Genomic DNA, 288,358 nt, shown 5'->3' on the forward strand with positions numbered 1-288,358 from the left:
GAAAGCAGAAGAAATAGACCAAATCATTATCAAACATCATGACTAAATATTTCAGATTAGTTTGACAACTTAACACCCCAAGCAGAACGTTGAAAAGTTTGATGTGCTTCTAATGAGTACTTGTTCATTGTAAGATTATCCAAGCTAGCAACACTTCTGATAATGGGTACATATTATATTGGTGTGACTAATATGACAAAGGCAAAAAAGATTCAACATGAAGGTGTTCCCAATTAACCCTGGTGTGGTAGGTTGTTTATGCTTTTGGTAAATCTGTTACTACACCAATGACTTTATACATCTACGTATGTTGTCTAAAATCTTGCCATCAATCGGCTACAGGACAACCCAACCAAACGATACCCATGAATTTGGACCTGGAAAATCAAAGACGGGCCGGACTTTAAAGATCCTGGATGTTTTTGGAACATTAGTGGCACACCAAATTATAACATAATTCCCTGATGTTCAAGATAGAACTCTTGTTGTGCTGGTGCATCGTCAGAATGTCATAGCACTAATTTAACACACACAATGTAAGCCACATCTAGTCCAAAATCAATGCTACCATTGAAATGTTACATGTGCACCTTGTTCCCTTATATCACATACCACAGCACTGGATGCAGAATCGTCGCCAGCTCCTGATCCAACTCCAGCTGCAACGTCAAGAGGGGCCTGATGTTCTTTTAAAAACAAAAAAAAAAAAAAACATGTTTAGTACATAACCTTAGTCAGTAATGATTATGGCCAGATTGCCCTCCTAGCTTCATGAATGAAGCATTGAGGCCAAACATTCAAAAGTGCTTTCCTGGGCTCATAGGACACTTGCTAAACCCTCCCAAAGGTTAAGAAGGCTTGGTCTGCCTACTAATGACGGCACCCATTAATGCTGTCAACTGTGTTTTGCAGGGTAAACATCTAAAAGGCAACACTCTTTCCTAAGAAAAAACATGTGTGTTAATGGGGTTAATAAGATTCAAAAAAACATTATTTGACTAGACATACCAACACCTTCCTCCAGGCCTAGCTGCACTGGGTGTGTTCCCTGCTGCGGATCTTCTGTAAAGGACATAGCAATATGAGCTATCTTGGCAAAAAAAAAACATCTACATTGTTTGGCACAGTATGATATTGGACCTACCAGGAGGAGGGTCAGCACTGATGTCAACACCTGTGAGTCCGTCTGGTTCGCCAAGCTGCATGGGCTGTGGAGGGGCTGAGATCCGTGCTACAGATGAACAAATTGCAGGTTGGGGAAAACAAAAAAAGGACAATTGGAAGGGCAAGTATCACATTCTCTTAATGTCACACATAGGATAGTAGTTAATCTTTTCCAAACAACTCACACAATTGACATCCAAGATAATATCCTACCTCGGTGCAAAGCATCCGAATCTAAGTCCTCTCTGGGAAAGATGGTATCGGGTCCTATGATGTTCAAGAAAGGTAATTGATAATCCCAGAGAGAACTTCGTGCACGTTCATCCAGCCGACCTTGACGGTCATAAAGACCCTCCGCAGCCCATGCAATTAGCTTCTTCCGAACGGACCCACAGATGTCGTTGACCTTCTTCCGCACACTGTCACGGTGGCGAGGTGCTTCACCCAGTGCATTTACAGCATCCCGGATTTCATCCCACAATCTGTTCTTCTCTGTTACTGAGCACAGCACTGATTGTGGGTGAAACGGGGAAGCCGGGGTAATGTGGACAAGCTGACTCTGGTGGACGGACCCGCTCCAGGACTACTGTCAGAAGAGCCAGCTTGTCCACTTGGTGTGTTAACACCTCCCCCGGCTTCCTCCTCCGGGATGGGGATGGTGGACTCCCTCATGGATACAGCTGGAGCCTCCCTCACACCAGAGCCAGACGATCTGCCCACCCTGCCCCCCCTGCCCCCCCTGCCCCCCCTGGCCCCCCTGGCCCCCCTGGCCCCCCTGGCCCTTCTCATCCTTCCAGTGGGTGGGGCCATGGGAGCACGAGGTGGGCAGAGAATCTGGCTGTCCAGCAGCAGCAAAGAGCCCCAAACTCCTAAATCTGAAATGACAAAAGAGAAAACAGAAAAAACAGGATTTGCAGATTGCTCTTCATATACAGTATAATTAGTGAACAGTTACAGAACACACTTACCTAATGGCACAAACAGACTTGGTCGTGGTGGTGGTGGTAGTAGTGGGCAAAGAGCAGAAGAGGCTGCAAAGAAAAGGAAAAAAAAAAACACATAAGAAAACGCATATGGGTACAAATCACACGAGGCCCTCCAAACACTTACCTAATGGCACAAACACGGTGGTGGTGGTGGTGGTGGCAAAAAAAGCAGAAGAGGTTGCAAAGAAATGTACAAAAAAAACACATAAGAAAACGCATAGGGGTACAAATCACACGAGGCCCTCCAAACACTTACCTAATGGCACAAACACAGTGGTGGTGGTGGTGGTGGTGGTGGTGGTGGTGGCAAAGAGCAGAAGAGGCTGCAAAGAAATGTAAAAAAAAAACACATAAGAAAACTCATAGGGGTACAAATCACACGAGGCCCTCCAAACACTTACCTAATGGCACAAACACAGTGGTGGTGGTGGTGGTGGTGGTGGCAAAGAGCAGAAGAGGCTGCAAAGAAATGTAAAAAAAAAACACATAAGAAAACTCATAGGGGTACAAATCACACGAGGCCCTCCAAACACTTACCTAATGGCACAAACACAGTGGTGGTGGTGGTGGTGGTGGTGGTGGTGGTGGTGGTGGTGGTGGCAAAGAGCAGAAGAGGCTGCAAAGAAATGTAAAAAAAAAACACATAAGAAAACGCATAGGGGTACAAATCACACGAGGCCCTCCAAACACTTGCCTAATGGCACAAACACAGTGGTGGTGGTGGTGGTGGTGGTGGTGGCAAAGAGCAGAAGAGGCTGCAAAGAAATGTAAAAAAAAAACACATAAGAAAACTCATAGGGGTACAAATCACACGAGGCCCTCCAAACACTTACCTAATGGCACAAACACAGTGGTGGTGGTGGTGGTGGTGGTGGTGGCAAAGAGCAGAAGAGGCTGCAAAGAAATGTAAAAAAAAAACACATAAGAAAACTCATAGGGGTACAAATCACACGAGGCCCTCCAAACACTTACCTAATGGCACAAACACAGTGGTGGTGGTGGTGGTGGTGGTGGCAAAGAGCAGAAGAGGCTGCAAAGAAATGTACAAAAAAAACACATAAGAAAACGCATAGGGGTACAAATCACACGAGGTCCTCCAAACACTTACCTAATGGCACAAACACAGTGGTGGTGGTGGTGGTGGTGGTGGTGGCAAAGAGCAGAAGAGGCTGCAAAGAAATGTAAAAAAAAAACACATAAGAAAACTCATAGGGGTACAAATCACACGAGGCCCTCCAAACACTTACCTAATGGCACAAACACAGTGGTGGTGGTGGTGGTGGTGGTGGTGGTGGTGGTGGCAAAGAGCAGAAGAGGCTGCAAAGAAATGTACAAAAAAAACACATAAGAAAACGCATAGGGGTACAAATCACACGAGGCCCTCCAAACACTTACCTAATGGCACAAACACAGTGGTGGTGGTGGTGGTGGTGGTGGTGGTGGTGGTGGCAAAGAGCAGAAGAGGCTGCAAAGAAATGTAAAAAAAAAACACATAAGAAAACGCATAGGGGTACAAATCACACGAGGCCCTCCAAACACTTACCTAATGGCACAAACACAGTGGTGGTGGTGGTGGTGGTGGTGGTGGTGGTGGTGGTGGCAAAGAGCAGAAGAGGCTGCAAAGAAATGTACAAAAAAAACACATAAGAAAACGCATAGGGGTACAAATCACACGAGGCCCTCCAAACACTTACCTAATGGCACAAACACAGTGGTGGTGGTGGTGGTGGTGGTGGTGGTGGTGGCAAAGAGCAGAAGAGGCTGCAAAGAAATGTACAAAAAAAACACATAAGAAAACGCATAGGGGTACAAATCACACGAGGCCCTCCAAACACTTACCTAATGGCACAAACACAGTGGTGGTGGTGGTGGTGGTGTAATCCTTTATAGGCAAAAGGAGGCTGCAAACATTAAACATACAGGAGAAATCGCATGACCTACATACGTGCACATAATAAATTACAGTTATCAGGAAAGCAAAAATGGTGTCTTTGGAAGCTGGGAAGGTAAGGGGGCAGGTTTAGATGCCAAATCTAGACTGCACACCTTTAACAAACATGAGAAAACACATGTCCAAACCACATGCACATGGGGCCAACTGCCAATGATTAAAAGACACTTGAGGGGTTCCCAAGCTATTGTGGGTTGGAGGGGATTCACCATAGACAACTTAAGCACACCCAAGATAAGTACAAATTGTCTCCTTCCTTTTTTTTGGGAGAGAGAGATACAATTGTCTTACCTCCAGATAATGTAGGTTGTGGGTCACAGGGTCTTGCTAGCACATAAGAAACATCGATCTATAACATCCAGCAGCCATATTGGCCATGTGCTCCTTTTATAGCTGGCTCACAGGTGTGATAATTAGCGGCCGTTTCTATATATATCTGCGCATTCGCGAATTTGCGTGTTCAAAATGGAGGACGATATCCCAGACGCATTAGATGGTGCAATGCTGGCATTTATTGGTGCCTTGTTTGAGGAGGCCCTGGCACAGGAGGCAGCAGAAGGTGGGGAAGCTGCAGCAGCAGCAGCAGCAGCACCTCCAGCAGCAGCACCTCCAGTCCGTGTGCCCTTACCTCGCCAGCCACGCATTTTTGCTCCAAGGATCTATTTGGACAAGCTGCGGGATTCTGATGTCAGGAGGAAGTTCCGGCTCGAGCGAGGAACTATTCTACACCTCTACCAGCTCATAGCAGAGAAAATTGACCCGGACACACAGCGCGGCCATGCGGTGCCCGGCATGGCCAGATTGCTGGCCACTTTGTATATTTTAGGGCGTGGCAGCTTCCAAGCCACTTCGGGAAGTATCATGGGCATTAGCCAGCCCACAGTTTCAAGGGTGTTCATGTTGGTCATTAATGCCATAGTGGATATAGTGCCCAATTTTATCCACTGGCCACAGAATGAAAATGAGTGGAATGAAGTCAAGTTGGGTTTCTACCGGCGGGCACACATGCCGCAAATCCTAGGGGCAATCGATGGCACCCACATAGCCATTAGGCCCCCAAGGAGCCACGAAAGTGAATACCGGAACCGCAAGCAGTACCACTCTGTGAACGTCCAATTAGTGTGTGACGCCAAACAGCGCATCATGAGTGTCAACACTGGTCACCCAGGGTCGTGCCATGATTCCAGTATGTTAAGAACAAGTACTCTGTACGAGGTGTTTGAAAGTGGACAAATGCCCGAAGGGTGGCTTATTGGTAAAGTATTTTGTCTTAACAACATAAACTGTAAGATTACATAGACATAGGAATAAGCTACATCGGTGTACACCCTGATTTAAGCAAAGCCTACCTAAAATGGATGTGTTATTAGTTGTCAGGCTGTTCACACACAACCAGATCAGCAGCTTAGCAGCTCACAAAAGAAAGATTTGCAAAGTTGTCTTTGAGTCCAATGAAGGTGGTTAAGCAATGTGTAAATGGTGTCCTCTAGCCACCCAAAGAAAACCTACAAATGATTCCAATGGTATTGCCATATCCCCAAAGTACTTTGCATAAGTGAGTCAATATTGGTTTCCTCACTCTAGTTGCAGATATATTCCAGAAGTAAGACCTAGGCTAAGGTAATAGGAACAAAATAGGGGCCAAGTTGGAACTTGCAAGAGAAACCCACCACTTTGTGTGTCCTTTTTCCCATTTGTATTAGTGATTTAGGCAGTTAGACAGAGTTGAGATGTTTCATATGATTTTTTGCAAACAGACGAGCAGGTTGTTTAGTAAAATGCCTAATTGTCTCCCATTTTGAGGAGTCATCTAAAGTCACATGATAGGAAGAACTAATGTATATTTTTCTTATTTTTCAGGGGATGCTGGTTACCCGCAGCTGACGTGGCTGATGGCTCCAATCAGGTACCCCCAGGGCCCAGCAGAGAGGAATTACAACAGGGCCTTGCGGAGAAGCCGGAGTATCATTGAGTTGACCATAGGTCTTCTCAAGTCCCGGTTTCTCTGCTTGGCCCGGCCTGGGGGTGAACTCCTGTACTCTCCTACAAAGGCTTCCAAGATCATCCTGGCGTGCTGCGTGTTGCACAACATGTGCGTTGCCCGGGATGATTCTTGGGAGCTGACGGAGGAGAGGGAGCCAGAGGTCCGTCAGCCGGCGGCCCCCAGGCGGCGGAGCACCGCTGCCGGTATGGCCACCCGGAATACCCTGGTTGCTAGCCACTTTACATGTAAGTACTGTAACCGGTCAAGATAGGGCATGTGTATTAATTAGCTAGTTAGCAGAGGTGCCACTCACAGGGAGACAGAGGGTGATTATCATCTGCCAATGACACTTGCCATTGTAGATAAAGTGTAGTCAACATTGGTAAAATTGTGTTACTTGAGCAAAAACATGCACCTCTAACCATAAACATGTTGGTATTGTGAATAGTGTAAAGGGCTGAGAAGAGCTGGCAGGTGTTTATTTGTGTCTATGCCACCTGTGTAGTTATTGATAACATGAACGGCTGCTTGGTATCTTATGGTGTTGTAATTTTCCAGAACATCAACATCTTGGAATCATGGCACGTACCATGGGAAGCCTGTGGTGATGGGCTGTCTGGCGTCACAGGTGTGTATTCAAATGTTTACATTAATGATTTCTGGTTTGTGTAAGTTGGCATAAAATGTGTTATTTCACTCGTGATGTCGAAATTAAATGAAGTTCAGAATGAAGCAAACAGGCATTAAGATGTGATTTTCATAATGAAATGTCTTATCCTTTGTTTTATTTTTCCAGGAGTGGTACTGCTTGCGGGTGTAGGTGGTAGAAACCCACCTTGATGGACTCCACTCATTTTCTTTTGTGGTCAGTGGATATTTGGTAAGGCACATGGCCAATGACCAACATGAACACCCTGGAACTTCGAAAGTGGCTTGGAAGCTGCCCAGCAACCTTGCCATGCCTGTCCCCTATGAGCTGGTAGAGGTGCAGAATGGATTCTGAACTCTGCCGGAAGTTGTGGAAGACATCAGAATCCCGTAGCCATGGAGCAAAGATCGTGGTCTGGCGCTGTAAAGGCACACGGACTGGAGAGTGACAATATTCTTTTGCTGCATCCCTCCTTCTGCTGTCATTCTCAAATAAATAAATACATTAGAATTGAACATGTGTTTTTTTGTTTTGTGTGGGTGCCTACAGACAAAAGGGCCATCCACACTGTAAGATTTAGAGAAGACTTTATCCTTCCGATTGACATTTTCTATGTAGTGCAAGGGCCTGCCTGATTGCATCCAAATTGAAAGTGTTGAGGTTTGAGCTTCTATTATATGGTTTGGTTAAGTCTACAGGAAAAAGTCTAGACAAATTGTTAGTGTATGGCCCATTAAGCTGCCAAGGCCGGAGTTTTGCACTTTGCATGCTGCTTGTACTGGTGATGTGAGGGGTTGTAATGTAGAGTAGGGATGTGACAGTGTTGTGTTGAGGTGTGAGGCAAATGTAGTGTTGGACTATGAGGGCCTGTGTTGTTGAAATATGGAGAGAGTCCAATATCAGACACCTATGTTTATTGGTCAAGAAATTGTAAGAACCATGGTAAATATGTAAAGAATTGCATCTCGATAAAACTAGGACCACACTCATAAAATCAAAATTGTGTTGTTTCCATTGATGTGCTTGAAATTTGGGTAGGACACCCCCCTCCCCCCCCAAATTCAAGATAGTTTAAAAAAACTGTTAAAAAAAAAGAGAGTGAAAAGAGATCCCAAGTGTAGTGATGTGATTTGAACCCATGACGTTGTGAACTGCAGTGAAGTTGCAAAGCACTTAGCTATTGTGCAGAATAAAGCTGTATGGTGGAAAAAATGGAGTGTGTTAAGGCTAAAAAGCACATATAGCTAAAGAACTAAACATTGTATGGAATGTGGGAAGAAGACCATGGTAAAATTGTGAGGTTTCATCTTGCCCTGAAGTAGGGTAGGGGTTTGGTCACTTGCCTTTGGTACTTTCCTTCATAAGATCGATTCGACACACAGACAAGATCAAAAAAACACTTAAAATGGTGTAAGCTTGCAAGCGCTTCTGAGTGTAACATTATTTAGCAATATATATGATGTAATCCGTTACATTTTAGCAATATAAACAAAAAAAGAAAATAAAAAAAGTAGGTGGAGATGGTAAGCCTCGAACCTACAGCAGAGGGAGATGAATTACAGACATGTGATGTGTGCACTAATCCACTAGCCCACATCGCTATGTGAAACTGCTATAAGCACGAAGACATAAGTTTGCGAATTGGCGAAGCCGCGATCGTAAGTGAATCCCGCTGACGGCGGAATTCATTATTGCTGTTTTACTCGCCAATTCGCCGCAGCGCCAGTTAATTGATTTGAACGCGGCGAAACTGAAACACGTCATAGAGGTTTGAAGCTGCAGTTTCTTTAAATCCGGCCCACAATCTTAGAAAAGTATACTGTTGAATAACACCCCACTTCAATATGTGGCATTGGGAGGGCCCACAGGTTTATTACACCAGTTCTACAAATAATTGGCAAGTAACTGTTGTCACTGTGTGTAGCACTGTTTACACAGCGAGAGGCCAAATTTTTGCAGGACTAAAATACACTCTTAGAAAATTATACTGTTAAATAACACCCCACTTCAGTATGTGGCATTGGTGTAGCACACCAGTTCAAAAAATTGGCCAGTGAGTTTGGCGCTGTGTACCAGACTTCACTCAGCAAACTAGGCAATATTGTTGCATGACACAAATAGACTTGAAAAAGTTTACTCAGATAACACCCCACTTCAGTATGTGGCATTGGTGTAGCACACCAGTTCAAAAAAATGGCCAGTGAGTTAGGCGCTGTGTGTACCAGACTTCACTCAGCAAACTAGGCAATATTGTTGCATGACACAAATACACTTGAAAAAGTTTACTCAGATAACACCCCTCTTCAGTATGTGGCATTGGTGTATCACACCAGTTCAAACAATTGGCCAGTGAGTTAGGAGTTGTGTGTACCAGACTTCACTCAGCAAACTAGGCAATATTGTTACATGACACAAATACACTTGAAAAAGCTTACTCAGAGAACACCCCACTTCAATATGTGGCATTGGGGGGGAGCATTGGTGTAGCACACCAGTTCAAAAAATAGGCCAGTGAGTTTGGCGCTAGATACCAGACTTCACTCAGCAAACTAGGCAATATTGTTGCATGACACAAATACACTTGAAAAAGTTTAGATAACACCCCACTTCAATATGTGGCATGGGGGGGGGGGGCAATTGGTCTATCACATCAGTTATAATACATTGTAAGTGCTTTTGTCACTGTATGTAGTGTTGCTGCAGAAACACTCAGTCTCACCACCACACCTGTCACAATGCTGCACAGTGCACAATAATAGTACTAATCCACTATAATATGCTTTCTACAAAGTATATTATACTGTGGATTACCCCCCCCCCCCCTTTTTTAGTGCACTGCACAGCAATACCAAAAAAATTTGCAGCCCTTTACATGACTTTTGTGGACATTAACAGAGCAATTTGTGTGTGACTGCAGCCGATCTCTAACTGCCCCTACAGCAACCACAGGATACTTGCCCCTATAGTAAAGAGGCTGTAATAGACCCTAAAATGACATTGGGGCATTTTAATGACTTTTGTGGACATTGACAAAGCCATTTCTGTGTGACTGCAGCCGATCTCTAACTGCCCCTACAGCAACCACAGGATACCTGGCCCTATATTAACCACTTGCCCACTGGGCACTTAAACCCCCTTCCTAACCAGGCCAATTTTTAGCTTTCAGTGCTCTCACATTTTGAGCGACAATTACTCAATCATGCAACAGTGTACATATAGGAAATTTGTGTCCTCTTTTTCACACAAATAAAGCTTTCTTTTGGTGGTATTTAATCATCACTGGGTTTTTTATTTTTTGTGCTATAAATGTAAACATCTGATAATTTTGAAAAAAAAAATCATTTTTCTTAGTTTCTGTTGAAAATTTTTTGCAAATTAGTAATTTTTCTTCATAAATTTGGCCAAAATTTATACTGCTATATATCTTTGGTTAAAAAAAAACAAAATAAGTGTATAGTTTTTGATTTTTATAAAGTTTATAGAGTCTACAAGCTTTTGTGTAAATCAATGAAAATGTATCACACCTAATCACACCTCATGTACTGACGGCCTATCTCATTTCTTGAGACACTAACACACCAGGAAAGTACAAATACCCCCCAAATGACCCCCTTTTGGAAAGTAGACATTCCAAGGTATTTAGTAAGAGGCATGGTGAGTTTTTTGAAGTTGTAATTTTTTCCCATAATTCTTTGCAAAATGAACATTTTTTTTTTATTTTTTTTGTTTTTTTCACAAATGTATCATATTAAAGGGTTATTTCTCTCACCTGGCATGTGCATACCACAAATTACATCCCAAAATACATTCTGCTACTCTTCCTGAGTATGGCGATACCACATGTGTGAGACTTTTACACAGCCTGGCCACATACAGAGGCCCAACATGCAAGGAGCACCTCCAGGCTTTCTAGGAGCATAATTTACACATATAATTTCCTGACAACCTATCACACTTTGAAGGCCCTGGAGCACCAGGACAATGGAAACACCCACAAAATGACCCCATTTTGGAAAGCAAACACCCCAACGTATAATCTCTTAGGCTACATTCACACCTGAGCGTAGCGTTTTTCGCGCGTTTTTTACCGCGATTTTACCGCGATTTTTGCGGCGTTTTTTACCGCGATTTTACCGCGATTTTTACCGCGATTTTTGTGCAGGCGTTTTTAGATTGAATAGAGATCAATGGAAAACGCCTGTAATCTGCCCAAAAAGAAGCTCATGTACTTTTTTGAGCGTTGGGCGTTTTGTATACAGCTTCAAAACGCTCAGATGTGAACAGGGGCCATTGAAATGAATAGGATTTGTCTTGTTGGGCGTTTTGAGAGCTGATCCTAGAGCAGAAAAACGCCCCAAAAACGCCCCAAAACGCCTAGATGTGAACGGAGCCTTAGGCATAATGAGTCTTTGGAACATGTAATTTTTGTCCATATGTTTTTGGAATACAGGGAAAGAAAATGAAAACACATTTTTTTTACACATAGCAGGCGATTTATAAGATATTTCTAAGACACAGCATGTGCATACCACACATTTCACCCCAAAATACATTCTGCTACTCCTCCTGAGTATGGTGATACCACATGTGTGAGACTTTTACACAGTCTGGCCACATACAGAGGCCGAACATGCAAGGAGTACCTCCAGGCGTTCTAGGAGCACAATTTACACATATAATTTCCTGACAACCTATCACACTTTTGAAGGCCCTGGAGCACCAGGACAATGGAAACACCCACAAAATGACCCCATTTTGGAAATCAAACACCCCAACGTATAATCTCTTAGGCATAACGAGTCTTTTGAACATGTAATTTTTGTCCATATGTTTTTGGAAAACGGGGGAAGAAAATGAAAACGCATGTTTTTTTACACATAGTGGTCAATTTATAAGATATTTCTAAGACACAGCATGTGCATACCACACATTTCACCCCAAAATACATTCTGCTACTCCTACTGAGTATGGCGATACCACATGTATGAGACTTTTACACTGCCTGGCCACATACAGAGGCCGAACATTCTTCCTGGTATTAAAGATAGGGTATGGGGGTCTCAGTAGATTTGCGGTAAATAACATAAGTATTATACATGGCTAAACTGAAAAAATAAATGGAGACTTTTTTGTACCAATGGTGGGTTTTTCTTGTGGGAAGGGTTCAATCATTTGATCATTGAAGTCGACTCCTACCATGAATAAATTGTAGTCGTGAACACATGCTGGTTTCTTGATTGGGCCGTTTCTTCTTCTGGGGATTTCCACATAGGTGTCGTTATTAATAGTTGAGAGCATGTAGACGTTTCTTCTGTCCCTCCACCTGATAGCCAATAGCTCATCGTTCCTCAAACTTGCTGTCTCCCCTCGTCGTAGTTTTTGATCAATGAGCTTTTGCGGGAAGCCCTTCCTATTGGCTCTCACTGCACCACATGCTGGAGTCTTCCTCCTGTGAAGATTGCGGAAGAGGGGCAAGCTTGTATAATAATTATCCACATATAGATGGTAACCCTTTTCAAGGAGTGGATATACAAGCTCCCAAAAAAAATTTCCGCTGACTCCAATGTATTCACGGGGATGCAGCTGGGTGTCCTTCCCTTCGTACACCCGGAAGAAGTAGATGTAACCTGTGGCTCTGTCGCACAACTTATAGAGTTTAACCCCATATCAGGCCCTTTTGCTGGGGATAAACTGCTTGAAGCCCAGCCGTCCTGTGAAATGGACAAGTGACTCATCCACGGATATATTTTTGTCGGGGGTAAATAACTGGGGGAATTTCTCAGAGAAAAAATTTAGAAGCGGCCGAATTTTAAATAATTTGTCGAATGCTGGGTCATTTCAGGGAGGGCACTGGGTGTTGTCATCGTAATGCAGGAACCGCAGGATCATTAGGTATCTTGATCTTGGCATAACGGATGAGAAGATTGGCATGTGGTGAATAGGCTTGGTTGACCAGTAGGAGTATAATTCTTTTTTTTTTTTGTGAGTCCCATATTGAAAGTGAGTCCTAAAAATATTTTGAATTCCTCCACTGTTACTTCTCTCCACACATAGGAACGGGCGTAACTTGAACTTGGGTTGCTTGAAATGAACTGTTGTGCATAGAGGTTGCACTGGGCCACGATGGTAGATAGAAGGTCTTGGGTAAAAAGTAAATTAAAAAAATCAATAGGGGCAAAATTTTCTGTGTTCACCTGGACACCTGGCTGGGCGGTAAAAGGGGGGATGTTTGCTGTGCCTGAATTAGGGGGACACCACAGAGGGTTTTGAAGGGCACAGGGAAGGCTGGCATGGGTGCTAACCCGTTGGGGCTGAGATGACACCCCACTAGTGCTTGGCATTTCTTGCAGTGGTACTCCAATTCCTGTGGATGCCACTATGCTACTAGTGGATGCCACTGCGCTAATGGTGGATGGCACTGAGCTGCTGGTTGATGCCACTGCTCTATCTGTGGTAGCCTGCTCCTCGTTAAAACGCCTTAGTTTCCTGGGCACACTTTCTTCATCCTCCGATGCTGTAGCAGACCTACTGCTTACAACTGGTTCAAATTCTGAATCAGACTCCGAGAGCTCCTCGCTGCTATTGTCGGTCAAAGAAAGAAGCTGGCATACCTCTTCAGCCGAATAAAATTTTTTGGCCATACTGGTGACTGTGGGCTGTGGTGACAAACTGCTGAGATATGGCAACAGATGTGGCCTTACTGATGGGTGCCGATGAGGGTGCACTGGTGGGTGCTGATGAGGGTGCACTGGTGGGTGCTGATGAGGGTGCACTAATGCACTGCACTGATTATCTTGCACTGTTGTGCACGGATAAGGTGGCACTGACGGGTGCTGATGAGGATTTACTTATAGGGTGGCACTGATGTGTAGTGGCACCGATTAGCACTGTAGTGGCACTAATGTGGTGCACTGGTGTGGCACTGTAGAGCACTGATGTGGCACTGTGGGGCACAGAGGAGCACTGATGTAGCACTGATGTGCACTGTAGTTGCACGGTTGCCACTGATTTGACACTGATGTGGCACTGATGGGCACTTTAGTGGCACAGGTGGCACAGAGGAGCACTGATGTGCACTGTAGTTTGACAGTTGGCACTGACGTGGCACAGATGTGGCGCTGATGTGCGACTGATGTGGCACTGGTGGCACAGATTTGACACTGATGTGGCACAGGTGGCACTGATGTAGCACTGATGTGCACTGTAGTTTGACAGTTGGCACTGACATGGCACTGTAGTGGCACTGATGTGAGACTGATGTGACACTGATGGCACAAATGTGGCACTGATGTGAGACTGATGTGGCACAGATTTGACACTGATGGGCACTGTAGTGGCACAGGTGGCACAGATGAGCAATGATGTGCCACTGGGGACACAGGTAAGCACTGTAGTGGCACTGGTGGTACAGATGAGAACTGATGGGGCTCTGATGAGTACTGATGTGGCACTGGTGGCACTGTAGTAGTACTGGTGGCAAGGATGAGCACTGTAGTGGCACTGGTGGTACAGATGAGCACTGATGTGGCTCTGATGAGTACTGATGTGGCACTGGTGGCACAGATGAGCACTGTAGTGGCACTGGTGGCACTGATCTGATAGTGTACTGGCACTTTAATGGAACTGGTGGCACTTTTTTGGCACTGATTTGGCACTGCTGGGCACTAAAAGATATTATAAGGCTTACTTTATAAGGCTGTAAAGGGTGTGAGGAGAGGAGAGAGCTCAACCCCTGCCTGACCCTTCATTGTTGACATTGTGATCGCTCCGTCATTGGACGGAGCGATCACGTGGTAAAGGACCACACTCATTGGTCCTTTACCCTGATCCGTGCTGCGTCGGGTCCCCGCGACCCGGCGAGTACGGTCACTCCCATGTGCGCGCCCCAGGGGACATGCGGGAGCGCGATTCTGGGATGCCGTTCAGGAATGGCCTCTCAGAACTAGACGACCGCACTGCGGCCGTATTTCTACAGTCTACAGTCGGGAAGAGGTTAAAGAGACTGTAATAGACCCTAAAACGACATTGGAGCATTTTAAATTACTTTGGTGGACATTGACAAAGCGATTTGTGTGTGACTGCAGCCGATCAATAACTGCCCCTACAGCAACCACAGGATACCTGCCCCTAAGCTCTAAAGATACTAGACCTATACCGAAATACCAGCCCTCAAAAGGACTTTTGTGGACATGGACAGAGCGATTTGTGACTGCAGCCGATCTCTAACTGCCCCTACAGCAACCACAGTATATCTGGCCCTATAGTAAAGAGACTAATAGACCATAAAACGACATTGGAGCATTTTAAATGACTTTTGTGGACATTGACAAAGCTATTTTTGTGTGACTGCAGCGATCTCTAACTTCCCCTAAAGCAACCACTGGATACCTGTCCCTAACCTGAAAAGAGACTGTAGAAGGCCTATACTGAAATACCAGCCCTGAAAAGGGCTTTTGTGGATCTTCACAGCGCTATATGTGTCTAGCAAACTCTCCCTACACTGGCAGAAAGCGGAATGTGAAATGGCCTCCAGATCGGGTCTATTTATAGGGTAGAGGGACTGTCCATGTGCTGGAATGTTTCAATTGGCTGTCCCATTCCACCTGATGGCTGTGTCACAGGTCAAAGTTCTCCCCAATATAAACAAATATGGCCGCCGCGAACGACCATGTGTCCGACAAATTTGGCGGGTAGCGAACAAGCAAAATTCGCCACGAACCGACCGCCGGGTGAACCGCAAGGTCATCTCTATCACCTAGCTCATGACAGTGTAGACTACCTCACATTTATAAAAATGAATGAGGCATGGATCTCTGAGGAATTCAACACATGTGACCAGTAGACCATGTTTCATTGAAATTCCTCATGCCAGGCCACAAATATCTGCCAGACCACCATCCACCCACAACAATTCCTGGTCCTTGTCTTCGCTAAATACAGCTACATAAAAGGCATTTCATGTCCATTGAATGCCTAATTTTTGGGGCCTTTTATGGCCAACAATTATTTTTTCTGTCAATGCCTAATGAACCTTCAGCCACAGAATACTACGTTCTTAGCTGTCAGGTAAACCCATGTGGGCTAATTTTTGGGGCTTATACTGGCCGACACTTACTTCTTTATCCTGTGAATGCCTAATGTACCCCCAGCCACAGAATACAACGTTCTTTGCTGACAGGTAAACCCATGTGGGCTAATTTTTGTGGCCTATACTGGCAGACACTTACTTATTTATCCTGTGAATGCCTAATGTACCTCCAGCCACAGAATACAACATTCTTAGCTGTCAGGATGTAGGCTAATTTTTGGGGCTTATACCAGCCGACACTTACTTCTGTATACTGTGAATGCCTAATGTACCTCCAGCCACAGAATACAAAGTTTTTAGCTGTCAGGTAAACCCATGTGGGCTATTTTTTGGGGCTGATTTGAGGCAGACACTTACTTCTGTATCCTGTGAATGCCTAATGAACCATCAGCCACAGAATACTACGTCTTTAGCTGTCAGATAAACCCATGTGGGCTAATTTTTGGGGCTTATACTGGCCGGCACGTACTTCTGTATCCTGTGAATGCCTAATGTACCTCCAGCCACCAAATACTACGTTCTTTGCTGACAGGTAAACCCATGTGGGCTAATTTTTCGGGCCTATACTGGCCGACACTTACTTCTGTATCCTGTGAATGCCTAATGTACCTCCAGCCACCAAGTACATAGTTACATAGTTACATAGTAGGTGAGGTTGAATAAAGACAATAGTCCATCCAGTTCAACCTGTGTAGGTGTGTGTGGTTGTAATCATCTCACATAGCCCTGAATGTTCTGATCCTTGAGATGTACGTCTAAGAGTCTTTTGAAAGCCACCATACTACCCACAGAAACCACCTCTTGTGGTAGAGAATTCCACAATCTTGTAGCCCTAACAGTAAAGAACCCCCCACGTTGCCTGAGGTTAAAACGCTTCTCCTCTAATCGCATTGTATGCCCTCGAGTCCTCATGCAATCCCTTCGACTGAACAGCTTTTTCTCTAAGCTGAGATCCCCATTGAGATATTTAAAAATTGCTATCATGTCCCCCCTCAGGTGTCTCTTCTCCAGGGAGAATAAATCAAGCGATTGCAGACGCTCTTCATAATTGAGGTCCTCCAATCCCCTAATTAGTTTAGTTGCCCTTCTCTGGAATCTCTCCAGCTCCAACACATCCCTCCTGAGGACTGGCAACCAGAACTGGACAGAATATTCCAGATGCGGTCGGACCAGAGTTTTATAAAGTGGAAGGATTATAGACTTATCTCTGGAATACATCCCTTTTTTTATGCATGCTAATATTCTGCTGGCTTTGGCAGCTGCCGCTTGACATTGCATGCTATTGCCTAGTCTATCATCAACCAAGACTCCCAGATCTTTCTCCATTTCTGATTCCCCCAAGGGTTCCCCTCCTAATGTGTATTGTGCTTTTATGTTTCTAGTCCCCAAGTGCAAAACCTTACACTTCTCCACGTTAAACCTCATTTGCCAAGTCTTGCCCACTCCGTTATTTTGTCCAGGTCATCCTGTAGGATATCTGCTTCATGCTGTGCAGTTATTGCCCTGGCCAATTTTGTGTCATCTGCAAAAACTGATATCGAACTACTGATCCCGTCCTCAATGCTGTTTATGAATAAATTGAACAAGGTTGGTCCCAGGACTGAGCCTTGGGGGACCCCGCTTACTACCTCAGACCAGTCTGAGTATGCGCTGTTTATTACCACCCTTTGGACGCGCCCTTTTAGCCAGTTCCATATCCAAGAGCAAACCCTGCTGTCGATACCTGCAGACCTTATTTTATAAATTAAGCGCTTATGGGGAACTGTATCAAACGCCTTAGCGAAATCTAAGTACACCACATCCACTGGTCTGCCCCTATCTAGCTCACAGCTCGCCCCCTCGTAGAATGTTAAGAGATTGGTTTGACAAGAACGCCCATTTGTAAACCCGTGCTGGTTACTGCTGATGATGTTGTTGTCTTTAGCAAACTCTACGATATAATCCCTTAACAAACATAAATGAACTGGCGCAACAGGACTCAAAAGTGAACCTCAATAGCCTCCTAAAAATATTATGGGAAGATGAACGGACCTGGATGGTGTACTGAAAAGTCCAAAAAGTCCATAAGAAACACCGGTCTGTGCACTCCAGAAGGCAGCTGAATCTCAAGTGGAGAAGAAAACTTGCAAGATACTGGAAAAGAAGAAAAGCGCCACTCTAAGTGCAGTAGACTCGGTACTTTATTAAACATCTACCATACTGGGTACTCACAAGATAAAACGAATAAAAACATGGTAAATGTGCTCAAAGGATCGGATGTTCCAATGCCTGGGCGAGGAGGGGCTGATGTGCTCCAAACGAATCTGTCCGACTGCGGGAGTCAGCGATATCCGGACCCCGGGGACACCTGCAACGCCTCCGGTGGCGGACTTCCGGGTTGGGCGTAGAGCGTGGGGCGTGATGACGTAGGCAACGCGTTGTCGGAGCATGCGCTCCTTCCTCAGGCCTCAGGCTTTCTTCTTTTCCGATATAGTGCCTTATCATCCCCTCCAGAAGTTTACATGCTATCGATGTCAAACTGACAGGCCTATAATTTCCCGGTATATGCCTCTGACCCTTTTTGAATAGCGGAATCACGTTTGCATTCCTCCACTCCCCTGGTACATCTCCTGTCCTAATACCGTCAGCAAAGATCAGGAACAGTGGTCTAGGTATAACCAGAGATGTATAGTAATGAAGTAGTACTACTTAAGTACTGTACTTAAGTACCGAAATGCGGTATCTGTACTTTCCTGGAGTAGAATTTTTTTCTCCTACTTCTACTTTTACTTCACTACATTTTTTCGATGATTTCGATACTTCTACACCGATATTTTTTTTTTTGTGTTGCATCGTTACTCGTTACTTTTAAAAAAATTACCACTGCCAGAACAGTAGATGGCAGGTTGCATAAAGCTCAAAAAAATGTGTATAATGTCATTTGTAAATCAGCGCATACGAAAATAAAGGCTGTGTATAATAAAAGCTGCTATACCAAATCTTTCCAATAAAAAGAAAATATGAAACAAACAAATAAATGGTGCTACAGCGCTTAAAGTGCATCAAGAAACTACTAACAAATCAATTAACACAACTTGGCTGTGCGAATAAAGTGCCTGTGCAATCGATATAATATCATCGTTGCCCCCAGTGTGCCCTGCCCACACTCCACACAGTATCAATAAAGTGACATGAATGTGCTAAAGCCTAAATGCATTGAAAATAATTATTCCCACAATGTAACAGTAAATTCAATTCAATTCATATAAAAATTAAATATGACAATAAAATCACAATAAAATAAGTTATGAAATAACAAATAAGTTAGGTCAGGTGCGTGCAACAAGTTGAAGTGTGTAAGATTACTTTAGGTGATGAACTTCTTGGCGGCCCTGGCAGGATGACGGGGACACCCGCCACTTCTGGAGCCGAGCCGCTGTGATTCCCCAACATGTGACAAAGTGACAGCCAGATCTAGTGGCTAGTAGTGCTCAACAATACCGCTTTTATATATAAAAAAAAAAATGAAATAAAATATACTGACTCACAATTTAGAAGTAGTAGTAGTAGTAGGTAGCGTGTAGCAGTAGGCAGCAAAACTCAATTCAATCAATCCCACAGCCTCGCTCGCGCAGCGGCCCGCGGAATCACTGTCATCATGATCATCAAGTTAAGAGACCGCACTGGAGGAGCCGTGCTGCCATCTTCCCGCTCGAGGTCTCTGCCTCTAAACGTGTTGTGTCACTCAGACAGACTCCACCCCTTAGGGCCCTTACTGAGAGGAGTTGTGACGCGGGAGCAGGACTCTCCGTCATCTGATCTCATCTTCTTCTCTATGAGGTGAGTGAGGTGGACCGTGGAGAGAGGGCCTAATGCTTGCCATCTGGCATCTGCCATGGCAATGTGCCATTTGAGAATCAAATAATCAATATAAAAAAAATATATTATATTAATATACACACGGGCACGGGTCATGGGTGGCTTTTTTGAACCAAGAAGAGTGAGACTGACGGTGACGGCTATAATGATTATGCGACCATCCATGGCCCATGGTCCATGGACCATAAGGATTGTGTGGTGGACTGGTGCCTGTGCTTCCTGTGGCCTGCCTCTGCCTGTGCGGCTGTGCCCGCACTGCAGTGGCCACTGGCAGTGGCACAGGCACTTGACTTGAGCAAAGCAAATGAGCACTAGTGTGTGAAGGACAGGTGGTGGAAGCATGTTCTGACAAGTTCTTATAATGAAAATAATATAGACAGCTTTTTGAACCAGGCAGTACTGCTACTAAGGTGACTGAGAGACCGAGAGAGGCTATCCAGTCCACCACTTTACTTGAGCAGATCACAGAAAAAAGGTGGAAGCATCTGAGAGCAAGTGACAAGCACTTCTTAGATTGCACACTGGAATTCAGTTATGGACTTTTCGTTATAAAGTTTAGTTTACACACTTAAACTTGCACCTGACCTAACTTATTCACAATCACAACTTATTTTATTGTGGTATTGTCATATATATTTTATATGAATTAAATTTACATTGTGGGAAATGGCGGGAATAATTTGCACTGCATTTAGCACAGACATGTCACTTTATTTTTGATACTGTGGGCGATGATTTTGAATACAAGAAGAATATATATATAATATAATTGCATTGCAGGCACTTTATTAGCATTTCTAGCACAGCCACTTTGTTAGTAGTTTTTGATGCATTTTTCACTTTAAGCGTTGTAGGTTTGATGAAGCTGGCCTGGCACATCATCATCAATTGAGAGCGAATCAAATCAATCTGCGGATTCCGTGATTAGACTGCGCATGCTCGTTCTGCCTCAGCTGAAAAGATGGACGAACCAACACCACCTTCCACCCCTGGCCCTTCAACTTCAAGTGATCTGCCTGGCTGTGAGAGTGAGGAAGTTCAGGAAGGAGACCACCCCTGGCCCTACTTAGAGTCGATGTTCTCATATGTCGGTGTGAAAGATAAGTCATATAGAATGAGGTGCTTACTCTGCCGCCCGAAAGGTTGTGAAATACTGGCCTTCAAAAATTCACCGTCGAATTTGAAGAAACATATCAAGGTAAGTTACAATTTTTTACAAATATCAAAATCACACCAGCTTGAGCTATCAGCTGTAACTGTAAGCCCTTTAGCATAGCGAGTTAGCGACATGCTGCGGTTAACGTTAACGCGTTAACTAGCTGTCATAAATTTCATAAAGGCTATGACGCAGCGTTGAATCATGTTTTTGACCCATCCAGTAAGATTTAATCTTACATTATGTTAAAAAAATCATATAAGTTTTTTTGGTCACATTAAAAAAGTTCATATAAGACACAAACAACAAGGCGTCTAAAAACAACACAGATAAATGAAGGAATGGAATACTTTCATCATGACTACCACAAAGGGACACACAGTGCCTATGTGTATATTTCTTGCCCTGTTGCTGCCTATTGCCCAACAACATGTTTCGCGGTATCTTCTCCGCTTCCGCTTCGTAAGGGCCAAGGGGTCTTATCATGTTAACAGAGACTTTTTTCCTCCTACGTCCTTCCTAAACATCTAAACAGAGAGCTTGCATTCAAAGCAAAGATCTATCAAAGAAATATAGATAAGTTAAAAAAAGAATATAATAAGAGAGCAATATATCAAAAAGCCACTGACCAAAAAGAAGGTCAGAGCCGCTCAGCCTGGTAATGTAATGTAAAGTAAAGCATAGCATAACATAACATAACATCATTTATTTTATTTATACTGTCATTACATAGCTTGATGGTCCTATGTTGGAGTAAGAAATGGTACAGTAACTAAAGCATAATATTGGAAATGTGTTGCATTTAATTATTTAATAATTAATACACAAAAGTGTATCAAACTTGTAATGTTAAGGGATCATAGGACCAGTCCAGGACCAGGAGAGAAAGAGAACTTTCCTCCAAAATAGAAAGATTTGTTCATGATATTCGTATTAAATTCATTTGATTTGCAGTTGCTCATCCCTTGTTAAACAAAACAGGTGCAAGCAGAAAAATATATGTGTAAAGTAGTTATTAAGTTAAGTACTGTCTTGTGTCTTGTTTGTTTCCCCTTTCCATCATGGCCGCTATTGTGGTTACGCCGCTTACGCGCAGCGCTGGTGAGTGAGTGTGACTGGTCAGATGTGCATGTGCCCCATAACCATAATAACCCGGCTGGCATGGCTCTCCATTCCGAATTTCCGGGTGCTGATTGGCCGGGCGGGGGGTGGGGAGATGTCCATCATCTGCCCCCCCGCCTGCCGTCGTACAGACACAGTCAGCTGCGCTAGCCATCTGCGCATGCGCATTATGGGTCCGGGTCCGGCCGCGTCACACGCCGATGGGCGTGAGCGGATGTCGACAGATGCCGGTCAGCCAGCCTCGGCCACGACTACACAGACATTAGCACAGCAGGCTCCACGGACGGCCCAGGACGGGACGGAGGTTAAACTACTACTTGGTAAAAAATACATTCGGGTGGGGTGACAGGGACGGGCCGGGGTCCACACTCTTGCTATCCTATCATGATGTCAGGCACTCTCTTTCTTGTGGCTCATTTAACTTTTATATGACTCTCTTTTCTTTGCAGCGAGCCCAGGCCAGCATGGTAGTCTGACCATGTGGCCCCGTCCGGGCCGTCCGTGGCTTCCACAGTGTGTGTTTCTGTTTGTGACCTGCTGCTGGTCTTCCTTTTCTAATTGACCAGTTTTTTTTTTGAGGCACCTCTTTACCATCCCTCCTTCCTTCCCTGCCCTGGTGAGTCTCTTTGTCTGCAGTGTGCTGAGCCTGAGTCTGACTGAGTGCTGCTGACTGGACTGTCTGCTGATATTATTATATTATACAACAGTACTTTTACTGTGTGTGTAAAAATAATATATATATATATACATATATTTTTCTGCTTGCACCTGCTTTTGTTTAGCAAGGGATGCGAGGCAAACATAATGATCATGATGAACATATCTTTCTATTTATTTTTACAATATGGAGGAAAGTTCTCTCTCTCCTGATCCTTATATCCCTTTTAATTACCATTGTTTGATGTCTGCAGAGTGCAGACTGTGCAGCACTGCACATTTTAATATTAATATATATGTTTTGTATAGATTAAATGCATATTTAGTAACACTTTTCCAATACTATGCTTAGTTACTTACTGACTGTACCATTTGTCCATTTCTTACTCCAACATAGGACTCCCATGTCCGTCTGGGAGGCGTTTCCGCTCAGTTTTGGTGGTTGCCTCCCCCTCCTTCCCCTGGACCATCTTCTTGGCTAAGTCGTCGTCGACGTCGTGGGGCCACCTTCCTTCGCGGGAATGTCATCACCAGCTATGTATGTATAAATGATGTCATGTTATTGCTGCTATAAATAAATCTATCTATCAAAGAAATAGATAAGTTAGAAAAATAATATAAGAACCATATATCAGAAAGCCACTGACCAAAAGAAGGTCAGAGAGGTAATGTCAAGGCGTCAAGCATAGCAGTGCTATGCTTGACGCCTTACATTACCTCTCTGACCTTCTTTTGGTCAGTGGCTTTTTGTTTTGATATATTGTTCTTATATTATTTTTCTAACTTATCTATTTCTTTGATAGATTTATTTGAATGCAAGCTCTCTCTTTAGATGTTTAGGAACTCTCTGTTAACATAAGACCCCTATACGAAGCGGACAAGATACCGCGAAACATGTTGGGCAAGAAATCTACACATTAGGTACTGTGTCCTTGTGGTATCATGAGAGTATTCTTTCATATATGTGTTGTTTTTAGACGCCTTGTTTGTGTCTTACTCTTTCTGAACTTTCTTAATATATTGTGAGTGACCAAATAAACGTATATGATTTTTTAACATAATGTAGCCTTAGTGTACCCAGAAAGTCCTCATGCTTCCTCCTCCCTTTTCCTTTCTACAATTGATTTTAGGACCTAGGTACTTCTTTATTGGGTATTTGTCATTATGACACCCCAATTAGTACTAGGATTTAATCTTGGTGTACTGCAGTAATTTCAGGTTATTTATAAAATTATATATGACAATGTGTAGAAAAATTCCCTAAAATATATTTTAGCCTAGTTTAGACTGGACTGGAGTGAGGTGAAAACAGGAAAAAAAGTGCAAAGCAAGTTGGCTAGCTGTTAATTTTATTCAATTATATGGTAGAAAATTAGACTATATTAGTCAAAAAATAAACTTTTGGTGATGAAATCAAAGTGCTGCTGACTGACAACAAACAAAGCATCTCAACTTGTCTGCATGCATCTCAAGTGGTCTTCTTCGCGCACTCATGTTTCTCATCATGAACCATGCTTGTTGTATCAAGTGTTAGGCCTACAGGGTTTTGCAGCAGGAATGCAGAGAAGTACTAAAGCAGAATCCATAAAGGATCTTTGCTTATGGAGGTTTCTTGCTTAGTTTTTTGTATATAGAATTATGGTGGATAAGTATAACTGACTTTAATTGAATTATTTTTGCTTTTTATTAATAGTGTCACAGAGGGTTATACGCTCACCTATAATGTTGCTCAGTCACGTAAAACGTTATAATTCTGTGAAGGTAAAACAATATATTTTTTGGTCTCTTTTCAGAGCAAGCATGACTGCCACTTGAGTAGATACGAGGAACTCACATCTGCAAAGCGAAAGAAGAAGACTGTGATTCCCTCCCCTTCCATCAAGCAGCCGACATTAATGGGTAGCTGGAGCACAATGCCTCAGAGATCCATTGACAAGGCAATCATGAAGTATGTTGTCCGAGGACTTCAGCCTTTCAACATTGTAGAGCAAGCAGCTTTCCGCGATTTTGTGTTAGACCTGGTACCAAATACCAAAATAATGACAAGAATCACACTCATATCTATGATTGATGATGCTGCCAAACAGATGAAGATCAAGATTATTGAGGCCATGCAAACTGTTGACCACATCGCGACAACCACTGACTGCTGGTCAGCCAGGCGGCGTAGTTTCATTGGGGTCACAGCTCACTGGCTGGACCCGGAAAGTTTAAAAAGGTGCTCAGTGGCCCTGGCCTGTAAAAGATTAAGAGGCTCTCACACTTTCGACCTTCTGGCAAATGCACTTAATGATATCCATGCTGAGTATGACATTCGAGGGAAGATAGTCAGAACAACCACGGACAATGGCTCCAACTTCATTAAAGCCTTCAAACTCTTCGGTGAAGATGGAAATGCTGATGCTCTAGTTGAGGTGGAGGAGGAGGAGGAAGAAGCAGACAAAGATGAAGAGGAGGTCGAGTTTGTCGATTTATCTGCACTTTTGGATGAGGATGATGGTTTTGAGTGCCAGCTCCCAAAGCACCAGCGGTGTGCATGCCACATTCTTAACCTAATAGCCACTGCCGATGCCAGCAAAGCAGTGTCCAATGAGGCGTATAAGAAATTATACTACTCAACATTTGCCAAGTGCAATGCACTTTGGAATAAGTGTTCTAGATCCTCAACAGCAGCTGAAATTGTGGAAGATGCTTGCTCCCTCCAGCTCGTGCGACCAAATGCAACAAGGTGGAACTCTGTCTTCATGGCTGTGGAGAGACTGCTCAGGATAGTGAAAGAAAAGGGAGAGGCAACAATGAGAGTTTTCTGCACAGATTTGAAGGTTCCAATGTAAGTTTTATGGTACTCTTTCTGTTCAAACTCAATTCTGGTCCATATTGTCTACTTGTACAACATTTAATTGAATGATTAACATTGAACGATGTACCAAATTCATTGCATGATAATCACCACATCCAATCATGTAGCAATGCTGTTTTTTGTTTCTTATTGTTTATATGTTCTTGTCTTCTTCATAGGTTTAATCCAGCTGAACTCGCATTCTTGTCTGAGTATTCTGCTGTCATGTCTCCAGTCGCTCAAGCAACTAACATTTTGCAAGCTGAAACCAATGTCCAGATGGGGTGGCTGCTCCCAACCGTCAAGCTCCTGAAAATCAAGCTGAACAGGATCAAGATGCCTCTGAAGTATTGCAAGCCGCTTGGGGATGCCTTGCAGGTGGGCATTCAGAATCGCTTTGGCCCTATGATGGAAGACCCAGAGCTGGTAGCCGCTGCTATTCTGCTTCCAAAATTCAGGACAAATTGGACACAGGAGGATGAGACAATAAAAATAGGTAAGATATATAGTGTAGTATGGGTGCATTATTGTGTATTTTACCAATGTGCAATCACGAATTCACACATACCATACAGCAGTACCGCTCATATATTGGGGATTACTTTTAATTTTTTTTTTTTTATATGGAAACAAACACACATGAGCTTATCCTGCATAGAAGATATTGCAAACATACCAGGGCATTATGATGTTAGAGTGAGAAATGATGTGATAGTAGTATGGGCGACTTCCTCTTTAGCATAGCGGTATCATGGCATTGGCAGCCAAGCCTTCCTGTCTAAGGTCTGCCAGGCTGTAAATGCTGCAAAAGGGTTTTTAGTTTCAGGGAATTATTTGAATTATAAAGTCGTCACTATTATTTCCATTAAAATAATTTACTGACAATGTCATCATGTCAAATCTGTGTTTACTTTCATGGGTTGAACTTGAAACTCTTATTATTGTATATAAGTTCCTCAATAATTCTATATAAATCAAACTTAAGAAAGAAACCCCATAATAACCAAAGATCCTTCATGTATTCTGCTTTAGTACTTCTCTGCAATTACTTGCAAAACCCTTTAGGCCTAACTTCATACAACCAACCATGCATCTCATTCATCAAGACCACTTAGATGCAGACAAGTTGAGATGCTTTGTTTGTTGTCAGCACTTTGATTTCATTATTTTGACTAATAGTCTAATTTTCTACCATATACAATTGAATAAAATGAACAGCTAGCTAACACACTCTTATATTTCAGGAATGGAATATATCAAAAGAAGTATTGAAGACCCCTCGTTGCACTGTACAGAGGTCAACAGGTCCAGCTCATCTGATGAAGACGACTTCTTTTCTGGCACAAGACAGTGCCAAACAGCTAGATGCGTACTTGTCATGTTCAGCAGATAACATGGACTTGCTCATGTCTTTTCCAGCTGTGTGCAAGTTGTCTGTTAAGTTAAACACACCCCTTCCAGCATCAGCAGCCTGCGAGAGGCTTTTTAGTATCGCAGGATTAGTCTTTAGCCCTAGAAGAGCGAGACTGACTAGTTCCAATTTTGAAAACCAACTACTTTTGAGGATAAACCAAAGATTTCTAACTTAAACTGGTATGCATTAAGCAGTCATATAAATATATTTAAGAAGGGAATAAGCTGTGGAGAAAAAAAAAACACAAGCAGGGAAGAGAGGGTAGGGATGCTTTAAAGGGGCATATTTGATCTGCTTTTGTTTAAGCTCAATGTTTTGCTCTAATCACTTTTGTTGTTACATAAGAAATACTTGAATGTGGCCTACTGGCCTTTGAGATCTTTTAGTTGCCCTAACAAGTTGAGGATGAAAAGAAAATGCGTAACTTCCAAAAATGACTGCTTTATGCACACTGCAGGGAATAAGCTGTGGAGAAATAAATGTGAATATTAAGGGTGCGCTGCTGGCTGCTGATGCTGATATGTAAAAAAGCTGCAACCAGGACAAAAATAAATGAATCTGTGATAAATTAAATATGGTGCACTAAATCGTATATAAACCAATATACAATATATTGCAATAATGGAACAGTGTATGAAATGAAAGTCCAAAATATTTTGAATCTTGAAATATGTGACAAAACAAGATGAATATATTTTCAAAGGTGCAGGAATCAAACAGGACCTATTCCAAATAGGTGCAGACTCCCACCACCTTGTGGATTTCCCCCTTACCCAGCAGATGAAGGTAAGTGCAAAATAATATCCAAATAGACTCTTCCAGTGAAACAAAACTGCAAGACCTGTCTATGTACGCTTGTGACTCTCCTTGGTTGGGAGCAGGGCCGGCCTTTGGGGTGTGCGAGCTGTGCGGCCGCACAGGACGCCATGGGCAAAAGGGGCGCCGTGCGGCCATCGCAGCTCGTACATGATCAGGCCGCACAGTGGGAGGTAAGCGGCGACCGCGGCATGGAGAGGGTTAACACAGGCCACGGCCGTCGCTTACCTCGCGCTGTGCGGCTGTGCCTGTGTCTTCTTCTATAGCTGCAGGGCTGAGCTGTGTATCACACACAACTCAGCCTCAGATCCGCTGCCAGTGCCCGCCACTGACAGATCCCCTCCTCTCCAGGCCAGGGACGCCAGAGGAGAGATCGTCGGCTCCCCCTCCTCCCGCCCCTTCTCCTCCTCCTCCCACCCCTTCTTCTCATGGTAAGCCTCCATACTAAGGTAAGTAAGCTCTCTCCTGCATCAAATGTAAGGGGGGGCTCTGTGTGGGGGGTCTCTGATGTAAAGGGGGCTTTGTGTGGGGGGGTCTTTGGTGTGGGGGGTCTCTAATGTAAGGGGGCTCTGTGTGGGGGTCTCTGATGTAAGGGGGGGTCTCTGATGTAAGGGGGGCTCTGTGTGGGAGGGCTCTGATGTGGGGGGCTCTGATGTAAGGGGAGCTCTGTGTGGAGGGGCTCTGATGTAAGGGGAGCTCTATGGGGGGGCTCTGATGTAAGGGGGCTCTGTGGGGATGGTCTCTGATGTAAGGGGGCTCTGTGTTGGGGTCTCTGGATGTAAGGGGGGCTTTGTGTGAGCGGTCTCTAAAGTAAGGGGGCTTTGTTTGGGGGGTCTCTGATGTAAAGGGGGCTCTATGTGGGGGCTGGGGGGTCTCTGCTGTAAGGGTGCTCTGTGTGGGGGTTTCTGTTGTAAGGGGGGCTCCGTTGGGGGTCTCTGATGTAAGGGGGTCTCTAATGTAAGGGGGGCTAAGTTTGTAGTGATCATAAAAAAGAAAAGTCAAATGAAGTGCAAAAAAAGTGCAAGAAAAAATGTGCAGGGCGCTGGTGGGGGCGCCACAGGATCAGCTCGCACAGGGCACTTGAACACCTAAGGCCGGCCCTGGTTGGGAGGTTCTTTCCCATTAACAGCAGATATGAAATTATATTCATCTTGTTTTGTCACATATATATATTTGAGGATTCAAAATATTTTGAACTTTTTATTGACTTAGATTTCATACACTCTTCCTTTATTTCATTATTGGAAATTTGGAATATATTGTTGTATTGTATATCACATTGGTTTATATATGATTTTCTGTGGAGAAAAAAAAAACAGGCAGGGAAGAGAAGGAGGGATGCTTTAAAAGGGGAAGGGAGGGACATACTTTATCTGTTTTTTGTTTACAAAAAGTTACAGCCTAAGGAATTGTGATTGTCCTTTAGCCCCCGTTCACATAGGGGCAATCCGACTTCGGGTGGCGACCTCCGAGATTGCGGTGCGAGCAGCGCGCCGCAACCTCGGAGCGGCCACCACGGACTTCATAACATTGAAGTCTATGGCTGTCGCCTCCTGGTCGCCCCAAAGAAGCTCCGGACCCTTTTTCTAAGTCGGAGCGACTTGTGTCGCTCCTATTAGAACGGGTCCGCAGCTTCCCTATGGAAGGCGACCTGCGGCGACCTGTGAGGTGACCAGGTCGTCTCACAGGTCGCCTCTATGTGAACGGGGGCTTAGGTTAATCATTTGAATAAATCATTTGAAATAATAAAAAACAATATGATGTTCAAACTTTTGACTTCTTTCTTTAATAACTACATAACACAGTACTTCTACTTCTACTTTCAGTACTTGAGTAGAATTTTTTTTTCAAAACTACTGGTACTTTTTACTTTTAGTACTTAAGTAGCAATTTTTTTGAAAAAAATACTTGCAATACTTAAGTAAAAAAAATGTTGAATACTTTAGTACTTCCACTTAAGTAACTTTTTCTGCGAGCACTTGTACTTTTACTCAAGTAGAAATTTCGAGTACTTTATACAAGTCTGGGTATAACCTTACTGAGTTCCTTGAGTACTCTCGGATGTACGCCATCCGGGCCTGGTGATTTGTTTGTGTTAAGTTTATCCAGCCTTTCCCTGATTTCACCCTCTCTAAGCCATAGTGGCAAGTCCTGTGTATTACTACTAACCATACAGTCATGGTCAGTGTACCCCTCCGTTTCCTGTGTTAATACTGACAAGAAAAAAGCATTCAGCACGGTTGCTTTTTCAGTGTCCTCTGTAACCATCCTCCCATCATCCTTGAATATGTGTGCAATATGCTCTGCCCTAGTTTTTTGCTGTTGATATATTTAAAGAATTTCTTTGGGTTTTTTTTTACTATCCTCCGCTATTTGTCTCTCAATGTTTATTTTAGCCATCTTGATTTCGTGTTTACTTTTCTTATTTGCCTCCTTGTATTGGTCGAAAGCCGATACTGTGCTTATATTTCCTGAAGGCCAATTTTTTCCCCCTAATACGTTTTTTAACGCTATGGTTTAGCTAGCAAGGTTTGGCTTTGTCTCTTCTAAATTTATTTCCCATAGGTATACACTGCAAGATGCATTTGCTTAATATGTTCCTAAAGCATTCCCATTTTTCCTCTGTGGTCAGTGATCCCAGGGTTTGGTCCCAGTTTACCTTTTCCATCAATGAGTACAATTTTGGAAAGTTTGCCCTTCTGAAGTTTAGGGTTCTTATGTTCCCCACTTGCCTTGCTATATTGTTATTTACACTAAATGTGATCACCCTGTGATCGCTAGAGCCCAGGTAGTCCTGGACTCCAACCTCCGAGATTAGGTCTGGGTCATTAGTGATCAATAGATCCAGGACTGCGTTTTCCCTAGTCGGAGAGTCCACCAACTGTGACATGTAATTATCCTGTAAGTTTTCCGTGAATAGACGGGCCTTTTGTGAGTGTGTAGTCCCCTCTACCCGGTCAATGTCGGGATAATTGAAGTCCCCCAATATGATGACTGATCCTAGTTTAGCCACTTTACCCAATAGTGCTAAAAGTTCCAGCTCTACCTCCTCCCCTTGTTTAGGTGGCCTATAGCAAACCCCCACAAGTACTACATTCTTAGCTGTCAGGTAAACCCATGTGGGCTAATTTTTGGGGCTTATACTGGCCGACACTTACTTCTTTATCCTGTAAATGCCTAATGTACCTCCAGCCACAGAATACAACATTCTTTGTTGACAGGTAAACCCATATGGGCTAATTTTTGGGGCCTATACTGTCCGACACTTACTACTTTATCCTGTGAATGCCTAATGTACCTCCAGCCACAGAATACAACGTTCTTAGCAGTCAGGTAAACCCATGTGGGCTAATTTTTGGGGCCTTTTATGGACGACACTTACTTCTGTATCCTGTGAATAAAAAATTCAGCCAAAAGCGTGTTTCAGGAGTTCTTGTAACACGCTTTTATTATCTTCATGTCTGTGAGTATGCATTTGGCATTTTATTAAAATTATTAACAGTAACCACGGGTAATGCACTAGGTGTTTGCGTCTCCTTTCTCTCTTTTTCTTATGTATCCTGTGAATGCCTAATGAATCTTCAGCCACAGAATACTACGTTCTTAGCTGTCAGGTAAACCCATGTGGGCTAATTTTTGGGGCCTTTTATGGCCAACACTTATTTATCCTGTGAATGCCTAATGTACCTTCAGCCACAGAATACAACGTTCTTAGCTGTCAGGTAAACTCTTGTGGGCTAATTTTTGGGGCCTTTTTATGGCCGACACTTACTTATTTATCCTGTGAATGCCTAATGTACATTCAGCCACAGAATACTACGTTCTTAGCTGTCAGATAAACCCATGTGGGCTAATTTTTCGGGCCTATACTGGCCGACACTTATTTCTGTATCCTGTGAATGCCTAATGTACCTCCAGCCACCAAGTACATAGTTACATAGTTACATAGTAGGTGAGGTTGAATAAAGACAATAGTCCATCCAGTTCAACCTGTGTAGGTGTGTGTGGTTGTAATCATCTCACATAGCCCTGAATGTTCTGATCCTTGAGATGTACGTCTAAGAGTCTTTTGAAAGCCACCATACTACCCACAGAAACCACCTCTTGTGGTAGAGAATTCCACAATCTTGTAGCCCTAACAGTAAAGAACCCCCCACGTTGCCTGAGGTTAAAACGCTTCTCCTCTAATCGCATTGTATGCCCTCGAGTCCTCATGCAATCCCTTCGACTGAACAGCTTTTTCTCTAAGCTGAGATCCCCATTGAGATATTTAAAAATTGCTATCATGTCCCCCCTCAGGTGTCTCTTCTCCAGGGAGAATAAATCAAGCGATTGCAGACGCTCTTCATAATTAAGGTCCTCCAATCCCCTAATTAGTTTAGTTGCCCTTCTCTGGAATCTCTCCAGCTCCAACACATCCCTCCTGAGGACTGGCAACCAGAACTGGACAGAATATTCCAGATGCGGTCGGACCAGAGTTTTATAAAGTGGAAGGATTATAGACTTATCTCTGGAATACATCCCTTTTTTTATGCATGCTAATATTCTGCTGGCTTTGGCAGCTGCCGCTTGACATTGCATGCTATTGCCTAGTCTATCATCAACCAAGACTCCCAGATCTTTCACCATTTTTGATTCCCCCAAGGGTTCCCCTCCTAATGTGTATTGTGCTTTTATGTTTCTAGTCCCCAAGTGCAAAACCTTACACTTCTCCACGTTAAACCTCATTTGCCAAGTCTTGCCCACTCTGTTATTTTGTCCAGGTCATCCTGTAGGATATCTGCTTCATGCTGTGCAGTTTTTGCCCTGGCCAATTTTGTGTCATCTGCAAAAACTGATATCGAACTACTGATCCCGTCCTCAATGCTGTTTATTAGTAAATTGAACAAGGTTGGTCCCAGGACTGAGCCTTGGGGGACCCCGCTTACTACCTCAGACCAGTCTGAGTATGCGCTGTTTATTACCACCCTTTGGACGCGCACCTTTTAGCCAGTTCCGTATCCAAGAGCAAACCCTGCTGTCGATACCTGCAGACCTTATTTTATAAATTAAGCGCTTATGGGGAACTGTATCAAACGCCTTAGCGAAATCTAAGTACACCACATCCACTGATCTGCCCCTATCTAGCTCACAGCTCACCCCCTCGTAGAATGTTAAGAGATTGGTTTGACAAGAACGCCCATTTGTAAACCCGTGCTGGTTACTGCTGATGATGTTGTTGTCTTTAGCAAACTCTACGATATAGTCCCTTATCATCCCCTCCAGAAGTTTACATACTATCGATGTCAAACTGACAGGCCTATAATTTCCCAGTATATGCCTCTGACCCTTTTTGAATAGCGGAATCACGTTTGCATTCCTCCACTCCCCTGGTACATCTCCTGTCCTAATACTGTCAGCAAAGATCAGGAACAGTGGTCTAGGTATAACCTTATTGAGTTCCTTGAGTACTCTCGGATGTACGCCATCCGGGCCTGGTGATTTGTTTGTGTTAAGTTTATCCAGCCTTTCCCTGATTTCACCCTCTCTAAGCCATAGTGGCAAGTCCTGTGTATTACTACTAACCAAACAGTCGTGGTCAGTGTACCCCTCCGTTTCCTGTGTTAATACTGACAAGAAAAAAGCATTCAGCACGGTTGCTTTTTCAGTGTCCTCTGTAACCATCCTCCCATCATCGTTGAATATGTGTGCAATATGCTCTGCCCTAGTTTTTTGCTGTTGATATATTTAAAGAATTTCTTTGGGTTTTTTTTTACTATCCTCCGCTATTTGTCTCTCAAAGTTTATTTTAGCCATCTTGATTTCGTGTTTACTTTTCTTATTTGCCTCCTTGTATTGGTCGAAAGCCGATACTGTGCCCTTTGATTTATATTTCCTGAAGGCCAATTTTTTTCCCCTAATAAGTTTTTTAACACTATGGTTTAGCTAGCCAGGTTTGGGTTTGTCTCTTCTAAATTTATTTCCCATAGGAATGCACTGCAAGATGCATTTGCTTAATATGTTCCTAAAGCATTCCCATTTTTCCTCTGTGGTCAGTGATCCCAGGGTTTGGTCCCAGTTTACCTTTTCCATCAATGAGTACAATTTTGGAAAGTTTGCCCTTCTGAAGTTTAGGGTTCTTATGTTCCCCACTTGCCTTGCTATATTGTTATTTACACTAAATGTGATCACCCTGTGATCGCTAGAGCCCAGGTAGTCCTGGACTCCTACCTGCGAGATTAGGCCTGGGTCATTAGTGATCAATAGATCCAGGACTGCGTTTTCCCTAGTCGGAGAATCCACCAACTGTGACATGTAATTATCCTGTAAGGTTTCCGTGAATAGAGGGGCCTTTTGTGAGTGTGTAGTCCCCTCTACCCGGTCAATGTCGGGATAATTGAAGTCCCCCAATATGATGACTGATCCTAGTTTTGCCACTTTACCCAATAGTGCTAAAAGTTCCAGCTCTACCTCCTCCCCTTGTTTAGGTGGCCTATAGCAAACCCCCACAAGTACTACATTCTTAGCTGTCAGGTAAACCCATGTGGGCTAATTTTTGGGGCTTATACTGGCCGACACTTACTTCTTTATCCTGTAAATGCCTAATGTACCTCCAGCCACAGAATACAACGTTTTTAGCTGTCAGGTAAACCCATGTGGGCTAATTTTTGGGGCCTTTTATGGACGACACTTACTTCTGTATCCTGTGAATAAAAAATTCAGCCAAAAGCGTGTTACAAGAATCCACCATGCATGAACAGGAACATGTCCTTGAAGTCAGGACCGCTAATGCGTTTCGGGAGTTCTTGTAACACGCTTTTATTATCTTCATGTCTGTGAGTATGCATTTGGCATTTTATTAAAATTATTAACAGTGACCACAGGTAATGCACTAGGTGTTTGCGTCTCCTTTCTCTCTTTTTCTTATGCATCCTGTGAATGCCTAATGAATCTTCAGCCACAGAATACAACGTTCTTAGCTGTCAGGTAAACTCTTGTGGGCTAATTTCTGGGGCCTTTTTATGGCCGACACTTACTTATTTATCCTGTGAATGCCTAATGTACATTCAGCCACAGAATACTACATTCTTAGCTGTCAGATAAACCCATGTGGGCTAATTTTTGGGGCCTATACTGGCCGACACTTACTTCTGTATCCTGTGAATGCCCAATGTATCTCCAGCCACAGAATAGTACGTTCTTAGCTGGCAGGTAAACCCATGTGGGCTCATTTTTGGGGCCTTTTATGGCCGACACTTATTTATCCTGTGAATGCCTAATGTACCTTCAGCCACAGAATACAACGTTCTTAGCTGTCAGGTAAACCCATGTGGACTAATTTTTGGGGTCTTTTTTGGCTGACACTTACTTCTGTATCCTGTGAATGCCTAATGTACCTCCAGCCACCAAATACTACATTCTTAGCTGTCAGTTAAACCCATGTGGGCTAATTTTTGGGGCTTATACTGGCCGACACTTACTTCTTTATCCTGTGAAAGCCTAATGTACCTCCAGCCACCAAATACTATGTTCTTAGCTGTCAGGTAAACCCATGTGGGCTAATTTTTGGGGCTTATACTGGCCGATACTTACTTCTTTATCCTGTGAACGCCAAATGCACCTCCAGCCACAGAATACTATGTTCTTAGCTGTCAGGTAAACCCATGTGGGCTAATTTTTGGAGCCTTTTATGGCCGACACTTACTTCTGTATCCTATGAATGCCTAATAAACCTTCAGCCAAAGAATACTACGTTCTTAGCTGTCAGGTAAACTCATGTGGGCTAATTTTTGGAGCCTTTTATGGCCGACACTTACTTCTGTATACTATGAATGCCTAATGTACCTTCAGCCACAGAATACAACGTTCTTAGCTGTCAGATAAACGCATGTGGGCTAATTTTTGGGGCCTTTCATGGCCGACACTTACTTCTGTATCCTGTGAATGCCTAATGTACCTCCAGCCACCAAATACTCCATTCTTTGCTGACAGGTAAACCCATGTGTGCTAATTTTTGGGGCCTATACTGGCCGACACTTACTTCTGTATCCGGTGAATGCCTAATGAACCTTCAGCCACAGAATACCAAGTTCTTATCTGTCAGGTAAACCCATGTGGGCTAATTTTTGGGGCTTATACTGGCCGACACTTACTTCTGTATCCTGTGAATTCCTAATGTACCTCCAGCCACAGAATACAACATTCTTAGCTTACAGGTAAACCCACGTGGGCTAATTTTTGGTGCCTTTTATGGCCGACACTTACTTCTGTATCCTTTGAATGCCTAATGAACCTTCAGCCACAGAATACTACGTTCTTAGCTTACAGGTAAACCCATGTGGGATCATTTTTGGGGCCTTTTATGGCCGACGCTAATTTATCCTGTGAATTCCTAATGTACCTTCTGCCACAGAATACAACGTTCTTAGCTGTCAGGTAAACCCATGTGGGCTAATATTTGGGGCCTTTAATGGCCGACACTTACTTATCTATCCTGTGAATGCCTAATGTACCTTCAGCAACAGAATACTACATTCTTAGCGGTCAGGTAAACCCATGTGGGCTAATTGTTGGGGCCTGGAATGGCCGACACTTACTTCTGTATACTTTGATCGCCTAATGTACCTTTAGCCACAGAATACAATGTTCTTAGCTGTCAGGTAAACCCATGTGGGCTAATATTTGGGGCCTTTTATGGCCGACACTTACTTCTGTATCCTGTGAATGCCTAATGAACCTTCAGCCACAGGATACTACATTCTTAGCTGTCAGGTAAACTCATGTGGGCTAATTTTTGGGGCCTGGAAGGGCCGACACTTATTTATCCTGTGAATGCCTAATGTACCTTCACCCACAGAATACTACATTCTTAGCTGTCAGGTAAACCCATGTGGGCTAATTTTTGGGGCCTGGAAGGGCCGACACTTACTTCTGTATACTATGAATGCCCAATGTACCTTCAGCCACAGAATACAACGTTCTTAGCTGTCAGATAAACGCATGTGGGCTAATTTTTGGGGCCTTTCATGGCTGACACTTATTTCTGTATCCTGTGAATGCCTAATGTACCTCCAGCCACCAAATACTCCGTTCTTTGCTGACAGGTAAACCCATGTGGGCTAATTTTTGGGGCCTATACTGGCCGACACTTACTTCTGTATCCTGTGAATGCCTAATGTACCTCCAGCCACAGAATACAACGTTCTTAGCTGTCAGGTAAACCCATGTGGGCTCATTTTTGGGGCCTTTTATGGCCGACACTTACTTCTGTATCCGGTGAATGCCTAATGAACCTTCAGCCACAGAATACTACGTTCTTAGCTTACAGGTAAACCCATGTGGGATAATTTTTGGGGCCTTTTATGGCCGACACTAATTTATCCTGTGAATTCCTAATGTACCTTCTGCCACAGAATACAACATTCTTAGCTGTCAGGTAAACCCATGTGGGCTAATATTTGGGGCCTTTTATGGCCGACACTTACTTATTTATCCTGTGAATGCCTAATGTACATTCAGCCACAGAATACTACGTTCTTAGCCATCAGGTAAACCCATGTTGGCTAATTTTTGGGGCCTGGAATGGCCGACACTTACTTCTGTATACTGTGATGACCTAATGTACCTTTAGCCACAGAATACAACGTTCTTAGCTGTCAGATAAACGCATGTGGGCTAATTTTTGGGGCTTTTCATGGCCGACACTTACTTCTTTATCCCATGAATGCCTAATTTTTCAGACTGGAATTGGAAATCAATGGGTCTGTAAAGGTTCCGCCAAATTGTGGAATGGATGCGGACCCTTTTACAGATGTATGAATGGACTCTATATGTATTTGACATGTATTTACCGGCTGCTGTCAGTTCTGGCTGATCTATGAAAAAAAAAAGAAAATTTTTAGGGCAACTTTTCCAATTGCAATACTTCAGTTATGACATTGCCTATGTGGTGGGACTATTTGTGCACAGCTAGTAAGTCTTTTGTGGCTACAAATATGACCTAACGTTTTTTAAAGTTCGCAACCCATTAAAGTCAATGGGGCCCGTCGCGAACTTGCGGTTCGTGGATATTTGAGAAAGTTTGCGGCTGACGTTCAGGAACTGCCCCGGCCAATGTTCGTCTATCCCTACATGCCAGTTTGTGAATTGTGGGGTCCCTGGAGACCATTAGATATATATCTAATGGTCTCCAGAGACCCCACAGTTCAAGTCCCTTTGTAATCTACAATCTAACTGGGATGAAATTTATATATTTATTTTTAAGATTAAATAAATAATTTTAATATTTACAAATAAAGATGTTTGATTATTTTTAATGATGTTTATTTTTTGAGTATAAAACCATTGAAGATATATTTAAAGTCCCTCTTCATATATGAAATACTTTGATAGTACTAACACCAATAGATACCTTGCACACACTATAGTTCAGTCTCAAGAATCAAACTCCAGACTGTTTATGTATAAAGAAATGCGCTATATTGTAACGATTTAAAGTAGATGGCAATATGTACATATAGGAACAAATAGAATGTAGGTCAAACATAAATATCTATACAAAGGAGTTAAAGTATTATAGCAGTTTAGAATAAAAAATGGACATGTTTGATTCATTTTAAATCGAAAATCTGACAAAATGATTCAAAGATTCGGATGTATTATGACGAAAACAACAAAAGCATTTGTATTCATTTGTTTAATTCGGATGACATGATACAATAGTTTGGGCCTTTTGTTAATGTTTGAAGCATCCCAAATAATGTAAAAACATAACAAATGATCCAGAACTTTTTTTTTTTGTGAGGATAGCATGAATATTCTAAAAAGATAATTTTGTATTGTGGTTGAGAGACCATTCATTTAATTTGTATTTGCGAATCCCAACAAACAAAGTCAGTTGTAAATGTGGAAATTAATTCAACTTAATAACATAACGGCTGTTATGTATTAATTTGGATTCATTTGTTTTATTTGGATGATATCTGCACGGTAGTATTTGACTCTTGGATAATCAGCTGATTATTTTTCATTAATTATAAAAAAATGTACTGTATATGAAATGGAATCATATTGCAATAAATACAGTAAGGTATAAAAGTAAAATCAGAGGATTCCTAGGATTATATATTTTGCAGGAGTGATGCGTTCTGGTAGTGCTGATGATTGGCTGCAATGCTTGTGCAATAAGGTAAATAAAGTAAACTTGTGATTTAAAGTCTATTTGTAATTGTCATTCAGTTCCACAGTCTCTTAGGTCTGAAAAATTTGGGGCCTAACTGCAATATTTCTGATGCGTCTGAAAAAAAACAATATTTCTGAACATTTGTTATATACGAATGACTAATCTCCCAAAATATGAATTAACACTTTAAAACAAATTCAGCCAATCTTCCGAAATAATAAAAGAATAACAGAACTTCAGAAGTTAATAATCGATTAAGAACAAAGAAAATATACTCTCCTGAAATAACAATGTGTTCCAAAAATGAGTTTCACATAGCGATCATGACGAAACTAAATAAATTACTTAATGAATGAAATTGAAACAAAACAAATGTATTCATTGTGCACATTTCTAATAAGAATCTATATGGTTAGATTAATATATATCTGCCAATCTGCAAATTAACATTAAGCAATGGCATAGATAAAAGTAACAGTAATGATGATCAGTACTGTGGCAACTTTCCTGTGATCAGTAAGTTATACTGCTTGGGGCACACTCTTTTTTCACACCAGCCTAATACTTTTGCACAGTAATATACAGATATATATATATATAGTTCCAAGGGTAGCCATGACACTCTATGCTTGAAGAAAATGCCCAGGTGCTCACCCACGAAGACATCTATATAAATCAAAAACTGGTTTAGAGGCAGGTTTTGAGAAAGATGGACTGAGCTTCATCGAAAGGTTGACAAAAAACACTGCTGTTTTTGATCTTCCTCCCCTGCAAAACTTGTGAGTACCTCTAAACCAGTTTTTGGAGATATATATTCAGTATCTCACGAAAGTGAGTACACCCCTCACATTTTTGTAAATATTGTATTATATCTTTTCATGTGACAACACTAAAGAAATTACACTTTGCTACAATGTAAAGTAGTGAATGTACAGCTTGTATAACAGTGCAAATTTGTTGTCCCCTCAAAATAACTCAACACACAGCCATTGATGTCTAAACCACTGGCAACAAAAGTGAGTACACCCCAAAGTTGAAATGTCCAAAGTGGGCCCAAAGTGTCAATATTTTGTGTGGCCACCATTATTTTCCAGCAATGCCTTAACCCTCTTGGGCATGGAGTTCCCCAGAGCTTCCCAGGTTGCCACTGGAGTCCTCTTCCACTCCTGCATGATGACATCACAGAGCTAGTGGATGTTAGAGATCTTGCCATCCCCCACCTTCCGTTTGCGGATGCCCCACAGATGCTCAATAGAGTTTAGGTCTGGAGACATGTTTGGCCAGTCTATCACCTTTACCCTCAGCTTCTTTGGCAAGGCAGTTGTTGTCTTGGAGGTGTGTTTGGGGTCGTTATCATGTTGGAATACTGCCCTGCATCCCAGTCTCTGAAGGGAGGGGATAGTGCTCTGCTTCAGTGTGTCACAGAACATGTTGGCATTCATGGTTTCCTCCATGAACTGTAGCTCCCCAGACCATGACCCTCCCACCACCATGCTTGACTGTAGGCAAGACACACTTGTCTTTGCACTTCTTACCTGGTTGCCATTACACATGCTTGACACCATCTGAACCATATACGTTTATCTTGGTCTCATCCGACCACAGGACATGGTTCCGATAATCCATCTCCTTAGTCTGCTTGTCTTCAGCAAACTGTTTGCAGGCTTTCTTGTGCATCATCTTCAGAAGAGGCTTCCTTCTGGGATGACAGCCATACAGATCAATTTGATGCACTGTGCAGCGTAGGGTCTGAGCACTGACTGGCTTACCCTCCCACCCCTTCAACCTCTGCAGCAATGCTGGCAGCATCCATATGTCTATTTTCCAAAGATAACCTCTAGATATGACACTGAGCACGTGCAGTCAACTTCTTCGGTTGACCATGGCGAGGCCTGTTCTGAGTGGAACCTGTCCTATTAAAGTGCCCCATTGTCTTGGCCACCGTGCTGCAGCTAAGTTTCAGGGTTCTGGCAATCTTCTTATAGCCTAGGCCATCTTTATGTAGAGCAACAGTTCTTTTTTTAAGATCCTCAGAGAGCTCTTTACCATGAGGTGCCATGTTGAACTTCTAGTGACCAGTATGATACAGTAAGAGCAATAACACCAAATTCAACACTTGTAACACTAACTAGTCACATGACACCGGGGAGGGAAAATGGCTAAATGGGCCCACTTCGGACATTTTGACTTAGGGGTGTACTCACTTTTGTTGCCAGCGGTTTAGACATTAACAGCTGTGTGTTGAGTTATTTTGAGGGGGCAGCAAATTTACACTGTTATACAAGCTGTACACTCACTACTTATATAATATACTAATATATTGTAGAAAAGTGTAATCTCTTCAGTGTTGTCACATGAAAAGATATAATAAAATATTTTCAAAAATGTGAGGGGTGTACTCGCTTTTGTGAGATAATGTGTATATATATATATATTTTTTTTTTTTTCTGGATATAATACAATGTGTTTGAGTGCTTTGACTCAATGAGGCAAAAACCACAATTTGGTCCCTGCTATTCAGAGAGCTGGCTAAAAAAAAACTCATCACACCAAATAAGATATCTTATCAGGATTTAGGAGCAAAGGAGATGCAGCCCTTCACACAATTACTTTTTTCCTGTATATTTAGTCCAAAAAAGTTGATGAATGATTTTCTAGTTTTGCATTTTACCTATAAACTGCTTACAAATAGCACAAAGAAGTGTTAAAAACAATAAAGATATATTACAGCAATTTCCTCCAAATAAGATTTGTTTTTCACACCAGTGGAAAATACATTTTTTATAACAGAGAATGACTTACAAAGTGTAAAATATGATGTTATGTCATTTTACACATGTTTTGTTTTATGCTGAGATTCACTTCTTACCTTTTTACCCATTTAAAAAAGAGAACATTTCTTGGCAAAGTCATACACTATTCATGTTGATTTTATGTAAGCATTGTGAGTGCTGCCATTAATAGAAAACACAGTTGTTGATGCAAAGGGACCCCCGAGGTTTCAAGAGTTTTATATATTGGACAAATTAATCATTTATATTTATTTTCTCATGCAAACAAATGGAGTATAGAAAAATGATCATTATGTCTGTGTTTATTGTTAAGTAATCATAGTTTAAAACCAGTATTTTGTGCCTGGCAAAATACACCATTCGAAATTTGGATTTTATCAGAAACAATTCCAGGAGTGAGTAAAAAGCCTTGGTCTTGGCAGAAAGAGAATGTGATATATATTTATGTCACACATACAGTACCTATGATGAAAAATGTCAGCTTTTAAATTATCCATTTCCTTGTTAACTTTTTTTCCAAGGAAAGCTTTCAGATGAAAGCAAAGGGAGAGATTTATTAAATATGGAGCATTAAGAATCTGGTGCAGCTGTGCATAGTAGCCAATCAGCTTCTAACTTCAGTTTGTTCAAATAATCTTTGACAATAAAACCTGGAAGCTGATTGGCTTTTGTGCAGAGCTACGCCAGATTTTGCACTCTCCAGTTTTATTAAATCCCCCCAAAGTGACTCCGAACCATTAAAGCAACTGCTCCTGTTGCGATTATATTCATAACTGCCTAGATGATGGTAACTTCATGCAGACATATAGAACCTTTTGTAGCATCCTGAAGTTTTATAAAAAAAAAAAGTAGGGCTAAACCGCAGTGAGTACATGCAGTTAAGAATAACGTAAACAGAATAAATCACTGGTCAGATTTGCCTTTCAACAGTGTTCATCCAGACAGATATAAAATACACAAATTAATGCAGCTCTGTAATCATTAATACATCAATAAATGTAGCCTGGAATGTGGAGGAAGGCAAGGATCTTATCAGGCAAGCTGCAAATTGCAATCAGGGGTGTAGGGGATTCATTAAAGGACAACCATACTAAAGAGACAACTCTCATTTAAAGTTGCACATTAAATTAGAGCCATTATTTTAGGGGAAATGGCTAGAAGTTCTGTAAAGTTTTTTACTTTGTTATGCTCAAGGAATGAGAACTTTAATTCACTCTTATAGGACGTATACAGCCTTACTTATGCTATAGCTTTAAAACTTCTGCTTTTAAAGCTACCAGTCCATGCACAAACTCAGTTTTATAAAGTAGGCTATTACTGATGTAGCACCCTACAAGGTAGGTGCTAGGTAAAAGCATAGTGGGCCTTGGCTGCCTAACAGTAGGACCATGATTTTCAGCTGGGCTGTCATGTCTCCCAGGTGTGGCTGCTGAGAGGGGAGTCTCCCCACTGGCTCCATGAGAGGATTCTCATTGGGTAGTGGAGAAAACCCAGTCAGTGGCTCATTCAGGCCTGTATCTACCCCAGAAGGCAGATTCTGCTGCAGAGGATTCTGGGAGTGAGTAAAAGTTTGAAGGGAACGCATGACGCAGCATCTTTGGTGGGAAGCAGAGTCCTGGCAGGGAGGGTACGGCTGTCTCTCCTCCTGTCAAAGGATCGGGTGTCTCGGGTTGCTGCTTGAGAGTCCAGAGAAAGAGCTGAGCTGAGCTGCAGAGAGGATCTGGAGTGCCGTGGACCAGTGGAGATAGAGGGGTTCAGTTCCAGAAAAGCATGCCAAGTTCGGGAGTACTGTGAATTGCCCCTGAGGGTCTGCATGAAGTGTAGAGGGGACCACTCCAGAGAAGGTCCCAGGGATACAGGAGTCAGCTAGTGTCAAGGGGGTTGCCTAGTGAGAGGACCCTGAAGTGTCAGAGGGGGTGCCTAGCGAGAGGACCCTGAAGTGTAGAGGGGGCGCCAGCGGTTGGGCCCTGAAGAGTTAAGTGTACAGTGTTAAGGGTTGCAGCAGCACAAGCAGTTACAAGGAGCTACTTCAATCAGTGAAGGGCTGGAGGGAGCTGTTCACCGGACTTTTGAGCTAAACAGAGTGTCAGGAGTCAAATGTCCTACAGTCCTGGAACTTCTGAGTTAACCTGAGTATTAAAGTCGAAGTTCCAGCACAGTTCAGCAGAACAGTATCTTTAAGCGCCAAGGAGCGTTGACCGGCATGCAGCTGGCGTCAAGACAGCGCTAACAGGCATTTTTCTGTACAGTGTCCCAGTTGAACCTAGTTTAGCCAGAGGAGTATCCCACTCATTCCCTTCTCCCATCCCCATTACAAAATAAACAAAACAAACCAAAGATGCAGGAATGGTCATTGTCTCAGCTCTCACACTTGGGTTTTCAACTTAACTGTGTTAGAAGTGTTACCGGTAACAATGGCAGATCCATATCAGGCCAAATGCCTGGAAATATTGCTACACTGCCTAGTTTGCTGACAGGTGCAGTTAGCTAGCCCCCCATTAGGTGGCTCTGTTCCCAACATATGGTGGTTAAGGGAAAAATGTATTTGGGTATTAGGCCCCTTTAAGAGGAAACCTTCCTTTAGTGGGGGGAGTTAGTGCCTGTATAAATGCCAGGATAGGAGGAGCCTTGTGAGATGTGGCATGGTAGCCAAACACCCCAGAGCTAGTGGTATGTAGTAAGCTACTGCCAAGGACCCTGGGTAGAACTCTGGGCAAGGTAGTTCAACACCCAGAAGGACCAGCGGTAGTAGCCCTGACTCTGTTATGGTCTACTGTGGGCTGTAAGCGGGATTCAAGAGGCCTTTTTTGCCAGGCTAATAGTCCTTTGAAGTAAGTACTAGCATACTTGGGAATTAGTGTGGTATCGGGGAGTGTGGCTGGCTGGTCAGAACTATAGTATGAGGCAGTGGTAGAGACTGGTGTACTTATGAGGGCACCTTGGTTATACTTGATGGTGAAAACTGCATTCTGTGGACTTAGCATATACAGGAATGTGGTCCCAAAACTATGGTCCATGGAGATAGGAGGGTAGATGCCAGGGACGTGCGTTAAGGCCAGTGTTTGGTGAGGCACTGGCTAAAAATACACACATTTTACATATTCACAAGTTACGATTTTGATTCTCATTATGTAGGCGATTGCAATTCTACTAGTTCTACTCATTTAACAAAAATATATACAAATGCTGTCCTTTTAAGACGTTTTTAGTCACCCTTTTTGTTGATGCTGGAAACAATCTTACTAGCAAAGATGACAAAGATTGTAGAAAAAAAACATGTCTCTTTATTTTCTGAAGCCAGAAATATAACAGTAATATTCAGTAATAAACAAATAAATAATAAAGGGTTTAGGGTTATTTGCTAAAAGGTGACATGCAGGAGAATTTAAAACAAGCGGTAAAACAGTGAAACAGTCCAACTAAAAAAACATATATAATGTTTAGAGGTTCTGAGTAATTTTCTATAAAAACAATGATGATTTTTACATGTAGGAGAGAAGTGTCAGAATTAGCCTGGGTGGCAAGTATTTAATTACCATAACTCAGTGATATGCAAATAATTATTATATATTGTTTTTAAGGTAATTTACTATATTTTCAAAAACTGTACTCAAGCAGGTGGCTTAAAGGACAAGTTACTGAAGTTTGAAGTTATAACTTCTAACCAGTAATTTCACAGTAAATAGATAAATAATAAATTATTATGTTATAATATAGCATAATAATATATTATTTACCTTGATTAAAATAGTACCTTTTCAGCAGCAGCAGATTCCCTCCTCTTAACTGTATGGGAAAAACATGGGTAAACTTTATACCCATAAACCCATGTTTTTTCCTTTGTCTTTTAGACTCATGCCCCTTTCTATGACACTGCAGTGAGAGGAGAGCCTCCACTGCAGCATTTTTATTGGACAGATTGGACCAATGGTGCTTTACCATTGGCCCAAGGCTCCAAGCTATCCATTGAGCTCAGTGCCTCTGATAAGAAGTCAGAGGCACTGCAAGCTCATCCTCTCATTCTGATGCAAACAGAGTGTGCCAGCTTGTATTTAAACTGGCCACTCTGTATGTAGCTTCTGACAGGCTGTGCAAGAAGCCCCGTATCCCTGAAACCATAGGTGCTAGGAGCCCCAAATTTGTGGTGTGGTAGGACACCGGCTACCTACCCCCCAAATTTGGGGTCTTTGTGACCCCAGGTCACCGATCTATGGCCCTCAAGGCTTGGTCTTTTTTTTTTTTTAATTTGTTCATGTCAGTGTCTCACCTGCCTCCCCTGACTGCATGCCAGATGGCTTACAAATAATGTGCTGGCATTCTACAGAATGTTTACTCCTGTGTATGGCATTCTGCCAGTATGTCAATGTGATGTTAAAAGTCATGCCATCTTTGAAAGCTACAGTAAAGTGTGGAAAACATATTTCTTGTGTGGACATTCCTTTATTCTTACATATTAGGGCCTACAGCCAGGAATGTCGTGAGCTGGGCTATGGCCCAGTGTTTGACACAATATGGCAAAATAAAACAACTAACAGCAGGTGGGTAACTGTCCTATCCAAGAGGAAGTGGTCCAGGGACTTGAGCAGTTTGTTGCCAGGAACCAGCCAATCACAAGCCCCCTTATTAGCCAATTTTCAGAAGCTGCTGGTAAACTCCAAACTGCCATCATGAATTTGGTGTTCCTATGCCAAGCCCCTCTTTCATTTTAGCAAGTGCCATATAAAGCTTCATAACATATATGCAACAGCATGTCCATTTATGCCTCGTTTCCACTGAGCGGAACGGTTCGGGTCGGTACAGTTTGGAAGGGTTAGAATGGTCCGGTCTATTCAGGTGAGCGTTTCCACTGCAAGTCGGGCCACCAGGGACCATGCGGGGTTTACACCAAATGAGGTGTTTGTTTTGCTCTTTCATTTGACGTGAGCATTGATGGTTTCCTGTCCGCCAATCAGAGGACTCTATCGTGTGACGCCAGTAGCTCCGCCCTAACCGTACCGTACCATTTCCTATGGCCCTACATCTGAAGCAGGACCAGGAATGGTGCGGTTTGGTTCGGTTGTATGGGCCACTTTCATAATGGAAACACTCAAATTAGCGTACCGTACCGAACCGACCCGAACCGATCCGCTCAGTGGAAACGAGGCATTAGATGCCCACGAGTTGGTGCAGCCCTGAAGAATTTGTGACAGTAAAAGTAAATCAGGACCATTGAGATTTTTACTGACTTTTAATGCAGGATATCCTAATTATAAAACGACCATATTTATGACAACACCTCAAACAAATATCATTATATTGCTGATCCCATAGATTTTTTTGTATCATATATACTGAATACAATATATAATTATTTTATCTTATAGATTCTAGGATATACATGTCTATTTATATTTTTATGTTTTGACTCCAATGAATAAACTACTGCGCATTGGATAGTTAATTTTTGTAGCTGTAGCCTAGAGCAATGGGAGCAAGGGGGTTCTCGGAACCCCCCCCCTCCTCCCTCAAAACATGTGGGATTTCTATTCTGTGAGACTATAATAAAAAATATATGGAATATATATATATTTTTTTCTGGACATAATTTCCTGTGCTTTCATTCACACACCTCTAGGGCTTATTGAGGCAGGAGCCATCTTTAGTCCCTTCTCTCCGAAGAGCTGCCTAACAAAAACTCATCCTACTAAATGAGACACCTTATTAGGATCCTTAACAGTAACAGAGATGTAGGCCTCCACACACTTACAGTATTATCTACATATTAAACGAAATAAAAGATTATGAAGAATTTTTTTAACTTTAAACTTTAACTTTAAACAGCTTACAGAAGACAATCTGTGTTCATACATCGTACCTTAACTAAATGGTTACCTGACAGCACCCCATGGAACATAGTGGATTAGCATAAAGTGTTTGGATTATTTTTACATGTAGTAGAGGAGTGCCATGCAACAAGTGTGTGCAATTTTAAAGCATGATACTTTAGGTATCTATTTACTTGGCGTAACATCATCTTTCACATTATACAAAACAATTGGGTTAACTACTGTTTTTTTTTTTAATTAATGAAAGTGTATTTAAAAAAAAAAAATTGCGTTTAAAAGACTGCTGTGCAATTACAATGTGACATAAAATATTGCAGTGACCACCATTTTATTCTGTAGGGTCTCTGCTAAAAATATATATAAACAATGGATATAAAAAGTCTGCACACCCCTGTTAAAATGTCAGGTTTTGTGAGAATGAGAGAAAGATAAATAATTTCAGAACTTTTCCACCTTTAATGTGACTTATAAACTGTACAACTCAATTGAAAAACAAGCTGAAATATTTTAGGGGGGCAGGGGGTAAAAATAAAAAGCTAAAAGAATGTGGTTGCATAAGTGTGCACACCCTCTCATACCTGGGGATGTAGCTGTGTTCAGAATTAGGCAATCACATTTAAACTCATGGTAAATAGGATTCAGTACACACCTGCCATCATGTAAAGTGCCTCTGATTAAGCTCAAATAAAGTTCAGCTGTACTAGTATGTCTTTCCTGACATTTTCTTAGTCACATCCTACAGCAGAAGCCATGGTCTATAGAAAGCTCCCACAGCATCAGAGGGATCTGATTGTTATCAGTCAGAAGAAGGGTGCAAAATAATTTCCAAGGCATTAGACCATGGAACACAGAATATTAGAACATGGAACACAGACATGGAATTATACCATGGAACACAGTGAAGACAGTCATCATCATCAAGTGGAGAAAATATGGCACAACAGTGACATTACCAAGAACTGGGCCTCACACCAAAATTGATGAAAAGACAAGAAGAAAACTGGTCAGGAAAGCTGCCAAGAGGCCTACAGCGACATTAAAGGAGCTGCAGGAATATCTGGCAAGTACTGGCTATGTGGTACATGTGACAAAAATCTCCCGTATTCTTCATATATCTGGGCTATGGGGTAGAGTGGCAAGACAGAAGCCTTTTCTTATGAAGAAAAAGATCCAAGCCTGGCTAAATTTAGTAAAAACACATCTGAAGTCTTCCAAAAGCAAGCATGAACTGTTTGGCCATAGTTCCAAAAGATATGTTTAGCGCAAAAACAACACTGCACATCACCAAAAGAACACCATACCCACAGGGAAGCATCATGCTTTGGGGCTATTTTTCTTCAGCTGGAACAGGGGCCTTTGTCAAGGTAGAGGGAATTATGAACAGTACCAAATACCAGTCAATATTGCCACAAAACCTTCAGGCTTCTGCTAGAAAGCTGAACATGAAGACAAACTTCATCTTTCAGCATGACAACGGCCCAAAGCATACATCCAAATCAACAAAGGAATGGCTTCACAAGAAGAAGATTAAAGTTTTGAAATGGTGCAGCCAAAACCCAGACCTGAATCCGATTGAAAATCTGTGGATTGATTTGAAGAGGGCTATGCTCAGGAGATGCCTATGCAATCTGACAGATTTGGAGTGTTTTTACATAGAAGAGTGGGCAAATATTGCCAAGTCAAGATGTGCCATGCTAACAGACTCATACCCAAAAAGACCAACAAGATTTCAGTTTGTTGTTCAACTGAGTTGTACAGTTTATAGGTCACATTAAAGGTGGAAAAAGTTCTGAAATGATCTTTGTCTCATTTTTTACATCACAGAAACCTGACATTTTAACAGGGGTGTGAAGACTTTTTATATCCACTGTATAATGTTTGGGGGTTCTAAGTAATTTTCTAGCAAAAAAATACTGATTTTATTGTATAAGCAACAAGTGTCAAAAAAGGCTTAGTCTTCAAGGGGATTGACTTGCCCCGAGTATTATATCTACCCACTACTATTAATGTACTGTTTTCACCTAGTTATACAGTATAATAGAAAGTATCAAGCCTGAAATATGTAACAGACCAAATAAAAGGTACCAACATCCCAAAGTCAATTGGCAAACCCGGGGAATGGAGGAAAAAAGGGCTGGTTCCCCACAACAACAGTCCCTGGGGAAAGGGGAGATGGGAATAAAGAGGGAATACAGCCCTTGCTGGACGCCTACATGCAATAGAGGACATTGGCTGCTACCTTGTCAACCAATTTGGAACCACGCAGGTCGACGTGTGATTTTCACACTATACCCTTCTCAAATGTTAGTGCTATATATCTTTGCTTTACATCCAATAAAGTTCATGAAAATTACTGCACTATGAGGGGTTATATTTCCTTCTTTTGAGTGGCTCCCTTAAGGTATACTGTCAAGGTATCAACTCTGGGATTCATCTTTGTGAAGAGGTCCGGTCCAATTCGTCACCGAGTGTGTTGCAGTTCTATGATAGTTCAAGGCCCAATATACATAACCATCTGGTAAGCGTGTTTTGAACACTCCTTTTGGTGGTGAATTCCTTTCACTTTACTGCAAATTGGTGCCGTGCAATTTCACTGGTTGAAATGGACTTCATTTATGGACTTTGTTCATAATGTTTTAGCGCTACATATTTTATTATTTTTCTATATTTTACTACAAGTTAAAGGGGAATTTTTTTTTCCCCCCTTCATAGCCTGCTTGTTGCTGACTCTGAGCTGACCGTGACATAAGACACTGCTGTGTTGTTCACATGTGCTATTGAGTGATTTTCAATTTTATACACTTTTTTCTATTCCACTATTCAATATACACCCTTTTGGGTTAAAAAAAATTAAATTGTGGCATAGTCTGTACTAATCTATTTAAAAATTACAAACTTAAAGGGGAATTTTCTTTTTTTTTCCCTTCATAGCCTGCTGCAGAACTGACCGTGACATAAAACATAAGACAATGCTGTGTTCACATGTGCTATTGAAAAATCACCAATTTTATATCATATTTTCTATTCCGCTATTCAATCTACACCCTTTGGGGTAAAAAGAATTAAATTGCGGCATAGTCTGTTTCGGTACGTGTGAGATACACCTTCCAAATTTTTGGGGCGTATCTTCCACCGCCGAGGATTGCAGGGTGCTTCAGTTTGCCTCCTGCCTGTTCCGAACTCCTCCTACTCCTCATCCTGCCTTTAAGGTATCCAAACTCCTCCTACTCCTCATCCTGCCTTTAGGGTACAAAAAATAGTAATCTGGGCCTAGTCTGGGTCTGTACGTGTGAGATAGATACACCTTTTGATATCATATTTTCTATTCCGCTATTCAATCTACACCCTTTGGGGTAAAAAGAATTAAATTGCGGCATAGTCTGTATCGGTACGTGTGAGATACACCTTCCAAATTTTTGGGGTGCATCTTCCACCGCCGAGGATTGCAGGGTGCTTCAGTTTGCCTCCTGCCTGTTCCGAACTCCTCCTACTCCTCATCCTGCCTTTAGGGTACAAAAAATAGTAATCGGGGCCTAGTCTGGGTCTGTACGTGTGAGATAGATACACCTTTTGATATCATATTTTCTATTCCGCTATTCAATCTACACCCTTTGGGGTAAAAAGAATTAAATTGCGGCATAGTCTGTATCGGTACATGTGAGATACACCTTTCTAATTTTTTGGGCGCATCTTACACCGCCGAGGATTGCAGGGTGCTTCAGTTTGCCTCCTGCCGGTTCCGAACTCCTCCTACTCCTCATCCTGCCTTTAGGGTACAAAAAACAGTAATCGGGGCCTAGTCTGGGTCTGTACGTGTGAGATAGATACACCTTTTGATATAATATTTTCTATTCCGCTATTCAATCTACACCCTTTGGGGTAAAAAGAATTAAATTGCGGCATAGTCTGTATCGGTACGTGTGAGATACACCTTCCAAATTTTTGGGGCGCATCTTCCACCCCCGAGGATTGCAGGGTGCTTCAGTTTGCCTCCTGCCTGTTCCAAACTCCTCCTACTCCTCATCCTGCCTTTAGGGTACAAAAAATAGTAATCGGGGCCTAGTCTGGGTCTGTACGTGTGAGATAGATACACCTTTTGATATCATATTTTCTATTCCGCTATTCAATCTACACCCTTTGGGGTAAAAAGAATTAAATTGCGGCATAGTCTGTATCGGTACATGTGAGATACACCTTTCTAATTTTTTGGGCGCATCTTACACCGCCGAGGATTGCAGGGTGCTTCAGTTTGCCTCCTGCCGGTTCCGAACTCCTCCTACTCCTCATCCTGCCTTTAGGGTACAAAAAACAGTAATCGGGGCCTAGTCTGGGTCTGTACGTGTGAGATAGATACACCTTTTGATATAATATTTTCTATTCCGCTATTCAATCTACACCCTTTGGGGTAAAAAGAATTAAATTGCGGCATAGTCTGTATCGGTACGTGTGAGATACACCTTCCAAATTTTTGGGGCGCATCTTCCACCCCCGAGGATTGCAGGGTGCTTCAGTTTGCCTCCTGTTCCGAACTCCTCCTACTCCTCATCCTCATCCTGCCTTTAGGGTACAAAAAATTTTAATCGGGGCCTAGTCTGTGTTTGTACGTGTGAGATACACCGTTTTATAAAATTTTTCCTATTCCACTATTCAATATACACCCTTTTGGAGTGTAAAAAATTAAATTACGGCATAGTCTGTATCGGTACGTGTGAGATACACCTTTTAAATTTATTTGGCGCATCTCCTTCCGCCGCCGAGGATTGCAGGGCGCTTCAGTTTGCCTCCTGTTCCGAACTCCTCCTACTCCTCTTTCTCATCCTCATCCTCCCTTTAGGGTACAAAAAATTGTAATCGGGGCCTAGTCTGTGTTTGCACGTGTGAGATACACCGTTTTGTAAAATTTTTCCTATTCCGCTATTCAATATACACCCTTTTGGAGTGTAAAAAATTTAATTACGGCATAGTCTGTATCGGTACGTGTGAGATACACCTTCTAAATTTGTTTGGCGCATCTCCTTCCACCGCCGAGGATTGCAGGGCGCTTCAGTTTGCCTTCTGTTCTGAACTCCTCCTACTCCTCTTCCTCATCCTCATCCTCCCTTTAGGGTACAAAAAATTGTAATCGGGGCCTAGTCTGTGTTTGTACGTGTGAGATACACCATTTTATAAATTTTTTTCTATTCCGCTATTCAATATACACCCTTTTGGAGTGTAAAAAATTTAATTATGGCATAGTCTGTATCGGTACGTGTGAGATACACCTTTTGAATTTGTTTGGCGCATCTCCTTCCACCGCCAAGGATTGCAGGGTGCTTCAGTTTGCCTCCTGTTCCGAAATCCTCCTACTCCTCTTCGTCATCCTCCCTTTAGGGTACAAAAAATTGTAATCGGGGCCTAGTCTGTGTTTGTACGTGTGAGATACACCATTTTATATCCTTTTTTCTATTCCGCTATTCAATATACACCCTTTTGGGGTGAAAAAAATTAAATTGCGGCATACTTTGCATATTTGACTGTGAGATACACCCGTTGTATTTGTATACTGTTTTTCTATTCCGCTATTTAATAAACACCCTTTTGGGGTAAAAAAAATTTAATTGCGGCATAGTTTGCATATTTGACTGTGAGATACACCCGTGTGATACTGTTGTTGTTTTGTTCCGCTATTCAATAAACACCTTTCTAGGGCAAGATCATAAATTACAGAAATATGAGGAGACCGTCAAATAGGGGCCGTGGCCTGGGTCGTGGTGCTGCTGGTAGAGCTCCTGTTGCAAGGAGAGGACGTGGTCGATCTGTGCCAGCTACACACACAAGTGAAACACCTTCCTCAAGTGTGAGTAGGCGACAGAACCTGCAGCAGTATTTGGTAGGGCATCATGCGCCTCTAGAAGTGATGAGGCCAGAACAAGTAGAGGCGATAGTAGATTGGTTTGCTGCTGACAGTGCCTCCAGTTCCTTCACATTGTCTCCCACCCAGTCTACTGCAGAAAGGTCAGAGTTGGCACCTGCAGCTGATGTCCAACCGTCTTTCACCTCACCCCCTTGCAAATCAGGCAAGCAGTCTGAGCCCCAAGTCATGCAGCAGTCTCTTCTTCTTTTTGATGACTCTGTCAGCAGGGTTTCCCAGGGCCATCCACCTAGCCCTGCCCCAGAAGTGGAAGAGATTGAGTGCAGCGATGCCCAACCACTTATTTCTCAAGATGAGTACATGGAAGGACCATCGCAGCACATCTCCGATGATGACAAAACGCAGGTGCCAACTGCTGCGGCACTCAGAATTGTGGAGACCGACAAGGAGGGCAGGGGTGAAGACTGGGTGGAAGATGATGTGGAGGACGATGAGGTCCTCGACCCCACATGGAATAAAGGTCATGGAGGTGACCTGAGTAGTTTGGAGGAAGAGGCGGTGGTCGCACAGAGCCACCAGCACAGCAGAAGAGGGAGCAGGGTGCAGAAGCGGAGCGGCCGTGCCCTAGACACTACGCCTGCTACTGCCCAACGCAGCAAGGGACCGATCGCACCAAAGCCAGCTCAAAGGAGTTCTCTAGCGTGGAAGTTCTTCAGAAAATGTGCTGATGACTGGACATGAGTGGTTTGCACCCTGTGCAATCAGAGCCTGAAGCGAGGCATAAACCTTCTCAACCTGAGCACAACCTGCATGATCAGGCATCTAAGTGCAAAGCACGAGCTGCAGTGGAGTAGACACCTTCAAAACCAAGAAAGGTCTCTGGCTCCTCCTGCTTCCTCTTCTGCTGCAGTCTCGGCCTCTCCATCCACCTCTGTAGTGATACCAGCACCTGCCACCCCGCACACAGACGATCTGTCAGCAACACCACCACCTGGGTAACCAACCATCTCCACAATGTCCCGTGGAAGCGTTCAGCTTTCCATTTCCCAAACACTTCAGAGGAAGAGGAAGTACCCCCCTACCCACCCGCGATCCCTGGCCCTGAATGCCAGCATTTCAAAATTCTTGGCCTTTGAAATGCTTTCATTCTGTCTGGTGGAGATGCACAGTTTTAAAAGCCTTATGTCGGTGGCTGTCCCACAGTACGTCGTGCCCAGCCGCCACTACCTTTCCAGGCAAGCCATCCCTTCCCTGCACAACCAAGTGGGGGAAAAAAATCAGGTGTGCACTGCGCAACGCCATCTGTGCCAAGGTCCAGTAGTGGGCTTGAGCACGATATGGCCATATGGTGGGACCAAACCCCCATTTTTATTTATTTGCGCGCTATTCTTTTTTAATATATATGTCTTTTGGTTCATAGCTGCAGCAGCTTTGGAAATACATGGGTATGCTCCCCCAAATTTTTTGCCTGTTTATTATGTATTCGGTCTGACCAGACTATCGAGGTTGAGCAGCCCTCCCCACCCCCCACACACACCTGTACTCAATCAGTGTCCACCATCAAGTGGATATAGGAGGAGTCCCCTTTAGTGCATTTGCACATCTCTCCCAGCAAGGAGTGTTATCTCCAAGGGTTAGAAAGGCTGGATTCATCTCTTTTTCATGGATAGTGTAGGAAAAAAAAATCCCACTGATAATGGGGTACTTTGACGCAGTAGTGGGCTTGAGCACGATATGGCCATATGGTGGGACCAAACCCCCATTTTTATTTATGGACTCTCTTCAGATTTGGTAGTAATTTCTTTTGCATTTGCGCGCTATTCTTTTTTAATGTACAAGGTCAACCTAACTGCCGATACGTGGACCAGTAAGCACGCTCAGGGGTGTTATATCTCCCTAACGGCACACTGGTTAAATGCAGTGGCGGATGGGCCTGAGGCGGATAGCAATTTGGCGCATGTCCTTCCACCACCGAGGATTGCAGGGCGCTTCAGTTTGCCTCCTGTTCCTAACTCCTCCTACTCCGCTTCCTCATCCTCTACCGCCTCCTCATCCGGTCAGCGTAACACCTTCACCACCAACTTCAGCACAGCCAGGGGTAAACGACAGCAGGCAGTTTTAAAACTTGCCTGTTTGGGGGAAAAACCACACACCGCGCAGGAGTTGTGGAGGAGCATGGAACAGCAGACAAATGAGTGGTTGCTGCCAGCGAGCCTCAAGCCCGGCCTGGTGGTGTGCGATAACGGGCGAAATCTCATAGCAGCTCTGGGCCTAGCCGGTTTGACGCACATCCCTTGCCTGGCGCATGTGCTGAATTTGGTGGTGCAGAGGTTCCTTAAAAATTACCCCGATATGTCAGAGCTGCTGCAGAAAGTGTGGGCCGTCTGTGCGCACTTTCGGCGTTCTCACCCTGCTGCTGCTCACCTGTCAGCACTGCAGCGTAACTTCGGCCTTCCCTCTCACCGCCTCATATGTGACGTGCCCACAAGGTGGAACTCCACCTTGCACATGCTGGAAAGACTGTGCGAGCAGCAGCAGGCCATAGTGGAGTTTCAGCTGCAGCACGCACGCGTGAGTCGCTCTGCGGAACAGCACCACTTCACCACCAATAACTGGGCCTCCATGCGAGACCTGTGTGCCTTGTTGCGCTGTTTTGAGTACTCCACCAACATGGCCAGTGCCGATGACGCCGTTGTCAGCTTAACTATCCCACTTCTATGCCTCCTTCAAAAAACGATTCGGGCGATGATGGAAGAGGATGTGGCACAGGATGAGGAGGAGGATGAAGAGTTAACATTTCCAAGACTTTCAGGGCAGTCATTCGCAAGTGGCTCCGAGGGTGGGTTCCTGCACACACAAACGCCAGGGACACAATTGTCCAGCAGGGGCACAATTCTGGAGGATGAGGAGGAGGAGATGGAGGAGGAGATGGAACCATGTTCACAGCAGGGTGGCACCCAGGCCAGCTCATGGCCATCACTGGTGCGTGGCTGGGGGGATACAGAGGACACAGACGATACACCTCCCACAGAGGACAGCCTTTTGTTGCCTCTGGGCAGCCTGGCACACATGAGCGATTACATGCTGCAGTGTCTCCACAACGACCGCCGAGTTGCCCACATTCTAACTTGTGCTGATTACTGGGTGGACACCCTGCTGGATCCCCGTTACAAGGACAACGTACCGTCCTTAATTCACTCACTGGAGCGCGATCGCAAGATGCGCGAGTACAAGCGCACGCTGGTAGACGCCATGCTGCTGGCATTCCCACCTGACAGCGGGGCCACAGTAGAAGCACAAGGCCAAGGCAGAGGAGGAGGAGGAAGAGGTCGCCAACGCAACCAGGGCACCGCCAGCACCTCAGAAGGCAGGGTTAGCATGGCCGAAATGTGGAAAAGCTTTGTCAGCACGCCACAACAAACAGCAGCACCAGCAGCTCATATGGAACGTCTTAGCAGGAGGCAGCATTTCACCAACACGGTGGAGCAGTATGTGTGCACACGCCTACATGTAATGAATGACGGGTCTAACCCCTTCAACTTCTGGGTCTCCAAATTGGGCACATGGCGTGAGCTTGCCCTTTACGCCTTGGAGGTGCTGGCGTGCCCTGCAGTCAGTGTATTATCTGAACGTGTATTTAGCATGGCTGGGGGCGTTATCACAGACAAGCACAGCCGCCTGTCCAGAGACAATGTGGACAAGCTCACGTTCATTAAAATGAACCAGGCATGGATCCCACAGGACTTTTCCGTACCTTGTGCAGAATAGAGATGGATACCGACCTTACCCAGCCATTGTTATATTTTTGATCTTTCTCACTCTTTTGGGGTGTACCCTAATTTAAAATGACTGAAAAAAAGCAGCGTTGGCTACCTCGTCCCCCTCCACCGCCGCTTCCACCTACACCGCCACATCCACCGCCACCTCAACCTCCCTCCTACTCCATATGGGCCTCGTCCTTCACAGATGAAGAAAATTGTTTTATTTTTCTGTTTTTTTTTTGTTATTTTAAGTTATTTCCCTATCCACATTTGTTTGCAGAGCACTTGCCATGCTCTTAACTACGTTTTGCTGCCATTTGCAGTACTCTAGCCCTTTCCATTGGTGTTTTAGAGCCATTTTAGTGCCTGAAAGTTCGGGTCCCCATTGACTTCAATGGGGATCGGTGTCCGGGTAAAGTTCGGAAAAAGTCTGGGACACGGACCCGGACTTTTTTTTCAAGTTCGGCCGAACCCGCCGAACACGGACATCCAGGTGTCCGCTCAACTGTACTTATAACCTTTTTACCCATCTATAAATAACTTGTAGGAAATAAGAACAGTTCTTGGCAAAGTCATATACAGTAATATTCATACTGATTTAATGTAAACATAGCGACTGATGTCATCAACAGAAAATGAAACTGTAGATGCAAAGTTACACCTGAGGCTTCAAAAAATATATTGGACAAATAAATAATTTATATTTGTACAGAAATGTTAAACATGATGTCAGATTTTGCTGTTGTTAACCTCCCTGGCGGTATGATTCTGTCAGGAATTCTGTACCAAAAGCGGTACAATTCTTTTCATGGAAATTTGGCGTTATGTATTATAGGCCTACAATTCTTAGTAATTACTGACTTAAACCTGACCAAAACAAGAGTCTAGTAGACATCCCAGATGTGATAAATTTGATAAACGCATGAATTATAATCGAATCAATAATATAATTGTATTATTTAATATATAATATATATAATAAAATTATATTATTGATTAGATTAATTCATGCATTATATATTATATATATATATATATATATATATATATATATATATATATATATATGTGTGTGTGTTTGTATATATATATATATATATATATATATATATATATATATATATATATATATAAAACGCATGAATTATAATTGAATCAATAATATAATTATATATATATATATATATATATATATATATATATGTGTGTGTGTGTGTGTGCATATATATATATATATATATATATATATATATATATATATATATATATATATATATATATGTGTGTGTGTGTGCATATATATACACATATATATATATATATATATATATATACATATACATATATATTATATATATGCATATATATATATATATATAAAATATAAAATGTGTTATGTGTTTGTGTTTTGTGCAACGTTTTTTTTTTTTTTTTTTTGAATTTCACTCCCTAGTTCCGCTCCCATGCAGCATTGCTGCTGCAGGGAACGGAACTAGGAAGTCATCACACCGACGGAGGACGGAGGAGCGGCGGGACTCTCGGCTGGCGGTCACAGCAATGAGAGATCATCGCTGGATCGCCAGGAGAAGGTAAGAGACACCACTGCGCTCTCTGCACATCCACCCCGAGCGTGACTTGGGGTTACCGCTCCTGATAGAAAAAATCAACCCCGAGTCACGCTCGGGATCACCGCCAGGGAGGTTAAGGAATCATAGTTTAAAAACAGTACTTTATAAGGTTTGTGGCTGTCAGAATACACAGTTTGAACTTGGGATTTTATCTGAAGAAAATATCAAAGTGATTGTAAACATAAACCCCCATTTTTACAAACTGAGGTTGAGAACTGACTCCCAAACTAAATGATAAAGCAAAATGTTTAAAAAAGCTTCCAAAATGCATTTCACTTTTTTCTTTAGTGAATAGATGCAATGCCACTAAACTGACTGTTTTGTTACCATAATATCCATATTGTCTCGATGATGGTAACTTCATGAACACATATAGAGATGGCCTTGCGGATTGCCCGGCGGTCGGTTCGCGGCAAATTTTTCTTGTTCGCTACCCGCCAATTTTGCGAACACATGGCGTTGTTCGCGGTGGCCATATTAGTTAACATTGGGGAGGACTTTGACCCATGACACAGCCGTCAGGTTGTGTCCCCCTACCCTATAAGTAGAACTGAGCCATTTCACATTCTGCTTTTTGTCAGCATAGGGAAAGGTCTGCTGTGTTCATGAGGGAGAGATTCCCAGACACAAATCACTCTGTTAATGTCCACAAAAGTCCTTTTCAGGGCTGGTATTTCGGTATAGGTCTACTACAGTCTCTTTTGAGTTTAGGGATAGGTATCCAGTCTGTGCTTTAGGGGCAGATAGAGATCGGCAGCAGTGACACAAATCGCTCTATTAATGTCCACGAAAAAATTTAAAGGGCTGCAATTTTTTGGTATTGGTGTGCAGTGCATTATATAGGGGGGGGGGGTAATCCACGGTATAATATACTTTGTAGAAAGCATATTATAGTGGATTAGTATTGTGTACTGTGCAGCATTGTGACAGTTGTGGTGACTGAGCGTTGCTGCAGCAATGCTACAAACAGTGACAGAAACACTTTTAATGTATTATAGCTGGTGTGATAGACCAGTGCCCCCCCCCCCCCCAATACCACATATTGAAGTGGGGTGTTATCTGAGTATACTTTTACAAGTGTATTTGTGTCCTGCAACAATATTGCCTCTGATACACACAGTGCCAAACTCACTGGCCAATTTTTTGAACAACTGGTGTGATAGACCAGTGCCCCCCCCCCAATACCACATATTAAAGTGGGGTGTTATTTAACAGTATACTTTTCTAAGAGTGTATTTTAGTCCTGCAAAAATTTGGCCTCTTTTGCTTTGTTAACTGTGCTACACATAGTGACAACAGTTACTGGCCAATTATTTGTAGAACTGGTGTAATAAACCTGTGGTCCCCCAATACCACAGATTGAAGTGGGGTGTTATCTGAGTATACTTTCATAAGTGTATTTGTGTCCTGCAACAATATTGCCTCTTTTGCTGTGTTAAGTCTGATACACACAATGCCAAACTCCCTGGCCAATTTTTTGAACAACTGGTGGGATAAACCAGTGGCCCCCCAATACCACATTTTGAAGTGGGGTGTTATCTGAGTATTCTTTCATAAGTGCATTTGTGTCCTGCAACAATATTGCCTCTTTTGCTGCGTTAACTCTGATACACACAGTGCCAAACTCCCTGGCCAATTTTTTTAACAACTGGTGTGACAGACCAGTGGCCCCCCAATACCACATATTGAAGTGGGGTTTTATTTAACAGTATACTTTTCTAAGAGTGTATTCTAGTCCTGCAAAAATGTGCCCTCTTTTGCTGTGCTAACTGTGCTACACAAAGTGACAACAGTTACTGGCCAATTATTTGTAGAACTGGTGTGAAAAAACTGTGGCCCCCCCAATACCACAGATTGAAGTGATGTGTTATTTAACAGTATACTTTTCCAAGATTGTATTTTAGTCCTGCAAAAATGTGGCCTCTTTTGATGTGTTAACTGTGCTACACACAGTGGCAACAGTGACTGCCAATTATTTGCAGAACTGGTGTGATAAAACTGTGGCCCCCCAATACCACAGATTGAAGTGAGGTGTTATTTAACAGTATACTTTTCTAAGATTGTATTTTAGTCCTGCAAAAATTTGGCCTCTTTTGCTGTGTTAACTGTGCTACACACAGTGACAACAGTTACTGGCCAATTATTTGTAGAACTGGTGTGATAAACCTGTGGCCCCCCAATACCACAGATTGAAGCAGGGTGTTATATACCTTTTTCCAGATATACTGCGATTCTTCAGAGACTTTTGTCACAGGGTGATTTAAAAACATGACAGGAAGAGGCAGACACTTATGCAGGGGTGGTAGGGGTAGGGCAGGAGCAGTAGGCCGGAGCCAAAGTGTGAAGTTTCAAAAGCCACGTGCAATTACGTCAAAGGACGCACCAGACTTGGTTGAGTGGCTCACTCAGCCTTCCTCTTCTGCACCCTCCTCACCCTCTCCATCTGCACCCTCTTCACTCACTGCTGTGTGCACCCCCAAAGACACAGCCACCACAACCACCACATACCCTCTTGAGTCACTGGAATTATTTTCCAATCCATCACAAGACATTTGCGATGCGCAGCCATTGTTGGCATCAGATCAGGAAGAGGAGGTAGCAACAGCCGCCACTCAGCAGTCTGACGACAGTACCCAGATAAGCCCAAGGAGGTTGGTCCCCGCTGTTGCTTCCTACTCCGAGATCTTGAATGTTAGTGGTTGGGAAGGTGAAGTGGATGATGACGTGTCTATGGACGTCACGTGGGTGCCCACAAGAGAGGAAGAGGAGGGGAATTCAGAGGGAGAGACGGATCGGCAGATAGGGAGGAGAGACAGGCAGAACATGCATTGCACAAGAGGTACAAAGCAGACTGCAAATGTATAAGGAGCAAGCCATCAACCATGTACAGTCACATCTGGCGCTCCCAGGACACCGGCACATGGCTCCGCAGTGTGGGCTTTTTTTAATGTGTCCGTTTCTGATAACAGTGTTGCCATCTACAGCTTTTGCAGTCAACGCATAAGTCGCTGTAAGCCCAACACTCACCTTGGGATAACCGCCTTAAGAAGGCACCTGAACTCCAATCACCGAGCCCAGAGGGAGCAACACCGTCAGAACCCACAAAGCCACACTCCAGGCTCTCACCGTCCAGCCACTTCTCCTTCTCCTCTCACCTCACATTTATCCTCCACTCCACCTTCCATGATCCCGTTGTCACGTTGTTCTGGAAAAAGGCAGGCCTCTGTGGCCCAAATGTTGGAGCATAAAAAAAATGATGACGCCGGATAACCCTCTTGCCCAACGTTTGACTGCTGGCTTGTCGGAACTGATAGCCCGCCTACTACTGCCATATCAACTGGTGGACTCGGAGGCCTTTCGTAAATTTGTGGCCATTGGAACACCACAATGGAAGGTCCCAGGCAGGAAATATTTCTCGCAGAAGGGCGTTCCAGAGCTGTATGGCCATGTTCAGCGGCAAGTGAATATATCTCTGGCACACAGTGTTGGTGCCAAGATACATCTGACCACAGACACATGGTCTAGCAAACACAGGCAGGGAAGGTATATCACTTTTACTGCCCACTGGGTGAACCTTCTGATGGCCGTCAAGCATGTTACCCGTGGCACCCGTGTAGATTTAGTTGTACCGCCACGGATTGTATGCAGGCCTGCCTCTTCTTCCTCTCCTCCTCCTCCTCCATCCTCCCTCTCCTCCTCGGCTGACTCCTCCTTTACCGCTGCTACCGTCTCTTCCGCTGCACCGCCCAAGATCCCCAGAACCTATTCCACATGCCAGGTTAGACGTTGCCATGCTGTGCTACGTCTGTTGTGCTTGGAAGCCAAGAGCCACACTGGTCCTGCACTCCTTTCAGCTTTGTGTTCACAGGCAGATCAGTGGCTGACACCGCTGGTAAAGTGGTGTGCGACAACGGTGGCAATCTACTGAAACAGGGCAAAATAACACACGTGCCATGCATGGCACAAGTCCTGAACTTGGTGGTGCAGCAATTCGTTGCCAAATACCCTGGGGTCCAGGACATCTTGCAGCAGGCCAGGAAAATCTCGGGCCATTTCAGAAGATCTTACACAGCCATGGCTCGCCTTGCTGACATTCAGCGGCGACACAACCTGCCCGTCAGGCGTATTATTTGTGACTGCACAACGCAATGGAACTCAAAGTTGCATATGCTTGATAGGCCGCTCCAGCAGAAACGTGCAGTTAATGACTACCTGTACGAACTCTGCGGCAGGACAGGTTCTGGGGAGCTTGGGTTTTTTTCACCTCGCCAGTTGCTGCTCATGCAGGATGCATGCAGACTTCTGCGGCCATTCGATGAGATCACCAAACTGGTCAGTCACGGCCAGGGCACCATCAGTGACATCGTACCTTATGCCTTCTTTCTGGAGCGTGCATTGCGTCGTGTCATTGATCAAGCCATCGTGGAGCAGGAGCAGGAAGATGAGGAAGTCGCAATGTTGGATGAATTTCCAGTGGGTGCTACTCCATCTGAGACAAGTCAACAGCAGGAGTCTGAAGAGGAGTCAGAGGAGGATGGTGCTGGGGGGGATGAGGAGGAGCAAGAAGAGCATGTTTTAAACCTTTCTGGGATCCCTGGTGTTATCCGTGGTTGGGGGGAGGAGAACGAGGACGACATTATCCTGGATGATGAGCTGGAAGCAGGCCACTACACCGCTTCCAGTTTAGCGCGAAAGGGGGCCTTCATGTTCCAGTGTTTTAAGGGGGACTCCCGTATAAAAAGCATAAAGGCCAAGGACCAGTACTAGGTGGCAACGTACTAAGACCCCCGGTACAAACAGAAAATGGCAGAAATGTTACCACAATCACAGAGGGCGGTCAGAATGCAGCACTTCCAGGCCTTGCTGCATGAAATGCTGCATTCTGCTTTTGCGTCGCTGACAGAGGAATTTCCAGTCACAGAGAGACTGTTGTGGGTAGCAATCCAACAGCGCCTGCAAGAAGAGGGTGGTTTGAAGATGTCTTGGTCACTTCAGATATGAGATCCTTCTTTCAGCCGAACCATCGACAGCTGTACTCCGGATCCAGCATCAGGGAATGCCTAGACTGACAGGTGTCCGACTACATCGGGTTAACGGCCGATGTGGACGCTCTGAGGAGTGATGAACCCCTAGACTACTGGGTGGGCAGGCTTGACCTCTGGCCAGAGCTTACACAATTTGCAATGGAAATGTTGGCTTGCCCCCCGTCCAGTGTCCTGTCCGAAAGGACGTTCAGCGCAGCAGGGGGGATCGTGACCGATAAGCGCACTCGTCTAGCTCATGATAGTGTAGACTACCTCACATTTATAAAAATGAATGAGGCATGGATCTCTGAGGAATTCAACACATGTGACCAGTAGACCATGTTTCATTGAAAATGTCCATTGAATGGCAAATTTTTGGGGCCTTTCAGGTCCGACAATTATTTTTTCTGTGAATGCCTAATGTACCTTCAGCCACAGAATACAACTTTCTTAGTTGTCAGTTAAACCCATGTGGGCTAATTTTTGGGGCCTATACAGGCTGACACTTACTTCTGTATCCTGTGAATGGCTAATGTACCTCCAGCCACAAAATACTAAGTTCTTAGCTGTCAGATAAACCCATGTGGGCTAATTTTTGGGGCCAATACTGGCCGACACTTAATTCTGTATCCTGTGAATGCCTAATGTGCCTTCAGCCACAGAATACAACGTTCTTAGCTGTCAGGTAAACCCATGTGGGCTAATTTTTGGGGCCTGGAATGGCCGACACTTACTTCTGTATCCTGTGAATGCCTAATGTACCTCCAGCCATCAAATACTACTTTCTTAGCTGCCAGTTAAACCCATGTGGGCTAATTTTTGGGGCCTATACTGGCCGACACTTACTTCTTTATCCTGTGAATGCCTAATGTACCTCCAGCCACTGAATACTACATTCTTAGCTGTCAGTTAAACCCATGTGGGCTACTTTTTGGGGCCAATACTGGCCGACACTTACTTCTGTATCCTGTGAATGCCTAATGTACCTTCACCCACAGAATACAACGTTCTTAGCTGTCAGGTAAACCCACGTGGTCTAATTTTTAGGGCCTATACTGGCCGACACTTACTTCTGTATCCTGTGAATGCCTAATGTACCTCCAGCCATCAAATACTACTTTCTTAGCTGCCAGTTAAACCCATGTGGGCTAATTTTTGGGGCCTATACTAGCCGACACTTACTTCTTTATCCTGTGAATGCCTAATGTACCTCCAGCCACTGAATACTACGTTCTTAGCTGTCAGTTAAACCCATGTGGGCTACTTTTTGGGGCCTATACGAGTCTCCACAGTGGGAGCACATGCAAGCTAATGGATAGATAGGGGGCAGGTGAGCCTGGAGGTGGCCCATCCCTCCTGAAAGGTAATTGGGGGCATAATGGAAGCCCAGCTGATAGTATTACAGCAAAGGCACCCAGTATGTCCACTCACCAGTACACATATACAACAAAGAAAATGGCCTCTGCCCCCACCTATAACTGGCCTTCATAGCAAAGAACACATGGAAGGGCAACGCACATGAAACAAACAAAGATAAAATTCCCAGTTCAATTTGCCAACCAGTCTGCTTACCAACCAAATTGGCCTGTCTAACAGTTTGCGTCAATACAGGGGTTTAGTTAGCACACATTTGCAAACGCATGTGAAAGCTGCAGGGCCACGTCAAGGCTCCCTGTTACTTGCAGTCCTAACTCTAATGAATTTTAAAGAGTCTCCACAGTGGGAGCACATGCAAGCTAATGGATAGATAGGGGGCAGGTGAGCCTGGAGGTGGCCCATCGCTCCTGAAAGGTAATTGGGGGCATAATGGAAGCCCAGCTGATAGTATTACAGCAAAGGCACCCAGTATGTCCACTCACCAGTACACATATACAACAAAGAAAATGGCCTCTGCCCCCACCTATAACTGGCCTTCATAGCAAAGAACACATGGAAGGACAATGCACATGAAACAAACAAAGATAAAATTCCCAGTTCAATTTGCCAACCAGTCTGCTTACCAACCAAATTGGCCTGTCTAACAGTTTGCGTCAATACAGGGGTTTAGTTAGCACACATTTGCAAACGCATGTGAAAGCTGCAGGGCAACGTCAAGGCTCCCTGTTACCTGCAGTCCTAACTCTAATGAATTTTAAAGAGTCTCCACAGTGGGAGCACATGCAAGCTAATGGATAGATAGGGGGCAGGTGAGCCTGGAGGTGGCCCATCCCTCCTGAAAGGTAATAGGGGCATAATGGAAGCCCAGCTGATAGTATTACAGCAAAGGCACCCAGTATGTCCACTCACCAGTACACATATACAACAAAGAAAATGGCCTCTGCCCCCACCTATAACTGGCCTTCATAGCAAAGAACACATGGAAGGGCAACGCACATGTGACCTCCAGCCATCAAATACTACATTCTTAGCTGTCAGGTAAACCCATGTGGGCTAATTTTTGGGGCCTATAGTGGCCGACACTTTCTTCTGTATCCTGTGAATGCCTAATGTACCTTCAGCCACAGAATACTACGTTCTTAGCTGTCAGGTAAACCCATGTGGGCTAATTTTTGGGGCCTATAATGGCCGACACTGACTTCTGTATCCTTTGAATGCCTAATGTACCTTCAGCCACAGAATACTACGTTCTTAGCTGTCAGGTAAACGCATGTGGGCTAATTTTTGGGGCCTGGAATGGCCGACACTTACTTCTTTATCCTATTAATGCCTAATTTTTCAGACTGTAATTGAAAATCAATGGGTCTGTAAAAGTTCCTCCAAATTGTGGAATGGATGCGGACCCATTTTACAGATGTGTGAATGGACCCTATATGTATAAGACATGTATTTACCGGCTGCTGTCAGTTCTGGCTGATTTATGAAAAAAATAATAACAATTTTTTGCTGTAAAAAAAAAAAATTTAGGGCAACTTTTCCAATTGCAATACTTCTGTTATTACATTGTCCATGTGCTGGGAGTATTTTTGCACAGCTAGTATGTCTTTTGTGGCTGCAAATATGACCTAAAGGTTTTTAAAGTTCGCCTCCCATTAAAGTCAATGGGGCCCGCCGCGAACTTGCGGTTCGCTGACTTCTGAGAAAATTTGCGGCTGACTTTCGCGAACCACCCCGGCCAATGTTCGTCCATCTCTAAACACATATACATATAACCATTTGTAGCATAACGAAGACCTACAAAAAGTAGAACTAAACCTCAGTGGGCACATGCAGTTAAGAATAAAGTAAATGGAATGAACTGCTGATCAAATTTTCTTTTCAACTGTGTTAAAGCTGAACTCTAGGCAGATGTAAAAGACACAAATTAATGCAACTCTGTAATCATTAATACATCAATAAATGTAGCCTGGAACTGAGAGGAAGTCAGGGATCTTAACAGGCAAGCTGTAATCAGGGGAGTGGGGGATTCATTAAAGGACAGCTGTACTAAAGGCAAAGATCTTGTTTAAAGTAGCACATTGAAATACATACTTTTTTTTTAGGGGGGGGGAAATGGGCTAAAAATTTTGTAAAGTGTTTTTTTTTTTTTCTCAGGGATTGAGAACACTGTTGATCAATTTAGTGTTCAGGGGGACATGTCAAGCCACTGGAGACCTGGCCCGCTATGTTTTGTGCACAGGGTACTTTAACCCTTTCTGCAGCACATAGCACGTAAAAAAATTAAAAGAGCAGCATATTTTTCAATGTATATAAACTAAAGCATGACTACATTAAATTAATAAATACAAAGGGGGGGGGCACAGAGATTTGAGGTGAAATCAAGCTTGCTCATGACCATATTTGAGCACTGGTGATTGGGATTTAATCTCCACACATAGGAGCATATTTTGTTTGGACACTCATAATTTGGACACCAGGCATAAGGAATTGGACATTATTTTACCACGTTGCATGATTTATATGTGTTTGGATATTCATTATACGGTTATATTGCATATGGAGAATCAATATTATGTTTAAATTGGATTTAATTAGTGCACAAATGTTGATATATACACATATATATTTTTTCCCACACAGAGTGATACAAGTAGTTCACTGTATATATATATTATTTGTTCAAAATATGTATTATTAATATAAGATACACAGGTTTGCGCAGCACATATTTATATTATTTCATTCACAACACACTCACAACAAGGGAGTGACCAGTGCTAGTGGCATTCTAATTTTACACCACCATAGATTGCTCGCAGTCCCATTTAAATTTAATAAATGCAAAGGGTTTAATTGTGTTTTAAAGTAGTAACCGGTATGCTAGTATATTTGCAACATTGTTATGGGTCTTGTACTCACATGAAAAAAAAACAAATTCCCAGCTCAATTCACCAACTAACTGGCTAACCAATCAAATTAACCTGTCCAACAGTTTGCATTAAAAACAGGGGTTTAGTTAGCACACATTTGCAAATGCATGTGTAAGCTGCAGGGCCACTTCATGGCACCCTGTATTACCTGCAGTCCTAACTCCTGAAATCTATGAGTCTCCACAGTGGAAGCACATGCACTCTAATGGATAGATAGGGGGCAGGTGAGCCTGGAGGGAGCCCAACCCTTCTTAAAGGTACTTGGGGGCACAGTGGATGCCCAGCTCATAGCACAGTGGCAGCAATAGCATCCAGTGTGTCCACGCACAAGCCGTCACTCGCGTCACCCATCGTCCGTGCTGCAGTCGGACAAGGTGTCTCTGCAGGCTTTTCTATCACTGTCTCCAATCAGGCATATTGATGTAAGTGTTTTACCTTTTATGAAATAAATTATCAGGGGTAATGCACCATTGTCTGCCCATTTTTATTCCTCATATGGTACGCTGTGGAGGTATTAAGAAGAAAGAGATATATATGTCCATGGAGTTGATCATCTATATCCAGCCAGCTGATCGAGTTTAGATCCTAAGAGGAGTTTTCCCAGTGCATTTCTTATATTATCTGGTAAGAGGCTCATAGGTGTGTTTGACACAGGGTGTTATTGCAGTGGGAGATTTCTTCCTTACAGCCGGCTTCAGGTGGATATTATTTGCACCTTACTATACATCTGTCCGGTAAGGAGGAAAGCCTGGTGGTGGTGGGAGTCACTTCGCTCACAACGTTTGAACAGCACTAGATTTGATTTCCAGCACTCAACCATTAACTATTTTTTGAAGTCGCACGGTGGAGACAACTTATTTTGTTGGAATTTGTGGATATTCACTGATCATTGGATCACTTATGTTAATCAATTTTATATTCAGAAAACTTTGAATTTTTGTTTTTACTATTTGATGAACATTTATTTGTGTTTACTTATAACACTTCCACTCCACTGTTTTGTTATACAGTAGAAGGGTTAATTTTACTCATGTTTAGCGCACCTATCTTTTTTCACACTCACCAGTATACATCAACAACAAACAAAATGGCCCCTGCCCCCACCTATAACTGACCTAACACATGCATTTGAAAATGTGTGCTAACTAAACCTCTGTTTTTAATGCATATGTTGGACAGGTTAATTTGATTGGTTAGCAAACTGGTTGGTGAATTGAGCTGGGAATTCATTGTTTTTGTTTCACATGCGTTGCCCTTCCATGTGCTCTTTGCTATGAAGGCCAGTTATAGGTGGGGGCAGGGGCCATTTTGTTTCTTATACTCACAACATACATAACATTATCAGCAAGCAGTGTGCCCTGTTCTGACGAATGAGCAGAGTAAGTGTTATCATTTAGATACATAGTTGGAGAGGTTGACGAAATACAAGGCATGTGTTTATGTGTGTGTGTTTATATCCTTACCATTTTCAATATCTCTGTACATTATGTCCACTAAGAAACACATCCAAAATTGTTTTTGAACTTATCCACTCCCCACTGACACCAACTACGGAAGGAAGGTCCACACCCTTACAGCTCAAAGAGTAAAGAACTTCTAATTTGGTTTAAGATTCAACCACTTCTCATCTAACTTAATTGTGTGGCCACAAGTCTTCTTTAGAGACCTTCGATTAAAAAGTCACCATTTTGAAATAGTCACAATCTTTGTAGTCATTCCTCATAACAGAGGTCTTCCAGCCCCCTTAATAGCTTTCTTATGCTTCACTGGATTCTCTCCAAAGACAATGCTTCTAGGCACATACGTGTATTTAAACATGGTTTCAGAACTGGTGGCAGCTGCTAACACCTTTTGTAATGACCACATAATGACTACTGAAACTAAAAACAATAAATAGCGCTGGTTTACTCCTGTGACTAAAATGACAATGAATGCCTGACATCCTGACCTGGTTTGCCTCTGACCATGCTAGTACCCTACCTGTCCTGACCTTAGCTTGCTCCTGAAACCTGCTGTTGTCTCCTATTTTTGCCTGATCTGCTTCACCGTTACTGTCCTTGGCCTGTGTCCTGACTACTCTTCTGCCTGCTGTTTATGCTTGACCCAGTGTGCCTGACTCTGTATCCTGCTCATCCAGTCTGTTTCAGCATCAACAGTCCAGTATGCTCTCATCTGGTCCCTGCTTGCAACAAGCATCTGCAGCCTGTCATTAGCCAGCCAGGCTCCTTCTTGGTGAAGCATCGGCTACTACCTGAGAAGAATACTGGACTTATTACAGGAACTCATACCTCACTGTGCTCTTGCAGCCACTGTTCCACTCCCAATGGTGCCTGAGCTGGAGCTGTAAGAGAGGCCTTTCTCTTCATGTCAGGCTCAGTAACCGGTGTCGTGGCATACCTATCTCGCATTTTCTGGATACCTTATTGGCCTTTACAGGATGCATTGACTGGCATTTAGAATGGTTATCTTAAACAAAATGTCTTTTGAGTTAATCTCATCTTACTTTGATTTCTTTACATGTGTCACTGAGCTTGCAAAGGCTAAGAATATATCAGATGACCGAAACAGTGGAAATTCCCTATCTCTCAGAATATCAACTCTGTCTGGACAGCTGACCACAAAGCCAATAATATCTTCTAAAAAGCCCCTTTGGAACTTTTATTGTGTGTCACCAAGAAATTTCCCTTTATGACAGAGAATCACGATCTAGATTGACATAATGCTTACTATAATTAGTTGTTAACTTTGATTGGATAAAAGATGTTAATAACAACCCATTTCTTGTACGTCAGATTGTAATGACAAACCCATATTTGAGTATATTTAAACTCCAGCAATGTTGTAATAAATCGGGTCACTATGATTCAGCCATCTTGAGTTTTGTCTGATCTCATTATATATATAGCTATATATTGTCTGATTTGGTATCACTGACTAACAGGTAACAGGTATTTTGTACCTGAGGAAAAATTCCACAACAATTTGGCGAGCTTGAGCCCAGGAGAGGTGACGTCATCTGCGGACGGAGTGAGACATCTGGACTGCATTGGATACACTGAAAATATCTGGCCAGTTAAGCCCATTGTCTGCTTACAATGTTTTTCAGTCCATCCAATGACGTCCAGGTAACTCTGTTTTATTTTTGACGTAATACACTCTTAAAGAACCTAAACCCTTAGTCGGTGTATATTGCTACTAACATTTGTTGCGAAAGGTGAGGTTGGGTCAACCCTCACCACTGTGGGTGTCTTGGACACGCAGGAACGTGACCCCCAGTTGTGTTCTGGTAAAGCGGTCTCATTTCGGAGTGTCCATTTGAGACGTGGCAAGCATTGAATGTATATGACTGTTTAGCCTGACATTTTGTATACATCTAGAAGGTTTCTATCTCTATGTTATAGTGTATATGTAAGCATAGACAGTTAGAGGTAATTCCAAGTCACAGAGAACTTGGAAGTTAGAGGTGATTCCAAGTCACAGAGAACTTGGAAGTTAGAGGTGATTCCAAGTCACAGAGAACTTGGAAGTTAGAGGTAAGTCCAAGTCACAGAGAACTTGGAAGTTAGAGGTAAGTCCAGGTCACAGAGAGCTTGGAAGTTAGAGGTAATTCCAAGTCACAGAGAACTTGGAAGTTAGAGGTAATTCCAAGTCACAGAGAACTTGGAAGATAGAGGTAATTCCAAGTCACAGAGAACTTGGAAGTTAGAGGTAATTCCAAGTCACAGAGAACTTGGAAGTTAGAGGCAATTCCAAGTCACAGAGAACTTGGAAGTTAGAGGTAAGTCCAGGTCACAGAGAACTTGGAAGTTAGAGATAAGTCCAGGTCACAGAGAACTTGGAAGTTAGAGGTAAGTCCAGGTCACAGAGAACTTGGAAGTTAGAGGTAAGTCCAGGTCACAGAGAACTTGGAAGTTAGAGGTAAGTTCAAGTCACAGAGAACTTGGAAGTTAGAGGTAAGTCCAGGTCACAGAGAACTTGGAAGTTAGAGGTAATTCCAAGTCACAGAGAACTTGGAAGTTAGAGGTATTCTTTTTATTTTTTGGATAACAGTGAAATGGGAAACTGGGTTTCCGTAGATACCGACCAGGGGTCGATGAGAAAGGTCATTAGGACCATGGCCTTAGAGTGTATGGGTAACAGGGTTACCAGATAAATGGGGCAGACCAGGGAGTTTGCATTCGAAGATTAAATGCTCTGGGAGCATAGTTTTTGGGCTACACAGCCAATTAAAGTGTTCTGTAGTTGGACAGCTAATAATCCTAGTTGTAGGATAAGATAAGATAGGATATGACAGATTTTTGTAAAGTGTATGAAACAGATTTGGCAAGAACAAACTTAAAATCAGTTGCAGAAATATGGAAGCGGGAGAGTATGAAGTTGAATGAGTATTGATATATGATAAATGAGTTGAAACAAGTATAAACAATAATGTGTTGAATTGTTTCATGAGAAAACACAGCAAATCTTGTATTCATAAGAAAAAAGTAAGGATGCTCATTGCCCTTTAATTCATAAGCCTGTCGTGGTTACTTTTAAGACAGGAAAAAAAAACAGGCTCTGTGTCTTTGATATAAAAAGAGGAAGTAGTTTTATAAGCTGGGAGTTTGTAGCACGGAGAAAAGATTGTTTCTTTATATGATAAATGAACGGCATATGATATTTTTGGGGTTATTTTGTATTAAATTAAACTAAGATGAAAAATAATAGGTTGCCCTTTAAACCAGGAATCTTTGTTTAGACATTAAGGGTTACCGCAATTAACGTGACCATTGAACCCTATTGGCACTGAGCCAAAAGTTTTAAAATAGAATAATTATGGTATATTAAGTGGTATTTCAGGGGCACCCTCCGTAACCAAAGAGGAACCTCTGATAAGATTTTTGAAATTCGGGACAAAGTTTTAGAGGATATTTGTTTGAAAGATAAAAGTACATTACTTCCTGTCATTATGGGTGTATAAAAAGTGACCTACTACAAATAATGTAAAGACAGGACATTAGAGCAAAGAATTGCAACCACCCCCTCTACCCCAGAAGATGGACAGTAGATAAGGTATTCAGCTAACCTGTGTCCGCATGTCCCCATCAGAAGCGTCCGAAAGGTTTACAGCAGGAATAACAGTAGCAGGGGTGAGAGTGGTTTCCTGCCTGGCTTCAAAGGAAAAGGGAAGTCATTTAAAAAAAAAATATATATATGTTTGTGTTGAGTTAAAATGTCAGTGTTCAGTTTCAGATGAAGTGCCCATTAATCCAGTATGTAGCATATGTCTCTTGCCAGCTTGACCCATTGATAAAAGGATCCTCAGCTGTGTGCGGGCCACAGCCTGCAAAAGAGCTGCTGGGTAAAACAGGTGCAATGTATTTAAGCCAGTTTACTTCCAGTACAGGAGCAGGCACTAGAGGGGGGAGGGGAAAAAATGTTTGTTAAATATCCCCCATGACTGTTTTTGAGCTGATGATGGCAGAATCTGAATTGTTGAGCCCTGCCAAAAAGGCTCCTCTCTGGAGCCCTGATGAGACCCTTTATGTAGATGGATCATGTTTGTAAACAGAGGAGGGTAAGCCTGTAACTGGGTATGCAGTAGTAACAGCAATAAATAAACAAAAAGAATGCAGAGGCATTAAATTTAAAGTTCTAAGCCCAAGCAGCTGATGGTTTTGGCAAAGGCCTGTGAATTTTAAAGAGTTAACATTCACATTGACATGATTTTGGTCATATTTTTTTGAAAGCTTGTAACTTTTTGACCTCAGCTGGTAAGCCAAGAAAAAGCATGCAGATATAATAGAGACTGTTCTTAGTCTTCCAGTGTTTCACCAAGGTGGCCATTTATTAAAAAAAACCAAGGCACATGCAAGAGAGGACACAGAAGAAGCTGCAGGAAACGCAAGGGCCGACAGAGCAGCGAAGAAGGCTGCACTGGAACAGGTCCCTATCCGGGTACTAACACACGTAGGAAAGCAACCAACTCCTGTAAGTATGGCAATCTTGATATCATTGCAGAAAAAGCCCCCTCACAGGAGCGTGAGAAGTGGCGGAAGAACAGTGCAACACAGGATGTAACTGGTTGCTGGAGGAGCATTTCTGTCTGATCTCAGGCCCTATACCCGAGGGTGGCAGCCGCAGCTCACGGATCGTGTCATATCTCAAAGACTCTAATGACCACCTTGGTAATACAACACTGATTAGCACCAGGTTTTCCTGGAGTAGCTGCAAAATATACTGCTTCTTGTCTTACCTGTGCTAGGTACAATGTTGGTAGAGCTGTAAGCACCCCATAAAAGCACCGCCTAAGTCAGACTGTCCTTTCCAAGGAGTTCAAATAGATTACATTGATTTCCCACAGTCTGGTCCCGATGCACATGTTTTAGTTTGTATAGACATTTTTCAGGATGGCCTAAGGCCTGGCCAGTCTCTAGGGGTAAAGTACAAACCACAGGAAAAAGGCTTTTGCCCCAGGTAATGTGCAGGTATAGAATCCCAGAAACTATGGAAAGTGACAGGGGTACTCACTTTAAAGGAAAGGTTCTGCAAGAGATCCTATCCGCACTAAATATAGAGAAAGCCTTTCACACTCCATATCACTCACAGAGTAGTGGAAAGGTACAAAAGGTTGTATGAAAAAAAAAAAAAAACAAGTTGAGTAGAATAATAGCAGAAACAGGTAGATTGTTTTACGTTTTTTTTCCTTTGTCAGGAACACTCCCAAGAGAGGTGTGGGTACCTGAAGCGGGTCTCTATTTACCACAGAAATTGCAAGCTGCACACTCAGATCTCACTAGATGTGTTGAGGCGCTTTAAAAACAATTGACAAAAATGCATAATAGTGTGTTTTCATCCCTACCAGATCCAAATGAGGATACCAAGTCATAAAGTAAGGCTACTAAGAGTGCAATTGGTTACACCAACATCCCTCAAGGTAGAAGGGATACATGGATTCACGCCAGTCATTGAAAAAAGGTGGTACAATGATTTTCTTTAAATTTTTTGATATGTATGGAAATGTTGGGTATAATGAAGGGGCAGAACAATAAAAGAGACAGACAACCTAAGGCCCAATGTACTGTTAAGTTTAAATAGCAGGTAGCCAGGAAGTCAGGGTACTCAGGGTGCTAGATATGTCCACAATTACCCCCAGAGTCCCAGACTATACCTGTGCTAGTAAAGCCACTTGCATTAGAGGATCTAAATCAGACAGAGTTTTCAAAATCCTATAGAAACATTACCAGTGCACAAAAGGACATGTTAATTCCCCCAAAAGTCGCAGGTTTCAAGAATCCTACAGTGTGTATAGAGTTCTATGGAAATAAAACTGATGTAGGGAGGGTGGACTGTTCACAAGCACTGATAAACATATCCTGCCTACAGCTGACTGTGAACAGCCCATGAAATGAAACTTGCATGCATTACAGAAATGAAACTGTTAAACAAAAAATATGAGCCATATTAAATGACAATATGGACATTTCTCACCTAGGATAAGCCCTCAGGTTTCTGTTGTTCAGACAGAAACTGGGGTATTATGCAGAAAAGTTATTAATACCCATTTTCACCCCAGAGTGGTCACATTCAGGGTTGGGAATCTATTGTGTCTGTGGCAATCAGTGTGTCACAGTAACAGGTACTACAACCTCTTTATTTCCAATGGTGTCCGCCCATCCAAATGAACACAGTCTTTTGGAGGTTTTGCCTTATCTCCTAAAATAATGAAAGTGGTGTATTTATATTGATGTTTATGATAATTATGATCTCTAGTTATCTGTTGAATTAAAATAATTATGAGTTTGGTTGATAAGGTTACCAAGGCCAAGGAGACAACCTATTTCAACTCTATACGGAAATAAGAAGGGATTGATGATGCTGAGTATGCTGTAATGAGAAATCTGTCACCTCAAACCCCCATGTATGAAGTAATCTCCGCCTCAGAACCTTACCAAGACTCGGACACCCCCCACTGAGGTTTGCCCTCTGGGCCAGTGTTCCAAGCGTAAGGGGCTGCTCCCTTGGAGGGATCTGATAAGCGGAATAGGTAGTTAGTTAGCCTGATCAATAAATTCTCAAGAGGGTGGAGATGTCGTGGCATACCTATCTCGCATTTTCTGGATACCTTATTGGCCTTTACAGGATGCATTGACTGGCATTTAGAATGGTTATCTTAAACAAAATGTCTTTTGAGTTAATCTCATCTTACTTTGATTTCTTTACATGTGTCACTGAGCTTGCAAAGGCTAAGAATATATCAGATGACCGAAACAGTGGAAATTCCCTATCTCTCAGAATATCAACTCTGTCTGGACAGCTGACCACAAAGCCAATAATATCTTCTAAAAAGCCCCTTTGGAACTTTTATTGTCACCAAGAAATTTCCCTTTATGACAGAGAATCACGATCTAGATTGACATAATGCTTACTATAATTAGTTGTTAACTTTGATTGGATAAAAGATGTTAATAACAACCCATTTCTTGTACGTCAGATTGTAATGACAAACCCATATTTGAGTATATTTAAACTCCAGCAATGTTGTAATAAATCGGGTCATTATGATTCAGCCATCTTGAGTTTTGTCTGATCTCATTATATATATAGCTATATATTGTCTGATTTGGTATCACTGACTAACAGGTAACAGGTATTTTGTACCTGAGGAAAAATTCCACAACACCAGGTACATGACAGAATACATCCTGAGGATTGGTAATCAACACTGGATGGCATACTCAAGATGTGACTGAACCAGGGTTTTGTAAAGTGGTAGAATTAAAGTTTTATCACTTGAGTAAATACCCTTTTAATGCATGCTGATAGTCCGCTACCCCTGCTAGCTGGAGCTTGGCGTTGCATGTTATTTCATAGTTTATGATTTACAATGGGCCCCAGATCCTTTTCCATCCTCATTTCCCCCAGAGTTTCTTACCCTAGCAAGTAACGTTCATGCATATTTTTAGCTTCCAAGTGTTTTACTGTACATTTTTCAGTATGAAACCTCAACTGCAATATAGTTGCTTACCCCTCTTTTAACTAGGCCTTGTAAAATTGATATATCCTGTTGTGACAATATTGCCCTGCCTAGCTTTGTATAATCAGCAAACACTGGGATTGAACAATGTATTCCAACCTCTATATTGTTTATGAACAAGTTAAAGTTAAAGACAATTGGTCACAGGACAGAGCCCTGGGGAACGCTGCTCAAAACTCCAGACCATTCAGAAAATATGCCATTAATCACCACCCTCTAGATGCACTCCTGAAACCAGTTTTATATCCAAATATGTACAATGTCATCAAAGTCAGAAGACCCTAAAGTGGTTCTAAAGGTATAAAGTTTTTTACCTTAATGCATTCTATGCATTAAAGTAGAAAGCCTTCTGTGTGCAGCAGTCCCCCCAGCCCCCCTAAAACTCACCTGAGCCCCATCGTGATCCAGTTATGTACACAAGAGCTTTGGCTCTCCTGGGACTTTCCCTCCTCATTGGCTGAGACAGCAGTGGGAGCCATTGGTTCCCTCTGCTTTCAGTCACAGCCAGTTCGCCAATGAGGAGAGAGGGGAGGTGGGGCCAAGGAGGTGAATGGACATGCAGAGCAGCGGTTCGGGGGAGAGCTTGCTTGAGTGCCCCCACAGTAAGTTGGGCACTCAACAAGAGGGAGGCGGACCCCAGAATAGGAGAATCCGGGCTACTCTGTGCAAAACCACTGCACAGAGCAGGTAAGTTTGATATGGTTTTTTAAATTTTTTTTATTTATTTTAAACTTGCCTCTAATATTACTTAAATTAAAAAAAAAAAAGCATTGTTTTGACACTTTATCAAATGCCTTAGTGAAATCTAGCTATACTATATCCACAGGCCTTCCAAATTACAGCTTACCTTGCTAAAAGATTTATCCAGCAAGAACGTATTTCCTGTTCAATGTTTTTGTTGAAATTTTTTTCACAAATAACAGATGTAAGTCTGTCGAACAGTAAGAAATTGTACATAAGGAAACAATTGGGTAGGTACATATGTCCTAATAGGATGATATACAAGGTGAACAGTATAAACATTATGGGTATTGCCTCGTACTTGGTATAAGGTAAAGGTAAGGATTTTGTCTGCTGCCCCAGACACCCCTTCTGGGAGCAAACTGTGTCGGGAAGAGAGACAACCCTGCCCACCAATAAACAAGAAAACAAGGAATCAAGGAATCAAGAAGATAAGGAGTTCAGAAAACAGAAGCCTTGACAATTATGCCTAAATAAGAACTTTAACAATTGTATTGGTTATTCTTTCTGAGGAACCTATAGAAGGAGGTAATGTAGTAGTTACCCACAAAAACATGGGTAAAGATCACATTGGTAGATATGTACACTGGTAACCTCTTAAATTTGAGGAGATTTGGAGAAAAGATCCTTTTAAAAGGATTAAAAAATTTATTTTTTTCCATGCCAACCATGGATTCCGCAAATGGGAAATGTGTTCCCTTTTGTTGTGTCTTAATGCTAAGCTATGTTCATAGGTAAAGTGTATATGGGTCAGATCCACTACATCCCAAAGTGTCGGTGGATCTGGGTTTTTCCATTTTCTGGTGATATTAAGTCTGGCAGACATTAGAATGTGAGTTATTGTATGTTGAAGCTGCCTTGGGACATTCCGGTAATAGGCAGATGTGCATGCGCGTGTGCGTACAAAGATTCCACAAATGCAAACGCCTATGCACATGTGCGTGTGTTAGCCATTTTAGCATTGGCACCTAAATGGCATATATAAGGGCAACAGCTGCACGTGTGCAGCGCTATCTGATCTGAAACTATACCTGTGTTCTGTTCCTGTGCCTGTATTTGATTCCTGTGTTGACCCGGCTTGTCTGACCACAATTGCTCATCTCCAGTCCTGACCCTCGCTTGCCTAGACTCTGCCATACCTGCTTTTCTGCCTGATATCCTGCTGCCAACCTCTGCCTATACACCGACTATTGTCTGCCTGCTGCTTATCCCATATCTGATTAACTGTGACCGATCTGGCTTGTCTGACCCTGCTTCAGTCCTTTACCTATCCTGCTCTGTCCAGTACCTGGTGACGCTGTCCTGCATCCACTGTGCATCTGCACCACTGTACCTGCTTCTACCTGCTGCACAGCAATCTAGCCCTGTCCAGTGACTCATCGGCCACTCATCTCGGCTGCCAATGGAAGACCAGCGCAGGCATCTCTTACCCCACTGCGGTCTCAAATCCACCGTTGCAACACTAGTGGTGCCTGAGCCAGGGCTGTATGAGAGGTCTCCCTCTGCACGTCAGGCTCTGCTACAAGGTACGTGACAGTAGTGTTCTATTTCAAAGGATAGAAGTGCAAGGCTAGGCAGTGGAAGAATTGGTAATTGAGTGACTTCTAAAATTAGATGGAAGATTGACTTCCAATAGTTTGTCAGCTTGGGACAGCTCCAGAATACATGAATTATATCGCCCTTCTGACCACATTGTCTTCAGCATTAATCATCCAGATTCCTATTAAATCTGGATAATCTCTCAGGAGTTAAGTACCAATGAAGTAAAAAAGCGAAATTCCCTTTTGATGTGGTTTCGGGGTCTTTAGGAAGATCCAAGCAGGTTGAGGAATTCTGCACGGCCACGGTGGTAGTGTAGCTATACAATGTTTGGTACATATATAGTGATAAAGATCCAAGTTGGGTAATTGGTATTCTTTTTGCAGGACTTTAAAGGGCTTAATTGATTCGTCATTAAAGAGGTCATTGATGTACAATACAGTAAACCCCCGCTCCATCGCAGTTCAGTTTTTGCGGTCCCGGTATATTGCGTTTTTTTTTGTAATGTTATTTTACTATATTAATCATTAAAAAATGAAATATTTTTGTGTTTTCCATAGCTCTTGCTATGTCTCTCAGTATCTTTTATGTGTTTAACCACTTAAGCCCCGGAGGATTTGGCTGCTAAACGACCAGAGGGCATTTTGCGATTCGGCACTGCGTGACTTTAACGGACAATTGCGCGGTCGTGCGACGCTGTACCGAAACGAATTTGGCGTCCTTTTTTTCCCACAAACAGAGCTTTCTTTTGGTGGTATTTGATCACCTGTGCGATTTTTTGATCACGCGCTATAAACAAAAAAAGAGCGTAAATTTTGCAAAAATAGCAATATTTTTCCCTTTTTTTTATATGAAATTCCCCCAAAAAAAAATGTAAAAATCAAAATTTTTTAATATTTTCGGCCAATTTGTTTTATGCTACCTATGTTTGGTAAAAAAAATCGCAAAAAGCGTATTTTGATTGGTTTGCGCAAAAGTTATTGCGTTTACTAACAAAGGGAAAGATTTTTGTCATTTTTGTTGTTTTTTTTTTTAACGCGTAATGGCGGCGATCTGCGATTTTTTTTGCGGTACTGCGACATTGCGGCGGACAGATCGGACCCTTGACTGACATTTTTGACACTTTTGGGGTTACCAGTGACATTTCTACAGTAATCAGTGCTATACATATGCACTGTTACTGTAAAAATGCACTGGTAGTGAAGGGGTTAACTTTATTTGAGAGGGAGGGGCTGTGTGTGTCCCTAGGGGCGTGATTCTAACTGTGATTGGCTGTGGCTTCAACTGTATGAGGAGTGATCAATGGATCTACATAGTAGATCCATGTGATCAGCTCTCATACAGAGAGGAGAATGACAGGCAGCTTGTTTACACAAGCTGCCTGACTATCTCCCTCTCCCCCGCCGATCGCAGAGTGGCCGGCGGCGATCGGGTCCGCCGGTCACGCGCGCGGGGGGGTCCGTGACCACGCGGGAGCGGGAGCGCGCCTCCGGCGGCGCGCGCTCGCTCCCTAAACCCTCACAGGCGAGCGACGTAGACCTACGTCACTTTGCCTGTGAGGGGCTGACCGCCCACGTAGATAGTCGTGCGGCGGTCGGCAAGTGGTTAAATGAGTTTCTATTGTTTTAAACGTGTGTTTAAAGACCTTAAAATGCTTTTACACGTACAGTGACAGTAAAAAAAACATGCCTACAATGCATTTTAATAGGGTTTTTCTATTTCGCGGATTTTGACTTTTCGCAGCTGGGTCCGGAACCTAACCCCCGCAATGGAGGGGGGTTTACTGTATCCCTTTTGTTTGCCAATTCGAAAAGGATATTGATTCCATAATATGGTGCAGTGCTGATAAGGGGATTTTGATAGTGGACTTATTGGGGAAAGAGGGATTTTGTCTAACAATTGTATTCCAGGCTTTAGTTGATACTAAGATGGTTAAGGATACATAAGAGGGGATTAGAGCTTCTAATGTTACAGAGAGTAGCCAGGAGGATAGGGTAATTCCTGGGAAATAAGAGGCTTCTATATTGACCCAAAGTGTGGAGGAGGCGGGTAGGAACCACTCTGTGAGTTGTGTAAGAATTGAAGCTAGATAATAATCGTGAAAGTCCACATAACCAGTTCCTCCAGCTGAGCGCTGCTTGATCAGTTTTGTATAAGCGCATCTGGCTTCCTTACCTTGCCACATGAAACTAGATAGTATAGTTTTTAGTGATTTGAAGTAGCTAGTTGGAATGGGTTTTGGAAGTGTTCTGAAAAGGTAAAGAATCTGGGGGAGGTGAAGCATTTTAAAGGCCGCTAGACTCCCCATGCATGAAAATTCAAAAGACGCCAGCCTGTTGAGGTCTTCTTGAAGTTTAATACTGAACCTAGCTAGCGTCTTCTGAACTTCCGGGAGGGAAGCGACTGGGTCGGTGATCATGAGTATCACATCATCCGCAAATAGTCTAATTTTATGTCATTCCTGAGATCTTTTGGTTAGAGCGGATGTGTTCACCTAGAGGGTCCATTATTAAGTTAAAGATTAAGGGAGAAAGAGGGCACCCCTGTCTTGTCCCATTAGAGATTTGGAATGGGGATGACAGCGTGTCTGCTGTGTATACTTGAGCTGAGGGAACTGAGTACAAGGCCACAATGGTGTTAAAATTTGACCTTGGAGCCCAAATGTATTTAGAACTGAGGTGAGGTAGTTCCAATGTACCCTATGGACTGCCTTCTCTGCATCTAGAGATAGGAGCAGAGAAGGTGTACTGGATTTTTCCATATGGTGGATAATGTTCATTACCCTTCTGGTAGCGTCTGAGGATTGACGACCTTTCGTGAAGACTGATTGATCTTTGTGAATCAGATTTAGGAGAATATCATTTAGTCTATTTGCTATTAGCTTTGTGTATATTTTTAGATCTATGTTAGGCAGGGATAGGGGTCAGAAAATTTTGGGTGAGGTTGGTTCTTTTCCTGGTTTTGGGAGGGTTACTATCAGTGCACCTAACATTTCAGAGGGGAGAGATGAGAGGAGGCAGTGGAATTAAAGATCTCACATAACATGGGGGCTAAAATGTGTTGGAATTCTTTATAATATTCTCCAGTAAACCCATCTGTGCCTGGGGAATTGGGAAGATTGTTAATAACCTGTGTAATTTCCTGGATATTGAAGGGGGGTATTGAGAGACGATAGTGGTATATATATATATACACATACTTATATGTATTTTAAACTTACACATATATAGGTGTTATAGGAGCGTAACCATATTAGTGTTAATTATTTCATTAGCGTAAGCATATATTTCTGCTACTATCACACCTATATATGTCTAGGTGTATATATACATATAAGTATGTGTGTATATATACCCGTATACACAAGTTCAGATGTTTTGCCTGCCTCCAAAAACCCCCAAAAAATGCCTGCAACAACACACCTGGGTGTTTTTTTTTTTGGCCCTAGCGTTTTTTTGGGCATTTTTTTGGGTTCTTCAAGGAGGAATGGCAGAGGATCCCCAAATCCAGGTGTGAAAGACTTGTTGCATCTTTCCCAAAAAGACTCATGGCTGTATTAGATCAAAAGGGGGCTTCTACTAAATACTGAGCAAAGGGTCTGAATACTTAGGACCATGTGATATTTCAGTTTTTCTTTTTTAATAAATCTGCAACAATGTCAACAATTCTGTGTTTTTCTGTCAGTATGGGGTGCTATGTGTACATTCATGAGGAAGAAGAATGAACTTAAATGATTTTAGCAAATGGCTGCGATATAACAAAGAGTGAAAAATTTAAGGGGGTCTGAATACTTTCCATACCCACTGTACATACATGGGTGTGTATATATACCCCCTATACACATGTTCAGATGTCATGCCTGACTCCAAACATGTGCTCAAAAAATCCCTATAAACACCTGCAGCCAAAAAGCAAGCTGACCGGTGAGAAGCCATATTACTGCACCGAATGTCACTTAAGAGAAACTATCTTTTCTCTATAGCGGTCACCCTGATATGGAAGGGTTTTGTCACCCTGCCATAGCAGTCAGTGTCAGTTAACCCTACACTACACTACAGTCCCCTTACACTTAACACTTTCCCTACAGAAACTAAATTTTTGCTTCTAACTAAAGTGTAAAAGAGCACCCTAACTACACTAAATATCCCTTTCCTCACACTAATAAATGCTAAATGACACTTTTAAAGTAAAATTAACAGAACTGCTTGCACTCTCTTCCATGTCCCTGTATTGCAATGCTAGGAATTTGGCGGGGGCTATCTTATATACTGTTGGGGGGGCGTAGTCACTAATGATTGGCCTAGGGACCCCCTAGTCACTCCAATCACATTCCTAGCATTCTCCTGCCCCCTCAATTGGCTTTTGCTAATGGTTCTGGTCCAATCATGGGCTTTTAAAGCCCATTTCCTGTCCCATTGCATTTTGGTCGGTTCTGGTTGCCGAATTCCGAACTTTTTCAGCCAAAAGTTCTAAATGCGGCCGAACCTCGAACAGTCAATGTTCGGGTCAAACCGATGGTCGACCCGAACCGTTCGATCATCCCTATTAGAGAGTTCCTCAGGAGAATGATAGTTAGTGCTGGAGATGTTCTTCTCTTAGAGGCTTAGGGTGGAACAGAAAAGGATTTTGATTGCCAGGGGGTCTATGGGATGATAAAAAGCACGTTGGATACTGAACTATACGTAGATGCTTGACTTCCAGTTTTGACAAAAGTTTGACAATGAAAAAAAAATAAATGAATAAAACAGACAAATGAGTCAGCAGTGTGTAACTCTTGGAAATTGCTGACCGAATCTTGGGGAAAGTTTAACAGCAGGATTTGATTCAGCATAAAGCCTGACCGGAACTTGAGGTTTTAGCTTGGTGTGTACAGGGTAAGGACACTCATTAGTACTTTGATTTATGATTCCCAAGGTTTTGCCCATGGTGATAGGTATATAGGTTTCCTTGAGGCATCAGGTGTGTTGCGTTGAAGTTCTGGGATAATTCCCCAGGAGTGAAAAATCTTCATTCCTCCTTCAATTGTGGATATTGTGTGAGGGACCTCAATATGAGTAACCAAAATAGTAGCCAGGTGGCGCCATTTATAGGTTAGCTTATGGTTAGTGAGAGCTTTAGTCACTGTTTTAAGTTGTCTTCTCATTTGCAAACTATATTGTGAAAGGTCCGCAAATATCTGGATATTTGAATAAGATGCTGGGCGTGTAGTTAGTTTTCTTGCTTTGGACAAGATTTGCTCTTTAGTTTGGTGGAAGTGGATCTGCAGAAGTACATCTCTGGGGACTGCATCTTCAAGGTGGCGTGGTTTGGGAATTCTATGTATATGATCAGTAATAAGCTCTTTTGGAGGCAGCTCGGGTAGGAGTGTAGAAAACAGATTGCTGGCATATTTATGCAGCTCTGAGGGAGGGATAGATTCAGGTATGCCCTGTATTTAAATATTTTTGCGGCGAGAGTGATCTTTAAGATCTGCCAATTTTGCTTTGATCCACATGGTGTCATCTTTTTGCCCCTTGTAAGCATCTACTAGGTCATTCACTGTATCAGTGCATTCCTCCTTTTTGTTTTCCATATACTGTACTCTATCCCCCATTTGCCTCATATTTACAGAAAACTTATGGATCAGGAAGGAGAGATTGGTCAGAAGAGAGGATTCCAATGATAAAAGCATGTCCTTCATTGTAGTGTCTAGGACAGGTTGTCCTGAGGTAGAGAATGCAGTGATTGAGGATTGGAGAGAGGAGATTGAATGCTCATGGTGCTGTTCTGTACTCACTATGGTCTTGGCCTGGGGAATCCATCCTAATCCTTGCCTTAGCTGGACTCTGAGAGACCAGGGTTGATGGGGGTGAGTTGTGGGGAGAAGAGGATGCCAAACCACCATCTATTTCTCCTGGATCGGCGTCTGGGAGATCTGTGTAGGCTGCAGGTAGCTGTAATGCGGGTCCGGGGGCGCCATCTTGGCTTCTTCCCTGCTGTGGAGCAGGCCTGATGAAGAAGGCTGTAAATATTTGTAACGGAACAGCGACCCACACTGTGCTTGTGGACTTCCGTTAGTATACGGCTTCCTTCAGTCTTGAACATAGATATCAGATTTCACAGCCGCCCCCATACAAAGCTAGCAGACAACTTAGCTTCTTCTGGAACCTTCCACTTTAATGAACATTCTCACACAGTTTATATACAGCATGGACATCCCCCTCCTGATCAAATTACCCCATCAGGTCAGGGGTTGACTGATTACATTATTATATGCAGATGAAATTGTATAAAGAAATAGAATTAACCTGAACTAGTTATCTAGCCATCTGGACAGAAACAATATGTGAGTTCGTTAACAATTAACAATGGGACAGACAGGCTTAACAGTATACACATCCCACCTCAATACACAAACAATAGGGAGAGCCTGTCTCTGACATTGAAGTTCAATACACATTATCATAAGTGTAAACACAGAACTAATTTAAAGCAATCCAAACCATTAAGAATCTGTATTTCACTCCCAGTGACGGTGAGTACCGTCACAGTATTTTTGGGCACCGTTCCTCTTTCCTCTTGCAGGACATCTGCACTATGGGGTCCGTGGAGTTGTAGGGGTTGTCCGGAGGCCTAGATGGAGCTAAGAACTTGCCCTTTCGCTATGGGTGCCAGGCCGGCTGGAGAGAGCTCACGGTTTAGGCTACCATCTCGTGCGTGTGCAAGCCCCGCCTCCCAGCGAGAACATTTTTTCATAAACCCATGTTGGTTACAACTAATACTATTTTTATCATCAAATTCTTAGATATGTTACATTATCATTCCTTCCAAAACTTTAAATACTATTGATACTAAACAGTAATATAATTTATAATGCTTATCAGTACTAATTATCACTGTAAGAAGACTTACAAAATTTGAATTTATTGAAATCTACCTGACAATTGCAGGTAGGTGACTGTGTGTGCTGACCCTCCACCTAAAGTGTTCAAGTAAGCCTGCAGTACCAACAGATGGTCTTACTTCATGAGGAACTCCTCATAAATAATTGCCACTTTTATTAAAGCTTACTTTAAGTCTAAAGTAAGGTTGTTCATTTTAACTGCATAGCAGGCATACACAGTCAGGTCCATTAATATTGGGACATCAACACAATTCTAATCTTGTTGGCTCTATACACCACCACAATGGATTTGAAATGAAACAAACAGGATGTGCTTTAACTGCAGACTTTCAGCTTTAATTTGAGGGTATTTACATCCAAATCAGTGTAGGAATTACAACAGTTTGTATATGTGCCTCCCACTTTTTAAGGGACCAAAAGTAATGGGACAGATTAACAATCATAAATCAAACCTTTACTTTTTAATACTTGGTTGCAAATCCTTTGCAGTCAATTACAGCCTTAAGTCTGGAACGCATAGACATCACTAGATGCTGGGTTTCATCCCTGGTGATGCTCTGCCAGGCCTCTACTTCAACTGTCTTCAGTTCCTGCTTGTTCTTGGGGCATTTTCCCTTCAGTTTTGTCTTCAGCAAGTGAAATGCATGCTCAATCGGATTCAGGTCAGGTAATTGACTTGGCCATTGCATAACATTCCACTTCTTTCCCTTAAAAAACTCTTTGGTTGCTTTCGCAGTATGCTTCGGGTCATTGTCCATCTGCACTGTGAAGCGCGTCCAATGAGTTCTGAAGCATTTGGCTGAATATGAGCAGATAATATTGCCCGAAACACTTCAGAATTCATCCTGCAGCTTTTTTCTGCAGTCACATAATCAATAAATACAAGAGAACCAGTTCCATTGGCAGCCATACATGCCCAAGCCATGACACTACCACCACCGTGCTCCACTGATGAGGTGGTATGCTTTGGATCATGAGTAGGGTTGAGCGGACACCTAGATGTCCGTGTTCGACGGGTTCGGCCGAACTTTAAAAAAAAGTCCGGGTCCGTGTCCCGGACTTTTACCGAACTTTTCCCGGACACCGAACCCCATTGAAGTCAATGGGGACCCGAACTTTAAGGCACTAAAATGGCTCTAAAACACCAAAGGAAAGGGCTAGAGTGCTGCAAATGGCAGCAAAACGTAATTAAGAGCATGGCAAGTGCTCTGCAAACAAATGTGGATAGGGAAATAACTTAAAACAACAAAAAAAAAACAGAAAAATAAAACAATGTTCTTCTTCATCTCTGAAGGACGAGGCCCATATGGAGTAGGAGGGAGGTTGAGGTGGTGGTGGATGTGGCGGTGACATAGGCGTGCGCACAGGGTGTGCTGGGTGTGCCTGGGCACACCCTAATCACCTAGGGCACATAGCATTGCCAGTGAGGAGATGGGAAAGATCTCCCTGGGACCTGCTCTGCTCTATTTCTCCTTGCCTACAGGTACATGGCCCCGATACATTACTCTCCCTGCTGGCAAACACATGCATGTGTATTTCAACTTTGGGGTGCACACCTTAATGCAATAGGCTGCGCACACCTATGGGCGGTGTAGGTGGAAGCGGCGGTGGAGGAGGACCAGGGCCGGATTAACAGCATCATGGGCTTGGTGCTGAGGATTTTGAAGGGCCTTAAGGGCCGTGCCTTGCCATGCACCCAGAGGAGGAAGGGTGCAGCCATGCATGCCTAATTCAACATGGGATGCTGTCTCTGAAGCCCATAAACACATCCATGCATCGCCAACTGTCCCTCCTTGTCCGGCCTTCACGCTGTGTGGGGAGGTTCTGAGGGTGCTGCCTGGGGAAGCGAGCATAGAAGCCAGACTTCTGTGTTTACAAGTGACAGAAGAGCGGTAACAGTGAATATGGCCAACCCGGGGCCTATATAAAAGGTAGGGGCCTGGAGCTGCAGCTCCAATAGCCCCTACATTAATCTGGCCCTGAGGAGGAGGACGAGGTAGCCAACACTGCTTCTTTTCAAAAATTTTAAATGAGGGTACACCCCAAAAGAGTGAGAAAGAGCAAAAATGGAACAATGGGTGGGTAAGGTCGGTATCCATTGCTATTCTGCATAAGGTACGGAAAAGTCCCGTGGGATCCATGCCTGGTTCATTTTAATGAACGTGAGCTTGTCCACATTGTCTCTGGACAGGCGGCTGCGCTTGTCTGTTATAACGCCCCCAGCCGTGCTAAATACCCGTTCAGATAATACACTGGCTGCAGGGCACGCCAGCACCTCCAAGGCGTAAAGGGCAAGCTCAGGCCATGTGCCCAATTTGGAGACCCAGAAGTTGAAGGGGGCAGACCCGTCATTCACTACATGTAGGCGTGTGCACACATACTGCTCCACCATGTTGGTAAAATGCTGCCTCCTGCTAAGACGTTCCATCTGAGCTGCTGGTGCTGCTGTTTGTTGTGGCGTGCTGACAAAGCTTTTCCACATTTCGGCCATGCTAACCCTGCCTTCTGAGGTGCTGGCGGTGCCCTGGTTGCGTTGGCGACCTCCTTCTCCTCCTCCTCTGCCTTGTGCTTCCACTGTGGCCCCGCTGTCAGATGGGAATGCCAGCAGCATGGCGTCTACCAGCGTGCGCTTGTACTCGCGCATCTTGCGATCGCGCTCCAGTGAGTGAATTAAGGACGGTACGTTGTCCTTGTAACGGGGATCCAGCAGCGTGGCCACCCAGTAATCAGCACAAGTTAGAATGTGGGCAACTCGGCGGTCGTTGTGGAGACACTGCAGCATGTAATCGCTCATGTGTGCCAGGCTGCCCAGAGGCAACGAAAGGCTGTCCTCTGTGGGAGGTGTATCGTCCGTGTCCTCTGTATCCCCCCAGCCACGCACCAGTGATGGCCATGAGCTGGCCTGGGTGCCACCCTGCTGTGAACATGGTTCCATCTCCTCCTCCAGCTCCTCCTCCTCCTCATCCTCCTCATCCTCCAGAACTGTGCCCCTGCTGGACAATTGCGTCCCTGGCGTTTGCGTGTGCAGGAACCCACCCTCGGAGCCCCTTGCGAATGACTGCCCTGAAAGCCTTGGAAATGTTACCTCTTCATCCTCCTCCTCCTCCTCATCCTGTGCCACATCCTCTTCCATCATCGCCCGAATTGTTTTTTCAAGGAGGCATAGAAGTGGGATAGTTAAGCTGAGAACGGCGTCATTGCCACTGGCCATGTTGGTGGAGTACTCAAAACAGCGCAACAAGGCACACAGGTCTCGCATGGAGGCCCAGTTATTGGTGGTGAAGTGGTGCTGTTCCGCAGAGCGACTCACGCGTGCGTGCTGCAGCTGAAACTCCACTATGGCCTGCTGCTGCTCGCACAGTCTTTCCAGCATGTGCAAGGTGGAGTTCCACCTTGTGGGCACGTCACATATGAGGCGGTGAGCGGGAAGGCCGAAGTTACGCTGCAGCGCTGCCAGGCGAGCAGCAGCAGGGTGAGAACGCCGAAAGTGCGCACAAACGGCCCGCACTTTCTGCAGCAGCTCTGACATATCGGGGTAGTTTTTAAGGAACCTCTGCACCACCAAATTCAGCACATGCGCCAGGCAAGGGATGTGCGTCAAACCGGCTAGGCCCAGAGCTGCTATGAGATTTCGCCCGTTATCGCACACCACCAGGCCGGGCTTGAGGCTCGCTGGCAGCAACCACTCATTTGTCTGCTGTTCCATGCTCCTCCACAACTCCTGCGCGGTGTGTGGTTTGTCCCCCAAACAGGCAAGTTGTAAAACTGCCTGCTGTCGTTTACCCCTGGCCGTGCTGAAGTTGGTGGTGAAGGTGTTACGCTGTCCGGATGAGGAGGCGGTAGAGGATGAGGAAGCGGAGTAGGAGGAGTTAGGAACAGGAGGCAAACTGAAGCGCCCTGCAATCCTCGGTGGTGGAAGGACATGCGCCAAATTGCTATCCGCCTCAGGCCCATCCGCCACTGCATTTACCCAGTGTGCCGTTAGGGAGATATAACGCCCCTGACCGTGCTTACTGGTCCACGTATCCGTAGTTAGGTGGACCTTGGCACAGATGGCGTTGCGCAGTGCACACCTGATATTTTCCCCCACTTGGTTGTGCAGGGAAGGGATGGCTTGCCTGGAAAAGTAGTGGCGGCTGGGCACGACGTACTGTGGGACAGCCACCGACATAAGGTTTTTAAAACTGTGCGTCTCCACCAGACGGAATGACAGCATTTCAAAGGCCAATAATTTTGAAATGCTGGCATTCAGGGCCAGGGATCGCGGGTGGGTAGGGGGGTACTTCCTCTTCCTCTCAAGTGTTTGGGAGATGGAAAGCTGAACGCTTCCACGGGACATTGTGGAGATGGTTGTTGGTGACCCAGGTGGTGGTGTTGCTGACAGATCGTCTGTTTGCGGGGTGGCAGGTGCCGGTATCACTACAGATGTGGCTGGAGCGGCCGAGACTGCAGCAGAAGAGGAAGCAGGATGAGCCAGAGACGTTTCTTGGTTTTGAAGGTGTGTACTCCACTGCAGCTCGTGCTTTGCACTTAGATGCCTGATCATGCAGGTTGTGCTCAGGTTGAGAAGGTTTATGCCTCGCTTCAAGCTCTGATTGCACAGGGTGCAAACCACTCGTGTCCTGTCATCAGCACATTTTCTAAAGAACTTCCACGCTAGAGAACTCCTTTGAGCTGACTTTGGTGCGCTCGTTCCCTTGCTGCGTTGGGCAGTAGCGGGCGTAGTGTCTAGGGCACGGCCGCTCCGCTTCTGCACCCTGCTCCCTCTTCTGCTGTGCTGGTGGCTCTGTGCGACCACCGCCTCTTCCTCCAAACTACTCAGGTCACCTGCATGACGTTCATTCCATGTGGGGTCGAGGACCTCATCATCCTCCACATCATCTTCCACCCAGTCTTCACCCCTGCCCTCCTTGTCGGTCTCCACAATGCTGAACGCCGCAGCAGTTGGCACCTGCGTTTCGTCATCATCGGAGACGTGCTGCGATGATCCTTGCATGTACTCATCTTGAGAAATAAGTGGTTGGGCATCGCTGCACTCAATCTCTTCCACTTCTGGGGCAGGGCTAGGTGGATGGCCCTGGGAAACCCTGCTGACAGAGTCCTCAAAAAGAATAAGAGACTGCTGTATGGCTTGGGGCTCAGACTGCTGGCCTGATTTGCAAGGGGGTGAGGTGAAAGACGGTTGGACATTGGCTGCAGGTGCCAACTCTGACCTTTCTGCAGTAGACTGGGTGGGAGACAATGTGAAGGAACTGGAGGCACTGTCAGCAGCAAACCAATCTACTATCGCCTCAACTTGTTCTGGCCTCATCACTTCTAGGGGCGTTTGATGCCCTACCAAATACTGATGCAGGTTCTGTCGCCTACTCACACTTGAGGAAGGTGTTTCACTTGTGCGTGTAGCTGGCACAGATCGACCACGTCCTCTCCTTGCAACAGGAGCTCTACCAGCAGCACCACGACCCAGGCCACGGCCCTTATTTGACGGTCTCCTCATATTTCTGTAATTTAAGATCTTGCCCTAGAAAGGTTTTTATTGAATAGCGGAATAGGAAATATGATCCAAAAAAGTGTATGTATCTCGCACGTACAAAACCACACTAGGCCCCAATTACTATTGTTTCTACCCCTAAAAGGATGGATGAGGAGTAGGAGGAGTATGGAACAGACAGCACCCTCAAATCTTCAGAAGTATGAGATGAACCCCAAAAACTTGGAAAGGTGGATCTCACACGTACCGACACAGACTATCCCGCAATTCAATTGATCCTCAAAGATTTTTATTGAATAGCGGAATAGGAAATATGATCAAAAAAAGTGTATGTATCTCGCACGTACACAACCACACTAGGCCCCAATTACTATTGTTTGTACCCCTAAAAGGATGGATGAGGAGTAGGAGGAGGAGTATGGAACAGGCAGCACCCTCAAATCTTCAGAAGTATGAGATGAACCCCAAAAACTTGGAAAGGTGGATCTCACACGTACCGACACAGACTATCCCGCAATTCAATTGATCCTCAAAGGTTTTTATTGAATAGCGGAATAGGAAATATGATCAAAAAAAGTGTATGTATCTCGCACGTACACAACCACACTAGGCCCCAATTACTATTGTTTGTACCCCTAAAAGGATGGTTGAGCAGTAGGAGCAGGAGTATGGAACAGGCAGCACCCTCAAATCTTCAGAAGTATGAGATGAACCCCAACAACTTGGAAAGGTGGATCTCACACGTACCGACACAGACTATCTCGCAATTGAATTGATCCCCAAAGGTTTTAATTGAATAGCGGAATAGAAAATATGATCAAAAAGAAAGTGTATGTATCTCGCACGTACACCACCACACTAGGCCCCAATTACTATTGTTTGTACCCCTAAAAGGCTAGATGAGGAGTAGGGGGGGTATGGAACAGGCAGCACCCTCAAACCTTCAGAAGTATGAGATGAACCCCAACAACTTGGAAAGGTGGATCTCTCTCACACGTACCAACACAGACTATCCCCCAATTTAACTGATCCCCAAAGGTTTTTGATTAAATAGCGGAATAGAAAATATGATCCAAAAAAAGTGTATGTATATCACACGTACACAACCACACTGGGCCCCAATTACTATTGTTTGTACCCCTAAAAGGCTAGATGAGGAGTAGGGGGAGTATGGAACAGGCAGCACCCTCAAACCTTCAGAAGTATGAGATGAACCCCAACAACTTGGAAAGGTGGATCTCTCTCACACGTACCAACACAGACTATCCCCCAATTTAACTGATCCCCAAAGGTTTTTGATTAAATAGCGGAATAGAAAATATGATCCAAAAAAAGTGTATGTATATCACACGTACACAACCACACTAGGCCCCAATTACTATTGTTTGTACCCCTAAAAGGCTAGATGAGGAGTAGGGGGGGTATGGAACAGGCAGCACCCTCAAACCTTCAGAAGTATGAGATGAACCCCAACAACTTGGAAAGGTGGATCTCTCTCACACGTACCAACACAGACTATCCCCCAATTTAACTGATCCCCAAAGGTTTTTGATTAAATAGCGGAATAGAAAATATGATCCAAAAAAAGTGTATGTATATCACACGTACACAACCACACTAGGCCCCAATTACTATTGTTTGTACCCCTAAAAGGCTAGGAGTAGGGGGAGTATGGAACAGGCAGCACCCTCAAACCTTCAGAAGTATGAGATGAACCCCAACAACTTGGAAAGGTGGATCTCTCTCACACGTACCAACACAGACTATCCCCCAATTTAACTGATCCCCAAAGGTTTTTGATTAAATAGCGGAATAGAAAATATGATCCAAAAAAAGTGTATGTATATCACACGTACACAACCACACTAGGCCCCAATTACTATTGTTTGTACCCCTAAAAGGCTAGATGAGGAGTAGGGGGGGTATGGAACAGGCAGCACCCTCAAATCTTCAGAAGTATGAGATGAACCCCAAAAACTTGGAAAGGTGGATCTCTCTCACACGTACCAACACAGACTATCCCCCAATTTAACTGATCCCCAAAGGTTTTTGATTAAATAGCGGAATAGAAAATATGATCCAAAAAAAGTGTATGTATATCACATGTACACAACCACACTAGGCCCCAATTACTATTGTTTGTACCCCTAAAAGGCTAGATGAGGAGTAGGGGGGGTATGGAACAGGCAGCACCCTCAAACCTTCAGAAGTATGAGATGAACCCCAACAACTTGGAAAGGTGGATCTCTCTCACACGTACCAACACAGACTATCCCCCAATTTAACTGATCCCCAAAGGTTTTTGATTAAATAGCGGAATAGAAAATATGATCCAAAAAAAGTGTATGTATATCACACGTACACAACCACACTAGGCCCCAATTACTATTGTTTGTACCCCTAAAAGGCTAGGAGTAGGGGGAGTATGGAACAGGCAGCACCCTCAAACCTTCAGAAGTATGAGATGAACCCCAACAACTTGGAAAGGTGGATCTCTCTCACACGTACCAACACAGACTATCCCCCAATTTAACTGATCCCCAAAGGTTTTTGATTAAATAGCGGAATAGAAAATATGATCCAAAAAAAGTGTATGTATATCACACGTACACAACCACACTAGGCCCCAATTACTATTGTTTGTACCCCTAAAAGGCTAGATGAGGAGTAGGGGGGGTATGGAACAGGCAGCACCCTCAAACCTTCAGAAGTATGAGATGAACCCCAACAACTTGGAAAGGTGGATCTCTCTCACACGTACCAACACAGACTATCCCCCAATTTAACTGATCCCCAAAGGTTTTTGATTAAATAGCGGAATAGAAAATATGATCCAAAAAAAGTGTATGTATATCACACGTACACAACCACACTAGGCCCCAATTACTATTGTTTGTACCCCTAAAAGGCTAGGAGTAGGGGGAGTATGGAACAGGCAGCACCCTCAAACCTTCAGAAGTATGAGATGAACCCCAACAACTTGGAAAGGTGGATCTCTCTCACACGTACCAACACAGACTATCCCCCAATTTAACTGATCCCCAAAGGTTTTTGATTAAATAGGGGAATAGAAAATATGATCCAAAAAAAGTGTATGTATATCACACGTACACAACCACACTAGGCCCCAATTACTATTGTTTGTACCCCTAAAAGGCTAGATGAGGAGTAGGGGGAGTATGGAACAGGCAGCACCCTCAAACCTTCAGAAGTATGAGATGAACCCCAACAACTTGGAAAGGTGGATCTCTCTCACACGTACCAACACAGACTATCCCCCAATTTAACGGATCCCCAAAGGTTTTTGATTAAATAGCGGAATAGAAAATATGATCCAAAAAAAGTGTATGTATATCACACGTACACAACCACACTAGGCCCCAATTACTATTGTTTGTACCCCTAAAAGGCTAGATGAGGAGTAGGGGGGGTATGGAACAGGCAGCACCCTCAAACCTTCAGAAGTATGAGATGAACCCCAACAACTTGGAAAGGTGGATCTCTCTCACACGTACCAACACAGACTATCCCCCAATTTAACTGATCCCCAAAGGTTTTTGATTAAATAGCGGAATAGAAAATATGATCCAAAAAAAGTGTATGTATATCACACGTACACAACCACACTAGGCCCCAATTACTATTGTTTGTACCCCTAAAAGGCTAGATGAGGAGTAGGGGGGGTATGGAACAGGCAGCACCCTCAAATCTTCAGAAGTATGAGATGAACCCCAAAAACTTGGAAAGGTGGATCTCTCTCACACGTACCAACACAGACTATCCCCCAATTTAACTGATCCCCAAAGGTTTTTGATTAAATAGCGGAATAGAAAATATGATCCAAAAAAAGTGTATGTATATCACACGTACACAACCACACTAGGCCCCAATTACTATTGTTTGTACCCCTAAAAGGCTAGATGAGGAGTAGGGGGGGTATGGAACAGGCAGCACCCTCAAACCTTCAGAAGTATGAGATGAACCCCAACAACTTGGAAAGGTGGATCTCTCTCACACGTACCAACACAGACTATCCCCCAATTTAACTGATCCCCAAAGGTTTTTGATTAAATAGCGGAATAGAAAATATGATCCAAAAAAAGTGTATGTATATCACACGTACACAACCACACTAGGCCCCAATTACTATTGTTTGTACCCCTAAAAGGCTAGATGAGGAGTAGGGGGGGTATGGAACAGGCAGCACCCTCAAACCTTCAGAAGTATGAGATGAACCCCAACAACTTGGAAAGGTGGATCTCTCTCACACGTACCAACACAGACTATCCCCCAATTTAACTGATCCCCAAAGGTTTTTGATTAAATAGCGGAATAGAAAATATGATCCAAAAAAAGTGTATGTATATCACACGTACACAACCACACTAGGCCCCAATTACTATTGTTTGTACCCCTAAAAGGCTAGATGAGGAGTAGGGGGGGTATGGAACAGGCAGCACCCTCAAACCTTCAGAAGTATGAGATGAACCCCAACAACTTGGAAAGGTGGATCTCTCTCACACGTACCAACACAGACTATCCCCCAATTTAACTGATCCCCAAAGGTTTTTGATTAAATAGCGGAATAGAAAATATGATCCAAAAAAAGTGTATGTATATCACACGTACACAACCACACTGGGCCCCAATTACTATTGTTTGTACCCCTAAAAGGCTAGATGAGGAGTAGGGGGAGTATGGAACAGGCAGCACCCTCAAACCTTCAGAAGTATGAGATGAACCCCAACAACTTGGAAAGGTGGATCTCTCTCACACGTACCAACACAGACTATCCCCCAATTTAACTGATCCCCAAAGGTTTTTGATTAAATAGCGGAATAGAAAATATGATCCAAAAAAAGTGTATGTATATCACACGTACACAACCACACTGGGCCCCAATTACTATTGTTTGTACCCCTAAAAGGCTAGATGAGGAGTAGGGGGAGTATGGAACAGGCAGCACCCTCAAACCTTCAGAAGTATGAGATGAACCCCAACAACTTGGAAAGGTGGATCTCTCTCACACGTACCAACACAGACTATCCCCCAATTTAACTGATCCCCAAAGGTTTTTGATTAAATAGCGGAATAGAAAATATGATCCAAAAAAAGTGTATGTATATCACACGTACACAACCACACTAGGCCCCAATTACTATTGTTTGTACCCCTAAAAGGCTAGATGAGGAGTAGGGGGGGTATGGAACAGGCAGCACCCTCAAACCTTCAGAAGTATGAGATGAACCCCAACAACTTGGAAAGGTGGATCTCTCTCACACGTACCAACACAGACTATCCCCCAATTTAACTGATCCCCAAAGGTTTTTGATTAAATAGCGGAATAGAAAATATGATCCAAAAAAAGTGTATGTATATCACACGTACACAACCACACTAGGCCCCAATTACTATTGTTTGTACCCCTAAAAGGCTAGGAGTAGGGGGAGTATGGAACAGGCAGCACCCTCAAACCTTCAGAAGTATGAGATGAACCCCAACAACTTGGAAAGGTGGATCTCTCTCACACGTACCAACACAGACTATCCCCCAATTTAACTGATCCCCAAAGGTTTTTGATTAAATAGCGGAATAGAAAATATGATCCAAAAAAAGTGTATGTATATCACACGTACACAACCACACTAGGCCCCAATTACTATTGTTTGTACCCCTAAAAGGCTAGATGAGGAGTAGGGGGGGTATGGAACAGGCAGCACCCTCAAACCTTCAGAAGTATGAGATGAACCCCAACAACTTGGAAAGGTGGATCTCTCTCACACGTACCAACACAGACTATCCCCCAATTTAACTGATCCCCAAAGGTTTTTGATTAAATAGCGGAATAGAAAATATGATCCAAAAAAAGTGTATGTATATCACACGTACACAACCACACTAGGCCCCAATTACTATTGTTTGTACCCCTAAAAGGCTAGGAGTAGGGGGAGTATGGAACAGGCAGCACCCTCAAACCTTCAGAAGTATGAGATGAACCCCAACAACTTGGAAAGGTGGATCTCTCTCACACGTACCAACACAAACTATCCCCCAATTTAACTGATCCCCAAAGGTTTTTGATTAAATAGCGGAATAGAAAATATGATCCAAAAAAAGTGTATGTATATCACACGTACACAACCACACTAGGCCCCAATTACTATTGTTTGTACCCCTAAAAGGCTAGATGAGGAGTAGGGGGAGTATGGAACAGGCAGCACCCTCAAATCTTCAGAAGTATGAGATTGTGTTCACTGTACCCCACAAAGATTGAGTTCACTGCACCCCACAATGATTGTGTTCACTGCACCCCACAAAGATTGTGTTCACTGCACCTCACAAAGATTGTGTTCACTGTACCCCCCAAAGATTGTGTTCACTGCACCCCACAAAGATTCTGTTCACTGTACCCCACAAAGATTGTGTTCACTGCACCCTAAAAGGATGTTGTTCACTGCACCCCACAAAGATTGTGTTCACTGCACCCTAAAAGGATGTTGTTCACTGCACCCCAAAAAGATTGTGTTCACTGTACCCCCCCAAAGATTGTGTTCACTGCACCCCACAAAGATTGTGTTCACTGCACCCCAAAAAGATTGTGTTCACTGTACCCCCCAAAGATTGTGTTCACTGCACCCCAAAAAGATTGTGTTCACTGTACCCCCCAAAGATTGTGTTCACTGCACCCCACAAAGATTCTGTTCACTGTACCCCACAAAGATTGTGTTCACTGCACCCCAAAAAGATTGTGTTCACTGTACCCCCCCAAAGATTGTGTTCACTGCACCCCACAAAGATTCTGTTCACTGCACCCCACAAAGGATTTTGTTCACTGCACCCCAAAAAGATTGTGTTCACTGCACCCCAAAAAGGATTTTGATCACTGCACCCCAAAAAGGATGTTGTTCACTGCACCCCAAAAATGATTTTGTTCACTCCACCCCAAAAAGATTGTGTTCACTGCACCCCACAAAGATTGTGTTCACTGCACCCCAAAAAGATTGTGTTCACTGTACCCCCCAAAGATTGTGTTCACTGCACCCCACAAAGATTCTGTTCACTGTACCCCACAAAGATTGTGTTCACTGCACCCCAAAAAGATTGTGTTCACTGCACCCCAAAAAGGATGTTGTTCACTGCACCCCAAAAAGGATGTTGTTCACTCCACCCCAAAAAGATTGTGTTCACTGCACCCCACAAAGATTGTGTTCACTGCACCCCAAAAAGATTGTGTTCACTGCACCCCAAAAATGATTTTGTTCACTGCACCCCAAAAAGGATTTTGTTCACTGCACCCCAAAAAGGATGTTGTTCACTCCACCCCAAAAAGATTGTGTTCACTGCACCCCAAAAAGATTGTGTTCACTGCACCCCACAAAGGATTTTGTTCACTGCACCCCAAAAAGATTGTGTTCACTGCACCCCAAAAAGGATGTTGTTCACTGCACCCCAAAAAGGATTTTGTTCACTGCACCCCAAAAAGATTGTGTTCACTGCACCCCACAAAGGATTTTGTTCACTGCACCCCACAAAGATTGTGTTCACTGCACACCAAAAAGGATTGTGTTCACTGCACCCCAAAAAGATTTTGTTCACTGCACCCCAAAAAGATTGTGTTCACTGCAGCCCAAAAAGATTGTGTTCACTGCAGCCCAAAAAGATTGTGTTCACTGCAGCCCAAAAAGATTGTGTTCACTGCAGCTCACACACAGAAAAATGGATGTGGATCACTGACACCTGCCTATCTCCAATCCCACACCACACAGCAATATCGATTGTAGTTTGTAGAACACAGTTTCCCTAAAATTCAGCAGACTCTGTCCCTAACAGGATTGAGAAGAGATCGTAGATCAGGATTGAGTGCAGATTCACCCCACCCCCCACACAGCAATATCGATTGTAGTTTGTAGAAGACACTGACCCTATAATTCAGCAGACTCTATCCCTAAAATGCCTACAACTCGCCCTGCCTAAACACTCCGACCTGTCCCTCAATTCTATCCGGACACAAATGGTTTTTTCCTGCCTATCTTTCCCTAATCAGCAGCCAGCACATTGATGTGTGCTCTGTCCCTTAGCTAAGCAGCAGAATGACGCTGCTGCGGCGGCTGCCTCGAACTTATAAAGACTTGGTCACATGCTTCAGACGGCCAATCACAGCTACTAAGACATTTGCAGGCATGGCTGGGATGGCTTAAGGCACACCAGTTAAACGATTGTTGATTGGCTGTTGAAAGCCCGCCATGAAAAGAGCGCCAAAGCATGCAAAACCCGGAAATAAAACGACCGAACACGGATTTTTACCCGAACATACAGTAAAGTGTCCGTGTCCGTGTTCGGGTAAAAAAAATCCAATTATTCGGTACGAACACGAATAATACAGTCCGTGTTCGCTCAACACTAATCATGAGCAGTTCCTTTCCTTCTCCATACTCTTCTCTTCCTATCACTCTGGTACAAGTTGATCTTGGCCTCATCTGTCCATAGGATGTTGTTCCAGAACTGGAAAGTCTTTTTTAGATGTTGTTTGGCAAACTCTAATCCGGCCTTCCTGTTTTTTAGGCTTACCAATGGTTTACATCTTGTGGTTAACCCTTTCAATCTGGTAAAGTCTTCTCTTGATTGTTGACTTTGACACACATACACCTACCTCCTGGAGAGTGTTCTTGGTCTGGCCAACTGTTGTGAAGGGTGTTTTCTTCACCAGGGAAATAATTATTCGGTCATCCACCACAGTTGTTTTCCGTGGTCTTCCAGGTCTTTTGGTGTTGCTGAGCTCACCGGTGCATTCTTTGTTTTTAAGGATGTTCTATACAGTTGATTTGGCCACACCTAATGTTTTTGCTATCTCTCTGATGGGTTTGTTTTGTTTTTTCAGCCTAATGATGGCTTGCTTCACTGATAGTGACAGCTCTTTGGATCTCATATTGAGAGTTGACAGCAACAGATTCCAAATGCAAATAGCACACTTAAAATGAACTATGGACCTTTTATCTGCTCCTTGTAAATGGGATAATGAGGGAATAACACACACCTGGCCATGGAACAGCTGAGCAGCCAATTGTCCCATTACTTTTCGTCCCTTAAAAAGTGGGAGGCACATTTACAAACTGTTGTATTTCCTACACCTTTCACCTGATTTGGATGTAAATACCCTCAAATTAAAGCTGAAAGTCTGCAGTTAAAGCACATCTTGTTTGTTTAATTTCAAATCCATTGTGGTGGTGTATAGAGCCAAAAAGATTAGAATTGTGTTGATGTCCCAATATTTATGGATCTGACTGTATGCCCTGGAAAACCCTAATATCTCAATTGTTCTGGTATACCAATGGTCTTTTCCCCTCAACACTACAAAAGTTTACATTTATATTAGGCCCTAAAGGAGAAGAAACAGAATACTTGTGAATATTGGCAGTGAGGTTTTATTGTCACCAACAAGCTTGTCAGTTTTTAGTAGTACATTTGATAGTGTATCCATAGCAATAGACGGTTTCCAGAAAACAAGGGTTCAGCTTTGCCAATTTAACTCTATTAATATCTTCTATAAAAAAAAGGAGTTTAGAGTAATTGAGCTATTAATGTAGCTTTCTGGTTGAAGACACAGAAAACTCAATTAGCTGAGAATACAAATATATTCTTTATAGATTTGACTCTGTTTGAATTAAACCAACAGCTCTTCACAGTCACTATTCAAAGCATTTAATCTTGCAGTTCCTGAAATGTTATATATGGCACAACTGTTTTTCACACACACTGCATCCCTCCCTCTGGCTATCACTCTTCTTGTATGTACCCATCTCACAGCTAAAATGTACCCAGCACTATTTCTTAGCATGTTTATCATTTGTAAATTCTACCTATGACTTTCATTTTCACCTTCTCAATAAATATTTTTTGTAACCAGCTGAAAAATGTTCACTCCCTCTCTGCTCATTGGACTAGGTAAAATTCCACAGCACCTCTCTAATAATTTCTTGCTACATGTTTAATAGGTGATGTACTCCAGCCCTGCCTCTCTTATAGATATAATAACATCAAATGTATGTACTAAGTATGGTAAGCAAGAAGCTCCTTGGTAGCCAGTACTTCACCAATTTTGCAAAACTGCAATTAAGGAATAATACCAGACTATACAACTAATTTAACTCCTGCAAAAAAAAAAAAAAAAAAAAAAAGAAGGCAGTCAGTAGCCCCACAATTGCAAAACAGAGAGTTGCCACTGCAGCTTTTAAGTGACACTAAACTCTGATTTAATAAATCAAAAATAAATTTACTGTAAGCATGTGTAGCACTGCCCCCGTAAGGACTGCCAGTTATTCTATCTACAGGTCCCCCTGAGTTGCTAACATACAATCATAACAGATCCAATTTCTTAATTTCTCCACTCGGCTCACTCCAATAATCAGTCCAGGGGTATTTGGTTGTTTTGGGGTTTATTGTAAATTGGGGATAGGAGAAGGAAACAGTGGGATACTCCAATTTAACTATAGACACTGTTGAGGACTCTTATCTTCTGATACAGCCAGGCTGTTGATTCACCCTGCCACTTTGAATGAATTTGGATTTGAGTCTCTTTTCATCAGACGACTTGAACAAACAATTATCTTCATTCTCCCCTGTATCCTCTTTCTCTTCTTCTGCTGACACCAGTCCACTGACTATCCTACGAGCAGGGGTGCCCCCCCCTCAGGTCAGGCCCCTTGACACGAGACCCTGTACTCATGATACTGCAGTCCCAGAGTCTCCAGTGTCTCCCCTCTCATTCAGCTCTCCTAGGCCTCAGGGTTCAGCTCCTCTCAACCGCTCCTCTGGTCCTCAGGGCGACCTCCTGTGACCACATGTCACCTCTACAGAGAAGGAGGCAGCTTCTCCCTCCCTCCGGGACTCTGCTCTCCAGCCAAAGACCCCGCAGCACACGTGCTCCTGACTTTTATACAGTATCCCAGAATGCACTGAGGCGACCTGCCCTCTGCCAATCACCAGGACTGTATCAAAAGCCTATACACCCATTTGTCAGGTTTCCTCCCACTGTCCAACATGCCTCCCTATTGGACCAGCGTGAAACACTCTACAGACTGAATGAATCGTATACTGAGCACATTTAGCAGACCTCACTAATAGATCCTGATAGGCAGAGAGCAATATAGACTTACCTGCAGCTTCTCTGGTAAGCAGACAGAGCTCAAAACTATACTCTCTCACTAGCACCTACCTAGGAGGGTGCTACACATGTATTCCTAATTTTAAAAATGATCTTTTATTGCCCCCAGCCTCCTCAAAAACTCAAAATTCCTTTTTTTATTACTGCTGTGGTCTGACTTCCTGTTAGAGGGTGGCTACTTTAATTCTCCATGGTCCCACTGTATATCTGAATGCAGCCATTCACTCCTGCTCGCTCCTGAGATGGATTGAGAAAGTATTGAAGATGAATCCAGCAACTTCAGGAATCCCTGCTCTACTATATATTGAACTCCTACATATTCATAGCAATTTCTTGTTTTAAAAAAAAAAAAAAAAAAACCTGGGGGATTCTTAGATCACATATATTGCACTACACACTATATTGTCAAAAGTATTGGGAAGCTTGCCTTTAGACGTACATCCTAGTCTGTGGGGTTCAGTATTGAGTTGGCCCACTCTTTGCAGCTATACCAGCTTCAACTCTTCTGGGAAGGCTGTCTACAAGGTTTAGGAGTGTGTCCATAAAGACATGGATGAGCGAGTTTGGGGTGGAAGAACTTTACTGGCCTGCACAGAGTCCTGACCTCAACCTGATAGAACACCTTTGGGATGAATTAGAGGGAGGACTGTGAGCCAGGCCTTCTTGTCCAACATCAGTGCCTGACCTCACAAATTTGCTTCTAGAAGAATGGTCAAAAATTCCCACAGACGCACTCCTAAATTTTGTATACAGCCTTGTGCCAGGGTGGGCCAACTCATAAATAAATTATTGAACCCTACGGATGAAGACTGGGATGCCGTTAAAGTTTATGTGCATGTAAAGACAGCGGTCCCAATACTTGTGACAATATAATGTATGTCCTAGCAGGCCAACTGCATCAAAGTAATCCCTCTCTCAGTCAGTCTCTACTCTTTTTTTTTTTTTTTCTGTGCTATGCTACGTATATGTAAAGGATAATATGTGGTTATACCTTTTTTAGTATCTCATGTGTTGAATATATGGAAGTAATTTAGGACCTCAATACACATATCTCCATTTCTACTGCATATTGCAGGTCAATAAAAGCAGAGGGATGTGCCTGGGTCATTTTGGATCTTTGCAACTTCAAAACAACTCTAATTTCACACTTGTCCTGCTGCAGATGATAACTCCCCAGAGTCCCCAGGATTGCGGATATGTGGTCCAATGAAAATACTCACCTACTTTCACCTGTTACCTTTATGCTATCCAGAGGATCATTTGCCAGTAAGAAAGCACTGCAGCGCTCATCCATTCAGGGAGGGAGTTACCTGCGGTTGGTATGATTATTCCTCTGCCCTGCTGTGTCCTGCATAGTGATCCCAATGCTGGCAATATGTTATAAATTACAGGATTGCATAACTTCATAATAAAGCACCTCAGAAAAAACCCCAAATGCAAATCTATTTTACCCAAAAAGCACCTGAATTTGATTTGCCTTTAAATCTGATACCCAAAAACATCAGCTGTCCTATTTTTTTGTGCGGTTCCCAGGCTTGGAAGTAGGTGGGTTGGCAGGTTTATATTTGCAATTTACTTGTCCTAAAAGTAGCTGAAGAAATGATTATCACCTGATCTTAAAGCAGAACTAAACTGTATCTGAGCACCAAAAACACTATTTCATTCAATTGTTTTATTCAAAGTACTGAGTACTGTAAACTCGCCCATCCACCCATGTCTTCGTGCTTTATTCTGTGAAAGCACTTTAACCTCCCTGGTGGTCTGATTATATCAGGATTTCTGTGCTAAAAGCAGTACAATGTTTTGCATGGAAATCTGTTGTTTTATATTTTAAAACTCACCTTCCCCTGTGACCCCCCCCCCCCCCCCGTCCTCCAGCCATCCTCCCGCTGTCCTCCCAGCCAATGCCGCCACCTGTCTTCCGGATCCCCTCCCTGCGAGCGTTGCGATGCAAGGGGGTGAAACCGGCGGCAAATACAAAAATGTAAATACACTAAATGACATGATACAAAGCTGTGATCCTAACGGATTACACTGTATCATGCCATTTCACCACAGGATTTCACCTGGTGACTTTTCCAGTGCCCTGCCTGTGCTTTTCCAGTTCTTTGTGCCTGGAAAATAGAGAACGACCATGGCATCCAGCAAGTGTGCAGCACGTTATGTGATTGGCCAAAGTATGCACCCTGACCTCATGCTTTGGCCAATCATGATCTCTGTCATGATTGGACTAAAGGCAGGCTGCCTTTAGCCAATCAAGGCTCAGGGGCCAAGTACACATCCCACACGACATAAAGGCTGCCTGTGCAGCCACAGCATCTAGTGTGATTGTGCTGGCGAGGAGACAGGGAGAGGAACGCATTTGAGGCAGGGCGAGAGTAGCTTTTTTTGTAGTTTGTCAGACAGTGCAGAGATGACATCCCTAGCAGTGTAGGGAGGGACAGAAATGTGTTTGAGGAAGGGAGGGATTTGTTTCTTTGCAGTTTGTTAGACAGTGCAGTGTGACATTCCTAGCAGTGTAGGGAGGGCCAGGAACGGCAGGGAGAGAATTGTTTCTTTGCAGTTTGTGCAGTGCCAGTAAATTCATTCCTAGCAGGGAGGGAGAGAGATTTCTCATCTCTAGGGCTATCGATTACATCACATCAGTGAGAGTTTTGTTAATCGGTCACTTGCGTACATCTATAAGCACCACAGCTCATCTATAAGGCTATCGATTACATCACATCAGTGAGAGTTTTGTTAATCAGTCACGTGCATACATCTATAAGCACCACAGCTCATCTATAGGGCTATCGATTACATCATATCAGTGAGAGTATTGTTAATCAGTCACTTGCGTACATCTATAAGCTGCACAGCTCATCTAAAGGGCTATCAAATACATCACATCAGTGAGAGTATTGTTAATCAGTCACTTGCGTACATCTATAAGCAGTACAGCTCATCTATAGGGCTATTGATTACATCATATCAGGTCATTGAGTATCTATTGGTCAGTTGCGTATACCCTATATTGATCTGTATCAAAATCATGTCCGAAAGGCCGACAAGGAGAGGCCGACGCTCACAGGCCACAAAAGAGGGCAAGCAGCCTCTGTGTCCATTGTGAAAAGGGGTGGTCACAGTCGACATAGTACATCCTCTGCAGGCAGGCACACCTGTCCTTTATTTCCAGGGCTGCCCGTGCTATTCAGCTATAACATGTGGAAGAGTTGGTGGAGTGGATCAATAAGCCATCCTCATCCTCCTTGCCCTCTGACACCCACACTCACAGTAGTTTGCCTTCCACCGCAGCTGCCAAAGTGGCCCGTTCCACAGGCTCCTTCTACACAGCTACTCCTTCTGTCGCCCCACCATCATGCACGGAGGAGTCACCTGAACTATTTTATCATAGTGTCAGTGACATGCTATTAGAGGATGTGCAGCAATTTGAAAGCTGTGATGTTGGTTCGAAGGTTGATGAAGGGAATAACGTGAGCCTAGAGAGAGGGGTTGACAATGATGGACAAGAAACCAGCAGTCATGTTGCCACAGCTGAAGCATATTGTCAAGTTTGCTCCAGTGACGAGGAGGAAGGGGATGATGAGGTCACTGACTGTACTTGGGTGCCTGACAGGATAGAGGAGGAGGGGGAGGATGAGGAGGACGCACAACTCCAATGAGGCAGGATGTGCTCCAGGGGCCGCCATAGCAGTAGCCAACCTATTGCGTCACGGCACAGGGCTCCACAGGTGCAGGGTACTGCAAACTCCCCACGGACTCACAAAAGTTCATTAGTGTGGGCTTTTTTCAGTACATGTGCAGTAGACCTCAGAATTTCTGTTTGCAACATCTGTCTAAAGCGAATCAAGCATGGCCAGAACACCAGCTGCTTGGGCACCACATACTTGACAAGGCATATGACAGCCTGCCATGCAGTCCGTTGGCAACAGCACCTGTAAGAGGCACCAGATCAAAACAAGCATACATCCCCTTGCTCCTCATCTGTGATCTCTAACCCTACTATACCTCATGCCTTCTCAAACACCAGCATTGAGAGGAATGATGGTATAGCAATGAGTGCCACAGAGACTTGCACCCAATCTGCTAGCAGTACACCACCGCTTGATCTGAGCAGCAGGCAAATTTCACTACCCCAGTTTTTGAACCGTAGAAAAAAATACTGCCCCGGCCATTTACATGCTCAGTGTCTTAATGCTAGATTGGCCAAATTGCTAGCATTACAGTTGCTGCCTTTTCATCTGGTAGACTTGGCTCCTTTTCGCACATTTGTGGAATGTGCTGCACCCCAGTGGCAGGTCCCAAAAAGGCATTTTTTTTTTCACGTAAGGCCATTCCGACACTCTCTACCGTCATGTGGAAGGTAGTGTTTTGGCCTCGTTAAACAAAGCGGTCAGCAGGAAGGTGCACATTACTGCTGACTCTTGGTCCAGCAGGCATGGACAGGGATGGTACATTTCTTTCACGGCACACTGGGTAACTCTGCTGACAGCTGGGAAGGATGCAGGGCAGGGTTCGTGTTGCAACTTGTTTTGCCACCACGCCTCCAAAAAGCTGGTGCTGGTTCTGCCACACCTGGCTACTCCACCACCTCCTCCTCCTCCATGTCCTCTTCTGCTCAATTGTCCTCTGAAGCAGCAGTGCTCCCTAAGCGTTCAAGGGGCTACGCAAGCAGTCAGGCTAAAAAGATGCCATGCTGTGCTTCAGTTGGTATGGCTAGGGGATAGGAGTCACACCAGTGCAGAGATTCTGTCAGCTCTGCAGGGGCAGACTCAGAGATGGTTGAAGCCACAACAGCTTGAGCCAGGAATGGTTGTATGCAACAATGGCACCAACCTTCTCTCCGCCCTCCGACAGGGACACTTGACACATGTTCCATGCTTGGCACATGTTCTGAATCTGGTGCTGCAGCGTTTCTTGAGCAGATACCCGGGCTTCCAAGATCTCCTGAGGCAGGCCAGAAAAGTCTGTGGCCATTTCCACCGTTCGTTCAATGCCAGTGCTCGCTTATCTGACATTCAAGAGGAATTCAACCTGTCCACCAACCACCTTATTTATGACATGCCCACCAGGTGGAACTCAATGTTGACAATGCTGCAGTGGCTGCACAGGCAGCAGAGGGCCATCAATGAGTACCTGTGTGAGTATGGCACAAGGACAGGGTCAGGGGAGCTTGGCTTTTTTTCACCACGCCAGTGGCTTCTGATTAAGGATGCATGCATCGTCCTGTCACCATTTGAGCAGGCCACAAGGATGGTGAGCCGGGACGATGCATTCATCAGTGACACTATCCCGCTAGTCTACCTGCTGGAGCACACGCTGTGTGGAATCATAGACAGGGCACTTGAGGCAGAACAGCGGGAGGAAGAGGAGGACTTCCTTTCCTCACAAGGCCCCCTTTATGCAGATATCATTCCTGCAGGGCCACAAAACACACAGGAGGAAGAGGAGGAGGAGGATTAGGATTTCGGCAGCATGGATGTAGAGGATAGCATACAGCAGTCTTCAAGGGATGGTTTTAATTCCCCAGAAACCCCAGGAGTTGTATGTGGTTGGGGAGAGGTTGCTCCTACTGACAATGTCATCCTTAGTGACCCAGAGGACTCAGAAGCTCATGCCTCTCCAACTTACGTTGCATGGGCTCCCTGATTCTGCAAAGCCTGCAAAAGGACCCGAGGATTTGTGCTATCAAGGAGAGGGATAATTACTTGTTGGCAACCCTTATTGATCCATGTTACCAGAGTAAAGTTACAGAGCTCATCCTGCTTTCACAGAGGGAGCAGAGGATGGAACATCTTGAGGAGGCCTTGAAAAAAAATTGGCAAAAAATTTGGGGGAGCATACCCATGTATTTCCAAAGCTGCTGCAGCTATGAACCAAAAGACATGTATATTAAAAAAGAATAGCGCGCAAATGCAAAAGAAATTACTACCAAATCTGAAGAGAGTCCATAAATAAAAATGGGGGTTTGGTCCCACCATATGGCCATATCGTGCTCAAGCCCACTACTGCGTCAAAGTACCCCATTATCAGTGGGTCCTACACTATCCATGAAAAAGAGATGAATCCAGCCCTTCTAACCCTTGGAGATAACACTCCTTGCTGGGGAAGATGTGCAAATGCACTACAGGGGACTCCTCCCATATCCACTCGATGGTGGACACTGATTGAGTACAGGTGTGTGTGGGGGGTGGGGAGGGCTGCTCAACCTCGATAGTCTGGTCAGACCGAATACATAATAAACAGGCAAAAAATTTGGGGGAGCATACCCATGTATTTCCAAAGCTGCTGCAGCTATGAACCAAAAGACATGTATATTAAAAAAGAATAGCGCGCAAATGCAAAAGAAATTACTACCAAATCTGAAGAGAGTCCATAAATAAAATGGGGGTTTGGTCCCACCATATGGCCATATCGTGCTCAAGCCCACTACTGCGTCAAAGTACCCCATTATCAGTGGGTCCTACACTATCCATGAAAAAGAGATGAATCCAGCCCTTCTAATCCTTGGAGATAACACTCCTTGCTGGGGAAGATGTGCAAATGCACTACAGGGGACTCCTCCCATATCCACTCGATGGTGGACACTGATTGAGTACAGGTGTGTGTGGGGGGTGGGGAGGGCTGCTCAACCTCGATAGTCTGGTCAGACCGAATACATAATAAACAGGCAAAAAATTTGGGGGAGCATACCCATGTATTTCCAAAGCTGCTGCAGCTATGAACCAAAAGACATGTATATTAAAAAAGAATAGCGCGCAAATGCAAAAGAAATTACTACCAAATCTGAAGAGAGTCCATAAATAAAAATGGGGGTTTGGTCCCACCATATGGCCATATCGTGCTCAAGCCCACTACTGCGTCAAAGTACCCCATTATCAGTGGGTCCTACACTATCCATGAAAAAGAGATGAATCCAGCCCTTCTAACCCTTGGAGATAACACTCCTTGCTGGGGAAGATGTGCAAATGCACTACAGGGGACTCCTCCCATATCCACTCGATGGTGGACACTGATTGAGTACAGGTGTGTGTGGGGGGTGGGGAGGGCTGCTCAACCTCGATAGTCTGGTCAGACCGAATACATAATAAACAGGCAAAAAATTTGGGGGAGCATACCCATGTATTTCCAAAGCTGCTGCAGCTATGAACCAAAAGACATGTATATTAAAAAAGAATAGCGCGCAAATGCAAAAGAAATTACTACCAAATCTGAAGAGAGTCCATAAATAAAAATGGGGGTTTGGTCCCACCATATGACCATATCGTGCTCAAGCCCACTACTGCGTCAAAGTACCCCATTATCAGTGGGTCCTACACTATCCATGAAAAAGAGATGAATCCAGCCCTTCTAACCCTTGGAGATAACACTCCTTGCTGGGGAAGATGTGCAAATGCACTACAGGGGACTCCTCCCATATCCACTCGATGGTGGACACTGATTGAGTACAGGTGTGTGTGGGGGGTGGGGAGGGCTGCTCAACCACGATAGTCTGGTCAGACCGAATACATAATAAACAGGCAAAAAATTTGGGGGAGCATACCCATGTATTTCCAAAGCTGCTGCAGCTATGAACCAAAAGACATGTATATTAAAAAAGAATAGCGCGCAAATGCAAAATAAATTACTACCAAATCTGAAGAGAGTCCATAAATAAAAATGGGGGTTTGGTCCCACCATATGGCCATATCGTGCTCAAGCCCACTACTGCGTCAAAGTACCCCATTATCAGTGGGTCCTACACTATCCATGAAAAAGAGATGAATCCAGCCCTTCTAACCCTTGGAGATAACACTCCTTGCTGGGGAAGATGTGCAAATGCACTACAGGGGACTCCTCCCATATCCACTCGATGGTGGACACTGATTGAGTACAGGTGTGTGTGGGGGGTGGGGAGGGCTGCTCAACCTCGATAGTCTGGTCAGACCGAATACATAATAAACAGGCAAAAAATTTGGGGGAGCATACCCATGTATTTCCAAAGCTGCTGCAGCTATGAACCAAAAGACATGTATATTAAAAAAGAATAGCGCGCAAATGCAAAAGAAATTACTACCAAATCTGAAGAGAGTCCATAAATAAAAATGGGGGTTTGGTCCCACCATATGGCCATATCGTGCTCAAGCCCACTACTGCGTCAAAGTACCCCATTATCAGTGGGTCCTACACTATCCATGAAAAAGAGATGAATCCAGCCCTTCTAACCCTTGGAGATAACACTCCTTGCTGGGGAAGATGTGCAAATGCACTACAGGGGACTCCTCCCATATCCACTCGATGGTGGACACTGATTGAGTACAGGTGTGTGTGGGGGGTGGGGAGGGCTGCTCAACCTCGATAGTCTGGTCAGACCGAATACATAATAAACAGGCAAAAAAATTGGGGGAGCATACCCATGTATTTCCAAAGCTGCTGCAGCTATGAACCAAAAGACATGTATATTAAAAAAGAATAGCGCGCAAATGCAAAAGAAATTACTACCAAATCTGAAGAGAGTCCATAAATAAATAACACACACCTGTACTCAATCAGTGTCCACCATCGAGTGGATATGGGAGGAGTCCCCTGTAGTGCATTTGCACATCTTCCCCAGCAAGGAGTGTTATCTCCAAGGGTTAGAAGGGCTGGATTCATCTCTTTTTCATGGATAGTGTAGGACCCACTGATAATGGGGTACTTTGACGCAGTAGTGGGCTTGAGCACGATATGGCCATATGGTGGGACCAAACCCCCATTTTTATTTATGGACTCTCTTCAGATTTGGTAGTAATTTCTTTTGCATTTGCGCGCTATTCTTTTTTAATATACATGTCTTTTGGTTCATAGCTGCAGCAGCTTTGGAAATACATGGGTATGCTCCCCCAAATTTTTTGCCTGTTTATTATGTATTCGGTCTGACCAGACTATCGAGGTTGAGCAGCCCTCCCCACCCCCCACACACACCTGTACTCAATCAGTGTCCACCATCGAGTGGATATGGGAGGAGTCCCCTGTAGTGCATTTGCACATCTTCCCCAGCAAGGAGTGTTATCTCCAAGGGTTAGAAGGGCTGGATTCATCTCTTTTTCATGGATAGTGTAGGACCCACTGATAATGGGGTACTTTGACGCAGTAGTGGGCTTGAGCACGATATGGCCATATGGTGGGACCAAACCCCCATTTTTATTTATGGACTCTCTTCAGATTTGGTAGTAATTTCTTTTGCATTTGCGCGCTATTCTTTTTTAATATACATGTCTTTTGGTTCATAGCTGCAGCAGCTTTGGAAATACATGGGTATGCTCCCCCAAATTTTTTGCCTGTTTATTATGTATTCGGTCTGACCAGACTATCGAGGTTGAGCAGCCCTCCCCACCCCCCACACACACCTGTACTCAATCAGTGTCCACCATCGAGTGGATATGGGAGGAGTCCCCTGTAGTGCATTTGCACATCTTCCCCAGCAAGGAGTGTTATCTCCAAGGGTTAGAAGGGCTGGATTCATCTCTTTTTCATGGATAGTGTAGGACCCACTGATAATGGGGTACTTTGACGCAGTAGTGGGCTTGAGCACGATATGGTCATATGGTGGGACCAAACCCCCATTTTTATTTATGGACTCTCTTCAGATTTGGTAGTAATTTCTTTTGCATTTGCGCGCTATTCTTTTTTAATATACATGTCTTTTGGTTCATAGCTGCAGCAGCTTTGGAAATACATGGGTATGCTCCCCCAAATTTTTTGCCTGTTTATTATGTATTCGGTCTGACCAGACTATCGAGGTTGAGCAGCCCTCCCCACCCCCCACACACACCTGTACTCAATCAGTGTCCACCATCGAGTGGATATGGGAGGAGTCCCCTGTAGTGCATTTGCACATCTTCCCCAGCAAGGAGTGTTATCTCCAAGGGTTAGAAGGGCTGGATTCATCTCTTTTTCATGGATAGTGTAGGACCCACTGATAATGGGGTACTTTGACGCAGTAGTGGGCTTGAGCACGATATGGCCATATGGTGGGACCAAACCCCCAATTTTATTTATGGACTCTCTTCAGATTTGGTAGTAATTTCTTTTGCATTTGCGCGCTATTCTTTTTTAATATACATGTCTTTTGGTTCATAGCTGCAGCAGCTTTGGAAATACATGGGTATGCTCCCCCAAATTTTTTGCCTGTTTATTATGTATTCGGTCTGACCAGACTATCGAGGTTGAGCAGCCCTCCCCACCCCCCACACACACCTGTACTCAATCAGTGTCCACCATCGAGTGGATATGGGAGGAGTCCCCTGTAGTGCATTTGCACATCTTCCCCAGCAAGGAGTGTTATCTCCAAGGGTTAGAAGGGCTGGATTCATCTCTTTTTCATGGATAGTGTAGGACCCACTGATAATGGGGTACTTTGACGCAGTAGTGGGCTTGAGCACGATATGGCCATATGGTGGGACCAAACCCCCATTTTTATTTATGGACTCTCTTCAGATTTGGTAGTAATTTCTTTTGCATTTGCGCGCTATTCCTTGAAAAAAAATTGTGTAACACCTTTCCAGACTGGGAGGTCAACATTCTCTGGACTTTTTTTATGAGGCATCAATCAGCGGTAGAGAAGGTGGCCAGCTGACCGATGTCTTTAAACAGTTCTTTTGTCCTCAGAAGCACCCCGGGCTGTTAGGTTTAAGCAACCATTGGCAGCATCTCCATCATATGGTGCATGATTATCTAGGCACAAGAGCAGACTTGGAGACCTTTCCAGCTGAGCATCCACTGGGTTACTGGGTCTTGAGGATGGACCACTGGCCAGAACTTGCTCAAAATGCAATGGAGCTACTGGCCTGTCCTGCTTCCATCGCACTTTCTGAATGGACGTTCAGTGCTGCTGGAGGTTTTGTGACAGACAAAAGAGTGCGTCTGTCCACAGACTCTGTTGACCAGCTGACTTTTATTAAAATTAACCAGTCCTGGATCAACAAGAGCTATCAAGCCCTGATGCTGATGTAACTGATTGAATTTGCTAGGGGTCTGCCATCCCTTGAAGACTGCATATGCTGCCTATCCTATTCCTCTACCTTGATTCTGCTAGCTTCCAACAATGTTTTTGGTTTAGGTCTCTACAAACCCCCAAGGCCTAATTTTTCTGCACTTGTATGACAGGTGCATACAATTGAACTGTCTTATGTCATGCCCTGCTAACTGTGAGGGGCGTTCAGGCACCAACAATACCAAAGGCCCAATATTTTTGCACCTGTATGACAAGTACATGCAATTTCAAATTTGTATGGAATTCTTACCAGCAGGTCCTGTTCCTGCGAGGGCTTGGTTACAGTGTTCAGACACCACCTACAGCAAAGGCCCAATTTTTGGCACCTGCATAGCTAATGCAATTTCACATTTGTATGGAATTCTTACCAGCAGGTCCCGTTCCTGCACCCAGCAAGAGTAACTGCGAGGGCTTGGTTACTGTGTTCAGGCACCACCAACAGCAAAGGCCCAATTTTTGGCACCTGTATAGCACATGCAATTTCAAATTTGTATGGAATTCTTACCAGCAGGTCCCATTCCTGTGCCCAACAAGAGTAACTGCAAGGGGTTGCGGTGTTCAGGCACCACCAACAACCAAGGCCCAATTTAAGTTTCAGTTCCTGCTGATACTAACCTTCCAGGTCCCCATCACTCCAGCCAGTTTACATAGCCACCATCCAATCCTGGCTAGGTCAGATGACAGCACAGTGCCCCCACTAGATCACTGATAAGATCACATACAACTTTGCCAATTTCAAATTAGTATGGAATTTTTACCAGCAGGGCCCGTTCCTGCACCCAGCAAGAGTAACTGCGAGGAGTTGCGGTGTTCAGGCTCCACCAACACCCACCTACTTTACAGGCACATTCAGGGGACCCCCCAGGCACAATATTTGAAGGAATTTTTAATTTGTATAGTTTCACTTTAAGCCTCATTAAAATCAGTAAATCACTGCTCCTTTAAAAACAATCATTTTTAAAAACTTTTTTTTCGTTGCTACATGTTCCCCAGGTCTGTACCCGGACCCCTATACACTTTTTTGGGGCAATAACTTACATTTAAGCCCTCAAAATGAGGCCATTTGATTTTCAAGGTTCGAGTCCCATAGACTTCAATGGGGTTCGTTTATTTGTACAAACCTTTCCTCTGTTCATGGTGTTCTGGTGCGAACCGAAGCAGGGGTTGCTTGGCTCATCACTATTCATAATACAACTATTTAAATGTACAGAGTTCAACTTTTTTTTTTTTATAATTCCTAAGATTCATTATTAGTGCTAATTCTTAAGAACACGTCATCTGCTGGACCTCACAGGACCAATCACACTGCAGATGTGAGACCAGTACAAGATATTGATGATTGGTTGCTATAGGTTACAGCACCTAAGAACTAAAACTCTTTATTGGATTTGCCTGTATATTTCCAGAGGTAGAAGCTATGCTACTGAAGGAATTGTGACAAATGAAGATTCTAACCTAATTTTTATTTTAATATCATTGGGATTCCTGAGGTATGCTATAAAATTAAACTAGCCCTAAGACACATAACTGCCAAAAGTTCTAAAAATCCAACTATCTGTATAATTTATATATTAAGGTATTAAAAAATTATTATGTTCAATAACGTGTTCATTTTGACACTCTGGATAGGTAACTGTAGCTAACCAGATGTCTTTGAGTACATGGCATCTTGTCTTAGAACTTTAAGCACAACTCCGGGAGAACTAGAAAGTACTTTTTCCAGTGGGGATGTGCCCACACTGCAAGGGTTACCTGCTTGTTTTTGTCTAAGCAACAAGAAAAGCACTTTTACTTACTGTGGAGGAGTGTGGACAAGCATGCAGGAGTGGAAGATCGGGTAAGTAAAACTGCTGTACCCCATCCCCCTAGACATAAATGAGCACCTTGCAGTGCAGACACAGCCTCACTTTTAGTTTTCCAGAAGTTTAGCTTTAATGACATAAAGCAGTAGGTTACACTCAGCACCAATATCTATTAAAATACAGTAGAAAAAAGGGAAAATGTAGGTTGAGATACAACCAAACATGCCCTGGAGGGGGGAAATGACTTTCAAAGGCACATAATGAGATACATAACTCAAAATATATAAAAGTAAATACAACCTTTATTAATTACATAATAAAATTGGGTGGAAAGTGGCCCGAAAAAAAGGCCACTCCTACAAAAACTGTACAGAACACCAAAGAAAAAACACATTACACACAAAGCCAACAGCATATAGTAATATGTTCAAATTGTGCGTCTCATAAAAAGACTGGTTTAATGGTAGATCAAACTCTACTTGACTGGTGAAGAAAGTGCTCGATTAACAGGTCTATGCGTTTCGCGATGTGCTTCGTCAGGAACTTTATTAATCAGAGTGGTTCTTAAAGTAAAAGAACAAAAATTAGCAACCAATATAATATTGTCAATGTAAGTTATTGCTTGATCACATAAACATGATATCAATATCTATCAATGAGCACAGACACTTTAGGAAAAGAAGTATTGGATTGACTAATAGCTATATTTAAAATCATGTCCTCATACAAGAGAATTGCTTTATTAATTACCTAATGCAGGACCATAAGGCGTAAAGGCCGAACTTAGGCGTGGTAGGTCCAGTTAAACAGCTGGTAACTGATAACAAGGAACTGGTTCAAGTAAGTATAATAATGGACCACTCCTAGATATATTCACAAAGGAGAGCCAGTTGTATCTTAGGCCAAAGAAGGTTGATTTATTCAATGAGAATAAGGTAAAAAACAAATGAAAAACAGAAAAGAAAGAAGTTTACCAAAATATTGTTAAGTGTACTAGAGTGAGGCTTACCTCAGAAGATATAAAGTAGCCCATGCATAACAATGGCTAGATATTGTTGGTCCTATATGGTCCAAAAAGATCTGCAATAATCCTGTGATAACAGGGTATTATGTATGTGCTTGAGTATACCTTATAACAAAAGTAGGTAAAAGATGTTTTTCAGATAAAATGATTCATGAATAATGAAAAAAGAGTCCCGATAGAGTGACAAGCCCAGATATAATTACCTTATCAAAGCTTTAGCCATAGAATCCTGGCGATATATATAAGGTCGTGACCCTCCCAGCCTATAAGGATTATAAAATAAAAAATAAGGAGGTAGACCGAGCAGATGTAATGTCAGTAAGTAAGAATGCCCATTATAAGAAAAAGACCTACCTAGGATGGTATGGATCCCGAATTATGCCGCCACGTTCTGCTGCCAGTGAATCCTCCTTATATTCCCCCACCGCAGCGGACGCCAAACATGCGCGCAAAAAGTCGCGCCTTGAGATGACATCACACGGGCGCCATCCCGGCTTCTGGCGTGGTGTGCGTTCCAATCGGCCCTAAGCAAAACCATTGCGCAGGGCTGCGGAGGTGACTAGACCGGAAGCCGCACCAGGGAGGGTGGGGCTAGAGGCGTGTCCCTCCTGGTATCAGGAAAGGCTAAAGAACCTTGCCTGTTTGGAACGCATATGCCCACTCGAGACAGAAAACGCCACACAATAGAGGGGGACCATGTGAAAGCATCTGTGCATTTGATAAATAAAATGGGTGCCCGTACAGATAAGGCATGTGACAGATAATAGGTTGTAATAATTAAATTCACTATATTGAACATACACCATATAATCGTGATAGTAGTAAAATATAAACATTACTTGGTTGTAGTATCATTAATAACCATAATAATTGCTATTATACACAACGGATTGCAACAGGGGGTAATCTGAGCATTTGTATATGAACGAACAACATGGGAAATATGTCAGGCTGACATTCAAAATGCAAAAAGCCTAAGCTGACATTACTGTCAGAATAGGTTTCAAGATATTATAACCTTTGACGGATGGGATGTATAACCTAAGAGAAAGGGTTTGAAGCTAAAAGCATCATTAAGTCCTGGACTTTTGGTAGCCTGAAGGGTGAAGATTCAACGTGCTTTAGGTTGAAGGATAATTTTATCGAATTCCCCTCCTCTGGGATTCTCTAGAATTCTTTCCAAAGCCGCAAATTTAATCACTCTGGTATAATTTTTATGATATAAGCCAAGGTGTCTGCCTATCCATAACCGATATGATCCTTGATTCTGAGGCAGAACTGGCATTTCGTTTTGCCTGTATAGAAGGCAGTACATAATATAGACAATGCCGATTGTCTGGCAATTGACATGATGTTAAATAGAATAAAGGCGGCCATTCAGCAAATAGGGTGACTGGTTTTCAAAAATTCAGTCACAAAATTTGCATGCACCGCATTTCCAGATGCCACTAGTGTCAACCAGCTGATCCCCTCGATTATCTTGAAAATGACTCTTCGTAATTTTGTCTTTAATGGACTTAAATGCTTTGCGGAGTGTGGTCTTGGTATACCCTCTCAAAAGGAGTCTACTGCGAAGGGAATTGGTCGTAAAAATTGTGAATAGGGGATACTCAGTATAAGTGATTTTGGGTGGAAGCTGGAGGCATGGAGTACCGTGTTGCCAGCAGTAGGTTTACGGTATAGTGTAGTACCAATTCTGCTGCCGTCTGTGATAAAAATTAGTATGTCAAGGAAGGATATGGAGTATTGTATTGAGACGTAAACTTAAGATTGAATTGGTTAACATCCAATAGGCTCAGAAAAGGCCCTCCTCTTGCCCCGCCCACAGCATGAACACGTCATCTATGTAACGGAGCCAGAGGAGGATAGCAGGAAAGAAAACCGAAAGTCCATCGTCTGAAAAAAACATTAGTTCCCACCCCCCCAGGTACAGGTTAGCGTACGATGGGGCACAAGATGTCCCCATCGCCACTCCCTGTACCTGGAGGTAGTGGGACTCGTCAAAAACAAAAACGTTACCCGTAAGAATGCTTTTTAGGGCTTTTAGTATAAAGCTATTATGTTTGTGAAATTCCAAGGGGCGTTCGTGGAGAAACTCTCTAACCACTGAAAGTCCCCTGGAATGAGGTATGCTACTATAGAGCGCCTCTATATCGATTGCCACAAGGAATGTACCCTGAGGAACTTGTAAGTCCTCATGTCATCTCAGAAGGTCGGGCGTGTCTTGAATATAAGAGAGTAACGCTATTACATGGGGTCTTAAGTAGGAGTCGATGTATTAGCTCATAGGCTCCGTATATGAGCCAACACCGGAAACAATGGGTCTGCTGGGGGGATTTGTAAGGTTTTTGTGCGTCTTGGGTAGCGCATAAAATATAGGTATGCGGGTATTTTTTACCAATATTGCATCATAGATGGGTTTGTCAATAAATCCCTCTTGATATGCGTCTATGAACATTTGTGTGAAGTTATTTTGGAGTCTAACAACAACTTCCTTGGGGATTTTTTTGTACCAATCTTGGTTGTTCAGTATTGTAAGGCACATTGATCTATATTGTTCTATATCCATTAATACAATATTTCCCCCTTTGTCGGAAGACTTTACTACTATGTTTTTGTTAGTACTCAGGGATATGAGTGCCAAATTCTGTTCAGAGGTAAGATTGTTGGGAGCCCAATTGCGTATCTGAATGTCTTGAATTTGTTTGGTAACTTGTGTAACAATGGTAGAGATGTTAGGGTTTGTTTGAAGCAACGGAAATTTATTTGATTTCTTTTTTATCACAGGACAGGGCGTCAGAGCAAAAGGCTTGGGCATCTCACTCTGCTGGTTATTAACATCAGATTGAGCATGGGGGGTAGTCAGAGTGGAATTGGCTGTTTCATTTTCATCTAAGACAGTGGTTCTTAACCTGGGTTCGATCGAACCCCAGGGGTTCGGTGAGTCAGTCTCCGGGGTTCGGCGGGGGGGGGGACAAAGGGGCAATTGCTCCCCCCGAGAAAATATTACTGATTGTGAGGCCGAGCGCACCCCGGGAAATCAGAGCTGCCGTCGGGACAACTCACAGCCATTACACATAGACACTTGACACTCCGCCCCCTGTACCTCCCCCAGCAGGTTTCCAGCCTATCTCCTGCAGGCTGCTTGCTGCGTGAGTGGGCGGGATGGGGATGTACCTGACCACGGAGATCGCGCCCGCCTGGAAGAGGGAAGTGTGAGCAGCTGAGCAGAGGGAGCCGAGTGAATGTTCCTGGAGGTAGGCTCAGCTAGCTGTACATGGTGGATTAGTTTACAAGCACCTCTATGCTACGTCTGCTGAGTTACTGCAGCTTAGCATAGAGGTGCTGTTAGCTGACAGATGGAAATGCATGTCTTTTTCATTTAGCTCAATAAAGCATTGTAAATACCCCCTGGTGTGTGCCCTCCTGATACCCCATGGAATGCTCTCCCAACACCTCCCCCCAATGTGTGCCCTCCTAACACCCCATGGTATGCCCTCCAAACACCTCCCCAAAGTGTGTTCCCTCTTGACACCCCATGCTATGTCCTCCCAACCCCCCCAGTGTGTGCCCTCCTGATACCCCATGGTATGCCCTCCCAAAACCCCCCCCCCAGTGTATGTCCTCCTGATACCCCATGGAATGCCCTCCCAACACCTCCCCCCAGTGTGTTCCCTCCTGACACCCCATGGTATGTCCTCCCAGCCCCCCCCCCCCCAGTGTGTGCCCTCCTGATACCCCATAGTATGCCCTCCCAACACCTCCCCCCTCAGTGTGTTCTCTCCTGACACCCCATGGTATGCCCTTCCAACCCCCCCACCCCAGTGTGTGCCCTCCTGACACCCCATGTTTTAATGGTTTTGTTCTTTGTTCTTAATGGTTTTGTTTTTTGAGATACAGTCGCCAACACTTGCAGGGAGGCCCCAGCGAGATTTGAACTCGCGACCCCTGGTTTACAAGACCAGTGCTCTAACCCCTGAGCTATGGAGCCTTTTTTTTTTTTTTAGATATATATATCAAAATATATACCTATTTTTTTTCAATTTGAAAAAATCATATTTTATTTTTTCAATTAAGAAGGGTTCGGTGAATGCGCATATGAAACTGGTGGGGTTCAGTACCTCGAACAAGGTTAAGAACCACTGCCATAGACAATGGATGGCACTCCAACATGCTAATGCATGGAACGTGTGTCCACCTACATTGCGGTAATGCACATTACCACAACACTAAAATGTGATGCTTAACCTCTTGCCGACTGCCCACCACATTGTTACTGTGGCAGGGCGGCTCGGCTGCGCAAAATCGCCTAGACCTATGTGATTTTGTGCACGAGGTCTCAGTGGCGCATGCACGCCGCCGGTGCCGCGCTCCCGCTGTGTTTGGACACAGCGGGAGGCGGGCCATGGGAAGAGTGGCGACGATTACTGCCGGTCTCTCGCGAACGTCAGAGAAACTGACAGAAGAGCAGCCTGCTTATGTAAACAAAGCAGGCGAGTCTTCTGTTAGACAGGCAGGGAGAGATCAGGAGTTTCAGCTATGCCTGTCACAGAACCTTCCCCCACACAGTTAGTAATCACATTTAGGCATACATTAACCCCTTTGATCACCCCCGGTGTTAACCCCTTCTTTTGCCAGTCTCATTTATACAGTAACACTGTATATTATTTAGCACTGATTACTGTATTAATGTCACTGGTCCCCAAAAAGTGTCAAAAATGTCAGTAAGGGGCCCGATCTGTCCGCTGCAATGTCGCAGTCCCGCTAAAAAACACTGATTGCCGCCATTACTAAGAAAAACAAAAAAATAAATAAAAATTCCAAAAATCTATCCAATAGTTTGTAAACGCTATAACTAACAAACCAATTAAAATAGACTTTTTGGGATTTGTTTTTTACCAAAAATATTTAGCAGAATACAAATTGGCCTAAACTGATAAAAATAATTAGATTTTTTAAATTTTTTTATTGGGAATGTTTTATAGCAGAAAGTAATATGTTGTTTGTTTTCAAAATTGTTGCTTTTTTCTTGTTTATAGCGCAAAATCTTAAAACCGTAGAGGTGATCAAATACCACCAAAAGAAAGCTCTTTTTGTGGGGGAAAAAGGACATAATTTGTATTTGGGTACAGCGCCGCACAACCGCGCAATTTTTCATCAAAGTAACGCAGTGCTGAATCACAAAATATGGCCTGGTCATTAAGGGGGTTAAAAACTTCCAGGGCTGAAGTGGTTAAAGTAAGGTGCGCATGGGCAGCCAGCCAGCAAAATAAGAAAAACTCTAAAATGTTTCAGCAATTTGTATTGGATTTATGTTGGATACATTTGCAAATGTATGTGAAGCCGCACTGCCACGTCAAGGCCCCTCTGAAAAGTGCGGTCCCTAACTCTACTCTATTGTCATTTCCAAATTGTGACATACAGAGTAACAAAAAACATTCCGAGTCTAAACTAGTTCAATCATTAAATTTAAAACAGAGGTTTTGGATACATAGATTTGCAATCATATGTAAAATTACCTTCCATTACAGGCTGTACCAAACCTGTCTGAGAAAAATACCAGCCTCCAACCTCCCCTTATAGCTGGTCCAACACACACCTGAAAAAATACCAGCCTCCAACCTCCCCTCATAGCCGGTCCAACACACACCTGAAAAAATACCAGCCTCCAATCTCCCCTTATAGCTGGTCCAACACACACCTGAAAAAATACCAGCCTCCAACCTCCCCTTATAGCTGGTCCAACACACACCTGAAAAAAAAGTACCGGTCTCCAACCTCCCCTCATAGCCGGTCCAACACACACCTGAAAAAATACCAGCCTCCAACCTCCCCTTATAGCTGGTCCAACACACACCTGAAAAAATACCAGCCTCCAACCTCCCCTTATAGCTGGTCCAACACACACCTGAAAAAATACCGGCCTCCAACCTCCCCTCATAGCCAGTCCAACACACACCTGAAAAAATACCAGCCTCCAACCTCCCCTTATAGCTGGTCCAACACACAACTGAAAAAATACCAGCCTCCAACCTCCCCTTATAGCTGGTCCAACACACACCTGAAAAAAAATTACTGGCCTCCAACCTCCCCTTATAGCCGGTCCAACACACACCTGAAAAACCAAGGGCTTCCAACCTCCCCTCATAGTTGGTCCAACACACATTTGCAATAATAAATTATACCACACAACACACCACAAAACACACAGCACACCACTAAACTAACCACACAGCACACCACTAAACTAATCACACAGCACACCACTAAACTAATTACACAGCACACCACTAAACTAATCACACAGCACACCACTAAACTAATCACACAGCACACCACTAAACTTACCACACACACACACATACATTTGCAATAGCGGTCTCCATTTTTTGAGCCAGATTATTCTGACACAATCACAGGTCAGGCTCTGAGACCAGTAGCTATAGCAGTAGTTGGACTCCCACCATACAGCAGGATAGGTATAGAAGCAGGTCACCCTGGCAGATGACATGGGTTCACCTGAGGTACGAAGTCTAAGTACTAACTGGTGTTCACCAGAGCTCCTGATGGTGGAGATGGAGTTTGCTGCATTTTAGTACCAGGTCGCTGTCCTCAGGATTGCCCCACCAGGAGGTGAGCAAGCCAGGGTCCAGTAGCATATATAGGATATATAGAAGGTAATGATCAAACAGAGCTGTAGTTGGTAAACAAGCTCAGCGAGAATAGTCGTTTTCCAGATACAACAAAGGTCCCAGGTTCAAGTTCAGGCCCTGACACCTAGTTCAAAATTTCTTCCAACGTTTTGGCCATCTTCACTCCCAAAAAAGCTGCACCCCTCACATTTAAGTGCATTCCATCGATGCCATAGAGATGGTAATTGACTGAAAAGTCAGCCCAGTTCTCCATGAAGCCAAACCCCTCCTCCCTGCACCAGTTCCTCAGCCACTTATTAAGCTCCCGAAGCTCCTGCTGCCTCTCTGGTGTGGTTCGAGGTACAGGCAGTATTTCTGAAAATACTGCCTTGGAGATCCTTTTCTTCAATATAGCTCCTAAGTCTCTGAAATCACTTGTTAGGGCGTTCCATCTTCCTCTAACTTTGTCATTAGTACCAATATGTACCATGACAGCTGGGTCCTCCCCAGCCCCATCCAACAATCTGTCCATGCAGTCTACAATGTCCCGAACTCGAGAGCCTGGTAAACAACATACTGTTCGGCGAGAACGGTCATTGTGACAGATTGCCCTCTCAGTTCCTCTAATAATTGAATCCCCTACCACCAAAATCTGCCTATTCTTTCCTGTATCCTTGCCCCCATCTTTACTGGAGGAGTTGTTCCCATGGTTCCTCTGGTATTTTGGTGGAGTCTCAACTTGAAGTTCTTCCAGCTTTTTGGTCATCTTCTCTCCCAATAGAGCAGCACCTTCCTCATTTAAGTGCAGTCCATCCCTGGTATAGAGCCAGTAACGGTATGAAAAGTCAGCCCAGTTTTCCAGAAACCCAAATCCTTCTTTCCTGCACCAGTTCCTCAGCCACTTGTTAAGTGCCCCAAGCTCTTGCTGCCTCTCTGGTGTGGCTCCAGGTACAGGCAGCATTTCTGAAAATACTGCCTTGGAGGTCCTTTTTTTCAATATAGTCCCTAAGTCTCTGAAATCATTTTGTAGGGCGTTCCATCTTCCTCTAACATTGTCGTTAGTACCAATATGTACCATGACAGCTGGGTCCTCCCCAGCCCCATCCAACAATCTGTCCATGCAATCTACAATGTCCCGAACCCTAGCGCCCGGTAAACAACATACTGTTCGGCGATAGCGGTCTTTGTGACAGATTGCCCTTTCTATCCTTCTAATGATTGAGTCCCCTACCACAAGTATCTGCCGATCCTTTATTGTAACTGTGGCCCCAACTTCACTTGAGGAGATGTTCCCCTGGCATTTTGGTGAAGTCTCAACATGAACATCACATTCTGGTGGAGTCGCAATGTGAATGTCGCATGCAGGTGGAGTCACAATGTGAACATCGGATTGTGGTAGAGTCTCATTGAGAAAGTTGCATTCTTTTGGAGTCTCAACGGGAACTTCACATTCTGTCTGCGTCTCAACAGGAACATCACAATTTGTCGTAGTCTCAGTGGGAACGTCACAATCTACCGGATTCACAGTGGGAATGTCACAATCTGATGGAGTCTTAGTGGGAACTTCACATTCTTCCGAAGTCTCAATGGGAACTTCACATTCTGACGGTGTCTGATTAGGAATGTCGCATTCTTCTGGAGTCTCAGTGGGAATGTCGCATTCTACCGGAGTCTCAGCGGTAATGTCACATACTGTTGAGGTCTTAATGGGAATGTCACATTCTGCTGGAGTCTCACCGAGATCCTCACATACTGCTGCAGTCCTAGTGGGAATGTCACAATCTGCTGGAGTGTCAGCAGGAATGTCACATTCTGCCAGAGCCTCCACGGGACTGTTATATTCTGGAAAAGTATCAACGTGAATAACACATTTTGGTGAATTCAACATTTTTTCCAACTTTTTGGCCATTTTCTTTCCTAACAGAGCTGCACCCTGTTCATTTAAGTGAAATCCGTCCCTGCTGTAGAGCAGGTAATAATTAATTGAAAAGTCAGTCCAGTTCTCCATGAAGCCAAAACCCTCCTTCTTGCACCAGTTCTTCAGCCACCTGTTAAGCTCCTTGAGCTCCTGCTGCCTCCTTGTTGTGGCTCGAGGTACAGGCAGTATTTCTGAAAATACTGCTTTGGTGGTCCTTCTCTTCAATATAGCCCCTAAGGCCCTAAAATCATTTTGTAGGACGCTCCATCTTCTAATGTTGTCGTTGGTGCCAATATGTACCATGACAGCTGGGTCCTCCCCAGCCCCATCCAACAATTTGTCCATCTGTTCTGCAATGTCCCGAACCCGTGCACCTGGGAAATAACATACTGTTCGTTGATCACGGTCTTTCTGGCAGATTGCCCTCTCTGTCCCTTTAATAACTGAATCCCCTACCACCAGTATCTGCGTATCCTTTTCTTTAAGCTTGCCCCCATCTTCACTAGGGGAGGTGATCCCATGGCTCCCCTGGTATTTTGGAGGTTTCTCAACATGAACGTCACATTGTGCTACAGCCTCAACGTGAACATCACATTCTGGTGGTGTTTCAATGTGAATGTCACATTCTGGTGAAGTTTCAATGTGAACATGACATTCTGGTGGATTATTTTCGTGAACATCACATTCTTCCCGAGTGTCAGCGGGAACATCACATTCTTCCACAGTGTATGCGGGAACATCACATTCTGCCGGGGTCTCAGCGGGAAGGTCACATTCTGCCAAAGTCTCAGCGGGAAGGTCACATTCTGGAGGAGACTCATTGTGAACATCACATTCTGGAGGAATACCATTGTGAACGTCACATTCTGGAGATGTCTCAGTGTAAATGTCACATTGTTTTGGAGTCTCAATGTGATCATCCCATTCTTCCGGAGTGTCAGCGGGAACATCACTTTCTTCCAAAGTGTATGCAGGAACATCACATTTTGCCGGAGTCTCAGCGGGAATATCAAATTCTGCCCAAGTCTCAGCGGGAACATCACATTCTGGAGGAGACTCATTGTGATGGTGAAATTCTGGAGAAGTCTCAATCTGAACGTCACATTCTTGAGAAGTCTCATTCTCAACATCACATTCTGGAGGAGTACCATTGTGAATGTCCCATTCTGGAGCTGTCTCAATGTCAATGTCATATTGTGATGAAGTTTCAACATGAACGTCTCTTTCTTCTGGAGTCTCGGGAACGTCACATTCTGTTGAAGTCACAACAGGTATGTCACATTCTGCCTGAGTCTCAGTGGGAATGCCACATTCTGCTGAAGTCTCAACAGGAACGTCACATTCTTCTGGCGTCTCAATGTGTACATCACATTTTGCTTGGCCGTCAATGTGGATGTCACGGTGTTGCTCACTGGGGCAGGCCTGTTGCATGGGCTCTGTCTGCAATAAATTTCCACCTTCATCTGCAATAGAAAAGAAAAATCAGATTTAGCACCGTCGTCTACATTTCATATATATTTTCTTCCTACAACATCAAATTATACAGAGAAAAATTCAGTGCCAGGAACAATAAATAAACCCAAAATGACAGGGACACAGGAATGACTATTGTTGGCCTTCGTATAAAAATGCTGGTTGCCTGGCAGTTATGCCAACTTACTAAATTTCAGTGACTCGGGAAGCTGGTAACAAGAATTTTTAGTGGTGTGATAATGCACTTTCATGTTTAAATGAGTCGGTGGGTAACAAAAGAAGTTGCAACAGGAGGTATTGGTGTCACTTGCTTGGCTTTGCATTGTGGCAGGGGTTTGTGAATCATAAGACCAGCTAAGCAGAGGCTTTGTTAACTGTCAGTTTTGCCCAGAAAGCTTATCATTTATCAGCCCTGAGATCAGACAGGAGACGGGTCACTCGCTAAGGGGGTCATACACCAGCCTGACATCAGCTGATATGTTTGCATTGGCCGGGAGAGAAAACAAGTGACTAATGTAGTAGGAATATTAATGTATGGTTTTCCTATATTCTTATCATTGTTTTATAGATTTTCATACTGTACCTTCAATTGCTATATGTTTGTTATGCTTAACCCCCCCCCCCCTTTGACAGAGTCTTACCCTGGTAGGGGGAAGGCAGGGGGGGACCAGCCAATCACAGGACTGATTCTGTCATATGAGGGGCGGTTTATGAAATCAGTGGGCCTGTGTGCAAAATCATAGGTTGGGCCGGCTGCTTAATTAAAAAAAAAAAAAGTGGTGTCGTTAGTGTGGCACAGTGAAGAGTTTAAGCATGGTGTTCATTGTGCAGGGGTGTTGCTAGGATTGTAAGGGACCTGGGCCACCTTTGGGCACACCAAGTAGAAGAATAATGTGGTTCACGTAGCATGCCATGGTGAACAGTGGGTGTGGCCAATTATGTTAATGGTGGGAGGGACTTAAAGGGATGGTTAAACAAAACAGAACATGCAGCATGAACATGTGAGTCCCACAGACATACAGTATCTCACAAAAGTGAGTACACCCCTCACATTTTCGTAAATATTTTATTATATCTTTTCATGTGACAACACTGAAGAAATTACACTTTGCTACAATATAAAGTAGTGAGTGTACAGCTTGTTTAACAGTGTAAATTTGCGGTCCCCTGAAAATAACTCAACACACAGCCTCTAATGTCTAAACTGCTGGCAACAAAAGTGAGTATACCTCTAAGTGAACATGCCCAATTGGGCCCAAAGTGTCAATATTTTGTGTGGCCACCATTGTTTTCCAGTACTACCTTAACCCTCTTGTTGCCACTGGAGTCCTTCCACTCCTCCATGACAACATCGCAGAGCTGGTGGATTTTAGAGACCTTGCGCTCCTCCACTTTCCGCTGGAGAATGCCCCACAGATGCTTAATAGGGTTTAGGTCTGGAGACATGCTTAGCCAGTCCATCACCTTTACCCTCAGCTTCTTTAGAAAGGCAGTGGTCGTCTTGGAGGTGTGTTTGAGGTCAATATCATGTTGGAATACTGCCCTGCGGCCCAGTCCCAGAAGGGAGGGGGATCATGCTCTGCTTCAGTATGTCACAGGCAAATTTTATGCTAAGGGTCACGCTGATGGGCATAATTAATGCTAAGGGTCATGCTGATGCGCATATTTTATGCTAAGGGTCACGCTGATGGGCATATTTTACGCTAAGGGTCACTCTGATGGGCATATTTTATGTTAAGGATCATGCTAATGGGCACATTTTACGTTAAAGGGCACTCTAATGGGCATATTTTATGTTAGGGGCACTCTAATGGGCATATTTTATGTTAAGGGGCACGCTAATGGGCATATTTTATGTTAAGAGTAACGCTGATGGACACGTTTTGTTTTGCCCATCAGCAGCATTCTCCTTAACATAAAAAGTGCCCATCAGAGTGCCCCTTAACATAAAATGTGCCCATCAGCGTGAACCTGAACATAAAATGTGCCCATCAGAGTGCCCCCTAACATAAAATGTGCCCATCACCGTGACCCTTAACATAAAATAAGGGGAACGCTGATGGGCATATTTTATGTTAAGGGGCACTCTACTGGGCATATTTTATGTTAATAGCAACGCTGATGGACACATTTTGTTTTGCCCATCAGCAGTGTGCCCCTTAACATATAATGTGCCCATCAGAGTGCCCCCTAACATAAAATGTGCCCATTAGCGTGCCCCTTATTTTATGTTAAGGGTCACGCTGATGGGCATATTCTATGTTAAGCGTCACGCTGATGGGCACATTTTATGTTAAGGGGCACTCTAATGGGAATATTTTATGTTAAGAGCAACGCTGATGGACACATTTTGTTTTGCCCATCTTTCTGAGTCATAGCACAGACTTGAGATTCGGACCTCGGCCCAAAGAAAATTTTAGCGAATGGACCTCCTTATATGAACGGGCATCACTAAATGGCGGCCCACGGTGCGCGTCCGGCCCAAGCTACTGTTCTATCTGGAGCGCTGTGACCGCGTCATTTAGCTAATGCTTTTGTTTCCCACCCTCCACCGCTGTCGTTACAGAGCAGAGGGGGACGGTGGGAGGAGGGACAATTCTGAACCGGGGGCGGGACCAGCACTGCCTGGAGAGAGCCAGCTGCCTGAATTAACTTTTCACATTAACCAGGAGATGATTGGCTGCTGTAGGGGGAATGTAAAGGGGGCGGGGGGATGTGAAGAGGGCAGTGCTGTCGGGCAAATGTGAAAGGGCAGTGCTGTGTGGGGATATGAAGAGGGTTTTCCTTTGGGGGGGATGTGAAGGGGGCAGTGCTGTGGGGGCGAGGGGGTGAAGGGGGCAGTGCTGTGGGGGGATATGAAGAGGGTTTTAACTGAGTATCAGTAACAAGTCACATGACACCAGGGAGGGAAAATGGCTAATTGGGCCCAATTTAGACATTTTCACCTAGGGGGTGTACTCACTTTTGTTGCCAGCGGTTTAGACATTAATGGCTGTGAGTTATTATAAGGGGACAGCAAATTTACACTGTTATACAAGCTGTACACTCACTACTTTACATTGTAGCAAGGTGTCATTTCTTCAGATTGTTTTCATCACATGAAAAGATAGAATAACAGGTTTTACAAAAATGTGAGGGGTGTACTTACTTTTGTGAGATACTGTATAAAACTCATCACAATTATGTAAAATAAAAATGATAATTATTTAAAAAATAAAAATAAAACTCTTCCATTGTGTCTGATTTTGTGTACATTGAAAATAAATAGAGAGCTAACACTTAGGTCCGGTTCACACTTATGCGATGCGGGAAGGCTGCGAATTCGCAGCCTGTTCCCGCATCGCACACGCACCCCCGGAAGTTCACACTGCCATATGCGATACGCTGGGGGTGTCAATGTAATCTTAACGACACCCCCAGTTTGATCGCATATCGCAGTGCGATCTTGCAGTTCGCACAGGATCGGATCGCACAAGTGTGAACCGCTGTGCGATCCGATCCTGATGCGGCTGCAAAAAAGGGTCCTGTGCATGTTTGCTGCGGGTGCGGTGCGAATTTAGCCATACAAAGTGTATGGCTAAACTCGCACCGCACAGCCGATTGCATGTAATGAAGGAGCAGTGCGCTCCGACATTACATGCGAACCCCGCACTCGCATAAGTGTGAACCGGGGCTCAATCTGAGCCGACCATAAAGGATTCCTTCACCTTTTAGCTAAGAATAATAAATGGCAATTTTTAGCAGTTAAAAAAATGTACATTTACTTTTTTTTTTGTTTCAGGAGCCTGTAAAGCATTGCACCTGAGATTAGCAGATCCCTGGTACCATGCAGGTCTCCTTCACACTGACAGTTTAAAAAAAAAAAATCAGTTGGCAGCTAACAGGTGTAGAGAGAGAGTTGAGGGGGGGGAGTGAAAGCTCCAAGATTTACAGTTTGTTTCTCTTGATTAATAAATCTGCAGATTGCTGTTTACAAGACAAAAGCCAGCAATGTTCATGGCAATCCCTATACAGGTGTACATATGGGGGAGGGGGGTGACCTGTCATCAATATTCATGGCAATCCCTATACAGGTGTACATATGGGGGGAGGGGGGTGACCTGTCATCAATATTCATGGCAATCCCTATACAGGTGTACATATGGGGGAGGGGGGTGACCTGTCATCAATATTCATGGCAATCCCTATACAGGTGTACATATGGGGGAGGGGGGTGACCTGTCATCAATATCCATGACAATCCCTATACAGGTGTACATATGGGGTAGGGGGGTGACCTGTCATCAATATTCATGGCAATCCCTATACAGGTGTACATATGGGGGAGGGGGGTGACCTGTCATCAATATCCATGACAATCCCTATACAGGTGTACATATGGGGGAGGGGGGTGACCTGTCATCAATATTCATGGCAATCCCTATACAGGTGTACATATGGGGTAGGGGGGTGACCTGTCATCAATATTCATGGCAATCCCTATACAGGTGTACATATGGGGGAGGGGGGTGACCTGTCATCAATATCCATGACAATCCCTATACAGGTGTACATATGGGGGAGGGGGGTGACCTGTCATCAATATTCATGGCAATCCCTATACAGGTGTACATATGGGGGAGGGGGGTGACCTGTCATCAATATCCATGGCAATCCCTATACAGGTGTACATATGGGGGAGGGGGGTGACCTGTCATCAATATTCATGGCAATCCCTATACAGGTGTACATATGGGAGGGGGGGGGGGCTGTCATCAATATCCATGGCAATCCCTATACAGGTGTACATATGGGGGAGGGGGGTGACCTGTCATCAATATTCATGGCAATCCCTATACAGGTGTACATATGGGAGGGGGGGGGGCTGTCATCAATATCCATGGCAATCCCTATACAGGTGTACATACTGTATGGGGGAGGGGGATGACCTGTCATCAATGTTCATGGCAATCCCTATACAGGTGTACATATGGGGGAGGGGGGTGACCTGTCATCAATATCCATGGCAATCCCTATACAGGTGTACATATGGGGGAGGGGGGTGACCTGTCATCAATATCCATGGCAATCCCTATACAAGTGTACATATGGGGGGAGGGGGGTGACCTGTCATCAATAGGAAAGAAGGATCCAATAAAAGGGTGTCAGTTATCTTGTATCTATCAATATCCACAATACTTACCAATCCCAGTGTCTGTATTTCGGTGCGGTCCATCGGCTTTACGGCCGGAACCAATAGATCTAACAACGGCTCTGAAGCAGCCGCGCACAAAAGCCCGAGCCTTCTTCATTTTGGTGGGCTTCTTGGTTGGAGTATCTGCAGGATGGTCACTGATAGCTCCTTCCATAGCTGCTCTTCCTATGGTGGGTTTCTCTTTGGTGTTTTTCAGAGAAACAATCTGTTTACATTTAAATTGGTTCATTATTAAGAATAATGAAACACGCTTTAAACGTACAACAATGAAATCACAATGAAATTGAATTCAAATGAAATCAAATCCAATGAAATCGCAAGAAATATCTCAGCTGAATCAGCAGAGATATAGACAGGTCTTCACTGGTCAGCAAACACTTGTCTACAGAACATTCTCTCCTGCAGCAGCTCCTTATATAGGCTGAGCTCTGAGGTCTGGTCATGTGACCTTTTTTTTTTTGATGACTCAGCAAAAAAATAACTGCCGATTTTTCTTAAAGGAGCCTCGTCCTTGTTTGTGAGCTGTGTGAATTCAGCCTGTAGGCTCAGTATACAGATCTAATAGGGATACGGCTCCTGTAATAACATGTTTTTCTGGAAGTGACAGTTATTTTGATTGAGATTTAACCCTTACAGTCCCATGGCTGAAATAAAGGTCTGTATTCCTATAACATAGTGAATAGAGCCTTATAAATCCTCCCTAGAATCAAAATCAAAATCAAATATTCTCATTTCTTTCCCGCTTCTCTTTTATTTGATCATTCTTACAAACCAATTATTTTCCATTTTAACCCTTTACATGCCAATCCATTTTTCCCCTTTCAGCTTTTAACCCTTTCACTACCAAACTATATATTTCATTTATTTTTTAAACCTTTAACTGTAAAACCAATGCCTTCCCCCTTTTTCGTTTATTAACCCTTTCACTGCCAAATCTTTTTTTCTTTTTTTTTCATTTCTTGCCCATATGTTAAAATATAAATAAAGGAAAATGTTTTTATTTTTAGTTTTGCATGGAGTGGAGAGGGATTAGAACACCTGTTAGGTTTTTATCGCTGTGTGTGCCCCCTTTAGGGATATTCACCCTATTTGTGTTTCATGTTTACCCTTATCACCCAAAGTGAAAGAAAATTCTAATATATTTGGGTTGTCACTAGAAGCAGAATTAGCTGGGAAATCTTCCAATGGGGACACTAGTTCTGGTGACACCCTGGGATTATGTCATTTTGGGGGATTTCTCTAACTTATGTTTTTGGCTATGGGACAGGAAGTGAAGGGAAATCTCCCCAATGGGGACACAGATGGCAAAGTAACCCTGACAGAGGTTTTATCCCTCCCTTACACTATTCTAAATGGGAAAAAAATTGTCTTTAGTTCTATTTCAACTTTTAACTTGTATGTGGGGGATGATGAGGAGTCTGAAAGAGGGGGCTTACACATGGGGCTCAGTGGGGGTGTAGTGTCTGTAGACACGAGCATCTGCTACTTTCAGAGAGGGGGAGGGGTGAGTGCTCAGATAGTCATTTTAAGGGTCATTTTAACCCCTTCACTGTTTATGTATTTTCATTTTTTCACGTGTGCTAACTGCTCATTTCTGACTTCAAAGCATTCCATAGTTTGTGAAATGATGAAGGCCCCAGTCACACCTCTGACATACACCTGTATGGGAAACACCCATTTTTTCAAGCGTTTTTTTTTTTTTTTTTTACCCAACAAGCATAGAGCAGTCTACTGATTTCAAAGTGGCTGCCCTATGTGCGACAAACATGGCAAAGTAGCGCATGGCATGTTCCAGGTCACTTTTTTTTATTGTTCTCGATGTATTGTTCTCAGCGATACCTCACATGTGTGGTTTGAATTCTCTTCTGCGCGTGAGTACTGAGGGATCCAGGCACTAAAGGATTTTTTTCCCTTATCTATTTTATTCTTTATTTTACACTGTCCCTTTCATTTTTGTCACTTTTATTCCTATTACAAGGAATGTAGATATCACTTGTAATAGAATACAAGGATAAATAAGGATGACAGGTCCTCTTTTTGGGGAGCTCTAGGGTCAAAAAGACCCCAAATCTCTTCTTTACCTTTAACCACTTCCCCCAAATGTACGTACCCGTACGTCCTCGGGTTTATACTGTGATGGTGGGTGCACCTACAGGCATCATCTCTGTATCATTGTTTTCAGCCAGCAAATTCTCTACAAGGTAGAAGTGATCTGAGGGGCCAATTAGCTACTTGAACCTCGATCACTTATAGGGGTGGTGGAAGGGGGTCCCACTCCTCTCCCCCGCCCCCGTCTCTCCAGTCCCATCGCAGAGGCTAGGAGCGATGCGGTCGGCGGCGATGGCTGTCCTGTACAGAGAGAGAGAAACTGACGTCATTCCCCTCTCTCTGTAACCCTGGAAACCGGGAGCCACAAGTATTCATCACTTCCTGGTTCTGCCCCCTTTGTTTAGGTGTCTACCAATGGCCGGAGAAGCAGCTGATCGGACCGATCTCAGTCTGATTGGCTGCATTGGGGGCCAGAGGAGAGATTTGGGGTCTAATAGATCCCAAATCTCTCCATAAAGAGGACCTGTCACAGCCCATGCTGTCACAGGAGATGTTGTTCATCCCTTGTGATAGCAATGAAGTTATTACAAAAAACAAATAAATAAATAAATAAATAAAAAAGTGTAAAAAATATATATATTTTTAAAAATAAAATAAATAATAAAAAAATGAATAAAGCTCCCCCGTCCCACCGTGCTTACACAGAAATGCAAAGTAATACGTTACTCCTGCACACATATGTAAATGGTGATTTTCGACTCCCTTGCTCCACCTCCTGCACAGGCTCATAGGTTCATAAAGCCTTCACTAACATGGTGGACCACCACAGGTCCTGGTCCTGTGAGCAGCAGTCATTGGTTGCTAGGGATGCCGGCATCCCTAGCAACCAATGACTTCACATGCATGCTGTGTGGACGTTTCTCCTGCTAGTTCCTACCTCCTTCCTGTCAGGCTATAGGGATTTCTCCTACAGTTACACTAAGCACTGTGATGGGGCAACTGATCTATGGGGTACTTGGATGGGGGAAACTAATTCATCGGGACACAGTGATGGGGGGGCAACTCATCTATGGGGGTACTCTGATGGGCGGCAACTGATCTACAGGGACACTATGATGAAGCAACTAATCAATGGGGACACTGTGATGGGGGGCAACTAATCTATGGGGGAAACTTTGATAGGGCAACTGATCTATGGGGACATTGTGATGAGGGCAACTACTCTATGGGGGCAATGTGATTGGGGCAAGTAATCTATGGGGAGACTGTGATGGGGCAACTAATGTATATATGTACTCTGATGGGGCAACAAATTGATGGGGGTACTGTGATGGGGCAACTGATTTGTCAGTACAACTTATCTTATTGGGGCACTGTGATGAGGGCAACTAATCTATATATACTATATTGTCAAACGTTTTGGGACACATGACTTTACACACATATGAATTTTAATTTCATCCCAGTCTTTGAATGACCGAGTTTGGGGTGGAGGAATTTGACTGGTCTGCAGAGTCCTGACCTCAACCCGATAGAACACCTTTTGGATGAATTGAAGCGGAAACTGGGAGCCAGGCCTTTTCATTCAACATCAGTGCCTGACCTCACAAATGCTCTTGTGGAAGAATGGTCAAACATTCCCATAGACACACTCCTAAACCCTGTGGACAGCCTTCCCAGAAGAGTTGAAGCTGTAATAGCTGCAAAGGATGGGCCAACTCGATATTGAACCCTATGGACTAAGACTGGGATGCCATTAAATTTCATGTGCGTGTTAAGGCAGGTGTCCCAATACTTTTGACAATATAGTGTATGTACTCTGATGGATAATCTAAGGCTGCAACTAATCTAAGGGGACATTCTGATGGGATAACTGATCTATGGGAGCACTGTGATGGAGCAAGTGATTTGTGAAGGCACTCTGATGAGGGAAACTGATCTATGGGAGTATTTTGATGGGGCAACTGATCTATGGGGGTACTCTGATTGGGGTTCCTGATATAAGGGGGCACTGTGAAGAAGAACACCTGATGTAAGGGGGCACAGTGATGGGGGTATCTGATCTATGGGGATGCTCTGTTTGGGATAAACAATGTATGAAGGTATTCTGATGAGGCCCCTGCTTTACGGGTGTACATAAGATGGGAACACCTTATGTAATGAGGCAGCTAGTCTATGGGGAGGCTGTATTACGGGGGTACCTCTATGGGGTATTGATATATGGGGGCACATTGAAGGGGGCAATTGAAACATGAAGATATTTTCTGATTGGGGTATGGATTTCTAGGGGTAATTTGATGGGGACATCTGATGTAAGAGGGCACTGTTATGGGAACACTTGATGTAAGGGGGCACTGGTATGGGGACACCTGATGTGTGGGGGCACTGGTATGGGGACAACTGATGTAAGGGGGCACCAGATGTAAGTTGGCACTGTTATGGGAACACCTAATGTAAGGGGGCACTGTTATGGGAACACCTCATGTAAGGGGGCACTGTTATGGGGACACCTGATGTAAGAGGGAACTGTTATGGGGACACCTGATGTAAGAGGGCACTGTTATGGGGACACCTGACTTAAGAGGGCACTGTTATGGGGACCCCTGATGTAAGGGGGCACTGTTATGGGGACACCTGATGTAAGATGGCACTGTTATGGGAACACCTGATGTAAGAGGGCACTGTTATGGGGACACCTGATGTAAAGGAAAAGGGGCACTGTTATGGGGACACCTGATGTAAGAGGGCACTGTTATGGGGACACCTGATGTAAGGGGGCACTGTTATGGGGACACCTGATGTAAAAGAAAAGAGGCACTGTTATGGAGACACCTGATGTAAGAGGGCACTGTTATGGGGACACCTCATATAAGGTAGCACTGTTATGGGGACGCTGGATGTAAGGGGACAGTCTTAAGGGGACACCTGTAATAAAGGGGTACCTTGATTGGGGTAACTGATCTAAGGTAATATTCTGATGGGGGCATCTAATATGTGGTGGCAACTGATATGTGAAGGTACTCTGATTGGGGTTCCCAATTTATGGGGAACACAAATGGAGGCACCTGATGTGAAGTGGTTCTATTTTCTTTAACTTGAAAAATGGATATGATTGGCCTACTTTTATGTTTTATAACAGAGTTATTTCTTTGTCTTACATCTTGTTTCTGGTAAGGATAGTTGTTTGTGGAAGGCCAGGATAAAAGGGCACAGCCAGTGAAGGTGCAAGAATAGGAATGATCACAGGAAGGAGAAGCGGAGTGCCCAAAAGCCAGAATCCGGGGCTCAGAAAAGACTGGTCACCATGAACAGATCCAAGGCCAAGGCACCACTGGAAGCTCTGAGGATCAATACTAATCAGCTGCACTGGTCGGAGGTAAAGTCTTATCTATTAACAATGTCTTTGCTACAAGTCAACCCCAGTTATCTGCTGATACTCCAGACCACCCCTCAATTTCGTCCATTTACACTTCAGTTCATTTTCCAGTATATATGGACAATATCACAGGTCATCCTCCATTCTACCAATACTCCAGGCCACCCTCGGGCCCAGTCTGCAAATACTACAGATCACCTGTTGTCAGCACCATCAATAGGGGGTACACGCAGTACTTCCCATTTGGTCAGCAGTGGGCGCCAACAGAGTCTGCCTGTGGATACGTGGGGCTGTCTGGTCAGCTCTCCAGTGCCCCATCATTTCTAATGGCAGCCCAGCCTAGCCCTGTCATCTGTAGTCAGCCATTTTCTCCCTTTCACATAATTGGCTCAACACAGACACCAGCCAGCTGTGCAGAGACAGCGACCTGACAACTCTGGTTGTGATAAGGATATGAGAATATCTTAATCTTTCATAGGGTGGTCCATTCCTCCTCCAAGTGGGGGGTCTGCACACCTGGAGGACTGTAGGTTACACTCATTAGTTCTGATAAGCCTACATTTCTGGAATGTGGACAGGTGGAGATTGTATTGATACAAGGGAAACATCGGACACACTTCTATAGAGATGTAGAGATGAGACCTGAATGTATCCGAACACTCGCCATTATTCCAAATCATTTGGTGGAGAGGGGATTATGCTGTGTTTTTTTTTCTCTGGGGTTGGGCTTGGCCCCTTAGTTACAGTGAAGGGAACTCTTAAAGCTTTAGCATACCTAGACATTTCAGACACTTTTTTATGCTCCCAACTTTGTGGGAACAGTTTGGGGATGGCCCCTTCCTGTTCCAACATGACTGCACACCAGTGCACACAGCAAGGTCCATAAAGACATGGATGAGCCAGTTTAGGGGGAAGGAACTTGACTGGCCTGCACAGAGTCCTGACCTCAACCTGATAGAACACCTTTAAGATGAATTAAATTGCAGACTGCGAGCCAGGCCTTCTCTCCAACATCAGTGCCTGACCTCACAAATGCTCTTGTGGAAGAATGGTGAAACATTCCCATAGATACACTCCTAAACCTTGTGGACAGCTTTCCCAGAAATGTTGCAGCTGTTATAGCTGCAAAGGGGGGCCAACTCAATATTAAACCCTACGGTCTAAGACTGGGATACCATTAAAGTTCATGTGCGTGTAAAGGCAGGCGTCCCAATGCTTTTGGCAGGATAGTGTGTGTGTGTATAGATATATACACACACACTCTCTATACCTTCCTGTACATCCATATACATCTCTTATATACCATCCTATTCATCCATATACCTCTCTTATATATCATCCTGTATATCCATATACCATCCATATACCATGTCATAAATAATTTTTCTTCTTCTCTGACGTGTGCTGATGAGGCTGCACTGATATGCTGTACTGATGGGCACTGATGAGGCTGTACTGATGGGCACTGATGAGGCTGCACCGAGGGGCGCTGATGAGGCTGTACTGAGGGACGCTGATGAGGCTGCACTGAGGGGCGCTGATGGGGCTGCATAGATAATCATGGCACTGACCTTGATTCTCAGTGTAAACAATGTACTTACAGCCTTGCTGGTTATCAGGTCTCCTTTTCTAACACAGACACAGCGCGTGAGCAAAGGAGAGCTGATTACCGGTAAATCTGTTTATGTGTAATCAGCTGTGATTGGACATAACAGATCCCATGGTCCTTTACTCTGATCTGGGATGAGCTGTGTCCAAAGGACACAGCGGTCGCAGAGCGTGCCTGATGTATGCCCCAGAGGGCAGGGTTCTGGGATGACATCCATGGACCCCCTCAAAGAACCGGACATCTGCGCTATAGCCGTGTTTTGGCTGTAGCGCGGTCGGGAAGTGCTTAAACTAGATGATGATATGGTAATCCCGCGCAATTAGGAAAAATGCTAAAAGAAAGATATAATCCTGAAGTTTGCAGCCTCCTAGAATACTTCTCACCCAATTGAGAAGTATAAAATTGAAATATTGATAGTAAAGGGTATGGGCGCTACTTCTAATATATGTTGGTATATTTAACACTGGTATGTGATGATGTATCTGTTATAGTGTTATTGGTGTGACATATGGTAAACATATAACAACACACTTATACATACACGGCATACAATATGATATAGCTGTAAAGCAGTGCCACAAAATTATGATTTGTAAATAAATTATGTGATAATAAATCCTGTGAAAAGGTGAAATCCTTCTGTGGTATAAGAATATAATGAATAAATAAATAAATAAATAAATAAATAAATAAAGTGCTGCAGTGTCAAACCTGTAAAAAGGTGAATACCTACTGTATAGGTACAAAGTATGATAAATAAATATAGTGCTACAGTATTAGCTGTGCAGAGCTTGCTACCCCTTTACAGGGTAAAGCATTGCTATGAGTGCAATTCTTACAGGGGCACTGCATCACCGCACAGAGCACAGCCAAGTAAGAGATAAGCACAGTACCACCGTCTCACCTATTCTTTTGGCTTCTCATATACTTGGGATATCACAAACACCTAAAAAGGATCACATACTGTTAATACTTAGATTTATTCTTTGGATTGGTTTGGCACTACAGCACCTTCAAAGAGTAATGTGGCTGACAGCTCATCTCAGCACATAATATTGGGACTTTGGACATATTTGATCTGGAGATATTTATATATATGTGTATTTATTTATATATATATATTTTTTACCTATAATACTGTAGCACTATATTTATTTATCATACTTTGTACCTATACAGTAGGTATTCACCTTTTTCACAGGTTTGACACTGCAGCACTTTATTTATTTATTTATTTATTTATTTATTTATTTATTTATATATTTATTATATTCTTATACCACAGAAGAATTTCACCGTTTCACAGGATTTGTTATCACATAATTTATTTACATATCATAATTTTGTGGCACTGAGCACGAGAGCACTTTATAGCTATATCATATTGTATGCCATGTATGTATAAGTGTGTTGTTATATATTTACCATATGTCACACCAATAACACTATAACAGATACATCATCACATACCAGTGTTAAATATACCAACATTTAGTGCCAGTTCACATTTGTGCGGCTTGCGAGATCGCATGCAATTCGGAGAGCACTGCTCCTTCATTACATGCGATCTCGTGCGGATGCGAGTTCAGCCATACACTTTGTATGGCTGAATTCGCACTGTATCCGCACCAAATACGCACATGAGGAATTTTTTCAGCCGCATCAGAATCGGAGCGCAGTGGTTCACACCTGTGCGATCCGATTCTGTGCGAACTGTCAGATCGCACTGCGATATGCGATCAAACTGGGGGTGTCGTTAACATTTAATTGACACCCCCTGCGTATCGCATATGGCAGTGGGAACTGCCAGATGTGCGGATGCAATGCGGGATCACGCTGCATATTCGCAGCGTTCCCGCATCGCACAAGTGTGAACCGGCACATATTAGAAGTAGCGCCCATACCCTTTACTATCAATATTTCTTAAACTAGATGGGCCTGTTTCTCTTTCCAAACTATGTAACAAAGTTTTTGTTTTTCCCCGTTCTCCGTTTGCACTGTTGTCACCCTGTGGACAGGGTAGTCTTAGATGAACATTTAATTTTAAATGGATGGTTAGTGAGAGATAAAAGATGAAAGCCCATCTCCAGCTAAAACTTGTAGCCCTCATTTTTTTATTTTAATGTAAGAGAAATTGATTTAGGAAATACAAACTATAGTCTTCCCTAGTCACCTTGGTAAATGTCTTAAAAACATATATAATTGCCCAAAAAAATAGACATCCAATAAATGTTAAAATGTTAACCAATAAAATTTATAATAACAGTGATGATAATAACAATCAATAAAAATTGAATAAATGTTAATCAATACCATTACTAAAGAAATAGAATTGAAAGATCGTGTTGAAAACAAAGTTGCAAATAAACATCCCTCCTATTTATGTTGTGTTTTTTTGAAAGGTTCCTCAACCGCCAACCATAATCCACCAGCTTTCAAAACACTTTATCTCCCACCAGCAGGGGGGGCGCTCTGCATGCCCCTAAACTGGAGCAGGCAGAATGGTGTATATGTACTTGATTTTGCCTGCACGTGCTGCCCAGCCGCAGCACATGTACTGTGGTTGGTCAGCAAGTGGTTAAAACAGTCAATGTTGATTGAGAGAGTGCAGTTCCACTTTAATGTTTTTCTGTTGCCGGAGTTGCACCCCCTCTGATCAATTTATTACTAGCTACAAGACTGAATTCACAGCTGTTTATTCTGGAGCATTGTGTTCAATTGAACAGACTGCCAACACACACACCTAAAGAGACAAAAAATCAGAGTCGCCTTTATTTCCGAGTGCAACACGCTGCTCTGCAATGCATGTGTGTCAGAGGTGCGTTGGGTTAATGTGTTGGGTCACCATAGACCAGTGGTTCTTAACCTGGGTTTGATCGAACCCCAGGGGTTCGGTGAGTCAGTCTCCGGGGTTCGGCGGGGGGGGGGGGGACAAAGGGGCAATTGCTCCCCCCGAGAAAATATTACTGATTGTGAGGCCGAGCGCACCCCGGGAAATCAGAGCTGCGGTCGGGACAACTCACAGCCATTACACATAGACACTCCGCCCCCTGTACCTCCCCCAGCAGGTTTCCAGCCTATCTCCTGCAGGCTGCTTGCTGCGTGAGTGGGCGGGATGGGGATGTACCTGACCACGGAGATCGCGCCCGCCTGGAAGAGGGAAGTGTGAGCAGCTGAGCAGAGGGAGCCGAGTGAATGTTCCTGGAGGTAGGCTCAGCTAGCTGTACATGGTGGATTAGTTTACAAGCACCTCTATGCTACGTCTGCTGAGTTACTGCAGCTTAGCATAGAGGTGCTGTTAGCTGACAGATGGAAATGCATGTCCTTTTCATTTAGCTCAGTAAAGCATTGTGAATACCCCCTGGTGTGTGCCCTCCTGATACCCCATGAAATGCTCTCCCGACACCTCCCCCCAATGTGTGCCCTCCTAACACCCCATGGTATGCCCTCCAAACACCTCCCCAAAGTGTGTTCCCTCTTGACACCCCATGCTATGTCCTCCCAACCCCCCCCAGTGTGTGCCCTCCTGATACCCCATGGTATTCCCTCCCAAAACCCCCCCCCCCAGTGTATGTCCTCCTGATACCCCATGGAATGCCCTCCCAACACCTCCCCCCAGTGTGTTCCCTCCTGACACCCCATGGTATGTCCTCCCAGCCCCCCCCCCAGTGTGTGCCCTCCTGATACCCCATAGTATGCCCTCCCAACACCTCCCCCCTCAGTGTGTGCCCTCCTGACACCCCATGTTTTAATGGTTTTGTTCTTTGTTCTTAATGGTTTTGTTTTTTGAGATACAGTCGCCAACACTTGCAGGGAGGCCCCAGCGAGATTTGAACTCTCGACCCCTGGTTTACAAGACCAGTGCTCTAACCCCTGAGCTATGGAGCCTTTTTTTTTTTTTATGGTTTTGTTTTTTAATGGTTTTGTTCATTTTGTGCACCTATGTATAAATATATATATCTAAATATATACCTATGTTTTGAATTTGAAAAAATCATATTTTATTTTTTCAATTAAGAAGGGTTCGGTGAATGCGCATATGAAACTGGTGGGGTTCAGTACGTCCAACAAGGTTAAGAACCACTGATCTAAGAGGTCCATTAGATCCTTAAGGGCTCGAAAGTCACTAACCCTAAAATTCTTCCATTGTTCTTTGTCTAACAGGTCTTGTTTTTTCCTTTTTCTCTTGTTATCGAATAGATATTTATAGGTGAGTTTACTTCCGAAAAGATTGAGATCTTTAATAAACTCAAAATGGTCCAATTCTTGGGTAGGGCAAAAAGTCAGACCCAAGGAGAGGACGTCTTTTTCTGCCTGGGTGAGTATATAGGAAGATACATTGATTATGTTCAATTTGGTAGTTGAAGATTCTTCTTGACTACAAACGAGTCCAATGGACCCTTCACTTGCTTGGTTTCTGCTATTGGTTGTCCTACCTGGAGGTTGTCCAGCGTGAGCGTATCAAAAAAATTATCCTTATTCTCGTCTATAGAGTTGTAGGTGCACTGTTTATTAAGTCTATCTAGACGTGGATGTGAAGCGGCCGGCGTAATTTTGGGGAGAACGGACCCATCACCGTGACCGATGTGAGACGTGTTTAGGGATATTTGTGAATTCGATTGTGCGAGTGAAGCAGGTTGTGCAGATTTATTGGGACGTGAGTTGTGTTCGAGAGTGCGTTTCTTACTGCTACCACCAAGTGTATCATCACCGTGCTTGGGCCTTTTCCGAGACGAACGTTGTCTCCAATGATTGGATTGGTTGCTACGTGAAATATGAGAAAAAGAAGAGGTATTAGAGGAGTCTGATTCAAGACTTTCATATTCTTGTGCATTATTAACCACATTTTGTTTATTGTGTGGACGAGGATGTCTTTGACCTGCTAGGGGCCATCTATAAGCTGTGTTGTTGCTAAATGCTAGCTTATCCCTCATAGATTTTTGTTCTTTCTTTTGAACTAACTCTGTGTTATACCTTTCCAGATACTCTTGGAGGGCCACATTTTTAATAGTAAACTCGGGAAGGGAACACAGGGATTGATGTTGGGTGTAAATTCCAGTAATTTCTTTATTAATATCTACCATTTCCTGTCGGTACTGGGCTAATAGGATTGTAATCATCTGCTTGGAACAAAAATTCAAGTTTGCATCCCAAGTTTCTCTCAACCCTGGTGTGACCGTTCTAATACTGGGGAAAATATGTACACGTAGGCCTATGGGATTTAGGCCTTCTTCATTGTACCTCTCAAAGTACTTAATATGCCAATGTAAATTAGATTTATTTTCCAGTAGTCTCTTAATTTTCTGAAAGAACACCTCCATATCTATTGTCCCTCCCTTGTCCTCTTTCACATTGTTTAAAATACAGTAGTGTAGTAAAATGGGTCACTGCCACAAGCAGGTTGCTACCAGTGCTGCCATACAGACAGTTCATATACAACTCTGGCTGGACGCCCCAGTAGTGCACCATTAAGATGACACTCATACAGTATCTCACAAAAATGAGTACACCCCTCAAATTTTTGTAAATATTTTATATGATCTTTTCATGTGACACCACTGAAGAAATGACACTTTGCTATAATGTAAAGTAGAGAGTGTACAGCTTGTATAACAGTGAACATTTGCTATCCCCTCAAAATAACTCAACACACAGCCATTAATGTCTAAACCGCTGGCAACAAAAGTGAGTACACCCCCTAAGAGAAAATGTCCAAACTGGGCCAAGTTAGGCATTTTCTCTCCCCGGTGTCATGTGCCTTGTTAGTGTTTCAAGGTCTCAGGTGTGAATGGGGAGCGGGTGTGCTAAATTTGCTGTTATAGCTCTCAGTATCTCATACCGGTAACTGGAAGTTCAGCATGGCACCTCATGAAAAAGAACTCTCTGAGGATCTTAAAAAACAGAATTGTTGCTCTACATAAAGATGGCCTAGGCTATACGAAGATTGCCAAGACCCTGAAACTGAGCTGCAGCATGGTGGCCAAGACCAAAAAGGTAGTTTAACAGGACAGGTTCCACTTAGAACAGGCCTCGGCATGGTCAAACAAAGCAGTTGAGTGCACGTGCTCAGCATCATATCCAGAGATTTCCTTCAGGAAATAGACGTATGAGTGCTGGCAGCATTGCTGCAGAGGTTGAAGGGGTGGGGGGTCAGCCTGTTAGTGTTCAGACCATACGCCGCACACTGCATATTAAATAAAATACAAGAAAACCCACAAACAGTTTTCTGAACACAAGCAGACTAAGGACATGGATTACTGGAACCATGTCCTGTGGTCTGATGAGACAAAGATAAACTTCTTTTGTTCAGATGTCAAGTGTTCGTGGAGGCAACCAGGTAAGGAGTACAAAGACAAGTGTGTCTTGCCTACAGTTAAGCATGGTGGTAGGGGTGTCATGGTCTGGGGGTGCATGAGTGTTGCTGGCACTGGGGAGCTACAGTTCATTGAGGGAACCATGAATGCCACATGTGCTGTGACATACTGAAGCACAGCATGATCCCATCCAGACTGGGCCACAGGGCAGTATTCCAACATGATAACGACCCCAAAAATACCTCCAAGATGACCACTGCCTTGCTAAAGAAGCTGAGGGTTAAGGTGATGGACTGGGCAAGCATGTCTCCAGACCTAAACCCTATTGAGCATCTTTGGGGCATCCTAAAGCGGAAGGTGGAGGAGCGCAAGGTCTCTAACATCCAACAGCTCCGCGATGTCGTCATGGAGGAGTGGAAGAGGACTCCAGTGGCAACCTGTGAAGCTCTGGTGACCTCTATGCCCAGGAGGGTTAAGGTGTGGTGGAAAAAAATGTTGGCCACACAAAATATTAACACTTTGGGCCCATATTGGTCATTTTTACTTAGGGGTGTGCTTACTTTTGTTGCCAGCAGTTTAGACCTTATTGACTGTGTGTTGAGTTATTTTGAGGGGACAGCAAATTCATACTGTTATACAAGTGGTACGCTCACTACTTTACATTGTAGCAAAGTGTAATTTCCTCAGTGTTGTCACATGAAAAGATATAATAAAATATTTACAAAAATGTGAGGGGTGTACTCACTTTTGTGAGATACTGTATATTATATAGATACATAATCACTAGTGATGTACCGACGTATACAGTATATATATTGCTTATTATTTCTCTTGTGATTGGAAGACACTCAGCAGAGGCCATGTTCAAAGATGTCCTTGCACACCAAAAATGTTGATTCTACTACCTACATATTGGCTCTGCCAACCAACCCAGACCCATTGCAACTATGCTACCCCTAATGTTATCAGATAGTGGTAATTGGGTAATTTATTGTCCTGGTCTATGACAACCATTGCTGCCTTTGCAAGGTTAAATTTGAGGAAGTTGAGAGCTCTCCTAATAGTAAATTTTGAATGTATTTAGCACTTTTAGTGACAGTACTGGCAATTAAAGACAGCAAGAGTCTTTTTAAGTCTATTCTAAAAGAAGTCAAAAGGTAAAATTACATTTTACAATCTCTAAGTGCCTTTGGTAATGGAGATTGATAACCTACACTATAACACTCTTTTTTCACTTGTCAAGTACCCAGCTATGTGAATTGCATGGGAGCATTGTCTCAGTTCTCACTGAGGCCCAGGAACTTTAGTGTAATATATCTCAATGTGAATGTAGACATTAATTATAAATTAATGACCTTTTGCTTGCCAAATCACTATGTATCATACACAATTGCTATGTTATATTTATTTTGGAAGATACAGTTTTCATGTTTTTCTTTATAATTTTTTGCATCCTAGTGCTGCTCATGTATACCAGCCTCTTTGTAGTCACTTCCACTTCCTGCTCGCATATCCTTGCTTTCAAGTACGTGTCATTGCTCAGGGCCAGTTTCCTGATGGTGACCATGACAGATCATGCCTGCTCATTGAATGTAGATACAGTACAGCTATCTACACCAGAAGTGCATATGGTAGGGACAATGATGGTCAAACACAGAAAGGGTGTGGTAACCCTATAAAAGCAAGAACCCTAAATATAGACTTCATTGCAGGATCATAAGATATTTTTAATGATAGGTTCAGATTTTTTAAAAAAATTACTTTTCGTATTACATGTGGAAACCAATATAACATTATTTTGATTGGTTTTACATACGCTCTAAATTTTCTTCTTAATGCAACAATGAGGGGTAACATATCTCATTTGTATATGGCAATTAGGAGTGATCCAAATGTACCTGGGTTTGATTTGAGGCAGAAAAGTTTGGGTGCTAAATTGTAACCCCATTGAAGCCAATATGATTCGAAACAGCAATGGCCATTTTCCAGGCTAATTGGCAAGGGGATGTCAAATAAATGGAAAAGGAGAGGGGAAATAATGCAGCCACTGCAATTCAGGATTAGTAAACTGTAAGATATTACATTTTTTTGGGGTTTTATACTGTTTTAATTGTATATTTGGTAAATGACAGGTGCAACAGTTTATATCATATTCAGAGTTTTTGCCTTTAATAGAACACTTTGACCTTCTCAGTGAACAAACTACATCTTATTTATATAATTACCGGGAAACAGTCAGATTCCTTCCCGAATACATTACTTTCATCTATTCAATGTAAGTGCTGGATTGACAGCTGGCATTCCGCCAGAAATGAGGTGCAAAGTCTTCTACTTTGGCTTTGACAAACTGCTGTTATTTTAACTTTTCCTCCAATAAAGCAGAGACCCAGTAAAATTAAGTGCACATGGAAAACAAACAAACAAAAAAAGGCCAAGGTCAAACGATATAATAAAAGATTGTTAAATACTATTTATCACCTAAAAAAAAAAAAGATGTAACAGAAAACAAGAAGACATAATTGTGTGGTTAAAGAACAGTAAGGTTGCGTTGGGCATAAATATTACATGACCTGGAAAAGGAACGTTACTCCCACCGTTCTTTTTCTTTCAGCAACTTCTTACCTTGTCCACTGGGTTGTACTCAAAAAAAATAATCACACGTGCAGCAAACTTGTACTATTCAGCTATTGATCCACCAAACCTCTGTTGCAGACTAGGTCTCGTGCTGCTATATGTTTTCTGATGTCATTGGGAACTAGCTGTTTCTTCCTGGTTTAGGCAACTGCTTCCATGATGATGACAACCCAAAAGTCTGCGCTCTTTCATCCACTGTGTTGAAGCTAATGCCCCCTGGGATATCTGATGTTCATATCTCAGGAGGCTTCAGGAGGGGAGGAGATGTCATTTTTACCCTAACAAGAATAACAGACGGTGCAGGGCGGACCCTAAAAAATGGAGCGGAATTGGCCAGTAAAGGGAAGACAGTAGTGGGTGCAAGTACAGTTACAAATTTATGCAGAGATACTGAACTTAGCATATCAACTTGCCTAATGTGTGGGATGCTATCTTCTGAATAGTTGCCAAAATGTGAAAATAGAAGTGATACTGCTTTGATTTATATGTTTCAAAAATTACATGTTTTCTGCTAATCAGAAGGACTTGCCTACTGGTAAAAAAAAAAAAATATATATGCTTTATTTATGCACTAACTGAGAACAGAAGGACAGGGTATTTTCTATACTCTATCAGTAGCAGACAGTATTGCCAACCTACTAGATTGAAATTTACTGACACAACACCCAAAATTTACTGGCAAAGCCAAGTTTTTACTGACATTTCAAAAAGTTACAAACTTACAGTTTTAGGTGAAAATTTTAGTATTTAGACTACAAACAAGGGCAATATGCAATTAGCAATGTGATTTAAGGTAGATATTAATGCAAAAAACATATTATTTTATTAAATATTTACCTGAGTCACAGTGACAGTCTCTCTCCAAACCAGGTGGTCCCTTCAGTCCAAACAGCACTGACAGTCCCGCTCCCATCTTGCCTTGCTCCCATCATGCAGACCCGCACAAGTGGCTCTGGCTGCTCTGCTTGGCTCCCTTGCACATGACATCACACGACATGCTCAGGCACCGCCTCCACCAGACCCACCCTCGGCTGACACCACCCGAACACACTGTAGCAGGCACTCAGATGGTCTCGGCTGCCCTGGACCGGAGCTGCATCAAAGACATATTTTTTTACTGGCAGCCTTTTCCTGAAATCACCTCATAAAGCCCTGTTGCTTTCCCCTGGCTAGGGTTGCCACCTTTTCCTCAAGCCAAACCCAAACACTTTAGCGGTACACAGCAACATTTTTTTGTAGTATTTACTATAGCATTGTAAAAGACCTAGAAAACCTTTGGGTACCCCAAGGAGAGCAGTAATGTGTAACAATAAATAATAATAAATAGAATTTGCGCTCAATTCCTAAGTGGATAAATAAATAAATATCTAAAAAATTAAATGCACAAGTGAATACAAAAATATAAAAATTTATATAATGCAAGCAAAGGTAATGAGCTGCCAATGAGGTAAAGGAAAAAAAGGATGTCTAAAGTGAAACGTAATCTACAAGAGTGGTGATGATGAAAAAGAAGGGAACAGCCGCCAACTTTCAGTAGTGTCACCACATACTCACATGGATGATTGAAAATAAAATAGCACTATTTCTTAAACCTTGATTCTCATCTATATATCATAAAGAAATAGTCTGTGTAAAATAATGCAAATACATATATACATAAAGTGCTGTGTGTAAAAAAAATATATAATTAAATTACAATATATATAAATAATGCTAGCTGTGAATGATGATATAAATAAATCCAAATACGTAAAGTGCTTGGTGATAAAAAATATGAGTACAAAATATATAAAATACCATGGTGAATCAATCAATAAATAAATAAATAATATGACATAGGTGTATCCATATTCAAAGTCCATATACATTGCTGGTGGTAAATAATAATATATAAAAGTTCATATATAAATTCATGTGCAAAGGTGCAGGCACAACACAAGTAATGGTGATCCATGCACGTGAAGTACCTCCAGACAGGTAATAATATGCGTAATATAGGGAAATAATATTTCTCCTGTGTGGCTCCAAATAAAGGTAACTGGACGGTTGGCAGGTGGTGGCTTCTCATACAGATCCTCTATGCTCTCTCTCTCTCTCTCATATATGGGTACAAAAAGAAAGGGGCCTCATGGTGTAGTATTATTATAAAAAATGTATTAAATAAAATAGTAACTTACAGTAAGGCAAAGACAAACGCTCCTCCGCACACTTGTGGTATGTAGAAATGTATACTTCCGGTCACGGCCGTAGAATGGAAGCGACGTCACCCGGCTCCCCCTGACGCGTTGCGTCACAACCAATTGTGACTTTCTCCCTTGAGAAAGTCAAGATTGGTTGTGAAGCATTGCGTCGGGAGGAGTTAGGAGGAGTCAGGTGACCTCGCTTCCGGTCTACGGCCGTGGCCGGATGTATACATTTCTACATACCGCAAGTGTGCGAAGGAGCGTTTGTCTTTGCCTTGCTGTAAGTTACTATTTTATTTAATACATTTTTTTTATAATAATACTACACCATGAGGCCCCTTCCTTTTTGTACCCCTGTTTCAGACACATAAAAGAAGCAGACATATGAAACCCTATGGCACTCCCTCTGCTCGTAATGGATTTAGCCCATCAAAATCTGCATACCGTACAACAAACATGAACATTTATTATATTAGGCAGACACCAATCCCCTAATTTTTCTTAACACATCTTTCTGCCAAGGTATTTGAAACCTCATCCCTTTTTTCTTCATGACATTATAGCCCTCCTGCTTAACGGAGTGCTTCCACCAGATGCTTTTGGTTATGCCTTCTTGTGTCTGTAAACACGTAACCTCATAAGTTTTCACGCTATTATGTATCTGACATTATGTGGGTTCATTATCTTCCAATTTATTTTATTGTATACATTTCATGTTATATCTTGCTTATTACAAAATAAAAACTTGTTTATGGAAAAAAAAAATAAAAAATGTGTTGTTCTTGAAGCAAGCACTCTTCACATTGTTCAGCATGATAACATTTGTATTTGAATTGTTCCACATTGATCCATATGGTCTGTTTAAAATCTGCAGAACTTTATTAATACTGTATATTTGCATGAAAGTATAACAAGACAAAGTAACTTTTCTTACCAGGTAAAATGTAAAAAAAAAAAAAAAAAAAAAAAATGATGGAGAGCGTGGATTAAACACTGTCTGCCTCCAGGCTATAAAGAACAGGTACTTTTGCCATGGTAGAAGGAACACAACCCTATATCCTATTTGACACCCCATAGGGGGTAGCTCTACCTTTGGGGACCCCTCTCCCTTTCCTCCCTGCCTTTTCTTTCTCTTCATCCCCGTTCTCTCCCCTCCTTGCCCCTGTTACCTCTTACTTCAGGAAACCTGCATTGTGTTTGGTTAGCATAGATTATTTCTACCGATGTAACCTAGTCGTAACTCAGTTGATGGATGACCAGGGTACCCTACTCTTGAAGGACTGTTGAATGTCTATTTTGTTCAGACGGAGTCTATATACATAAGCTCAACTTCCCGTTTTTGTTCTCTTCTCTTTGGTGGGGAAAAACTATAGTCATATTGTTCTGAATTTTGTTACACAGATTATCAACATATAGGCCATGTACAGTTAGTTTTTTTTTCCCATACCTGTTCTATACCTATCTCAACACAATGGTCGTCCTTTGTATAAAGTATGTTATGCTACTTGTTGATCTTTTTCTATAAAAAAATATTTGAACAAAAAAACAAAAGGGGGTCACCTGTACCAAACTAGGACAACCATCTCTGATCAGATGTAGCGGTCTTTGACACCACATATGACTTACATATTACAGCATTTTTTGTAGTCTTCTTTGGAAATCCATTTGACAGGGTAACAACACAGGTGCACAGTTGGTAGGTAAGAAAAGAGCACTGCCATCCTATAACAGTAAATTCCTGAACATGGACCTTCATACCAGGATTATCAGGTATTAGTTTAATGACACCTGCTGAATTAAAAATGTATAAAATGACTTTTGAAATTAAATTAACACAATACAGCATATATGAGATTTTAGAAACTGGGTTTATTATTCTGTTCTCCAACCAGTTTGTTATCAATTAATTACATTCTTTGACTTGCTCATGTCTTCAACATCTGTACCAGGCTATTATAAAAAACAGTGTGTTTCTAGAAAAATACAGCATTTCCAAAATCCAGTTTTGATCTTACCTTCACACAAAAGCTGATGATGTTAGTTAGACATGACTGTTCATAAACCTATGCTGCTTTCCTGTTATTAGAAATTTCTATCCTACAAGACCCCCTTACCTTTTTTCCAGCCACTTACCTGTTGTCCTCAATCTGTTTACTTGCTTGCCTTGTAGATCCAGTGTTTTTCCTGCAAGTGTTGTGAATCACCGTAACCAGAACCTTGGTCCTGCATCTCCATCTTTGGTCCTGACATCATCAGATGCAGGGTGCCTCCTCCCAGTTCAGACAGCTCAGCCCCATGATGACTTATGCCAAGTCTGCCCTCCTTTGACTTCTGTGAATTTGACCTGAAGCACCCTGGGTTATGTGACATACATATTCCAGAAGGCTTCAGAGTGCTGGATACATCATTCTTGTCTAAATGAGAATGATGGGCAGAAAACAATATAAAAAAGTCAGCAAGCAAAGAAAAAAATATTATTTGCCGTTATATTTTGTATGCATCTAGAGGGTAAAGGTCTCCTTTAATATATTTTAGAACATAGAACCATAGACAAACCATCTGTTTGTCCCAAGAAAGGTTTTAATCTTACTGCTGACTGACTCACTAGATGACTGTTCTAAGCATCAACTATTCTTTCAGTGAGACAATATTTTATAACATTAGTTTTGAACTTTCCTCCTGCTATCCTGCTAGTCATGTCCCAGTGTACTTGATCTTAGCATAATATTGAAAATACTGCCCTCCTCAACCTTATTCAAACTCATAATGTATTTTTTTTTTCAGTTTCAGTCCTGTGTCCCCTTTCCCTTCTTTCCTCAATACTTTACATATTAAGTTCCTGAAGTCTTCCCTGATGTGTTTTATCCCCCGGACCTTTCCCCATTTTTGTTATCTATATCTAGACTTGTTCTGTCTTACAAATCTTTTGGAGGTCTGCAGAACTGGATACCATATTTTAAATGAGCCAAAATACAGTGCTTGCTAATAAAATAAAAAAATAACAGTTCCCAATATGAATGAAACCTATGCTTATAAAGTAAGTGCCAATGTGACTCAATAAATACCCCATGAATAGTAACATTGTATTAAGTAGCATAAAATTAGATGTAGTTCCGTATTAAAAGGCATAAAAAGTGACAGTGGATCAAAGTCTGGTGTACATAAGTGACTGTGACTATAAATAAATAAGCATCAATCAACAATAATCCTTGGAAGAGATATAGAATATATAAAAGTCCAACAATAAGTAATGACTTAGTGCTCAGGAAATTAATGTCCTCAATCAAAGTGGTTATCCACAAAAATGCAAGTGCTCTGGCTTGATTGTTCAAAGTGTTGATTTCTTGTCCCAAGTATAAATGAATAAGATGGGTCACTTACCAGATGATGTGGGTCTTATGTGTCATATGACACTAAGACCATTCAGGCTTTGGTGGCCCCCTGGGCCAAATGGCTTCCCCTTTTAGGTGGTCCTGTGGGCTAGTATTGGCTCTTCTGGACTCCAGGATAAACGGTCAAATATAGTGGAAAGGAGAAAAAAAGCTCCAAAGTTTGGACCGCATAACGTCATTACGCTACCCTAGTTGGAACGCAAGCCGGAAGTTAGCCCGTGATTCCGTGAGGAGGACGCGCAGCCACCACTGACCACCAGGGATAGTGTGTATTTGGTTTTTATCCTTTCTGAACCCGATGTATGGGTAATAAAACCTTTTATAGACTATATTACGCTATTTGGAGCTTTTTTTCTCCTTCCCACTATGTGAGAATGATGGGCAGAAAACAATATAAAAAAGTCAGCAAGCAAAGAAAAAAATATTATTTGCCGTTATATTTTGTATGCATCTAGAGGGTAAAGGTCTCCTTTAATATATTTTAGAACATAGAACCATAGACAAACCATCTGTTTGTCCCAAGAAAGGTTTTAATCTTACTGCTGACTGACTCACTAGATGACTGTTCTAAGCATCAACTACTCTTTCAGTGAGACAATATTTTATAACATTAGTTTTGAACTTTCCTCCTGCTATCCTGCTAGTCATGTCCCAGTGTACTTGATCTTAGCATAATATTGAAAATACTGCCCTCCTCAACCTTATTCAAACTCATAATGTATTTTTTTTTTTTCAGTTTCAGTCCTGTGTCCCCTTTCCCTTCTTTCCTCAAGACTTTACATATTAAGTTCCTGAAGTCTTTCCTGATGTGTTTTATCCCCCGGACCTTTCCCCATTTTTGTTATCTATATCTGGACTTGTTCTGTCTTACAAATCTTTTGGAGGTCTGCAGAACTGGATACCATATTTTAAATGAGCCAAAATACAGTGCTTGCTAATAAAATAAAAAAATAACAGTTCCCAATATGAATGAAACCTATGCTTATAAAGTGCCAATGTGACTCAATAAATACCCCATGAATAGTAACATTGTATTAAGTAGCATAAAATTAGATGTAGTTCCGTATTAAAAGGCATAAAAAGTGACAGTGGATCAAAGTCTGGTGTACATAAGTGACTGTGACTATAAATAAATAAGCATCAATCAACAATAATCCTTGGAAGAGATATAGAATATATAAAAGTCCAACAATAAGTAATGACTTAGTGCTCAGGAAATTAATGTCCTCAATCAAAGTAGTTATCCACAAAAGTGCAAGTGCTCTGGCTTGATTGTTCAAAGTGTTGATTTCTTGTCCCAAGTATAAATGAATAAGATGGGTCACTTACCAGATGATGTGGGTCTTATGTGTCATATGACACTAAGACCATTCAGGCTTTGGTGGCCCCCTGGGCCAAATGGCTTCCCCTTTTAGGTGGTCCTGTGGGCTAGTATTGGCTCTTCTGGACTCCAGGATAAACGGTCAAATATAGTGGAAAGGAGAAAAAAAGCTCCAAAGTTTGGACCGCATAACGTCATTACGCTACCCTAGTTGGAACGCAAGCCGGAAGTTAGCCCGTGATTCCGCGAGGAGGACGCGCAGCCCGCACCACTGACCACCAGGGATAGTGTGTATTTGGTTTTTATCCTTTCTGAACCCGATGTATGGGTAATAAAACCTTTTATAGACTATATTACGCTATTTGGAGCTTTTTTTCTCCTTCCCACTATGTTTGACCGTTTATCCCGGAGTCCAGAGGAGCCAATACTAGCCCACAGGACCACCTAACAAGGGAAGCCATTTGGCCCAGGGGGCCACCAAAGCCTGAATGGTCTTAGTGTCATATGACACATAAGACCCACGTCATCTGGTAAGTGACCCATCTTATTCATTTATACTTGGGACAAGAAATCAACACTTTGAACAATCAAGCCAGAGCACTTGCACTTTTGTGGATAACCACTTTGATTGAGGACATTAATTTCCTGAGCACTAAGTCATTATTTATTGTTGGACTTTTATATATTCTATATCTCTTCCAAGGATTATTGTTGATTGATGCTTATTTATTTATAGTCACAGTCACTTATGTACACCAGACTATGATCCACTGTCACTTTTTATGCCTTTTAATACGGAACTACATCTAATTTTATGCTACTTAATATGATTTTACTAATTCATGGGGTATTTATTGAGTCACATTGGCACTTTATAAGCATAGGTTTAATTCATATTGGGAACTGTAATTTATTCTTTTATTAGCAAGAGCTGTATTTTGGCCTTTTTACAAGACCATTCCTTTGGCATTTTTACTCATTTTTACAGCAGCTGCTTATTTATCTATTTTATACCTATTTTTTACACATATTTTTTACACTTACATATTGCTTGTTTACTTTACCCCTACATACACTTATTGGATACCCTATTTTGGCGCAGGGAATAAACTTTGTATATATTTTTCTACATATTTTAAATGAGGTCTAACTTAAAGTGGAACTAAAAGGATCCCTACTTACCTTTCCTCCAATGGTCCCTGTCACATATTCATTGGTGCGGGATGATGCTATCCCTGTGCATGCTCAAAAGCCACTCATCCCGGCACACAGGGATCGGCCCGACACTGTAAGCTGGACTGCACATGCACAGATCCGTTTACATGCCAGAGATCACTGCGGGCAGGCCAGTGGTTGAATATTATGACAGAAGGGACATTGCATGTCTCTTCTTTGATAATTGCCAGCCTGGTCACAGCCTGTCATAAGCAAGACTTCAGTTACACTTTAGGAACTATAAAGGGGAATTAGGACCTCCTTCCACCTGCTGGTGCTGCCTCTAGTAACACATCCTAGAATTATATTTACTTCTCTGCCTTCCTGGCCACATTGTTGCTGGACATAGAGCATACCATACGTGACATAGAGCATACCATAGATGCAGCTACAAACTTATAAACACTGCCATCTACAGGTTGAAGAATATATCTCTACTGAATACTGATATTGATGTAGTTGTTGCATAAAATACAAATTAATATTGTATTCCAACACCCCCCACTCCTTATGCTAGTCCCATTTTGGATCTCAGTTCTATAAATCTGTTTCTTGTTAGCGGTTTTGTCAAATGCTCTGATCCACTTTTGTTTCTCATGGGTTGGAAGTCTTTTCATTTCATCCAATGAATCTAGCTCTGGTTTTAATGCTATGCAAGTGACATAGGAAAGACGTTTGGCTGGAATGCATTTATTGCTTCTGGTGGATTTTCTGAATAAAGCCCCTTGTGGCCTGGTTTCTTCTTTTACAGTATTTGGATTGTTTGTGTTAATTTCTATTTCTGTGTCACTTTATTACTTATTTTCATGTGACACTGATATGGATTTTCCATCTGTTTGAAGTTTTTGTGCTAGTTCATAAAATTTGGAACATATCGATTGAAGTTTCGTTGATGATTACACTTCTACTGATGGTTTCCTTGTTTGTGTCTTGGTGTAGAATATTTTTTTTTTTTTGGGATGTGCATATAAGCTTTGCTTCTAAAATTTTTTAGATGGTTCAAAATTCTGGGCTCTTTCTTTTCCACAATTCATATGGAGTTTTTCCGGTTTATTTTCCTGGTACTCCATTTTGGAGATAGCATGCAGTCATAATTGCCTCCCCCGAGTATGTGGTTGGCATATCTGCATCAAATAGCATGGTTCTTCCTATCTAAATTAGAATATGGTTCATTCTTTCTGCAATCCCATTTTGTTTGTATGGTACAGTAGTTTGAAAAATTATGCCATGCTTTCTGAGAATCGCCTGTGTGTTATCACCTGTATATTCAGTTTTATTGTCTGTGCACAATACACTTAGCGTTTTGCCAAATTTGTTCTTTACTTGTGCCAAATACGTATAAGTTTCTCTGGTACTTCACTTTTGTTGTATAACAGATATAGTGTAGTATACCTGGAGTAATCATCTATAAAAGTGAGAAAATACCTCTTCTTTCCTGTGGTCAATATTTGCATTGAACTGCAAAGGTCTGAATGAATTAAATCCAGAGGTTTCTTAGCTCTGCTGTTACTCTGCTTTGGAAAGGCTATTCTTGTCAATTTTCCTTTTATACAGCTGGTGCATTTCATTGTTTGATCACATATACTAATTTTTATTCCACTCGCATAATCGTTTTCAGTTATTTTCTTTATTATGTCAGGACTTCTGTGCCCAAGTCATCTGTGCCATGTGTGAATGCAGTTAAAATGTTCTTCCTCCCTGGCAGTATTAACCATTGCAGTTCAGCTGATATAGTTTATCTGTAATGTTCACCTTTGCAAGTAAAATATCCCCTTTTGTGATGGCACAACTGTCATTGTGGCAGATCAGCACATTGCCTTGTTTTGTGAGATTCTTTCCTGATAAAAGATTTGTTTCAAGAGCAGGGGCATGGAGGACATTTTTCACAGGTATCTTTCTGGCGATATTCTGGAAAATGGGACAGTAAAGAAAACCATCTCCTATTCTTTCTGATTCCATTAGTTGCACATTAGCTGTGGGGATTTTTTTCTGTTTTACTCTGATCAAGGTGAATGAAGAAATGTATATCACTTGTCACGTGACCCATAACTCCTGAATCAACACATCATGCCTGCAAAGCTGAGGTGCAGGCTTTGAATTGAAAAACATATATTCATTATCTGAAGCAAAATCAATGTCTTCCTTCACACTTTTGGCCTTTTGTACTGTAGTTTGTTTTTGCATTCTAGGTTTCCAGATCCTGCAATTTGCTTTCAAGTGACTTCTTTTCTTGCACACAAAACATTCACATGTTTCTCATTGCATATTACTGGATTTACTTGTATTCCTATTTTTTGTCTTTAAAGCAGACTCTGCAACAGAAGCACTGTCATCATTATAATTTCTGTTGTATGTTTATATTTATACACAAGCTTGCCCTTAACATATTCCAATGTCAGTTCATCATCTGGACATGCATCAAGTGCTGAGACAAGCATTTTCTAACTTTCTGGTAAACTACGAAGTAATATTGCTGTGACATGAACATTTTTTATAAATTCTCCTATACCTCTCAGGGGTTCACTTAATTCCAAGTTGTGCCTTATGTATTCCTGCTTATCTTGGCTTTTCATCAGCTTGGTTTGATATAGTTTTCTAAACAAATATAGTTTATTGTTGAGATTAGCTTTTTCATGCATCTTTTGTAATTCTTCCCACATCACATTTCTTTAGCAGTTTACGCTTACATATACAATATGATTTGATCATCTTCTATAATATGAGAGATTGTGCTCTGAGATTTTTGGTCTTTCTCTATCCACTTCTCTGAAGGGTGTTCTGGCCTGACTTAATTTATACATTTACATGTACCTTCTCTTATTAGCAGCAATTTCATCTTTAATTTCCAAGACTGGTAGCTCTGGTTTGTCAGATTTGCAAATGAAAGCTTTGTTGCAGCTGTGTTACTGGCCATCATGTTTTGCAGTCCTCTTTCTGTTGCTGCATCTTGCACTTTTTTGCTGTAGCTGACTATGACTGGGTGCTCAACTTTTCTTCCGGTGTCCGTGTGTATGTCTGGGCTATAGCTGGGTTCTCAGCTTTTCTCTGTGCCCATAGCCTGTTAGAAATTCTGTATATAGCCCTATAGAACAGACAGTGCACAGTCCACATGGGATTTGCTGTGTAACTGCAAACAGGAACTTTATTCAGATAAATGACGTAGGGCATACCGTAGAAGCAGCTACAAACCTATAAACACTGCCATCTACTGGCTAAATAATATATTTCTACTGAATACTGATATTGATGTAGTTGTTGCATAAAATACTAATGAATATTGTATTCCAACAGTCTCCTACTCTGGCCACCTTGAGTTGTTCCCCGAAAACTCATCTCTTCAGGCAAGGCTTTCCCGTCATCACCTAAAAACTGTACTTTTACTCCCTCCATCAACTCCTCTCCCTGAGTCATTGCTTTTTGTATCACTTCCCCCTCCCTTTTAAATTGTTTTCAACAGCATGGTCCTTCCAACCCACTTGTATTGAATTGCATTGTAACTGTGTTGTTTCCCTTTTGTTGTGCTATACTCATAGGACAACCTTCCTAAGAACCTCAGCCTCTCTGACACACCAGGTTTGGTTTGAGTGTACAAACATACAATATCACAGTATTTCACTGAAAGTAATACTTAGTACCTAATAGTAGTGCTATATCAATGAAAACAGGCACCAAACCAGGTAGTAGAGGCAAACCTAATACAGTGCTCAAAAAAACTAAAGGAACACTTTTTAATCAGAGTATAGCATCAAGTCAAGTAAACCCCTGGGATATTGATCTGGTCAGTTAGGGAACAGAGGGGGTTGTTAATCAGTTTCAGCTGCTTTGGTGTTAATGAAATTACCAACAGGTGCACTAGATGGGCAGCAATGAGACAACCTTCAAAATAGGAATGGTTGTACAGGTATAAGCCAATGGCATTTTTTCCCTACTCATCTTTTCTGACTTTTTTTCACTATTTTTTTTTAATTTGGCCAGGGTCAGTGTCACTACAGGTAGCATGAGGCAATACCTGGATCGTATAGAGGTTGCACTGGCAGTCCAACTCCTCCAGGATGGCACATCAATATCTGCCATTGACAGAAAGGTTTACTGTGTCTCGCAGCACAGTTCCAAGAGCATGGATGAGATTCCAGGAGACAGCCAGTAACTCTAGGAGAGCTGGACAGGGCATGGAAGGTCCTTAACCCATCAGCAGGATCTGTATCTGCTCTTTTGTGCAAGAAGGAACAGGATGAGCACTGCCAGAGCCCTACAAAATGACCCCCAGCAGGCCACTGGTGTGAATGTCTCTGATAAAGCAATCAGAAACAGACTTTATGAGGGTGGCCTGGGGGCCCAAAGTCCTCTAGTGGGCCCTGTGATCACTGCCCGACACTCTGAAGCTCGATTGGCATTTGCCAATGAACACCAGAATTGGCAGGTCCGCCACTAGCGTCCTGTGATTTTCACAGATGAAAGCAAGTTTACTCTGAACACATGTGACAGATGTGAAAGGGTCTGGAGAATTCATGGAAAATGTTATGCTGCCTGGAACATCTTTCAGCATGACTGGTTTGGTGGTGAGCCAAAAATGGTCTGGGGAGGCATATCCATGGAGCAACGCACAGACATCTACAGGCTAGACAATGGCACCCTGACTGCCATTAGGTATCGGGATGAATTCCTTGGACCCATTGTCAGACCCTACGCTAGTGCAGTGAGTCCTGGGTTCCACCTGGTGCACGACAATGCTCAACCTCATGTAGCGTGAGTATGCAGCCAGTTCTTAGAGGGTGAAGGAATTGATGCCATTGAATGGCCCCCACACTCACCTCACCTAAATCCAAAGGAACACATCTGGGACATTATGTTTCGGTCCATCTGGCGCCACCAGGTTGCGCCTCAGTCTGCTCAGGAGCTCAGTGATTCCCTGGTCCATATCTGGGAGGAAATTCCCCAGGACACATCCCTCGTCTCATTAGGAGTATGCCCTGACATTGTGAGACATGCATACAAGCATGTGATGGCCATACAAATTACTAAGTACCATTTTGAGTTGCTGCAATGAAATTTCAGCAAAATGGACTAGCCTGCTGCCTCATTTTTCATCTTTGAATTCAGCATGATATTTTTCCCAATTGAGATCTGATGTGTTTTTAAAGTGTTTCTTTATTTTTTTTTGAGAAGTGTACATTGTCATTCAGTATGGTTGGTAACTAGGCAAGCATGAAATGGACTGAAGTGGTTGCAAACCTCAGACATGAAATATGAACAAAGCATATGCCTCTGTAGTGTGTACTTGTCTCATATAAAAGCACTAAGCATTTTATCTGTCTTCTACTTTGTTCCTCTGCTATCAGCATGAATCATTTTTGACAAGTTTTCCTGACACTATGAGAAAAATGCTGACAGGGGAGGGACCTCCAGCAGATTGGCAGCCTCAGTTCTGTTCCAGTGTGCTGTGTGAAGTGGGGGTGTGTCTCTTCCCTCCAAACAGCACTCTGGCCTCTCCTCACTGAGCTCTGCAGAGTGTAACTGCAGCTCTCTGCCCCCTTTTTTCAGAATTCTTAGACAAGCCTTATTATTTCAGCATTTTGAACAGATGTAGAAAAGAGAACACAGCAGATAAACAGGTATGTTTGCTTTATCTCGTATCACTTAAGGATAGTCCCTTCTCTGGGTATATGTAAGGGTTTGCAACCACTTTAACACACTTTAGCATACAAAGTGATTAACAGTAGGGAATAGGCAGGGTGATATTTAGAATCCAGATCAGCATAAACATTAGCAAGGCCACCTCAAGTGCAACAGTGAGCAGTAGTAAAGTTGAATCTATCAAGTGCTGAAACTATACTGCCATAGCGCATTCATGGTAGTGATGCTGGTCCTAGACTGACTGGGTATGCACTGTCCAAAGGAAAAGGAGGATGGTAGCAGAGGGGCAAGAGAACAAAGGGGGCTCGCATAATAATTATGACGAGAGGGGTAGTCCTTTAAATTGTTGTTTTTTTGTTGGCTATAGTTGGGTTTCTTTAAGAATGGTGGTGCACTTAACAACAATCCCAATAAATCTGCATGCAGTATAGGTACAGTATAGATAAGGTATAGCCTCTGCACAGGTGCAGGGTAGATGTGGTTCACATCAGGTAATGGTTCACCAGCATAATGTTGGTATAGATGCAGGTGCTGTGATGTGGCTGGTGCTTTTCCACCCCTGGGTGTCCTCACTCCCAATGCCAGGCTTGGATTTACACTGGTATGGTCCCCTGCTAGCAGGTGAATATCCAGACTGAGATACTTTTTCTCTCATTCCCTCGATGCCAAGAGAGGAAAAACTTTCCCGGGCAGTTTATTTAAGTAATCTCTCTGCTCCTCCAACTGCACAGTGCCTATTGGGATCTGTAGTGTACGGAGTCTGTTCATCCCATTATATGCCTGTCCCCTCAAACTACAACTCCCAGGATTCTCAGCACTCTGCATAGAAGTCTATGGGCTTGCTTGGCATTAGCTCTCCCCCCTGCTGGCCAGAGAAGAATGGTGCAGCATACTGTAACATCAGTATCTCATTAGAGCAGGGGTGGGGAACCTTTTTTCTACCAAGGGCCATTTGGGTATTTATAAAACCATTCGGGGGCCGTACAAAATTATCACCTTAAAAATTAGCCTGTTATATTTGGTCAAACATTTAATTATCTCACCCCTAATGTGATGGCTGCAACTGCTTCTCTTTAGTGAAGTGTGTGATGTTAGCTGGTATTGATGTTGCTACTCGCAACAGGTTTTCCAGGTTTGCATCGGTCAGTTTGGAGCGCAGACGACTTTTTTGTGGTGGTAAGTTTTGAAAAGAACTCCTGGCAGGTACTGCTGGTGAGTACAGCTGGCTGATACTGCTGGCTCAGGCTGGTACTGCTGGCTCAGGCTGATACTGCTGTGGGTACTGCTGACTCAGGCTGGTACTGTGCTGTAGGTACTGCTGGCTGGTACTGCTGTGGATACTGCTGGCTGGTACTGTGCTGTGGGTACTGCTGGCTGGTACTGCTGGCTCAGGTGGGTACTGCTGGCATGTACTGCTGGCTGGTACTGTGCTGTAGGTACTGCTGGCTGGTACTGTGCTGTAGGTACTGCTGACTCTAGCTGGTACTGCTGGCTCTGGCTGGTACTGCTGTGTGTGCTGCTGGCGGGAAATGCTGGCTAGGAGAAGTGTAGCAGAGCCATGCTGGAGGAAGAGGTGATGTTTTCTGTATTGGTCACAGGTGGAGTGCATTTGATATCACTCTGCCTGTGACTCACTCAGACTGTCATAACGGAGCAGGAACTATACAGGAAGCGTCGGCTCCATTCTGACAGATCAGCTGAGAGACACAGACTCAGTTGCATGGGGGGCCGGACCAGATGACTTCGGGGGCCGCATACCATAGGTTCCCCACCCCTGCATTAGAGGGAGAGAAGAATAGGCAATGTCTCCTTGTCCATATTGCCATAGCCCATCACCTGATATATGATAATAATAATATTGCTAGTGTGTTTTGGAGCTGGTTGGTTCCACAAAAGTAGCAAAATGAATATTGAGATTCGCTCTCTTAGACTTCAATGCAGTTCTTGGGAAAAATGTGAATTGTGAGGACATTTTGCGAGGCTAGCCATGAATCGAGCCTGGTCATTTCTAGTCATTGATTTCATTTGTAGTGAAGCCAGGAACAGGAAGGTGACCCCACAGCATGCAACTATCAAAAAAAAAAAGTCATAAATCAAGAGTGGCAGCTCTTCACAGATAATCTTTGAACTTACAAAATAAGCACAGGATGTCTGATAAAAAGATTTGTGAAATCATGTTTACAGTATATGTTATAGATATAATAATGTACATGACCTGGGGTTATCACTAACTAACTGACAAACTGACAGTTGTACCTCATTTTTTCTTTAAACCGAATTCTTCAGACAGTGCACATAAAGGAACATATGACCTTTACTACTGTGAAATCCCAATACTGGATGAAAACAGTTATTGCTTTGAATAAGGCAAAGAAGCACACATTCACCCTAGCTATATAAATGTTTCTCTTTAAAATAAGACTTTTATCATTTTTAGTACTTTACAGTGTGGCTAGAATTACTGAGATCAGCCTGTTCAGTGCACTGGAGGAATGTACTGTCCATATCACAGTCATTTAGACAAGGATTTCTCAACCATTTTTTCAGTCAAGGCACCCTTTAAATGTATGAACCCAGGCACCCCATTCTAAAACCCCAGGCACCCCATTCTAAAATTTTAAAAAATAAATTAATATTCTTTAATTTCACAGCATGCACATAGGACACCCAACATTAGAGGTGATTTTTTTTTACAAAGCAAATACACCTTTGTATGTTGATACTGACTAGTATTTAGTGTTTCCTTTCTCTCTCGGTTTCTCTCCCTCACTTAGCTAACTTTACCCCAGTGCTAAAGGGGGAAGCAGAGGAGGGGAAAATTAGGGTGTCCTCAGGCACCCGACATCCACCTTATTAACCTATGATGTCATTGGTTCTTAGACATTGCATCTGGCCCACACAGTGGCCAAAGTTCTATTGCTGCACAGTAAAAACCTGTGGCTTTGTTTAACAAAAAAGGCAGACCTGATCCACCTTGTTAACCATTTTTGGACAATATGAGGCAAATTTTAGGCATTTTGTCAAGGCACCCCTGAGGAACGCAGACTGCACCCTGGTTGAAAAAGGCTAATATAGACGCTGGCACACATAAGGACTAATTCAAGTCATATCAACTGTGTTTTTATTATAATGGAAGGTACCAGAACACCTGAAAAAAACTGACTGTTACAATCGCAGATACAGTGTTACAACTAAATGCAGGACCCCGCAAGGACCGACTGCTAGGGATAAGCAAAATCATTTCCTTAAGAATTTATTTCATTAATACATTTTACAGAGGCAGAAACTCTCATTATATTGGGCTACTTAGGCAAAATTTGCTTAAAAAATTGATTCTCTCCTTAATTTACACAGTTTTGTGTGTGGTTGTGTTAAATGTGCTTTTTTTTTCTAATTTCCTAATTTTTGTGAAATATTTTAATTAATCAGGCTAATAAAGGGTTATATTTTTGTACTTGAACAGATCCAGAATAGTTGAAAGGAGGCTTCCTAACTTTTAGGGAGAAAGTTAATCTCACTGCCCCATTAACATTTTAAAAACAATATTCATTTTGCTTTTCCCTTTGACTCCAATGCATTTATAGCAAAATGTATGCAAACTGGACGCTCAAAAAACACTAATATTTAGCATTTTTTTACAGCATTTTTTGTTAAACAGCAGGCGACTGCCAGCATCCTTAACAACCCGTGAATAGTTGATTGTTAAGAAGTGGGCCAGCAAGCTGGCTGCTGCATCCTTAAACACATTTGACTCATCAGTTGTCAGCGGGGTTCCCCTTTGACAGCTGAATGTAAAATAAACAATTGCCGGCAATAAAAAATTGAGAAACAAAAATGTGTAGGAGTCCCCCCCCAATCCATACTGGATCCTTCAGGTATGGTACGGGTTTTAAGGGGAACCCCGTGGCGCAATTTTAAAAATAATTGCGTGGGGTCCCGCCAAAATCCCCATAGAAGCCCTTATCTGAGCATGCAGCCTAGCAGGCAAGGAAAGGGGGGGGTGAGTGAGCATTCCCCCTTCCTGAAACATACCAGACCACATGCCCTCAATGTGTGGGGGTGCTTAGGGGTGGGGGTTTTCCCCCAAAGAACCTTGTCCCCATGTTGATGAGGACAAGAGCATCTTCCCCACAACCCTGGCCCAGGAAAAATGTAAATAAAAAAACACGCACAGTTTTTGACAAGTCCTTTTTTTAAAAAAACAAAAAAAAACCAAAAACAATGTCCTCCAGTGTAGATCCATCATTAATCACAAAAACGCTGGTCACTGACCCAAGAAAAAAAAAAAAAAAAGGTCCGCACCTGACAAAGGCTTCCTCTGTCTAAGAGCTCCACCATTATATAAACTAAGGGGTGGGGCCACCCAGTTATGTCACTGGGTGGCCTCCCCTCCTCTTGACATCATCGACTGGGGCATGTCAAAGCCCTCCCCATGTTGAGAGCATATGGCCTGGTATGATTCAGGAAGGGGGGCACTGGCTTGTCCCCCCTTTCCTGGCCTGCTAGTCTGCATGCTCAGATAAGGGTCTGGTATGGATTTGGGAGGGGGACCCCACACCATTGTTTTAATTTTTGGCGTGGGGTTCCCCTTTAAATCCGTACCAGACCTGAAAGGGCCTGGTATGAATTGGGGGATCCCCACCCTGTTTGTTTTTCAATTCTTATTGCTGGCAATTGTTTTGTGTACAGTCAGCAAATCGCTCCAAAAAATGCAAAAAGAAAAAAGCTCCTAGAAGCTGAAGCTTGAAAAATGCTTCTAGTTTACAATAGTGTGCATGGTCACCTGGGATAACATTAATTGATTCTAGGGGCAGAATTGCCCCTAGGAGAGAATTAGCCCAGACCGGGACTGGTTAAACACATCTACAGGTATATTTATTTTACTAATCATTGCGCAGGAACTTTTCTCCTAGAAAACATGTGTAATGACATCAGTAAAATTTTTATGGCTGTGTGACTGAAACCTAATAATTGGCAGGCTCAAGGGCACTCCAATGTTGCTTGCTCTGCTAATAGTTTTCACTTCTGGCAGTTTTTGAAAACCCTCACTGCACAACCTACATAACTGACATCTTCAGTCAGAGTATGCTCAAAGGAATACAATTTTGTTCTCTTTTTCCAGAGTACAAATATAGAGGAAAACTGCCATGAGAGAAATACATGGTGTGTCATTGCTGAACTCTTTCAGAAAATTAATAACTGCTCAGGTATTATGCTGATACTTTAGTTTCAGTTCTTTCTAAGCCACTGGCCTAGAACACTTGTCTGGAGTTCTGACTTTAGCATGACTTTATTGGCTGCATATGTAGCACTTACACTTCAAGGAGCCACTGGATGTATTGGGTTCCCTGTACACTCTGACACACCTGACTAGGAGAGGAATATTTTTTGAAGATGTATATGCTGGTACCTCGGTAGTCAAAGATATATGAGCAGCAGCAATAATACAGCAAACAGTAAAACTATAGATATAAATACTTCTCCTAAACCCTATACTGGGGTCCTAATTAGGGAGAATTGTACCACTGTAACAGTTCAGCATTCTGCAATATAGTCTCTACTGCTTGCCAGCTCGTTGGGGGCCCAACTGTTGTGTCATAGTTCTTGGGATTATGTCCCTTTAAGCACTAATGATGACACTTACTCTACTCCATATAAGCTCTGATAAAATCACTGGCTTTGTGATACTTACATGCAACATTGTCCCTCTTTTGTTAAAGTGCAATGTGGATTTGGCCAAAGTCCCGTCACCATCTTCCTGCATTAGCAGATGGCCTCCCTCTGTATACTATATACTATACAGCTAGTCTGTGTCTGCAATGTTCTTCCCCCTTGATAAGGCAGGACCTCAATCAGCATTTGTGGCGTTTTCCAATGTCAAAGATTGTCTGTCACTGTGCCTCTCTTCCCCTCAGGTGCAGGGATGAGCAGTCTGTTAGCAGCCTGATGTGCACTAATGTAGAAATGAGTAGAAAGGCGTGCACTGTAAGACAGTCAAGGTCTATTGCATATCACAATGCTGACAATCAAAAATATTTTCATATAGAGAAAGTTAGAAGGAAAGGTGTTTTGGCACATTACAAGATTAGAAGAATGCAGGGTAACAAGGAAGCTACAGATATGCAGTACTAATTTGTGGTTTCACGTGCAGGCTATGCAAAGTGGCAGGGTTATATACATCAAAGGAGTGGTAAAGAGCAAGCCATTATTATACTTTGTGACAAATTCCCTTTAAAAGTAAAATGCTGACAAATTTTCATTAAATATATTTTTTTTCCATTCTGGTGTGCCCAGCGTTTAGCAACACCTGTGTACCAAATTACACGTGACGTTTATAGACTCATAAATCCACCCACACTAATGGGAACACAAACCAATGGCATACTGACAAAGAAAAAGGCAAACACCCTAGCTGCTTCCAGCACTGCCAATCTCCACCTGTTCATGCTATGCTAGCTGAAACTTCCATAGCATCTGGCACACTTCGAGATATGCCTGATGACTGGTCTCCTGCTGTGTGGTTTCTTCTGTTATTTCCTATGTACTGTTCAGTAGTGACATAAGGGTTGTAGAAAGTAATCACAGTGTGTAAAAGGGGACCAAGCATCCCATGCTACCAGAAGTGTCAGAATCTGAAGATTTTTCAGCCAGTGTAGTTTATGATAGCAAAAATTGATGGCGCAAGTGATATAAAGTATGCATCCAGCCAAAACATTTTTTCTTAGTTTTGGATGGAGTGGGGAAGGATTGTTGACCTTTAGCATCTGACTGGAAAGCTGCCATTTGCAATTAAGTATTGCCATGACAGAATCATCATGGCACAGGTAGTTTTGTTGATGAGTTATCAGGTAGTCATTAAATGTCAATTAATCATCACTGAAAGATGTGATTAATGTTGGATTTACTGTATATTGCTGGATGATGTTTATTTTTACTTTTTTTTTTTTAATAAAGGGCTTTTAGTATAGTGTGTGTTTTATTTACCATTTAGACCCCTACAGGGATGTGGGGATGAGGCCATTTTCTGCACTCTGATGACAAAATACCCTTCGATGACAATATGTATTCAATGTAGAATTCCCTGGCCACTTTGTTTACAGAAGCAGAAACAGGCCAAGGAAGGAAGTGTAATTTACTGGCAAGAATTGTTTTCTTTAAAGACTTTTTTGGGAGTACATGGTGCACCACATCACATGCAGGTTTAAAGTGGAGTTTCACCCTAATTTTATACTTACCTCCATCTTCTCGCTCCGGGTCACCTGAAAAACAAATGGCTAATCGCATTTTTTTTTTTTTTTACTTACCTCGTAGCGAAGAAAATATACTTACCTTACTTCCTTCTTCCTCCTTCCTCGGCCGCGGCCCGTCGTCACTTCCTGGCTCTGCAATGATTCCTGGGAGCTGAACGTCATAGCTCCCAGGAATCATTGCGCCTGCACCGGCCCCGACGTCAGTTCCGGGACGCACGCGTCATCCCCTTCTAAACAGCTTCTGGGCATGCCCAGAAGCTGTGGAGGGATGACGCGCGCGCCCGGAAGTGACGGCGGGGCCAGCGCAGGGCATCGTGGGACCGAAGAAGGCGGAAGAGGACTCCGAAGAGGATCGCGCTGGCTTCAACCTGCCCACATCTGAGATGGCAGCGCTGGACAAGACTTTTTCAAGGTAAGTATTTGTCCTAACAGGTAAGTGCAACCCGGGACAGATCAGAGGCTAGCCATTGTGGAATGCACTAGCCCTGACTGTCCCGGGGGTATTTAAAAAAAAAAAAAAAATTCCAGGGTGGAACTCCGCTTTAAGGTATTCCAAACATATTATTTAAATTATATGTGTATTTTTAATGTTGCTCTTTAGGCTGCATTAAAAGACCACTGTGTGCAGATTTTTTAATTTTTTTCTTTTTAATATATATTTTTTTGCATGGCAGTGTCCAGCTACCCATACCATTTTTTAAACTTGTACACTGCCCTTGAAAATGGCTATAAAAATGATTCATAGACTTCAGTGGTATCTGGGCCCCCCGTTCCCATGTTTTGTGGATTTCCTGCTGAGTTTGGTGAACATCCAGTGAACACAAACTTTGCTTGGTTTGCTTATCCCTATAGATTAAGTCTATTTTTTAGTTGGTGAAATTCAGCCATTGATTCAGATCTGTTCTGTGCTAGCTTTGACTAATAATGCTAGTGGTGACAATTTTTCTCTTCCCTTTAGTTTATCTCTGGTGTCGTTGTTGGATGATAATAAACCCTGTTCTTACGAACATTATTTTGTATATTCATTGGGGCCCTGCTGGAATATATTAATGTGGTACATTCTCTAGTTAGACAGTGGAATTGTAAGTTAAGTTTTGTGCAATCCCTACACCAAACCTGGCCTTCCCTGGCTGCAGCTAATTTATTTCTGCTTGATTCCTATTCCTGCCTGCAGGCACCAGCATTCCCATATGCTGTGATCTCAGTTACCTAAAAATGCCTCAGTTGCTACTTAGTAGACCTTAATCCAAACCATATTACAGTACCCTTTTCCACAGCTTTCTGCTCACACTCATTATAAAGTTACTGTAACTATTTACTGTCTCTTTTGACAGCCAATCGTGTAGGCATTATATCCTATTGCTAATAACAAGCGCTTTTAGTTTCCCATTGGTATTCTACTCTTCTGCCAACAAAACAGCATCATTGATTCTCTGGACTTGCCAATAAAGTTTAAGTGACCAATCCAAGAAAGCTGAGAACATTTTTTCAACCAGCACTATTCTGTCATTGTCCACTGCTGCCTCAGCCAACATTCAGCCAGATCCTGTGTCAGTTAACGTCTCAATATTATCTAACTTTATTCCTGCTTCAGAACAGCATGTTACTTTATTCCTGCTTCAGAACAGCATGTTACTTTATTCCTGCTTCAGAACAGCATGTTAATGCATAAGCCTCTGATTAGTCTAGTCACCACTAGCTTTTATCTAGCCTGTGCCATCACCAGCCTTCAACCAGCCTGCTTGCCTTCCAACCTCAGACCAGCCTTACTGCCTTCTAACTCTTGTCTCCAATCAGTCTGTTACAATTCAGCCTTCTTATGTGCTAGCACTTCCAGTCCATCCTGCTTCTGTGCTAGCAGTTTCAGTTCAGCCTACCTCTGAGCCTACTGCTCCTGTCCAGTCTGTTTCCGTGTCAGCATTTCCTATGCAGCCTGTCTCTGTGCTAGCTGTTCCCATCCAGCATGTCTCCAGCCAGCCTGTTGCCACTCAACTTCCCTATCTGCAATACATTTTTCTCACTTCTTCCTAAAAGGTATGATTTATGGACAGGCTCACTCATTCAGCTAAGTGGGGTCCTCAGTCAATTTTCAAAATTGTTCTCCCCAATTCTGCTCCAATGACCTGATCCTGTCTTTATTTCTGCAATCCTGCACCCTGATTCTGCTTCAGAAAACCAGTTCTTTGACTATGTTCCAGAAACCACAGACCCTGTCTTTGCTTCAGTGGTTTTACATCCTGACTCTGCTTCAAAGATTTTACACCCCATCTCCCAGCCTAACTTCACTGATTCTCTGCCTGCTGCCCAGCTTGACTCTGCTAACTCCTCATCTACTTCACTGCTTGACTCCAGTGTTAATTATGAGCGTGTGCCTGCTGACTGGTCTGTTCTGGTGAGTGAGCCTTTTTACTACTAGCCACGGTGGAAACCAAAGTGACACCAATATCTGATTGAAAAGCCTGGCATTGAGCACCTGCACTTTATCTCCTGCACTGCACAGAGTTATATAATTATTTTGAACTTTTTTCACCTTTATTTATGAACTGTGTGGAAAATTTATGAGATCATTTATATCTCATGCACTACGTATGGACTGGAATTTTGTTGGTTCTTTTTTGATTTATTTACAGTGTGCAATCTATTGAACTGGTATTTTGTCTTTTGTATACCACAGAAATTGATCTTAATTTGTTCACTTGGTTTTTGCACTAAACACTTATGCACTATAATATAAGCACCAATATTATTTATTTATTCTGAAGTATAACAGTACTGTTTATATTATATATATGCACTTTATCATTGAGCAAGTGCTATAGGTAATCTTTCTATTAAGGTTACTTCACATTCATTCACTAGCACTTTACTATAGCAGCTGCTTCCCACCCCTTTTAGTTTTTAGGTAGATCCATTGGCACGGGGGATATACTACCAGTATATCATACTTTCCGGAATGTCCTTTATGTTGAAGCACCCTGGTGTCAGGGTTTAGGTGTTGTTGAAAAGTGCAGTACAAAATTTCCCAATGATTAATGGTACCTCAGAGTTGGAATATCTGTGGACGTGATAGACTTGGGAAATAGAGCTCCATATGCCATGTCTCGTTTGATCTGTTCACCAGGGCACCCAGCCTGTCAATAAATCCCAACAGTAGGGGACATAGCCTGTCATCACACCCCGGAAGTCCCGTGGCATACAAGCGGACAACAGTGGTTTTAAATGTGAGTTGCTACATATTTTTTTCCAATAAACATGTGAAATACTACACTATGTTGGCCCCATTATTTTGAGATACAAGGAGGCACCGGAGTACAACCCTAAGATAAACCTTGGAAAGGAGGAATATACCATCACCCCCCATACTTGATCTAACAAGTCTATGAGAAGAGAGGATAGATGATCTGATCTGTAAATAGATCTAAAAGTGCACTGTTTACAGCATTGAGGAGAGCAGTTAGCACACCTAGAGGTGATAAGCACTGAAGAGCACTCTGTTTCACAAGGTGTAAGGAAGGCAATTTTAATTCACAGAAGGGGAAGATTTGATTTTTGTTGTTTTTGTGGATTTGGACACCTGAGCACAATATATGATTCTTATGATTTGTATTTTTTTTTTTCATCAATCTTATTGATATAATACTGGAGAAAAAAATTATGACACTTTAATGATTTGCACAGTGCACCTTATTGTATCCCAATTGTAACTTTTAGTTTTGTATAATACACAACCACCATAAGCACTTTATTATTAATTGATAATTTATATCAACATACGTATTTATCTATTTATTTTTGGAAGATTTTTTATGATTTGGATATATATGGCACAGATTTAATTGTATACACTGTATAATACACAATCGCCAAAAGCACTTTATTATTAATTGATAATTTATATCAACATTCGTATCTATTTATTTATTTTTGGAAGATATTTTATGATTTGAATATATATGGCACAGATTTAATTGTATACAAGTTTTATAATTAATAAGTTTATATAATTTCATATTTTATAAACCTTTTGGAATATTATTGACATATATTTATTACTAGCCACTTTACTTTATATATCACCCCTGAAGCGCGGTACCCCCCCCCCCCCCAATCAAAAACCCTTGAACCTTTTGTTTTCTGGAACCTCGGTTATCACCCTCTGAGCTCTCAGCTTGCCTGAAAGAGAGATCTGTCTTTTAGGGGATCTGTATATACTTGACCTCACAAACTAAGGATGCAGGAACACCTGAAATTCCAGCTTGTATCCCTGTGAAATGGTGGAAACAACCCAGTTGTCTTGAATTAACTCCACCCATTCCCTTGAGAACTGCAGAAGCCTTCCCTCCACCCAGGGGAGGGGGGGGGGTGCCCCTTCATTGAGAGGGCTTAGAGGAAGACTTTGCTGATCTCTTGGCCCAGGGCTTTTTCTGACCTTGCCCCGAAGGCTTGGGTCCGGATGCAGACGGTTGAGGCTGTCACCACTGCCTGGAATTGGAAGCACTGGTATTATGTGTGCTGGGGATCTTAAAGGAAGGATGCCCGCTCTTCCTCTTTACAGGTAGCAATGTTCTCTTCCCCCCCCAAGATATTTTGGATATATTTATCCAGATCATCACCAAAAAGGCGTTCTCACTGAAAGGGGAAGCTAGTCAGTAATTTTTTACATGGTAATTTCCGCAGACCAGCTCTTTAACCTAAAGGATTCTGTGCATATGCACAGAGCAAACCGTGACATTTGCCTTATGGAGTCCGTGAGAGCATCAACTGAAAAACACAAAGTGCGAGGTAGATCTGACAGATCTTCCACAGACTCTCCTTGAGCAGGAACTGTCTTGGCCACTCGCTTCATGTGGTCTTTCAAAGACTGACACACTCCTATGGCTGCTACTGCTGGTTGTACTTCAGAACCTGTAAGGAGGAGGCAAAGGAGGTTTTCAAAAAAGATTCCAACTTCTGCTGAATCCTTAAAAACCTGGGCATTATCCACAGGACAGGTTAAATTCTTGTTAACCGAAGAAATGGCTACATCCACAGTGGGAATTTTCCACCCTCAGCTACATCTTCCACATTCTCTTCCCAATCCTGAACTGATTCAGGGGGTGGCTCAGAAGAGGGGGATCTAACCTTCTTCTTTCCTCCATGTGGTTCTGCAACCATGTCAGCAATCCTACCCTCTAGGCTGGCTAATGCTGATGGCAAATCGTCCTTGGAAACATAGGCTGTGGCAGGAGTACACGGAGTAGCTACTATGCCTGACAACCATAATGGCTCACATTGGCTAATTGCCTCTGGCTTATCAGGAGGAATAGATACAGTGGAAGCACAACTAGGACCTTCAGGGCCTGACAGTGGCATCATAGTGCCCTTTCCAACTGTGCTCCTTCCAGCCCTCTTTCGGGCGGACATTGCTTTATAGCAAGACAGACTTGAGGTACTATCTGTAAAGTGTACTCAAGGTCTGTGCCAAGCTTATACAGCCTTATGCACACAACACTGATTACTTAAGATACAAGACCTATTAGTGCCAGTAACATACACCCACAGTGACTCACGCAACCCAACTGCTGCTGCTCTGTGTTCCTTTCAGCCTGTGACAGAGGCTAGCGTGTTGGAAACAGTTCCGTGCAGAACGTGCCCTTTTATACATGTGTGGTGTGGTGCGTGGCATCCACATGCATGCCAAATCATGTTAGAACACACCCACCACGCGGCGTACGCCTGTACTTAAATGCGAAGATTCCAGCACGCGCGAATAGGCCTACACCATAGACATGCGATCAAGCAGAGGCGAACATGTGGACGCTTATGTGCCAGGGCGAACACAACAAACAAATGGGGGTGAGAGCAGTTTAGGCTGAATCTTGTTTGTCACAGCTGTTACCTTTCAGGTGATCAGCTCAGGGTAAGAAACAGTGTAACAATATGCTTTAAACATACTTTAAACATACTTTGCATAATCTTGCTACAATGTATTTACAAGCAGAAATACACTTGGCACAAGTGTCTGTAATCTTAATAAAGGGAGCAGTGAATAAAATATTTACAATTCTGCAATTTTTAACCTTTCAAGGTTTTTTTTTTTTTTGCTGTGTAAATATTTAAAAAGGACTCATCAGTCCTGCCGCAGGAAACTGCTATAAGCAAGAATCCATTTTTCACCCTTCACGGTGAACATTGTCTTAGAGACCTTTAAGGACTGGGTCCCCTATATAAGAGGGGCCACTACCTTGGACCTGTAGAGCAACCTGCAAGGAGCGACCTTTGGGGTTTGGTATTCCAAGGGTCCGGATCCCAGGGACGAGCACCTAAAAAGGACAGCGTTACAGGCAAAACCTTGTATCTGCTTCCCGAGGCTCGGGTACCATCTTTTTAGTCCATTGACTGTTTTAGATGGATCCGATAGCTAACCCCTTAGATCCAGTGATCTTTGTTTGGGGTATGATATCATAATCTTCTTTCTTCATCTTTGAAACATAACAAAGATGTGTAGCACCTCTCCACAGCGACCTTCACCTTTTAGACACTGCAGAAAAAACAGAGGTGCTTCCTGTGTGGGAGGGGTTATATAGGGGGTCATCAATTCTGATTGGTTGCCAGTGTCCTTCACCTATAGGTGGCTATATAACCCATATGTTATGACTTATGGCTCTGTGCCCCGTGATGTATGAAAATAAATAGAATTACTGTCTGCAGAAAAACGAAAGAAGGGAAAGCCTGATCAAAAACAGTTAAGAGAAATTTAATATTTTGTTGTGTTTGTAAAATGCGGAAAAAAAGATCCCTTAAACAACTGCTTCTACAGTTGTTGTGTAGCATATAATCTGCTCTAAATGGAACTACAAGCTCTGATTTTTAAGTACATGTATGTGTCCTCTTTGAAGGTAAGATTTGACTTAATGCTGTTTCAATTTGCTTTATGTGTTTATAGCTGAGTATTTGCATTTGATGAATTAGTGTATCAATTACAGTTGCTGAATCTTCTACAAATTATGTCTTGGAGTTTTCATGTTACAAAAAAAGCAGTCCCAGAAGGGGCAGCCATATAAGGTACATAAATCATAGTACAGACAGAAAGGACTCGCACCATCGCAAGAGATTAGTATTCCACCCATGGCCCCTACCAAACCTCTACTATGTTCTCTGGCACCTCTTCCCTCATTTTCTGTAGTGGCTTCTCTTGCAGGTCTCCCCCTGATTTGAGCACTACACCCTGATTATATTGCATTGAACTCTAGTCCCCACCACATTATTTCCCTGTTCTTTGTATGGTACCCTAAGTCTGAGCAGTTTGGTGGTTACATTCCCATTTAATCACCATGATAACTTGTCTGTGTTATATTGTCTTTGAACACTGCCCTCACTGTTGAATGGGGTGGGCACAAACTTCTAAGCAGATATTAAAATCCTGTATATGCTAAACCCTTTAAATTCTAACTAGACCACACATGTTTTACTACATCGAACCCCTTTTTTGAAGGTTTCACCATGACTTTATAACACATCAAGAAAAAGGGTTTGACCTGCCATCTCACTCCCTCCAGTTAATTAGCGGGCCCTCCTCTGCATCCTTTCCCAGTGGAAAAAAATAATAATTTCCCACTCCTTTTTCCCACTATGCCTCAGCAATAATCAGTTTTGCTATGCTCCCTCTGTTCCCTGTTTCCATTAAACTTCCATTTTCTTCCCCTAGCCAGAACCATCTTCCCCTCTGCCCCTCACATATGTTCAACCCCTCTTAATCTATTCTCCTAATCATCCATGATCATATCTTGCTCAGACTATCCCTTGTCCATGATCAGATTCCACTGCACCCTCTGTCTTCCTACAATTTAAAAGTGTGTCCTCTGTGCTTTCACTTTTTCACTTTCCTCAGCCATAAGTGCATGGTCTGCCTACTCTCTCTTCCTCCTCCATGATCACCTACTTTTTGCCTTTATTCACACTACCTGTTACTTTATCTGCCCACATTCTGCATCCTTTCGCTTTCTTTCCTTGTCATATCCCACTGTACCTCTAATAATGTTCCCTGATAAGTAATTTCCCATCGCTGGTATGCCTCTTTTATGCCACCTTGGTTCATAACCAGTTACAATTCTGCCATTTAATTATTTGCCGATTATGTATGCTCAGCAATCATTTGGTCCCTTCTTAGTCCCTTTATGGTCCATAATAGGTTTCCTCTCTGCCTCTTCTCCAAGTGGTCTTTGATCAGATCCCATTCTGCCTTCTATATTCCCCAACTACATATATTTATACATTGGCTTCCCTATTATAAATTCTAGTGAGATAGCACATTTGACCTACAGTATATCCAGCTAACATAATGTCTAAATGAGCAGTAGAGATGGAATAAATAGAAATTAAGCCCCCCGGCAAGATAGCCACATCGACAACCATCCCCATATCCCTTAAAATTGATAAGGATTGCAATCGACGGAAAAGCTGCCCCATTTGCAGTGTCTGTAATGGCATTGCCCCATCAGACATGAACTGCATACAAGTGCATCTTCCTTTGTGAAGTGACATGCAGGTACACAACTTTGGCTGTGCTATCATCTGCAAGAACATGAAGGGTGTAGCTGCCTGGGCCCCAAGGTTTCTACCTTAGTTGCATTACAGATGACTTGTTCTGACGAGAAGTATTGTATATCACTGTTTTTTTGTCAGGTTTTCTAAATGGTTCTTGAGCAGGTTGGTCATGTCACAACCTTGTTTAATTGAGTAAAGTTCATCAGAAGTAAGTACCCCATAGCAGACAGTTTAATGTAACTAAAGATAGAGTAGCAGGGAGTGTTTAATGATTTTCATTAATTCATTACTTAATGGGTTATAAGACAATCAACACCTACAAAGTGATTTGTAAATAGAGAAGACTGTTTGTAAATTGATTTCCACTAATGCGAAAATGACATTAACAGAGTATAATGAGTTTTACACAATAAATAAACACTGTTCTGAAAACTGTGAAGCATTATTAAATGATGCACAAGGGAATCTGCACCACTGAGTGTGCACAACAAAAGAGGCATTATTGAATTAACGTGAGAAATAATTTAATTGCGCAAGTTCAAGATGGTCCTAATGTGAAGAAAAACTGCCTGGCCGCACTTCCATAAAATGACCTTTATTAATACATAATTTACAACTACAAACCACAATAGATAAGATAGATAGATAGATAGATAGATAGATAGATAGATAGATAGATAGATAGATAGATAGATAGATAGATAGATAGATAGATAGATAGATAGATAGATAGATAGATAGATAGATAGATAGATAGATAGATAGATAGATAGATAGATAGATAGATAGATAGATAGATAGATAGATAGATAGATAGATAGATAGATAGTATAGATGAGGGATATAGCATACAGCCAATGTGTTTCACCCATTTTCAGCGTTTAATCATAGCTCAGATAATATATTTACACACAGGTATATATACAGTGGGTACGGAAAGTATTCAGACCCCCTTAAATTTTTCACTCTTTGTTATATTGCAGCCATTTGCTAAAATCATTTAAGTTCATTCTTCTTCCTCATGAATGTACACATAGCACCCCATACTGACAGAAAAACACAGAATTGTTGACATTGTTGCAGATTTATTAAAAAAGAAGAACTGAAATATCACATGGTCCTAAGTATTCAGACCCTTTGCTCAGTATTTAGTAGAAGTCCCCTTTTGATCTAATACAGCCAGCAGTCTTTTTGGGAAAGATGCAACAAGTCTTTCAAACCTGGATTTGGGCATCCACTGCCATTCCTCCTTGCAGATCCTCTCCAGTTCTGTCAGGTTGGATGGTAAACGTTGGTGGACAGCCATTTTTAGGTCTCTCCTGAGATGCTCAATAGGGTTTAAGTCAGGGCTCTGGCTGGGCCATTCAAGAACAGTCACGGAGTTGTTGTGAAGCCACTCCTTCGTTATTTTAGCTGTGTGCTTAGGGTCATTGTCTTGTTGGAAGGTAAACCTTCGGCCCAGTCTGAGGTCCAGAGCACTCTGGAGAAGGTTTTTTGTCCAGGATATCCCTGTACTTGGCCGCATTCATCTTTCCCTCGATTGCAACCAGTCGTCCTGTCCCTGCAGCTGAAAAACACCCCCACAGCATGATGCTGCCACCACCATGCTTCACTGTTGGGACTGTATTGGACAGGTGATGAGCAGTGCCTGGTTTTCTCCACACATACCGCTTAGAATTAAGGCCAAAAAGTTCTATTTTGGTCTCATCAGACCAGAGAATCTTATTTCTCACCATCTTGGAGTCCTTCAGGTGTTTTTTAGCAAACTCCATGCGGCTTTCATGTGTCTTACACTGAGGAGAGGCTTCCGTCGGGCCACTCTGCCATAAAGCCCCGACTGGTGGAGGGCTGCAGTGATGGTTGACTTTCTACAACTTTCTCCCATCTCCTGACTGCATCTCTGGAGCTCAGCCACAGTGATCTTTGGATTCTTCTTTACCTCTCTCACCAAGGCTCTTCTCCCCCGATAGCTCAGTTTGGCCGGACGGCCAGCTCTAGGAAGGGTTCTGGTCGTCCCAAACGTCTTCCATTTGAGGATTATGGAGGCCACTGTGCTCTTAGGAACCTTAAGAGCAGCAGAAATCTTTTTGTAACCTTGGCCAGATCTGTGCCTTGCCACAATTCTGTCTCTGAGATCTTCAGGCAGTTCCTTTGACCTCATGATTCTCATTTGTTCTGACATGCATTGTGATCTGGAAGGTCTTATATAGACAGGTGTGTGGCTTTCCTAATCAAGTCCAATCAGTATAATCAAACACAGCTGGACTCAAATGAAGGTGTAGAACCATCTCAAGGATGATCAGAAGAAATGGAAAGCACCTGAGTTAAATATATGAGTGTCACAGCAAAGGGTCTGAATACTTAGGACCATGTGATATTTCAGTTTTTCTTTTTTAATAAATCTGCAACAATGTCAACAATTCTGTGTTTTTCTGTAAGTATGGGGTACTATGTGTACATTCATGAGGAAGAAGAATGAACTTAAATGATTTTAGCAAATGGCTGCAATATAACAAAGAGTGAAAAATGTAAGGGGGTCTGAATACTTTCCGTACCCACTGTATATACAGTATCTCACAAAAGTGAGTACACCCCTCACATTTTTGTAAATATTTTATTATATCTTTTCATGTGATAACACTGAAGAAATGACACTTTGCTACAATGTAAAGTAGTGAGTGTACAGCTTGTATAACAGCGTAAATTTGCTGTCCCCTCAAAATAACTCAACACACAGCCATTATTGTCCAAACCGCTGGTAACAAAGGTGAGTACACCCCTAAGTGAAAATGTCCAAAAATGGCCCAATTAGCCATTTTTCCTCCCCGGTGTCATGTGATTTGTTAGTGTTACAAGGTCTCAGATGTGAATAGGGAGCAGGTGTATTAAATTTGGGGTTATCGCTCTCACTCTCTCATACTGGTCACTGGAAATTCAACATGTCACCTCATGGCAAAGAACTCTCTGAGGATCTGAAAAAAAGAAGTGTTGTTCTACATAAAAATGGCCCAGGCTATAAGAAGATTGCCAAGACCCTGAAACTGAGCTGCAGCACAGTGACCAAGACCATACAGCGGTTTAATAGGACAGGTTCCACTCAAAACAGGCCTCGACATGGTCGACCAAAGAAGTTGAGTCCATATGCTCAGCATCATATCCAGAGGTTGTCTTTGGGAGATAGATGTATGAGTGCTGCCAGCATTGTTGCAGAGGTTGAAGGGGTGGGGGGTGAGCCTGTCAGTGCTCAGACCATACGCCGCACACTGCATCAAATTGGTCTGCATGGCTGTCGTCCCAGAAGGAAGCCTCTTCTAAAGATGATGCACAAGAAAGCCCAAAAAACAGTTTGCTGAAGACAAGCAGACTAAGGACATGGATTACTGGAACCATGTCCTGTGGTCTGATGGGACCAAGATAAACGTATTTGATTCACATGGTGTCAAGCATGTGTGGCGGCAACCAGATGAGAAGTAGGAAGACAAGTGTGTCTTGCCTACAATCAAGCATGGTGGTGGGAGTATCATGGTCTGGGGCTGCATAAGTGCTGCCGGCCCTGAGGAGCTACAGTTCACTGAGGGAACCAGAAATGTCAACATGTACTGTGACATACTGAAGCAGAGCTGGATCCCTCCCTTTGGAGACTGTGGGCCACAGGGCAGTATTCCAACATGATAATGACCCTAAACACACCTCCAAGAAGTTCACTGCCCTGCTAAAGAAGATGAGGGTAAAGGTGATGGAATGGCCAAGCATGCCTCCAGACCTAAACCCTATTGAGCATCTGTGGGGCATCCTCAAACGGAAAAGGGGGGGGGCGCAAGGTCTTTAACATCCATCAGCTCCGTGATGTCGTCAAGGAGGAGTGGAAGTGGACTCCAGTAGCAACCTGTGAAGCTCTGGTGAACTCCATGGCCAAGAGGATTAAGGCAGTGCTGAAAAATAATGGTGGCCACACAAAATATTGACACTATGGGCCCAATTTGACATTTTCACTTAGGGGTGTACTCACTTTTGTTGCCAGCGGTTTAGACATTAATGGCTGTGTGTTGAGTTATTTTGAGGGGACAGCAAATTTACACTGTTATACAAGCTGTACACTCACTACTTTACATTGTAGCAAAGTGTAATTTCTTCAGTGTTGTCACATGAAAAGATAAAATAAAATATTTACTAAAATGTGAGGGGTGTACTCACTTTTGTGAGATACTGTAAAATATATATTTATAAATCTCATGTGAATACCAGGTCAAATTAACCTCTAAATCGCTATTTCTTGTGTGTAGCAAATGAGGTCACAAGTGATTGCCAATCAGTCAAAACCATTTTGTCTCAACCCTGATGAAACTTTACCATATAAAAACCTGTGAAAAAATAAAACAGGTCAAGAAAACTATTTAAAAAACGCAAGTAATGACATGTATACATCTAACAACATATATAATATGACAACTGTCTCTAAAATGGATAATATCTAAATGTAACAATAATGGGCAATACTGGAAAAGAAGGGTGGCGCTCACTGGTGTCTATATGATGCTATACTCTATGGATTGAAGACTGGAGAGTTTCTCTTGAGTGGAAATGGCATTTATTGAAGAAATCAAAATAAACATATAAGTATAAAAATTATGCCACACCAGCCCCGAAGCTCCCAGACCTCCTTGGATTGCTGTAAGATTCCTTGATAGGACCAAGGGGAATGCTGACCCAGCAGATGGTACCTGATAGTGAATGGGGATCTCCAGACGTCAAGATGGTGAATACCGGCTGGTGGAGGATAAGGCACCCCAAAAAAACACTGCACTGGAGTCAGGCTGGAGAGGGACGCTGCGCGCGGCCACCGCACAGTCCCACAGCCGGTGAAAGCTCTCCTGCGCTCGGGTTTCCGGATCCGCCGGCTCCTCCGCGGTAACCGGAAGTGATGCGGGGATCGCGTCACCGGAAGTGACGATCAGCTAAAGTCAGGAAGTCGGGCTGGTCACGGACATCAATACACTCGCTTTCTGTTTGCCGCAACTACATGTTTCACGCGCATGCGCTTTGTCAAGTCCATCAGGTACCATCTGCTGGGTCAGCATTCCCCTTGGTCCTATCAAGGAATCTTACAGCAACCCAAGGAGGTCTAGGAGCTTCGGGGCTGGTGTGGCATAATTTTTATACTTATATGTTTATTTTGATTTCTTCAATAAATGCCATTTCCACTCAAGAGACACTCTCCAGTCTTCAATCCATAGAGTATAGCATCATATAGACACCAGTGAGCGCCACCCTTCTTTTCCAGTATTGCCAGTTTATGACATCATCCCATGTTAAGGGTTTGGCAGCCTTGGTACGTTATTATTCTATTGGTCATTTACACGTCACCACATTGTTCGGGTCCATGATTACCCAGGGACTTATCTACAGGATCAGCGCCTGGACCATTTTTTTGTGTATCTAAATGTAACAAAGATGCACATCTATACTCTACAACAAAACAAATGCTATTTTAATGGAAAAATATGAAAACTGGATATCCGAATAAAAAAAAGAGTGTAGAAAATATCAGAAAAATATTAAAGAAAAAATAAAAAAATGTCAAACTACGTTGGATGCAAATAATGAATTCAAAAAAAGCCCAAAACTGTAACTAATTGCATTCTTATTTGTAATAATAGGAAATATCCCATCCAAAATTGAGACCTTCTGGTTTTCTAGCATTCATGCAAAAGATCCAGAACACTTCCTTTTTACATAGCAGTCTAAACTTATCAACCCCTCTTTTAGGCTTCACTTTCTCTATACCCTGTATATGTAAAACAGAAGAGTCGCCTGCATAGCTTTCATTAAAATACTTCACTACATTGGTGCAATGGTTTTTCTCTATATCATACAAAAGATTGTGCAGGCGATCTCTCATCTTACAGGTAGTGCGTCCCACATACTGTATGAAGCGCAATCCGCAAGTAATGACATACACCAGATATTTAGTGTTGAGGACATTTAGATAATACTTATCCATTTTGGAGACAGATGTCATATTATATATGTTATTAGATGTATACATGCCATTACTTGTGCTTTTAAATAGGTTTTTTGACCTGCTTTTCTGACAAACTTTTATATGATTACATTTCATCAGGGTTGTGGGTCCATGAGACATGATAGTTTTGGCTGATTGCCTACACTTGTGTCTCATTTGCTACACACAGGGGATGGTGATTTAGAGGTTAGCTTAACCTGGTATTCACTATATATATATATATATATACATATACATATACAGTATCTCACAAAAGTGAATACACCCCTCAAATTTATGTGAATATTGTATATTATATTTTTTCATGTGACAACACTAAAGAAATTACACTTTGCTACAATGTAAAGTAGGGAGTGTACAGCTTGTATACCAGTGTACATTTTCTGTCCCCTCAAAATAACGCAGCACTCAGCCATTAATGTCTAATGGCAACAAAAGTGAGTACATCCCTAAGTGACAATGTCCAATTTGGACCCAAAGTGTCAATATTTTATGTGGCCACCATTATTTTCCAGCACTGCCTTAACTCTCTTGGGCATGGAGTTCACCAAAGCTTCACAGGTTGCCACTGGGGTCCTCTTCCACTCCTCCATGATGACATCACAGAGCTAGTGGATGTTAGAGACCTTGCTCTCCTCCATCTTTCTATTTGAGGATGCCCCACAGAAGCTCAATAGGGTTTAGGTCTGGAGGCATGCTTGACTAGTCCATCACCTTTACCCTCAGCTTCTTTAGCAGGGCAGTGGTTGTCTCGGAGGTGTGTTTGGGGTCATTATCATGTTGGAATACTGCCCTGTGGCCCAGTCTCCGAAGGGAGAGGATCATGCTCTGCTTAAGTATGTCACAGTACATGTTGGCATTCATGGTTCCCTCAATGAACTGTAGCCCCCCAGTGCCGGCAGTACTCATGCAGCCCCAGACCATGACGCTCCCACCACGATGCTTGACTGTATGCAAGACACACTTGTCTTTGAACTCCTCACCTGGTTGCCGCCACACACACCTGACACTATCTGAACAAAATAAGTTTATCTTGGCCTCATCAGACCACACGGCATGGCTCCAGTAATCCATGTTCTTAGTCTGCTTGTCTTCAGCAAACTGTGTGGAGGCTTTCTCGTGCATCATCTTTAGAAGAGGCTTCCTTCTGGGACGACAGCCATGCAGACCAATTTGATGCAGTGTGCGGCGTATGGTCTGAGCACTGACAGGCTGATCCCCCATCCCCTTCAACCTCTGCAGCAATGTTGGCAGCACTCATACATCTATTTCCCAAAGACAACTTCTGGATATGACGCTGAGCACATGCACTCAACTTCTTTGGTCGATCCTGGCGAGGCCTGTTCTGAGTGGAACCTGTCCTGGTAAACCGCAGCTCAGATTCAGGGTCTTGGCAATCTTCTCATAGCCTAGGCCATCTTTATGTAGAGCAACAATTCTTTTTTTCAGATCCTCATAGAGTTCTTTGCCATGAGGTGCCATGTTGAACTTCCAGTGACCAGTATGAGAGAGTGAGAGCGATAACACCAATTTTACCACATCTGCTTCCCATTCACACCCGAGACCTTGTAACACTAACAAGTCACTTTACACTGGGGTGGAAAAATGGCTAAATGGGCCCAATTTGGACATTGTCACATGGGGGTGTACTCTCTTTTGATACCAGCGGTTTAGACATTATTGGCTGTGTGTTGAGTTATTTTGAGGGGACAGCAAATTTACACTGTTATACAAGCTGTACACTCACTACTTTACATTGTAACAAAGTATCATTTCTTCAGTGTTGTCACATGAAAAGATTGGAGGGGTGCACTCACTTTTGTGAGATACTGTATATATATACACACACACACACACACACACACACACACACACACACACACACCGGTGTGTAAATATATAATTTGAGCTATGATTAGGCACCGAGGATGGCGTGAAATGCATTAGCTGTATGCTATATCCCTCATCTGTACATTGTGGATTGTCGTTGTGAATTTTGTATCAATAAAGGTGATTTTATGGAAATGTGGCCAGACAAATTTTCTTCACATTGGTATTCCTGTGATGAACAGGGCCAGCACCCATCAGTGTGCATTGGCAGTGGGATAAGTGAGGACTTAAAGGGTATCTTACTCTCTCAAGATGGTCCTGTAAAAATTTTCCTGTAATTTTTGTAAAATATGTTGAAATTAAAAAAAAATGTAGGCTGACATATACTTTTACTTAAAGCCCAACACTAGCTCTAACACAGGGGTGTCAAGCTCAATTTCATTGTGAGCCGCTTAAGCAGTATGATTGCCCTCAAGGGACCAGTTGTATCTGGGGTGCACTACATACAGGGTTCAGAGTTCAAGAGGGCACTACATGTAGAGTGCAGAGTTCAGGAGTGCGTTATGTACAAAGTGCAGGGCTCAGGGGTGCCCTATGTACAGAGTGCAGAGTTCAGGAGTGTGTTACATAGAGAAAGCATAGTTCAGGGGTGTGCTATGTACAGGGTGCAGGGTTTAGGAGTGTGCAACATACAGAGTGCAGATTTCAGGGGTGTGCCCTGTACAGAGTACAGGATTTAGGGGTGCGCTATGCACAGTATGCAACCCCAACAAAGCTTCCTTGCATCCCTCTCTCCTACCTGGTCTAGCTCTAGTACCTCCCTGTGTGGGTGGCTCTGCCTTGCCTTGCAGGGAGATTGTTCACTCTCTTGGATTCTGGAGATCTGTCCCCACCGTGCCCTGGTGTGAGTGCATGCAGGTATTTGTTACATCTGGGAGCTGTTGATAGCCATGCTGCCCTTTGTAAGCACAGAAGGCTTCGGTGTTTACAGTTGACAGCAAAGGGTAAGAGTCGGAGGTGACAAAATTGAGTTCTGCTGAAGTTGTCAGTGCTAAGTGACTAGAAACTCCCACAGCAAAGAGGCTTGGTCTGTAAAAAAAAGTCCTTTACTCACTAATATACTCACCTCTTTAGCGCTCACTTGCTGCTCCTTTTTCTTATGTCAGCTTTCAACTGATTTGGCAACCTCTCCATCATGTTACTCATGGCACTTGAGGACAGGGGCATTTCCTGAATGCACTGGGCCTGTATACAAGATCATAAGCCGGCTGTCTGTTAGCCAGGGGAGAGCCATGCCAACAAGGGAGAGCCATACCATGCTCCAGTCACCTAAACATTTACATTTATTTTAACAAACCCCCCCCAATCAAAATATGATTGTGAGCAGTAAAGCTGACACACTGAAAGGTGTTGGAGTAGCCCAATAGCCACAGTGAGAGGGTCTTAAAGGGATGTTACAGATCATTACTTTTGCTTAAAAGACCAGCACGCATGCTGTTACCTGTTATCTGCTGCTTAAATAGCTACATGTCAAGTTCCAGCCCAGCCAGACCACTTCCTTTGTAGCTTAAGGCTGAGTTCACTCTTTTTGCAGAGCAGCTCGCAGCAGGGGGTCTGGTGCATCCCTGTTCACTGTTTCAGGGGTGAATCAGGTCAGATATTTTGCCTGAATTTGGACTTGAAATGGACCAAAGACGCACAGGACCCGTCTGCAGTGTGCTCCCCAGCCCGCCCCAGAGGTGTGTGAAACGGCTCCATTGAAAGCTGGTCACACTCTCCTATCATGGGAATTGCATGCGGGGAAACCCGCATAAGTGTGAACTTAGCCTAAGGAGGAGCAGTCGGGAGTGGTAATAACATAGCTTAACCGCTTGTTTTTTTTTTTTCTACCCCGCAAATGCAGGTGTAAGGATGTGTAACCTGGACTGTAGCGAAATAACTGCTGTTGAACTTCTCCTTTGGTGCTGCTATATTATTCTTCTGCAGTGTAGACAGGGTTAAACTATATATTCATTAATGCAGAAGTGTAGCAGCCTAAATGAGACCACATTGCAATGCTAATCTATGGAGTGTCTCCAGTGCAGGGGACAGCCATCTTGGCTGGGTCTGATTCAATCCTAGAGAACCATGATTGGCTGATGCAACAAAGCAAGGGGAGGGGGTTTGCTTAGAGAGTACTACAAGGTTGGATTGAAAGGGGAACAGTGGTGTGAGTTTTTTGGGAGCTACCTGATGCTGTACTGCCCAGGAAAGAGTATTGTTCAGGGAGTGCTGGTGCCATAAAGGTGTGCAGTGCTACATGTGAGAGGACATGGATCCTGAGAGCCTGTACTGGGGTTCAGTCTTTCACTTGCTGGATATTGCCAAGGAGTCTGATCATCAGCTGACCTCTGACCATTAAGAGAGGAGCACTGGCTGGTCCCTAATTCGCAAAGGGAAGACACTTTTGTGAACCTACATGGAAACGCCTGGAGTTTAGAGAGTGCCTACTGTGGTGAGAAGTGTCTTGGCCACCGACTTTTCTTGTTTCTTAGATTTGTGAAATAGTTCTGCCCCAGTGGGGTTTCTTAACTCCCCTTTATTTGGGAACAATCCAGTGCCCCTTTGGATTACAAAGATTGTACTAGAGAGCACTCCCATCAATTCTAAGGAAGGAAAATAGGGACTGTCTCAGCGGCATTGAAAGAGAGAGAGCCCTCTTTGAATTGAACTTGACTTTTACTGAATCAAAGCACATGTCTTGAGACCTTGGAGGGGGGGCTCTGAAACTGGTAAGAGACTTACATCATATAAGATAGTCTGTTGTCTGCTGGGAACTGTTGTGCTTTCTTCAGTTGCCCCAGATTGGCCGACCAACAGTTTTTTTTCCATCAATCACTGGCCAGTGGGATAAAATTTGGACTGATATAGCAATTTAGGACTGTCTTTATATACTGTTGCTAAGTAAATGCAATTTAATTCTGTTCAGGGCCGTCTTTAACGCAGGGCAAATGGGGCAGCTGCCCTGGGCCCTGTCATTATTGTGGGGCCCAAAGCAGCTGCCCCTTAAGCCCACGCCATCCGGGAATGTCTGGAGCAGGGCTGGCTGGTGCTAGGTTTGATAGAGAAACATCCGACACTGCTTCCGGTGCCCTGCTACAGAGAGTGGTGTCTTCTGCCTCAGCGTGTCAGGCTGCAGAGGTGGAAGGCAACCCGACTTCTCTGCCTTCTCTCTCCCTTCTGGTTTGTTGCTGTTCCTATTTTTTCCTGCGGGTGGGGAGCCTGGTCGGGCTGTTGAACAATAGAGCTCCGACTGAGCTTTTACAGCCATATGGGGGCGGGTCTGGAGAGCTCCGTGGTATAGCGGGCCCAGTAGCAAGGTAAGAACTATTGCAAGTTTCTTAGTTTACTGACAGTGCTTTTTCTCTCCTTTTCCAGCCTGCAGAAAATCTCTCCTCTCTTGTGATGTTCTGCAGGGCAGAGAGAGAGGAGACGTGTGATGTTCTGCAGGGCAGGGAAAGAGGAGACATGAGCGATGTTCTGCAAGGCAGGGAGAGAGGAGACATGTGTGATGGTCTGCAGGGCAGGGAGAGAGGAAAAATGTGTGATGATCTGCAGGGCAGGGAGAGAAGAGACATGTGATATTCTGCAGGGGAGGGAGGGAGGAGACGTGTGATGTTCTGCAGGGCAGAGAGAGAGGAGACTTGTGTGATGTTCTGCAGGGCAGGGAGGGAAGAGACATGTGTGATGTTCTGCAGGGCAGGGAGAGAGGAGATGTTTTGTGATGATCTGCAAGGCAGGGAGAGGGGAGACAGGTGTGATGGTCTTCAGGGCTGGGAGAGGGGAGACAGGTGTGATGGTCTACAGGACTGGGAGAGGGGAGACAGGTGTGATGTTCTGCAGAGCTGGGAGAGGGAAGACAGGTGTGATGTTCTGCAGGGAGAGGAGAGACAGGTATGATGTTCTGCAGGGCTAGAGACAGGTGTGATGGTCTGCAGGGCTGAAGACAGGTGTGAAGGTCTGCAGAGCTGAAGACAGGAGTGATGTTCTGTAACAGGTGTGATTTTCTGCAGGACTATAGACAGGTGTGATGCCCTGCAGGGCTGGGACAGGGGAGACAGCTGTGATGTTCTGCAGGGCTGGAGACAGGAGTGATGCTTTGCAGGGCTGGAGACATGTGGGATGCTCTGCAGGGCTGGAGACAGGTGTGATGCTCTGCAAGGCTGGAGACAGGTGTGATGTTCTGCACTTCTGAAGACAGTGAGTGGTAATGATATACTGTAACCTCTAGCAACCAATCAGTAAACAGTAATGATAAGGAGTACCCTCTAGCAACCAATGGGTGAGCAGTAATGATAAGCAATAACCTCTAGCAACCAATGGGTGAGCGGTAATGATGTGTAGTAATGTCTAGCAACCAATCAGTGAGCAGTAATAATGTACAGTAACCTCTAGCAACCAGTGAGTGTGGACCATTTCTTTGTTTACATTAATAAAGTTTTTTTAGATAAGTCTATTTGTGTGTTTGGTTTTTTAAATATGTCTATGTGCTATGGTATGTTGGGGGTGGAGAGTGAAATTGCATGGGGGGGCCCAAAGAAAAAGTTTGCCCAGGGTCCAATCAATATTAAAGACGGCCCTGATTCTGTTAATTACTGTTAGAATACTGCCGGTATTAAACCATAGCTCTCCAAATAAAGTTGTTGTCTTATTAATTATTTATATTAGTACACTTGCTAATCCATTCTTCTTTTAGGCTATGCTTGGCCTAATAAACTCTTTCAAATACCTCAAAGTCAAGGTATGACAGTAAGTGCTGAGTGAGTGAGGTGTGTCATCTTTGGGTGTGCAGGGAAATAAAAAAACAATTGAGCGGCCCCTCTGGGGGTAGCGCTACATGCACTAGAAAGATTACCCCATGTATTTATCAACTCCCTCAGCTCACACCTCCCGGCTAACTCTTCAGGGCCTATCTGGGATGATTAATATTCATAACTTAGTTCATTAATCCTTCTTACTCAGACTACTGGAGCTTACTCAGCAGTAACTAGAAAAAAATAATAATAACCTGAGTTTTGGGACCTTTATAAAAAAAAGAAGAAGCAATGGAAACTTTGTCTGGCTATAACCTGTTTTTTTCAAACACCGAACTTGCAACCTACTGTTTAAAGCAGAAGTAAATCTTAAAGCGGAGTTCCGGGCACAGAAAACATTTTTCAGTGAACATACCCCCGGGACAGTCAGGGCTAGTACATTCCACAATGGCTAGCCTCTGATCTGTCCCGGTTCGCACTTACCTGCAAGATGAAATACTCACTTATAAAATTTCTTCCACAGCGTTGCCATCTCTCTTGTGGGCAGCTGAAGCCGGCGCCGTCCTCTTCTGCGTCTTCTGCCTCTTCTCCCAGAATGCGCCTGCACCGGCCCCTCTCGTCACTTCCGGTGTGGCGCCGCATTCCTCCACAGCTTCTGGGCATGCCCAGAAGCTGTTTAGCAGGGGAATGCGGCGTCGCCCCGGAAGTGACGAGCGGGGCCGGTGCCGTTGCATTGATTCCTGGGAGCGATGACGTTCAGCTCCCAGGAATCATCGCAAGACAGGAAGTGACGGCGGAGCCGCGACGCTGAGGGAGGAAGTACACTGAGGTGAGTAATTTACAAATATTATTACCTAATATTTGTAACACTGCGTAGGCCTAGTCTTACACAAAGATATTGGATACAAAAATACATTGAGCTTCCCCTATGTCATTCTCGTGTTATTTTAAGCTCCCAGTCTCTTCCATCCAGAGGAGCAAGTTGAAATGAATTGCACTATTACATATGGCTGGATGCCATCATTCTAGTAGTTCATTTGGACTAGCCAGAAGCAAAGCCATTGCATTCATAAGCATTTAAAAGCTTTCTGCAGACACACTCACATTTTGATTTCTGTGTGTCCTGGATCTAGGCTTGCCATCTTTGTTCTGGTAAAATAGGGACCGAAGGGGGCATAGAAGATAGAATAGAGGTAAGGCCAATAGTGGACTATATTTTCGGTTTGTTCATACCAACTCCTGGCTTCAATGAGCTGATCGAGGTGGTGGCGCACCTTTTTACAATCCAAGGTACTGTTTAGCTTTTCTTGTAGCTTTATTGACATTGCAATGACAAAGACATGTCAAATTCAATTATTTGTATGCACATAGCAAAGTTGTGGCTTGGTGCCTGGCAATGACATGAGGTAGAGTCTAGTGCATTGTGGAAAGATGCAGAATGTCTGCATTTTTGCGCAATGTACTGCAAAGCACCTCAAGGAAGATACTAACAATAAACAAAAAATTACCCCTGCGCTGCCCGGGTGCAAAGTGTCTTGTAAAAGCAGTGCGATCAAAATAAATGTGTATGGGTGGGCCCGGACCAGAATCGATGTGAGAGGCTGATAGTGCTGAGTATTTTTATCACTTTGGATGCGTTTTAAACAGTTTGTTTGCTATATTGTAAGCATACATTTTAGACATACTGTATGTAATTTATTTCGTTACAAATTCATTTTCGGACGAAATTCTGCATATTCGTTCATTCATGAGCATGAACAAAAGACTCTTTTTTTTTTTTTTTTTTAAGAGACTATTAAGTCACATGCTTAGACAATAGACAACGTCAAAGCATTAAGTTTGGCTTTAGCTAGAGATATTGTGCTGACTAATGTGTATTAAAAGGAATTGTCAGAAAGAATGAAATTACAAAAGAATGTAAATACAAAAGAATAAAAACCCGATAGAACAAAAATCTGAACGAACGAAAAATGATTCAACCTACAAGTTTAACCAATCTATTAAATTTGGATAATTTCCTTTTTCATATTTTCATTCTTCCCGACTATTCGATATCACTGAATATAAAGAAATAATTGATGAATGCATTTGTATGTCTTTTGGATATATTCAGATTAATTTGATTTTCAGATGGGCAGTGTTAGCGCGTTATCTCTGGCCGATGAGCTTGTCCCTTATTCCCTTGTGTTTTTTTGTGTCAGACTGCATGAAACACATCAAATGAAAAATCTGAATAAACGTATAAAACGAAAATATCCGAACTAACGAAGGTAACGGACGATTATGAATACAGCCACCAATGTCCGAATGAACGAAGGGTCCAAGCCAGAAGTATCGAATGCCGTATCTAAACGAATGAAATGTAACAAATACGAATGCATCTGAAGTTACGAATTATCCGAAGTAATGGATGCCACATCTAAATAGATGGAACAGAAGAAATATGAATGTATCCAAAGTTACGAATTATTCAAAGTAATAAATGCCACATCTAAATAGATGGAACAGAAAGAATATGAATGCATCCAAAGTTATGAATGATCCGAAGTAACGAATGCCGATAATAACGAATGATCCGATAAACAAAAGAAAAAAAAAAGGAATACAATTAAAATAAACTAATTTTTCGATAGTGCACATGCCTAATTAACGAGAAAAAACACAAGCGGTGAAGAGAGAGAACAAGAGCGAGTGAGAGAGAGAATGAGAGGGTGAAGAGAGAAAAGGCCAGGGGAAAAAGAATGAGAGGAGAAGGAGACAATGTGGTTGATCTACTAAAGGCAAATAGACTGTGCACTTTGCAAACTGCAGTTACACTCTGCAAAAGCAGTTGCTCCAAAGCTTCATAATTAATCAAAAGCTCTGCTGATGTCCATAATCCAATCATGTACAAGCAAAAATGCAGTTTTTCGTTTTTTTTTCCTTGCACGTGATTAGGCACTTTTTGCAAAGTGAAGCTTTACTTACCAAGCTCTGGAGCAACTACACTTGCTAAGTGTACAGTCTATTTTCCTTTAGTAAATCAACCCCATTGTTTGAGGGGGAGAGAAAGAGAGCAAAAGGAGTAAGAGAGAGAGAGGGGTTTATGCCCCCAAGTGGGATTTTGGGGTCATAGAATATTGTATATATGTGAATTGTGGATTTTTGGATAGGGCTATTTTAGGATATTTCGTTTATAGGCTGTGCATCTCCATTACCACTGTTTTCATACCTCAGTGAAGATTTGTGATGTGGACAGGGCACATGGAAAACAATTGTTTTCTATATGCCCTCATGATGACCATTCATTGATCTGTACAGAGTGACTCAGGTCATCGCACCTGAACAGGGGAATGAGAAAAGACACAAGGGATGAAGAGAGAGAGAACAAGAGGGAGAAGGAGAGAAAATGAGAAGGGGTGGGAGAAAGAAAGGGCCAGGGGGAAAAGAATGAGAAGAGGAAGAGACAATGGGGTTGATCTACTAAAGGCAAATACACTGTGCACTTTGCAAAGTGCAGTTACAGTCTGCAAAAGCAGTTGCTCCAGAGCTTAGTAAATGACCAAAAGCTCTGCTGACTTCCATAATCCAATCATGTGCAAGCAAAAAGCACTTTTCTATTTTTATTTTCCTTGCACGTGACTGGGTACTTTTTGGAGCTTTACCTCATTTACTAATTTGAGCAACTGAACTTGTAGAGGGCAACTGCACTTTGAAAAGTGCACAGTCTATTTGCCTTTAGTAAATCAACCCCAGATTTAAAGGGGGAGAGAAAGAGAGGGGTAAGAGATAGAGACAGGGGTTTATGCCCACAAGTGGGGTTTTGGGGTCATAGAATGCCTATTAAAGAGTAACTCCACTTGTGTTGAGGAAAAAAACATTCCCCTCTGGGTGATCCATGTGCATTACAAGGATTTTAACAAACTTTGTTGATGATTCCTACCTTTTGTCATTCTGAAGAAATCCCTGTTTGTTCCTCTGTGCCTCTGTGCTGAGCTGGTCAAATGGGAGTGGTTTCATAATTATCTATCAGCTCTGGCAGCTGCAGGGCTACAATGAGGGAAGCTGCTGGGCTTGCATCCCTTTAGACGTGTTCCTATAGGCATGATGGAAATTGTAGTTCCTAAACAACTGCAGGGCTGTAGTTTGGGAATCCCTGTGCTATATTGTTTTTTCTTTATTTGCTATTTCTTTTTTTTTCCCCACGAAAGTGGAGTTACTTTAAGCACTCAAGGTAAGGGTAGGTACTCAGGCTAGAGATAATGTATTGTTCAGGTGCTCACATCTACTGTGACTTGCACAAGTTCTTACTTATGAAAATTGTTGATAAAGACGTGGCCTTGCCCTCTTCAAATTTGAAATGTTCCTGGTATCTTTATTGAGGCAAGGTTATTGTTATCAAAATGTTATGCCTATGCCTCTTAGCAGCCATGTAAATAAACAATATAACTGTAACCTAAAGAATTTACTACATACAATAAAACATGGATATTTATGTCACTGAAAGAAAACATTTGTGTATTGCTTGTATTGCACTCTTCCTGTTAGTAGAAAAACATATAAAATATTGCATATGGTGTATAAAATAATTTACTTTTCCAAATTGTTTTATTTATTTTTCTATCTCTAAATATACCTGCCTCTAACAATTGTAAGCAACGGTGCACATTAAAATTAAACTCTCACCTATATTCTGATTGACCCACTAGTTCACCCTTAAATATTCGCAATCCTCATTATCTGGCTGAACCTGACCTCAACAAACCCAAACAATATAATGTGATGTTCTAAGAAGAACATCAGGTATGAATTAATTGTGCACACTGGAAGAAAAAATCTTTACCAAGGGTAAAAATACAGTTTTATTCACCTTGGCTGACATGAGGATTGAAAGCAGCCATTATCCAAGTCTTGCTTTTTTAGAAGACCAAAAGTTAACAGTCATGGTTTTAAAATAAAAACATATTTTCAATAGCTAAAAGTAAACTTTAAAAGTAAACAGGCTTTAAAACTACAGAATGTGAACAGGTTCTCTACAGGACTTTGAACATGAGTGTCCAGGAAAAACCAATGGATGGAAGCTTTGAAGTGCCACTTGAAGAAAGCAGTTTTACTTCCAGGATTTGAAGATTCTTCATGGCTGAGCAGACTACAAACATATCCTTCAGGTGGGTTTAATGTCTGTTTAAAGTAAGCCTGTACCCAGTTCATGCACACTAAAGTTCTTACATATTCCACAACTTTAAACAAAGCCCTTATTGATTTCTGTATCCATGAGTATTGTGAAGAAATTCATTTTTAACCACTTCTGGACCGGAAGGATTTGCCCCCTTAACCACTTGCCTACAGTGCACTTTCACCCCCTTCCTGCCCAGACCGATTTTTAGCTTTCAGCGCTCTCACACTTTGAATGACAATGACTCATGCAACACTGTACCCAAAAAAATTTGTGTCCTTTTTTCACACAAATAGAGCTTTCTTTTGATGGTATTTAATCACTACTGGGTTTTTTATTTTTTGTGCTATAAATAAAAAAAGACTGAAAATATTGTGAAAAAACACATTTTTCTTTGTTTCTGTTATAAAATTTTGTAAATTAGTAATTTTTCGTCACAAATTTTGGCCAAAATTTATACTGCTACTTATCTTTGGTAAAAATAACCCAAATAAAGTTATATTGTTTGGTCTTTGGGAAAATTATAGAGTCCACAAGTTATGGCGCTAATCATTAAAAATTTATCACACTTGATCACACCTGATGTACTGAAGGCCTATCTCATTTCTTGAGACACTAAAAAGTCAGGAAAGTACAAATACCCCCCAAATGACCCCTTTTTGGAAAGTAGACATTCCAACGTATTTAATAAGGGGCATGGTGAGTTTTTTGAAGTTGTAATTTTTTCCCACAATTCTTTGCAAAATGAAGATTTTTTTTTACAAATTGACGTATTAACAGATTATTTCTCTCACACAGCATATGTATACTTGCAACTACACCCCAAAACACATTCTACTACTCCTCCTGAGTATGGCGATTCCAAATGTGTGAGACTTTTTCACAGCCTAGCCACATACAGAGGCCTAACATCCAAGTAGCACCGTCCGGCATTCTAGGAGCATAAATTACACATATAATTTCCTGACAACCTATCGCACTTTTAAAGGCCCTGGAGCACCAGAACAATGGAAACCCCCATAAAATGATCCCATTTTGGAAAGCAAACACCCCAACGTATAATTTTTTAGGCATAATGAGTCTTTTGAACGCGTCATTTTTTTCCACAAGTATTTGGAAACTGTGGAAAGAAAATGAAAATGCATTTTTTTTTTTACACAAAGTTGTCCATTTATGAAATATTTCCAACACATAGCATGTACATAGCAAAAATTGCACCCCAAAATACATTCTGCTACTCCTCCTGATTATGTCAATACCACATGTGTGAGACTTTTTCACAGCCTGGTCACATACAGAGGCTTAACATCCAAGTAGCACCGTCCGGCATTCTAGGAGCACAAATTACACATATAATTTACTGACAACCTATCGCACTTTTGAAGGCCCTGGAGCACCAGGACAATGGAAACCCCCATAAAATGACCACATTTTAGAAAGCAAACAGCCCAACGTATAATTTTTGAAGCATAATGAGTCTTTTGAATATGTCATTTTTTTCCCACAAGTTTTTGGAAAATGTGGAAAGAAAATGAAAACGCTTTTTTTTACACAAAGCTGTCCATTTATGCAATATTTCTAACACATAGCATGTACATAGCAAAAATTGCACCCCAAAATACATTCTGCTATTCCTCCTGAGTATGGCGATACCAAATGTGTAACACTTTTACACAGCCTAGCCACATACAGAGGCCTAACATCCAAGTAGCACTTTACACAAAGTTGTCCATTTATCCACTTTAAGACTGGGCCTATTTTTGACACTTGGTGTTTACAAGCTAAAATCTTTTTTTTTGCTAGAAAACTACTTAGAACCCATAAACATTATATATTTTTTTTAGCAGAGACCCTAGAGAATAAAATGGATATCGTTGCAATATTTTTTATCACACCATATTTGCGCAGCAGTCTTCCAAATGCAATTTTTTGAAAAAAATTCACTTTTTTGAATTAAAAAATAAGAAAACAGTAAATTTAGCCCAATTTTTTTCCATAATGTAAAAGATAATGTTACGCCGAGTAATTAGATACCCAACATGTCATGCTTCAAAATTGCACACGCTCACAGAATGGCGCCAAACATTGGTACTTAAAAATCCCCGTAGGCAACATTTTAAAAATTTCTACAGGTTACCAGCTTAGAGTTACAGAGGAGGTCTAGGGTTCAAATTATTGCTCTCATTCTAACGATCGCGGCGATACCTCACATGTATGATTTGAACACCGTTTACATATGTGGGCGGGACTTGCGTATGCGTTCGCTTCTGCACGCGAGCTAACGGGGACAGGGTGCTTTAATTTTGTTTAATTTTATTTATTTATTTTTTTTTATTTTTTTTTTTTTTACACAGTTTTAAAAAAAGAAAGTTTTGATCATTTTTATTCCTATTACAAGGAATGTCAACATCCCTTGTAATAGAAATAGGCATGACAGGTCCTCTTTATTGTGAGATCTGGGGTTCAAAAAGACCTCACACCTCACAACTACACTAAAAAAGAAAAACAAAATTGTATAAAAAGAAAAAAAAAGCGGCCCTTTAAACCGGTTGCTAGGCAATAACTTTTGACGCATCTCTGGTCCTCCAAGACCATAGAGTTGCGTGAGGGCCATATTGCCCTCACTCGACTTCCTGTCTCTGAGGATCCGGGACCGGATAGTTTTCCCCGCTGTCGGCGGGTCCGGTAAGCTGGGAAAACATCTGGGACGCGGCGGGAGGGGGGGTACCTCTTCCCCTGCACCGGAAGGGTAATTCCGCGGTGAATCCGCCACTGGGACCACCCTTATCTGAAAGCCGACCGCCCGCCGTTTAAAAAAATACCGGGGTTATGGCAGCTATCTGCTGCCATAACCCCAGTATTTAGCTTTTAATGACCGACATATATAGTCCTTAGGCGGTTGGTAAGTGGTTGCATGTATATAGCAAAAAATTGCACCCCAAAATACATTCTATAAAGGAAAGTGTACAGGAATAGTCCGAGTCCATCTCCGATCCGCTACTATTAGCGATTTCAAATTCCGAATTGGATTCGGATACTGATGAGAGCTCTCCGGTGCTCTCATCAGCCATGGAGGGCCTCCTCGCTGAAGGGCCTCCTCGCTGCTGTAGATCCTTTTTGACATGTTGGCTGTGATGGGCTGTGTGACGGGTGATGGTTGACTGCGGATGATCACTGATGGGTGGCAGATGACTGATAGGTGGCAGGTGACGGTGACTGATGGGGTGACAGATGACAATAACTGATGGGGTGACAGGTGACGATGACTGATGGGGTGACAGGTGACAATGACTGATGGGGTGACAGGTGACGATGATTGATGGGGTGACAGATGACGATCACTGATGGGGTGACAAGTGACGATGATTGATGGGGTGACAGATGACGATCACTGATGGGGTGACAAGTGACGATGATTGATGGGGTGACAAGTGACGATCACTGATGGGGTGACAAGTGACGATGATTGATGGGGTGACAGGTGATGATGACTGATGGGGTGACAAGTGACGATGATTGATGGGGTGACAGGTGACGATGACTGATGGGGTGACAGGTGACGGTTATTGATGGGGTGACAGGTGATGGTCACCGATGGGTGACAGGTGATGGGCGATGGTTCATGGCGGTACTGATGGCAGTCTCTGGTGACAGGTGCACTTTAGGCTACGTTCACATGTGAGCATAGCGATCATGGGCAGAATCACCACGCTTCTGCCCGCGATCCGGAAATCATTGCAAATAGCGGGACGCCTGTGCGTTGCCCGTGATTTGCAATAGCACCCCAAACGCTGTGCGATGTTGCCTGCGATTCCCCCCTGCCGAATCGCGGTAACATCACGCAAACAACACATGACGACCCAAAGAAGCTTTTGTACCTTTTTTGGGCATCATGTGTTGTTTGCGCGATGTTACTGCGATTCGGCAGGCGGAAATCGCGGCAACATCGCACAGCGTTTGGGGTGCTATTGCAAATCATGGGCAACGCACAGGCGTCCCACGATTTGCAATGATTTCCGGATTGCGGGCAGAATCGCGGTGATTCTGCCTGCGATCGCTACGCTAACATGTGAACGTAGCCTTATGGGTGGCAATTTCGGGGCACTGATGAGGTGACTGTTGGGTGACAGGTGCAATTGGGGGGGAGTGAGGACTGTGTGGGGACCTTTATTTTTGTGCTTTTACTTTGACAGTTGTACAGAGCAGTAACTCACTGTTTCTGGCTCTGCTCTCCTCACACTGGAAACTGTGTGAGGGGAGAAGAGCTAGTAACAGTGAGTTACTGCTCTGTATTTACATTTTGTGATCGGCTGTGAATTGATTCACAGCTGATCACATAGTAAACAGCCACTGTTAGTGACTGTTTACTACTGCCGGTGACTAGCTGTGTTCCTAGGGAACACAGAGCCACCGACATGACCGCGCTGCGTGCTCCCGATCGCGCAGGCGTGGTCTTCTTCCGGGCTTTACTATTGTGATTGGCTGTGTGATTGGAACACAGCCGATCATGTGGGAAACAGCATACTCATTGGCTGTTTCCCCCCTGCCGGTGATGCGCTGTGTCCCGGGGACACACCGCCACCGACAGTGCAGGGCGGCACGCACACCATCATTTGACGGTGGGCGGGTGGCAAGTGGTTAATGACCAGGCTATATTTTGCGATTCGGCACTGTGTTATTTTAACGGACATTTGTGTGGTCATGCGACTCTGTAGCTAAATAAAATTGATGTCCTTTTTTTCCCCACAAATAGAGCTTTCTTTTGGTGGTATTTGATCACCTGTGCGATTTTTATTTTTTTGCGCTATAAACAAAAAAAGAGTGACAATTCTGAAAAAAAAACAAAAAAAACAAACAATATTTTTCACAATCTGCTATATAACATTCCAGAAATAAAAAATTTAAAATCCAAATTTTTTAACATTTTAGGCCAATTTGTTTTCTGCTACATATTTTTGGTAAAAAAAATTGCAATAAGCGTATTTTGATTGGTTTGCGCAAAAGTTATTGCGTCTACTAACTACGGGAAAGATTTATGTCATTTTTATTGTTTTTTTTTGTTTTTACAGTAATGGCGACGATCTGCGATTTTTTGCAGGACTGCGACATTGCGGTGGACAGATCGGACCCCTGACTGACATTTTTGACACTTGTGGGGGGACCAGTGACATTACTACAGTAATCAGTGCTAAAAATATGCACTGTTAATATAATAATGACACTGGCAGGGAAGGAGTTAAATGTGTACCTAGGGGCGTGTTTCTAACTGTGGGGGGCATGGCTTGTGAAATGATCATAGAGACCTGTGATCCTATATAGAAAGATGACAGGGGCTCTATGATCAGTCCAGGGAGAAGAACGGTCTGCTGTGTTTACAAAAGCTGACCGTTCTTCTCTCTCAGCGGGGAGCGATCGTGGATGTCAGGCAGTAATCGGAGCCACCTGCCCCATGCATCGGCTTCCACGATGACGAGCGGGGGGCGGGAGTACGCTGCCGTTGGCGCACGCTCGTCGCCCCTTAGCTCCCTGCGTGCGACCGACGTATACCTACGTATAACTGCGGCTGGCGCTTGTAAAGTGGTTAAAGTTCACAACATAGCGGGTGTTATAACCTAATCCAACTCTAGAGTCTCTGTGGTGATCTTTAGGATCTTTGAAAGGAAAAAAATTCAGAATAAAAGCAGCTGAAGAGGTCAAGAATGGCGAGTTGCGTAGGCTACTTTTACAGCCAAATCGGGATAGTACTTATTTTATGTGTTACATGCTCTCATTCACATAGCATAATATACTAAATATATTTTTTTGCTGCTAACCATTTTGCTGCTCTTTACCTACTTAGTTCTGACGTATTCCTCTTTTTTTAGGGGGGTGTTTACCATTTAAAAAAAAATAAATCTACTGTGCTGGTGATCTCATTATCAATTGTAAACTAGATTTGAACGCTGCCCACCCTAACAAAGCGGTAAATGTTTGGAAGCTGGACTTTCCCAATTTTATGAATGAGAGGAAACAGAGCCTGTTCTAAGCCTTTCTATTGGGACAGACTTGTTTAGATAAGCTTGCAGTCGGTCATAAACCCTTCTCATAGGTAACAGCTAAAAAGGTAAAATATGTTTCTTGAAAAGGTTTGTTTTAGGCCTCCTGCGTGAATGGGAATGCATAACAAACATTTTGTGCTGTTTTCAAATATGCATATATTTATGTTCTTGATGAATAAACACTAATGTTTTGACTAATTAAAATGAATGTCCACCGAGATCTGATAAAGCATTAGTTGGTCCGTGCAGCGCATTATTATCTGACTATTGCAGCTGTGCTGATATGAGAACAAAAACACATACGAATAAAAAACTATTGAAGTGGTTCTAAAGCCTAAGCATTTTTTACAATAATGCTTTCCTTGCATTAAGGTAAAGAATCTTTAGGCATCGAATTTAGACCCCCCCCCTTATACTTACCCGAGCCCTCATTTGATCCAACGCTGTAGCCTTCTGCAGCTCTTATCTCCCCTCACTTGTGTATCTCACTGGCTTTGCTGGAGCACCATCAGCTATTAGCTCCTAGTAAAGGTAAGGCCACAATATATTGGGGCCAGCTATAGCGCTTGCTTTGAATAAACAAAAAACTGGACAATAGCTTGTCAGTACCAAGGGTTTAAAAATTGGTAGGCTTCAAATGACAAATTAAACCTCTATAAAGTGCTTGGTGCTAATACCTTAATCGAGTAATGTGTAAGGATGAATCAATATACATAGAACACAATATATGATAAATAGCAAATAATCTTAAAATATTTGAGGTAGATATCACAATAACATTGTGAACAATAAATATTAATAATGGATAAAATATGTGCGGTATTAATGGTGAGGAAGGTGCTAAATAAAATTGATTTAAGCAATCAGGTAAAATTGGTTGTATCAAAGCAAATAAATATATATATATTCAGTAAAATTCATTGATAAGTGACTGCAAGTAGAAAAAGTCCATAAATAAAAGTTAATAAGTGACTCAGGTGAAAATGCAGGTAAATCTTGAGTGCCAATAAAAAAGAAAAGTGTAGGTGCTCTGTGTTGAATCCTCCAATGATCCAATGTTGGTACTTTTGGTGTCACCATGGGGGATAATAGGAGAACACACTCACCAGATGATGTAGGTCTTATATACCTTATGGTATTAAGACCTGTAATCGCTTTATGGCCACCAGGGCCAAAGTAGACACTGCTGGGCTTTGTAGTACCACAGTGCTCAGGATCCCCTCTCCTGGATAGCTTCGATCCTCAGGGTCCGGTCAGGGTATGCAGGGTAAAAAAAGCTTGGTGCAGGAATTTTCAGATTAGCGGCTGGTGTGTCTGCAGAATTCGGCAGGGAAAATGGAGTGCTGGGCAGGAAGAATGAGCCTGGGGCAGGAACTGTGTTATCCTGTCATGGGAGAAGTTTGCAGGCTGAAGATTCCTCTGCTGAAACTGCAATGAAGGGACACCTTGAGGTAGCAGCACCCCCAGCCCCTTCCTATACTTTACCAAGTCCCAACTCGATCCAGCAATGTGCACCAGAGCCTCGGCTCTCTGAGAACTCTCCCTCCTCATTGGCTGAGGACACAGTGGGCACCATTGGCTCTGGCTGCTGTCAGTCACAGCCAGTGAGCCAACGAGAAGAGAGAGGGGGAGGGGCCGAGCTGTGGTTCTTTGCGTGAATGCCTGCTAAGGTGCTTGCTATGGGGGCACTAGACAGGAGAGAGGGGCCAGGAGCGTTGCCAAGGGACCCAATAAGAGGAGGATCTAGGCTGCTCTGTGCAAAACCATTGTACAGAGCAGGTAAGTATATCATGCTTATTTTTAAAAAAAATTCTACCACCATAAAAACCATTAAAATATCACTTTAATGTAATACTAAAACAATAGATATTCCGATTAATTCAATAACGTCCTAACAGCAGTTATCTGGTAGGAGTTTTACTGCGGCAGGCAGCCTCTCCCGCGTGAACCAATGTTGCGCGCCTGCAGCTAGGGGGCGCACTCCTGCCCCCACTCGACAGCGGGGACTCTGGTGCACGGGGCAGGCAGCTCCGATTGCCGCCTGACACCCGTGATCACTCCCCGCTGAGAGAGAAGGACAGTCAGCTATTGTAAACATAGCTGACCGTTCTCCTCTCTGGAATGATCACAGAGTGCCTGTGATCCTTCTATATAGGATCACAGGTCTCTGTGATCATTTCAAAAGCCCAACCCCCATACAGTTAGATCACCCAGTGTTAACCCCTTCCCTGTCAGTGTCATTATTACAGTGACAGTGCATATTTTTAGCACTGATTACTGTAGTAATGTCACCGGTCCCCCCAAAAGTGTCAAAAAATGTCAGTTAGTGGTCCGATCTGTTCGCTGCAATGTCGCAGTTAGAGATGGCCTTGCGGTTCGCCCGGCGGTCGGTTCGCGTAGAATTTTGCTTGTTCGCAAATTCGCAAAAAGCGAAACCGATGTTCGCTAATATGTCCGCGCCGCCATTTTCTTTTTCATTCAGAAGAACTTTGACCCATGACACAGCCGTCAGGTGGAACGGGACAGCCAATTGAAACATTCCAGCACATGGACAGTCCCCCTACCCTATAAATAGACCCGATCTGGCGGCCATTTCACATTCCGCTTTCTGCCAGTGTAGGGAGAGGTCTGTTGTGCTCATCAGGGAGAGTTTGCTAGACACATATAGCGCTGTGAAGATCCACAAAAGTCCTTTTCAGGGCTGGTATTTTTCGGTATAGGTCTAGTATCTTTTGAGCTTAGGGAGAGGTATCCTGTGGTTGCTTTAGGGGCAGTTAGAGAACGGCTGCAGTCACACAGAAATCGCTTTGTCAAAGTCCACAAAAGTCATTTAAAATGCTCCAATGTCATTTTAGGGTCTATTACAGTCTCTTTACTATAGGGCCAGGTATCCTGTGGTTGCTTTAGGGGCAGTTAGAGATCGGCTGCAGTCACACACAAATTGCTCTGTTAATGTCCACAAAAGTCATGTGAAGGGCTGCAAATTTTTTGGTATTGCTGTGCAGTGCACTAAAAAGGGGTGGGGGGGGGGGGTTGGGGAGGGGGGTAATCCACAGTATAATATACTTTGTAGAAAGCATATTATAGTGGATTAGTACTATTATTGTGCACTGTGCAGCATTGTGACAGGTGTGGTGGTGAGACTGAGCGTTTCTGCAGCAACACTACACACAGTGACAAAAGCACTTATAATGTATTATAACTGGTGTGATAGACCAATTACCCCCCCCCCCCCATGCCACATATTGAAGTGGGTGTTATCTGAGTAAACTTTTTCAAGTGTATTTGTGTCATGCAACAATATTGCCTAGTTTGCTGAGTAAAGTCTGATACACACAGCGCCAAACTCACTGGCCAATTTTTTGAACTGGTGTGCTACACCAATGCTCCCCCCCAATGCCACATATTAAAGTGGGGTGTTATCTGAGTATTTTTTTTCAAGTGTATTTGTGTCATGCAACAATATTGCCTAGTTTGCTGAGTGAAGTCTGGTACACACAGCGCCAAACTCACTGGCCAATTTTTTGAACTGGTGTGCTACACCAATGTTCCCCCCCCCAATGCCACATATTAAAGTGGGGTGTTATCTGAGTAAACTTTTTCAAGTGTATTTGTGTCCTGCAACAATATTGCCTCTTTTGCTGTGTTAACTCTGATACAAACAGTGCCAAACTCACTGGCCAATTTTTTGAACAACTGGTGTGATAGACCAGTGGCCCCCCAATAGCACATATTGAAGCGGGGTGTTATTTAACAGTATACTTTTCTAAGTTTGTATTTTAGTCCTGCAAAAATTTGGCCTTTTTCCTGTGTTAACTGTGCTACACACATTGACAACAGATACTGGCCAATTATTTGTAGAACTGGTGTGATAAACCTGTGGCCCCCCCAATACCACAGATTGAAGCGGGGTGTTATCTACACAGACACATGGTCTAGCAAACACGGGCAGGGAATATACAGGCCGAAATTTATGGTTCTGTGTACTGTGAACGCCTACCATACCTCTAGCCATCAAAAACTATGTTTTTTGCTGTCAGTTCAAACCATGTGAGCTCATTTTTGGAGCCTATACAGGCCGACACTTACGGTTCTATGTACTGTGAATGCCTACCGTACCTCTAGCCATCAAAAACGAAGTTTTTTGCTGTCAGTTCAAACCATGTGAGCTAATTTTTGGAGCCTATACAGGCCAACACTCACGGTTCTGTGTACTGTGAACGCCTACCATACCTCTAGCCATCAAAAACAAAGTTTTTTGCTGTCAGTTCAAACCATGTGAGCTAATTTTTGGAGCCTATACAGGCCGACACTTACGGTTCTGTGTACTGTGAACGCCTACCATACCTCTAGCCATCAAAAACTAAGTTTTTTTACTGTCAGTTCAAACCATGTGAGCTAATTTTTGCAGCCTATACAGGCCGACACTTACTTCGGTATACTGTGTGAATGCCTAATGTACCTTCAGCCACAGAATACTACATTCTTAGCTGTCAGGTAAACCCATGTGGGCTATTTTTTGGTGCCTTTTATGGCCAACACTTACTTCAGTTACCTGTGAATGCCTAATGTACCTTCAGCCACAGAATACTAAGTTCTTAGCTGTCAGGTAAACGCATGTGGGTTAATTTTTGGGTCCTGGAATGGCCGACACTTACTTCTTTATCCTGTGAATGCCTAATTTTTCAGACTGGAAATGAAAAACAATGGGTCTGTAAAGGTTCCGCCAAATTGTGGAATGGATGCGGACCCATTTTACATATGTGTGAATGGACCCTACATGTATTAGACAATGTATTTACCGGCTGCTGTCAGTTCTGGCTGATTTATGAAAAAATATATATATTTTTTGCTGTAAAAAAAAAAAATAAAAAATTTAGGGCAACTTTTTCAATTGCAATACTTCTGTTATGACATTGTCCATGTGCTGGGACTATTTGTGCACAGCTAGTACGTCTTTTGTGGCTGCAAATATGACCTAAAGGTTTTTAAAGTTCACCTCCCATTAAAGTAAATGGGGCCTGCCGCGATTTCGCGGTTCGCGGACTTTTGAGAAAATTTGAGGCTGGCGTTCGCGAACCGCCCCGGCCGATGTTCGTCCATCACTAGTGCCCTGTCATGTTATGCTTATCCGGGTGATCCGCATGGTATTACAACCTGTCCCTTCCCCATGGTGAATGTTCCCATAGTCTCTTGGAACATTAGGGGTATCCACTCTCCTCTTAAACGTACCATGATTTTTATGTGCCTTAAAAAGTTTAACCATGATATTTTTTGTTTCCAAGAAACTTATCTAACTGCAGAATCATTGAAGTGCCTATTGTACTCTTTGGTGGGATGGGCAAATCATTTAACGCATACATCCTACTCACGAGGAGTTAGTGTAATGGAACATGGTGCTCTGGACTTCCAAGAGTTTGATAGGAAAATTGACTCTGAAGGTCACTTTATTTTCATACATTGTCATATTGGTATTCTGAAATGCATATTGGCCTGTGTGTATAAGGCCTGAGGTATCACTGCTCATAATAGGTGATTTTAACTGTTGCTTAAACCCAGCCTTGGATAGACATCCAGCTCCTCTGCCCTCTCCAGGGGTACTCCCTTGGCGAGGTTGATGCAAGAGGTGGGCTGGGTGGATATCTGCCGCCTCCATAATCCGAATGTCAAACAATTTTCGTGTTTTTCTAAAGCACACAGTACTTTATCCAGGATCGATTTTGTGATAGGCAGCTCGAGCATGCTTACGTTTGTCTCAGATTTAACCTACAGACCTTGTATTGTATCTAATCACTCTCCCTTAATACTAAACCTTACGGTATCCCCACCAGTTACATTATTCAAAGCCCCTTGGAAATTCAATGCATTCTGGTTAAAGTTATTCCACTCACATGATGAGATTGAGCGGGGCATGCAAGAGTTTTTCACATCTCAGGATCCATCCAGCTCTTATATAATACAATGGGAGGCTTTTAAGGCCTACCTGAGGGGTTTGTTGATTGTGGAAAATTGCAAGGTTAAACGTGCCTCCTTGGGCCTCAAAGACAAAGTGGAAGCTCAGGTCCAAGAGCTGACGCAAAGATACATTGTGGACCCTTCTGACTCTGCTAAGGAGACATGATCATACAGGAACTGGCTAGTTTTTAGGAAACTCTTTACCTCCCTGGTACTTATTATACCCTGGAGGAACTTGAAACCTACTTACAAGGCATAACCTTTCCCAGCCTTGTGGCTGCCCAGAAACAGAGGCTGGATGCCCCACTTACCATTCATGAACTCAGAAAGTAGTATGCGCTTTTCCAAACTGTAAGGCTCCTGGGGAGGATGGACTCCCCATGGAAATATACGAACAATATCCCGAAGTACTGCTACCATTTTTGAGGAGGGTCTTCAATGCGTCTTTGGAACTGGGAGCTATTCCTCCCTCTATGTCCAAAGCAAATATCATCTTACTCTTAAAAGCGGGCAAGGGTCGAGTTGATCCGGGATCTTATAGACTGATCTCCCTTTTACAGTGTGGCGTAAAAATTCTTGGAAAGGTGTTGGTGATCCAACTGATTGAGGTTATCACATCAATTGTGCACTCTGACCAGGCCGGCCTTATGCCAAACAAGTCAACTGCAATTCATTTGGGAAGGCTGTTCCTAAATAAACAGTCCCCAGCTGATAATGTTGGTAGTAGGGCATTGCTATCATTAGATGCCAAAAAGGCTTCTGAGAACATTGATTGGACATATTTATGGGTGGTACTAGTACTCTTTGGGTTTGGTTCACAGTATATTTTGTGGGTGCGCTTGCTTTATGCTTAACCACAGGCTGCGATTTGGGCATTTGGAAAACTATCTCACACCTTTTCTCGGAGAAGAAGTACGTTTCTGCACATAATTTGGAAGGAGAGCTCTCCCAGAATTAAGCTAGAACATTTACAAATGCCCAAAGATGACGGTGGGATGGCTTTGCCTAACCCATGGTTGTATTATTTAGTGGCTCAGCTACAACACCTATCGGCACCATAGGCACAGGGGATGAGTTGGATGGCATGGAGTGCAACTCCTCCATGGTGGTGATGTCTCAAACCACCTGTAGAGGATCCATTTCACAGGCTTTTGAAGCGCAGTCTTTTGGATTACCGCACAAGCGTTACCCGACCTATAACCTCATTCAGAAGGTCTGGAACAAAACCAAGTACCTCCAGAAGCTAACATGCTATACGGAATTTAGTACCATATAGCTTAATGATACTTATATGGAGTTGGCTAAATTGCAGTGTGGTGCTCGGTGGACAGAATATGGCGTAATGCAGCTTGAACAAATATTTCATATTGGGGTACATCTGACATTTCCTGCTTTGCAGAATAACTTAAATATACCACCTTCTATGCATTTTTATTATATGCAGTTAAAACACGCAGTTAAGGTACAGAGCAAATCCTTGAAATGGCACTTATCTCCCACTCCGTTGTTCAGTCTCATTAGAGATGCTGCTTCATCTAAAGACTTTATCTCACAAAGTTATGCCATGCTCTTATAGCTGTCTGATAGATAAGGCTCTCGTGCTGTTAAGAATAAGGTGTGCGTAAAAGAAAAAATAAATAAAGTAATGAGTCTGTAGCTGGCACTGAAAGTTTATCCTTAAACTTGGAGGGGGAATAGAGTGATATGCTGTAGTGCAGCGGTGCCTCTTATCACAGTGTATCAACGTATGTGCACTAAATATGTAGAGTAAATAAAGCGTGATGTGCGTCAATGTAAGATCAGAAAGTAGGTAACCAAAAAAATGTTTGTAAATGATGATATGTCTGATACAGGAGGGGTGTGTAGCAATCTTATCACTAATAAAACAGCACTAGTAATCCAGCATAATGAAATACAAAATAGATGTAAATAAATATATGAAACAGCAAGATATACAAATATCTTTGATGTGCAAAAATAAAGTGCTGAGAAGAAAAGAAGAAAAGTAGTGCTAATATATATTATCAAAAAGTGACTTTGTGCAATGGGATGGACCATAAATGAGATAAATGAAAAACTCACTAAAACATCTGCCTTGAAAATTTAAATAGGAGTGCTGAGGTAGTATTAAAAAATGTGCAGGTAATATCAAACCGTGGCTCGTGACAGTACAATGTACCAAGGTGAGTATGAAAATTATGCCATAAAAAATAAATGGTAAAATAAAATAGTTAAAATATATATAATATGATATAGAATATTAATAAAGGTGCAAAGTGTCCTTTTATTGTGCGTGGTTGGGTGAGCTAAATAATGGCTCAAAGACAGTCTCTTTGCTTGTGATGACGTGTTCTGATATCAGGATATTATGTAATCGTTATTCCTATCCAAGGGAGGCATGCAACTTGTGGATCTTTACGTTACCAGGTATCACAGAAGAAAGTGCAAGTGATGAGCAGTGGAGTGCCACCTAACTGTGTGGTTGGCCTCTCACCTGAAACTTTCTTGAAAAAAGCCTTAGGGGTAATACTGTTGTCTCCAAAGGTCCTGGGACTGGGTCCCTCAAGGTAAGCCTGGTGTCCGCAGCTTCTTATGATCTCTGGTACTTGTGTAGCCTCTTATGGGGATGTAGGTATTTCCTGGGGTCCTATGGGTAGGGGTTTTCCTGGGGTCCTATGGCTGGGGCCCTCGTTGTATGTCCGCTAAACCCGTGGTCCTCTTAGGATGGGGGAATACAAGGCCTCTCATGGTGTAGTATATTAGACTCAATTTATTTAAAAAATGCAGAAACTCACATTTAAAAACAGGATCAACAGCGCAGTGTGTATGGTAGTATATGCGTCTCTTCCAGGTATGTCACCAACAGGATCAGACGGAGGAGACCCTGAAGTGACATGACCACAATGTATTTCATTTATCTTGCAAACCTGGCCTTTTAGTGGGTCCTGAGGACAGGAGTTGAGAACCACTGCTCTATGTCAAAGTGATTTCCATAAGTATTGTTGATTGTATATTTTTTGTAATGTATTGTGATTGGTGGTATGAGAATACCATCTATGTATGAAATTTTGTATGTAAAAATACTTTTTAATAAACTCAGATTGAATATACAATTTTTATGAGCTTATTGTTCAGAATTGTATATAGGACAATGATAGGAAGCCATAGACAACACACTCCAGACACTTCAAGACACTTTGAGGACTCTTCATCCATCAGACATCGCTTCATCCAGAACACACCCATCCGTCCAGAGAGACATTTATCATCAAGACTTATCATCTAAAACCTAGCATAACACCATTTTGGAAAGGCAGCCGTTTTAGGGGACTCTGGTAACAACCACTGTAAGCCAGAAGTCATTTTGAAGGGGTAACTATGATACATTGATGTCTTACTTATTTGCTGTCTAGCTTGATAAGTTTATTGATTTATTTCTTGGGATACTTATATTGTTCTCCCCCCGGTATTATAACCATTTAGATTTTTCTGAATGGTTGGTTGGTGAGCTGTATTGGACTTTCACCAGACATATTGTTTGGTGTTAAGGCCAAATAATTCAATTTAAGTCTCATCTGACCATAACACCTTTTCCCATGTGGCCATAGAATCTTTAAGGAGCATTTTGGCAAAGCTCAGTCATGATTGCATGTAGCCTTTATTGAGGAGTGGCTTTTTTCTTGCAACTCTTCCATACAAGCCACATTTGTGGAGAATTTGTGATATTGTTGTCACAGGCACACAATGCACACTCTTTGTCATGAATTCTCGCAACTGCTTTAGAGTTGCTGTAGGCCTCTTGGTAGCCTCTCTGACCAATGTGATTATTTTAAAGGGGTGTGATTCTTTTCTAAACCCACTGAATATTATTGCGCCTTCACTAATAAGGTATGCTCCATATGCAAACTATTTACAATTACATAAATACAGTGCAAGGTACACAAGGTGCTACAAATGTGCATACCTGCATGCTAAATAACCTTTCCTAGAAAACGCAATAGTCTGTCTACAAAAGGGATACATTATTAGTCAATTAGCTTGGTCTTGGTAGTTCTCTCTATTGTAGTATGGCTTTTAGTGTTGCCCCTTGGCAGAGTTTAATTTCAAATTGTGTTGCTGGTCTTTTGAGTATGAAAGTTTAGTATCCATTCTCACATTTGCATAGCCCTTTCAAATTGTGTTCCTACATCATTTTTCAAGAGGGACACTTTTCTGTCTACAAAATTTAGATTGCAGTTTAGTACCATAAATGCCAGAAGTCTGATATAAAAAGGTCAGATTATTGTTGATTAATTTTGACAAAGCTTTGGTCCAATGTTTGACCAAGAGTTTCTCCAAACAATGGGATAAGCTAAAACTGTGTCCTGGATCACTGCTCACAGAATGGTGGTGAACCTGCAGAATGTTGAGGAGAGGCAGCAGCATCCACACTGGCTAATGGAAACACTTATGATGGGTTAACACACATGCGAATTGGATGCGGTTTCTCCGCATCCAATTCGCATGACAGGCAAGTGTGTCTAGCTCTCAATGGAGCCGGGGCGCGTCCAGGGGTCCAGATTGAAAAAGGGTCCTGTGCTTCTTCTAGAAAGATTAGTTAGCATGCAGATATGCATATTTGTAGCACCTTGTGTGCCTTGCACTGTATTTATGTAGCTGTAAATAATTTGCATTTGGAGCATACCTAATTAGTGAAGGCGCAATAGGTGTGAATTCAGGCTAAAATCTAGACCTGATTTGCACCTGAACCAGTGATCATGGGCACACTGGACCCCAGGCGCGAACCCACAGTTGGAGATGTGTGAACAGAGCCTCACAGGTTGTGAGGTGATGAGGTTGCTGTGGCCTTTCAGGGAATTTCTCCTTTTTCTGAAACCTCACTAGTGATCCAGGACACAGTTCCTGGCTTACAGCTGCCGCACCACCTCTGACCATGGAAGGCTGTCTGATGCAAATCCTATGCTGCAGACTCTGATATATGACTTCTCCCTAAGTGCCTGTGAGTAAGTACATTTTAATCTTCTTTTAATAAATACATTTCAGATATACACAAGACTGTTGGCCCCTTTATTTTTTCTTTTATCTCTGTAATATTTTAATAACTAGTTTAGCTCTGTCATTTCCTAAAATATTGTACATCTATTGCTTTTGAGGGTGACAAAAAAGGATTGTTTTCAGTGATATAGTCCTGCAAAAATTATTTCAATGTCTATGCAATCTATAGACAAAATAGAAGCAAAACTAAAAGAGTGTGCTTTTTGCTAATGTGACCTAGTTAAATAATGGAAAATAAAAGTTGTGTCACTGTAGATAAAAAGTATAAACTGTATTTTGAAATTTCCTCCACTTCTAAAAACACTAAAATTGTAATTCCAGTACAAAGCATAGAACATCAATTTCCATTTTAAATTAAGTGCTTCTTTATTTCAATCTTTTAATGTAAAATGAAAAAAATTATCAAACAAAATTAATGCAATTGAAAAAAAAAAAGCTTAAATATTAAATGATTAAAAATAAGAAATAGGGGAGCATGTCCGGCCAGCTCAGTGGATGGCTGCCTTCTGCTGAAACTTCTCCACATCTCCTGCTACATAAGTGGCTCCAGCCCGACAAATGGGGTGATTTGCAGCAAATCCACTCCATCACAGCTCCTCCAACACTTGGGCAACATGACCCAGAGGCAAAAGGCACCTGGTCAGCCCCAAAAGCTGACGGATTTTTACACGGCCCATGAAACAGTACGATTCCAAGATGGCGCCAGTGGCTTCTATAGTGGCTCTCCAGACTACTCTGCAGAACAAGCTGCCCACATCTCAGATCCCAGGCTGGCACTTCCTCTGTCCGAAAGCGACTCTGATGAGTCTTCTTCCCCCCTGTCTCCAGACTCCCACAGTCCATTAAACTCTGGGCCTAGAATAAAGAGCTCTGATGGCAGCATCACACCCTCTGCTTCTCTCACTTTCCCTCTTCCTGCATTACAGTTACACTGTGCTATTGAAATCTTCCCTGCTACAGACCAACCAGTTTCTGAACTAGCTATGAAGAATATGCATCAAACCCTACGTACACACCTATCTGAAGCCTTTGCTCCATTTTCTCAAACAGTACAAGAACATAAGTAAAGGCTGTCCCATGTAGAAACTAAAATTAGTGAAATGTTCTCAGCTCATAATGTACTCCTGGATGCACATACTGACCATGATGCAGAACTCCAACAACTAAAGTGGAAAATATGTGAAAAAAAATGTATAAATTTGTGCAACCAGTGAAAACAAATATATAAACAACAGCAGCTGTGCACTATCCAGACACTAGATCAATACAAATATAAAATAAAAGTACAGCTCTATAAACAAATTATATAATGAACGTATGAAAGTTCATATAAATAAAATCCCATTGAAAGGTGTCAAAGCGATGAAAAAGATCCCACACTCCGTGAATAGTGATGAAAGATATTGGAAGTGTCACCAGCTGGTGATGTCACATCAAACTTACCGTATGCAGAGTGACCCCCTAATAAGGGTGGTCTCAATTGCTCTGTTAAATAGATAAACTGAGATCCAAATCACTGGGACATCTATTGCTCCAGCCGGACAAATGGCACCATGGGGTCATATGCAACAATTGTGTCCTCACACCATGGTATAAATACCAAAGGAAAGCTCAGGAAGCCTGGGTGACATGTAATAAAAATGGCTCGCATAACATAATACTGTTAAGATTGTTTATTCTGTAAAGTAACACTCACTTCAGCAGCTTAAAAAACAAGCGTGTAATGGGGATAACTGTTTGTCCAGGAGTCAAAATGGCCGACATCTACCGCACATGCGTGGTAGCATGCATTTTGTCATACTTAGGAGGATTGCTGTGATTGGATGACCTATCCCAAATAGGAGGGTCGCAATCGACAATTATATAACAATGATGCCCAGTGACCATTACATCCAGGGCATCATTTGGCCTACTATCAGCGGCATCATGTGGAAAAGAATTAGCAAACATGCTGGTTAACCTTGATGCCACTGTGATACCCTTGATCTTCTAATGATCTTTGATAAAAGCGCTTGTTGTTCTTCTATTTTGTAAGTGTATCCAATTTTATTAAATATTTTATTGGGAAGTTTTTACACTATGTGGAGTTCTTCTTTTCTTTGAATTACTATGGAGATTGTCCAGAGATGATTCTGTTGTTAGTCTTATCGAACGTCGATTCATCTTGACTCCTTCCGCACATACCCATACTGGAGGAGTGGAGGCAGTTACCACTGGCTGTCTACATGTTAATTGGAGAAGTTGAGGTAATCCCCACTGGCTCTTTATGCTTTTTTTTGCCCATTAGGCATATGCCTATTTGAGCCTACTTCAACTGGAAGGCCCCCCTCTATCACTGGTGGGGGTTTATACACGATTGGGTGATCTCCACAGATGAAACATGAAGACTGTCGTAATCTACTGAGCACTCTTCCTGAATAGTTTTATTATGAGTTACTTTGGACAATCCTTTATATATATAGTGTCACCAGCTCCTGATCTCACACCGCGCTTACCGTATGCAATGTGACCCCCTAAAAAGGGTGGTCTCACTCGTTCTGTTAAATACTTAAACCGAGATTCAAATCACTGAGACATAATTTCCTACAGCCGGACAACTGGCACCATGGGGTCAAATGCAACAATTGCATCCTCACATCACAGTATAAGTACCAAAGGAAAGCTCAGGAAGCCCAGGTGACATGTAATAATTGTGGCTCACATAGCATAATACCATTAAAATAGTTTATTCCGTAAAAAGAGAGCAACACTCACTTCAACAGCATCAAAACATGTGTGTAATGGCAAAAACTGTTTAGCCAGTAGTCAAAATGGTGTAACTGGTTATCAGCTGTACCTAATGGTCAATTTCTGCATTTGAGGCGTAATTGTACGCATACTGAGGAGTTTTTAAGGTAATCTTTGGTCCTTCAATCCAGATTTATGAATAAGGGATATAGGGGAGGAGTCACTTGATCAGATCATCTGTGAGGTGGGTGAATGTAATGATTATCAGCTTCTTTCTAATGATGTACAGTATCTCACAAAAGTAAGTACACTCCTCACATTTTTGAAAATATTTTATTATAACTTTTCATGTGACAAAACTGAAGTAATGACACTTTACTACAATGTAAAGTCGTGAGTGTACAGCTTGTTTAACAATGTAAATTTGCTGTCCCCTTAAATAACTCAACACACAGCCATGTTCTTCGGCCTGATGAGACCAAGATAAACTTATTTGATTCAGATGGTGTCAAGTGTGTGTGCCGGCAACCAGATGAGGAGTACAAAGACAAGTGCGTCTTGCCTACAGTCTAGCATGGTGGTGGGAGTGTCATGGTCTGGGGCTACATGAGTGGTGCTGGCACTGGGGAGCTACAGTTCATTGAGGGAACCATGAATGCCAACATGTACTGTGGCATACTGAAGCAGAGAATGATTCCCTCCTTTCAGAGACTGGGCCGCAGGGCAGTATTCCAACATGATAACGACCCCAAACACACCTCCAAGATGACCACTTGCTAAAGAAGCTGAAGGTAAAGGTGATGGACTGGTCAAGCATGTCTCCAGACCTAAACCCTATTGAGCATCTGTGGGGCATCCTCAATGAAAGGTGGAGGAGCGCAAGGTCTCTAATCTCCACCAGCTCCATGATGTCCTCATGGAGGAGTGGAAGAAGACTCCAGGGGCAACCTGCGAAGCTCTGGTGAACTCCATGCCCAAGAGGGTTAAGGCAGTGCTGGAAAATAATGGTGGCCACACAAAATATTGACACTTTGGGCCCAATTTGGCATTTTTTACTTAGTGGTGTACTCAGTTTTGTTGCCAGCGGTTTAGACATTAATGGCTGTGTGTTGAGTTATTTTGAGGGGACAGCAAATTTACACTGATACAAGCTGTACACTCACTACTTTACATTGTAGCAAAGTGTCATTTCTTCGGTGTTGTCACAAGAAAAGAAATAATAAAATATTTACAAAAATGTGAGGGTTGTACTCACTTTTGTGAGATACTGTACGTCCAAATAGGGGGTCTCAGGATTTTGGCATGGCATTTTTTACAACTTATTCTTGCCAACATTATGCCATCAGGGGCATTTTAAAAAGACATTGGTCGGTTCTTAAAAATGACCGTATCTTGGGTCCAATGCTGCCAGATATTCCTCAGGTCATCTTTACAGGAACTAACAACTTAAGAGATAGGGTGGCACCGAATGTAATCGATCCACCTATTGGGCCACAGTTTTTTTACTGATATGAAAGGCTACCACTTTTGTAGAAAGTGTAGGGCTTGTGATATTAATGCTCTTAATGGCAGGAAGATTTTGAGTTTTAACTCTGCTCAAACAGGTAAAGTGTATGAAATCCAGTCTTCCATCACCTGCTCCACTTAGAATGTAGTTTATCTGAGTAGATGCCCTTGTGACCTGGATTATGTTGGTTGTACTACTAGGGCTCTCAGTATTAGATTGTGACACACATTTGAAATGTCAATAAGGGTTCTCCAGGACATGTTTCTAAAAACTATGCTCAAGAACATAATAGGGACCCTTCTGGAGCAACAGTCATCGCTTTGGAAAAATACATCCCCCATTGGAGGAGGAGTAATTGTTAAAGATGTATTTCTAAGGCAGAATTTTGCTGGATTTATCTGTTAAAGTCCTACTCTCCTTTGTATTTGAATGTCGAGTGGGACATTGACTGCTACATTAATAAAAGCTCGGGCTATCAAAATGGGTGTAGATACAATGGTCATAGTGGCGCCATATAGAATTTATGTGCATTTATTTTAACACATTTTTAGTTCAGTACTTATTTTAATATCTAGTCTGTAAACAAGGGGGAATACCATAGGTTTGGAAATAAATAAGATAAAAATGTATTAAAAGGATTTTTACATGGTTCCTATTTGGGAGGATGCCCCATTCTTTACAAATTGATATATGATACATTATAATTTTATATTTGTGGTCATATATGGAATTATTTTAGTTTGCTTTACTAATCTTTGGCTGCTTAATGGAGATGTGCGTGTGTTTTTTCGCAATATATTATTCACAGCATGTTTACTAATTCTTTGCCACATGATGGCGCTGATAGTAGGCCAAATGATGCTCTGGACGTAATGGTCATTGGTCATCATTTTTATATATATTTGTCGATTGTGACCCTCCCATTTGGGATAAGTCACCCAATCACAGAGATCCTGCTGAGTGTTATAGGGTATATATTAGTGTGATATTGACCTATATGCGTGCCCCTGATGCCAATGATGACATCATGTATGAAGAAATGCGTCAGGCGGAGCTACGCACACATGCTACCATGCATGCGTGGTCGGTGTCAGACATTTTGAATACTGGACAAACAGTTGGCGGCATCACACGTTTGTTTTGAAGCTGCTGGAGTGTTACTCTCTTTTTTACGGAATTACCTATCTTAACGATATTAGGCTATGTGAGACGTATCACCCGGCCTTTCTGACCTTTCCTTTGGTACTTATACCATGGCATACCCTTTAACAGTACACAGTCTGCAAACGCGCTGGACCTCTCTGAGAATTCCAGAAAATACTCAGAAAACCCCACATGGACTAAAAACTCTTAAAAACCTGCACGCACAATGGCAATTACATTTGTCTCATTCAATGTCAGGTGTCTAAATGGACATTCTTTTTGTTCAGGAAACGCATTTTGAGACCTCTAAAATGCAATTCTTCTCCCTGAAACACTTCCCTAATATCTTCTCAGCCTCAAATATGGATAAGAAAAATGGGGTCCTTACTTCCAATTACACTCAGAAATAGCAGACCCTGAAGGATGTTTCCATATTCTTATATGCGACATCAACCAAGTCAGGTGTACGCTTGTTAATGTTTATGCCCCAAACTCTAAACAAATCAAGTTCTGTAAAAACCTCTTCACAAAAATCCTAGCCTGTAAAAGCGGTCGATAAATTGCTGGAGGAGATTTAAATACTTTTAGAAATGCTGCCTTTGACTTTTCCTCTGGACAAAAGATTTGGTCACCAAACTATCATCTCCTGCATTCAAATGACCTTTTAGTATATCTGAGATGCCAACAAGATGCAGAAAAAGACTATTCATACTACTCTGCCCCCACCTTTCTTATTCAAGGATCTCCTTTTTCTCACGGACAAATAAGCTCTTCAAAAGGTGTCTACCACACAGATTGGCACAATATCGTGGTCTGACCACGCACCCTAGTATCGTACCTGGTAACAACCCCAGGCCCAACACTCATCGACTTTGGAGACTGAATGCTATCCTCTTAGCAGATCTGGTTGATTGCCAGACCATTGAAGAAGCCCACTTGATGTTGATGTCCCCTGACACTCCTAAACCATTACTGTGGACTACTTACAAGGCCTATATGAGTGGGATCCTTATAAAAATATAAGCGTCTTTTAAGAGCCAGAAGACATGACAAATTGAGGAGGTTTTAGCTTCAATTAAACATAAAAAGGAGCAGAACAAACAATTCACCTCATCTAACTTATCCTCCTCTCTACTTTCAGATAGGAACGAACTCTTCTCCTCTTTTGACATACCAATATGATCTTAACTTGAAAAAATCGAAAGCAAAACTTTTACTCTCCAGGGAACAAAGCGAGGTTCCTATTAGCAAAAATGTCAGCTCCCAACATTTGAAAAATAAAATTACCTCAGTTCTGCATCCATTTTCTTAAACCCCAATGGTAAACCTTCTAGAAATTGTGAATGTGTTTGGTGCAATTTAACAATCTTTGTATACTGTAACCTTAAAGAAGACACCACCACGCCTCAGCCAATCCCTTCTGCGATACAAGCCTTCTTGTCCTCAACTGAACTCCCTACCCTTACCCCAACCCAAATATCATCTATAGCTGAACCGTTCTCCTCAGCAGAAATTGAATCTGCCATCAAAATTCTCCCCTCCAATAAATCTCCTGGAGGGAATGGGTACACCCTCTTCGATTATGCTGCGTCCTTTGGTTCTTTACCTAAAGAAATGCTAAAATCTGTTATAACAATACTCAAACCAGGCACAGGTCCCCAATTGGTACAAAATTATAGGCCGATATCTTTAATAAATACTGATGTAAAACTGTATGCCAAATTGATAGCTCGTAGATTGATTCCACTCTTTCCCGATTTGATTCATTCTGACCAGGTGGGATTTATACCTGGCCGACAAGCCCATGACACCACCAAAGGATTACTAATCTACTGCTTAGAGAACCAAAAAACGCCTTCTCTGCTTCTATCTTTAGATGCAGAGAAGGTGTTCGACCGCATTTATTGGGGATTGTTGCGGGCTTCACCCAAAAAGTATGGTATTTCAAGGTGGCTACTATTAGCTATAATGTCTCTCAATTGATCCCCAGCTGCTATAGTCCTAACAGATGGTGTATTGTCCAAACGTTTTGACATCACTAACAGTACTAGGCAGGGGTGCCCTCTGTCCCCTAACATATTTGCATTCCTCATAGAACCTCTGGCCACTAAAAAAAAGACAAGAACCTTTGATCTCTGGCTTCCCATACAATGGAACTTAACATAAAATCAGTCTCTTTGCATATTATATTGCTGCTCACCAATCCTTCCCAGTCCCTAAACACAACCGGTTCTATCCTGAATGAGTACGCAGAAGTTTGTTATTATAAGCTGAATGAGACTAAATCCCTGATCCTAAATCTACATACCCTTGAAAACCCAAAAAGCTCCTATGGGAGTCTCTTCCGTTTGTATGGGCTGCACACTCAATTCCCTATTTAGGGATTCATTTAACTCCCTCAACTGCACAGATTTTTGACCTTTATTTTAATCTCCTATTACAATATCTAACAAACAAACTATTATCACTTAGTTCCTTTGGATTATCAATACTAGGTTGGATCCCTGCCCTAAAAATGTTTATAATTCCCAAATTACTGTATGTTTTTATAACCCTTCCCATTCCAGTACCGCCTTCCTTTTTCTGCAATCAAAGACGGTTGGTTCAATATGACTGGGGATTTAAACGCCCTAAGTGTACCTCCCATTTATCATTACGCCTATCCTTTAGAAGAGGAGCAGGTTTCCCCAATTTTTATTCTTACTACTCTACCAAGCTGTAATACTTGACCAAATATACTACTGGTGGCATCCTACCAGGGAAAAAGTCTGGTCTATGATGGAACCTCTATTGTTCCTTCCGCTCTCAACGCAAAACTTCCTACTCCTGAGATCTGTATACTTTTCATCAAACCACCCATGTATTAAAGCAGCCCTTGAGGCTCGATCCTCTCTAATAGCCTCCAAAACTGCTGAATTAAATTCAGTCTTTCTGCCCCTTGAAATTCTCCTTGGTATAACCCCCTACTTAAACATAGCACTTTGGAAACAACGTGGAATCCCCAACGTACATGATATTTATGAGACAGATAAATTAGCATCCTTCCACACTGTAACGCGAGTGCTCTGGCTCCCTTGGCTTCCCCGGAGCACTCGAGGCGTTCCGCAGGCTGCAGCGCTCCGGTCATCGTCCCCGACCGTGAGCGATGTTCCCCCGCAGCTGAAGTACTTACCCGCCGGGTCCCGCCATCTCTGCCTCCCGGCGCACGCCGGGTTCCGTCCTCCTCCCGGCGCGCGCGGCCCTGCTCCCTAGGGTGCGCGCGCCACTGCACTGAAATTTAAAGGGCCAGTGCACCACTAATTGGTGCCTGGTCCAATCAGTCCAAACCCTATAAAAACCCACTTCCCTTTCCTGTCCTTGCCAGATCTTGTTGCCTTTGGTGCCTTGAGAAAGCTTTTGGTGTATCTTTCCCTGCCTGTGTATCTGACCTTCTGCTGTTGCCCCTGACTACGAACCTTGCCGCCTGCCTTGCCAGCTGTCTTTGAGGTTAAGCCGTTACCAGAGGATACAACCTGGTTGCTACCGCCGCAGCAAGTCCATCCCGCCTTGCGGCGGGCTCTGGTGAAAACCGGTAGTAACTTAGAACCGGTCCCCTGGTACGGTCCACGCCAATCCCTCACTGACACAGAGGATCCACCTCCAGTACAGTCACCTGCCGCCAGTCCGGACCCTGACACATACCCTACAAAAAAGTTTTGCCCTACCACCCTCAGAACTTTCACGTATATGAGAATTTCTCATTACTTAAGATCCAACAAAATTCCCCCTACTGCAACTCTCCCAGCTCATATTTCTCAATTCTTTACTGCCCCTAAATACCTGGATAAAGGAATTCCTCATTTTTATTCCTTCCTAAGCGAGCCAAAAATTCCCCCTTCAAACGCCATCCCTTTAAAAAAGGGAAAAGATCATAAGCCACCATATCCCTGACCAAGACTGGCAAAAAGCTTTTTTCTTTTTTACAGCCAAGGCTTCTCATATCGCCAACCACTGGAAGTCTTATTTGAAATTATTTCACCACTGGTAGTTAAAGCAAGGTTCCGGCCACGAAAAAGTTTCTTGACTAAAAATACCCCCCAGGACAGTCAGGGCTAGTACATTCCACAATGGATAGTCTCTGTACTGTCCCGGGTCGCACTTACCTTTTATAAGAAATACTTACCTTGAAAATGTCTTCTCCAGCGCTGCCATCTCCGATGTGGGCAGCTGAAGCCAGCGCTTCCTCTTCTGCGTCCTCTTCCGTGTCCTCTTCTCCCAGAATGCGCCTGCATCGGCCCCGATCGTCACTTCCGGTGTGGGCGCGTCATCCCTCCACAGCTTCTGGGCATGGCCAGAAGCTGTTTAGAAGGGAATGATGCGCCCCCACCGGAACTGACGAGCGGGGCCGGTGCAGGCGCATTGATTCCTGGGAGCGATGACGTTCAGCTCCCAGGAATCAATGCAAAGAGGAAGTGACGGCGCGGGCCGCAGCCGCAGAGGGAGGAAGTGGAAGAAAGGTGAGTATATTTTTCTTCAATAACAAGGTAAGTAAACAAAAAAAAAATCGTAGCTATCCATTTATTTTTCAGGTGACGAAAAGCAAGAGGATGGCCCAAAATCGACTATGTCGATTTTGTGGCCGGAACTCCGCTTTAACACCTTTGAGACTTTTTACCCGACCCACTCCTCCCAGTGTTGGCATCAATGTGGCGACTCTGGCTCACTGTTACACAATATGTGAACCTGCAAATCACTTAAATCTCATTGGAATAAGGTCTTTTCCCTGATCTCTGGGATCACTGATAGACCAATTAGCCCTGACCAAAAAATTGCTCTATGTCACATGGGCTTTGAAAACTTCCCTGCCAAGTCTAGAAATGTCATTATCCACCCTTCTTCAGGTGGCAAAAGTCAATATTAACCAGACTGCGGAAATCCTCTATGGTCCCTTCCTTTGCTGAGACAATTAACTACTTAACCACTTGTCGACCGCCGCAAGTACATATACTGCGGCGGTCAGCCCCTCACAGGCGAAGTGACGTATATATACGTCACTAGCCTGTGAGGCTCTGGGGAGCGAGTGCGCTGGGCTGATTACCAGCGTTTTTGATAGATGTCAATGCCTGCCTCCAAAAACGCCTGAAATCACGGTAAAATCGCGGTAAAAATCGCTGTAAAATCGCATTAAAAACGCGCGAAAACGCTAAGCTCAAGTGTGAATGCAGCCTAACTGTAGTTACTGTTATAGTTTAACCCTATCCTTCCCCCTCCTGCTTATCCCCCCCCTTACTTTCCCCCATTCCTTGGTGTTCAGACTTTCTATAGAAATATGGTATAGTAAATATTTGTTTTTTCCCTGCTTACCATAACATTTTAAACATGTACTGTATGATTCCAGCAGAAGAATAGCTAAAAATATAAGGGGGAGAAGGAGTTAATTAGGCCTGATTATAGTTAACCAAGGATAAGCTAATTCTCCTGCTGGTGATGTGAGTCCAATGCAACACCAACCTAAATAAGGAATCTTCACAGACAGTAGTCTGTGGTTGTCATTAGTCAGTACTGATTGCCTGGAGCTGTTTATGTTATTAAAGCACATTATTTTAGTTGCAATACAAATGTGGGTAGAAAGATAAGTAGCTATACCAGCTATCACATACACTTTATTGTCAAAAGAATTGGAACACCTGCTTTTACACATACATGAACTATAATGCCATCCTTGCCCACCTTTTGCAGCTATAACAGCTTCAACTCTTCTGGGAAGGCTGTCCACAAGGTTTAGGATTGTGTCTATGGGAAAGTTTGACCATTCTTCCAAAAGTGCATTTGTGAGGTCAGGCACTGATGTTGGCTGAGAAGGTCTGGCGCGCAGTCTCCGTTCAAAGGTGTTCTATTGGGTTGAAGTCAGGACATGGATGAGCGAGTTTGGGGTGGAGGAACTTGACTGGCCTGCACAATGTTCTGACCTCAACCCAAAAGAACACCTTTAGGATGAATTAGAGTGGAGACTGTGAGCTAGACCTTCTCTCCAACATTATCTTCCCAGAAGAATAAAAGCTGTTACAGATCCAAAGGGCGGGCCAGCTTAATATTGAACCTTATGGACTAAGACTGGGATGCCATGAAAGTTCATGTGCGAGTAAAGGCAGGTGTCCCAATACTTTTGACAATATAGTGTATGTAATATATCTCCAAATGCAGACTTTAAATAATAAGCACATATGAGAAAACTGTTAGAATGCTATCTTAATATGAAACATATTTTATTTCGATTAACATTGCTTTATTCTACTATTTGTATAAAGTTGTGTTTGGTTACATTTAGTCTTTTTTAAATCTAGATATAACTGTGATTGCATACAGCAGAACCATTACACTGATTCTTTTTGTTTGGTATATAATTACATCTAAAAGGAGAGAAATGTCTTCATGGCTATTCACTTGTATCTTGATTTTCTGTTCTTGTGACCACAAGGATGTGTATATTTGTTAGAAGGCAATTATGATGTCAGTATATCTTGCTACAGGCTCTCTACAACTGCTGATCCAGGAATTGTTATTATTTTCATTTCCTTAGGAAGTCCAAACAGATAACGTAGAATGCAATCTTTTGATCTTTGAAACAAAAAGTTATTTAGAATATGCAATGCATAAATCATAGGATGACATGTAGATAATTATTTTGCAGATAATTATTTAGCCTTTATTTACCAGTGCAATGCTGCAATAAAATAGGAACAAAACACTCTTTTGAAATGGAAACACGCATTGTTCTTTTGAGCCCCTTTGAACTACAGATTACATCAGGGCAACATTCTCCAAAATATGGCATCATTTACCACTGCTGACACTTGTTCTCACCCTGGGTGATATACATTATAACTGCATACCTACAAGGAGGGCTGGATAAGACCCACAGAACAGTACTCATTTGCTCCACTAATTTAATCACTGTGCCCCTCCCCTCCCCCATGGTGCTAACCAGTTGCCAGTAGACTGATAAAAATCAAACAGATACATATCTACTGTAGGGTGAAAAAAACAGGTTTACAATAAATATTGCATACTACAAAGCCCTTGATCCAGAGGAAGGTAAATACCATTTAAGCGTTGCCTTATTTGCCATGAAAAAAAAAAAATACCTCTCAACACTTGAACTGTATTTGGATGAATACCTTTATCATCATTCTACTATGTTTTTCAGTAATGTTGGCAAGTATAAAATATTTTTACTTTTTCCTGTGGTACTTTGTATCATGTTTGGTGGATATACCCTAAGTTATGAGTTAAGGTTTTTGCTCTAATATGAAGAGTTTCTGGGGTACCAGGCCCTCAACTGCCTCGTATTGCCTTATTGAACAAACCCTTGAAGAATGTTTCCTGGTCCACGCAAAAACTGATCTTATTTATGTTCTTGGAAGCCAAGCTCATTCATGGAAGAAGCCTGTTACAATACCTGTTTGTAGGTTTAAGCATAAAGTATCCTGGATAATGCTTAATGAAAAGCCTGCCAATGAAACTACTAAATGATTTCAAAAGGTTTGGAGCCCGTGGGTCAGCTACTGTATGTCTATATTGAGTTGTAGTGACCATGGCCACCTTTTGTGCTGTTTAGTCTGACTTATACATCTTCTCCTCTGGGTTTACTCCTTTCCTTTTGTTCCCTTACTCCCCTCTTTTTTTTTTCCTTTGCTCCTCGCTCTTCTCTTCCTTGTCTTTACTCCTCTCTAATTCTCTCTTCTTTTTGGAGCATCGTCCTGCGTTTGAAACTCTTCAAGATTTGAATAGCAGTGTTTTCCGTAACCCCTTTAGATGTGTGGTGGACCTTTTGCGATGCTTTTGATGTTAGAATTATATTGCACCCCACATTGGGGTGATGTTATTTGTGATGGCAATTTGATTGCTGTCTGTATCCCACGGTTATGATTTTCTGTTTTGCTTTTTATCCATGACTCGTCAGTGCCTTGGATTACTGTTTTGTATCTCATTTTCGATAATAATAAGATTGAAAGTAGGGATGCAATCACACTTGTGAATTCATACCCATGGAAAGCAAGGTGAGGCTGCTCAAGCAGAAACTGCATGTGAGTGATCAGTCCTGAGCACAGGCAGTCTGCATCCAAAACTGATCACTCGCATCTGATCACTGCATAAAGCCTCGTACACACGATCAGATTATCAGACGAATTTTCGTCCGATTTTTGTTGCATGCTAGTCTCATATGGAAAGTGAAGAGGTTACTTTCATACGAAAATTCTCATACAACAGAATTCAACTTCAGAAGTGATGTTACAGTATGTGTTGAATTGTTTTGTATGTATTCTTTCATTTCCGAACATGCGTGGTCTTGCTCTTACGATTTTCTTGGGGCGAAAACTGTACTGATTAAATGAAAATCAGACTTTGTGTTTACATACAATAAAAATTTTATAGCCTGCACATTTAGTTTTTGTCATCCGAAATTCATAATTGGCTGTCAAAAGCACTATATTACCAATCCAACAATCGGCAGAACGTTCGTCGGATGAAATTTTACTTCCGATTTTCTTATCGTTGTACGGGCCTTAAATCTCCATTCGCACCTAGACGATTTGAATTGCAGGCGGAATTGCAAATTGCAATTCAAATTGCAGCAAAACACAGAACACGTTTGCGATGCCTCTACTTGCTAATTGAACCCCAATTGAGCTGCAATTTTTCCACGATTGTCACGCAATAAATTACGGCAAATTGCAATGCGTGATGCTGTCACCCAAAAGAAGCACCTGCTCCTTTTTGAATGAATTACTGTGATTGCAGCTCGGTTTATCATGGCAAAATCCTGGCGAGATTGGGGTGCCATTAGGAAGTAATGTCATTTCAAACATGTTCTGCGTTTTGGCGTGATTTGGAATTGTGGGCAAAATTGCAGCAATTCCATCCGCATTTTAAATTGCCTAGGTGTGAATGGAGCCTAAGAGGTTGCATGCGAGTGGGCATGATTAGCTGCAAGAGCCAGCAGCCTACCATAGCTTTTGCTGTCTGTGTACCTGCTGGGCATTTCAGGCTTCATGAACACTAGCGTTTTTTTAAGCTCCTAGAAGCTGTTCTTAGCATTTTTTTTCTGCTCATAAAAGCTAAATAATGTTATCCTACAGTATGTGTCCATGCACACTATTTTAGCCTATTAGCATTTTTTGAGCATGTTTTTGTAGAGTTTCTTGGAGTGTTTTTCCAACAGAAAAAAAGCCGAATGCTCTTAACTGCTTCTAACTGCTACTAAAATGCTACTGAAATGCTACTAACAGCTTTTCTTTTACCTTTTTTTTTCTTTATGTACTGCATAACGCTAATAAAATGCTAATGCTCCTAAAAGCTTCTAAATGCTTGTAAAAGCTACTAAAATGCTATCATCAGCATTTTTCATCCAGCAATTTTTTCTAGCTTTTTGAGCTTATGAAAAATGCTAGTGTGCACGGGGCCTAAAGCCTCGTACACACAACCAGATTTTCTGACTCATTTTCATCAGTTTTTGCATGCTAGTCTCATATGGAACGTGAAGAGGTTACTTCCATAGGAAAATTCCCGTACGACAGAATTCAACTTCAGAAGTGATGTCATGTATTGAATTGTTTTTATGTATTCTTTCATTTCAGGGCATGCGTAATCTTGCTCTTACGATTTTTTTCGGACAAAAACTAATTAAACCAAAATCGGACGTTGTGTTCTCATATACGATAAACATTTTATAGCCTGCACATCCAGTTTTTGTTGTCTGAAAATTCGGAATCAGCTGTCAAAAGCACCATACTAACGATCTGAAAATCGGCAGATCGTTCGTCGGATGAAATTTTACTTCCGATTTTCTTATCGTGTGCACAGCCTTTACTCTCTCCATTTGATCTGGTGACCATTGTCACCAAGGCAGAAAATAGTTAGAAATACTTTGGCAAAGTCCAAATATGGTACATTCATAGCCACTCCTCCCTCTACAATGCTACTACTATTTTACATCAAATAAATTTGATGAATTATTTTAAAAGTATACAGAAAACAATGTTTTTACTGCAATTTTGTAATGACAGTGGGCTTCATTCACTCAGTGCCGGTTCACACTATAGCGATGTCAGACATCACATGTAATTTGCACCACACTTCTAAGCAAATCACATGTAATGTCTGTACGATGTGAATTCAGCTATACAGATTGTATGGCTCAATTTTTATTGCATTCAGACCAAAGTCATGCAGGACCCCTTTATTGTCTGCACCAGAATCAGACCTATGCAATCCAATTCCTGTCCAAATTGACAGGCCTAGGGCGGCACTTTGCAGGGGGGGGGCAGCAAAAAAGCTGCACCCCGCATGAAAAAAAACAGCCTCCTCCCGGCTTCCACACAAAAAGGATGTGACAAAAGGTATAGTGTCAGTCTTATGGGGCGAATTGGGCCAGAGGGCAGGGTCCAGGAGGCAAATCAGTCTGGCACTCCCATTAAGCTGTCACGCTGCTACCTGCCGATAAGTCAGGACATTCTTACAGACCTCAGGCCGCCGACCACCCTTAATACAACTGGCCTGATGGCCGCCAATGCTAATAAGTGTGGCACTGCAGCCTAATGCTCCGCCTACCCTCCTCTGCCCCCAGGTATGGCAGGCATCATGTCAATAATATTATTTAATTTCTTTAAACATCCTTGTCCTTGAGCGAGCATATTGAATTGCATCATATACAATTAAGACTTTTAATTGTATATGATTTCAATAATATTTTGGACCTGCTCACCTCATATGTGCTATCACAATTACTCCTATCTTATAAAATATTTGGAGTTGTGTTTGCTGCCACTGATTATTTCACTTATTTGTATAATGACTATGGACTTCCTAGTTATACAAATAGGTGAAAAACTGATTACAATAAGTGGCAGCAAACACAAGTCCAAATATCTTGAAAGGAGTAATCTTACTAATCCAGTGCCATAAGGCTGTACTAATGGGCACTGATGAGGTGGCACTGATAAGGCAGCACTGATATGCTTCACTAATTGGCGCTAATATGCTGCACTGTTGGGCACTGATATGCTGCACTCATAGGCACTAATAGGCTGCAACCTATGCGCACTGATAGACCGTGGTTGTGGTCTGTGGATTACAGATGACAGGGCGGGTTATAAACAGGAAGGGGTGTGCCCTTTAAAGGAAGGGTGGGTCATTTAAATTAGGGGGTGCACAAGTTTAGTCAGTAATGGGCTTCATTAATGGGCGCTAATAGGCTGCACTGTTGGGCACTGATATGCTGCACTGATGGGCGCTAATAGGCTGCAAATGATATTGGCTGCTCTGATGGCCACTGATGAGGCGGCAATGGTGGGTACTGATGAACTGCACTGATGGGCAATAATGAGGCTGCACTGATAAGGCAGCACTGATATGCTGCACTAATGAGGCTGCACTGATGGGCACTGATGAGGCTGAACTTATGGGAACTGATGAGCCTGCACTGATTGGCACTGATAAACTGTGACTTTGGTCTGTGGTTTACAGATGACAGGGCGGGTCATAAACAGGAAGGGGTGTGGCCTTTACAGGAAGGGGTGGGTCATTTAAATTAGGGGGTGCACAAGTTTAGTCAGGCCTAGGGCAGCATAAAATCTAAATACACCACTGCACTGCGATATGCAAACTAATCTAGGGGTGTCATTATCTTTGTATTAACACTCCCAGCTGTTCGCATATGGCAGTGTGAACTGCCTGCGAGTTGGGTGCAATGCAGGAACCCGCAGTGAATTAGATCACCAATGTGAACTGGCACTAAAGCAGATCGCATGTGGTATTTAGGTGCCCTAAAGGCAATATGTTGTCTCCTCACCGTCTGTTTTAACCCCCTAAATGAAACTTCACAATGCACACAGTTGCGGGGTGGTTGTAGTGCAGCTCGGTTCACCTAGGGTTATACTAGCCGCAGCCACAGCATGTGTCCAACCCCCAGCTGCTCCCTCTGCAGCTACAGGGTAAACAGTTAGGGGTGAAAAAAACCCAGCTAAAGCGTTTCATTTTACCAATCCTCAACCTCACATGTGAACAAGCCCTTGGTTCACATCTGTGCAGCTGTGAGCTGCATATAGGGCAGCAAATTCATTTCAGTGGGCTGCCCCACAGAAACACAGGGAAAAAATGTCCTTATCTTTTTTTTTTTCTTTAATCGTGCTGCACCAAAAAATGCACCATGTTTGCCAATGTGTAGGGGCACCATTAAGAATGAATAACACCCCTACATGTTTGTCTGCGTGTCAGGAACACGTGCAATTTTGCGCATATTCTGTGACACAGAGTAATGTAAACCAAGCCTTAGACTGGGGGGCCTCCAGACTGAAAATACTTTCAATGGCGCCCCCTGACTGGAAAAAGATTGAGAAACACTGGCATAGAGGAAACCATCTCTCCATTTTCCTCCTCCAGACACTGAATGCCTGGGGGAGGGAGAGGAGGAGAAGCGGGGGGGGGGATTAAGAGATTGGTTCCTTTATATGCAGCTGTCCCCACAGCTCCTTCTATGCAGCTTCTTTCTGCTGCCCCCCCCAGGTGTGCTCTCCAGCCCCTCTGCGCTTTTTTTCTGCCCCACTCATTCCCTACTGCTCTGCAAGGTTCCCCTCTCTCCTCTCTCATTGGCTGCTGCGGAGGATCTGTCAGGATGAAACCTTTTCTGAATGGAAAGTCAGTGATCTGTACTGATCACTGACTCAGTCTATTCATAACTGAAACATAGTAAACTGTGTTTACAATGCTTCAATATGTGAATGATTGGGAAGCTCTGTACAGAGCTATTCCTATCCATTTATTCTGTGCAGCTGAGGCTGCAGAGAAGGAGATGGAAAGCTGTGTCCTCCATTTCCTTTCTCTGTCTCAAAGGTGGAAAATCAGAGGTCCATTTAGACCCCTGATATCTCACCAAAGCCCCCCCCAAAATAATATTGTAAATAACATGAATAAAGAAAATGGTAGAAAAATTAAATAAAAATAAAAAACTACTGACACCAATGGCAGAACTACCACACAAATATTGAACTTGCAACCAGCCCTGGCGTTCCGCCACCAGGCTGGGAGGGAAGAGCCATGTCAGGGGGGCCCTTCATGGTTTCTTGCTTTGGGGCCCTGAAGTTATAAACACCATTTTTAAACCCAATAAATGCCCCTAAAAAGTTCCTAGGGTTCTGGGTCATGCCCCATTAACTATTAATCACACAAAAAAAAGTTCTTAAAAATTGTCATTTTTGATAAAAAAGCCAATTATTGAAAAAAAAAAAAAAAAAGAGAGAGAGACTTTTTTGATTTTTGACGTTGGATTTAGTATCTGGGGGGTCTAAAAAGTGTACATGTGAAGTTTCAGCTCTGTAGCATGTCCAGAACCATGAAAAAAAAAAAAGATAATTTTTCAGTAGAACAGGGATGTGGGACCCTCCTTTAACACCTATATGATCTTTTTTTCTGGTTCTGGACATGCTACAGAGCTGAAACTTCACAGGTACACCTTTTAGACCCCCCAGACACAAAATCACACAAAAAAGTTCTTAAAATTGTCATTTTTGATAAAAAAAGCCAATTATTGAAAAAATAAAAAAAAAAGAGATTTTTTGATTTTTATTTATTAGTGTGAGGAAAGGGATATCTAGTGTAGTTAGAGTGCTCCTTTACACTTAAGTTAGCTTCAAAAATTTAGTTTCTGTAGGGAAAGTGTTAAGTGTAAGGGGACCGTAGTGTAGTGTAGGGTTAACTGGCAGTGACTGCTATGGCAGGGTGACAAAACCCTTCCATAGCAGGGTGACCGCTATAGAGAAATGATAATTTCTCTGAATTGCTTCGGCACACCAATATTGCTTCTCACCAGTCAAGCATTTTTTATGCTGCAGGGGCTGCCACTGCCAGTGCTTTTTTGAGGACATGTTTGATGTCAGACATGACATCTGAACATGTGTATAGGGGGTATATATACACATATATGTCTGTATATATACCCCTAGACATATATAGGTGTGATAGTAGCAGAAATAAATGCTTGCGCTAATGAAATCATTTACAGTAATATATTTCTGCTACTATCACACCTATATATGGCTAGGTGTCTATATACATATAATTATGTGTGTATATATATATATATACCACTATACACAAGTTCAGATGTTTTGCCTGCCTCAAAAGAACCCAAAAAAATGCCAAAAAAACGCTAGCGTCAAAAAAAAATGCCCAGGTGTGTTTTTGCTGGCATTTTTTGGGGGGTTTTGGAGGCAGGCAAAACATCTGAACTTGTGTATAGTGGTGTATATACACACATCCATATATTTATATACACACCTAGACATATATAGGTGTGATAGTTACAAAAATATATGCTTGCACTAATGAAATCATTTACAGTAATATATTTCTGCTACTATCACACCTATATATGGCTAGGTGTCTATATACATATAATTATGTGTGTATATATACCACTATACACAAGTTCAGATGTTTTGCCTGCCTCAAAAGAACAAAAAAAAACGCTAGCGTCAAAAAAAAAAAATGCCCAGGTGTGTTTTTGCTGGCATTTTTTGGGGGGTTTTGGAGGCAGGCAGAACATCTGAACTTGTGCACAGTACCACTATACACAAGTTCAGATGTTTTTCCTGACTGCAAAGAACCCAAAAAAATGCCTGCTTTGAAACCGGCAAGGGGTGAAAACCGAGGAGAGAAGCTAACCCCCTGAGCTGAAAGTTTTCTAATACATACAATCCTTTTTTTTTTCTGGTTCTGGACATGCTACAGAGCTGAAACTTCACAGGTACACCTTTTAAACCCCCCAGACACAAAATCACACAAAAAAAGTTCTTAAAAATTTTCATTTTTGATAAAAAAGCCAATTATTGAAAAAATAAAAAAAAAAAAGAGATTTTTTGATTTTTACTTTGGATTTAGTATCTGGGGGGTCTAAAAAGTGTGCATGTGAAGTTTCAGCTCTGTAGCATGTCCAGAACCATTAAAAAAAAAGATTGTTTGTATTAGAAAACTTTCAGCTCAGGGGGTTGGCTTTGCTGCTGTAACACCTTGCCGGTTTAATAGAAGGCATTTTTTTGGGTTCTTTGCAGTCAGGAAAAACATCTGAACTTGTGTATAGTGGTACTGTGCACAAGTTCTGATGTTTTGCCTGCCTCCAAAAACCCCCAAAAAATGCCAGCAAAAACACACCTGGACATTTTTTTTTTGACGCTAGCGTTTTTTTTGGCATTTTCTGGGGTTCTTTTGAGGCAGGCAAAACATCTGAACTTGTGTATAGTGGTGTATATACACACATACATATATTTATATACACACCTAGACATATATAGGTGTGATAGTAGCAGAAATATATGCTTGCGCTAATGAAATAATTTACAATAATATATTTCTGCTACTATCACACCTATATATGGCTAGGTGTCTATATACATATAATTATGTGTGTATATATACCACTATACCCAAGTTCAGATGTTTTGCCTGCCTCAAAAGAACCCAAAAAAATGCCAAAAAAACGCTAGCGTCAAAAAAAAAAAAAATGCCCAGGTGTGTTTTTGCTGGCATTTTTTTGGGGGGGGGGTTTGGAGGCAGGCAAAACATCTGAACTTGTGTACAGTGGTGTATATACACAAGTTCAGATGTTTTGCCTGCCTCAAAAGAACCTAAAAAAATGCCAAAAAAACGCTAGCGTCAAAAAAAAAATGCCCAGGTGTGTTTTTGCTGGCATTTTTTGGGAGTTTTTGGAGGCAGGCAAAACATCAGAACTTGTGCACAGTACCACTATACACAAGTTCAGATGTTTTTCCTGACTGCAAAGAACCCAAAAAAATGCCTGCTTTGAAACCGGCAAGGTGTGAAAACCGAGGAGAGAAGCTAACCCCCTGAGCTGAAAGTTTTCTAATACATACAATCCTTTTTTTTTCTGGTTCTGGACATGCTACAGAGCTGAAACTTCACAGATACACCTTTTAGACCCCCCGGACACAAAATCACACAAAAAAAGTTCTTAAAAATTGTCATTTTTGATAAAAAAGCCAATTATTGAAAAAATTAAAAGAAAAGAGATTTTTTCATTTTTACTTTGGATTTCAGATCTGGGGGGTCTAAAAAGTGTACATGTGAAGTTTCAGCTCTGTAGCATGTCCAAAACCATAAAAAAAAAGATTGTTTGTATTAGAAAACTTTCAGCTCAGGGGGTTGGCTTCGCTGCTGTAACACCTTGCCGGTTTAATAGAAGGCATTTTTTTGGGTTCTTTGCAGTTAGGAAAAACATCTGAACTTGTGTATAGTGGTACTGTGCACAAGTTCTGATGTTTTGCCTGCCTCCAAAAACCCCCAAAAAATGCCAGCAAAAACACACCTGGGCATTTTTTTTTTTTTTGACGCTAGCGTTTTTTTTGGCATTTTTTGGGGTTCTTTTGAGGCAGGCAAAACATCTGAACTTGTGTATAGTGGTATATATACACACATAATTATATGTATATAGACACCTAGCCATATATAGGTGTGATAGTAGCAGAAATATATTACTGTAAATTATTTCATTAGCGCAAGCATATAGTTCTGCTACTATCACACCTATATATGTCTAGGTGTGTATATAAATATATGTATGTGTGTATATACACCACTATACACAAGTTCAGATGTTTTGCCTGCCTCAAAAGAACCCCAAAAAATGCCAAAAAAACGCTAGCGTCAAAAAAAAATGCCCAGGTGTGTTTTTGCTGGCATTTTTTGGGGTTTTTTGGAGGCAGGCAAAACATCAGAACTTGTGCACAGTACCACTATACACAAGTTCAGATGTTTTTCCTGACTGCAAAGAACCCAAAAAAATGCCTTCTATTAAACCGGCAAGGTGTTACAGCAGCGAAGCCAACCCCCTGAGCTGAAAGTTTTCTAATACAAACGATCTTTTTTTTTATGGTTCTGGACATGCTACAGAGCTGAAACTTCACATGCACACCTTTTAGACCCCCCAGATACTAAATACAAAGTAAAAATCAAAAAATCTCTCTTTTTTTTTTTCAATAATTGGCTTTTTTATCAAAAATGACAATTTTTAAGAACTTTTTTTGTGTGATTTTGTGTCTGGGGTTCTAAAAGGTGTACCTGTGAAGTTTCAGCTCTGTAGCATGTCCAGAACCAGAAAAAAAAAAGGATTGTATGTATTAGAAAACTTTCAGCTCAGGGGGTTAGCTTCTCTCCTCGGTTTTCACACCTTGCCGGTTTCAAAGCAGGCATTTTTTTGGGATCTTTGCAGTCAGGAAAAACATCTGAACTTGTGTATAGTGGTACTGTGCACAAGTTCAGATGTTTTGCCTGCCTCCAAAACCCCCCAAAAAATGCCAGCAAAAACACACCTGGGCATTTTTTTTTGACGCTAGCGTTTTTTTGGCATTTTTTTGGGTTCTTTTGAGGCAGGCAAAACATCTGAACTTGTGTATAGTGGTATATATACACACATAATTATATGTATATAGACACCTAGCCATTTATAGGTGTGATAGTAGCAGAAATATATTATTGTAAATGATTTCATTAGCGCAAGCATTTATTTCTGCTACTATCACACCTATATATGTCTAGGGGTATATATTCAGACATATATGTCTATATATACCCCCTATACACATGTTCAGATGTCATGTCTGACATCAAACATGTCCTCAAAAAAGCACTGGCAGTGGCAGCCCCTGCAGCATAAAAAATGCTTGGCTGGTGAGAAGCCATATGGGTGTGCCGAAGCAATTCAGAGAAATGATCATTTCTCTATAGCGGTCACCCTGCTATGGAAGGGTTTTGTCACCCTGCCATAGCAGTCACTGCCAGTTAACCCTACACTACGGTCCCCTTACACTTAACACTTTCCCTACAGAAACTAAATTTTTGAAGCTAACTTAAGTGTAAAGGAGCACTCTAACTACACTAGATACCCCTTTCCTCACACTAATAAATAGCTAAATGACACTTTTAAAGTAAAATTAACAGAACTGCTTCCACTCTCTTCCATGTCCAGTATAACAATGCTAGGAATATGGCGGGGGCGATCTTATATACTGGGGGGCGTATTCACTAATGATTGGTCTAGGGACCCCCTAGTCACTCCAATCACATTCCTAGCATTCTCCTGCCCCCTCAATTGGCTTTTGCTAATGGTTCTGGTCCAATCACGGGCTTTTAAAGCCCATTTCCTGAAGCATTGCATTTTGGGCGGTTCTGGTTGCCGAATTCCGAACTTTTTGGGCAAAAAGTTCGAAATTCGGCCGAACCTCAAACACCCAATGTTCGGGCCGAACCGATGGTCGACCCGAACCGTTCGATCATCCCTAGTCTTTAGCATACTCTACGATATAGTCCCTTATCATCCCCTCCAGAAGTTTACATATTATTGATGTCAAACTGACAGGCCTATAATTTCCCGGGATATGCCTCTGCCCATTTTTGAATATCGGAATCACGTTAGCCTTCCTCCAATCCCCTGGTACATCTCCTGTCCTAATACTGTCAGCAAAGATCAGGAACAGTCAGTGGTCTAGATCAGTGGTCTAGATATAACCTTACTGAGTTCCTTGAGTACTCTCGGATGTACGCCATCCGGGCCTGGTAAATTGTTTGTGTTAAGTTTATCCAGCCTTTCCCTGATTTCACCCTCTGTTAGTCATAGTGGCAAGTCCTGTGTATTACTACTAACCATACTGTCATGGTCAGTGTACCCCTCCTTTTCCTGTGTAAAGACTGACGAGAAAAAAGCATTCAGCACAGTTGCTTTTTCAGTGTCCTCTGTAACCATCCTCCCATCATCATTAATTATGTGTGCAATATGCTCTGCCCTAGTTTTTTCGCTGTTGATATATTTAAAGAATTTCTTTGGGTTTTTTTTACTATCCTCCGCTATTTGTCTCTCAAAGTTGATTTTAGCCATCTTGATTTCATGTTTACTTTTCTTATTAGACTCCTTGTATTGCTCGAAAGCCAATACTGTGCCCTCTGATTTATATTTCTTGAAGGCCAGTTTTTTTCCCCTAATAAGTTTTTTAACGCTACGGTTTAGCCAGCCAGGTTTGGCTTTGTCTCTTCTAAATTTATTTCCCATAGGAATGCACTGCAAGATGCATTTGCTTAATATGTTCCTAAAGCATTCCCATTTTTCCTCTGTGGTCAGTGATCCCAGGGTTTGGTCCCAGTTTACCCTTTCCATCAATGAGTACAATTTTGAAAAGTTTAGGGTTCTTATGTTCCCAACTTGCCTTGTTATATTGTTATTTATACTAAATGTGATCATCCTGGGATCGCTAGAGCCCAGGTTGTCCTGGACTCCTACCTCTGAGATTATGTCTGGGTCATTAGTGATCAATAGATCCAGGACTGCGTTTTCTCTGGTAGGGGAAGCCACCAACTGTGACATGTAGTTGTCCTGTAAGGTTTCCGTGAATAGACGGGCCTTCTGAGAGTGCGCAGTCCCCTCATCCCAGTCAATGTCGGGATAATTGAAGTCCCCCAATATGATGACTGATCCCAATCTTGCCACTTTACCCAAAAGTGCTAAAAATTCCAGCTCTACCTCCTCCCCTTGGTTAGGTGGCCTATAGCAAACCCCCACAACTACTTTTCCCTTTTCTCCTTCCCTATGGAGTTCAACCCACACAGATTCTAAATCCATGCTCATCCCATCCGTAATGTCACTCCTTTCTATCACCTTTATATTGTTCTTGACATAGAGACATACCCCTCGCCCTCTTTTTCCTACCCTGTCATTCCGGTACACCGAATACCCTTGGATATTTGCCACCCAGTCATGTGAGGGGTCGAACCAAGTCTCTGTTATTCCCACAAGGTCTATGTCATCCTCATGTACAAACATTTCCAATTCATCCATTTTATTAGCTAGGCTCCTGGCATTAGCATATACCCCTCTTAGTTTTACGGAAGAAGTGTTTTTACGTGAATGGCAAAATTTTTTTGAAAAACGCTAAGCGCTAATTTACTGCATTTCTTAAAGTGGTAGATTCCGCTTCGTGAATTGAGCCTATTTGTTATTTTGGTTGCTGGAAAATGTGATTTTGATTTTTTTCATGAGATAACTTCATAAAGATATGCTGTATACTGAAGTGATTTGTATGTTTCAATATCTTACCATAGAGAAAACTGGATGTAGTAATCACTTCCTCAACCCTGGCCTACAGGGCCCACTAACAGGCCAGATTTGCAAGATAACTGAAATACATCCCAGGTGATATCATTTGCTGCTCAGTGATTGCAGTACTCTAGTCTGCATCTCCCCAAGGTAATACCTAAAATATGGCCTGTAAAGGCCTGTACACACGTACCGATTGTTGGCCGTGAATTTTCGGCCGCCGTCCAATCGGCCGATTATCGGCTTGTTAGTATGATGCTTCCGACAACCGACTGCGACTTTTCGGCTGAACAAAATCTGGTGTGCAGGCTATAAAATTTTTGTTGGGCGTCAGCAGAACGGCCGATTGTTCCTCAGTCAGTACAGATTTCGGCCGACAAAAATCAGATGATCATACTGGGCATGCTCAGTGAAGAAAAAACACACGAAAAGTAGACCAGAACATGACATCACTTCTGCAGTTGGTTGTTGTTGGCCGACAAAATTCGTGTGCAGTCTAGAGCACATTTCAACCAACACAACAACACGGGACAAAAGACGGCCGATCGGTCGGCCAACAATCGCTACGTGTGTACGGGGCTTTAGTGGGCCCTGTAGGCCAGGGTTGAGGACCACTGCTATAGACCCCTGTCACACGCAGTGCTTTGTCCTTATACTGAAACAACAAGACAAAAATGTAAAATATCCCACAGAGTCATTCATTTGCAATAGGCCTGAAATAATAATATTCTGTACTCTATTTGATAAACTCAGTGAAAAACTCATTACACTTCATTCTTGATTTGAGCCTATTTTGTCTCCCTGGGGATGGAAATGATCTTTCCATCGTAGTGCAGTACTCAATTTTTTTCTTATCCATTCATTACATTTCTTTCCTAAACCAAAGGTCCCAAAGAGAATTTTGAATTACGGGATGACAGTTGTGTTAATAGAGTTTTTACATAATACATGAAGCCTTTAGATGTTACTATGTTATTTGTATTCATTCTGCCATTTATGTAATAGTCTGAGATCACTGCCACCCAAGAATAAATCATAGAATAAATATGCAGACATGTATTTGGCAAAAACGTTGCAATTCAACAACCTTAAATTACATAGAAGCTATTGGTTATATGAACAAAAGGCTTTGCTATGTCAAACAATTGTGCCTCACATAAACAAAGTATTAGGTGCACAGGAATTAAAACCTACGTTTCTTAACATATTTTTATTTTATTTTGAAAACCAAGAGATTTGTTTGTTCCAATGCCAGATGCTTTGATGATTACAAAAGCATTTTGTGAGATAACAATAATCTGACAAATCAGTTTTTGACACTATAGCTATAAAACCTTTTGGAAGTATAGCTGCAAGCAGTTAAACTTCATCAGCCATATAGCTGCCCACCCTTCCATTTTACCCAGTTTTCTTGGAAAGCTGCTCTATCTTGTGTGCCTTGTCTTTGCTTTGTATCATCACCAGCAAACATTGAAATTTAGCTATTTGTTGTAACCTGTATATAATTTTTGAACAAGTTAAACAGAATTGGTCCCTGGACAGAGCCGTGGGGCACCCTGCTCACAAATTGTTTGTAGAGTACTGCATCAAATGTCTTAGCAAAATCTAGATACACTGGGGTTTATTTACTAAAGCTAGAGAGGGCAAAATTAGTCACAATTCTGCAGAGAAACCAATCAGCTTCTAACCTCAGCTTGTTTAGTTAGGCTTAAGCAATAAAACCTGGAAGCTAATTGGTTTCTCAGCAGAATTGTGGGTAATTTTGCCCTCTCTAGCTTTAGTAAATAAACTCCACTATGTCCACAATTCTTCCTCTATCCAAATTACAGCTTACCTGCTCATAGAATGTTAAAAGGTTGGCTACTACTATTGATACTATTTTCATCAGCAAATTGTTGGCTATGCCCTTTTTTACTTTTGGTACTATGTTTGCTTTTTGTTAATCTGCTGGTACCATTTCAGTCAGTACGCTTCCCTTAAAAATGAGAAATAATGGTCTATATATAGCATTGCTAAGTTCTCGGGTGAAAGCCACCTGGTCCTGGTAATTTAGTCACAATCACAATACGTTTTTCTAGTGTTTTCTGAACACTGGTTTCTGTCAGCCACAAGGGTACATTAATTTTAAGGTTATTAACATTACTGTCTTATTTATTATATCTTTCCTTTTCCTCTGAGAATAATGTATTTAATACAGTTGCCTTCTCCCTGCCACTTGTGACCAACTTCCCCTGATCATCTTTTATGGGGCCAATATAATCTGACATAACCTTTTTACTTTTAATATGCACGTTGAATTTGAAAAACTTTTTGGGATTTTTTTTTAACTCTTCTCGGCAATGTGTCCCATAATCTATTTAGCTGCACTGATCGCGGTCTTGCATTTCCTATTACATTCTTTGTAGTTTTTGAATGCCGATGGTGACCCTTTAGCGTTATATGTCTTATAAGACAGATTTTTCTCATTAAATGCCTTTTTACCTTACTATTTAGCCAGCCAGGTTTAATTTTTGTTCTTTCATATTTGTTGCCCAGTGGAATGCACCGATGAATGTCATTGTTTAATATGTCTTTAAAACATTGCCACTTTTATTCAGTGTTCTTTATTGAAAGAATTTGATACCATTTATTATTATTTAACATGAAGCACAGCTTAGTAAAGTTGGCTATTTTAAAATTTTGTGTACTTACCCTTCCCTCGTGTATGCCTTTCCTATAATTTATTGGCATTGGGCAACATAATTACTCTCTAATTTCTGTCACCTAGATTATCTCTTACTTCCACATCTGAAGTCAACTCTGTGCTGTTTGTAATTTGTAGGTCCAGCAGAGCATTATTCCTAGTTGGGGCTTCCACCATATGACACAGGAAATTACCCTGCATTATATTTTAATAATGACCAGCCTTAGTTGAGTGTGCAGCTCCATCTGCCCATTTAATATCAGAATAGTTGAAGTCCCCCATGATTATTACATTGCCCTGCCTCCCCACTATCTCTAACTGTAAAAGAAGATAGATCTCCTCCTTTCTGCCAAGACTTCACCTCCTTACTAGCCCCATTAGCAATGTCATCATTCATATTCACAATCAAATCACTCTTGACATATAGGCACACCCCTCACCCTCTTCTACCTACCCCGTCTATCCAATAATAGGAATACCTATGCAAGCCAGTCATGTGAGCTGTCAAATTAGGTTTCTTATATTTCCATGAAGTCAAACTCCCCCTTTAGGTATAAGAAGTTTTAGTTCTTCTATTTTATTAAATATCCATTAATTGTATATAAGTTCATATTGTTTTATCCTCGCTCACTCTATTTTTGTTCCTCTATCTTCTGGTTTGATGCTTCTTCCTCTCTAACTTTGCCCACATCTGCACACTTTGATCCTTGTTCACTGCATGGTGAAATTCTTTCTGATCTCTCCCCATGTCCTCTGATCTCTCCCTTAGTCAAATTACCCTATCTGTCCTTTTAATAATTTAGTGCCCTGCCACCAGTATCTATCGATCATTGCTTGTACCCCTGCTCCAATTTTTACTGGAGTAGTTGTTCCCCTGGCAGCTAAGGAAGGTATTTTTCTCCAGAAATGCCACTCATGAGCTGATATCCCTAACATCACACCACTGTGCATATTTCATGGGATGTAGCAATGCATGACTAGCATCGCTGACACTTTTCCCTCTAACCCACCTTCTAACTGTTATCTAGCTACCCACCTCTGGCATCTGCACCTCCATATTACCACCCTCCAGGATGTTGATGTTTTGCAGTATGGCCTGTTGCTTATTTAGAATCAGGATCTAGGATTCCAAACAAACAACTTGCTCACATCTTGCACAGCAGTATTCACCCTCAAATGGTTGTTCAAGGAATGTATACTTGGAGCAGGATGCGTACAGAGTTACGTCACCACTCCTGTAGGACATGCTATCCGCTATCGTAACAGGGGTAATCAAATGTTTTTGTTTTAAAGCTTTTTGTCCTGCTGTCAGGGCTAATCCATGTACTATTTGGCCTCCTTAAAAGGGCTAATCTAGGTATAAGGGATAAAGAAGATCACAAAACATTAGTTCCATTTGCAAAGCAGGGTTTCCACAACCATACAGTAAGTGCTGGTACAAGCTTCTCTTCAGCAGTATACTTTTGCATTCCCATGTCACTAGCTACCCATTTCCCAAATAGAAAGACCCGATGTTCTAACAGACAAGCAGGTTTTTCGAAAGATGGTGTACACAATATGAACCCTACCTTTTTAAAGAAGCATTCACCAATCATCAGCATCTATAACTATACACCTCACGTAAGCAGATGGCTATATACAATAATTATTATTATGATTAGAGAAACCAATTTTAGAATATAAAATATATATATATATATATATATATATATATATATATATATATATATATATATATATATATATATATATATATATATATACATATTTTTTTTATTATTATTTTAGATGAGGCTTTTGAAATTGATGTAATAAGCAAGGTTGTCAGAACTTTTATTGGAAAATATATATATATATATATATATATATATATATATATATATATCATTTTTAATTTCAGATTATATAAGACAGATTTAAAGTAAGCTTGAGGAAGGTCTTTTACTACTTTGAGACTGGGCTATATTTATGAATCAACAATGTTATTTGACCAGAGAGACAAGAAAGAAATTGTTGTATAGGGAAAAGTTCATGGATTGTGTAATTTGTGTACACAACAGTTACTAAAGCCCGTTTGTCAAGTGGCTCACCATTTTCTCATTGCTGGGAAAATAAACAAGAGAGGAGGCCTTTACTCAAAGATATGAACTGCTTATAAAAGTCCACTATTCCCATATCTAAATGTATTCAGATAAAATAAGTCAGTTTCATGGACTCTATATGGAATATCATAAGATAAAGATTTTAGGACACTGCCGTGATATAGCCACATATCTATGCAAGGGACAATATCCCTTACAAAAAAAAACAAGTTTACAAGCTAATGGGTTAAAAACTATTTTACTGGAGAAAATAACTATAATTATCGTGGACCTATTTATAAATATATGACTTCAAATAGTAACACAAAATTGCAAGGTATATATGTTAATCAGATCCAAAAATGTTGTATCCCTAAAAATATTCCATTGCTGGAAAAAGGGTTTCTGAATATTAATATGGTTTGTTTGTTATTGATCCCCATTGTTAAAAATATATGGGTGTTATAAGATACTGTAGCTATAATCAAGTAGTGGTTTCAGTATGAAAATTCCTTTTTCTCTATGTGTATCATTGATATACATATCACAAATTAGGAAACTGTCATACTCTCATAGGCATTTGCTGTTTTCAGGCCAACTAACATAGCTGATTCCTCTAAAAAGACAATTACATAGTTACATAGTTAGTGAGGTTGAAAAAAGACACAAGTCCATCTGGTTCAACCAATACAAAACAAAAAACAGTAAAGAAAAAACAACCATACAATCCCATATACACAATCTTATAACTGCAGTTAATCCAGAGGAAGGCGAAAAATGCCAGCAAAGCATGGTCCAACTTGTAACAGCAGGGGAAAAAAACTCCTTCCTGATCCACCGAGAGGCATTCGGATATTCCCTGGATCAACTTTACCTATAAAGATTAGGATCCAGTTATATTATGTACACCTAGAAAATAATTTTAGGCCTTTTTTAAAGCAATCTAGTGAGCTGGCCAGAACCACCTCTGGATGGAGTCTACAACCCAATTCCAAAAAAAGTTGGGACACTACAAATTGTGAGTAAAAAAGGAATGAACTAATTTACAAATCTCATAAACTTATATTTTATTCACAATATAATATAGATAACATATCATATGTTGAAAGTGAGACATTTTGAAATGTCATGCCAAATATTGGCTCATTTTGGATTTCATGAGAGCTACACATTTCAAAAAAGTTGGGACAGGTAGCAATAAGAGGCCGGAAAAGTTAAATGTACATATAAGGAACAGCTGGAGGACCAATTTGCAACTTATTAGGTCATTTGGCAACATGATAGGGTATAAAAAGAGCCTCTCAGAGTGGCCATGTCTCTCAGAAGTCAAGATGGGCAGAGGATCACCAATCCCCCCAATACTGCGGCGAAAAATAGTGGGGCAATTTTAGAAAGGAGTTTCTCAGAGAAAAATTGCAAAGAGTTTGAAGTTATCATCATCTACAGTGCATAATATCATCCAAAGATTCAGAGAATCTGGAACAATCTCTGCGCGTAAGGGTCAGGGCCAGAAAACCATACTGGATGCCCATGATCTTTGATCCCTTAGACAGCACTGCATCACATACAGGAATGCTATTGTAATGGAAATCACAACATGGGCACAGGAATACTGCCAGAAAACATTGTCGGTGAACACAATCCACCGTGCCATTTGCCATTGCCAGCTAAAACTATATAAGCCAAAAAGAAGCCATAGCTAAACATGATCCAGAAGCGCAGGCGTTTTCTCTGGGCCAAGGCTCATTTAAAATGGACTGTGGCAAAGTGGAAAACGGTTCTATGGTCAGACTAATCAAAATTTGAAGTTCTTTTTGGAAAACTGGGACGCCATGTCATCCGGACTAAAGAGGACAAGGACAACCCACGTTATCAGCACTCAGTTCAGAAGCCTGCATCTCTGATGGTATGGGGTTGCATGAGTGCGTGTGGCATAGGCAGATTACACATCTGGAAAGGCACCATCAATGCTAAAAGATATATCCAAGTTCTAGAACAAAATATGCTACCATCCAGACTTTGTCTATTTTAGGGAAGACCTTGCATTTTCCAACATGACAATGCCAGACCACATACTGCATCAATTACAACATCATGGCGTAGAAGAAGTATCCAGGGAAGTGAAATGGCCAGCCTGCAGTCCAGATCTTTCACCCATAGAAAACATTGTCACATCTTCCTCTTTATGATGCGCCATTGATCCAGCAAGAACTCATCTATGTGGTCTTTTATTCAACTATAAAAGTTAAACTAACAGGTCTATAGTTACTTGGCAAAGACTTTGATCCCTTATTAATTATAGGCACCACATTGGCCCTACGCCAATCCATCGGTACTATTCCAGTCCTTAACGAGTCCATAAAAATTTGAAACCAAGGCTTTGAAATAACAGAGCTAAATTCTTTTAGGAGGCATGGGTGGATGCCATCTGGTCCAGGCGCTTTGTCCACCTTTATTCTGTCTAAATATTTCTGGACCATATCACTTTTGAGCCATTGTGGATGATTTGGGGCTGTGTCAATACCGTCCTCATTATAGTCATGAGCTCCCCCATACACAGAGCTGAAGAAAGTATTTAATAAATGTGCCTTCTCTTTGTCCCCAGTCACCCACTCCTGATTATTTTGTATAGGTCCTACATGCTCAGAGTTAATCCGAATCCTAATCCGAATTTTTTAATTACAATAGTACTGAATTTAAACAAATCCAATAAATAACAAAAAAAACTTGGATGAAATTTGAATTTGAATCAATTTGAATAGTTTTCAAATCAATTTTGAATAGTTTTTTAATGTAACCACTTAAGCCCCGGAGGATTTGGTTGCTCAAAGACAGGGCCTATTTTGCGATTCGGCACTGCGTGATTTTAACGGACAATTGCACTGTCGTGCAATGTTGTACCCAAACAAAATTGAGGTCCTTTTTTCCCCACAAACAGAGCTTTCTTTTGGTGGTATTTGATCACCTGTGTGATTTTTACTTTTTGCGCTATAAACAAAAAAAGAGCGAAAATTTTGAAAAAATAACAATATTTTTCACATTTTTTTATATGAAATTCTCAAAAACAATGTAAAAATCAAAATCTTCTAACATTTTAGGTCAATTTGTTTTCTGCTACATATTTTTGGTAAAAAAAATTGCAATAAGCGGATTTTGATTGGTTTGTGCAAAAGTTATTGCGTTTACTAACTATGGGAAAGATTTATGTCATTTTTATTGTTTTTTTTTAACTAGTAATGGCAGCGATCTGCGATTTTTTTGCGGGAATGCGACATTGCGGCTTGACTGACATTTTTGACACTTTTGGGAGTACCAGTGACATTACTACAGTAATCAGTGCAAAAAATATGCACTGTTACTGTAAAAATGACACTGGCAGGGAATGGGGTTAACTTTATTAGTGATCAAGGGGTTAAGTGTGTCCCTAGCAGCGTGCTTCTAGCTGTCAAGGGGCGTGTCTTTTGATGTAACCACAGAGACATACGATCCTACATACCGTGTTTCCCCGAAAATAAGCCCAGGTCTTATATTAATTTTGGCACCAAAAGACACAGTAGGGCTTATTTTTGGGGTAGGTCTTATAATGTTCTATCCCTCTCTGCCCTCACTGCCTGCCAGAAATCCAGTGTAAACCTAGTTTAGTGTATATAAAATCCTAGGATGCACTTTATTAGTGTTTTATATACTGTCCAGTAAGTGTTTTTGTAATACAATTGTGTGAAATACCTTCATTACGGTACATCACTGCTCTGTGCTCAGCTTATCTCCTGCTCTCTCCTGTCTTTCTCCTCTCATACCGTAGCTGTCAGAGAGGGATCTCAGCCCCTCCCCTCTGCAGTGTACACAGAAGAGCCGGTGTCCCGTGGTAGATTAGATTAGAATAGGTTTAGCTGATCTGCCGCTCTGCTGTCCTCTTCTCCCTGGCAGACAGCTGGGGGTTACGGAAGCGCCAATGTACCGAAGGTAGTTCCCACAATTCAAATCGAACACCCGGCGCTTCTGTGTACACTGTAGAGGGGAGGGGCTGAGATCCCCCTCTGACAGCTACGGTATGAGAGGAGAAAGACAGCAGGGAATCAGCTGAGAGCAGAGCGGCGATGTAAGGAAGGTATTTTACAGTATTATATTACGAAAACACACTGGACATTATTTAAAACGCTAATAAAGTGCATCCTAGGATTTTTCATACACTAAACTAGGGCTTATTTTCGGGGTAGGGCTTTCTTTCGGGGAAACACGGTAGCAGGATCGTATATTCTCTGCAGTTACACCAGGGAGAATGACAGGCAGCTTTGTTTACATTAGCCGCCTGCCTTTCTCCCTCTTCAACTGGAGATCGCGAGTGAGGGAACGAGTGGGGGTGGGAGCGTGCCTCCGGAGGCGCGCGCTCGCCCCATACTGGCTCGTGGGCGAGTGACGTACCGGTACATCACTTTGCCCAGGAGGGGCTGACCGCCGCAGTATATGTACTTGCGGCATTCGGCAAGTGGTTAAACATTTTCAAATTGTTTTCCAGTTTCCAGAATAAAATAGAATAGAAGGTAAGGGAATACAATAGATAAAAAAAATAGAATAAAAAATGAATAAAATAAAATAGAATATACCTATCTTCTTGAGTTCGAATTTCAAATAGAATAAATTCAAATTCAAATACATAAGAAAAGAATAGAAAAGAATTGAAAAGAAAAAAAAGAATGGAATAGACTATAATAGGATAGAAAAGAATAGAATTCAAAAAAAGAATAGAATAGTATAGAAAATAGAATGAATATAACCATTTCCCAAAACTCAAATAGAATCAATTTGAATTTGAATGGAATAGAAAAGAATAGAATAGAATAGAAAATAACAGAAAAGTATAGAAAAAGTCAACAGACTAGAATGGAATAGAATAGAACGAATATAACCATCTTCCGAAAATCAAATTTTAAACAGAATAAATTCAAATTTGAATAGAAAAGAATAGAATAGCATAGGATTCAAAACACATCTGAATAGAATAAAAATAATATAACCATTTTCCAAAATTAAAATAGAATCAATTTAAATTAGAACAGAATAGAAAAGAATAGATTTGAATATGAAGATGGTTATATTCATTCTATTCTATTCTGTTTTATTCTATTGGGGTTTTTTTTATACAATTCTGTTATTTTCTTGTGTATTCTAATCTATTATTATCAATTCTATTCAAAACGATTCAATTTAAATTTTGGGATATGGTTATATTATTTCTATTCTATTTTTTTAAATTCTATTATTTTGTATTCTATTCTTTTCTATTCAAATTTCAGAAGATGGTTATATTCTTTCTATTTTATTCTATTCTGTTTTGTTCTGTTTTACTCTATTGTATTCTACTCTTTTATTTTCTGTTATATCCTTTTCTATTCTATTTTTTTCTATTGTATTCCTTTATCTTCTTTTCTGTTTTATTGTATTTGTAAATTGAAAAACAAATCGATGACTTTTCAAATTCAAAAACTTTTCGAATTCAAAAACTTTTCAAATTCGAAAAATATTCAAAATGAATTAAACAAATGTTTGAACTCGAATTAGAAAAATTTGATTTGATTAGAATACAAATAAACAAAACTAATTCTGAAAACGAAGGTCTGAGACAGGTTCAGAGATTAGAGTCAGTTGGTTTTAGGTAGAATAAAAGAAAAATTAGCAAAATGTTCACTATTGTTACTACGGGAACAAACAACAAATATTATACACATATGTGGTATCACCACAAATAATAAAATGTCAGAGCAGTAAAACTTTCTCGGTGTTTTTTTCAAGATGGGTCATGGTTATGGCAAGAACTCTACATCTAAAGTTTAAAACATGTTTTGTTTTTTGTTTTTTAACTATTTTTTTCCCAGTTTTCCTTTCACAATAAAAAAAATAGTAGATATCAATTACCATTTTCCACTAAGTAAAAGCCCAGAATAAAACAAGATATAATTCACCTGAATACACGAAACAGGGCAAGATATGTACAGTTTACACGAATACATGACAAATCTGCAAAACAGCATTGGTGTATTAAGGTTTGTTTTACTTTCTGCCATGAAGGGGTTAAAAATAGCCTAATGTATTAAAATATTACTTGTGTTATATTCTAGGGTAAACAGCTTTGCCTTTCCTGCAGCATTGGAAAAAGACCAAGTTTCCTTCCACTCAAGCCCTTAGATATGATAATTTGGCAGCCACGGAATGCAATTTAACAGGCAATTAGGCCTGGGTTTACACTTGTTCGATGCAAACACTGCATGTAAGTTGCACAGGAATTGCCCCGCATTCCTGTGCACATCATATGCAATGTCTGTGCAGTGCAATTTTTGCCATATACAGTATCTCACAAAAGTTAGTACACATTTTTGTAAATATTTTATTATATCTTTTCATGTGACAACACTGAAGAAATGACACTTTGCTACAATGTAAAGTGGTGAGTGTACAGCTTGTATAACAGTGTAAATGTATTTGCTGTTTCCTCAAAATAACTCAATACACAGCCATTAATGTCTAAACAGCTGGCAACAAAAGTGAGTACACCCTTAAGTGAAAATGTCCAAAGTGGGCCCAATCAGTAATTTTCCCTCCCCAGTGTCATGTGACTCGTTAGTGTTACAAGGTCTCAGGTGTGAATGGGGATCAGGTGTGTTAAATTTGGTGTTATCGCTCTCACTCTCTCATACTGGTCACTGGAAGTTCCACATGGGACCTCATGGCAAAGAACTTTCTGAGGATCTGAAAAAAAAAGAATTGTTGTATTACATAAAGATGGCCTAGGCTATAAGAAGATTACCAAGACCCTAAAACTGAGCTGCAAAACGGTGGCTAAGACTATACAGCGGTTTTACAGAACAGGTCTCGCCATGGTCGACCAAAGAAATTGAGTGCACGTGCTCAGCGTCATATCCAGAGGTTGTCTTTGGGAAATAGACATATGAGTGCTGCCAGCATTGCTGCAGAGGTTGAAGGGGTGGGGGTGTCAGCCTGTCAGTGCTCAGACCATACGCCGCACACTGCATCAAATTGGTCTTCATGGCTGTCGTCCCAGAAGGAAGCCTCTTCTAAAGATAATGCAAAAGAAAGCCCGCAAACAGTTTGCTGAAGACAAGTAGACTTAAGGCCCGTACACACGTACCGATCGTCGGCATACAAACGTCGGTGGATGAAGGATCTGCCGATTGTACGCGTGTTAGTATGGTGCCTCCGACAGATGTCTGCGCACAATCCGCGGACAAAAGTCTTTCGTGCAAACATGAAAATATTTGTATGCCGACACCAGAACGGACGATTGTTCGCCTGTCAGTACACAATTCGGCCGACAGACCGCAGATTTGCAAGACTGGGCATGCTCAGAAAATAGAAAACACAGGGAAAGTTAACCATTACATGACATCACTTCTGCAGTCGGCAGACAAAATTCTTGTGCTGTCCTTGTGCTGTCTTTGCACTTTTCAGCAGACACCGACATCCCGGGGAGAAAAGAGGAACATTTGTAAGCCGACCATCGGTACGTGTGTACGGGGCTTAAGGATATGGATTACTGGAACCATATCTTGTGGTCTGATGACACCAAGAGAAACATATTTGGTTCAGATGGTTCAAGCGTGTGTGGCAGCAACCAGGTGAGGAGTAGGGATGATCGAACTTTTGAAAAGTTCGGTTCGACCAGAACACCCGAACTTCACGAAAGTTCGGTTCGGATTTCAGAACCCCATTGAAATCAATGGGACCCGAACTTCGGTAATCAAAAAACACCATTTTGAAGCCCCAAAACCCAATAAATGCCCCTAAAAAGTGCCTAGGGTTCTGGGTCATGCCCCATTAACTATTAATCACACAAAAAAAAGTTCTTAAAAATTGTCATTTTTGATAAAAAAGCCAATTATTGAAAAATTAAAAAAAAAAAAAAAAAAAAAAAGAGATTTTTTGATTTTTACTTTGGATTTAGTATCTGGGGGGTCTAAAAGGTGTGCATGTGAAGTTTCAGCTCTGTAGCATGTCCAGAACCATGAAAAAAAGAGATAATTTTTCAGTAGAACAGGGATGTGGTTCGGGAGCCTCCTTTAACTTTAACACCTATATGATCTTTTTTTCTGGTTCTGGACATGCTACAGAGCTGAAACTTCACAGGTACACCTTTTAGACCCCCCAGACACAAAATCACACAAAAAAAAGTTCTTAAAAATTGTCATTTTTGATAAAAAAGCCAATGATTGAAAAATTATAAAAAAAAAAAAAAAAAAAAGAGATTTTTTTATTTTTACTTTGGATTTCAGATCTGGGGGGTCTAAAAAGTGTGCATGTGAAGTTTCAGCTCTGTAGCATGTCCAGAACCAGAAAAAAAAAGATTGTTTGTATTAGAAAACTTTAAGCACAGGAATATGGCTTCTCTGCTGTAACACCTTGCCGGTTTAATAGAAGGCATTTTTTTGGGTTCTTTGCAGTCAGGAAAAACATCTGAACTTGTGTATAGTGGTACTGTGCACAAGTTCTGATGTTTTGCCTGCCTCCAAAACCCCCCAAAAAATGCCAGCAAAAACACACCTGGGCATTTTTTTTTTGACGCTAGCGTTTTTTTTGGCATTTTTTGGGGTTCTTTTGAGGCAGGCAAAACATCTGAACATGTGTATAGGGGGTATATATAGACATATATGTCTGAATATATACCCCTAGACATATATAGGTGTGATAGTAGCAGAAATAAATGCTTGCGCTAATGAAATCATTTACAGTAATATATTTCTGCTACTATCACACCTATATATGTCTAGGGGTATATATTCAGACATATATGCCTATATATACCCCCTATACACATGTTCAGATGTTTTGCCTGCCTCAAAAGAACCCCAAAAAATGCCCAAAAAAACGCTAGCGTCAAAAAAAAAAAATGCCCAGGTGTGTTTTTGCTGGCATTTTTTGGGGGGTTTTGGAGGCAGGCAAAACATCAGAACTTGTGCACAGTACCACTATACACAAGTTCAGATGTTTTTCCTGACTGCAAAGAACCCAAAAAAATGCCTTCTATTAAACCGGCAAGGTGTTACAGCAGCGAAGCCATATTCCTGTGCTTAAAGTTTTCTAATACAAACGATCTTTTTTTTTCTGGTTCCGGACATGCTACAGAGCTGAAACTTCACATGTACACTTTTTAGACCCCCCAGATCTGAAATCCAAAGTAAAAATAAAAAAATCTCTTTTTTTTTTTTTTTTTTATAATTTTTCAATCATTGGCTTTTTTATCAAAAATGACAATTTTTAAGAACTTTTTTTTGTGTGATTTTGTGTCTGGGGGGTCTAAAAGGTGTACCTGTGAAGTTTCAGCTCTGTAGCATGTCCAGAACCCCAAAAAAAGATCATATAAGTGTAAAAGAGGGGTCCCACCATCCCTGCTCTACTGAAAAATGATCTTTTTTCTGGTTCTGGACATGCTACAGAGCTGAAACTTCACAGGTACACTTTTTAGACCCCCCAGACACTAAATCCAAAAAAAGTCATGCCTGCCTCCAAAAATGCCCGATAAATGCAAGAAAAAGCGCCGTAGATAAGCCGTATACCTGTTCTAATAAAAATTATAAGAAAATGCTAATTTTTGGGGGGGTTCTGGACATGCTACAGAGCTGAAACTTCACATGTACACTTTTTAGACCCCCCAGATACTAAATCCAAAGTAAAAATCAAAAAATCTCTTTTTATTTTTTTTATTTTTTTTTTTTATAATTTTTCAATCATTGGCTTTTTTTATCAAAAATGACAATTTTTAAGAACTTTTTTTTGTGTGATTTTGTGTCTGGGGAGTCTAAAAGGTGTACCTGTGAAGTTTCAGCTCTGTAGCATGTCCAGAACCATAAAAAAAAAGATCGTTTGTATTAGAAAACTTTAAGCACAGGAATATGGCTTCTCTGCTGTAACACCTTGCCGGTTTAATAGCAGGCATTTTTTGGGTTCTTTGCAGTCAGGAAAAACATCTGAACTTGTGTATAGTGGTACTGTGCACAAGTTCTGATGTTTTGCCTGCCTCCAAAACCCCCCAAAAAATGCCAGCAAAAACACACCTGGGCATTTTTTTTTTTTGACGCTAGCGTTTTTTTGGCATTTTTTGGGGTTCTTTTGAGGCAGGCAAAACATCTGAACATGTGTATAGGGGGTATATATAGGCATATATGTCTGAATATATACCCCTAGACATATATAGGTGTGATAGTAGCAGAAATATATTACTGTAAATGATTTCATTAGCGCAAGCATTTATTTCTGCTACTATCACACCTATATATGTCTAGGGGTATATATTCAGACATATATGTCTATATATACCCCCTATACACATGTTCAGATGTCATGTCTGACATCAAACATGTCCTCAAAAAAACACTGGCAGTGGCAGCCCCTGCAGCATAAAAAATGCTTGCTGGTGAGAAGCCACATACCTGTCCCGAAGCAACTCAGAGAAATGATCATTTCTCTATAGCGGTCACCCTGCTATGGAAGGGTTTTGTCACCCTGCCATAGCAGTCACTGTCAGTTAACCCTACACTACACTACGGTCCCCTGACACTTAACACTTTCCCTACAGAAACTAAATTTTTGAAGCTAACTTAAGTGTAAAGGAGCACTCTAACTACACTAGATATCCCTTTCCTCACACTAATAAATAGCTAAATGACACTTTTAAAGTAAAATTAACAGAACTGCTTCCACTCTCTTCCATGTCCAGTATAACAATGCTGGGAATATGGCGGGGGCGATCTTATATACTGGGGGGCGTATTCACTAATGATTGGTCTAGGGACCCCCTAGTCACTCCAATCACATTCCTAGCATTCTCCTGCCCCCTCAATTGGCTTTTGCTAATGGTTCTGGTCCAATCACGGGCTTTTAAAGCCCATTTCCTGAAGCATTGCATTTTGGGCGGTTCTGGTTGCCGAATTCCGAACTTTTTGGGCAAAAAGTTCTAAATTCGGCCGAACCTCGAACACCCAATGTTCGGGCCGAACCGATGGTGGACCCGAACCGTTCGATCATCCCTAGTGAGGAGTACAAAGACAAGTGTGTCTTGCCTACAATCAAACATTGTGGTGGGAGTTTCGTGGTCTGGGGCTGCATGAGTGCTGCCAGCACTGGGGTGCTACAGTTCATTTGGGAAACCATGAATGCCAACATGTACTGTGACATACTGAAGCAGATCATGATCTCCTCCCTTCAGAGACTGGGCCGCAGGGCATTATTCAAACATAACGACCATAAACACACCTCCAAGACGACCACTGCCTTGAGCTGCTGAGGGTAAAGGGGATGGACTGGCCAAGCATGTCTCTAGACCTAAATACTATCGAGCATCAGTGGGGCATCCTCAAACAGAAGGTGGAGGAGTGTAAGGTCTCTAACATCCCCCAGCTCTGTGATGTCATTATGGAGGAGTGGAAGAGGACTCCAGTGGCAACCTGTGAAGCTCTGATGAACTCCATGCCCATGAGGGTTAAGGCAATGCTGAAAAATAATGGTAGCCACACAAAACGGCCTAATTTGAAAACTTTTCACTTAGGGGTGTACTCACTTTTGTTGCCATTGGTTTAAACATTAATGGCTGTGTATTGAGTTATTTTGAGGGGACATCAAATTTACACTGTTTTACAAGCTGTACACTCACTACTTTACATTGTAGCAAGTGTCATTTCTTCAGTGTTGTCACATGAAAAGATACAATAAAATATTTACAAAAATTTGAGGGGGTGTACTCACTTTTGTGAGATACTGTATTTTGTATGTCTGTTTGATCCATGGGGTAATGGCCTCCCAAAATGGTTTAATTTTGGTGCAAGACCACCATAGATGGAGGAATGTGCCTGGGCTATCACATCCCCTCCAGCAACGTGCATCTACTGTCACATATATTTGTGGTAGTCGGACAGGAGTCCGATACCACCTGCTAAGGAATTTTTTTAGGACATTTCTTGTGTATGGGAGCTTATGGAGGTAGAGTGAATCAATCTGATCAGTCTCTGAATATGTGGTGGGGTAAAGTCTTGACCCATTTCCCTCTCCTACTCCCTGACAAAGTAGGGGACAGAGGAAGACTGGGCCCCAAGTACGAGTCTATACACCTGTGATAGCGAATGCATAGACTCTGGAAGGTCGATGCATAGAGATTCAAAGTTAGTAAGTGCATTAAGGGGTCGCACACAAAGTTGTAATTTATGAAAAAATGTCATCAATTGGCGATACTTCCAGGTTTATAAGGGTGTATTCCCAAAAGAATTAATCAACTCTGAAAGTGGGGCAAACTTAGCGCATGCTGTTTTCCCATTCAAACCCCAAGAGGCAAAATATCTAGATTCTTCACCAGGGGGGAACCAAGGGTACCCTTACATTGGAGCTAGGGGGGAAGTTGGGGGAGGCATAGTGGTTCAGTATATTTAACCTTCTTAGCGGTATTCTCGAGCGTGGCTCAGGGGTTAAATTTCAGAGCCAAAAGCGGTAACCCCGAGCCACACTCGGGGTACCGCCAGAAGCATCGCTGGATCCCGTAAAAGAGGTTTCTTACCTTGTCACCGGGATCCAGCGATGTGTCTCGGCGGTGTCTAGCGGCGGTTCTTCCTCCCGATTGTCTCCGTGCCCCGACTTCCGTCTCCTGCGACATGACGTTCGCAGGGGGGTGGAACCGGCGGCAAATTTAAATGTAAAAAAAACACACCAAACACACTGATACCATTCAAAATAAAATAAAATCACATTAGATTGCCCCCCAGTGCCCTTTCCTGCAGTTTTACTGTACTTTTTATGTAAATATACGTAGATATATCTATACGTAATTCTTGTGAATGAGCAGCCCAAACCATCTGTATACATTATATATATATATATATATATATATATATATATATAATATATATAATAAATGTATACAGTTGGTTTTGGCTGCTCATTCACAAGAATTACATGCAAAATAATGGTACCGCTTTCAGCACCTAAAATCCAAAAGAATCATACCGCCAGGGAGGTTAATCTATCCCACACTGACAGGGAAGCCCGGGTCAATGGAGATGTCCAAACTGAGAGACCTCTAGACGCAGTAGGGATCCAGGGGGCTCCTGTCAGATTCCTGCCCACCATTGTTTTCTCTATGGGGAACCCATAGTTTAGTCAAGAAATTGTGACACCAATTTAAAGCGGAGTTCCACCCAAAAGTGGATCTTCCGCTCATTTGCTTCCCCCCCCCTCCGGTGCCACATTTGGCACCTTTCAGGGGGGAGGGGGGAGGGGGGAACGGGTACCTGTTTTTGACAGGTACCCTTTCCCACTTCCGGGAGACGGCACCATGGCGCTGTCCCTTTAGAAGTTTGGCCCATTCCTCCTTCCCCCGCAGCCGTGCCAATCCGAATGCGCAGCGCGCTTCACGCATGCGCATTAGGGACCCGCCCGTGAAGCCGTAAAGCTTCACTGCCGGGTTCCCTCACCAGGAATGGCAGCAACAGCACCCGACAGCCGATGGAAACATTGGCTGCAGTGCCGACATCGCTGGACTTCAGGACAGGTAAGTGTCCTAATATTAAAAGTCAGCAGCTACAGACTTTGAATTTTTGGAGGGGGAGGCTGGAGGCTGGAACAGCACTTTAATATACACACTAAGGATGTAGCCTTGTAATATAGAGCAACAATTGGGAAGACCCACTCCTCCATCCAGTTTGTGTCTACGGAGAATCTCGTAAGCCAGCCTAGGGAGTTTGTCTTTCCATACAAATGCTATGAATGCCCTATGTTGTTGTCTAAACAAAATTTGGGGAAGGGCAGTGGCCACAGTATACAGAGTGTAAATGAACCTAGGTAAAATGGTAATTTTGAGAACGTTCACCCTCCTGAACCATGTCTGGGGGTGGCCCTTCCAAATCTGAAAGTCCTTTGAAATGCCCATTAATAAGGGTACCATAGTTAAGGTTGTATAAAAATTTTGGCTCCGGGGTGATACTGATTCCCAGATATGGTAAGGAGTCAGTGCGCCAGATAAATGGAAAGGAATGTTGCAGGGAGGTTGCCATGACTGGGGGGATGTGAATGGGTAAAAGTAAAGATTTTCCAAAATGTATTTTAAAATAAGATAGGAGGCATAATTTGTGAATTTCGGATAGTAGGGCGGGTAGGGCTATCTAAGGAGTAGATAAGTAAAATAAAAGGTCACCTGCATTAGCAGATAGCTCATGCTTCATGGAGCCAATGCGAATCCTTAAGATATCTGTTACCCCTAACTGTGCGGAGGAAAGGCTCTAGAACTAGGGTGAATATTAATGAGCAAAGGGGTCACCCCTGCCTGGTCCCATTATGAATGCCAAAGTGGTCTGAGAATGTACTGTTTACCTTAACCCTGGCTTTGGGGTCTGCATATAATGCCAACACTCAGCCCAACATACGCTCTCCTAGATCCAGAGCTCTCAATACTTCTGTCATAAAGGTCCAGTTTGGGAGATCGAAAGCCTTTTTGGTGACAATAGATAAAACTACTTGCAGGGTTTGGTTGGGTCCATGTTGTGCCCAGTGGAAACATGAAGGGCCCATATAGTATTATCTCTAGCTTCATGGCCTACAATAAAGCCCATCTGGTCTGGGTGGACTAGTGTCACTATGTGGTTTTGCAAGCGAAGGGCCAAGATTTTGGCTAAAAGTTTAGTATCAGAGTTTAGGAGAGAGATGGGTCTGTAATTAGCACAACAATCGGGGTCTTTGCCAGGTTTCGGTAACACTGTTATATGGGCTAAAAGGGCCTTTGGGGGCAGAGGGTTAGAGGTGGTAATAGAGTTAAAATAGCTACACATAGGCAATGCTAGGGTAGTCATTGGGTCCTGGGCTCTTGCCCAAGGGCAGGGAAGCAACTGCCTTACCCAACTCTTCAACAGAAAGGGGGCTTTCCAGCTCCCCAAGAACCGTTGAGGGCAACGCAGGAAAGTCAGACTCCTTAAGATAAGTTTGAATCTTAGTGACCTGGTGGATGGTATCATCTGTCGAGTAGGAGGCAGGGATATTATATAAGGATTCATAGAAGTGGTGGAGTTCCGCTACTATGGATTAAGTATCCATCACTTGTTTGTTGTGGACAGACAAGGCAAGAACATGGCGGGACTCCTGTTGCTTCTTCAATTGCCTGGCTAATAACCTTCCACATTTATTCCCTTGTTCATAAAAACAATGGGCAAAATATCTAGGTTTATCTTTGGCCCTGTGATTCAAACACTGAGATAAACTAAGTCGCAGTGTCTCCAGATGTCGGGCATTGACAAGGTCAAAACTCGCCTTGTGTTTGATCTCAAGGGAGTGGATCTTGTCTAATAGCTTGTCAATTTCCTTCTGTTTTTCCTTTTTGATACGTGAACCATGGGAGATTAATTCCCCTCTAATGACTGCCTTGTGAGCTTCCCAAATTGCATGGCCAGGCACCTCCTCCTGGAAATTTGTTTCAAAGTACCATGTCAAAGTGTGGGCCAGGGCCTCAGAGACCAACTTATCATCTAAGAGGGACTCATTCAGTCACCACGTCCACTCAAGAGGGTAAATGGAGACTGGTCGAAAGGTCAGGGTTATAGGGGAATGATTGAAAAAAGTAATGGGTTGATTAGCGAACAAGTCTAAAATAAAATCGATCTACCATCAACAAATCAAGGCAGGAGTAAGCATCATGGGTTTTGGGAATAGTAGCTATAGTCTTTGTCTCTGGCATGGACAGCACGCCAGCTGTCCACTAAGGATGATCGAACTTTTGAAAAGTTCGGTTCGACCAGAACACCCGAATTTTCCAAAAGTTCGGTTCGGATTTCAGAACCCCATTGAAATCAATGGGACCCGAACTTCTGTAATCAAAAAACACAATTTTTAAGCCCTAAAACCCAATAAATGCCCCTAAACAGTGCCTAGGGTTCTGGGTCATGCCCCATTAACTATTAATCACACAAAAAAAGTTCTTAAAAATTGTAATTTTTGATAAAAAAGCCAATTATTGAAAAAATTAAAAAAAAAAGAGAGATTTAGTATCTGGGGGGTCTAAAAGGTGTGCATGTGAAGTTTCAGCTCTGTAGCATGTCCAGAACCATGAAAAAAAAAGATAATTTTTCAGTAGAACAGGGATGTGGGTCGGCACCCTCCTTTAACTTTAACACCTATATGATCTTTTTTTCTGGTTCTGGACATGCTACAGAGCTGAAACTTCACAGGTACACCTTTTAGACCCCCCAGACACAAAATCACACAAAAAAAGTTCTTAAAAATTGTCATTTTTGATAAAAAAAGGCAATTATTGAAAAATTAAAAAAAAAAAAAGAGATTTTTTTATTTTTACTTTGGATTTAGTATCTGGGGGGTCTAAAAGGTGTGCATGTGAAGTTTCAGCTCTGTAGCATGTCCAGAACCATGAAAAAAAAAAGATAATTTTTCAGTAGAACAGGGGTGTGGGTCGGGACCCTCCTTTAACTTTAACACCTATATGATCTTTTTTTCTGGTTCTGGACATGCTACAGAGCTGAAACTAAATGATTTCATTAGCGCAAGCATTTATTTCTGCTACTATCACACCTATATATGTCTAGGGGTATATATTCAGACATATATGTCTATATATACCCCCTATACACATGTTCAGATGTCATGTCTGACATCAAACATATCATCAAAAAAGCACTGGCAGTGGCAGCCCCTGCAGCATAAAAAATGCTTGGCTGGTGAGAAGCCATATGGGTGTGCCGAAGCTATTCAGAGAAAAGATCATTTCTCTATAGCGGTCACCCTGCTATGGAAGGGTTTTGTTACCCTGCCATAGCAGTCACTGCCAGTTAACCCTACACTACACTACGGTCCCCGTACACTTAACACTTTCCCTACAGAAACTCAATTTTTGAAGCTAACTTAAGTGTAAAGGAGCACTCTAACTACACTAGATATCCCTTTCCTCACACTAAAAATAGCTAAATGACACTTTTACAGTAAAATTAACAGAACAGCATTCCACTCTCTTCCATGTCCAGTATAACAATGCTAGGAATATGGCGGGGGCGATCTTATATACTGGGGGGCGTATTCACTAATGATTGGTCTAGGGACCCCCTAGTCACTCCAATCACATTCCTAGCATTCTCCTGCCCCCCTCAATTGGCTTTTGCTAATGGTTCTGGTCCAATCACGGACTTTTAAAGCCCATTTCCTGAAGCATTGCATTTTGGGCGGTTCTGGTTGCCGAATTCCGAACTTTTTGGGCAAAAAGTTCTAAATTCGGCCTAACCTCGAACACCCAATGTTCGGGCCGAACGAACCGATGGTCGACCCGAACCGTTCGATCATCCCTACTGTCCACCAGATGTAGGGAGCACAAACATTGCTTAACATGTTTGAGGGCTCTGAAGGACAGGGATGTTTTCCCTGATGAGGTGTCCATGCAGGGATCCAAGCATGGATAAAGTCCCCACCCAAAACCAAGAGCCTCTCCCTAAAGCTCTCCAGTGTCCCTAGGGTATTAGACAGAAAGTTTATGATTCTCGAAATTGGAGGCATAAATCAAGGCCAAAATATAGTGATTGCCATTCGATATGCCTTTGAGAAAAAGAATTCGACCCTCGGGATCAACTAACAGAGACTTGAAAAAAAAAGGTATGATTTCCGAATCGCTATCGTCATCCCCCTAGCCCTAGGGATGGGAAATGGTGCATTAAACCACTGGTTGAAAGGCAATAAAGGCATATGTGGGGTGGACCTTGCCGTGAAGTCTGTCTCCTGCAACAAAAACAACATCTGCAGCCAGGTGACGCAGTTCCTCTTAAAGACGACCCTTTTTATGCGGTGAACAAAGACCTCTCATATTATAGGACACAATTTTCAAATTATGAGCCGTGGTAAACATTTAGGTTGAATGTGTAATAAAACAGGCTAAGTACTGCATCGCTAACATTACTAGACATAAATGTCTCAGAAAGAGACACATTGTTGGTCCAGATTCCATCCTCAAATACACTTAAAAGGAAAAAAGTAACATATATGTAAACAGCTGAAACTAGGAAAATAAAGGGAGAACAGTGTAATACCCCACAATGGGGGGTATACTTACTAAAGGGGAGATGGAAATGGATAGGGGAGACCAGCCCATGTCTAGGGCCCTCTCCCAGTCGGCAGAGTACAAAGTCCCTTAACTTGGGGGGGGGGGGGTCGACTGAGGGCATGAGAGAGCATATCAAACCTCACGGCTGAAAAAAAATTAGAGTAAAAAAAAGAAGAGATTGTCCTCCAGATGAGTCCACACATTACAGTATAGGAGTAGGGTGGATTGGGAGGAGAAATAATGCCAGGCTAGTGACAGTTCTAGTGGCTGGAGCTTGTATCGGACTCTGCCTGCGCCGGCTGGTGCGATTCCTACGGCGGGAACCGGACGAAGCTTGGCGCCAACGTTCAGGGTGCTGTGGAAAAGGTATGGAACTGTTCAGTCTCCAGCCTGTCGGGGGAAGAGCCAGTGTTTCCACAAAGTGTTGCCAGTCATCCCTGGTCCAGAGAACCGCCGTTTTACCATTCCGAGTTGACACTCAATGATCGCAAGGCCTTAAGCAGTTGATGTACAGCTCTATGCTGCATAAGGGTGCTGCGTGATAAGTCAGGGAACAGCGAAAGCTGAGCACCATCAAAGTCCACGGTGGGTTGGCTACGAACAGCTATCATAATGGCCTCCTTCACACAATACTTACGTAATTCACATATGACGTCTCCCAAGTTAGCGGTATTATCGAGGAATAGGTAATAGAGCCCAGGGGACTCTGTCCCCCAAAACTTGGCGTAAAAGGCCCTGTACGATGGGGAGCAGGTCAAAAGCAAGGGTAGCTTCAGGCAAACCTCTGATTTGGTTGTTCTGGCGTCTGTCTGTATTTTCATAATCATCAAGCTGATCCAGCAAGGAGTTCAAAACCTCCTCATGGTATTTAGTAGTGTCTTGAATTGAGGAGACAGCCTGCATAATGTCATCCTGTCCAGTCTCCACTGCTTCAACCTTGTGCAACTGTGTCCTACTTGAGCCCATCAACAGTTTGTTTGCAGGACAGTTCCACAGCAGCTATTAGTTGCTGAATATCAGCTTTGGTAGGAAGGGCTTTAATGTGTTCCCTATTGTCCCAGTCCATGTTAGTGATATCAGAGTCAGGGTGAGGAGAGAACTGACCCATGGAGTGTGTGGAGGCCGAGGGGCTAGGGTACTGCAACGGTTGTGTGGTTCTGGCACTGGAGGAGCTCCTGCTGGGAGCTGGGGATCTGTGCTGTGCCTCGGGCCTGCAGCATGAGGAGTGAAGAAGGCTTGTAGCTCACCCGCTGGCTTTTTACCACCGCCGCTCTGCCGCTGGGAGCTGTAAGGGAGCCTGGGGATCAGAGAGCTCTAGGCCGATTGTCCGCTCCACATGCCGTCCATACCATGACCCCCCCGCTTGCCTTCTTAGTGCATTTTGGTGCCATCTTTTCCCCAGGTAAGTGACGCACACTCACCCGGCCAACCACATGATGTAAAAGAAAACATGATTAATTAGACAAAGACACCATCTTCTATTGATCCGTAGTCCAGTTCTGATGCTCACGTTTCCATTGTAGGCACTTTTGACTGTGGACACGGGTCAACATGGCCATCCAGAGTGGTCTGTGGCTACGCAGCCCCATACACAACAAAATGCACTGCTTTCTAAAACTTTCTATCAGAACCAGTATTAACTTTTTCAGCGATTTGAACTACAGTGGCTTGTCTATTGGATTGGACTACAATCAAAGGGCCAGCCTTTGATTTCCACGTTCATAAATAAGCCTTGGCTGCCCATGACCCTTTTGCTGTTTTCACCAGTTTTCCTCACTTGGACAGCTTTTGGTAGATCCTGACCACTGCAGACTATAGGCATTTCACAAAAGCTGCAGTTTTGGAGTTGCTCCATCCCAAGTTGTTTAGCCTATACAATTTGGCCCTTGTCATACTTAACCCAAAAGCAAACATTTATTATATTGCAGCTCACAATTTTTTATATTTGATGGCTGTATTATTTTCCTTTTTAAGCTTTTTTTATTCTTTCTTTTTTTTATCTGCTGATGCAACCAGTAACTCTGTTGTTTTTTACAAGCTCAAGCTCTTCAGCAGAATGTACCAGTTTACATGGATGAGACGAACCACTTAACACTGGCAGGGGTGATTAAAATGATCAACTTTTGTTTATTCATGCAAAATCTTTATCCTAAAAGGAAAAACAACTGTTTGCTGTAACTAATTATCAAGTGCGAGCAGAGATTTGGCTTCAATGTGTTAGTGTATGTAAATCTGCTAATACATTTAACACTAATCCCCCCCAGACTGACACAGCTGCTGTCTGCTGTGTCTCCTTTTCTCATTCCTCCAGAATTGTGTCTCACTAATACTGGAGGTGTGTTAAAGAAAACTGATGAAGCCACCACATCTAATGATTAGTATGCTGCAATATAACAGAAAATTTTTCTATCAAATGCTTACCGTAATTTTCCTTTCCTGATGGACTCCAGGGCAGCATATATTTGGAAAGCTCCGTACTCACTCCTAACCCATAGGACCCCACTCCCATAAATTTTGAGGCTGAGTCAGAGGCTGTGTTCCATAATTAGCCTACTCATAACAATGGGGGGGGGGGGGGGTTACCCGTGCTGCCATGGCATCCATCAGAAAAGGAAACTTACAGTAAGAATTAGGACAGGAAATTTTCAGTTTTCCTGGCAGACTCAATGACAGCTTACATTTAACTAACTAACTAAAAACACAATGGTGGGATGCTGTAACAAGTAGGGTTTCAATCATCGCATTTGACTAAAAGAAACCTTACAGATAAAAAATTAATATTAATAGTACAGGGAAGCTAGCTACACACCCCAGTGAGCTAGAACTGCTGTCATCCACCTACAAATATTCCTGGCACCCTTTTCACTGACAGCCTACAAAGTCTACACTACTGGTTGAGTGCCTTGTCGCGGCTTCCGTAAGGACTAAGCCCCAACCCCTAAAAACCCATTGGCTAGCTGCAATTACCCATCCAGCTATGAATCTGGAAGTTACCTTCCCACTGATTCTGCTAGAGAGAGTCACAAAGAGTTGTCCCTAAAAGTAGAAGTGCAGTCTAAAACAAACTCTAAATCTACTTAAAGCCACATTCCAAGACTAATCTATGTAACCCTGTAAAGCAAAAATTGCTATACTTACCTTTCCTGGTGCCAGTTTTTGCAGTAATAGCCCCTAGTATTGGTGCCAGTTTTTGCAGTAATAGCCCATAGTATTGGTACCAGTTCACCCAGAAATAACCCCTAGTATTTGTGCCAGTTTTCGCAGTAAAAAAGGCTAGTATTGGTGCCAGTTTACCCAGTAATAACCCCTAGTATTGATGTCAGTTTACACAGTAATAGCTAAAGAAGAAGTTCCCCTTGGGGTGGGACTTTGTAGGCACGTATGATAATAACTTCAAAAATAGTTTATTCAAAATATTAAATTTATTGAAAAATTACATATACAGAAAAGATTAAAAACATATGGCAAGCTTATTACAGATCATGTGGTCATGTGGCAAAGAAATACCGCTGTGTTTGAAGGAGAGTGCCCGATGCGTTTCAGAGTTCCTTCTTCAGGGGAAAACTTTTAAATAGCGGTCTGTAAGTGATTAATCACAAAGTAATCAATCATTCAGTATGTATCAAACAAAAGATACACATTTACAAAATGTAGAAATAAATGAGAAAATAAATAGAATACATAACATCAACCATCACTAGAAACATTTACATTGTGTGTTGGAACAACTTAGAACAAAAAATTGTAATAATATAACACTTACAGAGTCTGCCGTATAACACTTTGAAGTGTATGCCTGCCAGAGATAAAAGCAAGTAGCTGGATTGCTCTCAGTGCTGTCTAGAATGCCTTAGTAAAGGAAACGATTGGTATAAGGGCGGAATCATATCATGTATGCACGTTCCAAAAATGTATGCCCGTCAGCAAAAAGCTGAATGGGGACAGCTGGAACCCAAAAGGATGGGAGATCTGCCAGGTGGGGAGAGAGGAATAATTACCACAACAATTGTGACTATGATTGCTGCAGTGGCAATAATATGATGGTTATGCTGCATTGGTGTATATCAAGGCTGCTCAGAAAGTGCTGCATGCGCTCACTGAAATTTATATAAAACATTAGGTTGCTCGTCATAGCAATAATGAGTAGATAGGTTGGTTAAAGACTAGATTGGAACGTCTAGGCAATTGTGGGAGCAAGAGATTTCCCATATATATTGGTACCAGGATGGAAAAGATACATTAACTATCCGCAATACCAATAAACAAAAACTAATGTATGAGAAAAAAAAAAAAAAGAAATTGGAATTCATTGAGCAGATGCAGCATTAGTGGCAAGCGGAACAACACCATAAGCAGAACCAGTATAGTAGTAAATGGAAAATAGATTACCTTAGTAGTTGCATGGGCTAATTTTGGAACTTGTGCATCAACCATCTATCTTCAGGCAAGTGAGCAATGCTGATCACTGCCCGAAGAGAGGGTGTTTATATATGGTAGATAATGAATTCAATTGGAATTAGCTGAGTGTATTAACTCACCTTGCACCTGATCGGCAGTCTCCTGGTGGGTTCCCTGGTGCGCAGCCGCCGGACAGACTCCCCACCGCACATGCGTGCGCATAGTGCGGCGGAAGTCCTTGTGGCCGATGCGCTCCACCGGCACGATCACTTCCGCCGACGTTATACGCAGGCGGGGGTGAAATGGGCGAGACCAAAGGAACTCAAAGAGCCAATGGTGATCGCTCAAAAAGGCGGACATCACATGGGGTGCCCGCCTACCGTTCCGGGCATGTCGCCAAGGCATACTATGTAATTGGAAAGTAAAATGAAGGATTCTGGATAGATTTGAAATAATAATGATGAAGAATTGATGAAGAATTGACACAGTAATAAAGCCTAGTATTGGTGCCAGTTTACCCAGTAATATAGCCTAGTATTGGTGCCAGTTTACACAGTAATAAAGCCTTGTATTGGTGCCAGTTTACACAGTAATAAAGCCTAGTATTGGTGCCAGTTTATACGGTCATAAAGACTAGTATTGGTGCCAGTTTACACGGTAATAAAGCCTAGTACTGTTGCCAGTTTAACCAGTAATAAAGCCTAGTTTTGGTGCCAGTTTTTCTTAGTAATAAAGCCTAGTACTGATGCCATTTTACGCAGTAATAAAGCCTAGTGTATTGGTTGCAGTTTACACAGTAATAAAGCCTAGCATTGGTGGCAGTTTACGCAGTAATAACCCCTACTTTTAGTGCCAGTTTACACAGTAATATAGCCTAATATTGGTGCCCATTTACACAGTAATATAGCCTTGTATTGGTGCCAGTTTACACAGTAATAAAGCCTAGTATTGGATCCAGTTTACATAATGATAAAGCCTAGTATTGATGCCAGTTTATGCAGTAATAAAGCCTGGTATTGGTAGCAGTTTACGCAATAATAAAGCCTAGTATTGGTGGCAGTTTACCCAGTAATAACCCCCTACTATTGGTGCCAGTTTACGCAGTAATATCGCCTAGTATTGGTGCCAATTTACACAGTAATAAAGCCTAGTATTGGTGCCAGTTTACATAGTAATAAAGCCTACTATTGATGCCAGTTTATGCAGTAATAAAACTTCGTTGTTGGCAACAGGTGTGACCAGAAATGTGTGGACTGCCACATAGAATATCAGGCACAAGCAAAGTGTAAAATAATATAATTTATTGAAAAATAAGTGAATAACATAAATATATACAGAAAAAAGGATAAACGAATCATATTTGTAACAGAGCCGGGGTCATACATGGGAGATCAAGCAGAGGGAGCTGGGAACAAGACAGAACACAACAGGGAGAGGGTAACAGGAGATGGAGTAAGAAGACAGGAAGGAATCAGGCTGCAGGGTCAGAATCAGAGTCCAGGATCCGGATGCAGGGACACAGGAACGCAGGTCAGGAGCACATGGAGACAACACCAAGGTAGTGAGGAAGAGCAAGCACAGGGTTTAAATACACTTCCTGTAACCAGCATCAGGTGATGACTGATTGCATGAGATGTCAGCTTCTGGCTGCTGAGAAAAAACTGCTGGTGGACACTGGAACTGCAGCCTATGGATCAGCCTATGCAGCCTATGGATCTGGGAGCTACAGTGCCACTAGCAGATGAGCCCTATCCTGACACTAGTATTGGTGGCAGTTTACGCAGTAATAACCCCTAATATTGGTGCCAGTTTACACAGTATTAAAGCCTAGTATTGATGATAGTTTACGCAGTAATAAAGCCTAGTATTGGTGCCAGTTTATACAGTAATAAAGCCTACTAGTGGTGCCTGTTTATGCAGTAATAAAGCCTTTTATCAACTTCATGGGAGATCTTTATGATTTCCCGGCGGTTCTCCTGATGCTCTACAGCACAGCACCCCTCTCCATCCGATACTCCTTTTCTCCGCCACACACCGTGGCAAAACTAAAGAGGAAGGCTGTTAAAGCGCATGCCTCTCTATCCAGGACTCATGCCCCTACAGCAGGGTTAACCGGTCACGGGCCATAGTGAGCAGGCGGGCAGATGACAGGTCTGTGTCCACTCAGCGTATGCAGCGCAGCCACGGACATAGCCCGCTCTACTCGATCCGCTCTGTTTTGATCAGTCCCGACAGAAAGGGGACAGATCCCCTTCTGTTTTCTTCAGTGGATCGGATTGGAGATAGACGGATGTAAACGGGCACAAGTCAGTTTATATCTGCCACTCTATAGAGGTAAATGGAGGGCCTGATTGGGTCCACCTGAAAAAGAGACAGGCGAACCCGATCGGACTGATCGTGTGAAAGGGGCCTAAGGCTGCTTTCATGTGGATACAATGGTTTACCTGAATCTCAACTGACCTCTCTTCCTAAGGATTCCTGAAAGTATCACTCGCTGCTGCTTTCCCCCAGGTGGGTATGTATGGTGGCTGCTGCTGGCTGTCCTTCAGGGCTGGTACTGCTGGTGGGTACTGCTGGCTGGCTTCCAACCCACCATTCCCAAGCATCAGTGTGACAGGAGCCGGCACTAGAAGAAGCATGCGACTACAGTAGTAAGCAGAGCCATTGTTTCCTGTATCGTGCATTTGGTATTACTCTGTCTGTGACAGAAGTCGGCTCTATACAGGAAGCATCAGCTCTGCTTCCTCTAGTGCTGGCTCGGTTCTTCACACAGATCCTGGTGGATAGCATGCGGGTCTGGAACCTGCAATCTGGACTTACCGACCCACCATCCCAGAGCAGGAGGTGGCACTGTGATCCTGTTGGGGGGGCAAATTATAATATTGGGACCCCCACTAGTGACACATTTTGCAGGTACCTATGCAGGATCTTACATTTTAGGTATCCTAACAGCTTTACAAAATGGACGTATAAATACCAGCACATGGGTCATCCTCATCCGCATCTGACTCAAAGGAATTGTTTGAAGAAGATTATTAGCTTAAGAAAGATCTGAGACCAGCTAACTGGTTCTGGAAGTAAAAAATTCTGGACATTGTCAGAGTAGAGAATCCTTGCACAGGGAGAGTTGTGTCCTTTAGAGTGTCTTGGCTACTTGTGACAACCTGTTGGTCGTTGTCATCTACCTTCCTGGCTTCTTGAACAAAGCAAGAATTCATACAGGATTTTCCCTGCCAAGGCATGAGTACCAAGGGCCAAGTTAATGGTGGGCATGATGCTTTCAGATCTGGAGGAGCCTAATCACAAGTGCCCCTTAGTCAACCTCCCCATAGACCTGAAAGAAAAATCCCGTTAAAGGTACCAGAAAGGAAGACACTGCCCCCTCGCATAGAACAGTTACAGCATAGAGAAATTAGACTGTCGGCTCTACAAGGACCTGTCACAATAAAGAAACAAATGCCTGACAAACGGAGATACTGCAAAAGTCTAAGGGAGAGCATCGCATTATTAAGAAAAAATATTATAACATGTACAATTGCTACTCAAACCATGTAGTAATTTAAAAATAACCTTAAGCTACAGCTGCTGAAGTTTCCTAAGCTGTCAAAAAACACAATGTAATAGTTGCTTCTGTTTGCTAGATGAGAAAAAAAACCCTAAAGGGTGAACCACTGCTAAAGAAATTGGACACTGCAGCTTTCCACACCAGAGCAATGTGATCCTACCAAGTGGCTAAAGAACCAGACCCTGCCATACAGAAAGCAGGCTATCCTAAAACAAACAGTTATTTGCACAGGAAACAAAAAAAAAAAAAAATAGAAAAGGTAGGAAATTGCACCAAACATTGATAAAATGTTGCACTGTACATGATCTTCCAGAGAACATAGTCATCTCTATGTTTTTTAAAAGAATAAAGGTGCGCAAACAAGTGAAAGTGAAGGATAGGTGGAATCAGCGCTCAATTTCTAAAATGGTGGGCCACAAAACACAAAGTGGATGAAAGGTGTTCACAAGAAATATATGATGAATAAAACAATATATATAATATGAAATATACAATGAAGATCATAAAATTAGCTAAATAGCTGATAAGGTGATAAATATTCAAAAATAAGCAAAAAGTGCTGAAATGCTTAGTGAAGTGATAAATAAGTAATCATAAAAGTGCAAAAGATGCAATAAATCAACACATACAAGTGACTGTGACAATACTGAACAGCAAATAAATAAAAGTGCAAGTGATGCAATAAAGTAGCATACAAAAACACTGTGAGGATACTAACAGCATAAATAGTCCATGTGTCACTGGATGGTGTGCACAAAATAGATATGCATAAATAAATAAATGCAAAATGGGGTGAAAGAGTTCAAGGGTGTTCCAGTGTATAAAACAAAGAATCTCATCCAGTGATATATACGTGTGCAATTAATTAGTGAGCTCTAATCCTAGATTAAGTGCAATGACCGCTCACCTCCATTAACACTCAAAAGAGCCTTTTTGGTGTCCTAGATCACCATCAAGGACATCAGGGGGTTTTCCAACTAAGTATAACTGGGTATGGACAGTGGATATCTCCTCAGATCATAGAATAGTTGTCTGTAGTGGAAATTCCTCTCCTTAAGGGGACTTTTATCCTGATGTATTCCCATGCCACTCAACCAAATGACAAGAGGGGGCGCTCATAGTGTAGTAGGTAAATACTTTAATAAAGCAAGCAATTAAAACACTTGCAGTTGAAGTAAGGGTAAGCAAGCAGGAACAAGCAGCAAAACAAACCGCCGATATGGTGTCCACAGATGCTTCCGGTCTTGGCCGTAGACCGGAAGTGACGTCACCCGCCTTCTCCCGACGCGTTGCGATACAACAGACACATGAATTTATCAAGGGTATAGACCTTGATAGTGTAAAGTGTTATCAGCAGCAACCGAAACTCCAACCTGCGTGGAGTGAATAAATTGGAAATGGTGTATAGGGTGCGCTTGATATATGTGATAAAGTCAAACATGTAATTTCCAAAGGAAATGCACTAGATCAAGATTATTAAAAATAATAACATGTATAAATGGTACACAACAAAAATAAAAATAAAAATGCACTATGTATGCAAAAATACACAGAAAATACAGTGATGGAATAAGGTGAACAATATATAGTGAATGATATATGAATCAAGTCCCTGAAAAGAGTCCCCAAATTTGTGCAAAACGTGCAAATTAATCTTCTTATTACTAAGGTGCAAATGGAAAAAAGGTGCAATATTGGTTCGCAAGCTTTTATCCTCCACAGTACCACGTGATGGAAATGAGTCGATGGTACCCTTACCAGCTATTTAACCACTTTACCACCGGAGGATTTTGCTGTCTTGCGTCCAGGCCACTTTTTGGGATTCGGCGCTGTGCGAATTTAACTGACAATTGCGCGGTCGTGCGATGCTATACCCAAACGAAATTTATGTCCTTTTTTTCCCACAAACAGAGCTTTCTTTTGGTGGTATTTGATCACCTGTGCGATTTTTACTTTTTGCGCTATAAACAAAAAAAAAGGGTAAATTTTGAAAAAACAACAATATTTTTCACATTTTTTATATGAAATTCCCCCCAAAAAAATGTAAAAATCAAATTTTTTTTTATTTTTGGCCAATTTGTTTTCTGCTACCTATGTTTGGTAAAAAAATTCACAATAAGCGTATTTTGATTGGTTTGCGCAAAAGTTATTGCGTTTACTAACAAAAGGAAAGATTTATGTCATTTTTGGTGGGTTTTTTTTTAACGCGTAATGGCGTCGATCTGCGATTTTTTTTGCGGGACTGCAACATTGCGGCGGACAGATCGGACCCTTGACTGACATTTTTGACACTTTTGGGGGTACCAGTGACATTACTGCAGTAATCAGTGCTATACATATGCACTGTTACTGTAAAAATGACACTGGCAGGGAAGGGGTTAATTTTATTGGAGAGGGAGGGGTTAATGTATGCCTGGTGCTTACTGACGTGTGTGGGGGGAGGTGACTGAGTGACACAAGGACAGATCCAGGGTCCAGCTATGCTGAACCCTGCAATCTGACCCTGCCTGTCACTTAGGAGATCCACCCGCTTGTGTTTACACAAGCAGGCGGATCTCCACACTAGATCTCCGATGATCTCCACACTAGATGCCCGACTCCCGCTGTGACTGAAAACAGCGGGAGCGAGTCTCCGGCGGCGCGCGCGTGCCGCCGAGAAAGGGGAGTGTCTGACGACGTAGTACTACGTCGTCAGACGATAACGAGCCACTCTGCCGCAATAATATTACTGCAGGCAGACGTAAAGTGGTTTTAGCATACGCCTTAATGGTGGCACAGACAAGTATAGTGCAGCAAGCAGTCTTCCCACAGCTCAATCTTTCACCTCGTGGAAAAGTGTGAATAGGACTCTTAACAGATGTAAGAATGTCATATACAGGTGTAGGGAATGCTGCCAATGGCCTCTGATAGCTCTAATTCCAGGTGGTCTCTCTTTAAGCGATTCTACTGCAACTCCTATTCAGAAATGTTGAATGCTTCCTCCATGGACATTCCCGGTGTATTACAACAATAATGGTCCCCATGTGAAAGAGTACGGAGCAGGCAATAGTGCATTATCTCAAGGATAGCTTTATTAAAAAAAGTAGAGCCATCCTTGAGATAATGCACTATTGCCTGCTCCTTACTCTTTCACATGGGGACCATTATTGTGGTAATATACCGGGAATGACCAATGGAGGAAGCATTCAACATTTCTGAATAGGAGTTGCAGTAGGATCGCTTAAAGTGAGACCACCTGGAATTAGAGCTATCCGAGGCCACTGGCAGCACTCCCTACACCTGTATATGACATTCTTACATCTGGTAAGAGTCCTATTCACACTTTTCCACGAGGTGAAAGATCGGGCTGTGGGAAGACTGCTTGCTGCACTATACTTGTCTGTGCCACCTTAAAGGCGTATGCTAATTAAATAGCTGGTAAGGGTACCATCGCCTCATTTCCATCACATGGTGCTGTGGAGGATAAAAGCTTGTGAACCAATATTGCACCTTTTTTCCATTTGCACCTTAGTAATAGGAAGATTCATTTGCACGTTTTGCACAAATTTGTGGGTTTTTTCAGGGACTTGATTCATATATCATTCACTAGATATTGTTCACCTTATTCCATCACTGTATTTTCTGTGTATTTTTGCATACATAGTGCATTTTTATTTTTATTTTTGTTGTTTACCATTTATACATATTATTATTTTTAATAATCTTGATCTAGTGCATTTCCTTTGGAAATTACATGTTTGACTTTATCACATATATCAAGCGCACCCTAAACACCATCTCTATGTTTTTGTTTTGCTTACCCCTTAACAGGAGTTACTCCTTAACAGCCCGCATGGCATCTGGTCAAGTGCTTTCTGCTGACTTCCAGCCACACATATCTTAGACATCCTGTTCCTGTTGGACAACTTGGTTTCAGAGGCAGGAACACAGCTCCTGTATCCATGCTTGGCACACCTAATGACCAAAAATAAAAAAAAGATTGCAGCACCCCCAAACAAAGAAACAAAGTCCTTTAGTGGAAATGTTCTTATAACCAAAATAGTTGGCTCCTTCTGATATGATAATCTGTAGAAGTGCAACTGGAATGATCAGATGGATTTTTGTGTCATAGGATGCAGCCTCTGTAAGGATATCTAATATTGATTTCTTAATAGGGGACACAGCCGCTCTCACCACCCAATGATAACATTAAACAAAAGGAATAGGTATAATTTTTAATTTACTGAGGGCATGTTTTGGTCACGGCCGACATTGCATATTTATATACATTGAAATAAATATTAGGTGGTTTTGTACCTCCCCTATTTATTATAAAAATGTATTCTATTGTCTATTCCTATAATAGTCTATCAAAGCTCTGATAAGGTTAATGGAAGGTATACTAATAATGCTAGCTATAAAAATAAACACACTGCTTAACCACTTAAGCCCCGGAGGATTTGGCTGCTAAACGACCAGGGGGTATTTTGCGATTCGGCACTGCGTGACTTTAACGGACAATTGCGCGGTCGTGCGACGCTGTACCTAAACGAATTTGACGCCCTTTTTTTCCCACAAACAGAGCTTTCTTTTGGTGGTATTTGATCACCTGTGCGCTTTTTACTTTTTGCGCTATAAACAAAAAAAGAGCGTAAATTTTGCAAAAATAACAATATTTTTCACATTTTTTTATATGAAATTCCCCCCAAAAAAATGTAAAAATCAAATTTTTTTAACATTTTCAGCCAATTTGTTTTATGCTACATATGTTTGGTAAAAAAAATCGCAAAAAGCGTATTTTGATTGGTTTGCGCAAAAGTTATCGCGTTTACTAACAAAGGGAAAGATTTTTGCCATTTTTGTTGGTTTTTTTTAACGCGTAATGGCGGCGATCTGCGATTTTTTTTGCGGTACTGCGACATTGCGGCAGACAGATCGGACCCTTGACTGACATTTTTGACACTTTTGGGGTTACCAGTGACATTTCTACAGTAATCAGTGCTATACATATGCACTGTTACTGTAAAAATACACTGGTAGTGAAGGGGTTAACTTTATTTGAGAGGGAGGGGCTGTGTGTGTCCCTAGGGGTGTGATTCTAACTGTGATTGGCTGTGGCTTGAGGTGTAAGGACACTGATCAACGGTTCTACATAGTAGAACCGTGTGATCAGTGTTTTTACACCGAGGAGAATGACAGGTGGCTTGTTTACACAAGCCGCCTGACTTTCTCCCTCTCCCCCGACGATCGCCGAGTGACCGGCGGACATCAGGTCCGCCGGCACACACGCAGGGGGGTCCGTGACCGCGCGGGAGCGCGCCTCCGCGGGCGCGCGCTCGCTCCCCAGACTCTCCCAGGCTAGTGACGTTAATTAATGTCACTTTGCCTGTGAGGGGCTGACTGCCGCAGTAAATCTACTGACGGCAGTCGGCAAGCGGTTAAATAAACAAGGATCTAATTTATTATAAAGAAAGTAGAAATGCTAACATAAAACACTAAAGGAAAATTACAGAGCATATAAGACAAACAATTACAGATAATACGTTACATATTCGTCCTCGGGGCCCGATATCTTTCTGCTGGTCTCAAGCACACAGGAAGGAGAAAGAGAGTAGCCCAAGAGCCATGATGGCCCACAGCCAAGAGCCAGCAGCCAAGAGTTAAGAGACAGATTCTATCTTGCAATCCGCATTTAAAGCCCATTCAGACACCACCCACACATAAACACCCACCGTCTTCTTGTCCAATGACAGTTCATAAGATGCCCCCTTCCTTCTCAACAGGAAATATCTCATCTTTCCCAAAAGCATGTTATATTCTTCCACTAGGGGCGCCATCTGTCCATGAATCATTGTTTTTGACCTGGGTCATCTTTATTCACTGCTGGCCTTTGATGTTGGAATAACCTCCCAGGAGATCTTATCTGAGGCTCCTCTACACCCATACCTCACAATAGGAGGTTTATGCGAGATCATCCTGTGAGAATAAGAATTCCCATTTATGACTCCTTGTCAGGAATGTCCTGCTGGGCACTTTGCATTCCAGACCAGGTTTAGTCAGGTTCCATCATCCAGAAGCATCTGATACCAGAACACGTAAAACTACATGTTGCCTCCAACATACATAAATAGCTCAGGCTGATGGAATGTGTCAGTGGTGATATATATATATATATATATATATATATATATATATATATATTTTTTTTTTTTTTTTTACAACAGAATACAGAGATTCCTAGAGTGCAAAAAGATTTTATTCTTGAATTGTTTAAAAAGATAAATGAAATAAATGGGCGCTAGTTTTAATCTCAAATGAATAAATAGATGGTGTATCTGGACTTTGCAAAGGCCTTTGACACTGTTCCCCACAAATGCTTACTGTTCAAACTAAGGAAGGTAGGTATGGACCATAAGGTGAGTACCTGAATAGAGAACTGGCTCCAGGGAGAGTGCAAAGGGTGGCGATTAATGGGGAGTACTCGGATTGGGCGGGTGGGGAAAGTGGGGTCCCCCAGGGTTCTGTCCTGGGACCAATCCTGTTTAATTTATTCATAAATGATCTAGAGGAGGGGATATCTAGTACAATCTCAGTATTTGCGGATGATACTAAACTAAGCATGCCAATATCTTCTATGCAGGATGTGAAAAATGTAAAGTAATGCACTTGGGTGCCAGAAACCAGAAAGCAAGCTACTCACTGGGGGGGGGGGGGGGACCTCTGGGTGAGTCTAGGATGGAAAAGGACCTGGGGGTACTGGTAGACAACAGGCTTGGCAGTGGCATGCAATGCCAAGCCCCTGCAAGCAAAGCCAACAGAATACTGGGATGCATAAAAAATGGAATTAACTTCAGAAATAAAGAGATTTTTCTCCTTCTCTACAAGACTCTGGTCCAGCAACATCTGGAGTATGCTGTCCAGTTCTGGGCACCGGTCCTCAGGAAGGATGTGCTGGAACTGGAGAGAGTCCAGAGAAGGGCAACAAAAATAATTAGGGGAATGGAGGACATCAGCTATGAGGAAAGACTACAAGCACTGGACTTATTCTCTCTCGAGAAGAGACGATTGAGGGGGGATATGATATCAATGTACAAATACTGTACTGGCAACCATAGCATAAGGAACAAATTATTCAGAGAAAGGGAATACAATAAGACACGTGGCCACTCACTAAAACTAGAGGAAAGGCGGTTTAACCTTAAAATACGTAGGGGGTTCTTCACTGTAAGAGCAGTAAGGATGTAGAATTCTCTTCCACAAGCAGTCGTATCAGCAGGGAGCATCGATAGTTTAAAAAAACTATTAGATAGGCACCTTAAAGACCACAACATAGAGGGGTATACAATGTACGGTTAACAGCAAACACACACACACATCATAGGTTGAACTAGATGGACGGATGTCTTTTTTCAACCTCACTAACTGTGTAACTATAAAATCAATAAGCTGTGTAAGATCATATATATAACATATTGAAAGTGCATAAAAAAATCAAGACAAAGTGCAAGTGTAAACCAATGACTCATTAGTAATAAAAACTCCAATGAGTAAGCGTGGATGATCAAACAATCAAAGTGCTGTGCATAACACACATAGATGTATAAATCATAATAAGAAATGCATAACAGTCCATATAAAGTAATTGGTGCAAAATATAATAAAATATGATGACGTGAATAAATAAATAAATAAGTTCATATGAAGAAAAGGTCCATGTGCAAAGTGTAAAAAATATCAGGTACTGGTGATCTGAACATGTGATGTAAACTATCACTCCCAATCATACCACCGATGTGAATAATTCCCAAACAGACTATCTGACACTGAGTGCAGTGGCTGCTCACCTCCAAAACGACTATATCAAGCGTTGTTCACAACTATCATTTTTATTATTTTTTTTGTTTTTTGCCTATGTTTTTTTTTAACATTTTTATATGTTTTTATACATATTATTATTATGCACCTGGATATGGATAATTGTTAATTTATTAATTATTATCATATATATTATATATATATGTACACACACACACATTTATTTTTAAGATTAGCACAATACCAACTTACATTTATTATATTAATTCCTTCATTTGATATTTGCTTAGTACTAATTGGTATATTTGCCATTTGTATTGATTACATTTTAATTTTTGGGATCAGTATACTATCCACCTTGCTTTATATATATATTTATATATATATATGATCTAACACAGCTCATTGATTTTTTGATCATCTATTTATTCATTTGAGATTGAAACTTGTGCTAATTTATTTCATTTATCTTTTTATGTATAGTATGTGGTGACATTACAAAATTGGCAGCTTTTTTCCTTTATTTTTTATTATCCAATATTTTCTTTTTTGGTTTATTTTTACACATCAATTTGAATTAATTTAATTTACTTCACTGGTAGCGCATTGGCCTTTTACCCCGATTCTTGAATTGTTAACTTTAAGTCATGACCCACAACTTCTGCTGGTTTGATAATACATTTTACTCCTAGATTGTAAGCCCTAACGAACAGGGCCCTCTGATTCGTCCTGTATTGAATTGTATTGTAACTCTACTGTGTGGCCTTGTGTTGTAAAATGCTGTACAAACTGTTGGCGCTATAAAAATCTTGTATAATAAAAATAATATTATTTACAACAGAAGGTGCAGCCATAGGAGCCAAGTTTGCTCCGAGCTTGGCTAATTTATTTATGTCTAGGTGGGAACAAGATGTAATTTATAATTATCAGTGGGAACATCTTGCTTTCTACAAACGTTTTATTGATGATATCCTGTTCATTTGGAAAGGAGGTATTGTATCCTTGGAACATTTCATGGTAACACTTAACAGAAAAGATCTGAACATCCAGTTGTCCTTTTCATTTAGCACTAAAGAAATTTGTTTTCTGGGTCTATCACTATTCATTAAAGATGGGGAGATTTACACAAAAACATTTAAGACAACAGATAGAAATAGTTGTATTTCATTATCTAGTTGCCATCACCCATTATGGTTACAGAACATACCTAAGGGACACCTCATGAACATAAGGTGTAATTGTAGGACTGATGTAGATTATTTTGAGCAAGCCCAAATACTTTAAAAGCGCTTTTTAGAAAAAGGTTACAACTATAATAAGATACAAAGAACCATTGCTTAGGCTGGTATAATGGATAAAAAAACTATTAATGGATAAAATTCCTGATAAAGAAAGAAAAGTTATTTGTCCCTTTATTACAGACCATTTAACCCAAAACTATCAGATTAAGTGCATTATCTCCAAAAGGTGGGGTATCTTGAAAGCATATCTCGTTTTAGAAAATATGTTACCCAATAAGCCAGAGGTAATTTTCAGAAGGGCCCTGAACTGAAGGGATCCAGTGGCCACAAATGTGATTGAACCTCCAAAACAAATACTTGTACAGGCAAAACATGTAATATTGAATCTTTTTTTTCCTGTTTCACTAGATATGTTTTATACTTTTTAGAATGTTCCTGTCGCAAGCAATATGTAGGTGGCACATCAAGAAGGCTAAGAGATAGACTAAAGAAACACGTATACAACATCAAAACGGGTTACAAAAAACACAGTCTGTCATTACGATTCGCAAATACCATAATAGAGACCCTAGGTGCTTGAAATTTACAGCTATTTCCAAATTGCATCCTCATTGGAGAGGTTGTAATAAAATTAGAGAGATCTCAAAAGGAGGCTCTATAAATAAAAACCTTCTTTCTGCGTGGCCATAATATTGAATGGGACATCAATTGCTTTATTGACAACAGTTAATATAGTTTGTAATGGTGATTTCATTCTTTTTTTTACACCTTCAGATCTCATGTTGATTTTTATATAATATTTTTTAACAATATTTTTTCATATATAAATGTACAAATTTTTTACATATAGAAACATATGCTTTTATTTTATTTTTATACATTTTGTGTGGTTTGATAAAGATGATATCTTTAGGGGATTTATGTATTTTATATCATATATTTATATATGTAGCCCATAGATTTTTTTATATATTATAAATATATTTTCAATATTCTTTATATATTATTATATACAGTTTTTTTTTTTTTGCTTAACTTTTAGTTATGCGTTTACACATAATGTATCAATCCTTTATTCGAGGTTACTGTCATTACCTTTTTTCTGTCATTTAGATGAGGTAAGGGATAAACTGGCATCTTTGGCCACATCCCTTTGTCGGTTTTGAGTGGCCGTTCTATGTTGCATAATGAGGGTCCTTCTAAATATACACTGCACTTGAGCAGCGGTCTATTGACCTATGCTAAAATGGCAGCCCCTTTCTATTTCTTCCTGGTCCACGATAACATGGTGCGGGACCGGAAGTGACGAATAAACTATGAGAAAATGAAACTGGACCAAAAGTGGCCTATGTGATTGTCTTGGCTATGGGCTACATATACAGTATATGGCTGCTACTACTGGACACTAGAGGCCTCTGCGAATGCGCATTGGATGGAAAATGCATTGGGCTGAGCTTCCCAAGTGACATCACGCTGCTACGCTGCTGATTTTGGTGGCAGCATTTAGATGGGAGTGTACTAGTAGCGTTTATACTTTAACTACTGGCTATATTTTAATTGTAATGCTGGATTACTATTTGTATAAGCTGCCTTGTTAAATAAAATATTACACTATGATACCTATCCCTTTTGTTTGATGGTATCATTGGGTGGCGAGAGTGGCTGTGTCCCCTATTAAGAAATCAGTATTGGATGTCCTTACAGAGGCTGCATCCTATGAATAATCATTACTGCAGTGCGTATTTGCTGCACAGTTATGGCAGCCTATAGTTTGCATTGCATGCGGGGGAACCAGAGAGGAGCATGCATTTTCATGATTTGAGTGTGTTTTGTTTCACAGTGTATGGCAGCACATATTGTCTGGTGAGCTTGGACTGCATGTGGGGAGTTAAGGAGGAGAACAAATTTTCAGGATTTTCCATGACAGAGGTCCTTACTGCTATCACTTTGATTTCACATTGTTTTAATTACTACATTTATAGTAATTAGAGTTAAAGTTTTAATTAAATTAAATTAAAGTATTTTACTTTTTATGGTTACATCACTTTAATCCTGAGGAGAGGGCACCATCTGTCATCACAGGAGGAAGGCTGTCAAGGAGTACAGTTGTTTGCAAATTGCACAATGCATGTTTGCTGTTCTCTTAAGTGAGACAGCACCTGCATTTGGTGAGTTGCCACTTTTACTGATTATCATTTCGGAGGGAGCCAACTATTTTGTTTATAAGGACTTTTCCACTAAAGGACTTTGTTTTTATGTTTGGGAGAACACTGCAATCTTTTTTATTTTTGTTTTAGTGAGCTATTTTATTTTATTTTGGTGTAGCAATATTTCCAGGCCTTGAGCCTGATGTGGGTCTGCCATTGTTACCGGTGACACTTCCAATACATTTAAGTTGTGAACCCAAGTGTGAGAATTGAGACATTGACCACTCCGGCATCTTTGTTTTTTTTTTTATTGTATTTTGGGGATGGGAGAAGGGAATGAGTGGGATACTCCTCTGGCTCAACTAGGTTAACTGGGACTTTATACAAAAATGCCTGTTGGTGCTGTCTTGATGCCAACTGAATGCCGACCAGCGCTTCCTGGTGTTTGAATATACTCTTATGCTGAACTTGTGCTGGAACTTCGACTTTAACTTGTTTGTTAACTCAGAAGATCCAGGACTGTAGAACACTTGACTCCTGGCACTCAATCTAGCTCAAAAGTTCCTGAACAGCTCCCTTCAGTCCTTCACTGACCGAGGTAGCTCCTTGTCACTGCTTGTGCTAACTCTTAACTCTGTACACTGCACACTGTGCACATAAGCTCTTCAGGGCCCAACCGCTGGTGCCCCCCTCTACACTTCAAGGTCCTCTAACTAGGCACCCCCTCTAACACTTCAGGGTCTTCTGACTAGGCACCCCCTTTACAGCTAGCTGACTCCTGGATCCCTGGAACTTTCTCTGAAGTGGTCTCCTCTACACTTGGCAGACCCCTAGGGGCAGTTCACAGTACTCACAACCTTGGCAGGCTTTCTTGGAACTGAACCCCTCTTCCTCCACTGGTCCTCAGCACACTGGATCTCCTCTGCAGCTCAACTCAGCATTCTCTGGATTCCCAGGCAGCCACCCGAGACACCCGGTCCTTCTGACAGGAGGAGAGACAGCCGTACTCTCCCTCCTGGGACTCTGCTTCCTGCCAAAGACGCTGCGTCATGCATTCCCCTCAACCCTATACCCACTCCTAGAATCCTTCTGGGGTAGATACAGGCCTGAATGTGTCTCTGATTTGATTGCCTCTACTGCCCAATGAGAATCCTCTCATGAAGCCAGTGGGGAGACTCCCCTCTCAGCAGACACACCTGGGAGACATGACAGCCCAGATGAAATTATGGCCCTGCTGTTAGGCAGCCAAGGCCCACTATACTTTTACCAAGCACCTACCCTGTAGGGTGCTACATCGGCGTAAGTGCTGATTATTTCAATCTTTTATTTTTACACTTAAATGACCACCCACTGATAGCAGGGCATTCGGCCAACATAGATGCCTGCCCATGGCTGGGCCCAAATCTAGGTATCACTCCTCTGCAAGTGTGTGCCATAACGCTACCCCGCTGATAGCTGGGGACACGATGATCATTGAAGTCATCCTGTTGAAGCTGGAAGTCTGAGGATGCTTACCATATCCGCACAGCACTTTCCACAAGACACCCAGTCGCTGACGTTTGCAAAAGGTAAAAAAGAACTCCAAACATGATGGGTCCTATGAGGAGGACAAAAAGAAATGCAGCCTCTGGCTCAGCCTTAAAATTTATGGGAGTAGGGTCCTATGGGGTAGGAGCGAGGGCGGTGCGACCCAAACATATGATTTCATGAAGACTGTCAGGAAAATGTTTTTGCTTTATTACCACTTTAAATCATAAGAATGTGTATATAATTAACCGCGCTAAGCACAAGTGTGAAAAAGTGAATAAACCAATGTAGTAACAAAATAAGTGTAAAAAGCTGCAGCTGTAGTGGGAAACACCAAAGAATAAATGCAAAAGAAGAGCCGCGCTAAATTGACATATGATAATAAATCAAACTGTGAATAGTGATAACAGTAAGCTATACTTAAAATTATACCATAATAACCAGTTGGATAAACATGGCAATAAAAAATCTGTTAATAAATAATGTCCATATATAAAGAGCAGTTAAAGTCCGTCATACTAATCTTTTTATTTCAAACTCACACGTGGTCATTAATCGTCTTTGTTCTTTCTTGTTACTGAAGATAAAGTTGGATCATTTAAGATAAAGTTGAATCATTTATTTCAGTGAAAACTCTCTTGTTTCCTTTGTATAATAAATCACTTTCCTAGTTTGTTGTTTACTCATAAATATATTCAACAATATATGTTTTCTTCATTACCAAGTAAATCATGTGATTAAGTTTTATTTTGAGGTGTGATATAACTGTGGACTGCACAGGTAAAGTGCCTTATTGGTCCTGATTAGTGAACAGGCCAAAATCTTTGAAAAGGCCATTTACTGTAGGCCTGTGCCTAGGTTGCCAAATTTCAAGAGGATGATAGATTGCATCTTTTTCATTATCACCACATGCCTTTTAATGGCTTGTTGAGATGAAGCAATAATTGGATTGTTCCTACATACTTACCTGTAAAATCGATTTCTTGGAGTACATCACAGGACACAGAGCATGCCTCAGTAATTTATATGTGGATTATGCACCACCTATAGGTGAATGGACACTGGCAGATCAATAAAACAGGCAGTCCCCCCCTATATAACCCCTCTTATATAGGAAGTACCTCAGTTTTGTAGCAAGCAATACATTCCTAGAAAGAGAGGAGGAACCTCTTTGGCCTGTGATATACTCAGAGAAATGGATTTTACAGGTAAGTATGTAGAAAAATTAAATTTTCTTTATTATGCATCACAGAACACAGAGCAGGCCATAGTAATTACTATTGTATGTGGGATGTCCCAAAGCAATATACTTGAGGGGAGGGAGACACAATCACAGAAACTGCCACCTGAGAAGGACCTATTCTGCCGCCCTTAACATACTGCGCCCAAGGCAGTATCCTCTGTGGCTCCAATAGCCATCTGGTAAAACGCTGTGAATGTATGAACCAAAGAAAATGTAGCGGCCTTGAAAACCTGAGCCCCTGGCGCCTGATGGTGGATAGCCCAAGATGCCCTACCACACCTGGTAGTGAGCGATTTCACCAGAAAGGGTGGGGACCTTGCACTTTCAAGCCATAGGCTTGAAAGGTTAACTGGCAGATTCAATAAGAAATAGTTAACTTGGATGACGCCTTCCCTTCCTGGGCTCTTCAGGCAGCACAAACCAGGATCCCTGACTTACAATTGGTACAAGTAAATGCTGACCGCCTGTCCTACCTCCAGAGTATGCAGCGATCCTACTCCTGCTGACTGTGGACTAGGAAAGAAAGGCCAGACACTGTTCTGATTCAAGTGAAAACTAGAAGCCACTCTAGGCAAGAAAGATGGATGAGGACACATCCTCACCTTATCATGTTGCAAGACCAAGAACGGCTCCTTACATGAAAGAGCCACCAGCTCTGACACTTTTTCTGAAGTGATAGCAACCAAAGAAGCCACCTTCCGAGTCAAAGGACTAATGGAGTTTCTCAAATTGGTTCAAAAGGTAACTTCTGCAAGGACAGTCAAGACCAAACTCAAGTCCCAAGAACACAAGGGTGGGCTGACATGCAGGACTGTCTGCATTACCCGTTGCATGGAGTACGAAAGGAGTGAGAAACAATAGTCTCTGGAAAAAAATAAATAGAGACGAAATCTGACACTTAAGGCCAATCTCATTTCTTATCCCCTCTCGATTGGAGAAAAGAAAAATAATCTCCCATTCACATATTTCTGCGGCTGTCACTTCCTGGCTTCACCCCAGGCACATAAGATTTCCAAGCTTTGAAGTGAAAGCCCCCTGAAGCTGGCTTCCTGGCGCTCAACAGTGCAGAGATAACAGGACCCAAGACCATAGGTCTGGCTGGACTAGAAGTGTCCAAGGAGCATCCCCCCGCAAGATTCACTATGCCGGTGTACCAAGCCCTCCTGGGCTATGCCAGCTAACACTACTATCATTGTTACCACCTCCAGAAATCTTCACAAACAAAGCGGCAGGAGTTTTAACAGGAGGAAGACGTAGACTAGGGAGAAGTGGTCCTTAAGGTGTAGCCAGTACATCTACCTCTTATGCTAGTGGGACTCTTATCGCAGACCAAACCTGTCTATGTTATAGAACCTGGAATCCAGTAGATCCACCTGCAGAGTTCCCTAATGCTGGCAGATTGCAGAGAACATTTGGGGATGCAGGGACTACTGTCCCAGTATTAGTCGCTGAAAACTGGGAAAAAAATCCCTTCCAGTCTACTATACCTGGAATACGTACTGTCGCCAGAGACAGCACATAGTGTTCTGCCCCAGACAGTGTGGTTCACCTTCCTAAAGCCGCACAATTCCTGGCTCCATCCTGGTGGTTGACATGTGCCACTGCAATGTTATCATCGGACTGAACCCTGACCACAAACATGTGCAACTAGAGTCTGAGACTGAGTCCCCTGAACTGTAGCCACCTAAAAAACCAGCTCCCCAACTGGAGAGACTGGCATCAGTGGTTATTATCTCCAAATCACTGGAAGGAAAAATTCCCCCCTTCTCCAGATTTCAAACAATCAACCACCAATACAAGCTCTGCAATACCTCGGGAACAGAGCCCTCCAGTAATCCAATGCTTGATCCTTCATGTTCCAGACAGAGAGAATGTTCTTCTACAAAAGATCTGAAGTAAAACTGTACATAGGGATACTCTTTGCTTCCTATATTTTGCTTTAAACCTGGAATCGACTGCTCCCTAAGCATGAGATTGACACCCCCTACATCTTTAGCAAGTCCAGCACCAGGGCTAGGAGCTTTGTGAACGCTTGGGGGGCTGTGGCCAGCCTAAAGGGCAATGTCACAAAGCAAACATGGTGACTTTCTACTGCAAATCACAGAAACCTTTGATAAGCCTGGAAAAAAATGACACATGAAGATATGTGTCATTAATGATCATGGACACCCAAAATCTACCTCTTGCACTGATTGAACCAACCTTATCCAAACAGAAGGATGTTTAGAAATTTGTCTAGTGACTTGAGACCTAAGATAGACCTCATGTCCCTGTTTGGTTTTGAGGCCGTTACCAGTTGAGTGTTTACAATAATAATTTCTGCCAGCTAAAGATGCAGTGAACCATCTTTGCAAACAAGCATGTAAATATGCAGTTCTATGCAAACACACAACTAAATATGCAGTTCTTTGCGAACACGAATGTAAATGTGCAGTTCTATGTAAACAAGCATATAAGTATGCAGTTCTTATGCAAACAGGTAGGGATGGGTGAACGGTTCGGCCCGAGCATGAGTTTGGGCCGAACATTTGCCTGTTCGGTCATTTGTCAAACACCCAAACCTTGGCTTGGCCCAATCAGAGAGCAGTATAAGCTGGTTGTGAAGGAGCGGGGCTGGAAAGCCGGCCGTGGCATTCGCACAGGTGATCAAATACCACCAAAAGAAAGCTCTGTTTGTGGGAAAAAAAGGACGTGAAATTCGTTTAGGTACAGCGTCGCACGACCGCGCAATTGTCCGTTAAAGTCACGCAGTAAAAAAATCGCAAAAAAACCCCTGGTCTTTTAGCAGGAAAATCCTCCGGTGGTAAAGTGGTTAACAACCGATGAGTCATTAGCTGTCAATGGAGTTCCCCGCTGACAGCTAAAAAAAAAAAAAAAGTGCTGGTTAAAAAAAAATAATAATAATAAAATTCCTTTAAATATAGTGCCTGGGGGGACCCCTTAATATGCCTGTAAAGTGGCACATCTGTAGCATGCATTAAACATTTTACATGCTATAGCAAAAATTACATTTCTAAAGAAAGTCAAATCACATTTAAAATGTTACAATTGCCGCCTCCCAGCTAATAAAAAAAGAAAAAAAAAAAAATTGGTGTGGGCCTAAAATCCATAGCAAAAACCCTCCCCTCCTGAACCATACCAGGCCACATTCCCTCAATATGGGCTAAATGCTCCCCCACGCCCCAGAGCACCTTGTCCCCATGTTAATGGGGACAAGGACCTCTTCCAGACAACCCTGAGCTGTCGTTGTCACGGTCTGCAGGCATATGAAAGCCCCCTTAAACAAGACCCCACTCCCCCTATGTGAATGGGTATCGGGTACTTCATACCCCTACTCATTCACCAAAGAAGTGTACAAAAACATAAGCACATGAGTTTTTGACAAGTCCTTTATTCAAAAATAAAAATAAAAAATAGTGTCCCCAATGTAAATTTTTGCCAATGTCAAGTCACGACAAAAAACCCATTGTCAATAACGCCAAAAAAAGAAAAAAAAAAAAAAAAAAGCTCCGTTCTCATTGAACGCTTCCCACCATCTGCCTATTCGCAGTTTGACAGTTCTTAAAAAAGGGAATGGGCAGGACCACACCGGTGACGTAACTGGGTGGTCCCACCCCCTTGTGACATCACAAACTTGTGCGAGCTGGGTCGGTGATGTCTCAAGGGATGGGGCTGCCAGGTGACGTCACAGGTGTGGCCCCACCCACTCCCTATATAAGAACTGTCAAACTGCGAATACGCAGACCGCGGGAAGCGTTCTACGAGATCGCTGCTTTTTTTTTTCTGCTCTTTTTTCAGGTCAACAGGCGGCGTGGTTGATGATGGATTCACATCGGGGGACACTATTTTTTTATTTTTGCATAAAGGACTTGTCAAAAACACTTTTTTGGTGAATAGGTAGGGGTACGATGTACCTGATACCCATTCAAATAGGGGGATCTGGGTGCCCCGTTGTTAAAGGAGGCTTCCAGATTCCAATAAACCCCCTCACCTGCAGACACCAACAACCACAGCCTAGGGTTGCCCCAGAGCACCCCCCCCATCGTTAGGGCATGTGGCCTGGTATAGTTCAGGGGGGGCGCTCGCTCATCCCCTCCCCTTTCATAACCTGCCAGGCTGCGTGCCCAGATAAGGGTCTGGTTTAAATTTTGGGGGGGACCCATGCTGTTTTTTTTTTTTTTTTAATAGCCGGAAGCCAGCAATTGTAACCGCGAGTCATTTTAAATGTGATTTGACTCAGTTTTTTATCTTTAGAAATGTAATTTTTGCTGTAGCAAGATCTATACATGCTACAGATGCGCCACTTTACAGGCACATTAAGGGGACCCCCCAGGCACTATATTTAAAGTAAATTTTAATTTTTATTGTTGCACTTTAAGCATCATTTAAATTACTGCTCCTGAAAAAAACATTGTTTTTACCATTTTTTTTTATTGATACATGTCCCCAGGGCAGTACCCAGACCCCCATACTACTTTTATGGGCAGTTACTTGCATATAAAGGTCTTCAAAGTGGGAACTTTTGATTTTTCCTGTTCGGCTCCCATAGACTTCAATGGGATTCGCTGTTGGGGTTCGAACATTTCCCTTGTTTGGAAGACCTGCTGCGAACCGATCAGGGGGGTGTTCGGCCCATCCCTACAAACAGGCATGTAAAAGATGCAGTTCTATGCAAACACACATGTAAATATGCAGTTCTATGCATTTAAATATGCAGTTCTATGCATATAAATATACATGTTATATGCAAACACGCATGTAAATATGCAGTTCAATGCAAACAAGCATGTATGTACGCAGTTCAATGCAAATAAACATGTCTGTATGCAGTCGCATGCAAAAAAACTCATATATGTATCCAGTTGAATGAAAAAAAAACACATGCATGTATGTGGCTCAATGCGAATATGCATGACTGTATGCGGTTCAAAAGCAAATACGCATTAATGTATGCAGTTGAATCCAAATATACCGGTATGCATGCCATAATGATCTATTATGCTGCACCTGCTGTTGTGGAAATTGCATATTACATATTTCCTACATATTTCCTTATTAATAAAGTGGCTCACTACATTCAAGAAGCCATATAAGGTCATATGTATAGCTTATACCTTTCTGATGTAAGGCTTGAGGAATGCAGTATGACCATGCCCAACTTCCCCCTTAAGAGGTGAAGTCACTGTCCAAACAATAAATATGCGAGCCCTTTTCTCCTCAGGAATGTTACAAGGGTGTTGGCTTGGGGGCATGGTATTCCTTATATTCTGAATAACACTGTCCAAGTTGTTAAGAGTCAGTCACACCCAAAACATCCATGAAGCAAGTTACATAGTAGTTGGGGTTGAATAAAGACAATAGTCCATCCAGTTCAACCTGTGTAGGTGTGTGTGGCCGTAATCATCTCTCATACCCCTTAATTTTCTGATCCTTGAGATGTACATCTAAAAGTCTTTTGAAAGTAGCCATACTTCCCGCAAAAAATATCTCTTGGGGTAGAGAATTCCACAATCTTGTAGCCCTAACAGTAAAGAACCCCCTGCGTTGCATGAGGTTAAAACGCTTCTCCTCTAATTGCATTTTATGTCCTCGCATCCTCATGCAATCCTTGCGTGATTCCCCCAAAGGTTCCCCCCCCCCCCCCCTAAAGTGTATTGTGCTTTTATGCTTTTAGTCCCCAAGTGCAAAACCTTACACTTCTCCACATTAAACCTCGTTTGCCATGTCGCTGCCCACTCTGTTATTTTGTTCAGGTCATTCTGTAAGATATCTGCCTCATGCTGTGCAGTTATTGCCCTGCCCAATTTTGTGTCATCTGCA

At 42.3% G+C, this 288,358-nt stretch overlaps 1 protein-coding gene across 1 annotated transcript; it reads left to right on the forward strand.

Moving 5' to 3' along the window:
• Window positions 1–20,751: 20,751 nt before the first annotated feature.
• LOC309548223 (E3 SUMO-protein ligase ZBED1-like) lies at window positions 20,752–208,493 on the forward strand (the record flags this gene model as incomplete). The annotated part of the gene is made up of 3 exons (XM_082248177.1): window positions 20,752–20,878; window positions 24,409–25,145; window positions 208,247–208,493. The coding sequence occupies exons 1-3, from the start codon at window positions 20,756–20,758 to the stop codon at window positions 208,491–208,493; spliced, it is 1,107 nt and encodes a 368-aa protein (XP_082104303.1). The 5' UTR covers window positions 20,752–20,755.
• Between the last annotated feature and the right edge of the window lie 79,865 nt (window positions 208,494–288,358).

Source organism: Pelophylax lessonae, assembly GCF_965119305.1.
Source record: "Pelophylax lessonae genome assembly, chromosome: 2".
NCBI classification, from domain to species: Eukaryota; Metazoa; Chordata; class Amphibia; order Anura; family Ranidae; genus Pelophylax; species Pelophylax lessonae.